The 257,804-nt window shown below is 42.1% G+C and overlaps 8 protein-coding genes across 9 annotated transcripts; 6 read left to right on the top strand and 2 right to left on the bottom strand.

The window, feature by feature from the left end:
• The first annotated feature begins 15,782 nt into the window (after nt 1-15,782).
• Nucleotides 15,783-16,154, top strand: LOC146608565 (helix-loop-helix protein 2-like). The gene has a single exon (XM_085348719.1). It carries the CDS (start codon nt 15,783-15,785, stop codon nt 16,152-16,154), a length of 372 nt encoding a protein of 123 aa, XP_085204845.1.
• Nucleotides 16,155-33,780: 17,626 nt separating this feature from the next.
• On the top strand, nt 33,781-101,102 carry LOC146608564 (vang-like protein 1). 2 transcript variants are annotated; one of them, XM_085347111.1, is made up of 9 exons: nt 33,781-33,888; nt 61,490-61,768; nt 69,895-70,021; nt 84,632-85,063; nt 85,548-85,723; nt 94,722-94,855; nt 98,732-98,879; nt 98,972-99,206; nt 99,540-101,102. In XM_085347111.1, exons 2-9 carry the CDS (start codon nt 61,698-61,700, stop codon nt 99,798-99,800), a joined length of 1,584 nt encoding a protein of 527 aa, XP_085203237.1. In that variant the 5' UTR covers nt 33,781-33,888; nt 61,490-61,697; the 3' UTR covers nt 99,801-101,102. The 2 variants fall into 2 exon arrangements, with proteins under 2 accessions (XP_085203237.1, XP_085203235.1); XM_085347109.1 differs by having other exon boundaries at nt 94,722-94,882.
• A 4,011-nt stretch (nt 101,103-105,113) lies between these two features.
• LOC146608563 (calsequestrin-2-like) lies at nt 105,114-112,000 on the bottom strand. The gene is made up of 11 exons (XM_085347293.1): nt 111,758-112,000; nt 109,309-109,393; nt 109,099-109,199; nt 107,546-107,654; nt 106,784-106,857; nt 106,153-106,283; nt 106,013-106,058; nt 105,822-105,876; nt 105,617-105,717; nt 105,411-105,485; nt 105,114-105,329 (listed from the first exon to the last, which is right to left on the bottom strand). Exons 1-11 carry the CDS (start codon nt 111,998-112,000, stop codon nt 105,114-105,116), a joined length of 1,236 nt encoding a protein of 411 aa, XP_085203419.1.
• Nucleotides 112,001-112,727: 727 nt separating this feature from the next.
• poglut1 (protein O-glucosyltransferase 1) lies at nt 112,728-117,758 on the top strand. The gene is made up of 11 exons (XM_085348248.1): nt 112,728-112,819; nt 113,903-113,993; nt 114,184-114,327; nt 114,444-114,579; nt 114,682-114,803; nt 115,293-115,352; nt 115,499-115,598; nt 115,790-115,848; nt 116,216-116,383; nt 117,385-117,441; nt 117,535-117,758. The coding sequence occupies exons 1-11, from the start codon at nt 112,747-112,749 to the stop codon at nt 117,689-117,691; spliced, it is 1,167 nt and encodes a 388-aa protein (XP_085204374.1). The 5' UTR covers nt 112,728-112,746; the 3' UTR covers nt 117,692-117,758.
• A 1,947-nt stretch (nt 117,759-119,705) lies between these two features.
• timmdc1 (translocase of inner mitochondrial membrane domain containing 1) lies at nt 119,706-124,693 on the top strand. The gene is made up of 8 exons (XM_085348156.1): nt 119,706-119,854; nt 121,163-121,515; nt 121,762-121,927; nt 122,134-122,222; nt 122,470-122,537; nt 122,781-122,859; nt 123,951-124,061; nt 124,145-124,693. Exons 2-8 carry the CDS (start codon nt 121,184-121,186, stop codon nt 124,293-124,295), a joined length of 996 nt encoding a protein of 331 aa, XP_085204282.1. The 5' UTR covers nt 119,706-119,854; nt 121,163-121,183; the 3' UTR covers nt 124,296-124,693.
• Nucleotides 124,694-128,185: 3,492 nt separating this feature from the next.
• Nucleotides 128,186-165,700, top strand: LOC146608560 (ATP-binding cassette sub-family C member 4-like). Its single transcript, XM_085347298.1, has 31 exons — nt 128,186-128,259; nt 133,263-133,373; nt 133,764-133,884; nt 134,138-134,362; nt 134,473-134,562; nt 136,957-137,120; nt 138,834-138,959; nt 139,755-140,004; nt 140,117-140,224; nt 140,339-140,428; nt 150,246-150,437; nt 151,010-151,104; nt 151,337-151,423; nt 152,151-152,247; nt 154,569-154,787; nt 156,551-156,688; nt 156,822-156,859; nt 157,269-157,393; nt 157,556-157,702; nt 159,584-159,663; nt 160,722-160,872; nt 160,974-161,093; nt 161,497-161,607; nt 163,333-163,433; nt 163,539-163,730; nt 163,812-163,967; nt 164,233-164,322; nt 164,406-164,578; nt 164,704-164,809; nt 165,373-165,507; nt 165,598-165,700. The coding sequence occupies exons 1-31, from the start codon at nt 128,186-128,188 to the stop codon at nt 165,613-165,615; spliced, it is 3,930 nt and encodes a 1,309-aa protein (XP_085203424.1). The 3' UTR covers nt 165,616-165,700.
• Nucleotides 165,701-179,125: 13,425 nt separating this feature from the next.
• Nucleotides 179,126-202,106, top strand: LOC146608559 (ATP-binding cassette sub-family C member 4-like). Its single transcript, XM_085348827.1, has 31 exons — nt 179,126-179,300; nt 180,678-180,788; nt 182,296-182,416; nt 182,604-182,828; nt 182,963-183,052; nt 183,229-183,392; nt 183,545-183,670; nt 188,670-188,919; nt 189,527-189,634; nt 189,738-189,827; nt 189,927-190,118; nt 191,111-191,205; nt 191,460-191,546; nt 191,756-191,852; nt 192,494-192,715; nt 192,875-193,012; nt 193,473-193,510; nt 193,660-193,775; nt 193,864-194,010; nt 194,741-194,820; nt 194,915-195,065; nt 195,172-195,291; nt 195,816-195,926; nt 199,972-200,072; nt 200,428-200,619; nt 200,701-200,856; nt 201,122-201,211; nt 201,295-201,467; nt 201,575-201,680; nt 201,800-201,938; nt 202,066-202,106. Exons 1-30 carry the CDS (start codon nt 179,221-179,223, stop codon nt 201,935-201,937), a joined length of 3,915 nt encoding a protein of 1,304 aa, XP_085204953.1. The 5' UTR covers nt 179,126-179,220; the 3' UTR covers nt 201,938; nt 202,066-202,106.
• Nucleotides 202,107-202,852: 746 nt separating this feature from the next.
• On the bottom strand, nt 202,853-249,315 carry abcc4 (ATP binding cassette subfamily C member 4 (PEL blood group)). Its single transcript, XM_085347071.1, has 31 exons — nt 249,085-249,315; nt 247,266-247,376; nt 237,386-237,506; nt 237,024-237,248; nt 236,714-236,803; nt 235,876-236,039; nt 235,439-235,564; nt 234,272-234,521; nt 232,392-232,496; nt 232,143-232,232; nt 231,789-231,980; nt 228,961-229,055; nt 228,449-228,535; nt 227,507-227,603; nt 212,649-212,846; nt 212,236-212,373; nt 212,067-212,104; nt 211,875-211,987; nt 211,645-211,791; nt 210,544-210,623; nt 209,464-209,614; nt 209,192-209,311; nt 208,981-209,091; nt 208,213-208,313; nt 206,851-207,042; nt 206,595-206,750; nt 205,792-205,881; nt 204,189-204,361; nt 203,885-203,990; nt 203,342-203,476; nt 202,853-203,261 (listed from the first exon to the last, which is right to left on the bottom strand). Exons 1-31 carry the CDS (start codon nt 249,156-249,158, stop codon nt 203,172-203,174), a joined length of 3,966 nt encoding a protein of 1,321 aa, XP_085203197.1. The 5' UTR covers nt 249,159-249,315; the 3' UTR covers nt 202,853-203,171.
• Between the last annotated feature and the right edge of the window lie 8,489 nt (nt 249,316-257,804).

Raw genomic sequence — 257,804 nt, 5'->3', positions numbered from 1 at the left:
AGCTCCCCTCCGAATTGGGAGCGATGCCTCTTGGGTATATGGCTCTCTCATCACCGTAGCTCAGCATGAGCCACCACAGTCAATAATAGGAGACAAAACAGAGGAGGCAAGGGCCCAGTTTCAGACTAGATCAGATCCTCTGGACGCATGTCACTCTTCATTAGGGAGGCGGGGTAGCAGGGGACGCCCTTAAGGTGAGGATGGCCACAGAGTGGAGAGGGCTAGGGAGGGGAGGGGCAGAGAGGCAGCTGTGGAACAATGACAGAATCTGTGTCCAAGGCCCCCTCGGGCCAAACACCAGCTCTCCTCCACCCTGAACTGATCCTTCGCCTCTAGACCAAGAGAGAGAGGGAGGGAGGAAAAAGAGACAGAAATAGACCAGTCACACTCAGTGGACTTTCTATCCAGACTTGCTGTAGTGAAGACTGGCTGACATTGATGGAACACATCACATCAATGTGTCTAATGTCATATTCATAGAAATGTGATTGGTTTACCTCAGGCATGGGTGGTTCCCCTTACAGCACAGCAGCTTGGATAATGTCAGGTATTAATCTTTCATAGCCCCCATTAAATTAAGCACTTTGATTCACTTATTATTAATTTATACTGATTGCTGCAATGTTGGTGTACATGCAGGCAAAAGCGGTTACTAAAGGATACCCCTCCCTGGGATTGCCATTTGGGAAGACAGTGATCTTTACCCAAGTAGGAATAAACATTTCACAGTGTAATTATGTGATCTGTTCCAAAGCTAGTGGGATGAATTTGAAGTTTAAGAAAAACATCCGATAACAAGTTTTTTTCTGAATGCAGAGCACATCTTAAGTGGGAAGCTGGAACCTAACGTTCCCCATCTTTGTGCGTTCATTGCTTTGGCACGATTGCCTCCAGGTTTACTTTGTTGTGTTTGTGCAAACACCCACTCATCAGCAGACATGTGCTTCACAGAATGGATTAAATAATGAATATTGTCTCTGAAAAGGGAAGCTAGAGCAAAAGGACCTCAAAAATTGTATCCTTCTTAACAACCAGCAGAGAGGGGTCACTCAAGCTGCAAAATGTTTAGAAATCTATACAACAAAAACCCAACTTCTGACTTGATCAGTAAACAGTTTCCTGATTTGTTTGTGATCTTAACTGATAATTTTATGTCTTACTGAACACAGCACAATATCTATTTTAATGCCCTTGTTCAGAGTATAACTGATGAAAAACCAGGGGTGTGGCTACCTTGTGGTTAAACACATAAGTACACATCCTCAATTTCTAATGGTGTTCGATGGACGTCAAATTATACAGCGCACCACACTTTTTGTGGCTATTCAGGCAGTCGTGCAAAAGGATTTGATTGTGGTTTTGACTTCTTCTTTTACTATATCAGCACTTATGTGGTGGTGAGTCTGAGTGGGGACACCTATCATTTAGGAGAAAACTGCAGCTTCCTGCACCTTAACGGCAGGTATAAATAAAAAGGACTGTGCGATGATGTTCCACAAGCGACAAATCCAGAGGGTGTGCTGATGCCCACAGTCTGATCCACCACTTTTGAAGTCAAAAATCCAAATCAGTTGGTGATGTCACTGTGGCTGCATCTATCTTTTATATACAGTCTTTGCTTCGTCTTCCTGACCAAAAAAGACCTGATGTGCTGTAGCAGAAATGTGCTGGGTTTACTGCAACATTAGAAAAACAACGTCCAATCTGTCTTAAAACTCCACGACTAACAAACACTGTGTTACACTGTCAACATGAGATCTGGCTTCTGTTTGCAATTTCTTAGATTTTTTTTTAAGCAAAAAATAAAAAAAACCTAGTTTCCATCAAACGTGGGGATATTTCATATTCCCTATTATGTGACGCACCAAATGGTGCAGCATCCGAGCACCTGATGTTTGAGCAACACACACATTTTTTTGGCATCGGCGATACATCAAACTAATAACCTCATCTAAAAGAGGACAATGGGCGCTGTGACGCAGGCCGCGGTGCTCTCCTGCCACACGTAGGTGGCACACACTCGCCTTATTAGCCAGGTCAAACATAATCAGTGATAGACACGGCAGGGCTGTTTAATTATGGCTGGCAGCTGGCAGCGGGGGCCTTCCTTCAGGGGCCGGGTTATGCCCATGCATGAACCCCCTCCCCACCACCACCACCACCACACACACACACACACACACACACACACACACACACCACACCCTCCACACCAAATACTCCACCACCACCCACACTGCCTCAAATGAAGAATAAATCTAACCCTGCTTTTGTTTGGAGTGAAGCATGTGGCAGCCCCTTCATTTAAAGCAAGAATAAAAATGTGGACAGAATACGGGATTAATAGAGGAGAATGGGGCATTAAATTAGTGTAATTGTGTAATTGTGAGGTAGCAGCACTATATACGTGTGTGTGTGTGTGTGTGTGTGTTTGTGCGTGCAAACGTAATAAAAATATCCCTCCAACGAGAGCAAATCCATTTCTCAGAACAAACCAACAAAGCACCTGAGCTATTAGAGGGCTCAGATTTTTCCGTTTCATAACACAGAATGCCTGACAGCTTGTTTGCTGCACTTTGGATGACACAACAGATGTATTCACATGGCGGCTTCCTCCCAGCTAGGCATGTTGAAAAGGCACCTAAGCTGCTGTCGCAAACAGCTTGTAAATCTGCACTTAAATGAGAGCAAGTGAGAGCCCGACTCCTGCCTGTCTGTCTGCCTGCTTACCTGCTGCGCCGCTGAAGAGATATAGCCTCGTGAAGTTTGCAACAAAGCAGTCTGGAGGCAGATATACTGTGTGATTACATTGTTGCTTCACCTTAATGTTTTACACACACAAAAATACACACACACACACACACACACACACACACACACACAGTCTGCTCTTGTGCATGCAGCAAAAAAAATGAAACCCCAAAAAACAGCTGTGTGTGTGAGAGACCCAAACAGAGAAGCTGTTTGAGGCTGCAAGCAGTTGTGCACTCTGATCTCCCAAGGCTGTCTGTCCACACACACACACACACACACACACACACACACACACACACACACACACACACACACACACACACACTGTCTCTCATATATGCAGGACTCCCTGATTCAGCCCCCTCTGGTATATTGATCCACTTCATTCTGCCTCAATGAGATGCAGACAGCATCCCAGGCCCAGACCACTCATAATCATCATATAACACGGGGCTGCATTGAAATCTGCCATAGGAAGGCATAAATCGGATAATGCTACAGCTGGGATAATGAACAATATCAGATGACATATTGATGTTGTCATGCACAGCCCGCAATGAAACATAAACGCGTATTGTGCAATATTAGGTTTGAACTAGTACACTCAGGCTGGAGCAGCCAAACAGCTGCAAACACACGTTATTTGTCCTTAACACTGCTCCACACGACACGTACGGGAAGTTATGAAAGCCAAAGGAGCTGCGACCGCTTTAAAGCAGGCCCTTGGACATGTCTCCATTCAGACTCAAGGTTGTTTTAATGCGAGGTTGTGCTTATATATACGTGAATTCAAGTCCACTGTCCTCCTTTATTTTTTTCCCCTTTCAGCCTCTCCCCTATCACGCTGCACCGTAGCCATGGCAACTATTGTGATCGATCCGGTGCCATCTAATACCAAATCTTTCTCCGAACCAAAACTTAAACAATCATGCAGGTCGTCAGCGACGGATCGGGGAGCAGAGGGGATGATGGGAGAGCGAGGTTTGCTTTCCTTGCTTGCTGGTGTGTCAGCTCTGAATTCAGTTCAATAATAAGTACTGTGCAATCCCATTTAAATCACACAAATTAACGGATCGTCTATTTACACTGTGAGTCACAACCTAAAACAGATGTGCATACATTGGCTTGTGAAGTCTCATCTGCAGATTAGCGCTGAGTAGCACACAAATAAAGTGCGAGAAGTTCAATCACCAGAGATTGAGCACAGACTTCTGGGAAGGCCTGAACTCAAAGAAAAGGAAAATATAAATAAATCTGCTCAAATTAATTTTTTTACATGTAATTTTGCATGTCGTTTTGTTACATAATTACAATGCAAAATGTTACATTTAATAGAATCTGTGGACATCAGTTTGACAAACACAAGTGAGAGGTCCACGTCAGCGTCAGTGTCCACTCGTCATTCAGTTCAACTTAAATTAATTTAAAAAGGGTAAATGGTTTTAAAAATCGCCTTGTTTACAGGAGCAAAACATTTTTTTTTACCAGTAGTAAACAACTTTATTTCCACTTAAAATTTCTGCACATTACCACAGAATTTATCACACTGACACGCTTCCGGAGCCACATGTGGAACTGTAGTTTGTAGTTTTGCACTGGGTTTATTTTTCTGCTGCTTTGCACAGCACACAACAGAGTTTTGTCCTTCATCCGTGTGGTGTCACTTCTTTTTCCAAAGGCTACAGAGACACTTCAAATATTCTCTGGCATTTCCTTTAGTTTTTAGAGCTGTTGGGGCTTCCATACAGCACCACAGCAACAAAGAACATAGCATCTAATGCAGACTTTAGCACTTGCCCAGCAGCTGGAAGGAGAGAGAGTGGGGTGGTAGGGGTGGTGGGTGCAGGGGTTTATGTGAGGAGAGATGTGTCATGTTTACTTTGTGTCAACAGCCATAGATCGCTGGTCAGGGTTCAGGGGTTACACTGTGATATTTCGCCATGTCTCCATTCCCCTAAACAGCAGTGGAGCTTGTGTTTATGTCCAGAAGCAACGCTGCCTCTCGCACCAGATCTCTCTGTCTGTCTGCGTCTTTTCATGTCTGGGGAATGAGAGCGAGACAGAAAAAAACCCTTCCAAAACAAAAGTAGAATCAAACAAACACAGAGAGGATGAAGGGAGGGAAAGAGAGAGACTGAATGAAGAGAAAGCTTATTACCAGAAAACAGATGGCCCCCCAATTCATAGTGGCCCCACGGGGGACCTGGAGGGACAACTCTTTGCACCTCCAGGTTACCAGCACTGCAGAGAGGGGTGGAGCACTTAAACACGACTCTGTGTGTGTGCACTTTTGTGTGTTAACTTGTAAACAAAAAGCAAATTTGTGACATCCTTGGCAAGGTGCCACTCTCAGCTCGATTTCCCAGGAGCTTGTGTTTAAAGACTATTTCATTTAGAGCTTTTGTTACATCTGAAAATGGATGAAGAAAGACAAACAACTCTGCGATGCCACAATGCTGCCAGCTACGAAGAGCTGTTGAGAGTTGAAACTCTGTTTCCTCGGCGGACGCTGCGAAAATCAGACTTGCATGTTGAATGGTGGAGTAAGTATTTTTAGGAAAATAAAACACAAACACACATTTGGCATCATCTTTTGTTTCATCAAACCCATCGCTCGACATCGTCGCCGGGCGAGCTAATGTCACAACATCCGTAAAATGAGATCTCACACGCACCCAAACATTCACACCCTTTCAGTGTGCCTATGCAACTGTACGAGTGGACACACACACACGCGTGCACACACACAGATGACAGGCAGTGAGTGGAAATGAAGGATTTGGAGTTCCATCCCGTTACATTATGCAGCAGATGGCGTGCAGGCCAAGCCCGGCCAGGCCTCTCCCAGGAGAGAAAGAGTGAGAGAGAAAGAGGGGAAGAGAGACGATGGGGGAGGTGTAGAAAAGAAGGGTGAGGGACAAAGCTGTTGTCTTTTTTTTCTTTCTTTTTTTTTTTTTAACTTGCGTGAACGCACGTGTTTGTTTTCCTTTTTTTTTTTTTCTGACTCCCTCTCGGCTTCCCCGTGGGACAGAATCCTTCTCCTCTCTTCTCCTCTTCCTCTGCTCTTCCTCACATCACCTCTCCGCTCCATCCTCCCCCCTTCTGCCCAGCTGAGGCTACACCTGAGCCCAGCCACGGAGGCTCCAACCCCAGCTGACCCGCCGCAAGGAAGCAGAGGACAGAGGAGGGAAAAGGTGAGAGCAGAGGGAACGATGAAGTATGGAGTATTTTGGAGATATTTTAACGAAAAAAATAGACCAACGCACCTTTTTTTGTTGTTGTTTCACATGGAAAAATTATAATCATGTGTGTCTCGGTGTAGGAGCTGTATACTCTGACTAATTTGAAAAAAATTCACACATACATAAACTGCCGCTGATTTGATCAAATGCCACAGTCAATGCACACACACACACACACACACACTCTGATAGACACACATGCAAAGTGTACTGTGACGTCCCCCAGATCTTTGCCCCTGGCACTTTTTGTTTTGTGTTTTCCGAATTAATTGAGCCAACGCTCAAGTGCAGGGCCAGATGTCACTGCGACCTGTGGGGATTATTAGAAATCTGTTACCCTCATTGTTTATGTGGACCCCTTCAGACCACAACGCCTTGCGTTCTTCCCTCTGAAGTTTAAGGGAGAAACAAGCCCCAAACCAGATTGCTAATGTACGAAATAACAGTCTCCAGGTTCCAGGAATGGGACCAAGCCTGCATATTGACATGTGGGACATTATGGGACTTTTCTGTCCCAACTCCAATGGCCAAGGCCTGTGCCCAATGGCCACCGGGGGCCCCCTGATGCCCTCCCGGTTTGGCCCAAACAACGCCATACTCCTTGGCAGAGCTCTGGGCCTAATGAACTCATCAGCCAGCTGGAGGCCCTAGATGGAGCGACAGGGTGCGCTCAGGGGAGGATGAGGGGCCAGGGGGAGAGAGAGAGATAGAGAGAGAAAGAAAGGGTCATCGGGCTGGGGTGCAAGGTATGAGGAAAGTGGAGGTGTGTGGTGGCTGAAGATAGCTAACGAACACCATAAATGAGACAGGTGCAGCTTCAGAGGAGGGCTGAGGGCCAAGACAGGAGGGTCAGCGGGCAGGAAGAACAGGTATGGGAGGCTGTGGAGAATGAGCAGAACAAGGTGGGATGGCAAGAGAGAAAGAGGAAGGAGAGGAAAGGATGGATGGCTCTAACATGGGGTTCAGATGGGCAGGTGATAACACAAAAGTTCTGAAGTTTCCAGTCAAGATTAAGAGAAGAATTAAATGCACTAAAGAAGAAGAAGAAAAGAGAAGCCATTCAAAGTAACAGAGCTTTAATGTTCTAATTGAAGCTGCAGATCCACTCAATATATAATTCCTATCGTAAATAACAATTTTCTGAGCAACCTTCAAGAAAATGATATACAGGAAGCAATCATTTTGAGTAAAAGTCGAATGAAATATTTGAAAACAAAGGTTTATTCATTCAAATGATTAATCTTAAAGGTAAACATATTTGCTAAAATCCAATAAAGTCCATTTAATTTGACAAGAACATTAAATTTAATATTTTACATTTTTTCTTGAGTCTATTGCCATTCTAAATTATGTACCAGCCTAGTTTTGCTCTGAAATGAAAGTTGCAGAAAGGAATGAAATATGTTTTAAAAAAAAAAAGTCAGTGCACCTCATGGATTCATGGATAGTGCATAAAAATAATTATGCTAAAAAAAGGATCATAGTCAGGATTTAAAATCTGAACTAAAAAGCTGAAAATTATCCATATATACTCTTGTTTTTCTCATATCTGTTTGGGCAACACAAAGCTAATGATTTAAGTTAAGTTAGACAAATTTCTTAAAAAGTAAGTTGAGACAACAGCTGCTTAAGAACTTGCTGATTATTGCTGTGAGCTCAGATAGAAAATCAGTCTGATTGAATAAACAAAGTCACCGGAAAAACACAAAACTTCAGGCACTGCAGAGCAAACTGAAACAGGGCTTTACGAAGCTACAAAATGTACAGTTGTGACGATCAAAAACAAAAGGGCAGAGGCTGACCAAATGCATTTTCCCACACACAGAAGAAAGTGTACGCTGATGCTGAGAAGAGTGATACAAAGACTGACACCTCTTTTAGGTGCGGATGGTTGACGGAAAAACATGAACCCTTGACCCATACACTGCAGGTCATGTGTTCCCTTAGAGGGAAGGGTCAATGCAAATCAATACCAAGTTGTTCTGAGTGATCACCTTTTTCCTGTGATGACACATTTCTGTCCTCATGGGTATGAAAATGATTTATATTCACAGCCGGACCTTCACAGTCAAACCCAACTCAACACCTGTGGCTTAGTGAGTCAGACATCACTTTCCAACCACCATGTTCAAAATCCTAAATATGGGAATATAGTTTTCCAAGAATGGTTTTCTATCCATGTACTAGAGTTCCAGAGACTTTCAGAGTCAATCCCAAGGAACTGTTCTGGCAGTACATGGTGGAGTAATGACTCATGAGGGCATTTTATGATGCCTTTTTCTATAATTTGCATGTAATATCATGCTAGCAAGAGGCTAGGTTAAAGTACTCTAACACCAATGAACTTCTAAATCCTTCTAAATATGCTTGTTTAACCCATTTTTAAAACACACAAACGTGAAAAATTGTGGACTATTACATTAGTTCAGCTGCCTGGCAAGTTATGAATGTCAACCTAGCTCCGCCTACCAGCTTTGCCATTTGTATATCCAGTCTCTGACTGTAGCGTGGTTGTTATCACACAGCACTGTTGAGGTCATTACTCAACAAAAGTAATGTATTACACATTACTCTTTACTTTTCTTAAAAGTAATGCAACATGTTTCTGAACTTCTCGCCAGAAGTTACATTACATTCCTTTTGCATTCCTTTTGTGTTACTTCATAAATTGTCACATTTAACAATATAAACCTTATCTACAGTTCTGCAGATGGACACAAATCCCTATCCTACTGTGAACACACAACCTCTCTTTGTTAAAGTTGAAAACTAGAACACAGAGACTGCCAAGAGTGATTCTACAATAGAAACATTTACAAGAAAAAAGTTCCAATGTTACAAATATGACTGCTCATCAGGATCTCGGCTGCTTGGACTCAGCTTTAATACCATTCTGGACTCTTGGCTTGCTTTGTGTTAGCATGCTATCTGTGCAGATGTAAAGATTATAAAGAGCTGAAGTTGTATTAACAGTATAATACGGCTGTTTCTGTACAGAGGCTGTATTTGAGTATTGTGCTGTTGTCCTTTCATGCAATAAAAATAAAAGCAATGGTAAATGGACTGGTTCTTATATAGTGCTTTTCTACTCTATTTTGAGCACTCAAAGCGCTTTACACAACTTGTGCATTAAACCATTCACACAATCACTTCATCCACACACATTCATACTCCGATGGATGCATCAGAGAGCAACATGGTAGGTGACCTGCTCTACCACCTGAGCTACAACCACCCCGTAATGTCATTCTCCTTTATAATCTCCACTCTTTAAAATCTGTAGACCACTCCACCGTTTTCCTCCTTCCATACAAATATGGGAACCAGCCAAGTGTAGCATAAATGTGTTGGAAGAAAAAGGTATGTTTGTTTGCTTTTATTTTTGTCTTTCCTCTTCACGCCACAACCCTGAACTGGGTAAGCGCAGGAAAATGGATCCTCTTAGCATGCAGATAACTGAGGAACCTTTTTAATGCAAGTAAATGGTAAATGGACTGGTTCTTATATAGTGCTTTTCTACTCTACTTGAGAACTTCCAGTAGCTTCATCCACCATTCATACAACCATTTCTTTTCTATGCTTAAGTGCTTTCTGTCTAACATTCACACTCTCTTGGATTCAGAGCAACTTGGATTTAGTATCTTGCTCAAGGATATTTGGCATGCAGACTGGAGCAGCCAGGGATCAAACCACCAACCCAGTAGATGACCTGCTCTACCTCCTGAGCTACAGCCACCCAGTAATAATGTGATAAATACGTTTTTTGTCCTGTCTTCCTCTCCTCACCCCCAACTCGTCCTGGCAGATCGTTGCCCCTCCCTGAGCCTGGTTCTACCTGTTAAAAGGAAGTTGCTGCTGATTGTTGGGGTTTCTTTATTTTTACCATACAATATAAAGTGCCTTGAGGTGACTGCTGTTTTGTTTTAGCACTATGTAAATAAAATTGAATCAATGTAATTATTGAATTTGGTGTGTCAGAGCCAACACTGGCACACAGGTATAATAATGACTCTGCTTAAATTAGTCAAAAAAGAAAAAAAGTTTTTTAAAAAGCACAGAAAATGAATTGTCATCTTTATTAAAATGAAACTGAATGTTTTATGTGAGCAGAGCACATCTGGGTCATTTGCTGACTAATCTTTGCCTCTGAAGTCATCACACTTAGATCAGCATCATCACCAAGACATTCTCATCCTGTTCACTGCACAATCAACAAACTCATCATCTGTCCTCCTGCACCTCTCACTATTCGTTCCCAAGTGTGTGTCTCTCCACTCCTGATGAGTGAGTGTGCGCGTAACTGCACATTCATAAGAGAGAAAGCGAGCACCTTTGTGTGTCCATATGCGTCTGGGTGGCGTAGAACGTGCTGGGCGCCCTGCTGGGAGCACAGATGGTGCCGAGGCCTGCCACGGCAGCGCTGACGACGGCCACATTCTCACATGGGACCTCCAGCTTTCTGGATCCCACACCTCCTGTTCAGGCCTGAACTGACAAACGCTTCCCCTCCCCATCCACACACACACACACACACTCACTTTCTTTCGCTCTCTCTCTCACACACACACACACACACACAAACACACACGAGGCCAAAGACCAGGCCGCTGCCTATTTCACTAGCCTGGAAGAAAAGAGAGAACACAACACATGGACGAGTTGGCGGTCACACGCTGCCCAGAGTGTTCCCCAGTGCGTGAGCGTGTGTCTCAGTGATGCAAGTGAAGCAAAGGTGAGAGGGGTCGAGTTAGAGTTCTATCAACTTTTTGGCTTCTGGGGCTAAATGATCAGTCGCAGCAACTTCCTCAATGTGTTCTTTGTATTTCTCAAACTGTCTTTTCTCCCACTTTGTCTTCATTTCGCTCACCTTCGTGGAACCTCCTGGCCTGCGTGCCTGCTCTTCTCCATCTTTTCTTTTTCTCTCTCAGCCTCTTAGTTCTCCTCTCTCCCTTCTGCCTCGTGCAGACGCCCCCTGTGGCTCACCGTCCACCTGAGAGAAGCCTCATACATCTCCTGACAAAGTGACTAATCCTTCCCATTTCACAGCTCCATCCCACTGCTCTCTGGGAATGTTCAAAACTGTGTGTATGTGCGTGCGAGTGTGTCTGATAGGTGACAGGAGGGAGTATGTCACACAGGTTCAAGGTGGGGGTTTTTTTTTTGTTGTAACAAGCAGCTCAGACAGCCACAGGGGTCTACAGAGCTCTGACTGATTAGAGAAATAACTCCATTACAGACATCTCATCAGAGTGATATCACCTCCCAACTTCTTGTTGACAGCTTCGTCACCACCTACGTCCACCTACGCACAAACACACACACAAAAAGGCTTGTTTTTAAGTCTTTTCGGCTTTTAGACTAAGCCCGGAAAACAATTTGATCCTTTCAGGTTTCAAATTTGCATCTTATTTCCTCACAAACTCAGCAGCAGTATTCGGCCTCAGCTGGTTGATATGAACCCCTCAAATAATAATCATAATCATAAATCACCGAACGGCTTCCTTCCCGTGTGTCTGCCGGTCTGAATGATTATGGGAACCACAGCAAGAGAGAGTATCAGCCTACGCCAAACTCGTGTTCACAAGGTGATTGTTTCGAGGGAATATCTCAGTCTGAAAAAAGTTTCATTAGTTCTTTATAATGCTTTTTTAGCCACTTAAGGAAAAATGAGTGTGCGCTTGATTTGTTGAAATTTTAAGTATGAGATGACACTGTTCATTGTTTACATTTTCATCATATTACATTTTTTAAGGGGGTGTGTAATGGTCAAAACCTAATGACTTATTGGATTGTTTTATCTTCATATTGCTACAATGTCTGTGTGCAATGTCTCTAAAACTTTCTTTGCATCATCTCTGCGCCCACTGACCTGCTGGAAATGACACGTGTGAGGTTGTTATTAACATGCAGTGTTGTGTCACAACAAAATTTCATTTTCATAAGCGGAAGCACGACTTGACGTGCACACAAATCAGCTCGGAACCAGCTCAGCTTCTTTACCAGCACCGCCATGACTAAAGCAAACATCATCCATTAACTGTTCTCTGGTGACTCCACCACCCTGCAGCTTGCCTGTCTGTCTCCGGAATCACTACATCAGCTGTGGGATGTAATTGCAGCAGGCACTAACAAAACAGCCTTGGAGGGGTCCTTCATGTCTTTGGCCAAGGGCCTTATGGTCTGAGGAGGGGTCCGGACGATGCAGACCACCAAGCTTATACTATCTCCACTTCTTCCATCTGTGAAGTAATTAGGGTGGTGGTCCGTGCGTGTGTGTGTGTGTGTCTGTGGGCTCCAGCTGTCAGGAGGCCTCTGTCTCCTGGTCTTGACATGTCTCCGATACGCCCCGCTGTGAGTCCCTCTGTGACACACACACACTCCACAGACCCGGCCAGAGCCCAAGGCGAGCTGTCCGTCATCTCACACACAAGCATTCCCTCTCTCTCTCTCTCTCTCTCTCTCTCTGTCATGCACACACACGCTGATTTTTCAGTGATATGGTCCTTCTGGCACTGTGGTAGTACTTCTCTCCCTCATTCACATATTGTGTGTGTGTGTGTGTGTGTGTGTGTGTGTGTGTGTGTGTGTGTGTGTGTGTGTGTGTGTGTGTGTGTGTGTGTGTGTGTGAGACAATAAACACGTCGGTGGCTGCGGGCCACGGGAAGTCATCCGTGCTTCCCCTTATCGTTTTAATCACCTCGTTAGGCGCAGCTAGTCCCCACACTTACTGGCCGCTGCTCCTCCTCTGGAACCATGCCCTCCTGACCCGACGCTGGTGGTGCCACCGGGCACAGGGAGGCATGATGGGAGAAGAGAAGAGATCAAGTTTGCTTGATTTGAAGTTTTCCTAAATCTAAATGTCAATATAATAAGGAAAAGAAAAAGTTATGTTTATGTTTGTGTCAATTCTACTCCAAAAACATTATATATGACATAATCCTGGGATATATATGTGACAAGCGGGACAATATGTTGGCATTTATCCCCACTTATATTCTTCACCAGCCATTCTTCCGCTGGACTCAGCTGTTACATCCATCTTTATTGTGTGTCTGGATATCAGGTTTGTTTCTCCGAGGCCCTTAAACTACACTTCCACTTCTCTTTTTTTACAGGGACAGGAAAGAGCTGCAGAACTTGGATAAAAGTCAGCGATGTGTAGGCTATACTGTAAGTCGCATATCTGAGAAAATAGGAAAAATGTTCTCCCTGATGCTTCTTTGCTATTCTTTAATATCAAAGTCCTTTAATAAGCAAGTGTCATCAATCAGGGCCTTCTTGGTAACACCTCTGGGCACTTATTTGGGCAGTCATTGAGTAGCATAGAGCAAATTAAAGCATATTTTCCCCTGCTGTAGATTAGCAGCCAGGATTCTTTGAGGTGCTGTTTTTCTCTTTTATAGTTTCGCTGTTTATTTACCAAATCAAATGAGGATGTCAACAAATGGATATGAATTGTTTTAAACATAAAAAAGATTCAATGAGTGTTAAACACTGTGAGGAAAAAAAATGAAAGGAAGAAGTTTGACTGACAACAGTTGCTTTGATTCTTGTTCTTGTTTTATAACCTAATCCTAATACATCCTCGGACTGGCATGCAGCTTCTCCACCCTTTTCTCTCTCCACACCAACTAGTTTTGACAATAAAACAAATATTTATTTATTTATTTATTTTAATAATCATTAGTACAACAGACCACTGATAAACGCAGGGTGAAACACACTCAGGTGTGTCAGCCAGGGAAATCTAAGTCTCAACCTGTCAACAGCACCAAATTAAAACCATATAAAAAAAACAGAGGAGCTGCTTTATTATTTCACCTCTTTACAAAAAATGGTTTCTAATTTTCATAAATCCAAGAAAATAACCAAAAATAAGCAACATTTCTAAAGCATTCTAGAAAATATTTCTTTACAGGCTTGTATCGCATTTAAGTTGACCCCCCCCCCCCCCCCCCCTTCATTTGCATTTAAAATACATATATACATTTATTTATAATCATTAATATTCACTACAAATGTGAGCACGTGCAAAAACTCACAACATGGACAAGTATTCCTTTTTTTCCACGCTTTATCATGCACACATCTCTGCTTTCCCTTTGCCCACTGCTCCCACGGGAGTGAGACCGCTTGAGAGGGGGCTGAGGGGAGTGAGGAAAGAGGGAGGAGGTGTGTGTGTGTGTGTGTGTGTGTGTGTGTGTGTGTGTGTGTGTGTGTGTGAGGAGGAGCGAGAGAAGGAGAGAGAGGGGTGAGAGAGGAGGGAGGGAGGGAGGGAGGGAGGGGCGGCGTTAGACAATACCATTCCTCAAATATATTCCATCCCCTCCGTCCATGAAGTGAGCCTTTATTAGTCCAGATCGCTTGGATCTTATCTCGCATATGACACTCGGCGCAAGAAGGAAGAGAGAGGGGGGATTATCCGCGAACCGCCTTCCGATCCGCTGATTCCTGACAAGGGAGAGCCTCGCTTATCTGTCCCTCTTTTTATCCCCATCTTCCAACAGGCTCACGGACGAGTAGCCCTGGCTGCACTTTCACCGCTATCAGCCCATCTCCTCTATTGTCTCTCCATCGCTGGGATCACACAGGGGGGCTGACTGATCCACGCTTATCATCACCATCACCACCACTGTCATCATCATCATCATTATTATTATTTCTTTTTCTCCAACTCGTCCGACCTAATCATCTCAAGACTTTTGATGGGCTGTTTTTTTATCAGCAGAAACATTTCCACGCTTGACGTTTGACCCCGCGTGATCCCATGTTGCAAGTTCGCGGCTGAGAAAAGTCAAAAACTATTTTTAAAAAAAACCGAAAGAAAGAAAGAAAAGAAAATAATTTTTCTCCTTTCTTTGTTTTCTTTGAATGTTCGTCTCATTAACATCTGATGTTGTTGTTGTCTTTTTTTTTGTTGGTTCTTTTGGCCGGTGGAATATGAGTTAATTTGGAGTTGAAGCTCCGCTCAAGAGCGCCTTTTAGTTCCCAACAAGAAAAAAACTGAACAAAACCTCCAACCCTTTGTCAAGGTGAGTCTCAGATTTCTGTGGAAAATTAAGCTTTTAAATAAAAACAAATTAAATACGATTTTTTCCGATTTGTTCATTTTTATTATTATTATTTTTAGATTCGTAGATCTATTTTTCTTTATTAACAAAAATCAAGAAAAAAAGCAACTGCTCCAATAATTTGGTGTCCAGCAGATGTCAACATTATTTTACCATCTCCTGCCTTCATGCTGTCAAGTCGCTCCGGCCTCAGCCAAGCAGATGTGTTCATCACACTGTGACAGATGGCCAATTCTGATTATGTTAATTCGCAAAAAAGTTTTTTTTTTCTTTAATTTAAAAACAAATAGTATTTTTAAAGAGTTTCGTCGTTTAAAAAACAATATTTTGCAAACATGACACTTGGAAATTCAAATTTGTTGGGCTGTTTTTAAGGCCTGAAGCTTTCGTGAATTAACCGCGAATTTTGAACCATTCATTATTTATGGAGTTTAATTTTATTATGCAATAGGCACAGGAGGGACTGGAGCACCCGCTGTGGGCTTTCTCATAGTGGTGCCTGAGTGCAGGAAAACAGCAAAAACGATGATTTCAAAAATCAATCCAGTTTTTTATTTCATCCAAACGCATGTGACACAGTAGCTCTCTGACTGTAAAATGTGGAATTTAAAATGACCATTAAAAAAAAAAAAAGCAGCAATGTTTTAATGTTTCAATGACAGATTTTTCCCGTGCACAGGTTCTTGAGAAGGACTGCCAACACCGCAGAATAAAAATGATGCTGAGCCCGGATCAGGCTGAGGCGGACCTCTCCTGGACTCAGTCCGACCCGGAGACGATGCTCAATGGGTTGAAGTCGGCCGGTTGTGCCTCGGACGAGCCGGCGGAGATGGAGGACAGAGCCAAATGCAAAGCCGACCAGCCCCTGAGCAGGGAGGAGAAGAGGAGAAGACGGAGGGCCACGGCCAAGTACCGCTCAGCCCACGCCACCAGGGAGAGGATCCGGGTGGAGGCGTTCAACGTGGCCTTCGCGGAGCTGAGGAAATTACTCCCCACATTACCTCCGGACAAGAAACTCTCCAAGATCGAGATCCTCAGACTGGCTATATGCTACATCTCCTATCTCAATCATGTGCTGGATGTCTAAAAGTGACCCACTCCACCCCCCACTCCGCCCTCTACGCGCACACATATGTGAGAGAAACTGGTTGAGTTGTTGGGAGACTGGACTCGCTCGACGTGCTGGGAGTTAACTGGTTATGGCAAGGTTAGCGGTCAGGGTGGAATGATGCAGGAGATTTTTTTTAGCTTTCAACACCACAAAGCACTACTTTGAATAAAAGGAAGGTCAATTTTTAAGTAATCAGATAATTTTGCAGTGAATTAAAAAAAAAAACAATCGAAACTTCTGCTGCAGGGGTAGAAACTGTTGTTTTAAGGTGGACTTGCTTAATTGATTGATGTAAAAATGTCGATATCGGCTCCACATATATATCGGTCTAACACCTGTGACACAGTGTTGCCTTCATCTCACCGAAACTTCTATTTCATTTAATGATATGTAATAAAAAATTTCCATCCAATTCAAGGCCCAAAATCTGCCCAGCATCATCTCCATCCAAACTAAAGCATCATTTCCCCGGATGCTGACACTCTGCCATACCTCTAATGGTGAGCTGAGCCCTTTAGTGCGAGTCCAGTGTTGATTGATGTAGTGGCAGCGGTGCAAAAAGTTACGGGAGCCTAAACTCTCAGTCCAGATCGCTCACTGCAAGCAGCAAGCGCCGAGTTGTTTTGAGCCGTTGGATGCAATAATGACAATTATTTTTTCCGATATTCAGCAAAAGGGGAGGGGGGGGGGGTCTGGAAGAGCCCCCGCAGGCATTCATGCTTCCTTTGCAGTGATGCAGTGGAGGACAGAAAAAATAATAATAATTCGCGTGGGCTGCAAAAAATTCAAGAAGATTCTGGTTATTTTAATTTGCTTCACATTTAATCTACATCTAAAAATGATATTAGCCTAATCTCATCTAATATCATGAATAGATTTCTGAATGCTCCCCTCACTGTGTCACTTTGAGGTTGAACAAAATAAACACGGGGTCTTTCCCCCCCCGATCGGAACGAAAGGACGTAAACATAGCTGCTTTAGATCTAGCTTAGATTTTCCATAAAGGAAGAAAAAAAAAACATTTCAATGCGTAAGTGCCACTTATGACATATAAAATTGTGACCTTAATCATGCTTTTTTGTTTCTCCTAAAGTGTATGGAATTATTTATTTAATTGTGTTAATATTTAAGGCTAATTTATTTATGTTAATATCATAAGCTGCCGTCTTTTTTGTATAAATGTATAATGGTTTGTTGCTTCTATATTTTAGGCTGTGAATTTGAACTTGGAAAGTGGTGGTGTTCTTCAAAAATGGCACTTTCTGTTAATCCATTGTATAATTTATTCGTTTGATGTATGTTCGATGCTTTTTTCTGTTGTTGTTGTTGTTGTTGTTTTTTGTTTGTTATTATTTTTCATGTCCGCTGTCTATCGATGGCAACGATAAGCACTTCAAGATGGGGTCTAGTGGCCCCATGAATTTGTTTCCCATTTTTTGAGAGGTTTCTCTGTGAATTAGAATTGGGCTGCTAAAGAAAAAAAACTAAGTAAAAAAAACATTTGCTTCATCGACACTGATTGTCAAATAATTCAAACCACTAAGGGGATACGATTCAGAGCTCAACCTCTTTGTCTTATTTATTTATTTATTTGCTATAACCAAAAAATTATTATTTTGAAAAAAATATTATCTTCAGTGCGCTGATTTGACTATTATTTTATTTTCTGATTAATTGGGTTATTTATTTGTCTCTGCTTTGTATTAGGAAAAGTCAATAAGTAATTTTATAGTGAAAGGGAAAAAAACATATCCTCTATCCAAAGATTTTTTGTCTCTTCAGGGTTGTGTAGGCTACTTGTTGCTTTATGCAGATCTTTTGTAGTAGAGGTATTGTGTGACAGCTGGTTTCTAATGGACAAACTTTTCATATTTTTCGGTGTTATTTTTAATTAAAAAGGTAATACTTGAAAAGAAAAAGCACGTTTTGTATTTTATTTTACTCAAAAAAAAAGTTTTGAGGTTTTGGAATGTAACAGAGAACTAGGACATAGCCACCGTTAGAATATTCAGCTTATCCTAATGAAGAAAAGCCTACTGGCCTGATGACGTCAGGCTCACGTAACGCGCACGCGCGTACACGCACGATCGGAGTGACATAAGTGTACATGCAAATCATTCAGCATGCATGTAGTGCAAGCTCTCAGATGCTTTCTGGGCGTCTGAGAGCACACACACACACACACACACACACACACACACACACACACACACACTAGCCTACTCACATAAAAATGTGCATAATGTACAAACACACACACAAAATGAAAGGTGAAACAAGTGCAAATCCAGTTTAGCATACAGATGAAAACTCAGCCTACTGTACACACATGCACATGGCTGTGTGTGTTTGCACATGTGCATGATAAAATAAGCGCACATTCATAGAAGGAAACTCAGTCAGCTGCACACGCACACACTTGCTCTCTCTCTCTCTCTCTCTCACACACACACACACACACACACACACACACACACACACACACACACACACACACACAGACCCAATGGTCAGCAGCTAAAGGCAGTGGTAGCCTACATGTGTGCTCCTGGCTGAAAGGCTCTCTCCCTCCCCAGAGAGGGGGCAGGTGTTACTCCAGACGAGCCAAGACAACCAAATTACTGGCCGTCTGGCACCTCCCGTGGGAAACCCGGCGAGAGAGGAGGGATGGGAGAGATGGAAATTTATGAGTGAGAGAGCAAGTGCTGAGATGTAATATTGCCAAATGGTATGAGCAAAAAAGAGATCCAAATATTTATATTCATTTGTGATATAAATATAGACGCCTATCCCCATCGATTGTGCTATAAAAGGCTTGTAGCTGAGTCGAGTTACAGAAACAGAGATGTGCAAATGCTTTTATCTAAGCCACATTAGATTATCATGAGAGAACCTTTTTTAAGCATGCACAGCCCCAGAGGGAATTGAACCTTTAACCCTGGATATGCCAGAATTCCAAATCAGCAACAGAATAAATAAAAATCTATCTATCTATCTATCTATCTATCTATCTATCTATCTATCTATCTATCTATCTATCTATCTATCTACCTACGGTGGCAGGTGCAGTCACATTTCTCCTTTAAAGTTTTTTTTTTGTAGACACTGAAGGTAGCAGGACATTTTGTTTCCTTTTCAGCTCAAGGGTCTCCTGGGTCTTGTTTTTCTATTTGGTATTTCTCAGTCAGTCATCTTCCAGACATTCTTGCTTTAACTTCAACTGCAGACTGGGAAAGTTTGCTGGCCGACATTGCTAACTCACTAATCAGACTGACACGTCAGTCATTAAATTCAGCATACAGTATATACCTTCTGAAATATAAAAGAAAAACTCATTCATGTCTCATATTCTGAAAAAGACAAAAGTAGTTGATGATTTCAGCTTAAACTGTGGGTAAGGAGTCCTTGGGGGCTGCGCAGAGCTTTGCATACTCATGTCTAAATCTCACTAGAAGCAAAAGTGGCAAAAATACATGGAACAACACAGGTCACTCTTGTTCATGTTTGTGCATTTTTTGGTCCTTCTGTTTAGGCCCTGCCTCTGAGAATATAAAGTCAGTAAAATTAATAAAACCCTCCACTGCTGCCTTTGCTTTGTACTTCTACACTTCTGGTCACTTTGTTTGGTAGACCTTTCTAGTACTGGATTGGACCCTTGACTTCAGAACTGTCTTAATTCTTTGTGCTAGTAAGATTCCTCAGAGATTTGATCCAAATTCACGTGATAGCATCATGAAGTTGCTGCAGATTTCCCATCCAGCTACATGACACAGACAACAGACATTACTCAGGTAGCTTTTCTGTTTGCGGTCAAATACTATCCACTCTCAGTTTGTCTCAACATTTACATGAAATCTTGAGAGTTTGAAAAAGCCACCAGCATGGACTTTCGGCATTTTGTCTGGCTGTCAGGCCTCTAACTAAAGGTTTAGGTTCAATCTCAGTACTTTCTGGATTCTGTAGTAGAAGGATCTTTCTTCACAACCCACACCTTAAGGCTGACAACACATTCTGGGTATCAATAAACAGAACTCCATAATAAGCTTTCGCCATTATGTAAGTAATGCTATCAAGTTGGTCTAAGAAGAAACACACAGGAATGATACATGGCCTGTTTCTTTTTACAGCGCTATTCTACTTTACTGAAGCGCTCTATACAAAATGACACATTCACCCATTCACACAAATGTACATACAAGCACCTATTCACACGTTTCATAATCTGACAAACACATTGGAGCAACTTGGGGTTCAGTATCTTACCCAAGGATACTTTGGCATGCAGACTGGAGCAGCCAGGAGTTGACCACCAACCTCCCAATCAGTGGATGACCTACTCTACCTGGTCGAACAGGTCATCCATCGGGAGTATGAATGTGTGTGAGTGTTAGATAGAAAGTACTTAACCATAGAAAATAACTGCTTGTATGAATTTACAGTTAATCTGAGATACAACAATCACATTGAGTTCAGGAGGGCTCACAGTGGTATGGCTGTAAGCTGGAACTGAAGGAAGATGTGATGAGACAGTGGGATAAGCAAAAGACTTTTACCTTGGATAGCAGGTTTAAGTCTTTTACAGTTTTTCTCAGTCGCTTTGGTGCGTTTCTCAGAACACCATTAACATTTGCACAGCAGTTAGTGCATTTCCCAAAACAATTAGTGCAAACTGCAAAACCTAGTGGATAGCCTGCAAAAGCACGTCACATGCACAGAATTGATTATCCATACCTCAAAAGCAAGTATCCATGTCAATGAAACTGTCAGTGCCATCAAAATGAAAAGTCTTGACACCATCTTTATGAACAAGATAGTCAAATGGCATTGTCATGTTTCCACTATGACAGTTTATAATTTCAGTGTTTCCCATTGCAAAAACAATTGGTGACACCTGAAAATGCTGACGACAGCACTATGGCCTACCTGTACAGCCATCTGAAATGTGCAGTAAAGTCACTGTAGATGTTATGGGAGTCTTGGGAGTAACTGAGACACTGAATACGTACGTCTCACATTTCCATTGTGTAGAAGTGTTTGTAATCCTACAGAATTGTGCAAAAGAAAAATATGCTACAGTCACTTGTTCACTGTAGAATACATGTAAACATAAAATCACCAATTTGGTAGAGCCTCCTCATGAGTGACAGCTGTAATTCACCTGAGATCAATTGTTCAATTTCGGAGACATTTCCAGGAAAAATGATACAGAAAGGTATAGGATTTGCTTGACAGATGGCCAATATTTGGCATGTGATAACTAGTTCAACAATTTTGTGTGTGATGACTTAAGCAATGGATGTATGACTATTAGTTTTATTGGGAACGACTATTCAGCATCCATAGGTATGATTACTTTTGACTGACATGACATAAGCAAATGGAAATGTCAGAAAGCAGCAGGGAAATGTATGGAAGCAACTGATTCATGTCCAAAATCATTTGCAGTTTGTTCAGAGAGAGGAGAAATTGCTACTATGATGTGCACAAATGACTGAGTGTTGTGGAGGTTGAACTAATAGTTATGAGAATTTCAATTCTGATCTGAGAAACGCACCAAAGCGACTGAGAAAAACTGTAAGTAGCTAAAGGCAACAATGAGTTAATATCTCTAGAAGGAACCGTTTCTTATTTTTCAAGCAACTTTAATTTGATCTAAATCTAATGTTAGGCTAGCATAAACAAAGACGCTGCACCTTTTATGCACTAAGTGTACATACGATCCACTTGGCGGGTTTATTTACCATTGTACCAAGTTTGATAGCAACAGGCACTGCTGCTGTGTGTGTGGGAGTGTGTTAACATATAGCCTAAACTTGTGCTCAGCTCAGCCTCTGACCAAAAACACCAGAAAATCTGATTCTTTACTCCACGTCCCTGTTGACTCGTTCCCGCTCTCTGCTCCCTGTACACCCTGGGATATGTGTGTAAACTTTTTTGCTAAGGCTCTTGCTAAACATTTTTAATGAGTTCATGCCTAAACTTGCTTCCCATTTTACCTGAAGTCACAACAACTGTTAAAACACGTCACTGAGGACAAGAACACCACACCTGTCACATGTTGAAAGGACGCGGTCTGCTACACTCAGCTCTTATTACTGTCGACATTTCATTTTGATTTCCACGAGATTATTTGTTTTACATTATCCAAATCTGACTGGCCCAGTATTTCAGAGTCTATCAACGCTTTCATTTTTAAAAAAAAGGAAAGAAAGAAAGAAAAGAACACCAATATGTTGCATCAACAGATTGTCCTCTTCAGAAACACAAAACAAGCTCTGTGATTCTGGCATGGCGTGGAGACAGACTTCTGCTCAAGCTTATTGAATGGAGGAGTCCATCTGTACATTGCCACGAAGCACTACAAGGCCATTTGTGCTCTTCATCCCAAAAGCTTCCATAGCATCAGTCCTCTTCAATTTATTCTTTACAAACCCCCAGAAGGGGCAGGGGAGAGAAAAGTGACAGGCGAAGCCCAAACTGCTGAGGGCACTGAACAGCCTGGCTGACAGTGTGGCCGGTGCTTGTGTGTGTGTGTGTGTGTGTGTATGTGTGTGTGTGTGTGTGTGTGTGTGTGTGTGTGTGTGTGTGTGTGTGTGTGTGTGTGTGTGTGTGAGAGAGAGAGAGAGAGAGAGAGAGAGAGAGTGAGAGAAAGTGCCACGTTTCACCACATCCCCCCACTCTCTTTGCACCGTGTGGCTTATGTAACGGCGGAGGCCGAGGAGTGACCATATGTCAGGAGGTGTGTGCAGACGGCAGGGGATTATACAGGGGCCATTAGCAGCATTTGGACATCCTTCTCCTCATCATCATTCAGATATAGAGCTACTCAAATCCAGGAGAAGCACACACACACACATTTAATTCTGAGAGCTCACTAGCTCTGTGTAAATTGGACAGGGAGAAAGAGTATGACAACAAACAGCCATATGTTCACAGTACAAGGAACAACATTTGGGGCTTTTTGTGCTGCCTCATTTTTTCTCCCTCGCTTTTATTCTCCACGTCACCGGGTATTATGGAAGTGTTCATGTTCAAGGCGAGAACTCCCCACTGCAACTCCTTCCCCACCCACACCCGCCCCTTCCCCACCTTTCCTTCTTGCTTGCCTCTATCATTGCAGTGTGCTTTTGGGAGAGTGCGTGGAGTGTGCACATCCCTGCCTGTGTGCGTATGTGTGTGTGCAGTATGAAGGGTGCTCGTGCTGCAGAAGTACAAAGCCTGGTCCATGTGTTGAAATGCAGCCCCCGGGATGGACCGTATTATCCCTGCCTACTTCACCAGCAGGGTCCCGGGGCTCGAGCTGGCTCGTGGTCCTTTGTCTCCAAACAGATGGAAATGGGCAAAGGAGAGGAGAAGTGGAGAATCGGAGAGGAGGAGGAGGAGGAGGGAAGGAATAGAATGGATGGAAGAAGGCAAAGGGGAGGGAGAAAGAGTCAGTCTGTTCTCATTAAGTGCTGTATTGAAGAAGACGTCCCCCCACAATGCGTCAGCAACCGTGGATGTTCCCCCTCTCATTCAGGCTCACGCTCGGACCATCTGTACCACAGGGTCTGTCATAAGGTGTGCGTGCATGCATTAGGCCCCGGCATACGGCCCAGTCTGGCGAGTTAAAATGGTGATATTCATTGGGTTTCTATTTGGTTAAGATCGTTTAAATCCAATTGTTGGACCTTTGTTGCGGACGCCTCATTGGATGTGAGTCACTGTGAGTGAGGAGGGGAGTTTATTCAACATCCTGCTGTCCCTTTTTTAAGTCTCAGAGGGCACAGGGACAGAGCCAAGATGTAGATTTCTAATTAGCAAATCCTAAAGACATTAAGGAAGAATGATCTCTACTTTAATCCTGTTATTATATTTTAGTGTGAAATACATTTTTGCTCCTTGTGGCCCTGTTTTGAACTCAAGCCCTCAGGTTGTTGCAGAACTGGGTAGCTAATATTAGTTACTAATTTCTAGTTACTCTGCCACACCACTGTTCGGTGTATAAAAATATGATCCCAGACTCCACAGTGAAAATAAAATTAATCTAAAAAAAGGTTTTGTTCGCTGTTGTACTTCATGGCTCTCCTTCAGGGAACAGAAGTTATAGACACAACTGTTAATTTTGCAGCGCAAAAACACAAAAGATATTAGATTTGGCATTATGAAACACACAGAAATATATTAAATATTCACGTGAGACATAGAACCTGGTCATGTTTTTTCATTTGTGTTTGATTTTTTTTTTTAACTGATGTTCAAGGGCAATTTTGGCATTCAGTGTTGCTCTTCTCCTTGAATTATTTGCAAGGCCGCTCAACGTGCTGGGAGGCAAAAACTGGCAACGAATCTCTATGAATTAGGTACATTTAGAAAGGTAGGGCCTTTTGGACAACATCATTTCAGTTGATATTGCTGTGATGGATATTAAACTTACACTTGTTTAAAAAAAAAAAAAAGAACTTTATTCCTGCAACCTAACTTTTAGGTTTTAGGTTTTTAGTGCCCTGTAGCTGCTCATTTTGTCTGTTGGTAATCCAGCTTTTTGTCTTTTTGGATTTTGTCTTAATTAACTTTATTTGTGTCATTTTATATCAAATTTAATGATTTTGTCTTGTTTGATTCTCACTACATATATAAAATTGTATGTTATTAGTATTAAAGTTTATTAAACCATTACTATATAAAAAATATTAAACCATAGATAATATGAATATATATAACATTGCTCATTTGTTTTTGATGTTAACAATCAGTACTTGATCTTATTTTAGAATCTGATACAGCTGATCATATAATCATTTTAAGCATTGGGCTGAAAGCAACACATTTAAATTGTTATTTGTTTATCTTTATCGTAGAGAATTCTTGACAACCTCTAAAATAACAAAGTGACTTCATTTAAGGGCTCATGTGGACTTTCCAGTAAATCTACCCTTCATCAACTTAAAAATAGTGCTATGTTCATCCTTTTGTCTGTCTGAGTGCCTCAAAGAAACTAATGCATGCGTTTACATCTAGCATGTATTGTAAGTGTATATAGCCTACCTAAAAAGTATTGCTTGTTTGGAAAGCTTATTTTTAAAGAAGTTCATGACCTACCTCCAGTATAGAGCAGTTCCAAAGTGCAGGACAAAAAGATTTTCACCCTTTATGACCTGAACAGCTACAGTCAGTGGACCTGAAAGCAGCTGGAAATGTAAGTCTGTAAGTCTTAAAACTGTACTCTTATGTCTGGCTTTTGATTCAGTTGATCTTTATTGAAATAACTTCATTTTATTTGATTTATATCTGCTCATCTGACCTGTAGTTTTATTCTGTTTAATTATTTGGCCTTAAATCTTTTAATGTTTCAGCATCACACCTTCTTATTTGCTGATTATAACTTATTGATATCTGACTGGTCATTTTATTGTATTTATGTTTTACTTTTTAGTACTTTTTAAATATTTCTAATATTTGAACTTTGTTTTTGAATTCTTTTACAGGCATCTTATATTGTACTTACAAGCTATTCTTAATATAACTGAATCGTTTAATCTTGTTTAATCTTAATCTTTAATCTTTTTTAAAAAATTATTTTAAGGCTGTTTGTTGTTGTTATTATTATGTTAATTACGTCATGTTCTGTCTGATTATCTGTTTCCCAGTCTGTGAAGCAGATCAGAAATACACCAACCTTCATGAGAGATGATACACAAATAAAGTCTGAATTGTGAATGCGCCAAAAATATTTTTATGATATATATATCTGAGAGGAAGCCTTGAACTTAAAGTTAATTTGTCACATACACTGAATGAAACAGGCCCCGAACATGGAATCTCATCTGGCTGACTGCGAAGCGGTGTTTCTCTGGAAACTCTGGCATTCATCTCTTTCTCTCTTTCTCTGCATGCATGCGTGTGGTCTCATAAACGGCATCTCTTCCCACTTCGTCTTCATTTTTACGCGCTTTCATTTTTCTCCCCTATTTACCAAAAAAAGCCCCTCTAAACTCATAAACTCCGTGTCTTTGGGGAGGGATCCATCCATCTTCCCAACACCAAATTGAATTGATCTCGGGGGGTGGGATGGGTGGGGAGGTGGGCGCCTCGTTTTCTCAAAAGGGGCCATCTGCGCGCGCTTCCCGCTTTGAATAAACGTGAAAAGTGACAGCACGCGCTGCTGCCGCTGCTCCTGCTGCCTGCCGTCACACGACGCGCGTGCCAATGAGGGCTCCTCGTGCTTTCACTATCACTCATGTGGGGGCGGAGGGGCCGTGTGTTAACTTGAGTGTCCTGTAATTACATTGAAACGTTGCGCTTTATTAATTCTAAGTTAAAATCACAACTTTTCACTTTTAACCGAGGAGTAAAATAATGGCGAATTACAGACAAAATAACACGTTATCGCAAAAATAATGTGCACGTTTCTTCAATTTTATGGCGTTCGTTACTGCAATAATAGAAATTATTATATATACGTCTGCCAGCTGCTTGATATACACTGGTCAGTCATTTGGGGAGTGTAATTGTGGCAGATTACCACTTGGTGGCGCACTAATCTTAAACTACGATGCCTGGAAACTGCTGCTGCACGTGAACTGGATTATTCAAAAATAAAGCAGCTAAATTGTGAAAAGTTGTGAAAACTGTGAAAACATTTTCACTGCTGATTTTTTAAAATCACACGTGTTTTCTTTTAGCTTTCATATAAAGTGACGGAGAATCTAACATTCACCCATGTCTTCCCTCCCCCCAGGCTTGACACAAGACTGGTGATTATTTGGTTCTCCAAAGGGGGGAGAAAAGAGGGAAGCTCCGGGGTCGTGTCCCAGTCATGACCTCCATTGTGTTCTGGAGGGGATGAGATATATCTAAAAGAGTGCTGCGTGCGTGTGTGTGTGTGTGTGTGTGTGTGTGTGTGTGTGTGTGTGTGTGTGTGTGTGTGTGTGCATTGCATTTCAAAGCAGGACAAAATATTGATTCATATACAGCTGTGCAACTGCTGGAGGCATCTGTTGCCTTGTGGATTGAGCACTGTGTGTTTGGAGACTGAATGAACTGGCTCGAGCCCTCTTTGTCTTATGACACAATAGATGGAGAAGACAACAACAACAGAGAAATGTGAAATCAATTGGTGGGGATATATATTTATCACTGATGTTCTGTAGCCTTTATTTAATTTGTTTATCAAGGTTAGACTGCTATATATAGAAGCTGCAGGGGAAAGTCTAAGTAGAGGTGTTCTACTTTGGGTCTCTCCTCATCAAGCTCCTTACTTTATCTCTTAGGGAGAGTCCAGCCAATCTTCAGAGGAAGCAAATTTCCACTGATTGTTTCAGCAGTCTTGTTCTTATGGTCTCTACAACGAGTTTGTGGCCATAGGTGAGGATGGGAATGTAGATTGACCAGTAAATCAAACGCTTTGCTTTGACACTCAGCTCTCTCTTCACTATAATAGATCAGTACAGACCCATCACTGCAGACGCCACCCAGTCTGTCTTTCAGTCTCCCACTTCACTTTCCCATGAACAAGACCCAAAGACACTTAAACTCTTACACTTATTTCAGCAACTTGTGCTTGACCCGGAGTGAGCAATCCACCCTTTACAGTGAGGACCACTGTATCACACTTTCAGCCCTTTTCCACTACTACCTAGTCAAGTTGGCTCAGCACAGCTGAGTTCGTAGGATTTTCCATTAGGTGGTGGTTCCTTGTATCAGGTATGTTTTTAGCGCCTACTCGGCCAGGGTTCCAAGCGATCCAGGGCAATCTGAAAATATGATGTCAACAGACTGAATGATTGGCTAGTCAGTGGCATCACTTGATGAGTCACAAGAACATCTCTTTCTTGAAAGTCAAAACCAACATTTTTGAAACCCAGCAATGAGGGAAATGACTGCACAAAAACTATACCATGGTCCCTGAGGCTGACAAAAAGACACAGACCAGCAGGTATACCATTGCGTTGACATCCTTATACTACCAGCAATGCGAACCAAGCTCTCACTAAGGCTATACATGAACCGAATGACCCATAGCAATTGGCCACTCACCCTGCATTCCCAAAGAACCCCCACAGGATTCTCCAAGAATGCTTTCTTCAAGTCCAGAATACACAATTTGGCTGGTTGGGCTACCTCCCACACACCTTCACACAAGCTGTACCAGGACAGAAACTGCATTGCTCTTCTTAAATCAGTGGTTTGACTAACAAATCCAATCCTCTCCAGCACCCTGGCATACCCTTCACACAGTGGCCGAGGAGTGTGAATCAGCACACCCTCCAGTCCTCCTTCTTAAAAAGGGGGACCATCACTCCGGTCATCCCAAGGCTCTGTCCCTGACTTCCACAAGATGCTGCAGAGGTGTGTCAACCAAGACAGCCCTACAATATCCAGAGTCTTAGAGGACTCACCTTTCTCTCCTCCTCCCCCTCTCCCCCACACTCTGCTTCCAGGTGTGTCAATAGGGATTGTCAAACTATTCTTTGCACCACCTGGCTATATCCTCAGTTGAGGTCATCAGCATTCTATCCCCATTGCATATAGCATAGCAGGAAGCCAGGTCTCCTTCCTTCCTGAGTCTCCTGATGGTTTGCCAGAATTGCCTCAAGGCTGACCGAAAATCTTGCTCCATGGCCTAACCGAGTAATCAACACCTGAGGTTTTGCTTTAGCTACTGCTAGGACCACATTGCTTTACTCGGCATCTTCGTATTTGTCAGCTGTCTCCAAAATCCCACAAGCCAGCCAAGCTTGATAAGACTCTTTTTTTCAGCTGCCTTCACCTCTGACATCTGGTCGGTAAATTACCACCATAACAAACACCAACCACCTTGGGGCCACAACTCTATATTGCAGCTTCGACAATAGGGCTGTGCAACATGGTCTACACGGACTCAGTGTCTACAGCCTCCTTTGTAATGCTGTTGAAGTTGGATTTGAAGATCTCACAGACTGGGACCTCTGTCAGATGCTGCTAATGCACCGTCATTACCCTAGACTACATCAGGTCCATCCAGCATCCTCCCCCACCACCAGATTCAGCTCACTATCAGGTGATGATCAGTTGACAGCTCTACTCCCTTCTTGTTCAAACATGCAGCCACAGATCTAATGAAACATACACATGTACTATATAGCGGTAGGTCTGATGATACAATTAAAAAATCAATGATCGACCTGCGACCTAGGGCAGCCTGGTGCCAGGTGCACTTATGGACCCCCCTATTCTCACATATGGTGTGTGTTATGGGTAAACAGTGGTTAACACAGATGTCCACATAAAAAGTCCCCCGGAGGGGACAATGGAGCCCAGCTTGGGTACCTTCAAGCACCACATCCATGGATTCCAAGGAGACTGGGTACACTGAGCAGTAAGTGCAAATGATATGAAGGTGCAGAGAAGCAGTCCTCTTGTCCACCACTGAAAACTCCCAACGTGAAGGCACTGAACCACTACAGTCCGTCCTGCGAGTGGCGGGCCCACAGACCGACCCATGTATTGCTTTAATGCAATTTCCAGCCTCGGTCCATCACCCGTGTCCCTCGATTGTTTCTTCATCACAGGGGTTTTTCTGAAACCCATTATCTGGTCTCTCACCATGGATGAGTGGATGTATTGTTTGTCTTAGAAAAACCAGCTAACAGGAAATATCTTAATGCACAATAACTTATTTTTCTTTAATACTTTATATTGGTACTTTTAGTAAGGTTAATCATCTAAATACTTCTTCCACCACTGCTGAACTGTTAATCCACAGAAGTGTGATTATCTCTAAAACTGAACAGCCAAATGCTCAGGCGACACTGACTATAGCATCATAACATTCGTGTCTGCCTTTATCAAAAGAAGAGTAGTTATCTGGAGTGCTTGTTTACATTCTCTTTTCAGAGGCTTACCCAAGGCCTCACTGACTTCATTGTGTTTGTTTCACTAACTGTGTCCAAGCCAGATTGCTATCGCTCCACTGCTTTGATTTTTTGCTCTGAGTGAGTGACTGACATCATTGACGACTGTTTACCTTTTTCAGCATCATGAGCTGTGACAAAAACATTGCCTCTCTGTGTAAGTGGGAGGGGAGAAAAGAGATTGGTGCTTTTGTAAATAAACAAATACATTTAATATATCAATAAATCACAGGAAAAATATCTTTTTAGAACTGTGCTAGATTTTCATATTCTGCCCATTTAGTTCATGCAGTTTTACATTAAAATATCTAATTTTAAATCTTTCTTAATGTTGTGCTATTTTGATATAAATGCCTGCAATTTTCACTTAAAAATCCAGATTAAAGAAGGATATTATATTCAATCTACAAAAGCACAGAAAACCCCCAAAACAAACAAAACAACAACAAATTGAAATTATTGTATTTGCGTTTTCCAATATAGCCCTATGCTTAACATGTCTTACAAAAGTTGAGATATACAGTAAAATATTAAAAATGAATTCAAAAACAAATGTACCCAGTAAAAAACAACAACAAAAAAACAACAAAAAACAAATTGCGCAAATAAGCGATTCATTTGTAATATTGTTGCATATGAAGAAACAGAGATAAGAAGTTCAGCACTATGAAAAACTGCCAGGTCTCTTCCTGTTTAAAGTAAGTTCTTGCTCCCCACTGTCACTAAACACTTGCTCACAGGAAACTGTCACAGTGTAGAGGTTCTCTCTCTATTACTACCACTGTGGATGGATGGATGGACTAACTGTACAAATAGTTAAGTCATTTAAAATTATTTTCCTTACAAATGTTCTAAATTAGTTTCTCATGTTATTTGCACAGTATTTGTGTATTCAATAAGCAGCGCTATTATTTTTAAGATGTTTTGTTTTAAATGAGAGAAATCTCTGCATACAAAGACCAAGGCAAGGACTACTGAAGAGCTAAAATCCTACACTCACAGTTAAAGTACAACTTTTCAACTATTTTTAAAAGCCAAACAGCTAATCAACAAATCACATAGCAGCTCAATGCATTTAGGTGTGTAGACATGTCAAGACAGCCTGCTAAAGGTATAACCGAGCAATGGATTGGAGAAGAAAGGTGATTTAAGTCACTTTGAGTCTGCCATGTTTATAGGCTTCAGATAAGCTAATCTGAGTATTTCAGAATGTACTAATCTCTTGGGATTTCCCACACAATCATCTCTAGGGTTTAAAGAGACTGGTCTGAAAAAAAGAAAGTCTCCCGTGAGTGGATGAGAATACCTTACTGATGCAGGAGATGCGACAATGGCCAGATTACTTCATGCTGATAAAGAAGACAAAAGTAGCTCAAATAAGCACTTCTTACAACCAAGCAAGAAAGTGAAAAAGAGCATCTATGAACACACAAGGTGTCAAACCAAAGCAGATGGGTTACAGCAGCAAAAGACCGTGCTGCTGCCCCTCCTGTCAGCTAATATTTGAAAAGTCTCTTCTAAATGGAACAGTAAACAATTTTTAGAAATGTTGCCTGGTCTGATGAATCTCGATTTTTACTGCAACATCTGGACGGTAGGGTCAAAATCTGAAAGCTGAACATGAAAGCATAGATGCAACCTGCCTAATATCAACGGTCCAGACTGAAGCTGGTGATGTAACCGTTTGGGGCATAGTTTTTTGGCACACTTTGGGCCCCTTATTACTGAGTGTTGTTTAAATGCCAGAGACTTCCTGGGTATTGTTGCTGATCGCTTTATGATCACACTGTACCTATCTTCTGATGGGTGCTACCAGCAGTAAAATGCTCCATGTGACAAAGCTCAGATCATCTTAGACTGCCTTACCAGGGTTTTGTTTATCTCACCAGGTTAAGGAGACGACGCATACGCCACAAGGTTCATGCAGCGACTGGTGACTGAATCTGCTCTGGACCGTTTGTTGCCTTCCACCTGCTCTCTTCTATTTTCCTCTCACATTATAACTGTTTCTATCATAAAAAAGGTGAAAAGATCTGAATACATTTTCTCAGTCTAAACTTTGTACAATTTTCAACTTGACATCCATTTTCTTCTTTTTATCCGATGCAGGATTCCAAGATAGCTGGAGACTCTCCCAGATGTCATAGCACAAGAGGTGGCTGGACAAGATTCCAGTCTGTCACATGTTTAACCCACTGAGATGGACAGCTATTCCCACCTTTGCATCTATGGCTAATATAGAATGAGCAGTTAACCTAACATGCATGTGTTTGCACTGTGGGGAGAAGCTGGAGTACCTGGAGAGAATCCATAGAGATCCCGCAGGGCTGGTGAATTTGAATATAGGACCCACATGCTGTGAGCTGACAGAGCTAACCACTGCACCATTGTGCCACTCAAATCACTTTTCAAAGTACTGCATTCTGTGTCCAACTGTTTGTGGAAAAGTATATGTTTTTTTGAAGAATGAGATATTCTTTAAGGGTCCATTTTGCTATAAGTCTCTCTTTTGTTTTTGTGTCTGGCAACAACCAGGACTGTAAGTCTCTGTGAGAAACGGTTTCTTTTTTAGAATTCATCAGCAGCTCTGGAAGGATGTATTTGAGTATTTCCTTAGATCTTTTATACCACTTTGGCTTACCTACAAGCTTAATCCTGTGATGGCTTAATCCTGTAGAAGTGGGCAGAACTATCTCCAATTATTAACGAACAGCTGAAAAGGTGTGTCTTGTTGTATTAGCTATTTATCATTAAGTATTTTTTAAAGTAAAAGTATCATTATTAGTATTGGCAATACTTGCTCTGTATTTACTTGGTACTGGATGGATATTGAAATTCACAGTATCACACAGCACTATAATCCTGACAAGGAGAAAAACCTCAGTGTTTAGCAACTCTGTGAAACAACTCCAGAGAAAGAGAAAAACAGCAAGAACCACTCATCAAGATCAGCCAGAAATCGGTTCCTTTCTACAGCAGTGGTTGACCAAAGCAAGAAATGGGAAAAGGCAACACAAAGTCTGCAACAAAGACTACGAGTAAATGATAATTTTTAAGTTTTTGGCATAATGTGTTCCCATTACATTTAGTCTTTTCTACACTTTATGCTCAATAAAGTGTTTTACACTTTGTTAAACAATGGTGATTTTAATCCATTGTGCTGTAAAATCCAATATGACTACACATTTTAAAAATGATTCATTATTCACTGTAAAGTGATGCTTAGTTTTTATACTTCCAATTAATCCCAAACAGAATAATAGAAAATGGAAACAAGAATTTCAGGAGGATGATCTGTCATCAGTTATGTAACTAACATGTGTGAAAGTTGTCATTTTCACATATATTCCAAGAACCTTCTGTTTTCATCAGCTTTACTGACCATTTCAACAGCTAACAACACTTTTTTTTTCTACAAACATTAAGTCCCTCTGGACACCGCAGTTTTCAGTGGGTGAAACATTTCATTACTTATCCAGGAATTTACTAAGGCATTTTTTATTGCACAGTTCGTTATCGAATGCTTTATTTCGACTCTTCTGGTCCTTCATATCTTATATATTATTAAACGGCTTATGCAGCAGGTTCACTTTAATTCGGTGTTTCTGTGATCTTTGCAGTGGCAAACTGGGGGCAAAGACACCCCCCTAGCGCCATGTATCCGCACTGCACCCCCTCACGCCGAGAAGCACTGCCCCCTGTGAAATTCCTGACTGCCAGGGTGATTCCTACGGTTACCAAGGGCTGCTTCCTACTGTAGCTTACCGTGTGGCAAACTATTTTATAACCTCTGGATAAATTATCAACCACGGGAATGATATCCCCAGCGATAAAGGGTGAGTTATGATTTAATTACACCTGAGATTGTGTCGGCCATGTGTGTTCTGCAGATGTTAGTGTGCGGGCTCAGCAGTGTGTGAAGCTCAGTCTTATAGCCTATAACGTCCTGTCTTGATTCCAGTCGCCTACAAAAATGTGTGTTAGCGTGCCTACCTGTTTTTCCATACAGACAACAAAGGCAGTTATCCGCTGAATGTGTGTTTTTAGAGAAAGACTTGGGAACACGCCCTTGCTTTTTTCCTACCTGTATGAAAGGAAATATTTTTAACTTAATTTCAATACCCTTAAACTGCGGTCAGACCCACGCACAAATCCACACTCGGAAAGTTACCCGTATTTGTTCATATTTGGCCGCAGTTTGGAGTTTCTAATCGTCTCGGATCGAGTAGATATACATATTTATTACTGTCGCTCTCTCAAACACAAACTCCCAGAGCTACTGAGAGAGAGAGAAAAGTGAACTATGTTTCATACGGATGGCTGGATCCGCATAACCCCGGCTGGTGCACCGCAGCTCAGCTGTTAACTGTAACCTGCGGCGGCAGAGTTGTCGCGGACGGATACATAATGACACCTCAAGCCTCGAAAAGCAACCAGTAAACCGAAAAACACCCAGTTCGCCCGCCTGTGACCACTGCAGCACGCTTTGGGTATTCAGCTCGTCGTAAATATGGGCTACAGAGGTTAGGGAGAGCAAGAGGGGGGCGTCCGAGGCCACGGTAAAACCGGGGAGTTTCCTGCCACTATAGGTCCGCCTGCGTGCCGGGTCACAGGTAGAGGTTGGGCGGGTAACCTTGCTCAGCAGCTCCACCAAACCGAAACATGACTTCTGTTTAGCTAAATGGTATCACTTTCCCTCGTGTAGGCTTAGGCTAGGTAGCTTTTGCTTTCGTGTGTGACTTGCTAAAATACTCCACGAGGGGAAAAAAAGTCTAAATTGAGTTAAGCAGGTGCTTATGTGGCACGTGCAAGTTAGGTGACTTCTAATTAATAACCTGTAATGGTTTCTGTTGAGCTGCTTTCATCATCAGTGGTTGCCTGCTCTGTCTACAGGCCAGTGTGTGATTGACAGAAACTTTAATTTCCAGTGAAACACACCAGGCCATCCTTTGCCATGTTAGTTTAGACAGGGTAGCATCTAATTATCAGCTGCTGTAATAAAAAAAAAGAAAAAAAGAAAGCTCATTACTATGAGCCAAAGACTGCAAACTGTAATAAATGATACAAAACGGAGCAGAACAACAGATTTGTGGCACTTAGACTTGCTGAAGTACTTGTTAAACGACTAACCACTTGGTTAGCCTTAATAAAAAAGTTTTATATATAATTACAGTCAGTCATATAAAGGCTGATGTTTTCACACAGTTTCTGAAATCTGTCTAAATAAAAGCTGCATGAGTGATGCAGTGAGATCCCTGACCGACATTACATTGTGACAACAGCTTCCTCTCCATAAATTATGTAAGACCCTCATCATCATAAGGACTTTATATTCACAGTGCACATGGATTCTTTTTCATTTCCTGCTCTAGAACAGTGTCTCTGGTTTCCTCAAAGCTTATCAATGGTCTGTCTGTCATATGTAAAATGTGTGTTTGACAGTGCGTCTGTGTATACAGCATATTTGGACCTAATTCTTAAGCTTGACATCAGAATTACTTCTGTAAAATAACCATGAACTCTAGGCATTGCATTAGCTGGTTAGAAATCAGTGAGCTCTGCAGAATTCCTTACATTGCTGGGGTGGTTCTGATAAACAAGAGGCTCAGCCACTTTACATGCACTGCTGCAGTATAATGTGATGTGCTGAATAGCTTCTATTTAAATAGTTACACGAGCTGTTCAAGTAGAATCATAGAGGAAACAGGGCTTTCTCTAAGAAAAATAAGATTTGTGTAATCATGTTAATTTATGTCGTTCATGTGAAGGTGGAGTGATTTTTTTTTAAATTCTTTTTACTTTTCTACTGCTTTTAGTACAACAATAATGATTGTGAAATGATTTTTTTTAAAGTATGCTGGCATTTTCACATGTCCAGTGGTTGAAATAATAAAATATTTAAAATGTAGTTAATAATTCATAGTGACATTTTGAGACTTATTGTCACTATTCTGCCTGGAAGAAAACAAACCAAAGAAAATACTGTAGTTATTTATGAGACCTCTAAACGACTCGGTGAGTTTTGGGGAAAGCTTATGGTTTGTGTCAAATTAGTCCCTTTCGCAATGATAACCATGTTTTGAAAAGCTTATCTTGCTTATCTTGCTGACTGAAAGCCCTGAAGGCAAACCTCTCATATGTGTGGTCTTTTTTCCCCCTTGTCTTACAAAGCCATGACATCACAAAGAGGTAACTGATCAGTTTAAACGATTGTCCTGGAGCAACGTCAGATACACAGGTAACCAGATGAAGTGTAAACAGAAACGCCTTTTGTAGTGACTGTTCTCGTTTACAACAGCTTCTTTAAAGTGTGAGACAAAATGGGGTTGAAGAGGATCCTAAATTGGATATATTTAAAGTCTCACATCAGTGAGGCTTGCGTTTCCGAAGATTAGCAGAACATCTGATTTTCATTCTGCATAATGGGAATTATTTTGCTTTGACAGGATAAAACGAAGAAGTTCACTACTCCTTCATAACCTATTGAAACTTTTTTTTTTTGACCGGCATATTAATGTAGGGAAGCACTTTGAAAACAGAATTTTTTTTAAAAGGGCTGCTTCCTGTTAAAAAGGAGGGAGCAGTTGCCAGTAGCTAATTTGTGTAATTCAAGATGTAAATAGTTTTTAAAAATTCTTTTAAAGTAGGATTGGGCACTTCATTCATTCCCACAGCATGTCTTTATCATGTCTTCCTTCTCTCACCCCAACTGGTCACGGCAGATGGCCCCGCCCCTCCCTGAGCCTGGTTCTGCTGGAGGTTTCTTCCTGTTGAAAGGAAGTTTTTTTCTTCCCACTGTCGCCGAAGTGCTTGCTCATAGGGGGTCATATGATTGTTGGACCTTTCTCTGTATGTATGATTGTAGGGTCTACCTTACAATATAAAGCGCCTTGAGGCAACTGATGTTGTGATTTGGTGTTGTATAAATAAAATTGAATTGAATAAAGTCAAAAGTGAATCGAAAGCTAATACCACCAATCTGTAAAATGTTCCATTAATCACGATTTTGTTTGAGGGCATATTGCCCAGCCCTATTGTATAAACCAGGAGCTTCATATCAACTAGATAATCTGACTGTAGCTATTGCGTTCATCAGAAGTCAGTTTATTGACTGACCACCGAGGACCAGCTCATTGCGGTTGCCTAGTAACACCGGCACAAAACTGCAACAGGTAAAGGCCAGCTGTGAATCAAGCATAAGGTGTGGAGTCGGTGTCAGTGAGCCTGCCACTCTGCAGCAGCGCGAAATGTGCACGTTGAAAAAGTGTGAAGTCAGAAATCCTCAGATTCCAAATATGAAATGCTCGTGGAGTCTGTAAGTGTCTGCTGCTGGTTCTCTGGCTCTGTTTTCATCTCAGTGGTTTTCTCTGGGCTTCACTTTCATGACACTTGGGGATGTTGATTGAATTCCACAGAATTAATGGCCCTCATTTGCTCAGTCATAGATGACAACACAGCGAGCTTGTGACCGGGGCCAGACTTCCACTGCGACATGCTTCCCTCGTGTCCCGGCACGCCTCATGACTGCAGCCGTCATTGAGCTGCCTTCTCTCCAAGTGAAGTGAAGTCGGTACTTTGAACTGGGAGCTGCTTGGGTCTTATTACAGCGAAGGGAGATGTTTTATCATGGTGGTAATAGAGGCAGTGCTGCGAGGGCCTTGTGGCTATGGAGCAGGGCGGCGAGGGAGAAGGAATGAGCTGCGTGCTGATGTTGGGGAGCAACTGAGCATGCTAATTTGTATTGTAATGAATGACAAAAACATCTTTGTGTAGAGATTATGTCAAAAGTCAGGTTATCCAGTTATTTTATAACTAAGTGATAATCCCCAGTTTAGCACTAAGGCCATCACATGCTGAAGAACTGATTAAACACGGGGCTCATACATAATTAGCTCTTAATAACGTCTTATAGGGATGCACAAATTGTGACAGTCTGGGCTGATGGAGATGTTCATCCACCTGTTAGAAAGTCTGTCAGCGCGTCATCACATCATTTTTTTGACCTTTATCAAGCACAACATTGATGAGGAGCAACACATAAACCTCTGTTATCAGTAAATACCTCTCTACCCGCATCAAATACTGATACTTGGTCAATACTTCTGTGCATCCTGAGTATATTTCCTCAAACCTGCATCACTCAGAGATGAGATGTTCACTACAGATTTGGCCCTAATCATTTCAACCAATATGCCGGGAACATTCGACCTTTTAAACTTGTGGTTCAGTTGGGTTTTGTTGTTTTAAAGCAAAGTGAGTGTTACTGAGTATAAAATTAGGGTTGAAACAGTGCAGGAATCAAAGATTTGCCATAAAAGGCTGTGGGATTTCAGGATTAATCAGCGCTGGGTGTGAATGATCCACAGAGCTTTGCACTCCTGCTCTGTAAAGGGGAAGAACGGATAAGCAGGCTGCCTGAAAGGAGGTTTTGAATGAAAACACGATAGATAATCTTGGCTGCTTCATTAAATGCCTAATTTGCTGTTCAACACTGGAAAGTGCCATTTCTGCCTCTAACTTGGCTCCTACTCGTATAATGAGCATGCCTTCGTGGTTTAGGAGGAAATCAGCTTGCAGCAAATCACCTTGTTGGTTCAGTGACTTCGGCCCGCATGAAAACAACAGGTTCTGTACAGGCTGCATGTCTCTTCGTCTGTTGCTGTAAAAGTTCATTGTGTGCTATGGGACCAGTAATTTGGTAGGTTGTGAGTGAGCTGTGTGCTTCCTGGAGTTTCCGTAAACAGCTTCACAAATGTCAGTCTCACAAATAATTGTTAATCCCCTCAAGATGCAGCTGTAACTACTAAGTGCTTCCAATTTGATGTATTAAAACATCACATATTTTTCTTTCAGGCTGGTTGCTGTGAAGCTGTCAGTCAGGTCTGCTCAGGACTAGACACCCAGACTGAAAATGACCTTTTCGGGGACCCTTAGTTCTATTCTAAGTGAACTCTAGTTTGTGAAAAGGCACAGGATATGTGATGGCATTTGTATGAGAATTAACACGTAACATGTTTGTATAGTTTACTTACTTCATTGCTATAATCAGTCTACTCCTCTTTTCTTATGATCCTACCAGTTTATGACATATTAAAGCTAAGAGAGTTCCATTTATTTCACCTTATTTCAGATCACTATGAAATTATTAGTACAGCTGATGATCTTCATCTGGAAGATCATCAGTCTTTTTACCACTGATAATTTTATCATATACAAAAAATAAATTACATCTTTAAATATTACATCTTTCAGCAGACTAGCATAATTTAACCGGACATTAACGATGGCATGCCTGCTACAGAGCAAGATGCAGACAGTATTCCAGATGTTTTGAGTCACAGTTTGCATTCTGGATTTTAGATTTGTTGCACCACGAACAAACGTCCATCAGTCCATAAGCATCGTCTTACAATGGCTGGAAGATATTCACTGTGGCTCGTGTTGCACGTCTGCTATTATAACTATTACATATTCATTGTAGTACTTTCCCTGGAAGTTATCTTAGCCTTCCAAACCACAACATTCTCATTAAAATACATACTATGCATTTTTTTTAAAGTGAATCTATTATGCTTCCCCTTATTAGTCAGCATACCTTTACCATGTTATGTTCATAAAACGTGAATCCTAATGCAACAAAAGCTCAGGCTTCAGACTGTTTTGTACATTTTTTGTCTTCTCTTGGATCTGTACGATGTCGGTTAGAGCAGCTATCCCTGATATGATCGCCTCTGGCACGCAGCTCTGGTTGTGAATCAACAGCTTCACCCATGTGCTGTTGAAATCACAGTTTTCAAACCATAGCCAGTCAGAAGAACCCTCGCTTAAAAACTGGGTGGTCTCACTTGTCCTCTTCTTGATTTCTCTTATTCTTTTTTTTCATGTATGTTTCACGTAATCAAACTAATTTTAATATTTGATAAATATAACCAGAGTGAATAAATGATGATTTCATTTATTAAAGGAAAAAAAGCTATCCAAGCCTAGCTGGTCCTGTGTAATTGCTTTGCTTATTAATATTAACCACAGTTTTTGGGAAGCTGAGTTCAATTTCACAAGCCACACCCAGGCCTGTTTACTGCCAGACCTGTTGAATCAAGAAATCACTTAATTAGAACCTGTCTGACAAAGTGAAGTAGACTAAAAGCTCCCAGAAAGCACAATATAAAGAAATGGATGAGAAATTTGGAAAGGGTTATTTGATTGATTTGAAAAAAAAGCTGAACTTTTTGTAATGTTATAAATTTTTCATTATATCTGGTAGGGCTGGGCCATATTATACCGTTCACGGTAATACCGGTATAATGTTAGGCAACGATAGGAAAATGAAATATCGCGATAGAATGGGAGTAAAACGCGCATGCGCAGTGCCTTTGTTTTCATACGCACATGGCCGATTGTTGAGTGAAACAGATGAACCAGAATTGGTTTGTAAAAATGGTGCAACTTCCGTGATGTGGAACTGGTTTGGTGTTTGTCCGTCAGATACACAACAAAGCACATTTTTTTGCAGAACATGCAAGCGGCCGTCGTTATTGTCGTATTTGTCGGACTAAGATGCTCTTAAATCTGGGAGTAATCTGGGTCCTAAACTCCGTATGCTTCAGGTCAAACAACACTGCAGCATCACTTAGAGTTAAAAACTGTCTAAATTCTTTCATCTTTAATAAAACGATCAGCATTGCTGCTTTACCAGGTGTAACTATAAAGTTTAACTTCCAGGCATCCATGAAAACAAAAGTTATTACATTTAACGGAGTTAGAAGTTAGCAGGAAGCTAGCGGAAGTTAGCTCGCTAGTTTCGCTAGTTACCTAAGCATGATATTGCATGTTCTGACTGAGAGATTTCTGAAAAAAATCAAATGTACAGCTCTGCTATCACTTCCAACATAAATGAAGACAGGAAACTAAACAGCAGTGACGTTTGTAGGGTTACTGAAGTTGGGCTAGCTGGTATATAATGATGTGCTACGTGATCGCTAGCGACACAGCTATGTTAGCATAACATAAACAGTGAAGCTGGAGGACGAACACTAACACTTTTCCACTTATAAAAGTTAACGTTAAGGTTCTTCATGGTTAGAGACAAATGCAATCGCATGGCAGGATGCTGTAAACGGACCAAACTTCAGTCAGGAGAACAACTGAGATAATCCATCCACAATACGAGGTTAGTCATTAATATACTGCAACAACATGGGAATAGAGCAGCTGCCAGAGAATTCAACATTAATGAATCAATGGTACAGAAGTGGAGGAAGCAAGAAGAATGAGTTTAATAAAGTTTGATTTATCTGACTGCTTTGTTTCGCTTAATGTGCCTTATAATCCTGTGCACCTTATGGTCCGAAAAATACGTACTGCACACTGCAGTTTAATGTTGCAAAGCACCTCTTTTTAACTTCAGTGGATATTATACATGGTTATGCTCAGGATGTGTCAGCCCATTTCTACTGGAAATGCCTTTTGGTTAAACTTTCAGCAAGGAATTTGCATTTGCACTGTTACATTTTTATAAAGCTTTAATGTACATAAAAACCAGCTTCTTGTTTAAGTGAAAATAAATGGAAGGTTGTCTTTTTGCGCTAGTAATGTTGTGGAGTTGTATTTTGTCTCGCATCAATTATATCGTCGGTTATATTGTTATCGCAAATTTTCAAATATATATCGTGATAAATATTTTTGGCCATATCGCCCTGCTCTAATAGCTTATATTAACTCTTGGCTGATATTAATGTGACACCAGCCTCAAATAACATAACAAGTGATGTGGTGCTTTGGTTATGGTGAACCATGAGAAATATTTTTGATTCTGAATAATTGCATCCATCCAGGCTTCCATACCATATCCTAGCTGTGTCCTGGAATGGTTTTATTAAACAATAAAGACACTAACTTCAAAATTACTTCCCCTCAATTGAAGTATGAGACATGGTCAATATAAAGTCAGTAGAACTCAATCCATCCATATTTTGACAGACACCAAACCAATTAGGTGGTTGGAATAAAACAGAAGCCACATCACGTTAGGTTGATGCACGGAGCGTAGGAGGAGTTGCTGGCAGCAGCACATGCACTAACGTTTGAGGTACTGCAGTCACACACACATGTTAGGAGTGCGAGAGGGTTCAAAGAAAAACTGACAACAGAAAATGTTAATGAACTCGAGCAACAGTGTTACCGAACTTGGTGGGGGACAAACTGTAACACCAAGCATCATCTAAGACAATGCCATAAACAAACACCCAGCACGCCCCTGCGGGCGGTTTTATCCTTCAAGCTCGGGTCCTCTACCAGAGGCCTGGGAGCTTGAGGGTCCTGCGCAGTATCTTAGCTGTTCCCAGGACTGCGCTCTTCTGGACAGAGATCTCCGATGTTGTTCCCGGGATCTGCTGGAGCCACTCGCCTAGCTTGGGAGTCACCGCACCTAGTGCTCAGATTACCACGGGGACCACCGTTACCTTCACCCTCCACATCCTCTCGAGCTCTTCTCTGAGCCCTTGGTATTTCTCCAGCTTCTCGTGTTCCTTCTTCCTGATATTGCTGTCATTCGGAACCGCTACATCGATCACTACGGCCGTCTTCTTCTGTTTGTCTACCACCACTATGTCCGGTTGGTTAGCCACCACCATTTTGTCCGTCTGTATCTGGAAGTCCCACAGGATCTTAGCTCGGTCATTCTCCACCACCCTTGGGGGCATCTCCCATTTTGACCTCGGGACTTCCAGGTTATACTCGGCACAGATGTTCCTGTACACTATGCCGGCCACTTGGTTATGGCGTTCCATGTATGCCTTGCCTGCTAGCATCTTGCACCCTGCTGTTATGTGCTGGATTGTCTCTGGGGCATCTTTACACAGCCTGCACCTGGGGTCTTGCCTGGTGTGATAGACCCCAGCCTCTATGGATCTTGTGCTCAGAGCTTGTTCTTGTGCTGCCATGATTAGTGCCTCTGTGCTGTCTTTCAGTCCAGCTTTGTCCAGCCACTGGTAGGATTTCTGGATATCAGCCACCTCCTCTATCTGCCGGTGGTACATACCGTGCAGGGGCCTGTCCTTCCATGATGGTTCCTCGTCTCCCTCCTCTTTCTTGGGTTTCTGCTGCCTGAGGTATTCACTGAGCACTCGGTCAGTTGGGGCCATCTTCCCAATGTATTCTTGGATGTTCGTTGTCTCATCCTGGACTGTGGTGCTGACACTCACCAGTCTCCGGCCCCCTTCCTTCCGCTTAGCGTACAGCCTCAGGGTGCTGGACTTGGGGTGAAACCCTCCATGCATGGTAAGGAGCTTTCTTGTCTTTATGTCAGTGGCTTCTATCTCCTCCTTTGGCCAGCCTATTACCCCAGCAGGGTACCTGATCACGGGCAGGGCGTACGTGTTGATGGCCCGGATCTTGTTCTTACCATTCAGCTGACTCCTCAGGACTTGCCTGACCCTCTGCAGGTACTTGGTGGTTGCAGCTTTTCTAGCGGCCTCTTCATGGTTCCCATTCGCCTGCGGGATCCCCAAGTACTTGTAACTGTCCTCTATGTCTGCAATGTTGCCTTCTGGTAGTTCAATCCCCTCAGTTCTGACTACCTTCCCTCTCTTTGTTACCATCCGACTACACTTCTCCAGTCCGAACGACATTCCAATGTCATTGCTGTATAGCCTGGTAGTGTGGATCAGTGAATCGATGTCTCGTTCACTCTTGGCATACAGCTTGATGTCATCCATGTACAGGAGGTGGCTGACAACTGCTCCGTTCCGTAGTCGGTATCCGTAGCCAGTCTTGTTAATGATCTCACTTCGTCTTCATTGTCATTTATTAAAATTATAAATATATATTTTAACTCAAAAGTACAGTTTTTAAATTTAACCCTAACCCTTGTGCGTGTTTTTTATTTTGACAGCGAATGCGCACCTGCGGACCACTTATGTGCAGCCCTGGTTATTTAGCTCGTCATATCGCAGCCACAGAAATTATTTTGTCCATGAAGCCATAAAGCTGCACTTTCTTTTTGCCTTATAGTCTGATTTGTCATAACTTCTCCGTTTTGTGGTAAGCTTTTCTTTGGCTGTCACTTCTTCACCCTGACCTGTCTTATTTGGCTCAGCAGAACTAAAATATATATCCTGCTGCTTTTACACACGGACTCACATAAGCTCAGCGATTCTCTGCGCGATCAACCTCTCACATGTTTAAGCTTGCTGCGGGAGATTTCACTTGTCATGTTTGCATAGTAAGCTAACGATTAATAAGACGATGTCAGAGGAATTGGTGCACAAATTATCATCACTCACAGATCAGTGCTGTCGCTCTCTATACACAGTTCGCACGATTGCAAAGTGAAAGCAAAAAAACAAGCGCAAATTCAAACGCGATTTCAATATGTCACATATTGACAGTGGCTCACCGATGCCAATGACATAATTACCCAGCTACATTTCTGAAAGAATGCAAAAGCATTGACATATATTTTTCCTTCCTACAATAGCCCGACGGGCAGGGTAGCCCGTGTGAAAAAAATCGCTAGGCCCAGGACGTCGGGCTAGCGATTTTGCGAGCGCTGTATCTGATTGAGGAATCACTCATCTTTGGAAAAGAGAGTTTATTACAGAGAAATGTCTCTTTCCAAAATAAAAGCTATACTATCCGCTTCTTCTGGGCTATATTCTCAGCAGCATAAGGAGAATCATGTGCTAACAGCTGTCTAAATGACTCGGCTAAAGTTAGTAGCATGCTTGTTGTTTTTGTCTTTGCACTAGGATGATGTCGGCGTAAATGTGCAGTCATATTCGTTGTGTTCCCACTAGTGCTTTCAGGTTAATCTCGTTGAAATGACCTTAACGCCACAACACGGCAAATCTCCGTTAACGAGCTACCGCCGATCGCCCCGTGCATGGGGCTAGACGGCCAACACGTTAACGAGCTAACTGCGCTAACACACTAGTTCCCACCCATGTAATTGAGCATTGCATGGCACATCCAACATACTGTTTTACTTTAGTCCATGACTCGCTTACCTTCAGGGTCATATGTCACATGAAAACCAAAATAATTCCAAACGCCAGATCTGAATGAGAGTGGGGGAGGTCCATGTTGCAAGGAGAGCTTAACTTCTGTCTCGCTAGCTTGCCCTGTGCTCTTCCTTCTGACTATGCTGTCTGTGTTGAGCGCTCAATGGATCTGCGCTCGACAGTGCAGCCTCAGCGGAGTAGTCAAACGCAGATTCACTGAGCGCTCCACACAGACCGCATCGTCAGAAGGAAAGTTGATAAAATAAATTACAAATGTTGTATTGTTCGATACATATGCGTACCGAACCGAAAGCACTGTATCGAACGGTTCAATATCGATACGAATATCGTTACACCCCTAATATATCTCTCTCTCTATATATATATATATATATATATATATATATATATATATATATATATATATAGTATGCATATGTATCGAACAATACTAAATTTTTCATTTATTTTATCAACTTTCCTTCTGACGATGCTGTCTGTGTTGAGCGCTCAGTGGATCTGCGCTCGACAGTGCAGCCTTGGAACTATTTTGGTTTTCATGTTACGTATGACCCTGAAGGTAAGCGCATCATGGACTAAAGTAAAACAGTATGTTGGATGTGTCACGCAATACTCAGTTACATTGGTGGGAACTAGGTGTTAGCGCAGTTAGCTCGTTAACGTGTTGGTCGTCCAGCCCCAGGCACAGGGCGATCTGCGGTAGCTCGTGAACGAAGAATTGCCGTGTTGCGGCGTTAACGTCATTTCAATGAGATTAACGCTGACAGCACTAGTGGGAACACAATGAATATGACTGCACATTTACTCCGACAGCATCCTACTGGAAGCAGACAAAAACAACAAGCACGCATGCTACAAACTTTACCCGAGTCATTTAGACAGCCGTTAGCACATGATTCTCCTTATGGGGACCTGATATGTTTAATATGCTGCTGAGAATATAGCCCAGAAGAAGCGTATAGTATAGCTTTTATTTTGGAAAGAGACATTTCTCTGTAATAAACTCTCTTTTCCAAAGATGAGTGATTTCTCGATCAGATAGATTTATTATTTTATCCCTTTGTTGTTTCAGCAACATTAAATTTAAAAACTGTACTTTTGAGTTAAAATATATATTTATAATTTTAATAAATGACAAATTAAAAAGGCATGAACAATTTTTTTTGTATCGAAAAAATACCGCACCGTGAAACCAAAGTATCCGTGAAACCGAACCGTGAATTTTGTGTATCGTTGCACCCCTAATATATATATATATATATATATATATATATATATATATATATATATAGGGGAATTATGCAAACCATAGCATATATTGATGGATCGATTATCAACTGATATGAGAATTTTTGTGATAAGACTGTTTCCACGTTGACAAGCCCTAGTCTGAAGCTGCAAAAGTTTCTAGATCGAAACCTGCACTGAAACTCTGAGCAGTGGCTTGGAGCGCAAACACAAAGATTTATGGCTGATTTATGGCTCCAGTCGGCTTGAAGGTGATGAGAAACTGAACAAACTGTCTCCCTGTTATTCCACATTCAAAATTCCAGGCAGAGGAGTCACTTAGCCAGGTTTAGTGCACAAACTACACTCCCTATCTAACACTTAATGGGGACCACACACACACACACACACACACACACACACACACACACACACACACACATACATTTCTGGTTCCAAAAATACACTCTAAACATCTAGTGTGACCCATTTCGAAGGAGAATGGTGTCGGCACATCTGTGACTGTGTGAATGCATCCTTGTCTGACTGTCATTGATCCCTAAAAATACTTTGAGGACTGCAAAACTGCATATCTGGATATGCTAATCCTGTAAATCATTTTTAAATGTCTGAATCATCCTCACATGATGACAAATCCTCCCTCAACTGGCTCTCTGCAGTCTTGCCAGCCTGCTGCATTACCCATGCATGCAGTATTCTGTCATGGACTCACATAGAAGAAGTAGGGTTTCCATAAGCCCCAATTTTTGATGTAATTTCTGCCTCCAACAGATCAATACCAGTTCTTTCCAGTATATTTACTGGCCAGACTTAACAGGTAAAAAGAAAAATCCCAGAGCTCTTCTCAACAAGCAGGGATTTGAGTAACAAGTAGTACATCAAAGTATCGATCTTGGGTAAAGTTTTAAAATGACAAGTCAACACAACTTTTGAAAGGAGCAGTTTAACATTTTAAATAAACCCACCCTCTTTCTTGCTGAGTCTAAGACGAGATACTCGTCATGCCTATAGAAGCTAATGCTGGAGTCACCAGCTGAGTAGCTTACTATAAAGACAGTATCAGGTGGAAACAGCTAGCTTGGTGTAGCCCAAACTCAATACAGTTTGACTAAAAGCACTTTTAAAGCTCAAAATGTTACATCCCATTTGCCTAATCTGTACAAAAAACCCAAAGCGATTCAGGACTTGTGTTAGGAAAAACAGCTAAATGCAGTTTCCACATTATGGCTACTATAGAGACCCAAAAACCAAACTAAATAGCCAAAACATCTGTTTTATTACGTGTAGTTGTCAAAATCTATGTTAAATCTATACAACAGTCATCTCAAGGGGGCCTGTATATTATAAGATCAACCTTATAAGAGCGAGAACTCCAATGAGCCAAAAATCCCCTATTTGCAAACACTTAGCAACAGTGTAGTAAAAGAACTCCCTTCTAACAGGAAAAGATCTGCAACAGTGCCTTGAAGGAATGTAGAAATGTAACTACACGTTGGGTTGACGTAGTCTGCAACTATTACAATACAGGAATAAAAATCATAGCATCAATGTAAGGACTCAATAATGTCTGCAGGTTCCTGGAGGGAGATTGCTGAAACTATCGGAATGGATATAACTGAATATACAAAGATGTGGAAAAACTTGAGGGATAAATATGTTTGCCCCTGAGGAAAACTTACCACAACAAGGAGTGGGAACCCAGAAAGAAAATTAGTCCCAGCATTATATTGGTCTTTATCATGGCTAGCACCGCATATAAAACACCAGGACACAACCTCATGGTAATTAACACAATGCACCAGCACACGCATAAATGCCTGCAATGACATCAGCCACTTGCTGGTTACATCATAGGCTCAACAAAGATTCCTCAGAGAAGTCTAAATCAGGCCATATGGTCAACCTCTGGCTTTAACCAGCATGGCAGCAACCAAAATGTTAATGTTGAGACTTCAGAAAGCAATGGATGAAGTCACAGTGGCTATATTTGTCTTTTATATACAGTTTATGATCACAGGAACATTTTCTGTAGGAAAACAGGCATTACCCGAGGCTACTAGTGGCTAACACTCAGAGGTGTAAATACTAGGAATTTTTTTCAAAATTACTCTAACTACTCTTAATTTCTACCTAAAAGTATTAAAAAAAGGTTTTCTCCAAATCAAAAGCAACTATAAAACCAAAAAAACTTTATTCTGGTGGCTCAGCCAACAGCTTGCCAACCTTGGTTAAGTGGTCCAACCTAGTGCTCTCCTGCAGACTACATCTACTGAATGATGTGCGCTAAGTGAGCTGGACATGTCGCAGGTGCATTTCCAATACCTGGTTTAATCCTCTTAACAGTGAGGGCACGCAGCTTCAAGAGGGATTAATTGGGTTAAATGAGAGCGTGGTCCAGGTTCAGTCTGAGTGCAGGCACGGGAAGGATCAGCCGGGTTAAAAGCTGATCGATTATTTCCTGCTTCAGTGCATGCAAAAAAAGCTGAATCCCTTCTCTTAAAGAGGGAGGCAACCCGACAGATTCTTCACAGTAATCCAAGACCCTTGCTGAGCTGCCGGCTTGTCTGTTTGCCCTCGAAAACACCCGCAGCAAGCAGTGGGAAAAGAGTAGGGGCTATATTATATCACTGCAATCAAGCATGAAGGGTATAGACTCTCACAAGGCCCTTTTGTGCGCTTTGTGAAAACATATCGTTCAATTAAGTGACTCAAACCCATCAACTAAACTCTGAAAAATAAATGGTAGAAAGATTATATACACTCCAGTCTAATATAACCTAACAGGTACAACAACCTGAGCACATACATAGAATATAAACACCCAGCAGACATTAGTGGGAATGGAAACAAACAACCTTGCGTAAACAGCCCAAGAACATACTTTCATCTGAGAGCAGAGTTCCTCTGTGGCCACGAGACATCTGCTGTCAGCCACCAGCTACACAGTGCTGCGTAGCTGCCCCTTTCCCATCACATCCAATAAAAGCTGGCAGCATGGCAAGATCTGATTATTACCGGCTTCAGTGAACACATGTATGTAATTTAACTAAAAGGACTTTGGCATTGTAACATAGCTCAAAGATCATTTTCTTTGTTTATCCTTTAGACAGCAGACAAAGAGTGCTCTTTGTAAACTGAAATTTAGATGAAAATCTAGCTATTGTGTTTATTTTCAGCGTCACGTTGTTATTCTTGGACTGAACCTAGGATAGAGTGGTGGAAAACGGTATTTACCCCCATCTTCATTTCTTAGTTTTTAGCATATTTGTCACCTAATTTTAATATGAGACAACAAAAGTTGTCCAAACGTGCAGAGTAACTGAATACGTCGTTCAGGTGCTAAAGCAGCAAAGGAGCCCCAGACCATCACACTTCCACCACCATGTTTGAATGTTGGTCTGATGTTGTTTTTATGAAATGCTGTGTTAGCTTTATGCCAGATATTAGAGCTGGGGCCTGTTCTTCGTACCGCGCTAAGTGAGTTAGCTGGATTAGATTGTTGACGATTTCGCGTGATCCTGGATCGTTCGGTTCCCCGAAGCCCATCCGGGACTTGCTGTCATAGCAACAGAGCCGTAAGCGTAAACCTGCTGGGGAGCAGGTTTACTTTATGTAAACAGGATTAGATCGCGGCCACGCAGGTATGTCCGCTTCATTTATACGAAAGCAACAGCGATATTCTACCACTGTTTCACCATAAATAAATAACATCAATGTAACTAAAGATAATGCAGCACTTGATCCTTTTATTGATGTCACACAGATACATACAGGTCATTCCCTAAAAAAGGGAAATGTACTATTAACATTCTATTACATGTATGTGATTATTACAGATGTAATTCATATTTCAGAGTAGTAATTGTAAATTACTTCGTGTAATCAAGATGAGAGACCACGGCTATAAAAGCGAAGGTGGATTTGGGAAGTCTGTCGCAGTCATATCCTGTCCGTTTACGCGAGCAACCCATTGCGGAAGGTGCAAGATTGATAAGGAGAGTCCTCAGAATTCAGCGTATATTGCGGGACAGACAGGATCCTTTAGCTCAGCGCGACAGTGTGCTCATAGAGAGATATCGATTTTCCCGTGAGGGTATTATTCACTTAACCAACTTGTTGACGAGGGGGTGCAGGACCACCACCTGTCTTTTTTTGCTCTGCCCTTTTCTTGGTTGCTGTTATAAACAAACAAACAGATTATTTCAGGGTCTCTTTCCAAGAGACGAAAAGCAGTATAAGTGATAAATATTACCATTCTGTAGAATATTCTTATATTTCACTTTTACTTGTTCCCATGTTCTAGTGGGTCCTGTTGTGGCTCTAATGTGAAAGGGGATATAATATAACATATTATAATATAATATAATGTAATATAATATTGGATAATATGGTGTGATATGATAAATCTACCCTACCGCCTACTGGTGTTGGCCAGAGGGGCCGATGGCGCGATATGGCAGCCTGGCTTCTGTCAGTCTGCCCCAGGGCAGCTGTGGCTACAACCGTAGCTGCCTCCACCAGTGTGTGAATGTGAGAGTGAATGAATAGTGGCATTGTAAAGCGCTTTGGGTGCCTTGAAAAGCGCTATATAAATCCACTCCATTATTATTGTTATTATTGAATTACTTACGAGTTTGATTTGTCAGCAACTTTCTGCCAGCCCTCTCTCCTTGCTTTTGCAGCCTTTGCAGTGTTCCCTTGCGTTTTAATTAAACTCTGAAACTCCTGAAATCCCTCACTCAAGAGTTCTTGCTCTGCTGCCGAAAAATACCGAGCGCGCTCCTTCGACATTTTCGCCGACCAATCAAAGGGTTGCCGATCAATGTTTCTACTATCGATGCGTAGCCCCTGTTGGGCCACCCAGTGATCTCACATTACTTCATCCAGCTATACTAATCGTCAACAACAGGTGTGTTCGGGGAACCGGAATAGCGAGCTCAGAGTTAGCGCGATGATTTGGTCTTGGATGTTTCATTTGATCTTGGATGTAGTAAGCGACGTACGAAGCACAGGGCCCAGGGCGATATGGCCAAAAATATTTATCACGATATATATTTGAAAATTTGCGATAACGATATAACCGACGATATAATTGATGCGAGACAAAATACAACTCCACAACATTACTAGCGCAAAAAGACAACCTTCCATTTATTTTCACTTAAACAAGAAGCTGGTTTTTATGTACATTAAAGCTTTATAAAAATGTAACAGTGCAAATGCAAATTCCTTGCTGAAAGTTTAACCAAAAGGCATTTCCAGTAGAAATGGGCTGACACATCCTGAGCATAACCATGTATAATATCCACTGAAGTTAAAAAGAGGTGCTTTGCAACATTAAACTGCAGTGTGCAGTACGTATTTTTCGGACCATAAGGTGCACAGGATTATAAGGCACATTAAGCGAAACAAAGCAGTCAGATAAATCAAACTTTATTAAACTCATTCTTCTTGCTTCCTCCACTTCTGTACCATTGATTCATTAATGTTGAATTCTCTGGCAGCTGCTCTATTCCCATGTTGTTGCAGTATATTAATGACTAACCTCGTATTGTGGATGGATTATCTCAGTTGTTCTCCTGACTGAAGTTTGGTCCGTTTACAGCATCCTGCCATGCGATTGCATTTGTCTCTAACCATGAAGAACCTTCACGTTAACTTTTATAAGTGGAAAAGTGTTAGTGTTCGTCCTCCAGCTTCACTGTTTATGTTATGCTAACATAGCTGTGTCGCTAGCGATCACGTAGCACATCATTATATACCAGCTAGCCCAACTTCAGTAACCCTACAAACGTCACTGCTGTTTAGTTTCCTGTCTTCATTTATGTTGGAAGTGATAGCAGAGCTGTACGTTTGATTTTTTTCAGAAATCTCTCAGTCAGAACATGCAATATCATGCTTAGGTAACTAGCGAAACTAGCGAGCTAACTTCCGCTAGCTTCCTGCTAACTTCTAACTCCGTTAAAATGTAATAACTTTTGTTTTCATGGATGCCTGGAAGTTAAACTTTATAGTTACACCTGGTAAAGGAGCAATGCTGATCGTTTTATTAAAGATGAAAGAATTTAGACAGTTTTTAACTCTAAGTGATGCTGCAGTGTTGTTTGACCTGAAGCATACGGAGTTTAGGACCCAGATTACTCCCAGATTTAAGAGCATCTTAGTCCGACAAATACGACAATAACGACGGCCCGCTTGCATGTTCTGCAAAAAAATGTGCTTTGTTGTGTATCTGACGGACAAACACCAAACCAGTTCCACATCACGGAAGTTGCACCATTTTTACAAACCAATTCTGGTTCATCTGTTTCACTCAACAATCGGCCATGTGCGTATGAAAACAAAGGCACTGCGCATGCGCGTTTTACTCCCATTCTATCGCGATATTTCATTTTCCTATCGTTGCCTAACATTATACCGGTATTACCGTGAACGGTATAATATGGCCCAGCCCTATAAGCTATATATTTGTTCTCCACTCCACAGAGTTTATAGCTGTTTAATGTCAGGTGTAGGCAGACAGGCTCAGTGTGCAGAGTCAGGCAGAAATTAGATTTAGTCTGAGCTACCTGTGTATTTCATCTCCCTCGGAGTAGTGTGTGTGTGTGTGTGTGTGTGTCCTGCTGCTTTATTATGTGAATGTATTTACAAGCACGCCTCAAGCTGTGACTCACATCTTACTACAGAACTGTGACTTCCATCAAATATGAATTCTGCAAACATTAATCTCCTGCTAAAACCAGACAAAGACCCTGTATATCTCTCAAGCTATCGTCCAATATCCCCTATAAATGTAGGCCTTAAAATAATCTGCAAAGCTCTCTCAAAGAGACTGGAGAAAATAACCCCCCTCTTAATTCATCCTGCCCAAACTGGTTTCATAAAAGGTAGGCACTCATCAACAAATACACGTAGATCACTTAATTTGATAGACTACTCATACAGTAAAAACCTAGAAACTACAATATTCTCTTTAGACGCAGAAAAAGCATTTGACAGAGTTAACTGGAAATTTCTATTTGCAACTTTACACAAATTTGGTTTTGGATCCTCTTTCATTAACTGGTTAAAAATATTATACAATTCCCCAACAGCTTGTGTCAAAACAAATGACCAAACATCCTCCAGCTTCTGTCTCCTGAGGGGCACCAGGCAGGGATGCCCACTCTCCCCTTCACGGTTTGCAATTTTTATTGAACCACTAGCAGCAGCAATTAGACAGAATTCAGTAATTACGGGCATAAAATGCAAGAACGTGAAACATAAAATCAGCCTTTATGCGGATGATGTGTTACTTTTCTCCAAAACTCACAAACCAATATCTCTGGGGTGATTGAATTGATAAACTCTTTTGCAAGAATATCAGATTACTCAATTAACTGGTCAAAATCTACAGTCCTTCCGATTAATTGCTCCTTCCATAATTTTTCTTCTACACCACTGCAATTGGAAAAATATTTGGGTATTAATGTTTCTCCCAAGCTTGCAGATCTAACTAAATTAAACCATATCCCACTTTTAAAGAAGGTAGAAGCCGATCTGGCTAGGTGGAAATGTCTACCCATATCAATTTTTATAGCGGTTGCCGCTATAAAAATGATGGTCTTACCAAAAATAAATTATTTATTCTCAAAGATCCCAACTAAACCGCCACAAGATTGGTTCAGATCTCTAGCTTCATACATGTCCAAATTCCTTTGGAAAGATAAACCCCCACGTATAAGCTTAAAAACACTACAAAATAGGGCTGCTCAATTAATCGAATTTTAATCACGATTACGATCTGGGCTTTCAACGATCATTAAAAATGACTGAGCCGATTATTAGCCCCTCCCTCATGCTTTACTCTCGCGCTGCTCCGTGTGGCAAATCGAGCGCACCTCTCTGCATTTTGAACACGCGTCACAACAATTAAGAGGACCCGAGGGATGCTTGGAAAGCTAAGCAGAAGTTATTTGGAGAGGAGAGTGACTGCTGTTGGTTGAAAAGAGGTAAAAAAAAAAAAAACTTCAGTAGTGTGGAAACATTATGGATTCGCGGAGTCAGACGTGGATCAAGTAGACACAGTGTGTAAACTTTGCTACGGTGTCGTAGCTGCACCACAGAGCAACACTGCAAAGTTCACTAAACATAGCTGTTTACATTTTTAATTTATTTCTTATATTGCAAACATTTGCACTGTTATCAGTATTTGCACACTGTTTTATATTATTTTTTAAAGTCATTATTCAATACATTGTTATTGTTAACCCTTTAAAGCCGGTCAGAGCAGCACGCTCCGTTTTGTGTAACTATTTTTAAATCCCTGTAGAACCTGAACCATGTAAGCTAGCGCAATAATTTTTTTGCATATGAAACTTAAATCTTATGCCATCAGCTTGTCCTAAGTCACGGTTTCCTTCCACATATAGCTTTGCAAAAATTGCATAAAAAGCGTTTGCAGGAACAAAAACATAATACTCCAGAAACACGCTTTGCCGATCCGATCAGCTGTTCATAACACTTCCCACAATGAAACAGACGTCACCGCTAACTATCGCATGTCCGCCATTTCCTGCCCGAAACCGGAAGTGACGTCATTTTCGCAGAAAATGTAGTTTTTTACTTGTAGGCCTTAAAAGCCTGTACTGGTGTTTTTATAAGTCATGTTTGACTTTTCTGAATAGTTGCTGGGATGCTTAGAACTCGAATTGCACTGCTGGAAATAGTTTATTTTGATGCACATGCTGCTTTCTTTGCAAATTTGCATCATAGGATTGTTTTTCGTTTTTCCTGCAGTATATAAAAATTGCTGTATATCCAAAATAAAACTATGAAGACACTCAAACTAAATTTCCTGTTGTTGTAAACTATTTTTTGCAACTTTTTTTGTATTTAAAGTTTTGAGGGATAAACCTCTTAAATTTCTCCAAATAGAAATATATGTAAAAAAAACAAAAACGATTTTCAATTCTTTTGTAGTTTATTGCACTTTTTTGCAATTAATGTAGTTACTATGGACTTAATACATACATATTATGAAAATATGGGCTATAACAGTTGTATTGATGTATAGCAACTTGAAATGCTCCCACAAATGGCACTACAACATGTAAAAACATAATATAAGCTCTGGCAGACTTGGTTCTATGGTAGGTCTTAAAGGGTTAAATAAATATCGTCAAATAATCGAGATCTCAATTTCAGTGAAAATAATCGTGATTATCATTTTTGCCATAATCGAGCAGCCCTACTACAAAATACCAAGGATAAAGGAGGATTAGAACTACCTAACTTTCAGCACTACTTCTTAGCCAACAGGCTTCAGTTTATCTCAGGATGGCTAAAACATACCTTCTTAGATGAACCTTGGCTAGATGTAGAACAAGCACTTTGCAATAATCTAGCGATTTCAGATCTACCATTTATCAGCTCAAACATCCAACGACATGAATGCTTCAAAAGCGTCAACATCAGCTCTTCTCTGACAGCATGGTGGGAGTTTCTAAAATTGATGGAGCCTTCATTAATCCCATGCAAACGTACACCTATCTGGAAAACCCTGACATATTACAAAACAATAATATGATAAACTTTTCAGATTGGAGTAGTAAAGGAATCAAATATTTAGAACATATATCAGAAGGAACAGAATTTATTTCATTTGACAGACTAGTTACACAATATGGGTTCAACAAGAAAAGATTTTTAGAATATCAACAAATTAAATCCATAGTAAAAAATAAATTTAAACCAGGTCAAGTTTAACTACAAACACCACCAAGTGTGGTTCAATTTCTTAATCTTAAAACCCCCAAATTACTTTCCAAAATATACAGAATGCTTTCTAAAACAGATGAATCAATATCACTTCCTATTGCAAAATGGGAAGCGGATTTATCAGTTAACTTAGACCAAAACTTCTGGTCTCAGATTTGCTTAAAAACCTTTCATCTAATTAGAAATCCCAGTCTTCAATTAATTCGATACAAAATACTACATAGAGTGCACTGTACAGGTCATCGGATGTTCAAGATGGGCTTTACGTCTACCAACAACTGCTCACACTGCCAAACCAACTCACCGGACAATTATATCCACGCTCTTTGGTTCTGTCCACCAGTTCAGACGTTTTGGCGCGAGATATGTGAGGACTTATCAAAGTGTCTGAAATGTAACATTCCAACTTCCCCTTTAGTGTGTTTGTTGGGCAGCTTAGATAATGTCACTACAGAAAAGAATATAGCCCATATGGTTTTCACTGCCCTATGCATAGCCAAGAAAACAGTCCTCATGAACTGGAAAAATAAAACTAATCTTAATTCTAACCAATATAGAAATCTATTATCTATTAGATTACATTAGTCTTGATACAGCCTCTGCCACCACATCAGATCAATTGCTCTGGGCTCCTTTGATCAGCTCCATCACCTAGTGGGGGTGGGGGGTCATAGTTTAGTCCCACCTTCGCTGTTGTGATTGGTTGGGGGTAGAGATAGGCTTAGGGCGTCGGGGGGTTCCCCAGGAACATCTTCCTTGGAGGGCTCAACCCGGGGTAGCGGTCATGGCCTATTAAGGGCTCTGTTGGCTCTTAGGTGACGGTTTCCTCGTGGCTGCGTGCAGCGGGGCTAGGGGAGGGTCTGTGCTGACGGACGTGGGTTACTGACCTGGTAGCCTGGCTGCCCTTCGGTGGGCCCGGACGGGCGTGAGGTTCTGGGGGCGCTCCGTCTCTGGGCTGGGGCTCTGGCTGGGCCTCGGGGGCTTGGGTCCTGGTTGGTGTGTTGTGGGTGGGTGTATGGGGGCCCAGTCCTGGCGCAGGGTGCTGCCGGTGCATCGAGCCACCTGGGGGGCTCTTCAACTGGTGGGGGAGGTTATTACATCTTGCAGGAGCTCTCCTCTCTTCAGGAACTCACTCTGCAGGAGGGGGAGATATAGGAGAAGTGGAGGAAGATCTCAGCCTGGGCGTCTATTGTCTTGTATAGTCTGGAAGATGAGTGGATGACGGGGTGGGTGCAGTTTTCTCTGAGGTGGGGTTGGGTAGGCTGTCCCGGGCTCTGTGGGGCCGGGCGGCGCTGCTGTACTGGGCCCCAGTCCAGATGGGCCTGGGCCCCCTTTCCCTGGCAGGTTGCAGAGTATGGGGGTGCCTACTGGGGTCAGCAGGTGAGCTGGCCCCAGGGAGGGGTCACCTGCCCCTCCCTTCCTTCCCTCCCCATCTCCAGCTGCCTCCCTCTTCCTGCTCCACCACAATCACCCACACATGCAGGGCCTTGGGGTAAAGATGTATCACCAGAGTGCAGGGGAGGCATCCCCCCCTTCTGTCCCCTTCTGGCTTCTTGTGCCTCAATTTTATCTCACAACTTAGACATTCACATTACTCACGCTCTCATAACACATACATATAGGATCTTGGGGGTGGGCACGCTACACGCAATCCAAAAGACCATCAGGGTGTACAACCTCACCCCTGGCGTCGTTGCCCACCTCTCAAACCCTCCTGGGTTTTAAAGGCACCTTAGAACACACATGCATCAACACCATATATGAGTGGGCGGAGGGAGGTTTGGAGTCTTCACACACCCCCGTTCTCTGCGGCCTGTTGGAGCGGGGGTCTGGAATGTGGGGCCTCCCTGCTGCTGTGGAATCGGAGCGGTCTGCTTCTCCCCACCCCAGGGAAAAGGGTAGCACCACCTGGGTCTGGGTGCAGTTTACCCCTCCAGGGGCAAGGGTACCTAGACCCGGGGCTTGGAGTACGCTTGGGGAGTGTGATTGTGTGTACAGTGTCTCTCTATGTCTGTCTCCATGTTGGGTGAGTGTTGAGTAATTGCATATGAGAGATGAGGGTGGGAATGGATGTTTGTATCTGTGTGTGCCTGTTTGTCTGTGTCCATATGTCAGGTCGGGTATCAGATGCCACCTCTCTGGGGACATCCCAGGTCCTCCAAGGTATGGAGGCCTATCTCCCCCACCACTTCCCCTACCAGTGGCAGACGCTCTCAGACATCGGTGCGTTGGTGGTTCTTTGTGTCCGGGGATGGGCGTCTAGGTACACACCGGCTCACCCCTTGGTGGCTGCTTATCGGGGCCTGGAGCCTGGGGCTTGCTCGGGCCACTTCGGGGGTGGGGTGCCCTTGGCCTCTCGGCCTGGGGCTCGGTCACTCTGGCACAGCTGGCTGCCGACAGAGCTCACGGGCACGTCACTGCAAGCCCCTCTAGCTTCTGCTCGGCGGCTGCTGAGTGACCCCTCATCTGGGGCTCTCCTCAGCTCTTTCCGGGATAGTGGCGCGGCTGCCCCTCTGTTGGTCTTCCTTGGTCTCTTGTGTTCTGAGGGCCTCTGGATGTCTGGAGTTTTGATCTCCTCCATACTTGCTTCATGCCCTGGTGGACGGGGCTGTAGCTCCCCAAACCCTCTAGCAGATCATTACATGAAGAAACCTTTTAAAAACAAGCGCGTTCATGCTCACAGTTGTACACACGGGTGCTCACACACACAAACTACACCCTTTTTGGCTCCTACCTCAAAGCACACTGTGCGCTGTCGATCTTATGTGCTGCACAATAATGTTTAATATTTAGTATTTACAGTTATATTCCCATATATCATCGTGATGTTGTTTATTCTATTGCTCTCGTTTTCTTCTGCTTGTTTTCTTTTTTCATTCTCAACAGGTGAAATTACAAAAGTATTTACTGTTATCTATTGTTAGCTAGTTTATTGTGATGGTGTTGTTTTTATTATGTTGCTCGTTGTTGTTTGTTTTCCCTTCTGGTTTTTTATCTCCGTACAGGTGATCCAGGTGTTTTGTTTTTCTTTCTTTTTTCTTCCCCCCTTTTTCACCATCTCTTCTCCCCTCTATTTTTCTTTCTCTCCCTCTCTTTCTTTCATTCTTTCTCACTGTCCTATCCCCCAGTCATGTCTGTCCCGTCTTTAAAAAACGAAAATAAAATAAATACATAATTACAATAAAGGTCAATCAAATGGACCAATAAGGCAAGGCCATGATGATCCACTTGATAAAGTAAATCCACTTGGCATCTTTCTTGGCCTTCAGACAACAATTCTGATGGCTAAAGATCCAAAGGGACAGGCAAAAAAAAAAAAAAAGAACTGTGCTTTTAATCTGACTCTGAGCCAAATGTATCTCACTCTCCACACCTGTGAATACAAACTCTAACCATTCCAATAAAAGGCGTCTTATATTCCCCGTAATGAATCCTTCAAACCTTCTACCTGCTCCGGTATATGATTTTAATCTATTGTTTTTTGTTGTCATTTTGCTTTTTTAAAGTGCTGGAGCATTTTTAGAGCTATGTGATCTTCTTGAGGAAGATTACCCAGTGAAATTCTGAGAATTATAATTGATGCAATCACTGTTTTGTTGAGGGCTTTGGATAAAGGCATCAATATACCTGAACAATGTTTGTATATACATCCACCCATCCATCCATCCATCCATCCATCTTCTACCACTAATCCAGGTTACAGTGTCAGCAGAGACCTTACTGCCCTCTCCCTGACCACCTCATCCAGCTCGGGACACTTGGGCCAAGCAATATCACCTCTCCAGCAGGTCCTGGATCTGACTTGGGGCCTTTTCCCTGTAGGACATGATTGGAATACCTCACAAAGAAGGCATCCAGGAGGCTTGCTAGTCATATATCCAAACTTTCTCAGCTGGCTCCTTTTAATGTAGGGGAGTAGCAGCTTTACTCTGAGACCCTTGTGGCTAGCAGAACTTCTCGTCCTTTCTCTAAGGGAGAGCCTTAGAGATAGCCCAGGCACCCGTTGGAGGAAACTCATGTCTGCTGCATGTATCCATGGTCTCATTCTTTTGGTCACTAAACAAAGCTCATGATGGATGTACTTCGACTGCTTTGCTTTCACATTCACGATTACCATTACAGACCAATACAGTGTCTGCATCCTGCATCACTGCAGAAGCAGAACCAGCCCATCTGTTAATCTCTACTGGACCCTTTTCCAGATGAGACACTTTTCAGTTTCAGTTTCACAGTTTCAAAAAAAAAATTCCATTGCTATTGTTTGACCATTTTCTTTTTTTTATATTATATCAGGATAATCCCCATTACCACAACACAACCCATTACCACCCTACAACCTTTCCCATGCATTCCTACTAGTTAAAGCCACACTTGTTGACTTCTTCATTAGGTATGCCTGTGCAATCTAGTTCAAGCAGGATAAATTATAATTGTACTTTATATTTATTATTAAATCCACACTGAGGGCACTTGGTTGAGCTGGTGAGGCATATACTATAAGGCTGCAAGGGCCTGAGTTCACTTCCTAATAGTCTAATCCTGGGTTGACACAATTGTAACAGGAGCTGAATTTGTGTTTGTAGCATCCAGCTATTGAAGCAGAGGAAATACCAGGACAAAGGGGGTCTTGCATATGAATCCAGGATCCATATATGAGACTCCAAATCTCAGAGTTCTCAGTGACCTCGACCTCAAGGTGGTCAGGTTTTCTTGTAAATGAGGTAACTCATTAAGCAAGTCCTGTAGGAGTTAACTTAAAAGGCTAAGGGGTAGCACTGGAGGCCACCAGTATTTTTGACAGTTTTTCTCAAGCCAGGATTTTACAGATATCTACAGACATGTAGGTGAAACTGCTGTTTGTGTGAATTTCCTGTGCTATCACAGCTCTTTGAGACTCACTTCCAAACTGGCAACACCTCATTCTCATTTTGACGTCTCCTTCGAAAATAAGCCTTATCTCTATGGCACTCTTTCTGTATTCATCACGGAGCTTGTCAGTGCCGGGCATAAATTGTTTACTGTGTGTCACAGACTTAAGGCTGCTTCAGAACAACAGTCGCCAGTCTAATGGGAATAGGAGCAAATTGCTGTTTCGGGATAGCGGCGTTTCTTTTATCTGGAATGCTCAGTTGAAGTGTAACCTCTTGGGAACTGCCTTTTATGGGAAGTGTTGTCACTGTGCAGGTTTGGAGCTAGGAGGCAGTGATTGTCATGCAGCTGCAGATAAACGTCGGCACGCTGAGCATTTATGCACTAGAGGAAAATAGATGTGGCGAAAAAGCTTGTGACTTGAATGCTTGATTTGGGTTTTCGTCTCTATCGCCAACAGATGTGGACAGGTTTTCCAGAGACTTAACATTTTGAATTTAAATTTTCCTGTCTCCCCCTGTCCCCTCCTTCCACTCTGCAGGTTAATGTTTCCTTACCGGGCGCCCCCAGGGTCGCTTTCAAGCCTGACTGCTGACAGCTGACACCTCTGTCATCCTCCTGAGCGATCTAATCGATCACCTCTAGCTCGACAAGACAGCACACCAGGTTCTGCTTCGTTCTGCTGGCGGTTGAGTAGAGCAGGCTCTGTGTTGCCCTGAGCCCAGCTATCTCAGCAGGACTGCATCACCATGGATACAGAGTCCACCTACTCGGGATATTCCTACTACTCGGGGCGCTCCCGGGGATCCCACAGACATGGGTAAGTCCTGCCAGTTGGTTATTACGGTTTTTCCTGACTCTGGTTTACGTGAAGTGTTGGTGTGGGCTGCAGGATTTCCCTCAGTAAAACATGCCTGAGCTGGTGCCTATTATGTGAAGTTGAAGTGATAGTGGATGTGATACGATTACTACTGGTTGGTTAGTAGATATAGATGTAGTAGATGTTAACAGCAAAATCAGTTTTTAGGAGATGGATAGAAGAAGCAAGGATTTTTACAGATGTCTTGGAGAGGACGGTATTACTACTTTGTCCCTGTTGGAGCCTCTGGGGGCTCAGTAAATCAGTGGATCTGTTGTACTTTCCTTTTGTGATTTTCTTTCTGACTCTGAGCATTTGTTTTCCTGTCCTGTTCTGTGTCTTTGTCCACCTCCGTAGTGTCACCTTTTGTGTATCTGTGTCTGTCCCTCTGGCCAAACATGTGTGGAGCCCACAGCTCCTGGAGGCGCATTAGTCTGTCAGCAGCCAAATGACTGTGGTTGACACGCCTCAGGAAGGCAGCAGGAGACAGGTGCTGAAGAGGCCTGACTGACTGGCTCAGCGGATACATTGAGACTCAGAGAGGAGATGAGAGTAGAGAACTGGAGAACAGGATCCTGTTCCATAACAGCCCCTCCCAGGTCAATGACAGTCCCCTCCAGCTTGTTTGCCATATATCTTTTGGAGTACTTGTGCCTGCCTTTCCCACTCTAGCTGCCACCTGTTGCTGTTTAAGGGATTTGTCATGCTGTCTGCAACTTTCTGCCTCTGTCCTCTTCACACTGCACCCCCCTCAGCCCTGCCCTCCTTATCTCTTTCCTTTCATTCTCCTCATCATTAAACATTTTGCTCCCATGTGGCCAATCGTGATATGAAGGCAGCAGCTGCCCCCGCTCTCTGTGATCACCCTTCTTCCCTTTTCTCCTCCCATTTTTTAAATGTAGTCAATGCTGCTCTTTGAGGATGAGAAAGCGCAGGGATATCACTCGCTCCCTGGTCGTCTGCATTCCCCAGGGCACCAATGTGTCCTTGTAGCTCAAAGTTAAACTGAGCAAAAGTGCTCTCACTTAGCATGGAATCAAAGACAGTGGGGAGAGGTCAGTGCTTAGGAAAGTGGTGGAGACCTGTGTTCTCCTATTTCTTTTGCTGCACTCTTTCAAGTGAGTGACAGCAAATTGGAAAGAGACATATGGGCATCCCTGCCAGGCGCCATTCCGCTCCCTGCTCCTCCGGTCCTACCGTGACTGTGCCAAAGCCACCGGCTGGCCTCTAATTTAATGTAGAAAAAACTAAATTGTTGCCTTTGAAACCCCTTGCTGTTCTCGCGGGAAGGTAATCTTTTTACACCAAGGGGTGCCATGCGTGAAGCTGCTTCGGATCGCTGTCGTCTAATTACCCTGATGCCAGGAACAGATGCAAGCATGTGGGAGTGGGCTCACTACTTGTGTGCATACAACCATAGAAATAACAGATAAGAACAATATCCTTATATATGGGTACATGTGTGTAATTTGCTAGGACATGATAGAAGAATGGGATTTGCTTAGAGTCTGAGTAACAGAAGTTGCAGGATTTTTGGAGTTTTTTCCCCCCTCATTGGTAAATGGTAAATGGCCTGTATTTGTATAGCTAGTCCCGCCTAGGGACCCCAAAGCGCTTTACACACCCAGTCATCCACCCATTCATACACTGGTGGAAGCAAGCTACAGTTGTAGCCACAGCTGCCCTGGGACAGACTGACAGAAGCAAGGCTGCCATATCGCGCCATCTGCCCTTCTGGCCAACACCAGTAGGCGGCAGGTGAAGTGTCTTGCCCAAGGACACAACGACCGAGACTGTCTGAGCCGGGGCTCGAACCGGCAACCTTCCGATTACAAGGCGAACTCCCAACTCTTGAGCCATGATCGCCCTCATTGCTGGCTTTTTACCCCTTCCTGTTGCAAGACATCTTCTATTGGTGTTGTCAACAATACATTCCCCTGTCCCTCCAATAATTGCAGCAGCAGATCTGTCTGCAGATCTGCTGTTGCCATGTTTTTGGCACAAAAACATGCTGAAGACACCAATTTCTTACTTGCTTTTAGTTAATTAGTGTATTTCTGTATTTAGAGCATGACATTAGCAGTGAAACAACCAAATTATGCACATGCACAGGTTTAGCTATCCAAAGCTTTGCTTTGCTTCTCTCTCCCCAACCGGTTGCAGCAGATGGCCCCGCCTCTCCCTGAGCCTGGTTCTGCCCGCGATTTCTTCCTGTTAAAAGGGAGTTTTTCCTTCCCACTGTTGCCAAAGTGCTTGTTTGTTGGGGTTTGCTCTGTATTATTGTTGGGACTTTACCTTGCAATGTAACTTGTGATTTGGGGCTATATAAATAAAACTAAACTGAGATGAATTGAACGTGTTTGTAGATTGCAGTACTTGAATCACCATTTTTCCAACAGGTGCAATCCATAATAATTGCTACTCAAAATAGGCTGCTTCTAAGTAAATCCTAACAATTTGTGTTTTTACCTGCAAATATAATAATTGCAGCTGCCCTAAAGAGCTTCTCCTCTCATACTTTCAGAGCGTGGAGTTTTGATGCAGAGCTAATTTAACTTTCTTCAGTTTTGCTCTCAGAACTTCTCCAGAGCTAGGCTCCTTCACTTATTCAATTTTAAGCATTTAAATGACTATAGACTTGCAAATCACATATTAGCAGCTGTTCATGTGTAAAATTGGTTCTTTTGATTGGTTCTTTTGCTGTAACTCCAATTACAGAGCAGCACCCAGTATTCACACAGGACAGAGTCACTTCAACTAATATTAAGTCATAGTTTTAATACCATTCAAAGGTTCCTGCATGATATTATTCTTAAAGCAGAGCGGTTTACTTTTTGTTTCAACTGGAAAGTTAAGATTGGATCAGAGAAACACAAAGACTTATCTCACTTAGTGCCCATTCAGCTCAGGTTTAGACAGCACAGCAGAGGCTTCTTGTGACTCATTACTTTGTCGATTAAACAGGAGGCCAACAATCTTCAGAATCATCTAATGGTAAGCTTATGGTTAAGTAATATAGCTACCAAGAAGCTTAATGAATTCAGGCGTGTCTAGGCAACAATATGTTGATCTGAGCACCATGTACTGTCTTTTTTTATAGCTGAGAACTAAAAAAAAAAAGAGATTTCAGCAGACAGACTTTTGCTCTGTTTTTACACTGTGTTAAAACTCACAGATAATAAATAGGTGTAGATTCAGATGCTGAATACCTTATATTTCCCCCCCTCTCATAAGGAATTAACAAGGGATTGCTAAAGAATCAGACCTGCAATCAGGATTGAGAAAGGCATCAATGTTCATCCTTTCTCACTGTTTTGTTTGGGTTGTTTGACCCCCAATAAACTGACCTCAAAGTCTGGGCTTTATTTCCCAACTAAGACATGTTCAAAGGGAATTTGAGACTATGGATATGCCCGTAAACGTTTTTCCGAGGCTTTCTTGACCTTTTAAGCTGCTGTGAAAACATCAGATCAAGTATTTATATGGTATCAGTTCACAACAACTGCCTCAAGGTGATTCATGTAAGATAAAGACTGTACAGTATTAGAGAGAGAGAGAACTCTTACAATTAGATGATTCCTATAAACAAGCGCTCGGTGATTGTGGAATGGAAAAACTTCCTGAAAGATTTCAGGAAGGAGGTAGGGGCAGCTACAAACCATGACCAGTTGCGGTCACAATTAGCTGGAAAACCTTGTTTCCCATGGGGATTTTGGTCATCATTAGTTCTTTGGAAATGAAGTTTCTGGGACTTGTGTGTCAGTTTGAATGAAAATCCAAGTTCACGTAAGACAGAGTGGTGATTGTTTGCTCACACCACTGCTAGCTCAGTGTGTGATGTGCTGGTTTGGACTTGTGTCACCATTGTCGCTGTTGGTGGTGGCTGATCTGGACACTAGTGCTTTGGCTCAGATTGCTGTGTTGACACAAAGCTCTGTGCCGCACAGGTGTGTGGGTTACTCTGCCAGCCAAAGAGAGGACAAATTGGTCCACAGACAGTTTGGCATGCCACCCTAGTTGGCTGTACTTTTTCACTAGCCTCTGTGTGAGGTGGAGAACACACTCGTCCTCAGGTGTTGGAGGGAAATACTGCTTCCAGAGACAAACTGGCAGGACTCTGCCTCATCCATTGTCAGTTTTCCAAAAAGCCACACCCATTTCAGGGATACACGCTGCAAGTCAAATCCCATTAATCAAATCATAGCAGCACAATTTTGGAATATCAGTGAGCCAGCTGCATGCTAATGAGGCAGGAAGAGGATGTGGTAAGAGAGACAAAGGGGGAGGAGGTATCCATACAGTGCAGTAATCCCAGGATGTTGCTGAAGGGGGAATGAGAAAATGTGCTGGAAGAGGGGAGAGGCTGGTACACAGATTGGTAGGCCAGTCTGCGAAACCACTTGCTGGGCTGTCCGCAGGCTTGCTCGCCTCTGTGTTACTTTGCAAATTGCATATTTTATTGCATTCTTAATTGCTTTTTGTTCCGTTTCTGGGGTTTAACTGACATTATCTTTTATCTTATTATTTATGCATCGTCTGTCTTTTCCAAGCAGTTGAGGGTCAGGGTTGTTTTTGCTTTTTTTTTTTTAAACTGAAGATGATCCCCCCCCCAATTTCTAGAATCTGAATAAACAGATCTGACCAATCAGATCACTGCATTTGGCGACAAATTTAGTTTCAGTTTGTCACAACTCGAAAGTTCAATTTTTCTGGTTGCTAGAAAACATATGTAATCCCAACCGGCTGGCGAGTGGTTTCTGGAGGTTGCTGGCTGTCATTAGGTGAAAATCAGTTGCACCAAAAAGCTCCTTGCTTTAGAAACCACAGTTTCCTGTAATTTGCATGGAAGACACCAACTTATTTGCAAACTATCACCATTTATTCTCCAAACTGCAGTGAAGCTCAAAGGAAACTGTAAAGAGACAGATGTAAACTGAAAACTGAGAATTCCAAGTCAGTCTGATTTACCATAGAGTAACACACATTTGAAATAAAGCATTCATGAATTAATAATTGCTTATGTCATAAATTTATTTATTTATTAGTCAAATCAATTACAAATGAATGTTTAATGTATTTTACTTATTAGATATTAAAAAAACAATTAATTATTTGACAATTTAATATATAATAAGAGCAATTTTAAATACATGAATATATGTGTGTATAAATGTGTTGTGGGATTTTACAAACTGCATTCATAAAGATGGCTGTCATGTAAAAAATAAAACTGCGCATGTAGTCTCACATATAGTCTAGCTTCAGACAACAATAATACAGGGAATGATGGACTGATCGGTATCATTGTAATCACTCTTTTTCAGTTATTTTAAATCGTAGGTATCAGAAGGTTATGTGGTAACAGGTGGACTCCTGAGACTGTTTACAGACAGTGTTTCCATAATTAATTATTATTAAAGGCTGTAGGTTATAGCTATTGTTTTAACTGTGCTAGCTGATTCAGGCTTCATTTAAAAGGAGCAGATTAGCTTACTAAAAATGGCAGCCCACTAGTACTGATGGGATGTAATCTTTTTCCAAGCTAACATGAGTCTTAAAGAGTATGGCTACATGCAGCGATGCTAGTCTTAGCCACATCTGCGTGTTACCTTCAGCAGATGGTCAGGTGATTCCACAAAGTGCACACTTCAAGATCGGGGCTCTCTTCAGTTAATGTCAAGGCAGAGCTATTGACACAAGCAGCAACCTAGAAAAACCCGGTCAGCCATCTTCATCATCATCTCTCTAACCAAACAGAGAGCTCCTTACATCACATTGCATTATTAATTTGCATTACTTTTTCTCCAAGGCCAAGAAGTCACAGAAAGGCTAATTGGAGACATGGAGACATAGGAAAAGGACATGGAGTTGATAAGGAGGAGTGGAATCTTGATTTTAAATATCAAGAAAATATATTGTTAATTTGATTTTTTCTTGTTCTGTTTACTTATTTCTTTTTTTGAAAATGTGTTTATCAAATCTGAATTAAAAATGTGTTTTCAATAAGACTAAATGGTTGGGGAATTTTCCCCATTAACAGAAGTTGCCAGATGGTTGGTGACTGGCAGACATGTGTGACTGGGGACATATTTGGGGGGGGGGGGGGGTCTGTTTTAGGAGTGGATGTGAAGGTTTTCTGAATAAGTAAAATAAAGTGATTATTATAATTATGTAAATGATTCTTTTCTTTTTCAGTAGAAGAAATGTTTGATTACTTCTCTAGGTGGTAAGCCCGTTTACGTGACTAGTTAGCATAGTTTTTTTGTTTTATTTTGCTCTTAATGTGACTTTCTGCTCCTTTCCACTCTTCTTTTGTAGCTGCTACCTTCTCCTTACTTGTCTCCCAGACCTCCTTATTATTCTGACTGTGATCTTGAAATAGGATCTCTGCTTTGTGAGCCCGGCTGCTCCTCCCTGCTTCCTCCTCTACAGCTTTTCTCTCCAATTAATAAGTATAATCAGCGCTGACGTTTGACTGATGAGCGCTCCCTCTGGAATAACCATCACCACAGCAATGACACTAGTTGTAATAATATTTAAAGTAATAATGATTGTGGTAATATATTTAAAGGCCTACATTCACCTCCTAATCTCCTGGATTTATTAGATAAGAACATGTCAGTCACTTTGTGAACTGGATTGCTGCAGGCTATTGAAAATGAGCTTTCTCTCACTCGGTGCAGGTTTGAAATGTTCGTCGCTCTCGTGATTTTCTGCAGGAAAGCGAGTCCATATTTAAAAAGGAAGGGCAAGAATAGAGGCGGAAGGCAGACTGGGCTACACCCTTTAATGAAAACACTTGGATCTAATGCAGCTCTTGCTGGACCATAACAGCTCCACTGCTGTCAGTCATACGGCTTCCTCCATTACCAAAGGCAGGATATCCTGTACTTTATGAATATGAATGGTTATTGTGTGACAGTAGTGTTCAAGGGTCACTTGAGTTTTTCTTGCATAGGTCACTGTAAGGTTGATGGTGATGGTTAATGTGTAACAGCAAAGATTGAAGCTGATCGCATCAATATTTCATATTAATATCAGAACAAATAAATATGTAGAATCCAAAGTGTGCAGTTCCTGTTGATTCTGCAGGCCAATTGAGGATCTTTTAGGTCATTGTTTTGGTTTTATAGTATATACACTTGCTAAATTAATGCTAATGTTTCTCCGCATTTGATGTAAATAAACAGAGGTCAGAAGGATCAGTTCATGTGGGTGTCAAAAGGACTGCTTGTGTTCTTGTGTGTCTTAATAGAAAGCAGGACACAAAAGCCTTCTCCATTGTGGAAATTAGATTTGTTACACTTCTGTTCCAGTGCTGCTCCTGCATAAGAAGTGATTACGAGGAAACAACAAGCTTAGAGACTGCAGGAAACTCATTAACATTTAGCATGACAAAGAATACAGCATCAAGAACAATCCTTCTGTCTTTAAAAGAAGGGGAAGACAAGAAAAATCATGTAATTTCTTCTTTATTTGCCTGCATATTCAGTCAGTAATCTTGCTGAATCTTCATACCTAGGTTAGATCCGACAGCCTTGCCTCGGCTCTGGTCTTGTCAGTCTCATTCATTGTCCAGCAAAGGTTCTCAAGCATATGACTGCTCACATAAAAGCTGAACAAAGCAGTTTATTTGTACTGTATTTACTGTATTTTAATCTGGAAGTGTTACTAAAATTAGAGCATAACGTGTGTTTGCCTAGGAGAAAGGAGACGGATAAGGGATTAAAGGGGCTGCAGAGTGGGCTCGGCGCCATGTGGTGGTGGTGGTGATGCTGGGTGGAGGATGGAGAGACCTGCCGCTCTCGCTCTATACCAGATTACTGTAGCGCTTACATTGCAGCTGACATGGTTGGAAGACCTCATGGACAGTGATTCAGATATTTAGGCTTTATGCTCACTCTGCACGCACTTGAATTCTAGAAAACCAGAATGTCTTCAAATTCCTTGTTGTGTAATTCAATTCTGTTTAATTTCTATAGCACCAAATCACAACAACAGCCGCCTCAAGGCGATTCATATTGGAATGCAAAGACCATACAATGCGCTCACTGATCGTGATTTTTGCTTTTTACTTTCTCTTTCAGAGAGCGAAGCCGGGACCGGCACAAGTCGCGCAGCAAAGACAGCCGCTCGGAGAAGTCTGTAACGATTAACACGCCGCCTGCAGAGCCGCTGCTAGGCGACACAGCTGTACGGGGGGAGCAAGTCCAGGTACGACCTGCTGCAAACACAAGGCACTGCACAGTCACTACCGTGCTTCTTCACAAACCTCTCACACTTTTGATTCACAGCTTAGTTTCCACACGTTCAGCACATTTACCATAGATGACCTCTCAACAGTGTTGCTATAAGTTTGACGGAGGGCTCTGCTGCTGTGATTTATATGTAGAATTTGGAGCACAGGAGACTTATCACTCGCACTCAGAATGAGCTGGAATGATAATTGTGTTTATCAGCCTGGGCTGGGACAGGCCATCTGGTATTTCAGGGCAAAAGCCAGGAGGGCCAGTCCATTTATGTCAAGATCTGGGCCGTCACTTTCCGGAAGCCTGTTTCTGAAAATATCTGCAACAGGGTATGGACGCAGCAGGCTTCCTCTCTCGATGGCGAAGCTCTGATAAATCCACTTCATTAAAGGCAAACGGCAGGCGCTGGCTCAGTTCATGAAATCCACCAGCACTGGGTTGGTAGACGCTTTCAGTGGCCCCCTCTGAAATGGTCTAGGCCAAGCCCATGCAGCAGCTAAGCTGGAAGCTAAGCTTTTGACTGTTAAAATTCAAAAGTGTTGCCTCAGAAATCATGCTGACTGGGAGTTCCATGATTGCGAGCTCAAAATATGGATTATGTGATGGATTATTTGATACAAGATAAGTATAAGGTAGGCAACATCATAGGTTACACCAGCTTAAATGTTTGCTAAACATCTGGTACTATACACTGAACCATCTGGCCTTTGGTTTGTTTGTGTCTAACAGAAAGTCTACTGACTCATGTTTAATTTCACGCACCAGGCAGACATTTGACTATGTTGCTTGGATTCAGATAAAAGGTCGGTAGATCAGATAGCTCTGTGTAAACTGGGCCGGTTGGCTGCAAGCTGTCATGTCGAGACATGAAATTCCAGGTAGCACTTGAGCAGTACACGACTTCTTAGTCACAGTGGAAGACACTGAGTAACAGCCGGTTTGTTTTCTTGTTTTGTGTGGTTTTTGTGATCCAGAACATAATTCATTGAGTAGAAATAGTTGTAGTTAAGTACTTCATTGCACAGAAATATTGTTTTTGGAATGGCTGATAGACAAAAATATTATTACATCATCTGCGATGTAATAAAGTCATTATTGCTTTAATAATTGCATAATAATTACAAAAACCTTTAAAATCGTGCAGTGGGGCACATTTAAACTCAGGTTCATTACTTTTATCAGCGTTCTTCTGAACGTGCTGTGTTATAAATGGTGGAAACGAGTTTGTTTGGATGTATTTACAGAGTTTCGGTTGTATTAGTAGTAGTGATACATCCCTCTACTAAACAGCATACATCACTTCTCAGTTTAATCCCTGTCCTTGCTTTTAGTTTTTATTCACTGCATGGCAACATAATGCAGTATGAATAACTTGTTAAGTCATTTACTCACAGCTGCTTCATAACGTGCATAAACACTGCTGTAATCATGTTGTCAGAGGGAGCCTCTCCTGATTTCTTCTGATTGCTACAAACAGCTTCGCTTCTGTTCTGCGGTTGCTTGTTAGCATCTTAAAAGCAAATTATTCAACAAAGCTTTTAAAGAAGGAAATACTTCTACTCCTGTTTTGTGTTTTGCCCCAGCCATAGTAAACATGATGCAAATATCACATTCCAGAGTTGCAAAGTGCAAGTAAGAGCAGATGGTTATTTTCCCATAGGCAGTGATGGTGACTCATTGTTTTGCTTTTTCGTGGCTTGGTCGGACATGAAATTATGTCAGTTGCACAGGATAGAGAGACACAGGTCTAACGTGTTAGTAAGTGAATAATGTTGATGTGCTTTTTACAAACCAAATAAGCTGTAGACTTGTTAACAAAGGTCAAATCAGATTGAATTTTAATTGACTATGATTTCTTTTCATCGCAGTTTAAGCCCTTTTAAAATTTGAAGGTTTAAATGTAGCATCTGTGCATCTTGATGAAAAAACTGGTGACCCCTTGTGCTACAGTCACACTAGGAAAAAGTAGTTGGAGACTGTGGTACTACTGGGCGATTGTGGCTCAAGAGTTAGGCGTTCGCTTTGTAATCGGAAGGTTGCCGGTTCGAGCCTCGGCTTGGACAGTCTCGGTCGTTGTGTCCTTGGGCAAGACACTTCACCCGTTGCCTACTGGTGGTGGTCAGAGGGCCCGGTGGCGCCAGTGTCCGGCAGCCTCGCCTCTGTCAGTGCGCCCCAGGGTGGCTGTGGCTACAATGTAGCTTGCCATCAGCAGTGTGTGAATGGGTGGATGACTGGATATGTAAAGCGCTTTGGGGTCCTTAGGGACTAGTAAAGCGCTATATAAATACAGGCCATTTACTGCAATTACTGCAATAGCGTACAATGAACTTGAGGAACAACTTGAGGAAATTTGCCACCTTTAAAACAGCTTTGGTGTCTCAAGATGAAGTAACACTTAGTCCGCAATCAGTCTGCAGCGAGTTTGTCACATTGTTTGTGATGAAATGCAAATTACCTGAAATAAACTGATGAAAATCTCACATCATCTACTGGCAGAAATTCACACTAAACAGAAATTTGCATTGACTGCTTACGTTCAGAATCCATTAACTGTCTGCTTTTCAGGTTGTTTTTTTTAAATTATGGACCGTGAGATTATAAGAGTTTGCAATGAGGAATGTCATCATTGGAAAACTAAAACATAATGGACCTTGTCTGTGCGGCCACACACAGCGATAAATTTTCCATATTTTTAGTTTTTTCAGAAACAAATTTGTTGGAGGTCATGTAAGAATGTTTTTAAAAAAGACAGTAACATTGGTAAGGCACTGATTTAAAATTGATTCTGTCATTTACCGAAACAGAAAAACCACTAATACTAATAAGCGAGAAATGCTTTCATCTGAGGCAATGGAGCCTTGTGACCTGCCTCCTCAAGGCTCCATGCAGTCTGCATTTCCACTAGTCCAAACGCATTGCGAGCAGACTGTGTGCTGTGTGCTACTCGAGAGAAAAGAGAGTAACTGCTCAGCTTAGTAGATGATGGCAGCTTATAATGTCTGATGTCGCACGGAGTCAGAGGACAGAGCCCTTTACTTCATCCACACTCGCCTCTCTGTGCATACGGTGTTCTTTATCAGTGGGTTCAGTCCTAAACATCTTCAAAACTACTTTGGGGGATCAAGATGGTGATAAAATGGCAATACGAAGGAGTCAGTATTGAATTCTTCTGTTTTACTTTTAAAGGTCAAACTGTCAAATACATTATTTAGGATTTAGCCTTTGTTTACGTGAGAGCGTTTAGTGTTTTAGCCAAACCGTGTGAAACAAGTGGAGTTCATCACATGTGCCGCTTCACCAGATGACTGGAAATGATGTCAAATGCAAACATGCACTTTTCCTGTGGCGAGACTCGTTTGCAGGAGTCTGCATGCGCGGCTGTTTGTTTTTTTCATCTGCATACTGTGTCTTATTTTAACAGACAACAGGATTTGCCACACAGCACAGCCGTTCTTAGTATTTAGCTCTTCATGTCTTATTCATGCCGTGGCCTGCAGTAGCGCTGCTGACAGGGCGGGGAGTGTTTGGCTTTAGTTTGAGTAATCAGGGCAACCAATTCTACTGAGAGCAAGGCTCAGTACAAATCCCTGTGCGCGTGCTCGTTGCGCAGGTCTGCTGTCTCACATATGCCCCCCGCTCCTCGTCTGCATGCGTCAGTGTGATCTCAGAGTCTCACAGTGCAGCACTGCGCTCATTACTCCACTGCTGAGACTTAATCAGAGTCTTGGCTGACAGAACAGTACAGGGATGTCTTCACGATCCAGCGGTAAAGTTTCCGATGGCTGTGTCTGTGATGTCTCACCACAGGAAGTATAAAAGAAGGGAGGTTTACATGGAAGTGCTTTGGAAAGCATAACTGGAGTTTTAAGCAGGCGGAGGGATGATGTGTTTTTGTTGATGTTACTCACTCAGTTTATATACACTTGTTTTATTTGAGCTTAGTGTGAGAGTCTTTGCTGTTTTTTACTGTTCTTTCTCCTGTCTTTGCTCTCAGTTTCCTTGGGTGTACACAGAGTGGAGGAGGTGTGACACAGGTGTCACTGTTAGTGCATAAAAGCTTTCCAATGAGAGAGCGGGTCATAAGAGGAAGTCACACACTGGTGCAAACAAACAAGCACGAGTTGTTGTGGTGGAAAGCATGGATCGCCGCCAAACTGCTGACCCTTTATTGTATTTTGCGTATATTCAACACATGTTTACTGTGATTACACGGACATTATGCACGAGTAGGTAATGGGTAATAAAGTACTGATTTGTAAATAACCTGAGCTTATTATAATATTATGATGCAGTTTATTTATCACTAACTTGCCAGCACATTCTCTTTATAAGATATAACGGGTATTGGGGACAACTTGAAAGAGGGAAGGTCAGAGGTCACATGTGACGTAATATTTGGATACAAACCATAATATAATATTTAGAATGTCCATACACCAGGATCACTTTCTAAATGTTGCCAATACAAACAAAGGCAGTAGAATTTAAGCATAATTTTAAAGATTTGACCTTGAAGAGGAGGTCAGAGGTCCAAAGTAGTGTGATAGAGTTTCCATATATCATTTCTTATATGTTGTCAGTGGAAACAATGGCAATAGGAAACATAGTTTTAAATAACTCTATAGAGCATTATTATCACTTTGCACTTCAGATCAATCCATTGCCTTTCGGGTCAGATCGTGGCTCAAGAGTTGGGAGTTCGCCTTGTAATCGCAAGGTTGCCGGTTCGAGCCCCGGCTCGGACAGTCTCGGTCGTTGTGTCCTTGGGCAAGACACTTCACCTGCCGCCTACTGGTGTTGGCCAGAAGGCGCGATATGGCAGCCTCGCTTCTGTCAGTCTGCCCCAGGGCAGCTGTGGCTACAACTGTAGCTTGCCTCCACCAGTGTGTGAATGTGTATGTGAATGGGTGGATGACTGGGTGTGTAAAGCGCATTGGGGTCTCTAGGGGGGGCTAGTAAAAGTGCTATACAAATACAGGCCATTTACCATTTATACGGTACTTTCTGTAAGCTGACAATACACGCCACACTTGTAGTTTTTTTTTAAGTTATAAAGCTTTTTGTCAGCTTTCAATAAAGAAATGGTTAAGTTGACCCTGAAGACCCTAACCCAGAAGGAATGACACACTAAACAGTACAAAAGCCCTGATTGGCAGAGGTAACCAGTGTAGTTTTTTCTGAAATTTTCAGGTGGCGAAGAGTGGTATCATACAGTGTCGATGGGAAGTGCGCTGTGAAATGACACTGGACGCGATCATGTTTTGCTTGTGTGAGAAATTGTGTCAGTTTATGCTGCTGTTATTGTTGCACGTGACTGGATATTGGAGTGTGTAGTATGCAGTAAGTGGTGGATTGGAGTAGCTGAGGTCAGTGTGGCATGGCAGCTGTGCAGCTTAGGAGTGTGCTGCGGAGCTGCATTGTATGAAGTGTCAAACAGAAGAAATGTGATATGTTTAAACCGTAAAGCATTCTTTGAGAATTAGCACCTTCCTTTCAAAGCTGATGGAGAGAGCACATGGAGCCAGGTATCATTTTACATGTTTATGTGCAGGTCAGGGGAAAGAACCTCACATCTTTGCACACCCTTCATAGCTTACACACATTTAGCCCAGTAATCACCTTATAATGCTTTCCTCTAGGGTTCCTTATGCGTCTCTCTCGATGTAGCCAGTTCTTTGACGTTGCACGCTTCCCTTCTTCATCACCTTCTGTCAGAATCCACAACTTGCTCCTCCACCTCCCGCTCTTTCACCTTTCGCTCACCCTCCCTGCAGCCTGGTTTATTCGGTCCAATTAAAAGCAGCTGCTTTATGATCTCAGCTGTCCCCCAGCTCGAGCTTCAGCACGGTCAGAGTGACACAAAGAACAGCGCAGGTAGCTTCACTGCCACAGACTCTAAACCATGTCAGGTTCCTGGAACAGGCGGAGTGCTTGGGCTGGTGTTTTGGATTCCTACTCTGTGGTGAGTGCCACCTGGCTCCGTGTCCTGTGAGAGAGAATCCCACAGAGCTTCATGGTTATCCCAGAGCTTTGTGTGTGTGCGTCTGTGCTTGTTGTGAGCTGCATGGGTGGGGAAAGAGAAAGGGAAAGACGTGCTCTTCTGCTGTAGATTTGGAAGATGATTTTTGAGGTGTTTTGGTGGTTTTTATGCCTTTAGTGAGTGGACAGGATTCTTCTTCTTCTGTTAAGATGCTTAGGTCCATGGTTCTTTTGCCTTAGCCCATTTGGGGAAGTTTAATAGCACAGAGAGGTGAACTTTGAATAAACATGCAAACTTGTTCTTGCCTGATTTGCTATTGCTTTAGATTAGCTTTTGTATTCTTTAGTTTAAGGATTATCTTTTTTAAGCTGTAGTATGATGACACATTGTGTGTCACTGTCAAAAAGTCATTGCACTATGAATGTTTTTAAAGCTGAGTCACATGGCTCAGCAGTATGCTCCTAACAGGCTGTTTCTAGTCAGTCAGAAGTGGTCTCTGGGCTCCATTTGGGATGCTAATGTTCACTAGTAGAAAACAGGCCTAAAACAAAATATACTAGTGTGACTGATCTGTTGCAGTACACTGCATAAATGGGCACTTCTCTAAACTTGGGTGTCTTAACATGGAGGTTTATGGGGAATTACTCACTTTTAGAGCGAGCCTCAAGTGGCCTTTTGAGGAACTGCAGTTTGTGACATTTTTGTGCAAGAGAGCCAAAGTACAGCACAAGCGTCATTCTGAGAGACACACACGTCATTCTTTAGTCATTAGCTTTATCTTTAAATGTCATATATACTGTATATATACTCTATTTAATAGCTCAGAGGCAGCTAAATGTAACTGTATTCAGAGTTACTGAAGCAGGAGACAGCGTTGTCTGTATTTTCAGCTGTGTATTAATACACATGTGTTGCCCCGGTGAATATTCGCATTTGCACAACAGAGAAGAGGAATAAGATGAGTCTGATTTTTTTGGACATACAAAACACTTGTTATTAAGAGTTGTTCATCTTTTTATTTGTGCGTTCAAAAATATTTCGAATCTAACCCGACCTTTATTTTTAAGACATGCCATCAGTCGGTTGGATAAACTCGTTTTGTTTTACTTTGCACACATGCACTCTCTCACACATTGACACACATGCCAGTGGCAGCTCGGTGACACCACAGTGCTCACTGGGTCAGAAGCAATAGACGGAGAGTGGTGCTGAGGCAAGAGATGAACAGAGAATGAGGAGGATGAGAGAGGACGCCTTGAGGGGAAGAGGGAGGAAGGAGTGGGAGAAACATATCTTTGGGTGGATGGCATTGGCATCTAATTGTTGCTATTTGTTTGCCATCATCAGTAGGCTCAGATATTTGTTTATTGTGCTCGTCTACTCCTCTTTCTGCTCCTCTCTTCCCTTCTTTCTCAAGCCATCAATCCCTTTTATCCCCCCTCCATCCCTGCTGCTGTCAAGACAGCCCAAGCAAATGGCTCCTCTCTCCCCCACTTCCCAGCTTCTCTTCCTCTCTCCTGCTCCTCGCGGTCCCTCACTCTCTGTCTTCCTCAATAAAGCCCCTTACATTATGTGGCAAGTGAGCACACAGTCCCATACAATACCTCCTGAGGCACCATGGGAGAGATTTCTATATAAAGACGGATAAAGCGAAGGGCTGGGCTGCAGATCGGGCGAGAGTCAGGGAGGTCACATACACACAATAGCAGTCTGAGATGGATGAGGGGAAGAAAGAGCAGTAACTGAGTAACGGGACAAGGTTAGGTTCGGTAGGCGAGGATTTCAAGATGCAGACACCAGCAGTGTTGGAGGCGGGGGACGTATTGCAGGTGCTGGAGGTTTGTGAGGCTCCGGAGGAAATTAAAGAAGTTATTGTCACCACATTAGAAGAAGGTTCTAATACTAACTCGACTCCAGTGACCAGCTGTGGAGCAGGAACTAAACCAAGCCAGGTAAGGCTGACAGGTCTCTGCGACTCAGCAGAGACGACGCTCTGTTGTTTTTAGCAAGCTGTGTTTGCTTTTCATGCTCAGTGTGGCTTTATTTCCTAATGCAATCATTTGCATGAGTCCGGACACACGTCCAGTCAGGTGGAACGTGTACTTCACGGTATAGCAGGCATGTATTTGGTGTGTTGGTCTGCTGTAACATTGAACACAGCTGCACCACAGTATTCTTGTAAATGCAGCTGATGTGGAAAGAACACTAAAACATTTGTACAGTCTAATGGCCATTGAGCGGTGGCACGCTTGGCATTTATTTTGACTTAATATAATCTTTGCTTTCACTGCGCAGTTCTATGTGCCATCAAGTAGGAAATGAATTTTTTTGGTCAATAGCAAAACCAAAGCAGAAAGAGTGCAGCTCTGCTGGGTTTCCTCCTCAGGCAGCAGAAATGGTGGATGCTGGAACAACCACAGCAACTGTTTGAAGTCTACCTGACAGAAAATATAGCTCTGCTAGTGGAGGAGGCAAAGAAGAAGAAGAGGGATCAAAGTGAGAAAAAACCAAAGTAAAAACAAGCTGACTCGATGAATCTGAGACTTGAGACTGTTCAAGAGGCTCATTCATTTGGCACTTTTTCCAACTAGAGAAATACGTGGCAAAGCCTGACTAGTTATTTTTCCTATTATAGGAAATTCCTATCTCAGTTTTTCACTGGTAGCATAAGGAAAGCTTAGTTACCTCTTCATGTCAGGTATGACAAACACATGTAGGCATTTCAGAGCAGTTCTAGCATTCATTTGGACTCGTGTTTCTGATATCTGTTTCTGGTCTTCACCAACTTTTTATCTGTGGCTTTTTATCTGACAAATCCTTCATTGTGTTTATCAGCTAACGGCTAGCTTTATCTGGTTGTTTGGTGCTATGTGGAGTAGGATGGAGGGGTAAATGTACAGCGGGTATTTAGATCTTTTTTGTTGAAAACAGTTGCCATTGTTAACCTTGGTCATGCAGACGAGCAGGTGAAAGTAGTTATTAAAAGCCTTATTTATGGCTGGCATGTACTTGAATCTTGATCTGAAGCTAAATGACTGACACTGTGGCTTTTGAGGTGGGGATAGGACTCTATGAATCATGTTTCTGCATCCACTCTACAACTACCCCCTCATGATTACCTGACATCGTGTATAACCCTGTTAATCATACAGCAGTTTGGCTCTTTTTCATGTGCCACTCAGCTGTCAGTCTCCTGTTGTCTAACACTCCCTCCTCTATCCCGCGAATTAGTCAAAGAAACTTTTTTAAGTGCTTTGCTTCCTTGTCCAGACAAGTTGTTGGCAGCCGCACACGCTGTCCGCACTTTAAACAAAGGAGGTTTTAAATTGCTGTGAAGAGCTCTTTGGAGCAGCTTGATGCTATATTTTACACACACACATGCAGACACACACACCTTGCCTCCCAGGAGTCAGTAGAGTGCACTTGTTCCTGCCCTGAGTGAGGGGCTTTGTTTGCTGCCCACTTAGAGCTGAACAGAAAACAGGCTTTTAGTGAACATTTGATTTACTGTGAGAAACAATAGCTGTTATTTATACTCTGGTGGACCTAGAAGGCAGAAAATACTCAAGTGAAAGCTTTGTAAAAGTGTCCTGGCTGACACGGCATGCACTATATATATAAATATATATATACACCTGTGTCAAACACACATGGAGCTTTCTGAGTCTGTTTTGCTCTGTTATCACTCTAATAATTTCTTAACTACTCCACTACTTGCAGCAGAAAAAGGGAAGGCAGCTCAGGGTTTAGGTTATTAGTGAGCTGGCAGGCTGAGTTGAAAGCTTATGGCAGTTATTTCACTTGTAAAGAATTTCTGCAGGTGCAAAATGTGTTGGTTTCTCCCACTTATACAGCAGAAATGGGTTGATGTCTCACCCAGGGCCACTACTTTGGCAAAAACAGCTGGAACTGTCACACAGTTTCACATCAAAAGCACCCCAGAGGCCTTTTGAGCAAAGCAGTTCAGTAATGCAATACGATGCATCCAAACACGGGCTCGTGTGCAGCTCAGATCAGCCTCTCTGGATGCGTTTAAAGCTCAGCAGATACGGTATCGTGTTGCAACACTTAGTTTGCTGCCTCACCAATAAATTTCTCTTTTCAAAGAAATGCTTTCAATGTAAAAACTACACCTGCTGCACCTGCCGTGCTTTCCATAGTGTCTCTACTCAGCTGATTGTTATGTCTCACTACATTGTTTGCTGGGTGAAAGATTTGTGCTTTGTTGGAGGTTGCTGAAGTACCTCTGTTTTTGATACAGAGTTATCATTAGATCTCATTCTGGGGGTTTGTCTCATTGTCGTGACAGAGAGAATGTAAACGTGTAACGTCTCTGTCACAATTTTGTTAGTGATTTTTTTGATTTTTTTCAGTACCAAATTCAAAGGTTCTTGGCTGACGAAGGGCAGATTGCTGACTTTGGGTTAGGAATGAGTTGCTGCCTGAAGTTGATGAGTTAAAGTATCAGGGTTAAGCCGGGGGAAGAGTGAAGTGGGAGATTAATTGCAGTGCACTGTTCTGATTAGTTGTGGTAATTAGAGCTGAGCATGAAGAACAAGACGTCTACTTTCTGATCTTAACCTATCACCGTGAGCTGTGTTCTGTGACAAAAAAACCCAAGACACACTGAAAAGAATCAGTTTCTGTGCCGGCCTATAAAAACTTCAGTTTCCTGCTGGAATAGTTGGAGGTGGTGGCTGGGAAGAGTGTGGTCTGGACACTTCAGCTTAACTCCTAGATCCTGATGAGTGGCACAGTAGACGTTGGATGGATGGAGCAAGGGCAGTGGTCACACATAAACAAAAAAAAAATAAAAATTAAAAAGTCTATTGGTGGAAAACAACTAGTTTTGATTGGCTGGAAATAAAAAAATCTTCTCTTTTTCTAGAGTATTTTAAAATCTCTCAATCAGGGTTCAAAATTCTACCATGTGCTTCTTATCATTAAGTTAAAGGTTGTTTCATTTTGGCTGCACAGTTGAGAAACTGTTACTGGCAGTTCAGGAATGTGTGGTTATATTTGTAAAGTTGCAGCCTGGAGTTATTCCCGTGCGGACACGTCATTTCAGATGTTTTCGTCATTGTTTGTCACCCAGTCTGCATCCAACAAATCACTGCAGATGTAGGACAAGAGCAGACCTGACAAGTGTTCAGCTGCCGTGTGTGTATGTAGTCACGAATGGAAGATGTGTTGGTCTCTCCGTCTGGCCCTTGAACTGGCCTGGCTTTGCCTGCCCCTCTGGATCAGTCCCTTTCCTCGTTTAATTGGCTTTCCTATTGTTGAACATTCTTGTCATGCTCCTGCCCTTTTCTTCCTGCGTCTTTGTTCCCTTTCTCTTCTCACTTTTCCTCTCTGTTTCACCTATTTTCATATGATGAATGGGTCTGGGCCTCCTGCGAGGCTGCCGGTACTGAACCAGATCAGCCTGTGGTGATTGGTTAATCCCATGATGAAATGTGGGTCACTGATGTCTATTTTTAGTCACGCTGGCAGAGGGAAAGCCCAGGTATGGTAATAGGCATCCAGCAAAAATCCAGCTCCAAATTTTAGGAGCAGTGAGCCGACTGAGGGGAATGTCGGCAGGTTTGCTTTATTTTAAGTTTTGCTGATTTAACAGTTCAATGATTTTTGTCTATGAGACCAAGAAGAAAAGTGGAAACACGTCAGTGGACATCTGTTTTTCCTTTTCTGTTTTGGGGGTATGTGATGATAGAGTTCTTGATGGAGTAATTTATGCGGTGTGAGATTCAGGTGCTCGAGGCAAGGGCAACGAGCGATGAGTGTACAACAGCCATGAGGCTTGAGAAGCTGTGATTCATGTTTCCCCCTGGGTGTTGTCGAAGTACACTGTGGTTAGAGAGGCAGTCTTCCTTACAGCTAATGCCTATCGATTCACTTCCTCACAAACACGCACACGGCATGCTTGGCTTGACTTAGAGAGCGAGCAGACAAGAATCAGATGCTCTGTACTCGGCTCAGCATGGGTCAGCGGGTCAGTGGTTGTAGGTTTTCTCATTCAGACACTGGAACATTTCAAAATTAAAGCTGCCCTCACTTATCTTCTGTGCTGCTGTACATCTGTCTTAATCTGAGCAGCAGCAGTTTAACATTGGCTGTAATAGTAGACTAAGCAGGGGAAGTTCATATAGCACATTTTTCCATACTTTAGGGGAAAAACTGATGACGTGTGATGTAAAGCCCCTGTCCAGGTACACCGGTTGTCAGTCTCTGCTGATATCTGCCAGTGCAAAGACAAAATAATGACTTTAGCTAACTTTAGATCTCAGCTGCGGATAATTGCTTCATGTGAATTAAAGACCTGTTGCATAAGTCTCCACGGAGAAGCTGAGGGCTCTCCAGTCTGTCTCTTTCATTATTAATGAAGTGGCTGCAACTGTTCCACAAACAATCTGCACTCCTGTTGAGTGGACTAAAGCCTGTTTTATTAACGGTTGTGCATTTGCTTTGTGCTTTGCTATAGTCTGTTAATCTCCTTTAACTCTTAGGTTTAATCAGCTAAATCGATGTACAGAGTTCATCTGTGTCTGCTATAGTAAACAGTCGTTCCAGTAGTAGTATTCTGCAGTTTCTGGGGAATAACTGAAATTCAGTGGAGAAAAAGGACTTTTTCCACTTTGTTAGATATAAAAATACATCCACTGTCAGGCTACACATGTTCGTAAGTCTTACATTTAGTTGCTTATCATATTCAGTTCAATTTATTTATACTGCGCCAAATCACAACAACAGTCGCCTCAAGATACTTTATATTGTAAGGTAGACCCTACAATAATACATACAGAGAAAAACCCAACAATCGTGTAACCCCCTATGAGTGAGCACTTTGGTGACAGTGGGAAGGAAAAACTCCCTTTTAACAGGAAGAAACCTCCAGCAGAACCAGGCTCAGGGAGGGGCGGGGCCATCTGCTGCAACCGGTTGGGGTGAGAGAAGGAAGACAGGATAAAAGACATGCTGTGGAAGAGAGACGGAGATTAATAACAAGTATGATTCAGTGCAGAGAGGTCTATTAACACATAGTGAGTGAGAAAGGTGACTGAAGAAGAAATACTCAATGCATCATGGGAATGCATCATATGAGTCCGTTTTTATGACTGTAGCAGGTCAAACGTCAGACCATCTTGAGACTGCTTTCAGTGTTGAACCTCTTCAGAGAGAGACCAGTAAAAACAGGTGCCTGGGTGGTCCCCTGTGAGTGTTGGCGCTACTAAAAATATACCTCATGCATCATTTTTAAAGCTTTGTTGATGCTGTGGGGTTGTTTTTCAGGAGTTGGGCTTGCCCCTTTAGTTCCAATGAAAGGACCTCTTAATGCATCAGCATACCAAGACATTTTGGACAATTTCATGCTTTCATGCTCCCAACTCTGTTCCAACATGCACAAAACAAGGTCCATTAAGATGTGGATTAGGAATGGGATGTCGCTCATGTTACTATGCGTGTGAAGGCAAATGTGCAAATACCTTTTGCTAGAATAAAAATCAGGCTTGTTTGGTGATATTAAGGTAGTTCTAGACCAGCCTGATCCTATGATAAGGCTGCCCTTGTTGTTTAAAGCGCTATATAAGAACCAGTCCATTTTCCCATTCATCTGAAAGGTCCTGATAAAACCTTTTTACCTTTTTCTCTCATCATCTTGGCTTGTATGTGGGTGCAGACGTGGTCTTGTAGTGGAATTCTCTTATTAAAACTTGAGTATGCAGATTAACTGCAAAGTTTTCACCCTGAGGCCAGTGGGATACTTTCTGTTCCCGTGCAGCATCATCATCCTTTCAACCTCCTCAGTGGAATTGTTCATAATGTGTCTCTCCCATCTCTACAAGTCTCAGGCACATGTTATGGATATGAACCCGAAATATGCATTATAATCCACATTAGGTGCAGCATTTCTGGCCGATTGGTGGGTAAATCTGTTACTGAATTTACTTATAGCTGATGGCAGTTCATCATCTACCCTTTTTTTGCTTTTAGAGGCGGAACTCAGCGGCTCGCATGGTCATGTTAGAGGCCTGTTATGACTACAGCGTAAAGAGTTCTTATCTTTGTTATTCTAGCAGCTCTGCTCTGACACCGCTAACCATCATTATCTGCGGATGCAGTCCAGCCCAGACGTCAGCGTGTAGCCCAGTTGGCAGCTTGTGCTGTTAGCTTTTTCCACTTCCCATTTTTAGTCCCTTCTTTCTCACGTGCTTGGAAAGAGTCTCTCTTTCCTTTCAGCTGATGCTTCAGTCAAAGGTGAAAAACCACTTTAGAATGCAGTAACAGGTGATATCCATCTACAAGTGTATGTTAAGCTAAAGAGAAGTGGCTCAAACAGAGGGGAAAACCATCCATCTGTCAATCCATCCTTTTTTTCCTTGACTAAATGATGTGAATAGGGATGGCTTCAGAAGGCAAGTACCATCCAATGTTTACTAGAAATGGAATGCATCTTATTGACCGCTCACTGCAAGACACCCTTTAACCATTTTCCAACATCCACGGCCAGCTTACAATCAGTCTTTGGACTGTGGGAAGAATCTGGAGGGCAAGGTTGTGTTTTTTTAATGACCTTTGACCTTTGTATTTTCACAGGATGACAACTGGGGTGAGACCACCACAGCCATCACGGGCACCTCGGAGCACAGCCTCTCTCAGGAGGACATCGTTCGCATCACAAAGGATCTGGAGGACAGTGTGGGGCTCGACTGCCGCCGTTACTTCACCCGGACCCTGGCAATAATCTTAGGCCTGCTGGTGTTTCTCACGCCACTGGCCTTTCTGGTGCTACCCCATATCCTCTGGCCAGACAAGCTGCAGAGCTGTGGGACGGCCTGCGAGGGCCTCTTCATCTCTGTGGCCTTCAAACTGCTCATACTGCTGCTGGCTGTCTGGGCGCTCTTCTTCAGGCCAGCGCGGGCAGGACTCCCAAGGGTCTATGTATTCCGGGCACTACTTGCTGTACTGGTTCTGCTCTTTGTGATCTCCTATTGGCTCTTCTATGGAGTCAGGATACTCGACTCACAGGTGAGCTAAGAGAGGAGAAAACTGTACGTATGAATGAAAATTCATTGAGTACTACACACACATACGCACAGAAACAAAGGTTTCAGTAGCATGAGTACTGCAGTCACATTCATTTTTAATGCCATCAGAAGCTCAACAAAGCCACAAACAGCTAAAACACAGATATTTGATTTCCCAGTGCTGTGTGTTTACTCTGTGAGCCATAATTTAAAATCCTTGTAAGTCCCTGATTGAGAATCCCTGTAGGAATACACACTTTCAAAGGACGGTGTTTCAGCCGTCCTTTGAAACGCTGCTAAATATTTATATGCTCTACATCTAGTCTCACATGTGTTTATGCCTGGAAGACTATTTTAGGCATAATCTGTGCTTGGAACTGTGTTGGGACATATTTACTATGCAGTTATTTTATTAGATTTGTGTTTACTTTACATATAAAGTAAATCGGTCACAAACGATTCCCAAAAATCCTAACTGTTGATAGGACGAGAACTACCAGGGTATCGTGCAGTACGCCGTGTCGCTTGTGGACGCTCTCCTCTTCATCCACTACCTGGCCATCGTCCTGCTGGAACTGCGGCAGCTTCAGCCGTGCTACTCCGTGTGCGTCACACGCTCCACAGATGGCGAGACAAGGCACTACAACCTGGGACAGCTCAGGTAAGGAGCACAGAGTGACTCAATTAAATGTAGACATTCTCTTCTTTTAGCATCGTCTTTGAATAAATTTGTGTTTTTCATGACGTTAGTTCGAGGGTAAAGCATTAACAGTGTGAGCAAGAGGGAGTGTTTGAGGTAGGTTTTTGAGGGAGTTCTTTCCAATAAAATGCACACATTGACATATTTGGCAGCCAGGCTTGCCTCTAGTGGCCATCAGGGGAACTGCAGTTTTGCAGTTCCATTTGCCTTTTGGTTTCATTTTTCTGGCCTACTTGTTCTCAGAGGGTTAAAATGAGATGTGACACTCTTTGCTATCGTAGCTTCCATGTCAATCGGACTGGAAAGAAAAGCATATTTACATCCAAATGTGGCTCAGCGAGCTTTCAAATGCTTTGCTGTTGCTGATGAGAACTAAAAAGTCAACAACTTTATAAGACTTAGTGACACTGTGTTAGCAACCAGGAGAGAGAGGAAGAGATCAAGGGGAGATGAATTTAGGGAAAACAAAAGACGTCCGTGTGGGCGAGATGAAGGCAGAGGAAAGGACAGAAACTGGGGCACCTCAAGTTAGAGAGGTGGGAAAATAAGAGGCTAATAGCTGCTTACTAGCACAGAGATGGGAGTAAGAAATTCATGTAGGAAAGTCAAGAAAGAGAAGAAGATGAATATTAAGGAGTCATTAACACATAGATAGTAGAAATGATTATTATAAGGTAGAGCTGAAGAAAATGTAGAATGTATGAAAAAGGCACAAAGACAAAGTGCCTGATGTGGAGAGAAAACCATGCCAGAAGGAAAGAAAGGAGAGGGTGGGGAAGACTTCAGAGAGGAAACTCCTCAGAAAAGAGCTGCAGACACAGGGCGGAGTACATAGGAAAGCCCGGGAGACTGGAACAAGGAAAAATCTAAAGGAGGGACCAAAAAGGAGAATAGAGAACAAGGAACTAATAGTTAATGGAAAGGTTGTGCTGACGAATTGTAAAATGTTGTAAAGAAAGAAAGAAGGTGTGTGTGTGTGTGTGTGTGTGTGTGTGTGTGTGTGTGTGTGTGTGTGTGTGTGTGTGTGTGTGTGTGTGTGTGTGTGTGTGTGTGTGTGTGTAGGAAGGAACCGTCAAGACCAACCTTTTTATGACTTTATCGTCTCTGAGTAAAAACAGGAAGAGACCATTTTCAGCCAGACCCAGCAGCTCCCCCGTTGCTCTCTGCTATCAATACACAGCCCTTAGTCTGACATACCTTTTGCTTTTGGGTATCTAATAAAACCTGACGGATTTATGGATGGAGCTTTTTTTATGACCGGATAGGTGAAACACTATCTGTATACTGTATCTGCACTTATATTTTAAGGTTTATGTCTTCCTGCATTTTTGCCCATGGACTTCTATTTGCATATCCAGCCTCAAAATATTTAAAGATGTTTTTATTCATCAGCCAAAATGCACACTGAGACAGAAATAACTGCAGCAAGTCCATACATGAACGTGCAGTCAGTCTTGCATTAGCATTTTCAATTATGTTTATCTGGCTAACTCGCCGATTGCCACTAAATAACATCTGATCATATTCATGCAGGCGTCCAGTGCACCCGTTATAATTGTTACTCTGCTGTTTTATTTTACCTATTTACGCCTCTTGTCAACTCCACCACCAAAACTACTTCATGTCTTTTATTTTGGAATTACTGGTTTTGCTCAGATTTAATATTATTATATAGGGCTGTTCGATATAACGATATATACAGTGGGGCAAAAAAGTATTTAGTCAGCCACCGATTGTGCAAGTTCCCCCACTTAAAATGATGACAGAGGTCAGTAATTTGCACCAGAGGTACACTTCAACTGTGAGAGACAGAATGTGAAAAAAAAATCCATGAATTCACATGGTAGGATTTGTAAAGAATTTATTCATAAATTAGGGTGGGAAATAAGTATTTGGTCACCTCAAAGAAGGAAAATCTCTGGCTCTCACAGACCTGTAACGTCTTCTGTAAGAAGCTTTTCTGTCCCCCACTCGTTACCTGTATGAATGGCACCTGTTTGAACTCATCATCTGTATAAAAGACACCTGTCCACAGCCTCAAACAGTCAGACTCCAAACTCCGCCATGGCCAAGACCAAAGAGCTTTCGAAGGACACCAGGAAAAGTATTGTAGACCTGCACCAGACTGGGAAGAGTGAATCTACAATAGGCAAGCAGCTTGGTGTGAAAAAATCAACTGTGGGAGCAATCATCAGAAAATGGAAGACATACAAGACCACTGATAATCTCCCTCGATCTGGGGCTCCACGCAAGATCTCATCCCGTGGGGTCAAAATGATCATGAGAACGGTGAGCAAAGATCCCAGAACCACACGGGGGGACCTGGTGAATGACCTGCAGAGAGCTGGGACCAAAGTAACAAAGGTCACCATCAGTAACACACTACAACGGCAGGGAATCAAATCCCGCAGTGCCAGACGTGTTCCGCTGCTGAAGCCAGTGCATGTCCAGGCCCGTCTGAAGTTTGCCAGAGAGCACATGGATGATACAGCAGAGGATTGGGAGAATGTCATGTGGTCAGATGAAACCAAAGTAGAACTTTTTGGTATAAACTCAACTCGTCGTGTTTGGAGGAAGAAGAATACTGAGTTGCATCCCAAGAGCACCATACCTACTGTGAAGCATGGGGGTGGAAACATCATGCTATGGGGCTGTTTTTCTGCCAAGGGGACAGGACGACTGATCCGTGTTAAGGACAGAATGAATGGGGCCATGTATCGTGAGATTTTGAGCCAAAACCTCCTTCCATCAGTGAGAACTTTGAAGATGAAACGAGGCTGGGTCTTCCAACATGACAATGATCCAAAACACACCGCCCGGGCAACAAAGGAGTGGCTCCGTAAGAAGCATTTGAAAGTCCTGGAGTGGCCTAGCCAGTCTCCAGACCTCAACCCCATAGAAAATCTGTGGCGGGAGTTGAAAGTCCGTGTTGCTCGGCAACAGCCCCAAAACATCACTGCTCTCGAGAAGATCTGCATGGAGGAATGGGCCAAAATACCAGCTACTGTGTGTGCAAACCTGGTAAAGACCTATAGTAAACGTTTGACCTCTGTTATTGCCAACAAAGGTTATGTTACAAAGTATTGAGTTGTATTTTTGTTATTGACCAAATACTTATTTTCCACCCTAATTTACGAATAAATTCTTTACAAATCCTACCATGTGGATTCATGGATTTTTTTTTCACATTCTGTCTCTCACAGTTGAAGTGTACCTCTGGTGCAAATTACTGACCTCTGTCATCATTTTAGGTGGGGGAACTTGCACAATCGGTGGCTGACTAAATACTTTTTTGCCCCACTGTATCGGATGACGATATAAAAATGTCTATCGTTTGTTTCATGATGTCGCAAAATAAACTGTTTACGGCAATATTTTTTCATCGTTTTGATGGTCACTGTAGTGGCTATATAAATTTCTTAATGTTCTCTCTTTCTCTTATATTTTATATAACCACACGACTGATGGACAAGCGCCTGTTTTTATGCGTTGTGGTTGGCAACAACGACGGTAACAGCATCGCGTGTCCGCTTGTTTATGTTCCACATAAACCTTTCACAATAAAGCTCAAGATCCTGTTGAGACTTTTCAAAATAAACTGAATCACGTGAAAGAGCAGATTATTTACGGATGAGAATTAAAAAAGAGCCACTAGGTGCTAAAAAAATAAACCTTAGACTCAAACATTAGAACAGGCTTTTCACCGCAGCACGCTGTGTAATAAATGCTCACAAAGAAAACGGCGGCCGTTACAACTTATGTCTAAAAATGTATAGTTTCATACATCGGTTAAAACACTCGACTCCAGCTACATGACGCGCAGCTGGAAACACTTCCCGCAAGTCGAGCTGCCAGAGATTCACAGAATTTACAGAACGTGTTACATTTTTGTGATTTATATCGTTATCGGGACGATACAATTCTTATATCGGGATATGAGATTTTGGTCATATCGCACAGCCCTATTGCTCTAAGTGTTTAAGGGGTTATTTGTCCCAGGCGTTCATTGGCACCATTTTGGAGCATTGGTGCCATTGTTGACTAACAAATTGAAGAACTTTGCACTGAAACACTCCATCCACACATCTTCTACCATTTATCCAGATGTGGGTCGTAGGCACAGCAGTCTAAGTAGAAATGCCTATGACCCCTTTCCCCAACCACCTCTTCCAGCCCTTCTGGGGGGACACCAAGGCATTTCCAGGCCAGCCGAAAGACACAATCTCCAGCATGCCCTGAGTCTGCCCTGAGGCCTCCATCCAGTTGGACATATTCAAATCGCCTCACTCAGGAGGCATCCTAATCAGATGCCCACACTACCTTAACTGGCTCATGTTGATGTGGAGGAGTAGCAGCTCTACTCTGAGCTGCACCCAAGTGACCTATCTCCTCACCCTATTTCTAAGGGAGCGCCGCTGCCACCACCTTTCAGAGGAAGCTCATTTCTGTCACTCATATCCACGATCTCATTCACTACCCACAGCTCGTGGACATACAATAGATGAGGCTACACTAAAACTGAAAACTTTGGTACAGCATCCACATCACTGTCTGTCAAACATGGAGTAGCAAAGGGTGGCTACTTTCAGGAATCTACAATATAAGACATATTTAGAGTTATTTATTAATTTTGCTACATAATTCCATATATCTTGCTTCATATATTTGATGTCTTCAGTATGTATCTACATTGTAGAAAGTAGTAAAAATAAAGAAAAACCATTAAATGAGAAGCTGTGTCCAAACTTTTGACTGGTAGTGTATGTTCCTCCACACTACGTTTCTAACGTTAACCGTGTACCGTGTACATTAACCTCATGTTTTACCTGAATTGAGAAAGGATGTATAATGTAAATAGAATTGGTCCTAGCACAAAACCATTTTTTTGTTTGGAAAAGCAGGATGGAAATTTTTTAACTGTTTTTTGAACATTTCTGGCTCTTTTCAGACTTTTTAAAAAAAGTAATCAGTAAGCTAAAATGTGGGGAAAAAAGAAATAAAATTGCTAAGCATCAGCAGGAACAGGTCAGACAAGTTAAAGCGTTTATTGGTCTGAGCGGTGTGTTCGCCGGTTGCCTTGGGGGTGTCGTCCTTTTGTAAGCCTTGCCATTCATCCCTGCACGGCCGGCAGCAGGCCCAGCCTCACTCTGTTGTCCGTCTGTGACTGTAAACACACAGCTAATTAGTGCTCCCTACAGACTGCAGCGCGGCATCTGGTCAGCCTGACGCGCACAGCCATACACAAACGGAGGCACGCCTGTGTGTGTGTGCATGGATAATTGCACCATATACATGCAAATGACAGATTTGTGCACACATTGCCTCAAACACGAGCAGCGTATCATACAGAGAATCCCAGACACACTAGTGGGTGTTATGTTTTCCCAGCCAACCTCTCGTGTATGTTCTCTATTAACAGGCGGTGGCTGGTGCTGCTCACATTCCTGCTTTTCTGGCATCCATCCTCAGCCTTATCATAATGAGGACCCTATCCTGGGCCCTCAGGCCCCGGTGGCTTGTTTCTGTCTGCCTTTGATGCCAATCTGAGGGCCAGAGGAGGTTTTTCTTTTTTTTTTGCTTCGTTGTTTGACCGGATGAGTCGAATACAGAGTGCATTCATTACCAAGTTGTTAAGAGAGGAGTGGTTTAAACACATTCACAGTTGGGGGGACTTCCCTCTTACCGAGCATTCCTGTGCATCAGAACAGTGATCAATCACCTCGCTCTCAGAGGATCTGGTTTATGATTGAACTGCAAAGTTTTAAGAGAAGGTTCTTTATTTCCTTCTCTGAGTTTGCATTCTCCTTGCTCTGTGGGCCCAGTTGAGCTCCTCGGTTTGAATTGCTTTGTGTCATGTTTGCTCTGCTTAATAATTGAATGAACTTGGGAAGAAGCAGGGACTGACTCACTATTTACGTAAGTTACAGCTAAACAATGGTGCTGCCTAGTGTGAGTGCTTAATGCAGCACAGGGCTGTCTGGGTGTTATCACACTTTCTGCTGCCTCTTTGGCGAAAATGAGCGCCGACTCCACTCGTGCTAAAATAATCAATACCCTGTGATTTATTTGTTTTTCTGCAGCTGGAGATCCCATTAGAGATTATCTCCTAAAATCTTCAGAGTTTCTCTAAATGCGTATGTACACTTTCTTTTTGAAATATCAGTAAACAGTGTGTGAGCCTAACACCTGATTGTATAACTAGATAAAGAATTTTGTGTTAATTTGCTGTGTTTCTGGTCTTGAGGGCTTTTAGGCAACTCTCTGCTTCTTAGGGTCAGAAACATTCAAACAGAAATCAAGAACAAAGTGCTGTCTCACTTCCAAGTTATTGAAGTGGATGCAACAGGGTGCTAATCTCTGAGAATGATCACAGAGTCAATATTGATGCCATTATTTCTCGGTGATCTGGCAAATAAGTCCACCCATCTCATTCCCTAACTACCCTGCTGCGATCCGACAGTGCCGATCACTGCAACGCCGTGCCGCCGGGCAAAGAAATCATCAGACTGAAACTGCATGAATCCTATGCTAAATTTAGAGAATTAAGCTTGTTTGATTAGGAAATTGGCAAGACCACGCTTGTTTATTTTAAAGATCCTCCTGTTCAAGCATGTTGTACAACCTTTAGCTGTCATCTTAGCTCACTTAAACTTGTTTTGTTTTTCAAAGTCTCAATGAGATTAGTGGCAATGAAGGCAGCCCAAATAAAAAAGTCCAGCAAAAACACTGTCTCGAGATCTGTATCTTCACCGTGTTAGAGGACATAGTGCGAATGTGGTGTTTAGAGTCTTCTTCACTTTTCTCCAGTGTGTAACAAATCCTATGGATCGACATGAGGAGACATCCTCTGTCATTGAGAAGTATTTCTTAGAACTCTGCTTGCCTCTGGTGATGTTAGTGTGAGCTCACATACATGTGACTGTCATCAGATGGCAGAGCGGTAACAACGAATGACTTTTTAATGCTGCCTGGGTGATTTCCAGCTCTCTGTAATACGTCACATGACGCATTATTTAATGTAAGGTTTGCTTTAGAAGCAGGAATGTTAAAGGTCAGAAAAAGGATATAAGAGCTTTCATCAGTGAGTCTGTATTCATTTTGCCTCCTTTGGGATAATAGGAAGCGCATGCTGCAGACTAGCACGTGTTGTTGTTTGGGTTTATTAAGTTAGAAGAATGACACAGGACGGCTCACACAATGAATGAAAAGAGTCCAGTGTTGAGCTGTAAAGTCTTGTTATGTGCTAGTTAACAGCAGCATCTGCTGTCCTCCTTTCAGCCAAATGCAGGGTGTGAAACTGAGCCCATGATGTTGCTACAGAGTTGGTACAGTTGTTGAGACTAACTGTGAGTTAAAAGATATCATACGTAACATTTAGACTAATTAACATCTATGACAGAGTTATACTCATGATCATTCACACTCTTGTTGATACCTACACCAAAATCACTCGTTAACCTAGTGAGCATGTCTTTGGACCGAAAAGCCCCACAGGTACAGAGAGACATGCTAACTGTAAAACTATTGATGTGAAGCTATAATGTTTTGATATAAAACTGCAAACCTTTTCCAATCAGCGATCACATTTTTGAACCGTGACACGAGAGTCGGTATTTATAGTCAGCTGATATTAGCATGACTGCTGTAAAGTATTGGTAAACGCAAGTAAGGCTGTAGTGTCGCTGCTTGAGTAAGTGTGTCGTTTTGGCGTGATTTACCTTTTTATTTGAAAGAGGAACCACAGAGGAACTATATTATTATCAAGCCAGTGATTTATGACCTTTATCGTGTGAAAGTACTTTACCTGTGTGCAGGACCTGGCATGCTTAGTGATCCATGGTATAAAGTATCAGGGTCTGGGTTATACACTTCGAGCTCACTTTGAGTCTCTGGCTTCTCTTTCATGCTCGTGACTCCTTCTGTCATCTTTGCGCCTCTTGTAACCTCAAACCTCACTTCCTTTTCTTGGTTGGCTCTTAAACACCTGTAAGGCAACCTTCACCCTGCAGCTCGTAGTGGCCCCCCGTCTGATGTTTGTGAACATGCAGTTATCACCTGCTGCTGCTCACCATGTACATGAACAATTATATAAAGGTATAAATGTGAATAGCACTCCACGTCTCTTCTAGCTCTAGCTCTCCTTTTTTCCACCTCATGATTTGTCTTTTCCTCCAGGCTATAAATCACCCTGCCTTTTCAAATCTTACGTTTGCCAGGACGAGCAGTGAAAATAAATTGCATTAATGAGACATCGAGGAGAAGCAGAAATCCGATTTTCTGTCGCAGTCTTCAGCTCTGACTAATGCATTAATGTAGTTCCAGAGGATTGCGGGTCATCCGGTGATGAAGATCTGTAAATGTTTTTGTCACTGGTTCTGTTCTCTGTGTTTATATCTTCACTTAAATCTCGTCAAGCACAGCAGATCCACCTCTACACTGTGCATTATCTTCTAGACGTGCTGATATTCTGTTCTCCAAGGTGGTTTTTTTGTGTGTCTTTAAGAATCATTTCCACTTAGTCATTAAGTATTACTGTCAGATCTTTTCATTTCAGTTGCTGCACTGTTCCACCTTTGTTCCATATCACTTCCGTCCCCTCGCTCTGTCTCTCTCTCCCTGTTTTATGTTGATGGTACTGTTAGTCTGAAGAAATGCTAGAAGGGTTTTTCTTCACTCGCAGAAAGTTTTCAAAGAAAGCCAGAAATGTCTGTTGGCTAGTGCTTCCTCCTGCTTTTTGCCTTCTGCCTTTTCGCTGTGCGTTTGTATTCAGCAGGAAGGCTTGTAGAATTACTACGGCTATTTTCTAGTCTTTGGTGTTAAACATCCCGTGGCTAATGTTCCTCACGTCCTGCTCTCAGACCTGAAGCTCTCATGCTGGCCCAAAGCTACCTGAATTCCAAACTCAAACATTTCCTGTGGCTTAAACTTCCCTTTGATTTTCCCATTTCTTCCTCTGCAGTATTCAGCGGGCAGCTCTGGCCATCATAGAGCACTACTACTGTGACTTTCCGGTTCATAACCCAGCGCTGCTTTCCGCCTCCAAGTCCCGCTCTGCCAAGCATCTGGCTGGCCTCAAGGTGTACAATGTGGATGGTGAGTTCCCAGCAGCCCCTGCTGAGGGTGAGTGGGATGCTTCATGTCTTCAGTGATTTTGGTTGTTCTTTGTGCTCTGGGGTGGTGGAGTCTCAGAGGTCTGCTTTTCCTTCCTTATACTGATCTGTTTGGGCAAACTGTGTGTTTTACTTATTACAACTATCTGTTCAACAAACTGATTATTGTTCAGTCTTTAAAATGCTCACAGACACTGAATATTTCCCTGTTTTCAGACTGACCCACAGCTCAGATCTTTTATCCTGTCTTCCTTCTCTCACCCCAACTAGTCGCAACAGATGGCCCCGCCCCTCCCTGAGCCTGGTTCTGCTGGAGATTTCTTCCTGTTAAAAGGGAGTTTTTCCTTCCCACTGTCGCCAAAGTGCTTGCTCATAGGGGGTCATATGATTGTTGGGTTTTTCTCTGTATGTATTATTGTAGGGTCTACCTTACAATATAAAGCGCCTTGAGGCAACTGATGTTGTGATTTGGTGCTGTATAAATAAAACTGACTATAAAAATTGAATTGAATTGAAATCTATAGATTTAAATAGGATTTTGACATTTAAGAATCAGTGACATTCGGTAAATGAGTGATTAGACACCAAAACTGTTTCTCAATTCTTGTTAGTTTAAATGATGTGGATTAGTTATCTCATATTCAGATTTGTAGTTTGACCACTGACCCTTTTTAAACAACATGTATTTGATATTTGAATTGCCATAATGCCTTTAAACTCCAAGGATTCATATTCGCGCGTTGCCTATTTTTGGGTCCAACATTTAAACGTAACATTTTTAGCTAAAAAAGACCCAAAAAAAGTCTCCAAATCTTCTCATTTGAAAACTTTAACAGCAAGTTTGTCTAATGTTTTGCTTAAAAAGAATCCGCCTCAACTGTGATCCAGTCTTCAGGGTCATGTTGATTGTCTGGTCACAATTTCCCACACTATATAATGAGATATGACTTGTTTTGTTTAATGACAGAGCAGCAAGAGTCAGACTGAGAAAACCAGCAAATGTCCAACGATTGGCAACATTGTTCCAGTTAATTAGGCTTATTCGCTTAAATGGTTCTGGTCTGTTTATGACAATTAAACTAAATATGGCTGTCTCTAATTATATTTAATATAATATCTGCCAATATTTTGCCCTCATTTCAATGTAATGTGACCACTTAACTGGCAGAATAAATACATCTTTAACACCATTACACAGAGGCCACATTGTTTTTGAGTTAACTGTTAGAAACTGCGTTTTTGTGTAGCAGTCGTTCGCTCCAAATGACATTTCAAGTCTCTGCAGGTCGAATCTCCTTAGCTGTGCTGGAATGTGCTAAAACATATAACTGCCTGGAAGGAAGAAAATTGATCTGCAGTCTTGGCATAATTAGAAAATTGACCAGTGTAGTATAAAGCACAGGTGATTTGTAGCTGATGTGTTACAACATGCAAAAAAAGTGTGGCTATCTATATCGCCCCGGGCGCACCTTCTGGAGCAGGTGGAGTGTTTTAAACTTGCTCTTCTCTCTGTGTTTTTCCTCACACTGACGCTAACCCGTTAAGACATCTTTAAAGCTAACCTGAAAGCCTACCTGTTGGACAGTAAGTAAATGCAACACTGCCACCAATAAAAGTACCCTCACAGCCTGCTGGTGCTCGCTTTAAACAAAGATATTCCTTCAATGTACTTGAAATGAAAAGCCCCCACCTCCCCCACCCCACTTCCACCCACTCCTATTCTCTCTTTGCATGCCACAGGTTGATGAAAAAGTTCAGCGTTGTCCTTACAACAGCTGGCAGAATGCAACACAAACCCTCGATTAAATTATTGCAGTCCCTTAAGTGTACTCAAGCTTCACTTAAGTGCACTAACTCGACTCCCACCTCTCGGTTTGGTGTTTTATTTTCCTGCCATTTATTTCCCTCCTTTCTTCCTCCTCCTCTCAAATGTTCGTGGGAGGCGTTGACGGAGATGGCTGATAAATCAATAGCTATTACAACACCAGTATTCTCATTTCTCTCTCGAGCCTCATCCTCCTTCATTTTCCTCCCGCAGCAGCTGCTCGGGGACCCCTCCGTCGCTCTCATCGCTCTCTTGTCTTGAGCTTTTACTTCCTACTTCTTGCTTTCTGCGGCCACACTGCTACTGTAATAAATAATTCTGACTCAGGGACAGACGATAATCATTTCTTAATGAAAAACCGGTGAAGCTCTGAGCACAAAACAGCCGTAATACTCGATTAGACTGCGTCCAAATGGCTTCGGGTGAGCTTTGTGATTCCTGGAACAACATTTTAACTGTGTTGTTTAGTCAGCTCAAGTTTCTGTGACTGAACTACCAAATCAAAGAAGCGGAGTGAAATACAGTCACCGCTGTTACAGGTATTTCCTGTTGCAGTCATGAGTAATGGTGCCACTCTTTCAGGCAGCATTAAAAGTCTGATCTGCGTTTTGGATCGTCGTCCCACTTTCTTGTCTGATTGTATGACACATTCCTGAATCTGGAATATTCTCATTTCTGTACATGCAATGCTTCCTAATATCCATCGCCCCAGCGCTGGATATTATCTCCCCATTTCTTAACAGTTGGCGACAGTTCTGCTTCATCTACATACAGCCTAACATTGCTCAGACTTTAAAGAAAAGCTCTTTTTAAGCACGGCTGTTAACAAGATTAGTATCATTTTCACTTGAAAAGTCCACACAGCATTTCATGTGTCCACAGGTACCTAAGCAGTTACACACAATGACACTGTGTGAATAGTACAGGTGGGACTCACCACACATGAGATTCATGATTTTCAACATTTTGTGATACGTACATCTGTTAATAATATTTCACTGATGTAGCTTTAAACTGTGAACTGGTTGTAAACAGGATGTACGATCATGTGGTGTGGCCTTATGACTTCACAGTGTCGGAGAATTCCCAAGTTTATTTGTAAATTTGTGGCTTTAATCTCACAAATCCTTCTCCTAAACTATGAACCCCACTGCTCGGCTCGGTTTGTATTTGTTTTTGTTTTTTTCCAGTATCAGTGCCCCTGAGAAACCATCGTACTCCAGATTATTATTGTTCACACCAATGAATTTTCACATTTGAGAGATACAGTCTTGAACTATTGAAGACCCTCTAGACTACTTTTACTTCCACTCGACTTCTAACCGACACGTGTTTCTGTTGTAAGTGTGTCTCGTAGAGTTATTTGAAATCTTCCGTACAGAAAGCGCCACATGGCAAATTCCAAGTGCACCTTCCTTCCCCTGACATTTAGTGTAACGTTTCCCGCCCGTAAACCTCATGTCAGTGCAGTGATGCCAGGAGCAGAGTTGGGAGGGGGGGTCCATGAATTATTCTGTTCATGCTCGATCCCTGCCCCGCATTAATAATTCGCCAGCGCTGCCATCTTTTAACCTGCATTAACATCAGGCGGGGTTCATCAGCCGCCTCCAATTTCTAATTCTAAAAATGTAAACTTTTGAAGTTGCCCGAGACCCTCATTTAATTGCACTCCCCGTACCTCCTGAAGGCAGAGTAATGGAAGTGTTTGCATATCAATGGCCCGTACATGGGGGAAGGAATGTGTTTTGGATTTTCCACTGATGACATCGCTCGGAACAATAAAAAATTCAGACTTTGTGCGGCTCTTCTTGTCAGCTTCTGGGGTTTTAAGTGTTGCAGGTGATAAAAGGAAATGGACTGAGGTTTATGTGCATTAATAATCTCCCCCCTTCACTCTAACAGCAGCTTGTTCTCTCACATTGCACTCTGTGTCATCACCAAAGATTTCTTTCTTCCTTCACCGGCCGCTACCACCTGTGAACACTCTCATACATGCGTTTAACCCTTCCCGTCAATCTGATTTTGCCGCGGCAGGTCCCGGAAACAACGCAGCAGCGGGAATCGCCCATTCTCAGTCCAGAGCGATGATCGCAGCTGCCGCCCGCCGCAGAGACACCAGCCACAACGAGCTGTACTACGAAGAGGCCGAGCACGAGAGGCGCGTCCGCAAACGCAGAGCACGGTGAGTCGGTCAGATCAAAACGCGTTTCAAGCAGTAAAACACAAAAGCCTGCTGTTATTGAAACTGCTGTTGTTTGCTGTTTCCCCTCCCAGGCTGGTGGTGGCAGTAGAGGAAGCGTTTACACACATTAAGCGCATGCAGGAGGAAGAGCAGAAAAAAGCACCTGGGGATGTTATGGACCCTCGAGAAGCAGCACAAGCCATCTTCCCATCCATGGCTCGGGCTCTGCAGAAGTACCTGAGGACCACCAAGCAACAGCACTGCCACAGCATGGAGAGCATCCAGCAACACCTGGCCTTCTGCATCACCAACAACATGACGCCCAAGGTCAGTCCTGTGACCTCTACACATGGCATTCGGCCTTTCTTTGGGGGTCATTTCAGTGAATTATATTTATATAGTGTCAAATAAGGTAACGAACCTACAAGGAAAACAGAGAGAAAAACCCCAACAATCATATGACACACTACGACCAAGCAAAAGTGGGAAGGAAAAGCTCAATTTTAACAGGAAGAAACCTCCAGCAAAACCAAGCTCAGGGAGGGGCCATCTGATAAAGACAGGACATAACATGCTGTGGAAGAAGGCCAGAGATTAATAATAACTAATATTTAAATGCATTTTTATAATATAATGGTTTCATACTTCCTTCTTTTCCAGGCGTTCCTTGAGAGCTACCTGACTCCAGGTCCAACCGTTCAGTACAGCCGGGACTTCTGGCGAGCCCGTCAGTGGACGCTGATCAGCGAGGCGTCAGTCACCAGCGGCCTGAAAGACGGCACCATCTTCCTGCTCAAATGTGTGGACTTTAGCCTGGTGGTGACATCCAAGAAGATCCCCTACATCCAGATGTCCGAGGAGTACATCGATCCCAAATCACACAAGTTTGTCCTGCGGCTACAGTCGGAAACATCTGTGTAGGACGCCAGATGTTTTATTTTTATTTCACACCCTGTTGCTCTCCAATATTTTCATTTTGGGTTTTGCAGTTTTCAATTTTTACTTTTTTAAAAATATATTATATATGAATCTAGCTATCGCACACGTTTGAATATATTGATCTTTTATTGTTGATAAAATCGAAAAAAGAAGAGTTGCAGCAGGATTTTTGCTCACTGGATTCTGGACGCGGTTGAGTGCACATGCTCTGTGTGTGTGTGTGTGTGTGTGTGTGTGTGTGTGTGTGTGTGTGTGTGTGTGTGTGTGTGTGCGTGCGCGTGTGTGTGTGATGTAATTTTGTGTCAAAACAATCACCCCTTCAAACAAGATGGGAACAAGTAGCATTTAAAGGTTGACATCTCCACAGAGAGCAGTTTTTGTGTTGGATTTCCATGAGACGGACAGAGTAACAGGAGGAAAGTGTGTTGTTTTGTTGTTTTGTGTACACTTGGAAGTATTTGAATATTTTTGGACACCAAAAAAAATAAATGGACTTATATATACAAGAATGAAACAACTTCAGTTTCAGCATTAAATGCACATTCACATGACGGTGGGAATGATCTCAGTCTGCACATAAAGGAAGAGGCACGCCTCCTCAACACTTTTTCCTGACAGCTGAGACGTCACACTCCACCGTGTCCATCCTGTGGCGTGCGGCCCACGCCCTTGAGCGCTAATTTTAGCAGCCAAAGTTGGGACTCTTTGAGTTGTTTTCAGTTCCTCTCCAGGTGCAACGGAGCACAAATCTGAAACCTTTCCACTCCAGTCAGGAGCGACGCAAGCGTGCCGTGTTTGAACACCAGGGTGAACTTGGCATGAACCGGATAATAGGAGACGCACTGAGATGGACACGTGCCCAAAAACATTTGCCCTGCCTCAGCGGTTCGGTAACCTTCTCAGGGCTTTCATGTCGCCCACATCTGCCTGACGTGATGGAAGGGGAAGGCAGCGGGAAAGAGAGACCCAGCCATCATGTTGGAATTAAAAAGTACTACTGATTTCTCCAGACTTTGGGTTACAAAGCAGATGTATTCATTGTGTGTACATTCTCCTTTAGACCTCAGTTTTCAAATAATGGTTGAAGTTACAGGTAACACCTCTCCCACCTGGCGTGAGGTGGGCGTTAAGTTACCATTGTGTCCATTTTCACAGCACTGACCCTCCTTTTTCTAAACTACTGTCTGCAAACACTCCACGTTTCCTTTGTTTTGTTTGGGTTTTGACATATGTATGCACACGTGGTGCAAGTATGCACCTTTTACCTTTAACTTACCCCTGCTGCAATGCTTTTAATTTGAAAATTCAAGAGAAAATGTTAAATTTTCTTCCTCTGTAGTGAAGTGAAAACAGACATTAATGCTTAATTTGCAAGATGAGCAACTAAACAACTGGCTTAAACAAACAGCAACATGTAAAGTCTGATTCCATCTTTCAGGGCTCACAGGGTTTCATTATGTATGATGATAAATCACCAGAGTCTTTATCAGCAGTGAGAGCTGCGGCAGCAGGGCGGAACCTCCTTCCCAACTGGACTGTCTGGTTTTCCTTTACTGCCTCGTCTCACCCCTGTTGTCTGACAATTCCCTCGAGGTCAGTCCTTTCATGGAAGGCTCAGAAGGGATTCTCTCGCCTGCTGAATGGGTTTACACCGGCAGGCCAGAAAAATACAGTTAAATGAAGTTAAAATGACACGTGTCTGTTCCTCTGTTACTGTCGAAACTGATAAAACTGATCTGGTAAAATCACCAAAGAGAGGGGGAGAAAAAGAAGAGTCGCACTGAGCACGCTCAAGAAGACATGCAAACAGTATAGCTTTGCCTGAGAGCAAGGTTGTCCCCTACTGCCCCCTGGTGATGCAACACAGCATTGTCACTGCATCTTTTCAGACAAAAAGAAAAAAAACTACTGGTAATTTTATACTATAATTATTTCACTGTAAACAAAATGTTAAAACACCTGCAAAAAAGTCAGATACGTGCTGTTTTCTGTGTGACACGTCCACAGCAAATCTTTTTTCTTTTCTTTTTTTAAATTTTAAACACGTGTCATTGGTCAGATTTTGTACCAACTAACTAAACTTTGTATGATCCTGATGTGATGGTGCCTCCTGTTTTTAAACTGTATCTATTTATGTAAGCGTGTGTGTGTTTGTGTGTGTGCCATTCCAGTTCACACAACCAGCCCCAACCCGACCCCCTCCTCCACCATCTGTCACACTGCTGCCAAGTTACAGTCCTCTGTCATGGATTGGTTTCTGATGGGCGGTTTTCTGATAATGAACGTGACGTTGCAATGTAAGATGTGTTTCGATCTCACAGCGTTAGCGTTTGTAGAAAAAAATAAATCATTTTTATGAACATTTGTAAAGCTGCTGAGTACTGGGCTGCTCTTTTTACTTCCAGGATTACCTTAAGTGTTTGTGACGTGTCGAGGTAACCCAGGATTACGCCATCACAGTTCACACTCACTCTAACTTTTTTTTTTGTTAGATTTTTCCAGCAAACACATCACAGCCTGCTGTCCAACTCTACACCATGGCGATCCATTTTTAAATGTTCCCAGTTGTAGTCTTTTTTCCTTTCTTATCTCCATTTCTCACAAACTAACAAGTCTTCTGTTCACATCATCGCTATCTCCATATGCACTCGTTCGATGCCCTGGCTGTATGCTCGCTAACACTCTATTCTGTCGTTGCAAATTAAGCGGCCGGTCGTGCTTAGTGACACGCCTGAGCAAAATATCATCTTTTTTGGCCATATTTTGGTGGCTTTTTGTTGTTATGGAGCTCAGCGGTAATGGGCTTGCCGTCAGCCTGTCAGAGCGGCGCAGCCGGCCCTTGTGGGTAAATGAATGTCAATGTCGCTGTCCAGTGCTGAAAACGAACAACCTCATCCCTCCGTGAGCCCCGGGTGCAAGGCCGCCTGTCGGAACTCATCTGTCCTTGGCTTAATCCCCCTCCCGTACCCACCTGCTCCATTGCAGAACCTGGGTGAGAAGGAAGAGACATTGGTAGAGAGGAAAATGAGGAGCATTTGCATCTAAATGGAATGTTTTCTTCCCTTCATTTCTCTCGCTCTCACTTTTGTGTAATGGCTTGGTTATGTGTAGATGGAGACATGAGAGTAAATCCCCTCTTACTTCTTGTAGCTTTGATTTTGAACAGAAATCTGCACCTTAATTCATCTTACTCCTGTCTTTTCTTTGTTCTTTGCTGTTTTTATTGAACCTTAGTCAGTGTGATTTTGTAATTCCTCCTCTCCTGGGAGAAAGGAGAGAAATCCATCTTGTCCTTCATTTGGTCAGTCTTCATGTAAAACCCCATCACATCTGATATTCACAGCGACTTTGTCACCATAAAGCACTCGCACAGCATCCAACACTTACACCAGTACCATGACTAGCTGTTTCTCATCACGAGAGAGTATGACATGTCTAGTTGCCCCAGGGTCATGTTTTAAATGCGCACACACTTGAATGTTTCTCATCACCTGGCATAGATTAACTGCAAATCCCCCATCATGATACAAACATCCTGTTGACACACTACATCACATCCTCCTCCAGGGGAATAACGAGTCTTGCACGGCCTTGTATTATTAATTCATGCCTAGACTTACAGTTTCATCAGGACTCTGTCCAATCCTCATGCAGCTCGTCGGACCCCAGAGTGCCGCGTTTGAGCCTGTCTCACCCTGATTCTTTCACCTCCGACCTCCCCCAGCTTCCAGCGTCCAGGTCCCTACTCACATTAGGAGGCATAACAATACTTAATTATTTACCAGTGTTTGAATAATTCAAGGTGAAACACCCATTTACTGGCTGAGAAAATGTGCCAATCTGATCTGTCCTGGGAATAAGTAAGGACTTCCTTAATGAGGGTGAGAAGGGAATGAAGATACTCACAGGGTTCACTTTTTTTTTTTTTTTTGATGCACAGTGTATATCACTATATGTCATGTGTGTGTGTGTATATGTATGTATGTATGTATGTATGTATGTATGTATGTATGTATGTGTATATATATATATATATATATATATATATGCATATGCCTTCAGAGAGTAAGTGAAGTCAGCTGAATGGGAAGAACAAGATCCAGGCAATTAACACTTATGCCCTGCTGGGATAATAACTAGCCCAAAGGAGGAAATAGAAGCCACTGACATTAGGACAGGACACGCATGAAGGGTTTCATCCCAAGTCCAACATTCTAAGACTGTAGGCTAAGCAGAAGGAAGAAGTGTCAGAACCACACAAAGATCCATGAGTACATCAGGAAGATGGTCACAGCTGGTCATGGGCTTAGTGAATACATCAGGCAACAGAAAGCCAAAAAAGAAGAGAAGCAAGGAGAAGAAGCGTCATGGAAGGATGGGCCCTTGCAGGACATAAACCACCAGCAGAGAGAAGAAATGGCTGATATCAAAAAGTGTACCAATGTCTGGACAAAGTGGGACTGAAAAACAGCACAGAGGCAATAATCATGTCAGCACAGAAACAAGTTCTAAGCACAAGATCGATAGAGGCTGGGGTTTACTACACCAAGACCCAGGTGCACATTGTGTGAAGATCCAGTTCAGACAGGATACAGAAGGGTGGAAGATGCTAACAGGCAACCAAGTGGTTAGCATAGTATACAGAAACATCTGTAAAAATGGGAGACGCCCCCTAGGGTGGTTAAGAATGACTGCGTCCTGTGAGACTTCCAGATACAGACAAACTAATGATGGCTAACCAGCTGGACCAAACCAGGACCCTCAAGCTCCCAGGCCTCTGGTAGAGGACACAAGTTTGAAGGATATGCATGTGTTTGCATGTTTGAGGCAAATCTTATATTTATAAAATAATATTAACACATTGAGTCACAAGAAACAGTTTGAGCTTTAATGGTTGACATTTATTTTCACAGACATGCATACACTCAGAAGTTGCCATTGCTATCTTGGTCACGTAAACCTTAAAGTTGCTAAAAATAATTTTTTGTTGTTGTTGTATTTTAAAAATGCGGGTCAAATCACTACGTGTCATGAGTCAGAAACACACAAAAATGTACTGAATAATTCCTGTCAGCTTCATGGGATGTCTTAGCATCTCTTAATTTGTTACTTTGGTTTTACAACCATAGTCAAAAACATCTAACATCTACACCATCTATGTTTTAGAATTTGTTTAATTTAGCATTTTTAAAGTCATTAGGAAAAAAGAGAGACATCTGAATTCGTCTACAATCTCATATTCTGATGTTCCAAGCTAGTTCAGGTCTGATCTGCACGGATATAAAGCTTTGAGGGTCAGTTGTAGTTATCGTCATTATCTCCTTCATCAAGGTCATGAATTTCATCGCTGTCTTCCGTGATGTAGCTGTCAGGGTTTTCGGGCTCATCAGCGGACTCATCGTCGTCCTCCGTGTTCACCCTCCCTGACAGGACATCCTCTATCCAGTCCTCCAGCTCCTCTGCAGTGGGCAGGTCCTCATCATTGGACATGTCCAGCCAGACACTATCTGCCTGGAAAACAGAGAACCACAACATTTAATGTCTTTAAAGTCTTTATTTTGGTGTTTTCTTAGAGTTTGATATTTTACTTACATCTGTCACATTGACCACACCAATCTGAGGTCTAAACAGGTCCAACTTAAAGGTTTTTTCCCAATAAGTGGTCAACTGTCAGGACAAGATAAACCAAGCTAACTTCAGACATTTTCTGCATTTAAACAATGGTAGAATTTTCCTGTGTAGAAATTGTTTATAAGGGATCATTTTAAAAACTATTTGGTTAAACAGGAAGACTGAACCAGAGGGAAGTCATCAGGGTCGATCCAGACAATACTCAGCTCTGGGTTGTTGGTATTGTCTCTGGCCACATCTTTCAGGATTTCTAGGAACTCATAGCCATCTAAGGAAGAGACAACAAAGTTATCTGAACTCAACTCCAGTTTCTAATCAAGAAAAATAAGTGTAATGTTAAACAATAAAAAGCTCTGAATTACAGCTGCACACCTGGATCTTCTTCCTCAGCAAAGGCAACAATATGTATTCCATCCATATCATCTTCCTACAGATGGGAAGAATTTAAAGATTTAGAGTAATTAGTAGCTTGAATTCAACGTTGGCTTCAATACATTTAAAGAAAGTGCTTGTATACTATGTAATTTCTGCTTTCATCTGCTCTAATAAGACCAAACAATCACCCATGTCTCAAACATATTCTCAGCCCGGAGCTTCCTCAAAGTAGCTCTGTAAGAAGCACATTTGTATTAAATCTCACACAAAGAAATGCTTGAAATTTTAAGTTTTTTTAATAAAACTTGAAAAAAAAAAAAACATTAACCTTCTGTGCTGGGTTACATATTCAACAATGTCTATCTCGGATAGAGGTCTTCCAGGCACGATGGCCGGCTCCTCCATGAATGGCTCATAGAAATTAACTTCATTCATCTTTAGGGAAAGATGTTTGGCTACCTTAAAAAAAAAGTTAAATGCCAAGATGTCACTTCAATGTTTTAGGGGTGGTTTTCATGTTTTTTTTTAATGTTTGAAGTGAAGCTCATTAATCAAGAGTTTCAACTAAATTAGCTATCTCCAGTCTTTTTCGGAAACGTATATTTGAGGAGCGATGTGAAGATAAAGATTGGAAACAGCTAGCCTAAGAGATCAGATTTAACAAAAAACAAACACTAACATTAATTTACATACTTTAAACAACAGGTGACATGCTATGTAGCGCGCTAAATAGTGAATTTCAGAGCTGCTAGCAGCTAGACTTTGATGCATTTGAATATAGCCATGCTAGCTTTTTGCAAAAGTAAGCTAACAAGCTACTTGTTATTTACACACAGAAATTAAGTTGCATTTAATTAAGTCAATATTCTAATTTATTATGGTTAGTGTGTTTTAAGTAATTATGGTGCATGTTACTGTAAAACAAAGTACAGTGTAGTATATTTTCTGTTAAGACTTACAGATTTATCAAATGTAGCAAAAAACTTGATGTAAGGCTGAAACCGCTCTGAGGCTTCCTGGAAAGCCTTGAAATCTAAAAAACAAAAACAAAAATGAGAGCTGGAAATAAATTTGAGAGAGATTGACAAGAACAAAAGCTGAAGTTCAGCAGTGACATTCTATAGTGATGGTGTGATGAGAAAGGCAAGAAGTGAAAGGCTTCTTCATTCAATTTCTCATCAGATTCTGGTATCTTCATCCCAGTAACCAACTTTCCCTTAATACAGTTTTATAAACTTGTAACACGATCCTAGTTCTCTTCCCAACAAGGTCACCGCCAGGGACCGACCTATATCTGGACAGAAATAGGCTTCATAATGAAAATTTGTGCCACCGTCGTATTGGCCAGATAGTATCTTCCCTGCCTCACTTTTTCTCCTTTTTTTGTGAGAAGAACTATAATTGCAGTTTGACCTATTAGACGAGGAGCCAGAAGCTATTTAAAGGCTGTCATGAGACTGAGTGAGACTAGCAAAGTCTAGAATCAGGTTTTCATTTAGCAGCCAGTAAGGCTATACGAAATATATCTCCATCAACCTCTATAGTCCATTAACATGTCTGAAGCACAATAAAACAACTTTATGGTACACTGAAAGAGAGAGTGAATGAATAGTAGAATTGTAAAGCGCTTCCAGGGTCTCGAAAAGTGCTATATAAATACAATCCATTATTATTATTGTTGTTATTATTATATTGACATATGAGTTTGATGCTAAACTAACATGAATCTTCTCCTTTGAAATAACCAATGAGGCGGATGTCTTCCTCCATCCTCTCAAAGGCTCGCACCTCCATGGCATTATTGATCATCTCTACTGGGTCCTCCAACACCTAAGGAGCAGTATAACACAGAAGGAAAACATGTTAGTCATTACTTAGGTAACTTAATCAGTTTGGTATAGTTGGATCAGTTCCAGTCTCATGCACTTTTGTTTAATGTGGACTCATAATTACATGCCGCTTTGATTAGCTTAGCATTAGCACTGAAGATAGCAAACAGCTAGCTTGGCTCATGCCATGGTAATATAATCCACCTAACAGAGTTGAAATACAGGGTACTGTTACCTAAAAGTAACTGTTGCGCTAAACCTACCTTGGAAGGTATATACATGTCAGTCAATAATCAATGCAAAGCAATAATGCTGAACTTGTGCATGATGCAGTCCTAAAAACTTTAAAGTGTGTAGTTTAGATAAAAATGAAGTAAATGTATCAGGAAGCAGGGGCCCAATTAAGGCCCTGTTCACTGTTCTTTTAAAATACATATCTTGTGCAATATGCCGTGTAAACCGAAATGCTCAAATTAATTAAAAATAGTTTTCATATTTTTAAATTGGAGTTCTTGTTTTTTAACAAATTGCACTATTTTGAGGTAGTAATCACCTCTTAAAGGTAACATTTCTCTGTCGTCAGTTGCATTGTTTAAATGTGAATGTGTGCATGTGCTGATAGTCAATAGGACTGAATTAATGTAGAGAATATTGCACATGCAGTAATAAAGAGAGTAAAAAAAAAACCTGCAGGAAGAGCAGTAAAAGCAAAAACCAAAGGAAATCTATTAGTCAGCTCTAGCTCGCACTTGTCTTTTAATAATACAGCTTACTGAGTGGATGCTATGATATTAGAAGAAAAAGCTCTAGGATTCCAGAGCTTATAGATTTGACTAAGATGCTATTATTTGGCAAAATTATTAGTGCGTCGACCTAATTGTGCGTAATAGATATTTGATCCATATTAGATAGATAGAAGCTGTGATGCCATGAGTGAAGGGGCTTGTTAAGCTATTGCTTAGCCTGAGTAGATGGCACAGGCTTCTTAGTGAGTTCTGCAAACTTTAATCTGTCTCCACTAAACTTTTGCACAACAAAAGTAAGGCAGAACCTTCTTATGTTTACAAAAAGAACTCCAACAATGTTGAGTAAAAGGGAGTTTTATATTAACTCATTACTTTTAATATTATGGTAATTTATCTTAGCCTGTGGGAAATGTGAATGAAAAATCAGTTAGATCATCAAAAGTATATGAGATTTAACTCTAATCAAAAGGGACCTGTAGCAGTTGTGTCGCTGCCTTAACTTTTCTGATAACTTAGTTTACAGTGCATTTTTTTATATGAGGTACAGATGACGGTTACTAAAATGTGTGTGTTGTTGAAGAGCTTATTGATGTTGCAGTTGTGATATGTTAGGGATTCAACTAATTAACGAGGCTAAGACTGATTGTTTTTGTGGGTAATGTAACTGCCGTCTGAAAAGCATCAGATTTTACTACTCACATCCAACAGGAACTCCACCAGAGTGTCTGCTGAGAGCTCCCCGTCAAACTCAATCACACGGTCGTCCTTGAACACGTACAAGCTGCCCACCTCCTCCAGTCCTATTTAGACAACAGATCCAACACTTTCAAAACAATACATTACTAGTAAAATGGTATAAGAAACCCATAGGAGTGGATAAGCCAAGAGCAACACAGATGCAGTACATACCCAGTTTCTTGGCCACTTTGACATCCTTCTGGGAGTCCACCATTCCAAAACCGATGTCTTTGTTCTCCAGGACTTGAGCTGTAAGCTGTGTTCAAGAACAACAACTCATTCAGTATTGTGACTCTATTAAAATACTCTATAAAACACACTTTAAAAAAAACCTAGATCAGGAACATCACCTAATCAGGATGATTTTCTGAATGGCATCTAGGATGAAACGTTAAAAATGAGATTTAATGTTCACTCTTTGTGTCGGGCCTTGTTGCAACAAGTTGGCAGTCATGCAGGATGGACCATTGTTTTGAAGCTGATTGTCTCATCCTCATCTTCAAACTCACCTGCCACATTCTGACTTGAGAGTGCTGCTATAGCTCACTTGGTTGAGCAGCTCGTCAAACCCCAGCCTACTCGTCTGTCCCAGACGGTTTCCTGTATGTCATCCCCCTCACTTTCTCTCCAGCTTCCTGTCTACTTTCTGCACTGTCCTATCCAGTAATGGCAAAATACCTCATGTTCTGAAATCTCTTCATCGTGTTCTAAATGTTGTCTCTTTTCTAAAATCACAGAGGTCACCATCGTGATTGGTAAGGAGTTATGCATATACAAACAAACACATGTGACACCCTCAGCCATACTAACAGCAGCAGATTGAGATTTAAACCTTGTTATTTAGGTTAGGAAAAGATTATGGTTTAGGTCAATATTAAGTACAAATCTGGGTCAAGTTTCATAGTGACCTTCAGGATATTGTTGTCCAAGTAGCCAGAAAGTACTTCCTCTTGGTGGGAGGCTTTTGGTCAGTTTAGGGGCTTCGACACTGAAATAGGTGCAATAAAACACCAGTGTTGGCAACTGGGAGCAAGACGCAAGAGCATAGCTGGTAAATTAAATAATAGTTGGTGACTTTTTATTTGACTTTTAAATAAAACTGTACAGTGTGGACATGTGTGGACTAAAACCACCTGGTAAGTAAACCTTGAGATAAGAAACACTGGTGTGAACACCCTCATTGCTTTGATTTAGCTCTGACTTCTATGCTGTGTACTTGAGCCGACATCCACAGCTGCAGCCGTCTTCGTCAATACATCTTTTCATTACCAAGATGTCTGTGTACTGAGAGCCCCCTGTGGAGTTTTCTTGTTAGGAGGAAGCTGTGAGTCAGGACTGCTTGCCTTTCAGCTTGCAGTTGTTGAGGAAGGATAACAGATTTAGAAAACCACTGAGGAGGGGGTTTACTTTGTGTATTTCTGCTTTCCAAGAGTGCACGAAACATGACAGAAATGTGAAACTGAAAATGTTGCCAAAGGTGAATACTAACAAATAAAAAATGCCTCCAAGATGAGAAGGAAAGGAGTGTGAGAGCAAATCTTCTGATTTCTAGTTCAAAGGAAGGTAGTAAAGAGAATTGGGAACAAGCTATAATTAACAAAATGACCTAGAAACAATCCCTGGATATATGTAAACCACAGCGGAGAGCACAAAATGGGATTAAAAGGACTGCTTGCCAGTTAAGAGTGTGCACAGGTAAAACATAGATCCAGTCTAAGGAGAGAGTCTATACTTCAAGAAGACAGAGGAAACATGGGGCAGTCGCTGTCTGATTTCTCCTAGAACGGAAAGTATCAGTGATTACTTTGCATGGCAGAATGTAATCTGCAGGGATTTGAGCTATAGCTCAGCATCCGGTATGCCACAACAGATCCATCTCTCATTTCCTCATGTCTTCTTTGATCAGTGGTGATACATTTCCCATAGCTTCCAGGTATTTGCAAACCTGAAAAACTCAGGAGCAATGAATTTTGCAAAGAGTTTTCAAAACCAGTTCATTGTTTATGAAGCTTCATGATAGTAACATCCAGCAGATCGCTAGTGACCCCCTTAGAGTCAGGAATAGGGTTAACAGGGATTAACATTCACCTTGGGATATATTTTTTTGCCTATCCAATGTGGTCTAAAGCTACAGAGCTAATGTGTGAGGCTCTATATTGGTCTTTGGCCTAAATACGAATACCATCATCCTCATAGGCAATATGTTTAGTATGTTAGAATGCTAAGTACTGCTAAGGCTTCTGGAAATGTGATTTTTTACCACAAAGCAACTGTTGATCAACTGGTCAATAAACACAAAACGAATCAGCAATCTTAATAACTGCTTCTCCCAAATCTAATTTTTCAAGCAGAGAAGGCACTTTATGTTATAATTCATCATCAGAAAGAATTCTTTATGGAGCATTAACGCCTGAACCACATGAGTTAGCCTTTCTGTTTAATGCTTATCAAAATGTGAAAAAAAAAAAACTCTATAAAAAAGTAGATTACATCATTATACTTCCACATTTCTCACTTTCCTTTCACAGTTAACTCCATTTTATAACACACAATGAATATCATCACCGAGCCACTTGCCCTGCAGTCTGTGACACATACCCAACCTCAACCAGTTTCTCACCTCCAGCACCAGCTCTGTCATCTGGAACCTCTTCTGAAGACCCTTGTTGGCCGGCAGAGGTTCGTGGTAGAACAGGCACAGCAGGTCATATCTCTTCAGAGCCTTTTTGTAGTTGCGCTCATTGATGTCCATCACCCTGTCTTTCCCGTCAAAATTGGGGAACTCTAGACCTTCCTCGGCACTGCAAAGGAAAACCAGGTTAAGGCAGAGGCCAGATAGAAGAGAGAGCCACATGTGTTGCATTTTTGTTCAGGTGTGGATGTGTTTGCAAAAAAATAAAAAATAAAAATCCAAGATCCTCTCAAGACCAAACTTGAAGAAATTGGCTATGAATGAGATCTGCAATTCATCCACAGATTTGATCTCTATTATATCTCCAGCAAATCTGAAATACTCTGTCTAATATTTCACTGGACCCCCTGCTTCTTTTTATTGCCCTCTTTTGATAGCTCTCCCTCTCCACCTGTCTTCTGTCTCTTCCTCTCTCTGTCACTTACTGCCCAAATCTCAGGAGGGTCTCTTTCCTCCTCCTTTTCTCTCTGTGATGGAGAAACTCATTATATTGAGCACATTTGACGGATAATAATTCATGAGGATGCTGTTCATGCCCTTGAAATAAACTCGTGATTTTATCAACCACTAAATCAGTAACGTCATTACCTATGTGGCAGTGTTTGTACGTTTGAAAATCATGCCTTATGTTGTAAATAACTTTCTAATATCTATCTATCTATCTATCTATCTATCTATCTATCTATCTATCTATCTATCTATCTATCTATCTATCTATCTATCTATCTATCTATCTATCTATTAAACTGAAGATTTGAGACCAACAATCCCTCAGTGTTTTAAGCTTTACGGTAACGAACAAATGAATTTCACTGCGAGCATTACCGTAATGACTGTAACCCAGCCAGAAGTAGCGGACCGCAGATAACAACGGCGCAGATTCTCCTCGTCAGACAAAGCTGGAGGATAGAGGGGAAATGGAGTGGTTTTGGTTGTGGAGGATTTTAATAGTAGTGCAAGTTTTTCACGCGTGTTTGGCCGGTGCTTCAGGTAATCTATTTTTAAACACCTACGCCTTTTGAATTTGTTATAAAAAAAGAACTAGTGAGCTTTTATTTGTCCGTCGCTCTTTAAGATGACTTCTGGTGCTATAGGCAACCATCAATTCACCGGTGTTAGCTAACTAGCCCAGCAGCTAACTTTTAGGTTGGTATGAATGATGGGTAAGAGTTTGCTCTTTCTCTCACACTCACATTCAGTACGATAATTTATAGTCGAGCCATTACATGACAGAGTGTTTTCGTGCAGGAGTTACTTGAAGTGCTGTTAACCTGTATGGTCTGCTTGCTCTAAAAAACCTAACCTACACAAATACATTGATTCTATGTAAATTAGAGACTTGCAAACTGCGAAACAGCCGCGCGTGTAGGTTTTCCCTTGTTCTTTAGACTCCATCGACGTGTGTTGACTCTTAACGGATTGCGCAAATGCTCTGGCTTAAGCAAAGGGAAGCTCAAAAGTAAGCTCTCAGCCCCTTATAAAGCCCTTGTAAAGCCCTTATAAAGCCTAAGATTGTAATATGCTACAAACTTTAACAGCACAATCGAGGTGTCCACTCATATTTCAAAGTTTCTTCAAATTTAATATCACACACATCTGTGTTGTAGATTTTTTTAAAATTAATAATGAACATCTGAACTGTTATTAGTAAAAGGGACTGAAAACAAAAAGGGCATACAGGCAGCTGCGAATCTGGTTAGATACAATACATTAAAAATAACACGTCTGTTCTTCCCTAAATATTTCCTTTGTTGGCAGACTGGCAAACAACACTTCCTGCTTCCTGGTGTGTACTGGATCATTGTCCTGCTGCATAGGTGTGCTTCAGCCAGACATTGTCACTCAGGATCTTTTGGTAGAGAGCAGAATTTATGGTTCCATCAATTACAGCAATGAGCCATTTCTGCCCACTCGCTTTCTTCCCGTTGAATCAAGAACACTGACTTTAACAGAGTCAAGTGAGGCCTGCAGTTCTTTTTAGATGCTGGGCTCTTTTGTGACCTACTGAATGATTTTGACTCTATTAAATGTGATACAAAATAGCAAAATCTCCATTTATATGTGATGTTTCAGGCAACCAGTGGAAGAAAGTTAAAGAAAGGATATCGGATACTGTTAAAGGGTACACTCCATGTGAACCTGTCAACTGTAGCTGCCACCTAAGGTTGGTGCACTTTATCTTTCTTGCATATGAACTGAATCCAGGCAAAAGATCATTCTGTTAGAAACCTCTTTATTATGAAATAAGTGTCAGATCTACGTATAGTATCTGACATACTGATCACATGCATGTTTACTGCTTCATTCCCATTGTGTAAGTTAAAGCATAATATGAACTTTGCCGTCTGTCTCAGTGTCCTACAGCATGACTTGCAGACCTTTAAAGGGGGGATTTCACAGGATGTCATGGCTGCTACGGTTCAGAGAGGAGTGGGAACCCACTACCAGATCATTGGACACAAGCTGTACAGGGAGCAAAACTGCATGTTCCCTGCTAGGTAAAGCAGGACCTGGTGTGATTTTTAGAAATTGATCAGATACAAGTCATTGTTACTTGTCTGAACATCAGGTAGTTGTATCGATGACATGATGTGGGCCACTTCCCTGTTTTCAGGTGCAGTGGGGTGGAGCACTTCATACTGGAGGTGATTGACAAGCTGCCTGACTTAGAGATGGTTGTAAATGTGAGAGACTACCCTCAAGTCCCCCACTGGGTGCAGCCAACCCTGCCAGTCTTCTCTTTCAGTAAGGTCAGAATGTGGGCAGTGTTTTTGAGGTACACATGGATGTGTTATTACTATTATTAAGTGCAGTAAGTGTTCTTGAAATGTGGATGTTTGTTTTTTAAGTAGACCTCAGACTACAACGACATCATGTACCCAGCATGGACATTTTGGGAAGGCGGACCTGCTGTGTGGCCCATTTACCCCACCGGACTGGGAAGATGGGATCTGATGAGGGATGACCTTAAAAAGTAAGGTTTGCACTTTAGTGAGGGGAGGAGCTGACTAGTGAACATACAGTTTGGACCATTGTCCAATTATGTGCACTGAAGAAATTAGAAATGTAATTTAGAAATTGCGGTCACTTTTATACACAGTCCTGCATTTTTTGAAGCTCAAAGTGAATTGGACAAACTACCATAATCTTAAATATAATAATATTCCAGCATTTGGAGGAATCCTGCTGCTTCTGTCAGCAGTCCCATCAATGAACACTGGTGTTCCACTGGTAGCCATACTGATGACATCACAATGTTCCCACCGTGTTTGACAATGATGTGGTATGGCTCGGATCATGAGCTGTTCCTGTTGTTCTCCATACTTTGAATTCATTTAGGTGGTCCCTTTTCATATCCTTATTAAAAGAATATCTTCACTCTTTTCTATATTAAATAAAAAATGTTGATTTTAACGTACAACATTTCTAATAGTACTACTGCTAATAATGTGTTGTGTTTTAGCTCTGCAGCACAGTGGCCATGGAAGAAGAAAGAGTCTAAAGGATTTTTCAGAGGTTCCAGGTCAGTGTTGTGAAGATGTTCACTTTGTGTAACTCTCTATGGAAATTCTTTTTATTCTTTTTCTTTTCATATACATTTACATCATATGTGTAGCTAGCTGTAGGACCCTAAATCATGTCTTCTGGACTGTGCTCTTTCTTTGGTAGAACCAGCCCTGAGCGCGACCCTCTCATCCTTCTGTCCAGAGAAGCTCCAGAGCTGGTAGATGCAGAATATACAAAGAACCAAGCCTGGAAGTCTGAGAAGGTCAATCACACTGACACCACACCACACTGAGCTCACAGACTTTTGCAATAATCTGAAATCAGTAAGATTCTTTTTAAATTGATCCTGCTTATATACGATCATTTCATTGTTATAGGACATATTAGTCACTTTTACAGTGGAATCCATCAGACTGACTTTAAATGACTTTTTTTGTATTTGCTGCGTTTTAGGATACTCTTGGGAGACCCCCTGCCAAGGAAATTCCCCTGGTAGATCACTGCAAATACAAGTGAGCTCATTCTCTTGACTTTGCCTGTATTTCATTCATATTTAAAGAGGAACCATTATACTCTTTCCCAGCTCTGTGTGATCTACAAATCAGAATGATCCTCCTGAAATCCTGGGCCTTAGAGGATAAAATGAAAGGCAGACCTGTCTGAAACAAGGCTTTTTAGCTCCAATTCTTTAAACCACCTTCCTTCTGATTGGCTGCTTATTGCAAACAGAAGGATTGAGCTGCAGGTGCTGTGGCGACACCCTCGTGGCATGAGAACAGCCAAAAGTAGCATTTATAAAGACATGTCTTATAGCTGAGTGTACAGCAGCTTTGTTGTGCCATGCAGTCTAACGGATGACTTCTTTCCAATCTCCTGCAGGTATTTGTTCAACTTCCGTGGTGTGGCAGCAAGTTTTCGCTTCAAACATCTCTTCCTGTGCGGCTCCTTGGTGTTTCACGTGGGAGACGAATGGCAGGAATTCTTTTACCCTCAGCTCAAGCCCTGGGTCCACTACATCCCAGTCAGGCAGGATCTGTCGGATCTCAGGTAGGTCAGCTTGTGTCCTCAGTAGAGATGGACTGATCCGATATTACTATCGGTATCGGTCTGATACTGACCTAAATTACTGGATCGGATATCGGAGAGAAATAAAAAATGTAATCCGATCCATTAAATATCACGAAAGCACCTCACAAAACTTGCAACACGGCGTAACTCAGCTCATAACCTTAGCACGTCGAGCAGTATGCGTCACGTGATAGAGCGGCTGTGGCTGTGGTATAGCTTTAGTGTTTTTTTGTTTTTTTTTAAACTTCAGTATGAACTTATACAAAATGCAGCAAGATATTAAAAAAACAGTTTTATTGATTAAAAATACACTATATCGGATTCATATCGGCAGATATCCAAATTTATGATATCGGTATCGGACATAAAAAAGTGGTATCGTGACATCTCTAGTCCTCAGACGTGTGGATGAAGTCTGTGTGTGCATCGTTAGTTTTGTTGTTTAAATGTATTTGTTAAGACGTCCCTTTGGTTTAGAAAAGAAGATGGCAGCTTGTGTTCGTGGATGGAGGAAAAAAAGAGTCTTTATACAGTGTGTGTGTAGCCTTCTGTCTGTTGTCCAATTTAAAAATGTGAGGCCTTTTATATTCCTTTTATAGAACAAAGGAACGTATTTACAACCAGCTTTGACAATTTAAACCTGATGACACACAATAATAATTTGTTATATAGGTAAATGTGCAAATTTACACATTTTAATTGCATCCGTGAACATATAGCGATACGCTGACTGTATATTTCAAGCCAAAGCGTTTGGATAAATGCCAACAAGCTGGTGAAACAACTAATAGCTTGTAGCAAACCAGAGAGCTTGACAAGAAGGCTGGATGGGGATTTTAAAGTGAGCTCTCAAACTCTATTTGTTATTTTATTTCATGTTTTATTTTGAAATATCTCTATTCTATGCACGCCCAGGAGTACTATTTGCCAAGTAAGGAAGAATTTGCAAATATAAATGTGTCTGCACTCTGTGTCCTCAGGGAGCTGCTCCAGTTTGTTAAAGAGAACGATGCCATCGCGCAGGAAATGGCTACAAGGTGAGAGATCAGAACTTCATGATTGAGCAGGAGTAGCTGCGATAACCTTCTCCCAGCATCACGTGACTTTTCTGCTTCCCAACCTCTCTACAGGGGGAAGGAATTCATCCTCAACCACCTGCAAATGGAAGATGTTTCCTGCTACTGGGAAAGACTTCTGACCATGTTCAGCCAGCTTCTCACCTACAAACCCCAAAGAAAGAACAGCTACAACCAGATAGTCCACCGAGCCAGCAAAACAGAGCTGTAAGACAGACTGTGTGGGACCAGACTGTGAAGATTCTGACTGTAACTGAACCAGGGCGTACGGTTTCTTTTCAAGCAGCACTGTGTCATGTTGTTAGTATTCTGGTTTTATTTACTGATCTGAAGTCTGACGCTTTAACGCTGTCTTCATATATTTGTGTTTATTACAGTGTTTGAGACCAGTGTGGACCACACAATGACCCACATGTCCACCAGTTAGTGGGCTTAGATTACACAGCTGTACAAGCAGCTGACTGTAGATGCTGCCAGTAATTAATCTGTGCCCACAAGATTCTATTAGTATCTTTTGAAAGAGGGGGAAAGTGTGCACACTGTTTCTCTGTGGTGTATATTCCTCCATCAGATCACGTGACTGACACGTCTCTCTAAAAGAGCCAGCATTTGCAAGAGTACACTAAGGATCCCTCAATCAATGCATTCTTGTGAAAGAATCTTTCACAAGAATGCAATGCAAGAATCTTCAGGTGCCACTAGGGGGCTTATGTGCCAAAGTCCTTACTGATCACTCTGGTTTGATGAGTTCAGTACTTCCAGATGTGACGACTGTTTTTGCGCCTGTTATCCATCTAACCAGCACAAGTGCGTAACTATAACGCATGTTTTAAGCCACTAAAGAGGCAATCCATTATTTTATACATCAGTTTATTTTTATTTGTCAAAAAGTTATAGCTGTGATTGTTATTTTGATTATATTATAGTGACATTATCAAGGTTAGTGGAAATCATAATGTAAAGGGTATATGTAAAGGAAAATCCAAGGGATTGTTGGTGGATATCAGTTTGGGAGTAACTTTTATAACTAGATTACATGTGAATATTTAGACTCTGTAGGCGAGAGGCAAGAATTTTGGTACTAGAAGCTTTCTGGTTTGTGTTTTGTTGTCCAGTTGTAGATCTGGGTTTTGAGCAAGCTTTGGTTGCATGCAGGTAACTTGTCCATGTAGAGAGCAAAAGAGCAATTACTCCTACTGATGGGCTCCTAGATTGGTCTGACAGTTGTTTTTATTGAAACTAAAACTTTAATTCTCCAGGAAAGGATCATAATGGAAATATAATGCATTCCTGTCTTTAAGTCATTGAAAGCTGTAATGGAAATGGACGACAGGTGTTCAGATATTTACAAAAGATGTGTAATTATCAAGTGGTAGTTAAGGATACCAGGTTTACCATGTTGGAACAATTTAATGAACAACAAATAGTTTGATATTAAATGAATCTATGTTTAGTACAGTTTAGTACAGAAAATAATGTGTAGTCCACCTACCAGACATTAAAGTAGTGGCTAAAACTGGTAAGATGAACGTCTGAGGATCATGTGGTAGTAGAGTTTCTTCTTTACCACCAGTGAAGTTGATTGCAAAGCTTTGCTAAAGATAAGTTTTGTTACACTGCCCTCTACTGGGCAACTGGAAAAACTCTAGACTTTTACTAAGTTTCATGATAATGCAAATCATTAGCTATATCAGTCTACATTTCACCGCCATCGATTTTAGAACATAGATAGAAGGACACTTTCTTTTACACAAAGTGCCAGCAGTGAGCAATAATATTCAGAGTAACCACTTTGTTTACCATTTCTGATAAAGCTGCCTTGAAATCAAGACATTATAGATGATGTAACTGATACATGATCATGTTGAATATGTTGTAGTATTCGGTTATTTGAGGGGAAAAAAGAAGCTGAGATGATGTGTCTGGTCATAGTGTTTGTTTTTATCTCAATAAACTGGTTAAAACTTTTTAACACTGTCTTTGTCACGCTTTTGTCTTTGTTTTTGTCTCTTGCTGTACATGTATGTATGTGTATATATAATATTCACGTGTGCCCGCTGTATTTAGTTAAGGTTTTACCCCTTAACTAAATAACTATATAATAATAACCCATCATAAACTTAAACCACCCGGTTGTGTCAGCAACGGTAACAGCAACTGTGTTAGTCCTCCAGCGATAGGCGGCGCTATTTTCAAGTCTTTCAGCTGTAAGTCTTGGCCGGGGTGAAAGGTTTGGACGCCGGTGGACTATGTGGGAACTATAGTAAAGCGCTCTTCTGAAGGGCATTATGAAAAACAAATATCTGTATTTTCGTACATTAATCGGAACGGCACGTCTTTGTAAAAACAAGCGGTTCATTTCAGAGGGATTCAAGTAAGTTGTTTTGCACCTGCTGTGATGTGTCAGAGGCTAACAGCATGCTAACCATACGAGGGGTTGTTGCACACCAGTGTTTGAACAAACGAGGAGCATAAAACCGACCGCAATGAAAACCGGTGTCGCGTTTTGGGAGCTGTTACGTAAAACTGTGCTGTTTGTCATAAATAACGTGCTGCTGCTGTGTTAGCCTGAGCAACAGCACATGCACAGTTTGACCTGACAGGAGCACTGTATGAAGAGACAGCGTTATGTGGCATCACTTATCCACCAGCACACTGGCTTTAAAAAAAAAATATTAATTGTTATTAATAAAATCTCGCCAGAAATAATCCAAATAGTCCTCAGTATAAGGTTCTGCATAAACAAACACCCATTTCAGATGAACACAGCCTAAATGCTATTAAAAATATTCTGCCTTGTTGGGTTAAAACAACACAATCAAATCAATCACCAAAGCCATTTTTCTCCCTACTGAGGGGATACAACAGCTAGAACTGTGTTGGACCCACTTTGCCTTTAAAACTACCTCAATTCTTTGTGACATTGACTCACAAAGGTGCTGGAAACAACTTTGGTCCATATTGACACAACAGAGGAATCTACCTTTCTAATCCCAGTAGATCAGCAGTTTCTAAAACACTCACACCACCCTTTCCTCCCCATTATGATGCTGAGTTCGAACTTCAGCAGGTCAGGATCCACATGCCTGAATGCACTGAGTTGCTGCCATCAGAGTTTGTGTCATTGAGTGGCCACTCCATAGTCTTACAGCAGGAGTGAAAATACAGGGTTAGGTTCATTCAAATTGTTTAGATAAACAAAATTGTAAAATAGTATTGTTTCCTCTCAAATACAGCTTGATTGTTTCGCGCCTTGGTGCAAACAGACTCAGACTCATAATCTTATTTCTTCTACTGTGGATGGTTCAATAAATGTGAATATTTCCTTATATATTTACTGTTTGTGCTCTGGTTAAAAAAAATCTCAGGCAGAATAAGGTCACTGTGACCTTTTATTTTTACCTTTGACCCCGGAGCAGTTGACACATCCTGATTAGCAGATCTGAGGTTTTGTGCTCTGAGAGATCAATAGTGTGTTTTACAGTTGGGGGAGGAAAAAAGTCCTATTTTCCCAGTTTCTGTTGATAGGACTGTAGAATTCAACAGCTGCTTAGTCAAACAGCCTGTGCAGCACTGCCAGGCCTCCATTCGCCTCGAGGCTCTTGGTTTTGAGGATGGAGCTTGAGCTGAGGCGGCGAGTGTGGCGTCTCAGCCCGTGACCATGTGTTTCTCCCTGTTGCAGCACATCAGCAGCTGAAGCGTGATGCATCCAGAGCCACGCAGGACAAGCGTTGCCCTGCAGAGACGACTGGCAGATTCAGCCCCTCAGGGCACGCTGAGCACCGGCCAACTGCAGGGCTTCATCCAGCGTGCCAGGCCTCCTTTCTTCTGCTTTCTGCTCCCCAGGGTTCACGCAGCTGATGTGGCTGCTGCCCAGCCTGCACAGATGCCCTCTTCCTCCTCCTCATCATCCTCTTCCTTCACCAGTACTGCTCCTGTAGCTATCCCTTCGTCCAGCAGCCTCCCGAAAAACATCGGGAAGCCAGAATTCCCGAGCACGGGATGGGAGCGCATCAAAGATCTCTTTGACAGAGAGTTGGTTTTATTGTTACATTGTTTCACTTGTTTGTGTCTTGGTGTTTTTGAAAAGGTCTTTGTGTATATGTAGACACTGTGGTGTCGAATTCATCGTGAATCATGTAGTTGATGAGTTAAGATTATTTAACTAAACTTGCAGCATCCTTTAGTTTTCAATGGCTTTTTGCTCTAATGGCTTCTAATGTAACAAGTTCACTCATTACTGGCTTTAAACTTACAAGGAAAATTCTCGTCCCTGTTTAGTGTGACTCAGAAATACCCAGAGGAGATCACCAATGTTGTAAACAGCAGTGCTCTCGGTGCACTTGCAGGCTTTGTCTATGGGGGCTTGCCAGCAGCTCGCCACGCCAGGGAGAGATATATCCAAGTCAGCCAGGCAGAATTATACACTAATCGTGTGGACGCAGTGGTAAGTGAAATCTGTGCCTTTAAAACCATATCTGCTGTGGTTTTGGGTGCAAATGTTCCATGAATGATGTCTGTGTTCAGCTTTAATATTGTGATGTCATAGTTTCTTATTTAATTGAATTATTATTTATGGGGTCTGAAGTGGAGCATTGAGAATAATGCTGCAAATAAAAGTAAAAGTCTGTCTGTGCCTGTTCTGTCTGTCAGCGCTCAGCACACAATGCAGCTATCCGGGGGTTTATAAGATATGGATGGAGATGGAGCTGGAGAGTGGCTGTGATAGTTACCTTGTTCAGGTAAACAAAAACAAAAAACAGGTGGAGCATGTGAGGAAAGTGTGTGTAGTGTTACTTTTACAAGGGATCAAATCAGCTTGTGGATCTGGAGTATTAATAACAGGAGAATGCACAGAATGCTGAATGTCACATAAACAATGTGCAGATGTTTATTGGATGCGAGTGCTTTAACATTGCTAGCATACCTCGGTCAGTTTGTTTTGGCCTCACTGACTCAACATCGTGTGTGTTTCCTCTCCCTGTGTAGTTCTGTGAGCACGGGACTCTCCGTGTACCAAGACAAAGACGCAGTCAGCCAGTATGTTGCAGCTGGAGGTGAGTCACGTGATCTGATCAGGGCGCCTGCAGGTTGTAGTTCCAACTGTGATTGTTTTCAGTTATTTCTATAATAAATGCCCACTAAAATAGGACCGTATGTGATGATATTAAAATGTGACACGTCTGTTCAGTTACACCCAGAATCTATGTTTAATTATTGCTTGACAATAAAAGTGTTCTTTCAACATGTCCAGTACAAATTCCTGCACATTGAAATGATGAAACTCTGTATGTGAGCAGCTGTGACTGTAGGCCTTTTCAGACTGAACCTGGGCCTGAGAGGGCTGGTAGCGGGCTCGGTGATCGGAGCAGTGCTGGGGTAAGGCTGGCTTCTGCTTCTACAAGAATTCTTTGACTTCCAGTCCCAACAGTGCATGTTAAACTTTTTTTCCATCTGATGTAATAGAACATGCTCAGTCCTCAGTACTGAGCTGACTTCTATTATCAGATGCTGTGTATTTACTTTTTGACATGCATGCATGCCTTCTCGTGTATGTGTGTGTGTATTTACATTCATGCCTGTGTGCTCGAAGTCAGTGAGCACTCTGGCAGCCAGCTGCGCCCCTCCCAGCAACCCTCTGTCACCCAGCTGAACCTCCCCCCTCCTCCTCCCCACTCCCTTCCAAATCTGCTCGTGGTGCCAGAGGGACTCGTGTACCACAGAGGACAGTGTTTTGGGTACTGAACCAAGGAGACGGGCCAAGGCAGCAGCTGCCCTTCTCCTTTTATACCATCGGTGTTATTCCAGCCTCTTGTGTCCTTCTACCGTGGTCTGATGTAGACTTGGAGGTGCTTCATCCTCTGTCTCATCTTCACAGCCTGGCCCACTTTAGCCTCGCTCGTCCTTTCAGCTGAGCGCACACAGCTAAATGCAGATTGTATAACTGCAAATTGAGTGTGTTGCCTTTGATGGTGTAACAGAGGAGGGTCTAGTTTGGATCATCCCTGTGGTCAACTCCATAATGGCTTAGCCATACTTCCAGTTGGCCCTCCACTAGCACTGCTCCCTCCTCCTCTTCCTCTCACTGTCTGCTTCAGTGGCCAGCCACCTGGAGCATTTGATGTGGGCAAATGGCTCCAGCCACGGCTACGCCAGGTGTAGCTGGGGCAGAAGGGGCGGCATGAAAGCAGGCAGCTAATTGCAAAGCACATCACGCTCCAGATCTTTAACCATTATGGTTTCCTTATTCATGTCGTAGAGGTGTGAGTGGAAAGTGCGGAGGGTTTGGAGAAGCTGGGCCGCAGCAGCTGTAGAAACTGTTTAAGGAAGTTATTACAGGGTCGATGCTTCCATTGAACTGGCATCTGATATGTTTTATGTTATACAACATAGACTATCTGATGAACTGATCTGTGTAAAAGTGTAAAGGTGTGCATCACAGTTAGTTATACACACTGACTTCTACACAGGATTCCGGTTGGTGCTCTGGTCATTGCCTTGCAGTCCCTGACTGGAGAGACGATCCGAGAGAGGCGCAGGAGAGAGCGCAGGGAACTGTATGAGCACAAGCTTGCAGAATGGTAAGATCTATCACAAATAAATACAAAGTGTCATTTTATCCTGATGCTTCTTGGTTAATCAGAGCTGGTGTTTCCAATAAAAGGACAGCCCGTTTGCAGTTGACGGATGAGCTGATTTCCAACTTGAATGTGAGCTCTCAGGTGGAGGAAACCAATAAGGACATGCAGAGGATCCAGGAACTGCTCAGTCTACCACAGAATGAGGATGTAGTCAAAGACTCAAGTGGACAGTGAGCATGGCTGCCTTCACTGTCTGCTATCTGTTGGAATCTGGAAAATACAAACGTTCTCTTACTGAATGGAAACCGATTCAGATGAATTCATGATGCTGTTGTACAAGAAAAGTAGGTCCAACGAAGAGCTCACCTAAATGTGACATGGGATACAGGAAAAGGATTTTAAGACTTTCAAATATTCAGTATCTGATTTGTGCCACTTAGTCCACATTGGTGTTGTAAAGGTTAAGGTGGACTTGATGTGATGCTTCTGTGTACTTTTAATACTGAAGTTGACTGACACAGTATGTCCCGTGGTTGAAATCACAAAGTCAGCATTGTTGGTCGTACAACTTATTAAAACCACATGAAAGAAAGAAAGAAACAGACTCCTCTCCAAACCAATAAATATCAATTCATGCTACAAAACACTTCATTCTCTCTGTGTGTAATCTGTAGTTTGCTTTTGACCATGCCTTATGGGCTTTTCAGCAACTAGGTCAACCAAAGCCTCGGCCCCTGGTGTAAAAAAGATGTGACACAGCAACAGCTGGGGCTCAGGATGCAGCAGTGACTGCTGACGTGCACATGGACAGCCAATAGAAGCAGTCTGTGATGTGGAGAGCTCAGAGAGCTTCAGGTAAACGCTTCAAACGAGAAACTAGTTAATAGATTTCTCTTCTTTTTTTTTTAACCATTTAGGTTGGAGTAACAATGCAAGTCTGACTTTTCCAGACTTAATTTACTGCTGGAATGAAAGTGTTAGCATCATATTTGTTCAAATTAAAAACCTTATTGGATTCAAATATAAAATTATCCCAAATAACCACAATGAAGCTGCAGCTCCTTTACATTTATACGTTTATACTGCATCTGAGGGATGGATCGACAAGTGAATACATGCTGTATTCACCCACTTCCTCCCATGGATCCTCCCATCAGCTTCTTAATTCTTCTGAGAGAGTAACATGACTTCTGAAAATGAAAATATGAATGATTGCTGAGTAATTTGTTGATAGAATGACAGCAAGTGAAGTATGTTTCATAAATGGGCTCTGAGCGCCCTCTGCTGATGGCTTTGCATGAGTGAGTACAGAATACAACAGAGATGTGTCTTCAGTAACTGCGGTATTTCAAAGTTAAAAAACTGCTCCACAGCTGAAACAATGCAACAAACGCATGCATACTGCAACGCAGGGGACTTTCTTCTGGCCTGTGAAATGCTCGGACACCAAAGCGTTGTCAGTATTTGTTAATGGGTTGTGTCCACCGTGTGTCCACATGGAAAAGAACTGAGCTGAACTATCTAAGATGTGCAGGAATGACACTAAAGACTGTTTCTTAGTTAGCACAAGGGCCAAAAGTGGATTTGCAAATTTCTGTGAGAGTTGGTGACACGATCACTCATGTTGTGTGCGATGGGAATCCAAAAAACAAAATAAATAAAACATGAAAAGACACTTGATGAATATTTGGAGAATATTAGATGTGGGGGTAGGAGTTTATCTTATGAGGCTGCATGAAGGAGGTGTCTTTGGTAGGTGGCACCATGAATGCCTCAACGTATACCAGAAGCTAACGAGATGACCGAGTCGCCAGAATCCTCCAGAAAAGAGATGATGACAAAGCAAAACATGTTGGCAAAACTCACGAGTGTTTCTAATACAGGCAAAAGAAAAACTATCACCTGGAGAGGTGTGTTGCCTGACTTGAAACAAGTGAAACACCTTTGGGGCATCTTTTAGAGACAAAAGTAAAGAAGGCAAAGCATCCCTTTGGAAACCAAGAAGGACCAGGCCATTAAAAACAACAGCAGACAAAGGAAGCTTTTAAAAAATACAAATGTATATTTCGTCTTCTGTACCTCTGCAGCTGTTAGATATGATATGAATCAGTTTATAGAACATTATCTGACACTGCAGTGTAAACCTGATGATCTTTGCATAGAGAGAAAGTGTTTTGAATGCCTACAAGCCCAAAACAAGCTTTTTAAATGTGCACAGTGATTTGTGTGTAACCTTTGAGGGCTCACAGTTGCATGTATCTTGACCACACGTAGAACCATTTATCAAATCCGTGCATCCAAACCTGAAGAAATACTGCTCGTTTCTGCACAACGCCTTAAGTTCGGCTTCACAAATCGGATCATTTTCTCTGTGAAGAAGCTTCCTGTGCACACGCATGTCTAAACCGACGTGTAACCGCCCCCTCGCTCTCTTACAAACCATAAATGCGCACGAATGGCCTGGCACGCACAAATCACGTCGCATGCCGACGTGGGGTTTTGGCACAACTTTGACCCAGCCAGCCTCACACAAAACCACAAAACTAAGCTGCATTCAAGTCACAGTAAAAAAAGGAACATCTGGCTTCCGCTGTTTCGTCTCCAGGGTTTATCTAACCGGGCAGAGCAGAAACGAACTGAGCATTGACTGACTTTTCCCAGCAGATGAACATCCAGCATGTAGCGGCAGCTTATTTAAAGAATAAAATAATATCTGTGTTTTCTAGTGGAGAGATGAACCCATCTGTTTATTAGAAAAAAATACAATAGAAATCCAGATGTCTCCGTTTTCCACTGGGCCTTGAACGTAGCTTAGATTTTTGGATTTGTGAGAAGCAGCCGCCTGACAGTCGTCTCAGAACCTCTCCCGGGCATGTGACGCAATCTGTAGGTATCAACGATTCTTGTGCATACGTTTAAGGTTTTGTAAGCGACCAGCAGGGACGTTACGTGCGCTCACAGGAACCTTTGTCAAAGAGAAAATGATGAACTTAAAAAGTTGTGCGCAAATGATCGCAATGTGTTCAGGTGCATGTCTGTGTGTGGACTGGAGCGCTCATTTGTTAACCCTCAAAAGTTACACACAAATCACGGTGTACACTTAGTTCAGGTTTGTGGATCATATCACATACATTTGTAACACTTTTGGCAAAGTTGTCTCCGTGTCTTTGAGCTAAAATTGGATATTGTTATAAGGTATTTAATTCTTGGCTCTGATTTAAAGAGAAACTAAATCCTGACTCTCATTTTTACTAAATGAGATCTGACAGTGCTGTGTCATCACAACAGAGGTTATGGCTTCAGTTTAGCTGTCTAAGTGAGAGATGGGTCTTTACTTGGTTAGAGCAGCTGTCTCTGTGCATTGCTGGTGTCTCATCAAGATGCAAAACTTAAGTAACATAGTGCTTTGGTATAGGGACAGAATCTCTGTAGTCTGCTAAACTCAGCAGCCCTGATGTGACGTCCTATTGTATAATGCCACTATGCATCCCGGTGAGACTCTCTGCACTATTTGCATGGACATTTTGGCATAAAATGGACAGATGGAGTGAAAACAGTGAAGTTTGATGTCATTTGGACGAAGTTGTCTTTTGAACTTTGAAGACGGCCCAGACTCCAGGTGCTCGCGCTGTCCTCACACACCAGCTACTGCACGTGGGGATCAGGAAACACACGTGAAAACCGGGGCACTCGATATTGCACTTTCATAACTGTATCTGACTATAGGCGTTGCTTAAATGGTGCGTTAAAGTGCAACTCGTTCAGATTTGTTTTGTAACGTGAAATTGTCACTGAAAATGCCAACTTAAACACTTGTCCGTGACATTAAATGACAGTTATTTTATTTCAAACATGTACGCGGTTATTTCCATAGATTTTTTTTTTCCATTGGAGGTTCAGAAAGCTCACTAGGCTCATTTCTACTTTATAGTTAAACACTCCGCCTCTTGTTGTGCATTTACACCTGGGAACAGGTGGAGACAGTTTAGTGAAACACAGAACAGCTTCAGCAGTCTTGGCTTTACATGATGCAAGCCAACTATACATTTAGTGATTGAAGTCGTCCCTGAGTGAACACGGTGTACAGATGGGTACAGACAGCAGCCTCAGAGCACCCATCTAATATGGAGACTACAAAGGCAGACAGCAGGCGCAATCCTTTGGCCACTGCCAGCTTTTTTTCAAGGGTCTTTTTGTGGTAAGTGCATTAATGAAGATATTGGATTCCTCAGCATGTTGTTAGTATATCAGTCAAAAGAAAGAAGAAAGTTTCTGCAAATTATTCCGCACTGAGTGACAGCACTTAAAGCGTTCCGTCTGAAATGGGAATAAAGTATATCATAGAGATGAATCGGAATCTAGGAGCGAAGAGGGAATTTTTATTTTTATTTTTGTGTACTCAGTAACGACTAGAAGACTCGGGTAACAAGTAACTGAGAAATCAAATAGGTTAGAACTTAAAGGGCTTGCGGATCTTTTGATCTTTTTAAAGTGGGCTTTTAAAAAAGGCCCGTTATATCTACAGGGAGAGTGTAAGTCAATCGTTCTATAAATGTCAAATGTAAACTGTCCATATTCCATAGGTGACTGAATATAGGCTTCCCCTTCGCATAGGGGCTTGTACATATTGTACATAACAAATATGTGTCAGTTACTTAAAGAACATCACGTGATATATGTGATGTGGGCTTCATAGATAATTGGCAAACCTTCTGGAGGAAACCTGGTCTTGTTAGGAGAGACGGCATCCATCCCACTTTGGATGGAGCAGCTCTCATTTCTAGAAATATGGACAAATTTATTAAACCCCCCAAAATATGACTATCCAGAGTTGGGACCAGGAAGCAGAGTTGCAGTCTTACACGCTTCTCTGCAGCTTCTCTCCTCCTGCTACCCCCCCAAAAACCCATCTCCATAGAGACTGTGTCAGCTTCCAAAAAGACAAAAAACAAACTAAAAACCAGCAACAAACAACTTAAACATAAACAATCACAAAGAAAGAACAATACAGTATCCACATCTGAACCAAAGAGTAAAACAGTGAAATGTGGATTATTAAATATTAGGTCTCTCTCCTCCAAGTCTCTGTTAGTACATGACTTAATAATTGATCAACAAATTGATTTACTCTGCCTTACAGAAACCTGGTTGCAGCAGGATGATTATGTTAGTTTAAATGAATCAACACCCCCGAGTCATTCTAACTACCAGAAATCTCGAAGCACAGGCCGAGGGGGCGGTGTGGCAGCAATTTTTCACACCAGCCTATTAATTAATGAAAGACCAAGACAGACTTTTAATTCATTTGAAAGCCTGATGCTTAGCCTCGTCCACCCCAGCTGTAAAACTCAGAAACCAGTCTTACTTGTTATCATCTATCGTCCACCTGGGCCTTACACAGAGTTTCTGTCTGATTTCTCAGACTTTATATCTAATTTAGTTCTGAGCTCAGATAAAATAATTATTGTGGGTGATTTTAACATCCATGTAGATGCTAAAAATGACAGCCTCAACATGGCATTTAATCTGTTATTAGACTCAATTGGTTTCTCTCAAAATGTAAAAGAACCCACCCACCACTTTAATCACACTCTAGATCTTGTTTTAACATATGGCATCGAACCTGAACATTTAACAGTGTTTCCTGAAAACCCTCTCCTGTCTGATCATTTCCTGATAACATTTACTTTTACAATAATTGATTACACAGCGGTGAAGAGTAGACTTTATCAAAGTAGATGTCTTTCTGAAAGCACTGTAACTAAGTTTAAGAATATAATCCACCCACTGTTATCATCTCCAATGCCCTGTACCAACACAGAGCAAAGCAGCTATCTGAACGCTACCCCAACAGAGGTCGATTATCTTGTTAATAATTTCACCTCCTCACTACGTACGACTCTGGATACTGTAGCTCCTGTGAAAACTAAGGCCTCAAATCAGAAGTACCTGACTCCGTGGTATAATTCTGAAACACGTACCCTAAAGCAGATGACTCGTAATCTGGAGAGGAAATGGCGTGTCACAAATCTAGAGGATCATCATTTAGCCTGGAGAAATAGTTTGCTGCTTTATAAGAAAGCCCTCCGCAAAGCCAGAACATCTTACTATTCATCACTGATTGAAGAAAATAAGAACAACCCTAGGTTTCTCTTCAGCACTGTAGCCAGGCTGACAAAAAGTCAGAGCTCTTTTGAGCCAACCATCCCTTTAACGTTAACTAGTAATGACTTCATGAACTTGTTCACAAATAAAATTTTTATCATTAGAGAAAAAATTACCAATAATCATCCCACAGATGTAATATTATCTACAGTTACTCTTAGTACCATTGATATTAAGTTAGACTCTTTTTCTCCAATTGATCTTTCTGAGTTAACTTCAATAATTACTTCCTCCAAACCATCAACGTGTCTTTTAGACCCCATTCCTACAAAACTGCTCAAAGAAGTCCTGCCATTAATTAATTCTTCGATCTTAAATATGATCAACCTATCTCTAATAATCGGCTATGTACCACAGGCCTTCAAGCTGGCTGTAGTTAAACCTTTACTCAAAAAGCCATCTCTAGACCCAGCAGTCTTAGCTAATTATAGGCCAATCTCCAACCTTCCTTTCATATCAAAAATCCTTGAAAGAGTAGTTGTCAAACAGCTAACAGATCATCTGCAGAGGAATGGTTTATTTGAAGAGTTTCAGTCAGGTTTCAGAGCTCAGCACAGCACAGAAACAGCTTTAGTGAAGGTTACAAATGATCTTCTTATGGCCTCTGACAGTGGACTCATCTCTGTGCTTGTCCTGCTAGACCTCAGTGCAGCGTTCGATACTGTTGATCATAATATCCTATTAGAGCGATTAGAACATGCTGTAGGTATTACAAGTACTGCGCTGCAGTGGTTTGTATCATATCTATCTAATAGACTCCAATTCGTGCATGTAAATGGAGAGTCCTCTTCACACACTGAGGTTAATTATGGAGTTCCACAGGGTTCAGTGCTAGGACCAATTCTGTTTACATTATACATGCTTCCCTTAGGCAGTATCATTAGAAGACATAGCATACATTTTCACTGCTATGCAGATGACACCCAGCTCTATCTGTCCATGAAGCCAGATAACACACACCAATTAGTTAAACTGCAGGAATGTCTTAAAGACATAAAGACCTGGATGGCCGCTAACTTTCTGCTTCTTAATTCAGATAAAACTGAGGTTATTGTACTCGGCCCTGAAAATCTTAGAAATATGGTATCTAATCAGATTCTTACTCTGGATGGCATTACCTTGGCCTCCAGTAACGCGGTGAGGAACCTTGGAGTCATTTTTGACCAGGACATGTCCTTCAACGCACATATTAAACAAATATGTAAGACTGCTTTCTTCCATTTGCGCAACATCTCTAAAATTAGAAATATCCTGTCTCAGAGTGACGCTGAAAAACTAGTTCATGCATTTATTACTTCCAGGCTGGACTACTGTAATTCATTATTATCAGGATGTCCAAAAAACTCACTGAAAAGCCTTCAGCTAATCCAAAATGCTGCAGCAAGAGTCCTGACAGGGACTAGAAAGAGAGAGCATATTTCTCCTGTTTTGGCTTCCCTTCATTGGCTTCCTGTTAAATCCAGAATTGAATTCAAAATCCTGCTCCTCACATACAAGGTCTTAAATAATCAGGCCCCATCTTATCTTAATGACCTTGTAGTACCATATCACCCTATTAGAGCGCTCCGCTCTCGCTCTGCAGGCCTACTTGTTGTTCCTAGAGTATTTAAAAGTAGAATGGGAGGGAGAGCCTTCAGTTTTCAGGCCCCTCTTCTGTGGAACCAGCTTCCAGTTTGGATTCGGGAGACAGACACTATCTCTACTTTTAAGATTAGGCTTAAAACTTTCCTTTTTTCTAAAGCATATAGTTAGGGCTGGACCAGGTGACCCTGAATCCTCCCTTTGTTATGCTGCAATAGATGTAGGCTGCCGGGGGATTCCCATGATGCATTGAGTTTTTCCTTTCCAGTCACCTTTCTCACTCACTATGTATTAATAGACCTCTCTGCATTGAATCATATCTGTTATTAACCTCTGTCTCTCTTCCACAGCATGTCTTTATCCTGTCTTCCTTCTCTCACCCCAACCGGTCGCAGCAGATGGCCGCCCCTCCCTGAGCCTGGTTCTGCCGGAGGTTTCTTCCTGTTAAAAGGGAGTTTTTCCTTCCCACTGTCGCCAAAGTGCTTGCTCATAGGGGGTCATATGATTGTTGGGTTTTTCTCTGTATCTATGAAGCGCCTTGAGGCGACTTTTGTTGTGATTTGGCGCTATATAAATAAAATTGAATTGAATTGAATTGAATATATCCCCTACGGGCATTCCGATGTACGTCTTGGCCCAGTCCCAATGTGCAAACTGATGCTCTCACAAAGTCTGAGGCTCTCAAGTATTTTTGAAAAGCTTTCATGCAAATAGAAGTTAAAACACGTTCTTTATTGCACATCTAGTTTAATCAGCCGTTTCTTTTTATTGGAGAAAACTGATGAGACTATTGCAATGAGCTCACTAAGTGACTTCAGTGAACTCTGTAAGGCTTTACAGAGAAACAAACCAGGGCCCTCTCTCGTTTCACAGACGACATTTAACATGTTTAGCAGTCACAGCAAGTATTCCTATTTGCTCGGAAGATGAAGGCGAGGCCAGAGCAGCTGTTTGCTATCTGCAACTTCACCACTAGCTGCCCTAAGTCGTACACACTGCTTTTTTAAAGGTTTATATATAGACTATATAGAAGTGGGTGTAGTCATTCGTTTCTCTGGACTGCAGTGTGAAGTCAGCGTATGCAGATTGATTCATTCCCACAGCCAGCCTCAAAGAGCTGTCTTTTTCTTTCAGCACCAGTTGCTTTCCTGTGCTTATTAGTTATTCATACACTGATCATCATCACTTGCTTGTTAATTCAAGAAGCTGGATACCTGTGAATTTACATTGTAATTTTAAATGTTCTTCCGGGACTGTGGCCGATATTTGATGTGTGAACAGCATTAGCTTTAAGAGATCCTCCAAGTCCATCACTAGAAACACTGTTTCTCCAAATAACTCATTAAGCACAAATAGTTCAGACATTCACAGTCAGCTTAGATATGTCTTTTCTAAACCACAGTGATTTGTATTTTTCTCTGCCAGATGGAAATGGTTTGTTTTTTTCTGTTTCAGTTGGTTAAACCCCCTGTTACAGCTTGGCCAAAAACACAGGCTCGAGAAAGGTGACATGTACAGTGTCCTTCCGGAGGATCGGTCTGAAACCCTGGGAGAGGAGCTGCAGAGGTACTTCAGCAAAAGGCTAATGTGACAAAACCAGAAGTGGTGCTGGTTAAGAAACATGTCTGTTTGTTTCAAGTTAATGTTTTATTTTTTTATAGTGTGGATTGCCATTCTGTCAACCTGCCACTGCTTGTAATATCAAGTGCTTTCGAGGGTCTGATAATTGTGTTACTGACCTGCTGCTAATTAACCTAATTAGCCTCAAAGTCCTCCAGTTGTTTCTTTTTAGTGCCACTTACCTTTGCAGCCTTCTCTTGCCCTGTCCCAACTTTGTGAGATATGTTGCTGCCATCAAATTTCAATGCAAATAATTTTCATAAAATAGTAAAGCACCTCTGTTGGAAATGTGTTTATAAATCCTGGGCTCAACTAATAAATTCATTTGATTTGCAGATGTTGGAACGAGGAAGTAAAAAAGGCTTCAAAGGAACTATGGAAGCCGCAGCTCTCCAGGGTTCTTATAAAGTGCTATGGAAAGTCCTATGCATTAGCCGGCCTATTTGAATTTTTTCTGGTATGTTGTGAATATTTACAATTGGCACCAGTGTTAAAACAATCATTCATGCACAGGTCGTATTTGAGATTTTGTGCGGTTTTCTGGCCATATTATTTCAGATGAGCTAAAATAAAAAGGAATACTGTAGTTTTACTGTATTATTGTATTACTAGCAGATATTTGAACCAATTTACCACATCCAGTACTAGTAATGGATAGAGTGAAGCTTGTTTGCATATTCCATTATGTATTTATTGTCTTTGTCGTAAAGGAGGCAATCAAAGTGATCCAGCCACTTCTTCTGGGAAAAATAATCCTTTTCTTTGAGAATTATCACCCAGATGATCAGAGGAGTCTTTGCATGGCGTATGTTTACGCTGCTGCGATGTCCATCTCCACGTTTGGACTGACTATCCTCCAACATCTCTACTACTATCATGTCCAAAGAACAGGCATGAGGATTAGAGTGGCTATGTGTCACATGATCTACAGGAAGGTCAGTGAAGATTCAGAAAATTTGCACAAGAGATGCAAATTTTTGAGCTCACAACTCTCAGAATAATTTTGTAAATTTTTCAAGCTGTTAAGTAAAAATGTTCTCATCAGGCTCTTGGTCTCAGCACTGAATCCATCGGACGAACAACCACCGGTCAAATAGTGAACCTACTTTCAAATGATGTTAATCATTTTGATGAGGTAAGGCAACAGATGACCTAAATTTGTAAGGGTCAAGAACCAACTCGAAACTACATTTGGAGAATTGTAACCGAGACAACAGAAGGACAGAGGGTTAACCTGGATGTACCCTTTGAAACCTTTTTTCATTAGGTATTTGAGTAGATGGGTATTTGTGGTAAATACAGGGTTTTTTTTAGATATTATTTAAAAGTTACTACACTAACTTGCCACAGGAGAATGATAAAGATGAAAAATCTGAACTCTTGACCCTCTGCTTGATGTTATACACTCAACAAAAATATAAACGCAACACCTTTGTTACTGCTCCCATTCCCCATGGGATGGACGTAGAGACCTAAAATTCATTCCAGATACACAATATAACCATCCCTCCCAAACAGTGGTCACAAATCAGTCCAAATGTGTGGTAGTGGGCACATCTGCCATATTGAGATAATCCATCCCACCTCACAGGTGTGCCACATCAGGATGCTGATCTGACATTATGAGTAGTGCACAGGTGTACCTCAGACTGCCCACAACAAAAGGCCACCCTGGAATGTGCAGTTTTTTGCGCTATTGGGGGTCTGGGGACCCAGAACCGGTCAGTATCTGGTGTGACCACCATTTGCCTCATGCAGTGCAACACATCGTCGCATGGAGTCTATCAGATTGTCAATTGTGGCCTGTGAAATGTTGGGCCACTCCACTTCAATGGCTGTGCGAGGTTGTTGGATATTCGTGGGAACTGGTACACGCTGTCGTATACGCCGGTCAAGCACATCCCGAACATGCTCAATGGGTGACATGTCCGGTGAGTATGCTGGCCATGCAAGAACTGGGACATTCTCAGCTGCCATCTGCCCTGAACAATGTGAACCATGATTCATCCGTGAAGCGCACACCTCTCCAACGTGCCAGACGCCATCGAATGTGAGCATTTGCCCACACAAGTCTGTTACGGCGACGAGCTGGAGTCAGGTCAAGACCCCGATGAGGACGACGGGCATGCAGTCAAGCGTCCCTGAGACGGTTTCTGACAGTTTGTGCAGAAATTGTTTGGTTGTGCAAACCAATTGTTCCAGCAGCTGTCTGGGTGGCTGGTCTCAGACGATCTTGGAGGTGAACCTGCTGGATGTGGAGGTCCTGGGCTGGTGTGGTTACACGAGGTCTGCGGTTGTGAGGCCGGTTGGATGTTCTGCCATATTCTCTGAAACGCCTGTGGAGACGGCTTATGGTTGAGAAATGAACATTCAATGCACGGGCGACAGATCTGGTTGACATTCCTGCTGTCAGCATGCCAATTGCACGCTCCCTCATTGCTTGTGGCATCTGTGGCATTTTGCTGTGAGACAAAACTGCACATTCCAGGGTGGCCTTTTGTTGTGGGCAGTCTGAGGTACACCTGTGCACTACTCATGATGTCAGATCAGCATCCTGATGTGGCACACCTGTGAGGTGGGATGGATTATCTCAATATAGCAGATGTGCCCACTACCACACATTTGGACTGATTTGTGACCACTGTTTGGGAGGGATGGTTATATTGTGTATCTGGAATGAATTTTAGGTCTCTACGTCCATCCCATGGGGAATGGGAGCAGTAACAAAGGTGTTGCGTTTATATTTTTGTTGAGTGTATATAGGGCAGGGAAGAGGTCTGGAAGTGTCAATATAAAGCAAATCAATACAAAGTTGTCCAGAGAGATCACATTTATTGTATGACGAAACATTTCTGTCCACTTCCAGGATTACAGCACACCATCTATAGAGCATAAGGTCTGGCGAGTCCCTGTTCAGACGGTGTCATCACAAGATGACTGATTTTGAGCTAATACAAGACCTCACAATAACTTCTAATCAATGAGATTGACTGAGAGCAAACCTTCAACTGATAGCTAGCTATGTCATAAGGATGTATATAGGCAATTTTTGTATGGGTAGGACAATTAAGTTTACTTTTGTCTAATTCACAGGAAGTTGTTTTCAAAAATATTAGGCAGGCATCTGAATAAAACATCTGTACTTCCACAAATGAAACATGCTCATCCACCCTGGTTAACTGCAGTCAGGCATTAAAAGCAAGTCTCTGCGGCTATTTTGTTAATGCCACAAAGGAATCATTTTTGGGATAGCTTAAAGCCTGACACGACTGATTAACATGTGAGGGTGATTGCAGTCACACGAGAATCACAAGCATCTTAAAGCTGTTCTATCGGCATGTAGTTACCCAACACTTTATTGAGTATTCCTAAAATTTGTTGACCATTAGCACATTTCTCCAAATCTTGGGCATCTATGTTTGCTTACGTTACAGGCTCCTTATGGTGACTGACAGTTTTATCCAAGTTGTGACCGCCACTTCCAAATGTCACACACTTTTCAAAATGTCATTTATAATGACCTCTACAGATTACACTCAGACTGCACTACTTGTGGGCGGGACCTCTGCAAGCAATGGTGATCATCGTTTTCCTTTGGTATGAGATCGGCCCCTCGTGCCTGGCAGGTGTGGCAACAATTGCAGTTATGATGCCGATACAGACCTGGTTTGGAAAACTCTTCGGCATCTTCAGGTAAAGGATAACTGGAGAAGTACATGGATCTTTCAATCTATAGACCTCTCAACGTCCAGCAAGAAACAAGACCCGACTGCAGGACTCATAGGCAAATTGGGCAAATGTAAAACACACCTTTTTATTAAAGTAGAAGCCCGATGTTCACAAGCTCCAAAATATCCACACACAAAAAAGACTAATCCAGGAAATTCCAAAACCCGAACTGAGACATACAAAGGTGGTTAAACAGGCAGACTGCCAGACTTCTTCTTGGATTTTAGACACAAAGGTGCATTGCTGCCCTCCTCTGGTACTTCGTAAACCAAGGAGGTCAAACTCATTTTACCTTGAGGGCCACATACAACTTACTTTGATCTTAAGCAGGCTGGACGAGTGGCGCTGTGATTTTTCTTTTCTAAAGAAATGTTGCTGTAGTAAATGAAAGACATGTTCGCACAAATTCAATTGTAAGAAATGTTTGAAATTACACAAAATGTTCTGGTAGCTCATTGCCCAGACTCTCCTGTAATTATAAAGCAGGAAGTGTTTGTTAATACACAGAAAACCGTCTGTTTCTCTTGTTTTCTTACTGTGGGCACATTATTTTACCGAACTTCTGCAGAGTTCTTCCCAACTCGGTTTCAATTATAGAAAGATTGGCACAGTCAAAAAAAGTCCTCCACTGACATCTCAACTCTCAACAAATTTCCCAAAATACTCTCTGTGTAACTTTTTTTTTTTTTTTTGGCTTTTAGCCTTTTGTGCTGTATCCATTTTGAGTTTTTAACCTCAGCATGCTAAGTGCACAGCTGATCATCACACCACTGTGACAAAAACTACTTTTTTTTGAGTTGTTGCATTTCATGAAGAATGTAGATTTATATGATCTCTCTAAAGAGTATGAGCTCTATTACCTGATCGAAGTGTGTTTAAGGTTCTGTATAATCAGTCTGTATCAGTAATGACCTTCATCGTAGCCTTAAGGATTGTCCTATGTTAATTTTTTTCTTTGGGTCAGATGAGTAAGTGATGGATGGAGGGAATTTTACTGCAGTCATAGAAATCCTAAACCTTGTTGCTTTGGCATTAGACACATTTGATGCATACAAACCCACACATAAACTCCTCTGTAGGACTCCCATTTTTAACTTTAGTGTATTTTATGTCCACCTAGATAACTAGGGAATGTTAAAGCTGATACTGAAGCCATGCAAATATTTTGCAAGACCGGAGCTAATGTAGAAATCAGACAGGAAACACCAGGGAAACAAGACACAGCTGAAACTAATCAGATGATTACAAAAGAAAGTAAAACTAAATACAAGACCCAAGAAACAAATGACAACCAAAATAAAACAGGGAATGAATAACCGAAACACTCAATATGACAAACTAAAAACAAGGAGAGGAAATAAGGGAACAAGAGCCAACAAGAATGAATCAAAGAAAATCAAACGATGAAGAACAACCCAACCAACAGAAATAGAAACTTGAACTAAAAAGATTCGAACTAAGAACTAAATGTTCCCTATGAATCTAAAAACATTTTAAAACAAGTTCCAAACTCTGAAACCCGAGTCCAAACCCAGGACCATGACAGGGCCTGTTTAACAATGTTCAATGACTGTGTCTATTTTCTCATGCACTAATATGTTATTTATAATGTATCATTAGGAAAACTAGCGGCCTCAATGACATGTTGTGGAGTTTTTTGTTGTTGTTTTTTGGCAGGAGCAAAACAGCAGTCCTTACTGACAGCAGAATCCGTATCATGAATGAAGTGGTGTCTGGCATAAGGATAATCAAGATGTATGTCTGGGAGAAACGGTTCTCAGCCCTGGTGACTGAAGTTAGAAAGTAAGGATGAGAATCACAGACAAACTGGTAATGTTTTGACACGAATCATTTTCTGAACCAGCAGAATACTACTGCATATATTATCCTTTTTTGGTACCCCTCTCCATCATCAACTGATTTAGCCCTCAGCTCTGACAGGCTCACGGGGTATTGTCGTCAAAACACAGGGAGGACGACAATACCAAGTTTGTGAATGAACTCCAGAATGAGGCGACATAGGATTTTCAAATTCAGACCAATGATGCACCTACTAGAAATCTCAGATAAGTTCAAATCCCGCTGACCTTAACCCCAAGGTCAGAGGTTAACTTTTCTGAAAATCACTTAGGATTTCCACGTTTTTCACATAGGTGCAAATGCTACAACTCTTACATAAATCCTCCTTTTGCAACATGTTTACATTTTATGTTTGCTTGTCTTTTCTTCAATTTGTGAAAAAGTTTATATTACTACTTTTTTTTCTGGGGTGTTCTTAATTGGTACTGTTGTCCTCCTGCTGAAACTCATATCAAGAGTGATCCCTAAACTCAGTGGGAGGTTTGGATCCTGCTGTATTGGATAACCAAGAGTACTTAGACAGAACTTATGCAGGCACAGGGAGAACATGGGAATTCACAAAAAGCTACACTCTGACTTTTCTTTCCTTTTTCCTTCATAACTTAAAAATTAAATATATAATTACTGTCATAGACATATCAAAGTGAAACCGATGTTGCTCAACATCCTGCCAAATTTAAACTTAAAACTTTGCTTCAACTATATAATCCATCTACATATGTTCTCTTATGTTTGTAGGAAAGAAATCAGTCGGATATTAAAGAGCTCCTACCTACGAGGACTCAACATGGCTTCCTTCTTTGCCAGCAGCAAGCTCATAATCTTTGTTACCTTCACGGTCTACACTCTTTTGGGGAACACCATGACTGCCAGCCAGGTGTTTGTCACCATGTCCCTGTATGGTACAATTAAGGTCACCCTGACCCTGTTCTTTCCTCTGGCCATTGAGAAGTTGTCAGAGACTGTAGTGAGCATTCGCAGGATTAAGGTAATTAATTTCTGTCATAAACTGTAGGAAAAGTTGGCAATCCAGTAGTCATGTCCAAGATAGTCAAACAATTTCCAAAGCTGGTGTAAAACCATGTTTATCATTTTCCCAGAATTTTCTCCTACTGGAAGAGATTGAGAGAAAAAACATTATGTTGCCTTTGGCGGAAAAGGGGGGAAACTCTATTGAGATCGAGAAACTGACCTGCTACTGGGATAAGGTAAATAGTGTAATATATTTCGTAGCGGTGTAACATATTGTTGTAGAACAATGACTGTTCCTGCAAACTTTATAGTTTGATGTAGTACTTACTGCCATTTTTGTCTTTGTTTAGAGTTTGGATGCACCATCTCTTCAGAATGTTTCCATCACAGCAAAGTCACATCAACTTCTGACTGTAATCGGACCAGTGGGGGCCGGAAAGGTCAGTAAACTTGTGTAATCTATTTTAGCATCCACCCTAAGATTATAGGAGTCTTTAACCTAACGGTTTATTACCGGATTCTTATACGCTGCTCAAAAAATAACCACTTTAATAACATATCAGATCTCAATGGGGAAAAAAATCATCATTACTGATGTGCACTGAGTAATATGTTAGGTGGTGCAACCTGGCAACATTGGATGAACTGAAACATAATGTCCCACAGGTGTTCTATTGATTTAGGTCAGGTGAGTGTGGGGGCCAGTCAGTGGTATTAGTTCCTTCATCCTTCAAGAACTGCCTGCATACTCTCACCACATGAGGTTGGACATTGCTGTGCACCAGGAAGAATCCAGGACCCACAAGCATATGGTCTGATAAAGTTCAAGGACTTTATTACAATATCTATTGAAAGTCAGGGTGCCGTTGCCTAGCCTGTAGAGGTTTGTGCATCCCTCTATCAATATGCCAGTGACTCACCACCAACCCAGTCATGCTGAATGATGTTACACAACATACGTTTTTCCACGACTTCTCCAGACCCTTTCAGTTCTGTCACATGTGCATGGGTTAAGCTTGCTTTCATCTTTGAAAAGCACAGGGCGCAAGTGGAGGACCTACCAATTCTGGTATTCTATGGCAAAGGTTAGTTGGGTTCCATGGTGCTGGGTGGTGAGCACAGGGCTTACCAGAGGGCACTGGGCTCTCTGGCGCCATTATTGTCATTTTTATAGGGTTTTGGCAGTGATCATCCAGTTTCCTTTTGTAAAACGGAGCAGATCCCAGTCCTGATGATGGGTTAAGGGCCTTCAACAGCCTTGTCCAGGTCTCCTAGAACATTTTCTTGTCTCCTGGAATTTCATTTACCGTTTTACCATGTGGGAGATGGACTACCTGTGCAATCTCTGTAGGGTCCAGGTATCGACTAACAACCCCCTCTGCTATTTGACTGATCACATCAATATCCCAAAAGTTTAACTGACTAGTTGACAGACTAGTTACACAATATGGGATCAACAAGAAACGAATTTTGGAATATCAACAAATTAAATCCATAGTAAAAAAGAAATTTAATCCCAGTGAAGCTGAATTACAAACACCACCAACTGTGGTACAATTTTTTAGTCTAAAACCCCCCAAATCATTGTCTAAAATATACAGAACACTTTCTAAAATAGATGAATCAATATCCCTTCCTATTGCAAAATGGGAACCAGATTTATCAATCAACTTAGACTCAAACCTTTGGTCTCAGATATCCTTAAAAACCTTTCAATGGATCAGAAATCCCAGTTTGCAATTAATACAATACAAAATATTACACAGAGTGCACTATACTGGTCATAGGATGTTCAAGATGGGCTATACGCCTTCCAACAACTGCTCACACTGCACAGCAAATACAACGGACAATTACATCCACGCTCTTTGGTTCTGTCCACCAGTTCAGAAATTTTGGCGTGAGATATGTGTAGACTTATCAAAGTGTCTGAAATGTAACATTCCAGCCTCCCCTTTAATATGCTTGCTGGGCAACTTGGATGAGGTCACTGCAGAAATAAACACAGCCCACGTTGTTTTTATGGCCCTATGCATTGCCAAGAAAATGGTCCTCATTAACTGGAAAAATAAAAATAATCTTAATTCTAACCAATATAAAAACCATCTAATAGATCACATTAGTCTTGATACAACCTCTGCCATCACATTTGATCAATCCCTTTGGGCTCCTTTGATCGGCTTCATCACCTAGTGGGGGTGGGGGGTCATGGTTTGGTCCTGCCTTCGCTATTGTAGTTGATATGGGGGTAGGGACGGCCTTAGGGTGTCTGGGGAGTCCCTAGGGATGTTTCCCTGGAGGGCCTAACCTGGGGGATGTGACCATGACCTGGTTAGGAGCTCTGGGGCTCTTGGATGGTGTTTTCCTTGTGGCTGCGTACAGCGGAGATGGGAGAGGGTCTGTGCTGGCGGACGTTGGTTACTGGCCTGGTAGCCTGGCTGCCCCTGGGAGGGTCCGGGACGGGCGTGGAGGCTTGGGGGTCTGGGGGTGCTCCGCCCCCCGGTCTGGGGTGCTGGCCGGGCCTTGGGGGCTTGGGTCCTGGCTGTTGTGTCGCCGGAGCAGTGGGCGGGTGGGTGCAGGGGGGCTCGGCCCCAGTGCAGGGGACCTCTGGTGCATCGGCCCAACTAGGGGGCTCTTTAACTGGTGGGGAGGTTGTTATATCTTTGCAGGTGGTCTCCTCACTACAGGAGCTCACTCTGCAGGTGGGGGGGGAGAGATTTAGGAGAGGTGGAGAATGAACTCAACCTGGGTATCTATTGTCTTGTGTAGTTTGGGAGATGATTGGATGATGGGGTGGGTGCAGTTCCCTTTCAGTCGATTCACTCGGTACAACACATAAGTATGGGGATATCACGCCCTCGCGTGTCCTGGCTGAAGAAACCTTTATTCACGCCTTTACGGCAGATGACGTGTGATGACACGCGCAAGGCCCCGCCCGCACATATAGCCGCTGCCATCACCGTCATCCCTCAGTTCTTACGCTCTTCACCTCGCTGAGAACACCTCTGCTGAGTTGGGCTAGCTAGCTACTGCTAGTTAGCTCCGTTGTCTGCCAACTTGAACCTAGCTTAACTGCCCCTGTTGGTGTTAGCCTCCACCGCCCAGCTGGTGCGTAGGCTGCCCGCGGAGCGCTATTTTCAAGTTTTTCTTGTGCAGCGTTTCGCTTTGCGTTTTGGGAATGGACTCCAAACCGAAGCGAGCAAAGCAGAAATCTTCTGTTCGCCCCTGTCCTCAGGGATGTGGTTTCTCTTTGCACGACAGCGACCAGCACGATGCCTGCCCTGTCTGCCTGGGGATCGTCCACGCTAGGAGAGCGTTGACGGAGCCCGAAGCTTGTGCGTTTTGTCGCCAGCTCCGACGCTCGACCCTGGAAAGACGGGTGACGTTTGTGGAAAGAGTGCTGGGACGCTCGGCTGTCGCACGGCATGACCCTCTTCTTTCCGAGTCTGGAGCCCCGGCTTCGTCCGAGTCCGAAGACGAAAATTTTCAGGTCGATGTCCCCGCGATTAGCTGGGCTGACCACATGGAATACGTTGACGGGTTAGCCGATGACGAACCGGAACCATGCAGGAGCGCTGACGGGCTTCAGCCTGGGTTGAAGCCCGCCAGCGCTCCCCAGGAAGACGATGACGTGCTGGACATCGGCCTGGACATCCATGGTTTGTCGGAGGATGAGCAGGAGAGCTCATTGTCGACCCAATATGCCGCCGCTGCTGCGCCGGTCGGCCACGATGACACCTCTCTTTTCTCCCTGTTTCGCCGTGCCGCTGAGAAGCTGCAGGTGGACTGGCCCTCTCCTCCACCAGCTCGGAAGCCGTCGCGGTTTGCGGGTTTTTTCCTTCCACCGGAGCCCGCAACGGCCAAAAACTGCCTCCCCATGTTCCCAGACTTTCTCTGCGAGCTAACAGCGTCATGGGACAAACCTCTGTCTACCCGCGTCACTGTGCCCGGCTGAGGCTTCTTCCGCCCAGGAGGAAGAAGCCTCAGCCCTCCTAGCTGTGATTGCGAGTGGGGAAGGGATCCGGCAGCAGGGAGACGCTGCTCTTACCCCTCTGTTGCCGCACAAGAGGTGCCGCTTAAGTTCTGTTCAGGTTGTCAGCCCCAGAAGGCGCTGCACTTCCCTATCGCGGTCTCCCAAGCACATAACCCCTGCACACGGTTCAGATGTGTTGAATGTTCAAGCGACCACATCGAGTGTTCCCGCTGTTTTTCATTGTTATGCCCCGGAAAAGGTGCACCCAACAAAATGTATAAATGTACATGTTCCCATGTTGCAATCAATAAAGAGTGTTGTTTACTCTCAAACAATCTCAAATGCTCAACCTGCAGGCGAAATGAGCCAGGTCAGGCAGGGGATGCAGTCCCCTGCAGACACACTGGGGGGCGACGGCGCCCCGCCGTCAGTGCTGCAGGCCAGCCGGCTGGCTGCTCACTTCCCTCAGTGGCGCGCTTGCGCCCCCTCTCCGTGGGTGCTGCAAACCGTTGCCATGGGTTACCGGTTGCAGTTCCGGGTCAAGCCGCCTCGTTTCCAAAGAGTCGTGAACACGATTGTCAACCCCGAGGCAGCCTTGGTACTCAGAGAGGAAATACAGGCGCTATTACAGAAGAGAGCAATACGGGTGGTCCCCGCTTCGGAGACGGACAAAGGTTGGTACAGCCGTTATTTTGTCATTCCGAAGAAAGGGGGAGGGCTTCGTCCCATCCTCGACCTGCGAGTCTTGAACACGTACCTGCGAACGTACAGGTTCAAGATGCTAACACTCAGACAGCTCCTGAGTGCAGTCGGCCCGGGAGATTGGTTTGCGACAATCGATCTAACAGATGCTTATTTTCATGTCGCTATACACCCGAAACACAGGCAGTTTCTGAGGTTTGCATTCGAGGGCGTAGCCTACGAATACCTAGTGCTGCCGTTCGGGCTGTCGCTCGCTCCCCGCATCTTTACGAAATGTGCCGAGGCAGCGCTAGCGCCCCTCAGGAAGAGGGGCATCCGCATCTTGGCCTACCTGGACGACTGGGCTCTCGTGGCTTGCTCCAGAGAACAGGCGGAGACGCAGCTGTCGCGGGTTCTGTCACACATTCAGACACTGGGGTTCTCTGTGAACTTTCAGAAGAGCTCGCTAATCCCAGGTCAATAGATCGCTTTTCTCGGTCTGGAAATATGCTCTCTTTCCAGCCGCGCACGGTTGTCAGAGCACAGAGTGGCCGCGTTTCATCGCTGCCTCGCTCAATTTCAGCTGGGACGCAGACTGCGTTTCCAGACGATATTGCGCTTGTTGGGCATGATGGCATCTATGATCGCCGTAGTGCCGCTTGGGCTGTTGAAAATGAGAGCGTTTCAACGCTGGACTCTCTCTCACCGTTTGTGTGCTTCGCGTCACCTCCGGAGGAGGCTGCCGGTAACTGCGTCTTGCATGCTAGCTCTCCGTCCTTGGAGGGAGCCCGGGCTACTGCACCAGGGCTCTCGGATTGGGAGGGTGTTGTTTCGCAAGGTGGTGTCCACAGATGCTTCCCTAAGTGGGTGGGGAGCGCTGTGCGAGGGTGCGCCAGTGAGAGGGATCTGGTCCGCGGCTCAGCGCCAGCTGCACATCAACCACTTAGAGCTGTTAGCAGTGTTCTTAGCTCTAAAGCGTTTCCGTCCAGTCCTGCAGGGCCAGCATGTCTTAGTCAGGACGGACAATTCAACAGTGGTGTCTTATATAAACAGGCAGGGAGGAACACGCTCTCTTCCCCTGTTGCAGCTGTCTCGCTCTCTGCTGTTATGGTGCAGTGTTCATTTTCTGACTCTAAGAGCCACCCATGTCCCGGGCCACCTGAACCTGGGGCCGGACCTTCTCTCCAGGGGGGGTCCTCTGGTGAGAGAATGGAGGTTACACCCTTCAATAGTGGCTCAGATTTGGGATCTATTTGGCGAGGCGCAAATAGATCTTTTTGCTTCCAGGGTGAATGCTCACTGCCCCCTGTACTTCTCCATAATCGACCACGATGCACCCTTGGGCTTGGACGCGCTAGCGCACCAATGGCCAGACGTGCTCCTGTATGCATTTCCCCCAGTGGAAATGATATCTCCAATTCTGGAGAGGGTGCGTCGGCATTCCCTCTCTCTGATCCTGGTGGCCCCTTGGTGGCCCGCGAAGTCGTGGTATGCAGAAATAATCAGCCTGCTTGCAGCAAGTCCTTGGCAGCTTCCTCTCCGCAGGGATCTCCTCTCTCAGGCGGGGGGGGAAGTGTTTCATCCGCGCCCGGATCTGTGGCACCTTCATGCTTACCTGCTGAGAGGTTAAACTTGGTTGCTAAGGGTCTGCCACCTAGTGTGGTAGCGACGATTCAGAGCGCCAGGGCCTCGTCTACTAGAGGCTTGTACGCTTACAAATGGCGAGCCTTCGAGCGATGGTGCCAGGACCGCCACACTCTCCCATTTCAGTGCTCTATTGTGGATGTTTTGACATTCCTGCAGGAGCTGTTGGATAAAGGCCTTTCGTTTTCGACGATCAAGGTTTATTTAGCGGCTATTTCTGCTTGTCATATCGGTTTTGACGGGGTGACACCAGGTGCGCATCCCCTCGCCGTGCGTTTTCTGAAAGGGGTTCGCCGGCTGAGGCCCGTGCTTAAGTCCAGTGTCCCGGCTTGGGACTTGTCTTTGGTGCTGGAGGCCCTTTGTGGCCCTCCGTTTGAACCCGTTGAGTCGGTAGATATGAAACTTCTTTCGTATAAGACCGCATTACTTCTCGCTTTGGCCTCGGCGAAGCGAGTGGGGGACCTTCATGCGCTGTCTGTGCATCCTGCCTGCACACAGTTTTCTCCTGATGGCCGCAAGGTCGTATTGCGTCCGAATGCCGCCTATCTTCCCAAGGTCATGCCTGCATCTTATAGTTCAATGGAGTTTGAGTTGCTGAGCTTTTGCTCCCCTCCTTTTGAATCTGAGGAGCAGAGGAGGGTGCATTCTCTTTGTCCGGTGCGTGCGCTACGCACCTACATTGAGCGCACTCGGGATGTGCGTTTGTGTGACCAGTTGTTTGTCTGCTTCGCTAATCCGAATAGAGGTAGAGCTCTGTCCAGACAGAGGCTGTCCCACTGGATTGTAGAAGCTATCTCGCTGGCATACAGCACCGGAGGTTTTGCGTTGCCCCACGGGGTGGGAGCTCATTCCACCAGGGGGATGGCGACCTCATGGGCTCTTTTTAGAGGGGTGCCTGTGGCTGATATTTGTGCAGCGGCTAATTGGGCGTCGCCGCACACTTTTGTGCGGTTTTATCGGTTGGACGTTACAGCCCCTTCGGTGGCTCATGCTGTCCTTTCTGCTGGGTCTACCACTCACTAAGGATGTGGTGGTCCCGTTCCGGTTCGGTGGCTGCTCTGCGGGGCGTGTATATAGGTCCCATACTTATGTGTTGTACCGAGTGAATCGACTGAAAGGGAACGATTAGTTATGTCTATAACTTCTGTTCCCTGAAGGAGAGGAACGAGGTACAACACAGGGTGGCCCCACTGAGCAGTTGGCTCGGTGAAGAGCGGCTATCGAACTGAGGGATGACGGTGATGGCAGCGGCTATATGTGCGGGCGGGGCCTTGCGCGTGTCATCACACGTCATCTGCCGTAAAGGCGTGAATAAAGGTTTCTTCAGCCAGGACACGCGAGGGCGTGATATCCCCATACTTATGTGTTGTACCTCGTTCCTCTCCTTCAGGGAACAGAAGTTATAGACATAACTAATCGTTTTCTCTGGGGTGGAGTCAGGAGGGCTGCCCCAGACTCTGTGGGGCTGGGCGGTGCTGCTGCTGCGGGCCCCGGTCCGGATGGGCCTGGGCCCCCTTGCCCTGGTGGGTTCCAGAGTGTGGGGGTGCCTACTGGGGTCAGCGGGGGAGCTGGCCCCAGGGAGGGGCCACTTGCCCCTCCCTTTCTTCCCTCCCCATCCTCAGCTGCCTCCCTATTCCCGCTCTACCACACCCACCCACACACGCAGGGCTTGGGGTGCAGGTATGTCACCAGGGTGCAGGGGAGGCACTCCCTCTCTGTCCCCTTCTGGCCGCCTGTGCCTCAATTTTATTCTGCAACCTAGACATCCACATTACTCACACTCTCACATAACACATACATATAGGGCCTTGGGGGTGGGCACGTTTTACAGCATCCAGAGGATGGTTGGTGTATTCCAACCCACCTCGGGCGCTGATGCCCTACCCTCAATTTTAAATGTATTTAGACACTAAGGGTTTTCGGGAGGAGCCGTGCTGCTCTCTGAGAGGAAGCTAGTACCATGCTCTCCTGAGTTTTAAATGCACTTTAGAACAGCACACAGCAACACTACATATGAGCGGGCGTAGGGAGGTTTGAGGTCTTCACTCACCCCGGTTCTGTTGGCCGTCAGGGCTGGGGGGCTGGGAGGAGGTGCTGGCCGTCAGACTGGGGTCTGGGATGCGGGGCCTCCCTGCTACTGCAGATAAGGAGGTGGTCCGCTTGCCTCCACCCCAGAGAGAAGGGTTACATCTCCTGGGTCTAGGTGTGGCTTGCCCCTCTGAGGGCGGGGGTACCTGGACCTGGGATATGGAGTATGTTTGGGGAGTGCGACTGTCTGTGCAGTGTCTATTTGTGTCTGTCTGCACGTTAGGTAAGTGCCGAGTATTTGGTTGTGCATATGGGGTGGGAATGCACGTTTGTGTCCGCGTGCGCCTGTTCGTCTGTGTCTATATGTCAGGTTGGGTCTTAGACTCAACCTCTCTGGGTAGATCTCAGGCCCTCTAAAGTACGGAGGCCTATCTCCCCTCACCACACTCCCTGCCGGTGGCTGATGCCCTCAGACCTTGGTGTGTTGGTGGTCCTTGTCGTCTGGGGCTGGGCACTCATGTATGTACCGGCTCACTCCTGGTGGCCGATTGGTGGGACCTGGCGCCTGTGGCCCGGCTGGGCCCCTTCCGGGGGGTGGGATGCCCTCAGGCCTCTGGCCTCTGGGCCTGAAGCTCGGTCCTCTCTGGCACAGCTGGCTGCCGGCAGAGCCCGCGGGCACGCCACTGCAACCCCCTCTGGCCTCTGCTCCGTAGCTGCTGGATGACCTCTCGTTTGGGGCTCTACTCAGCTCTTCCCAGGAGGGTGGCACGGTTCCCCCCCTTTTGGTGGTTCTCCTCGGGTCCTTGTACTCTGGGGCCTCTGGATATCTGGGGCCTGGATCTCCTCCATACCTGCTTCATACCCTGGTGGACGGGGCTATGGCTCCCCACACTCCCTAGCAGATCGTTACATGGAGAAACCTTTGGAATACAAGCATGCTGATCCACACAGGTATGCACACAGGTGTACACACGGGTATTCACAGACACGGACTACACCTTTCTTGGCTGCTGCCTCAAAGCACATTGTGTGCTGTCTATCTTGCGTGCTGCACAATATCATTTAATATTTAGTATCTACTGTTATCTACAGCTAGCTAGTTTATTGTGATGGTGCTGTTTTTATTATGTTGCTCTTTTTTTGTTTGCTTTCTCTTCTGTTTTTTTTTTCTTCATACAGGTGATCCAGGTGTTTTGTTTGTTTTTCTTTCTTTCTTCCCCCCTTCTCACCGTCTCTTCTCCCCTTTGGTTTTCTTTCTCTCCCTCTCTTTCTTTCATTCTTTCTCCCTGTCCTATCCCCCAGTCATGTCTGTCCCGTTTATAGCAACCGAAAATAAAATAAATTCATATGGACCAATATGGCAAGGCCATGATGATCCACTTGGTAAAATAAATCCGCTTGGCATCTTTCTTGGCCTTAAAACAACAATTCTGATGGCTAAAGATCCAAACGGGACACGAAAAAAAAAAAAGTTTAACTGACTCGACTTTATTTAAAAAACATCCTTTAATTCTTTCTTTTAACAGTGTGCTTGATTTCATTTGTAAAATAGTGGAGGTTTTTTCCTTTTTTTTCTGTTTTGTTTTTTTCTGTTACTGCATAGAGTCCTATGAAATATGTGGCCCATGATTCAGTACCTTGTACATTCACATTTAGCAAAAGTAGCTAAAGATCAGCTAAATCTGATCTGTATGACTTTATCAGTCATTATTCAGTTTATTCAGGTTTAGAGGCATATGTTTATACACAGCTCTTTTATGGTTCTGCCAAGGTGTTTGAGTTGTGTTGAGGTCCAGAATTTGTCTGGGCCATTGCACCATAGCAACTTGGAAACAAAGTGCTAAACCATTGCAGTATTTGTCACTGACAAAAAAAAAAAAAAAAAAAGCAATTTACCCAGCTTACATGCATGACATCCATGTTTTCCTCAGTCATCCCTGCTAAGTGCAATCCTGGGAGAGCTTCCTCGTGATACAGGCACACTGAAGGTCAAAGGTCAGCTAACCTACGCATCCCAGCAACCGTGGGTGTTCCCTGGAACCATTCGCAGCAACATCCTTTTTGGGAGAGAACTTAACCCAAAGAAATATGAGCAGGTCCTTAGAGCCTGTGCTCTGAAGAAGGTGAGCTAATGTGTTCTATCAAAACGGAATATTGTGTTCATGACAATGTAGAAATACTACTTGAAAAACTATGACTGAAAAGCTTCTAAAGCCTGAACTACTACTGTGGATTTCATGGACCCGGACTTTACAGAGAAGCAGATGCATGTCCACAACTCAGGCTTCTTCTAGTCATGATTCTGGGTTTTGTACCCAGCGTTTTTCAGCTTTGGAATCTCAGTCTTCAGTTTGATATTTTCTGTATGACCTTGTTGTAACCTATGTTGTAATTTTCTGTTGAATATTATGTTTGCTTGGGTTGTGTTTTCATTCTGATTTTATGTTTTGTATTCATAGTTTCTTTGTTAGTTATTCTCAGGTTTTTCCTTTCCTCTTATGTTTTTAATGCCTAGTCTGCGTTTCGATCATTAATACTTGTCCTGGAATCTCTATCTGTGCTTATAGTACAGGATAGCCTATTTTGCTAATATTCTGAAGAACAAAACCAAACTGCCAATATTTATCAAATGACTAAAATGTTCCCCTATTTTTGGCATTCACATTTATTTTTGTTACACGTACATTTTGTGCAGGACCTGGAGATGTTCCCAGATGGAGACCTAACACTGATTGGAGACAGAGGAGCCACACTCAGTGGTGGACAGAAAGCTCGTGTAAACCTGGCGAGGTACGACAACAGTCACAGCAGTTATGTCATTGTTATGCACAGGAGAGAAATCCATTTTTAGTATAATCCTCAACAGATTTGAATTCCTTCTCTGAGTTATTAGGCAGCCTAAAATAGAGGCAGCAATAACCTATATGTTCGGGCAATTTTTTTAAACCTCCAGGTATGCACACTACTGTTGCTATAGTTGTTCTACTTCACATGCCATAATCAAAGCCCTTTTTTTTTACAGGGCTGTGTATGAGGATGCAGACATCTACCTCCTGGATGACCCTTTAAGTGCTGTGGATGCAGAAGTTGGAAAACATCTTTTCGACAAGTAATGACTGCTCACAATTATCTGTGTCCCAAAGAGATACCCATATGTATTCATACACATGAAGTATAGTATATTCTACATGCTACATATCTCTGTTTTATAGAAACGAAGGGAATTATTAATTGTAAGGTTAGATTTGAGTTTTCAATTCAACACCGGTCATTTCATGGCACTTTATACTGTAAAGTAAAGACCCAACAATACTATCACTGATAAACTTAGAAGTGGGATTATTATGCTCACATCGAGCCATGATTTTTATTTTAGTTGCACTGCATGATTGGCAGTTCCAAATAAGCATTATTTAACTGTTACCAGTCCTTTTAAAGCCTCTCAGTTGACACAGAGATAAGGAGAAAAAGCCATAAAGATTTCTTTAAGTACATACTGCTGAGGTAATGCACACAGATCCTTTTCTGCTCTATCACAGCCACAGACTTTTTGCTTTTTTCCCCCTGTAGAAATATATTTTCTGCCACACATCCTGTTTGACCTTTTAAATGTTCTCTTACTCAAATTTTACACAAGTCAGCTATAAATGTGTCATAGTTCCAATATTGTAATCACTTTAAACAAACGCAAACAATGAATCTGGATCTTGAGGACTGAGCTCGCATTACACAGCTGCGTTGTGTCGTGCAGTATGGACCTATATGAGATTTTTAAAAGGAGAAAAGTTCCACTTCTTATTTATGAAATGTGTACACCTGTCTGTGCTTATGATCAGGTGTATCTGTGGCTTGCTGAAGAACAAGTGTCGTATCCTGGTCACACATCAGCTGCAACATCTGAGGGAAGTTGACCAGATCCTGGTCCTGAAGGAGGTTTGTACTCCTGCAAAAGAAAATTGCTTGAAGGAAGCCTGCCTCCTGCTTCTTAACCATGCCATTGCAATAAATAAAGCATTCCCACAGCAGAATCCTGCCTAGTCGGTCAGACTTGGCCTGACATGGTGACAATAACCTGATCAGCTGCGACATTAAAACCACAAAAAAGGTTCTCACCCATTCAGTAATGAACCTGGGCTGTTTATGTCACAGTATGGCTGCCGACGGACAGCCGACTGTGAGGAGTGAGGACGTGGAAGTGCAGACATGCAAAGAGACAAAACTTGAGCATAACAAAAATGAGCTGTTTATTAAGGCTGGCAAAATGGTACAAAACAAAAGGCAAAGACGAAAGTAAACAATAACCTAAACTGGGTGAACTAAGATTAAAACATGACCTCACAAACCTTGAACATTTAGACCTGGCATGGATTCCTAGAAAAACCTGGAAACATGACATGAACATAGCAGACGACCACCCACTGGAGGTGATCAGGGGAAGTGGAAACACATAGGGACACAGCTGACACAAATTAACATGTCACAGGGGAAGAGCAAAACTAAACACGAAGAACATGGGACACCAGACCTCTTCAAAATAAAATGGGAAACATAACGAGACACAGACGTGACAACACAAGCTTGACAACATAAGAAACGCAGATATGAAACACATGAGGGGTGAGGGAGACTTAAAAACAGGGGTGAAGACGCAAGGGGAATCTAATAAACAGTGAACTGTAACGGCAACCTATGCACAATAGAATTGAACTTAGAGAACCTAATAAACTTAAACATAAACATACTCAAAACATTGGGCCAGAAGACCCAGAATCATGACAGTTTAGTGGTTTCATGCACCTGGACATTATCGGTCCTGTGGGTTGCCTGCTGGGGCTTTGGCTTTTTAAAAGAATGTTTGGGGCTGGTTTAGCTGTAAACTGGGGAGCTCTTGTCCATTAGATGTATTTGCACTTGTTGAGAACCTGTTGTTTAGATGGTGATATGTGTATATAGGACCACGAATGTCAGGATCCAAGGTTTCTCAGAAGAGCTGTCTTACACTGTAAGGACATAACTGCTACTCATCTGTCTGTGGTTTTATTAATGCTGTCGCTTGTGTCAGTGTTAGTCATAATCCTATATATGTATATATGTATAAATGGTGACATTTCAACCATTTCTAAAATCGAAACAAATACGAAGCATTTTGACCACAGGTAAAAGTATTTTACAAATCTGTGCATCCACACCTAAATGCATTGTGATCACTTATGCACAACTTTTTAAGTTCAATTTAAGAAATCTGATCATCTTCTCTTTCAAAAATCTTTCTGTGCATACACATAACATCACTTTAATTTTCACTCACAACACCATGGTTGTACAGGACTGTGGACCATCCTCTGAAGTGGGTATATGCTAATCCATTTAATGTGAAATAAAACTTTGATGTTAATCTTACTATTCTCTGAAAACAGCAACATTATTGTTAGCTTAATTGCTAATCCTGGACATTTCTGCTCTCAGCTGACATCAAGTCAGACAAACCTTGGCAATGGAACAGTGGACAGTGGAAGAACAGATGTCCCAGTTTTCTGCTGGGACTTGAACACAGCTTAGATTTGTGGATCTGTGTGAAACTACCTGGGTCTCAAAACCCTATGTGGACATGCGATGTGACCTGTATGTAATGAATGATTCGTGCATGTGCACTTAAGGTTTTGTAAGTGAGGCAAAGGGTTATGTGTATTTTTAGATATTTGTGTGCACAGGAAGATTTTTTGAAAGAACATAATCAAATTTCTGAACTTGAAGTTGTGCGTAAACAAGCAGCATTTATTTAGGTTTGGATGTACAGATTTATAAAATGGTTTTCCGTGTGGTTAAGATGTTTTGTATTTGTGTTTGGAGCACACATTTGGAGTTCCAAAGTTTCATTGACCATACAGACCCACCCTTAAGATTGACCTCAGTACTCATTCTTCTCGGGTTTTATGAGTTTGATTTCTTTGTTTGGAGAAGTTTCAGTAAACACTTTCCTACATTGAAGCCTTTGACGCCTTTGACTTCTACCTGTTCCCGTGTTTCAAAGGGAGATGAGGATTGTATGCACTGGGTTTTAGGGGGTTATAGAGTCCCAGATTCCAGATTCACTTGGTTAAGTGCAAAGGTTTGTCTTGGGGTACCCCTGTAGGGTAGAGCCTACAGGGGTTACAAACAGTGAACAACCCCCTTTCCCCCCATTGGACTATCCATATACCAAAAGAACAGCAGCCTAGATGTCCAGTAACTGATTTCCTTTGTTGCATCTTTAGGGTCAAATCATGGTCCAGGGAAGCTACAGTGAGCTGCAGTCCTCTGACCTCGATATGGTGTCCCTGCTGAGACGTGATGAGGAGCAGGAGCAATTGTCTCCATTTGCTGACCCAGAAAAACTGTCTTTACAAAGTCGGTGGACAAATGATTCTCACAGTTCACACTGTTTCCTCAACTGCCCCCTTCCACCAGAAAGCACCTACACTGAGCATCTTCCTGTATGTATATTTACTAAAGAGATTGAACATTGCTATTTTTACAAAATAGTGTTGTTTTACCTTCAGTTTTTTAAAAATGTAATTAATTTTCATAGACCCCCATGCATTGTCCTTTCTCTTTTTCTTTAAAGTTTCTATATGGTACCATGGTATATAAACAAGTCCATTTATTACTTCTTCTAATATGTGACATTTGTAGATATTATCTGATAGCCATTTGGCTAGAAAAGATATGCTAACTTCAGGTAGCTATTGGAGAAGTTCACTTACTCTAAGTCAGGGGTGCCAAATCCCAGTCCTCGAGAGTTACTGTCCTGCAGCTTTTAGATGCATCCCTACTCTAACACAGCTGAATCAAACGGTTTGATTACCTCTTCAGCATGCCATCAAGTTTGGCAAAGGCCTGATAACAAGCCATTCATTTGATTCATTTGATTTGAACAAGGATGCATCTAAAAGCTACAGGACGGTAGCGCTCGAGGACTGGGATTGGGCACCCCTGCTCTAAGTAATTAGTTAATGTGTTAATAAATGGTAAATGGCCTGTATTTGCATAGTGCTTTACTTAGTCCCTAAGGACCCAAAAAGTGCTTTACACGACATTCAGTCATTCACCATTCACACACACATTCATACACAGATTCACACACTGCTGATGGCAAGCTACATTGTAGCCACAGCTGCCATGGAGCGCACTGACAGAGGCGAGGCTGCCGGACACTGGTGCCACCGGGCCCTCTGACCACCACCAGTAGGCAACGGGTGAAGTGAAGGGGTGAAGTAATAAAATCATGAAAATGTATGAAAATTAAAACAACACAGAAAATTTAACCCCAAATCAACTATCTCAAATCCTCAACCTCTTAAAAAGTAAAAAAAGATGAGTGAAGAAGAAACACTTAGCGCATCATGGCACCCTAGACCTATTGCAGTGTAACTAAAAGAGGCTTGAGGGTCACCTGATCCAGCTCTTACTAATGCTTTATAAAAAGTCTAATCTTAAAAGTAGTGATGGTGTCTGTCTCCTGAATCCATACTAGAAGCTGGCTGTACAGAGAGGGGCCTGAAAGCTGAAGGCTCTGCCTTCCAAATATTGTAGCAACAACAAGTAAGCCTGCAGTCCGAGAGTGAAGTGCTTTATTGAGCTGATATGGTGCTGTGTGGTGTTCATTCATGGTACATGATATGGTAATGGATGGTACATATACACTGCACTTATACACTTAACACTGAATTACTGCATCCATGTAATGTGGTGTGTAGGTAATCAGCATGCAGGCACTGTAAAGTTGTTACTGAAGCTAAGATTGCTTTGATGGCAGCTTTCAGCTCATCTTTATGTGTCCATTTCCGCTCCATGTGAGGTCTCCCAATTTCTTAAATCAGCTATTCTTGACAATCCTTTCAACAGCTTTGAAAGAATTCTCACCTTTTCCTACTCTACGGTTCCTTTCAGTCAAATTTCACGTTACATGTAATAAATATATAAGAAAAAACTATACTGTCAAAAGTATTTGCTCATTTGACCATTCATCCAGAAACACATTTATCAGGTCAGACAAGAAGGACTAGCTCACGGTCCTTGCTCTAATTCATCCTAAAGGTGTTCTGTTGAGTTGAGGTCAGGTTTTCATGATATATATATTTCTCACTAATATTATTTTAGATGCACTATCATGAAGTGTCAGCTTTGTTCTGAGATTACAAACAGTAAAACTATGTTCAAGTATAAAGATGTGCCTGGATCATTTCTTGTTTTGCAGGTTGAAGCTATTCAAACTATTGCAGAGGAGACACGAGCTGAAGGAAATGTCAGCAGTCACATTTATTTTACATACTTCACGGCAGGCTGTAGCCTTCTGGTTTTAATGGTTATAGTATTTCTCAGTATTCTAGCTGAGGTAAGTCACAGACCTCTTATGGTACCATTAGCAAGTGAATGGAGATTTTTAATGCAATGTTTTTATTCATTGTGAACATAAGAAACAAAACCAAGTTGAACCTTTTTTTTTATTGTTTGTTTCTTTTCAATAGGTGGCATATATCCTTCAGGACTGGTGGTTGGTATACTGGTGAGAACTCAACACACTTTTAGTACTGTGTAACACTGTGCAAGTCTTGAGATACACCTCATTTCTTTATAATTTGCTTCTAAGGAGCTAAAACGTTTTTAGATATATTGTAATGTAAAGGCCCTACAAAGAGATTTGATAAAACAGCAAGCGCTTTGGGGACAGTGGGAAGGCAAAAAAATAATAAATCTATTTTTTCCTTCTGTTCTGCATTTCTATGTATGTTTTCAATAACTCACTACACGTGTGTCCCATTTTGCAAGCAAAGTATAAAGAAATTAGTGGTAGATCAGGACTTTAGTCCAGTTCTGTAGAGCCAGTAGCTTACTTTTCTATTCATTTAATTACAGAACATTTTATTAGACTGTTTAAGTGATGTTCTTTGTTTAATTGTCTTCTCACCTGACAGGGCAAGAGATGATTTTACAAACGGCACAAACAGCAGAGTCACTGCTGTTAGCCTTAAAAGTGGAATGAATGTTACTAGTTCATACCAAGAGTTTAATCTCTCTTTTTACCTCAGCATTTATTCAGGTAAGCCTTTCAGTCCTGTAGTTCTTACTGAAATCTTCACATACTATTGTTGACTACCATGTGTTTAGTGTCCATTATGTTATATTACTTGGTAGAATATCCTGCTGTAAATCAAATACCAAACTATTTTTTTTAATATAGTCCTGCTGTGTTTACTTTTAGGTTTGACAGCAGCAGCTGTGGTCTTTGGTTTTGCCAGGAGTTTGGTGATATTTCATGGGCTGGTGAGATCAGCTCAGACTCTTCACAACAGCATGTTTAGTGCTGTGCTCCACACTCCTGTTAGCTTCTTTGATGTCAACCCCATAGGTGAGGCCTACACAGGATTTATTTTTATTTTTAAGAGGAAACAGTCACATATTTATCTGCCTAGTGTTTGTTAATAATGGATTGCATTTATATAGCGCTTTTCTAGAGCCTCCGAGCGCTTACAATTCTACTATTCATTCACTCTCACATTCACACACTGGTGGAGGCAAGCTACAGTTGTAGCCACAGCTGCCCTGGGGCAGACTGACAGAAGCGAGGCTGCCATATCGCGCCATCAGCCCCTCTGGCCATCACCAGGTGAAGTGTCTTACCCAAGGACACAACGACCAAGACAAACAGAGCTTCGGATCGAACCGGCAACCTTCCGGTTACAAGATGAGCTTCCCAACCCCCTGAACCATGGTCCATTGTTTAAAGGTGTAAAATGTAAGACTCTTGTAGGAGCCAGGAGTTTTAATCCGCCTGGAGCATCACATCATGGTGGAACTTGGGAACGGATAATTCGTATGATCAGAAGAATTCTGAGATCCGTTCTTCAGCAACAACAGTTGGACGACGATGGATTAAATACGGTTCTATGTGAAATTGAAGCAATTTTAAATGACAGACCCATCACAAAGCTTTCTGATGATCCAAAAGACCTAGAGCCACTTACACCAAATCACATCCTCCTGATGAAAGGAAAACCATCTTTACCACCCGGACTATTTGACCCTCAGGATATGTATCTGAAGAGAAGATGGAAACAGGCTCAGTACATCTCAGATCTTTTTTGGAAACGATGGATACGCGAATACCTGCCTTTGTTACAGGAGAGACAAAAATGGAACCAAAAGAAGAAGAATCTAAAACCTGGAGATATAGTCATTATAATGGATTCTTCTGCACCGCGTGGTTCCTGGCCACTTGGAAGAGTTCTGGAAGCCATTCGTGACAAAAAAGGACTTGTGCGATCTGCACGTTTAAAAACAAAGACTAATATTCTGGAAAGACCTGTAACTAAACTTTGCTTGTTACATGAGACTGTAATCTAAAAGTGTGTTACTTATGTTTATTTATGTGAATGTATAGGTCTAAAGTAGACTGTATTAGTGGCTCCTTATTTTCTTTGTGATTAGAATTGCCATGTCTGATAGCCATTTCAATTAGGGGCCGGGGTGTAGGAGCCATTCTTGGGTTAATACCTTATGTGGTCACTAGAGGTCACCTTTTTCTGTTTTGATTATGTAATGTAAAGGTATTTAAGGTAGACGCACGTAATCGGCGTCAGGTGTGTCATTGAGAAGGCAAACAGTTTGTGATCGTTGCGCTGTTATGCTAAGGCGATACAGAATAAAGACCAAAAAGGACAAGATACATACTGCTGGATTTATTGGACTGTGAACTTAATTCATGCATACCAGTGACATCGCGTCACCCCCGTTAACGACCACCTCAGTGGCTTCAAGCGTAGGCTTAGCCTCTACAACTCTAATTCAAAAATAAATCAAAACTGTCACCAATTGGGGCAGTGTTTCACTGGAAAATTCGTAGGTATCAATCCCCAATGTTTAAAAGACAAACCGCAGAATTAAATCTTGCTAACTATCCAATAACACCGGAGACACTGAAAGCTTTTAAGGCTGGTATTAACATGTTAGCCTGCTTACTTTAGTTGAGATCTCTGTATAGATTGCATAAACATCTAGGACATAACTTTAAAGCTGTTATTTTCTCACATTCTGCTCACAGATTTGGTTTAATTTCATTTTTAATTTCATTTTTAAACCATTTTCAATAAGCAATCACACACATTAGCCAGAAACTCCTAAAGTCTGAACTGCAGGCCTCACATCCACTTATAACACAGAATATTTTCAAGTTGACATTCTGCCCTTTAACAACATAGTCCTGTTAATTAAAACTGTGTCTGCATTGTAGGAAGAATACTCAACAGGTTTTCCAAAGATGTCAGCCAAATGGACTCCGTGCTACCTATCACCTTTGTGGACTTCTATCAAGTAAAGACTACCATAAATTATATACATATGTAGACAAAAATACTGTGCCACCTACACCATGTTACATTTACAGGAGCTGCTTGTCCACAGAAACCCATGCTATGAACCTTCAAGCATACATGCTCAATCATCCATGTAAGGAAATCCCAAAAAATTGATTCTGTTCATCTTGACATAGCATTTTGTGGGAGAAACGTTTCATCACTCATCCAAGTGACTTCTTCAGTCTGGACTGACTGCAGGTTTCCCCAAGTTTATGAGGATTACACATCCTGGATAGGGAGGAACGCTGGTTTGAGCGTGGAGTCAAGGAGGCCATTTACGTGAAAAGGGAAAGACCATCTCTGAATCGAGGAGGGGGCCTAAGGGTACATCTTTCACCAACTTACAATGCTGTGATTGCAGCCATACCCCAACTCTCTGTGAATTTTACCCATGCCCTTGATCAATGGGCTTTGATCAGTAATTGTTGATCAATGGTCATGGCAATTTGCATATTAACAATCAAGGAACTGACCCCACAGCCCATTGTTCATTCATTGGGCTGGTTTCAGTCATTGTACAAATGTGCTGTTTATAAGGTTGGGGAGGTATCTCTGGCTCTCTTCCACAGCATGTCTTTTATCCTGTTTTCCTTCTCCCACCCCAACCGGTCACGGGAGATGGCCCCGCCCCTCCCTGAGCCTGGTTCTGCCGGAGGTTTCTCCCACTGAAAACACTACGTCCAGATGAACATAATCACGTTTTTGGGACTTCCAGCATAGAGTTTTTGTATGCTTTTTGAGCACTGGTAGTTTTTTAAACGCGCTATGTGCCTCAGCAGAGTGACCCCACTCTGTAACTCTGCAACTTCATGCTGTGGTTGCTAAATGGCTCCACTTAAAGCTGAATGTGGAATATCTAGGAGGGAAGAAATTTCATGAACTGACAGTTGCCACTATTACTTAAATGATTAGAAGGTGTAGCACTCATTACCTTGGTCCATGTTTTCTTTATTTTGACTTAACAAGATCTTTCAGTGTTTTCATTATTTTTCATTATATGATGTTTTTTTTAAGTTATTTTTACAGAATGTTGGCGTTATCGCGGTGGCAGCCTCAGTTATTCCTCTCATCCTCATCCCTGTTGTGCCTCTCCTGTTAATCTTTCTGTATTTGAGGAGCTTGTACCTTCGTACCTCACGTGATATCAAACGCCTTGAGTCAACAAGTATGTTGATTTATTATTTATATAATTTGTTTTGGGGGAAAAAATAATCTGAAAGGGCCAGCAAAAGTAGTTCTTGTCTTTTCATTTTGCCCTTTCTACAGCTCGGAGTCCAGTTCTCTCACACCTGTCCTCTTCCCTTAATGGTCTTTCTACAATCAGAGCTTCCAGATCAGAAGAGAAGTTAAAGAAAGACTTTGATGCCCATCAGGACCTTCACTCAGGTTTACTCTTTGAGAATAAACATTTACACTTTCCAGGCTGACTGGAATTTGTAAAGTGACTGATTAATTTTCAGTGTTAAGTCCAAAAATTCTGTGAGACAACTTTACTATGGTGCATTTTTGAAAGACATGCAGCAAAATGGTGAAGACTTGAACCCAGGCCACTGCAGTCAGGGTTTCAATGTATGATGTATCTGCTTAACGAAGCAAAAAGAAGACAAATAAGAAATTGAACGACAAACCAAGTCTATTACTTGCCCTGTAGTAATCCAGATACAAAAAATAAGTCTGCCTTTGCAGTTTTGTACCCCTGAGCTGTAAAATGCTGATGATGGAGTATTGTTGACTCAAGTTCAAATTTGAGTAATTCAGTCTCAGGTTTTTTTCTGCTCTTTTGTTTCAGAGGCCTGGTTTTTGTTCCTGATGACCTCCCGCTGGTTTGCACTACGCCTCGACAGCATTTGCTCCATATTTATTACCCTCACAGCATTTGGCTTGATATTACTCAGAGATGGTAAAGAATTAACAACGTCCATCCATCCATCCATCTTCATCCGCTTTGTCCGGGGCCGGGTCGCGGGGGCAGCAGCCTAAGCAAAGAGGCCCAGACCTCCCTCTCCCCAGCCACCTCCTCCAGCTTATCCGGGGGAATACCAAGGCGTTCCCAGGCCAGCCGAGAGATATAATCTCTCCAGCGTGTCCTGGGTCTGCCCCGGGGCCTCCTCCCGGTGGGACATGCCTGGAACACCTCACCCAGGAGGCGCCCAGGGGGCATCCTTGTCAGATGCCCGAACCACCTCAGCTGGCTCCTTTCGATGTGGAGCAGCAGCTGCTCTACTCTGAGGGAGAGGCCAGCCACCCTTCGGAGGAAGCTCATTTCTGCTGCTTGTATCCGCGATCTCGTTCTTTCGGTCACTACCCACAGCTCGTGGCCATAGGTGAGGGTAGGGACGTAGATCGACCGGTAAATTGAGAGCTTCGCTTTTACACTCAGCTCCCTCTTCACCACGACGGACCGGTGCAGCGTCCGCATTACTGCAGCTGCAGCCCCAATCCGTCTGTCGATCTCCGGCTCCCTTCTCCCATCACTCGCGAACAAGACCCCGAGATACTTGAACTCCTCCACTTGGGGCAGGAACTCATCCCCGACCCGGAGTGGACACTCCACCCTTTTCCGGCTGAGAACCATGGCCTCAGATTTGGAGGTGCTGATCCTCATTCCCGCTACTTCATACTCAGCTGTGAACCGTTCCAGTGCGAGCTGGAGGCCCCCACCCGATGAAGCCAACAGAACCACATCATCTGCAAAAATCATCTGCAACAGTCCATTCATTTAACTCTCCTTCAATAATCTCAAATACTGATTAATTCTGTTCCTATCTTGATTCAGAGCAATTGTGTGGCATCGCATGATTTTTACCAAGGTCTCAGTCCTGTCTTATTTACGGTGTTACGTTACTGGCTTTGCTTTTTTTTTTTTTTTAATTAATTAGTTAATTAAAGCTCCTGATTAGGGTCGGGCTAGGCTTAACAGTGGGTTCACACAAAACCTTGGTTGATTGTGACCCACACCTGTTTTCACACCTTGGCTCGTGTGATTAGGTAGAGGATCAATAGGGGGTCCATGTCCCTCTTGGGGGAACACTCAGATAGGGCTTAAAATCTGGGACTCTCCACCAATTACTCTTAGAACTGAAGAAGCTTCTTGGATGAGAGGTGAAACATCTTCAAGGAAATTTAAAGAAGTCCAGACGCTTTTCTTTCCAAGCTCCTTAGACTCCTGATGATTGGAGACCTTGCAAATGATGCATGTAATTTGAGATCTGTTATCTGCATGCAGTTTTAGTTTCTCTTTTGTGGTTTAAATAAAACAGAGAAAAATGATCCACTGGGTAAAAGGGTTTTTCTTTACTCGTCTTGCTATAAAGCTCAAGTAACATTCAGGATCACTCCCAATATTATGAAGGTAGAACCATCTCAGTGAATATATGTCTTTTGCTTTCATGTCTCTTACTAGTGTCACTTTCTTTGCACAATGATCTTGTACTTTTGCAGTTACAAAACGATTTGACTAAAAATTATGTAAAGATGGCAATGTGTTACTGACTGCAATACCAGAGTCCAAGCTAAAGCTACAAAAGCTAAACTGGCAGCACACTGGCCAATTCAACACTTTGTTAAATAGGTTTAGAAGAACAAACTCACGTGGTCTGTTTTTTTTCCTTCTTAAATTTATTAGGGCTGGTGGCTGGAGAGGTAGGCCTGGTTCTTACCTATGCTGTGACACTGATGGGAAACTTCCAGTGGACAGTGAGACAAAGTGCCGAGGTGGAGAACATGGTAAAAACAGAGTGACATTTAAATTTAAGGCTTTTTTCTTCTGTTATCAGATATTCACATGACATGCTGTTATGACCTGCTGAAGGTAGCTCGTGATTTTTTCAGATGACATCAGTGGAGAGGGTGGTGGAGTACACTGAGCTAAAGAGTGAAGCACCCTTAGAAACTCAGAAGCGTCCTCCCCCTGATTGGCCGAGCCAAGGAATGATAACCTTTGATCGAGTGAACTTCTTTTATAGCAAGGATGGACCACCGGTCCTCAAAGACATCAACGCCACGTTTCAACCCAAAGAGAAGGTGACACATCGGTTTGTGGAGAACAGCTGGTTGGGGTCTGAGTGATGATCAGCTGTTGATGTTTTGTGTCCTGTGGGTCAGGTTGGTATTGTGGGTAGAACAGGAGCGGGGAAAAGCTCTCTGGTCTCGGCTCTGTTTCGCCTGGCAGAGCCCCAGGGAAAGATCTACATCGACGGTATTGTGACCTCTGAGATTGGCCTACATGACCTGCGCCAGAAGATGTCCATCATTCCTCAGGTACAACATCAGATGACACTTCAACTGCCTGAAGAAATACGTAGTTACAATCTCACTGTTACAATAATGCTATCCATTTCTGTTATTCTTCTATTAATTGAAACTGCTATATCATTTATTTTCAGTAAATTAAACTCAAAACACAGATTTTCAAAGTCATACGATACTGCGTGTCGTTTCCAAATCCATATCCGGTACATAGAATTAATGACGTAGCAGAGTCTACTGATTTTTCTCCCTGACTTCTCTCCCCTCTGCTCCCCAGGACCCAGTTCTCTTTACTGACAGTGTGAGGAAGAACTTGGACCCTTTCAACCAGCACACTGATGAAGACCTGTGGAAAGCTCTGGAAGAGGCTAGTATTTAATTAGCACACCCAGATTTGTCGTTACTGCCCACAGACCAGCTACAGGTTTCTCCTCTCCATGTTCACTGCAGGTACAGATGAAGTCTGTGGTGGAGGAGCTGCCTGGGAAGCTGGAGACTGTCCTGGCTGAGTCAGGCTCCAACTTCAGCATGGGCCAGAGGCAGCTGCTGTGCCTGGCCAGAGCAGTCCTGAGGAAGAACCGCATCCTCATCATCGATGAAGCCACAGCTAACGTGGACCCGAGGTCCTCCAAACACATTGCCAGCACATATAAAGCATACACAGAAATGTCATTACACATCCACTAGTTTTCTCAGCACACCTCTCCCATATGTTTCTACTGTGTTTTGGTTGTTGCTGTGATTACAGGACAGACGAGCTGATCCAGAAAACCATACGAGACAAGTTCAAAGAATGCACAGTGATCACTATCGCGCATCGCCTCAACACCATTATAGACAGTGACCGCATACTTGTGAGTCATCTCTTCTGTCTCAGTGCAGTTTAATTTAATTTCAATCAACCATGTTTTATAATCATATTATCTCTCAGGAACACCTTGAGGATCTTTAAATTTTAACTTTAGCTGTCCATTTTCAGTCTGACAGTGTGTTAATCAGTTTTCATAGGGGTGGGAAATGCATTTTGTCAATCAGTACCCATGCCTAATGATCGTGAAAGCGATCATGCACTGGCCAGGTTCCTGTTTGGCTCATCCTTAGCAGGTTGTCAGTTTTAAAAAGGACTGCAGAGGACTGTTACATGTCTGGATAACAGACGAATCAGTCACAGTGAATGGATTTAAAGTTCTGGGCCCATGAAATAACTGATATTGGTAAAGATTACAATCAGGATCGTCCCAATTTATAGATATATTTTCCAAAGTAGTTTTTGAGATGTAGCACCATTTTCAAACTAATTTGAGTTCATTATTATTGCTGTGTAGCGTGTCAGTCTTTATATATTTTTCACATGCTAGCTTTTAAAGGACTGTAAGTTTACCGTTATTGGTGAAGAGGACATTTGTCTATTTTTAAGGTTCTGGAGAGTGGGACCATCCAGGAATTCGACCACCCCTTTACCCTGCTGCAAAACAAAGAAGGTGCTCTCTACAGGATGGTGCAACAGATGGGCCAGGCTGAGTCAGCATCTCTACTGGAGTCAGCTAGACAGGTGAGCTGAAAAAAGTGGATAGGGTGGAGAGAGAACTTTGGACTCTGTTTTTAAGTTAATTCGAATTAAAATAACGTTTTTCCCCTCCAGGCAGCACAGAGGTCCTGAAAGTCTGTGGCCAGTGAAGCGTGACTGTTGTGCCTAAGAACTGGAAGCCTTCTACCACTTTGCTAACTTGTACACTTGGATCCTAGAACAGTAGAACCACCGTGGGTTTAAATTGGACGCCCTTGGTATTTTTAAATAAATGTCTAACTACTAAAAGAAATCACTGCCGTCTCTGATCCATGGCTTACACCTAAATGAAAAAACACAACAATGATCATTACAAATGATAAGGATCATTTATACCACGAACCTTCCAGGGGTTATATTTACCCCTTTTTTTGAAATGCTGAGCTCTACAATTGTGCTACACTTGGTTGCCTTGCAGTGCTTATTGGTTACATATTTTAATAACCACTCTCCTATCCGATGACCCATAGCTAAGAGGATTAGCTGACAACACAAACAGATAGGAAGCTAGAGTTATATAGAAAGATTAATATTTATTGCAGAATTTAAAGGGGTTGGGATATTGAGGGAACAGGGAGCAGGTCAGAAAGGTTGACTGGGCAGGTTGCTGCCTATGCAAACCAGATAAAGCTGAATCTTAAATGTCCAGGAGTCCAGGGCTGAAAACTGGGGCTGGAGCAGACTGTGTGGTGGATCATCCAGAGCTTATGTCTTTTTAGTAGTCTTGACTATAGGATGGGATGATGGTGGGGCTCTACTCCAACTGACTCTTTATTGTGCTTAGTTGACAGTGTTGTCTTCTGCTACTCTATAGTTCAAGGTTCACTATCTTGGTGTCAGGTTTCCATTTAGCAGCAGTAATAATGTAGTAGCCACAATGGCCCTGCTGTGGTGAAAGAGTTTAGGTATACTTACAACAGTCTATGTAAATTCTGGAAGTAAATGCCTAAATTTATATCTAGCTACTGGCTCTAACACGAATTCTCTCCTTTGAAGTAACCAGTGAATTTTCCTCCATTAATGCTGTTCATAATTCTAACAGCAAACCTCTTGTGACTCTTCATTAACTAAGGAGCTGAAGCTAGATGGTAGTTTGTGTAGCATAAAGACTGGAGATGGGTAAATGGACTGGTTCTCATATAGTGCTTTTTTACTTGATTACTCAAAGTACTTTAAACACCATTCACACACACATTCATACAAGCACTTTTTCAAGGATTGAACCGCCTGTCTAGTGATGACATGCTCTAACTCCTGAGCCACCTGCCTGAGTAGGTGTTGTTTCATAATAAACCAAATCCATGAACAAATGATGTGTGAAAATGATCAGTGGTTGCCAATTTGTTTGCCAGGAACATTGATGATTTTTGCAATTTCAGTGTTTCTTTTTCAGCTTTGGAGTCTTCAGTTAGTATAGAGAAGGTACAAAGCAGTTTTAAACCACACAAGTTCAGTTTAACTGGACTCCGTTGTTCTGTTAGATGTATTCCTAATAGAGAGAGCTTCCGTTCTATAGTGTGCTGAGCTTTCCTAAAGTAACTAGCTACATTATCATTGGAATAAAATACATTCCTGTTAACAATTATACATGAAATGAACCCAAATAAGTCATACATGAAAACTCCTATCCATTATTCAGTGAGAAAAACAGATGTAACATATCCATACACAGTGTTTGGTTACCTTGGCACTAGGGATGGGTACCGGTGTCCGGTGCCATGATGGCACCGGTTCTGACATAAACGGTAGTAACCAGACCGAAAAGCAGCGCACATTTCGGTGCTTTATTTCGGTGCTTTTTTTTCCTGAGCTGTGATACACTTCTAGCCAATCATTTTACGTTTCCGAGGATAGTAGGCGGGGCCAGGTACGTACGTTCAGTTAGAGCAGAGCTACAGATTAAAAATGTCCAAGGCGAAGCGGTCAAAAGTCTGGCTGTACTTCACAGCAAAATATGCAAACTCAGCAGCCTGCAACAAGTGCTTTAAGCTGATACTGTGATACTGTCAAAGGAGGTAACACCAAGAATCCAATGAAACAGCTGGCGACGCATAGCGTTTTTTTTAAAAGCCGAGAAATGCGCCGTATTTGATAGCTTGCTGCGAGACCTCACACCGTGCACGTCGGGTGGGTTGCCAGTTATCGGACCCGGAGCAACATCCCCCAAAAACCCGAAGAATAGAGTCCTGGCCCCTAGCCCTGCCAGTGTAGCAGAAATGATGAGGATGATGATGCAGCAGCAGCCGTTCTTCTCTGCATGAGTAGCTTCATGTTGTTCGTGTGTCATTTACGTTGAGTAGGCTAACCACGTTATTACATTAATGCATGTAAGGTGAACTAGCAAACATCATCATAGCTACATGCGGCTGTCTTCTTGTTTGATGGCAGATACTCGCTTCACCCTGGCCAAAAAGGCTAAAATGACCAAAGAAAAAGTGGGAAACAGTTAAACATGAGAGGTTTTTGGACAAAGTTTGTGTTTTTTCCATTGTTTAAGCACTGCTTCCAGCCAAGAGTGATGCCATATATGCCCCATAGCTGCAGAAAAGGCACACATTGTTATCTTTTTACAAAAAACCCCAGCTGAACATGAGAGGTTTTTGGACAAAGTTTGTGTTCTCCATTCTTTAAGCACCGGTTCGAGCACCGTTTAAGCACCGGCACCGTTTCAAAAGTACCGATTTGGCACCGGTATCGGATAAAACCTAAACGATACCCATCCCTACTTGGCACATACCTGCAGTTTCCCAAACCTGATGGTTATTTTTTTCTTTAAAAAATGTTTTTGAACCCTGACTTTGTTTTGGACATTATCTTATCTTTAAGCCTAGATTTGATGTGATTAGATTTATTGCTGTTCATTGGTTGGATGCCCATGCATCCATAGCTATAATGAACGTTGTGCAATTTGGTTATGAACAATGTGATGGTGTAAGAAACAGTTTGCTTGAGTTCTGCAAATACTTGTAATCGTGGCTGTTCATTATTGTTTTTCTAGCAAAGCTTCTGGTGCACAAGTCACTGACTGTGCTGGGGTGAAAAATTCTCTGCATTTCTGTGTATCAACTACAGAACATTTAATTCTTGTTATGTACGCCTGCTAGCTATTTCTGTGGCCAAATATGTGTCTGGTTGCATCTCTGACCACAGCCAGCAGAGATGTCATAATGTAGTATTGATTTAGCTACAACTGTATACATCACTGTTATAAAAGTCTCCTCTGCTAAACCTTTATTGATTTTTTTTTTTTTTTTTTTTGGGGGGGGGGGGGGGGATATTATTCTTTTGCTTTGCTTGCCTTGTTTTACACTCTTTGTAAATTACTTTAACAGTGTGAGACTTGTGTCTCATTGATTCCTTACCTTAAATATTAAAAGACTGCTGTCTGGAAATGTGTGGCTCCAAATACTCCTGTATAGTGTTTTGAAAATTGAAATTTATGGGGTGGTTTTATATTGCTTCTATCAGTTTGTTTTTGGGTATGTTTTTCTTAACCAGTGCTTTTGTAAACTGTGAACCTAATGTTAGGTTTGAATGACAAAAGTTTGCTGAAGTCATTGTGTCAACCATTTTTTTCACAAAATTCAACTGACCCATTTTATTTATTTTTTTTGTTACTGTTAAAAAAATGTGAGGTGTAGAACATAGACTGTCTTTGGCTTTTGAATTAAAGTCAACACTTTTCTGGGCATAACAAAATATCTATTAAAATAATCTGAAAATCATTAATTAAAGGTCACATGCACAGAATGACAAATGGTTTTCAGTAGACATTTGGTAGACAGTACTAAAGGGTCATAAGATTAAAAATCTTGGAACCACAGCTGTTGGAAGATAACATTGACCTCGGTATTCTGTAAATTCCTGACCACTGCTGTAAATCACTATGACTCTTAACTGTAAAGGGCTTGAACTGAGAGCAACACAAACGAACTCGTTTTGCACTGCAGTTTGCATTTAGCTTGGCACTGCTACACTGTCTACTTGAGCTGGCATGCAGAGCTGCTGCTGTCTTTGTAAATACATATTTTCATTAGCGAGATGCTGTCAACTCGTTAGTCACTATAAGATAAGCGGAGCGGTAGAAGTTAATTAGCAGTCTTTAGGGTATTTGGGCTTCCTAAGAAAGTACATCCTTGGTTGTTCTTTTTCTACCTGGTGGGAAATGTTTGTGGACCAGGTAAGGTTGGCCAAGATGTGGACCCTGAGGAACTTAAAGCTTTCTACTCTTTCTACCTCCTTTCCATCAATGTAGAGGGTGGAGTACTCAGATCACTTTGTTCTCCTGAAGTCGATTACCATCTCCTTGGTCTTGGTTGTGTTCAGATGTAGGTTGTTGTTGTCACACAATCTCTTCAGATCCTGAACCTCCTCTCTGTAGGCCCAGTATGCACAGTCAGACCCATCCATTTTTTGTGTTTTGCAGCTAAGATAGTGACAGCAGAAACACTTGAGCCTGGAAATGTCGAAATCAATGTACATTAAATCAACACCTTATAAAACAGATGATGACATTATGAGAAACTGCCCAGCAAATGTTTTGATGGTGAATAACCATCAGGTGTCTGCGTTTTGTTGATATATAGTCACAGTGAAAAATTGTTCTAAAATAAAAGTTGAAACAATGTTGCAGATGTTACACTGTTAAAGGTACTTCTCCAAAATTTCTTAGATGTCCTTGTTAGACTTGATAGCAAGAGCAAATTTGTGTTCAAGGATTCTTTTAAATTATTACTCAATTATAATAAAAAACTAAAAACAAAAGAACACGCTGTACCTCAAACTCACAAGCGCAGGCTTCTGAATCCATTTTTATCCTGAGCTAATTGAATTATTGCTTAACCAGTCCCATGCCTGGTTTACTATGTTGATGCTGAGAACGGGGAACAGATATTTGTAAAAGGCTGACGTGTTAGATTCACTATTCACTATCTGTTTTTCTCACATTATAAAAGCGTCTGGAACATCCGTATGGAAACAACATCCCCGTAGATCAGATCAGTTTTTGACCAGGAAGGTGATGGCGGGATTTGAACCCTTCAGCTTAAAACTTTCCTTTTTGCTAAAGCATATAGTTAGGGCTGATCAGGTGACCCTGAACCCACCCTTAGTTATGCTGCAATAGGCCTAGGCTGCTGGAGGCTTCCCATGATCCACTGAGTGTATCTTCTTCATCACATCGGTATACCACTTTGCCTTTAATTATTAGTTATTAATCTCTTGCTCTCCTTCACAGTGTGCCTTCTGTTATGTCTCTACTATTGTAGGATCGTTGCCTTAGAATATAAAGTGGCTTGAGGTGACTGTTATACATAAAACTGAACTGAATTCATCAGGATCTGTGCAGCAATGTGACTGAAAATGTCTTTGGATCTTTACTCTACCACTTTCCCTTGTTTGAAGGCTGAGGTATGGTTTAATGCTGACAAAGAGACAAACCGCTGTGCATGCAACAATTCCAGAGAGCAACAACCAGTCATTGAGTTTTGCCAGGAAACTTTCTGTAGTTGTGTTTGAGTAAAGCAAGATGTGTGTTTCCGCTGTCGCCATCTGGGTTACATAAACATGTCTGTATTTTCATTTCCTTTTCATCCTGAAGATATTTTAACCCAAATTAAATATCCAGCCTTTCATGGATATTGAGTCTTCTTTTTCTGGTGTCCAGTCCTGACAGATATTGGAACGCTTGCTCCTGAGAACGTGGACGCAGCAGCCTGAAGCCTGTTTTTCATTCTTTCAATACTTGTGTAGAATAAATACTGTAATGTTACCTCAGTGGAGATAATGCTGATATTCCTGTAGATTCATGCACTGTGGGACTGAATTCCTTACAAACGGATCACCTGGCGTTCCTTTTCTTTGTTTCTACAGCTTATGTGTGCTGTTTATCTGCTGCTATAGTTTTGTAACAGTTTTGAGCCATACAACTTTAGGCTTTACAAATCTAATATTAAAATAATTTAATATAATTTAAGGGAAATGCATCTTTCTTAAACCATAGGTTCCAGTGACAAAAACATTAGCGTCCGCTGTTCACTCACTGCGTGGGAACAAAACTTCTTTTTACAGCGAAAAAAACCCCTAAACACAAGCACCGAGTACGCTGCCACGGAATGGGAAATTCACAGAGAAACTTGCGGATTCTTCCACTGACCGCTGCGGCACACCTGCACCTGCATCAGTAATTAGTTACTGATTACTTTTTTCACTTAACTTGACCAACACTGCATGTGGAACATTTATTCTCCCTAACATTGATCAGGAGGAAGCTGGCATCATCTTTCCAGATTACTGGGTTTTCCACTCATTAGTGTCTCACAGGTGAGCTGCAGCTTAGCCAGTCTGACTGCCTTGCACGTCAGTCCCAATTTCCTTGTTGCTTGTCATTTTTATAAAGGTATGAAAATACACTCAACCCTCATTCATAAGTCAGCATATCTGAGATGTTGGAACACATCCAGGACAAATTTTAGTACACTGAACTGTGATTGGTGAAAGCCTGTGGATTGACTGAATGCCACTGGAGGTCTTTTAAAAAATGATTGTTTTCCCTTTTTTGTGAGCTCATGTAGTCACACAGAAATACGCACACAGGTATCGAGATACACACAAATCTTTTTGCTACAATAACAGCCCCGTACCTTCTGAGCAGCTCCTGCATCCGCAGGAAGACACTGATGTTTGCAGAGAGGTAGCTGTTTGAGATGAAGGTGACATTTGCCCTGGAGGTAGTCAGTAATGACTACTTTTTGAAACTATGCTGATTATGCTTGTATACTTATAGTTAAGGAGGGTGAATGCTAGACTCTTACTTGTAATAGAGTATTATCTTGGTGCATTAAAAATAATTTTACTTTTTAAGAAAGGAATTACGAACACAGAAAATCAGAAAAATCACAAAATTAGAAAAAGTCAGATTTTGATCCACCATGCAACACCAACAGTAAAGCATCTGAATGGCAGCAGTTTCACTATCATTAAGCATTAAATGAATATGAAGTCGTTTATTTGTGCTTGTGTAAAATATTCAAGTAGCAGGTTGCTCTTTATTTAAACTTTACCGTCCTGTGTCCTATGTAACTGTAGGTACTTGAGTGAGTGAGTAATTTCAAACTGAATTTCTGCTATTACTGCAGCTCACACACAGAGACTTCAACACCCTGGCCTTCACTTTGGGGTAGAAAAGTAATTTTCAAAGAAAAATTAGATGTAGGAGAGAAATAGATCTGTTGCCTTTTTTGAATTAAACTGTGAGAAATAAATGTAAATATAAATGAATAAAATCCAGATTATCCTATAATTATAAAACTGAAAGCTTTTTGGTAATTGAAGGATATTTTATTTATCAATTTAATTTTTGGTTTTACTATGGACCCACAATATTTTTTTTTTGGTTTTTTTTGTTTTGTTTTGTTTGTTTGTTTGTTTGTTTGTTTGTTTTTTGTTTGTTTTTTGTTTGTTTTTTGTTTGTTTTGGGTGGTGTAAAATAAATTCAGAGTATTGGAAAAACAGGAACTTTTCTGTCCTTCAGTTGTTTATCTATCACTAAAATACTTTGGTGCAGGATGAATGGCCAGGGGAGAGATCCTTGTTAGTAGAAAAAGATGCAAAACGTATTAATATACAGTTAAAAGTCCATCATTTATGTCCTCCTTTACATTGTCCAAAGCAGTTCAGCAGTCCGGATTGGAGTCGTTGTCGGCCGATTTTGGATCCCGGACCTTACTTTGACAGCTCTGATTCGTTCATGTTGACAACGTAATCCCGCTCTGACTCGGCTTACTTCAAGTTTGACCTTAACGTCTTCCCGTAGTCACGTATACTTTGCACTCTGGGATGCAGAATTTAACTAGCCGTAAATTGAGCAGAAATTCTACACGCAGTCGAGGGGCCGAGCAAGATGGCGGCGTGATGAGGAGTGTCTTTTCGAGCTCTCAGCACTAGAAAGATATAAAGCATTTTTACAACGCTTATTTGACGTCTTTGTAACTTTCAAGACTTTTTTGAAGATCAACACACTAAACCTGCTAAACCTGAAACCAAATTCTGCAACAACAACATGTCGAAATCTGCTCAGAAAAGGCTGAGTAACTCGGGCAAACCACATGCAACTAGCATGCTAGCTAGCGACCATAGCTACATAAGAGAAATGGAGTGTCAGCAGATGGTTGAAGAAGAATTTCCACCCCTACCAGTTACGCCTTCCAAGCCTCCAGTGGCAAAAAAACCAACACTGTCTACCAGTCAATCTGATGACGATTCTCTGAAAGCTGATGCGGTCAACACTTTGATTAATTTGATCAACACCAGAAGTGACGCAATTGAAGAAATGGTAGGAACAGTTCGTACGGATTTAAAGGACATAAGTGATAAGATTATGGTCATTGAGAAAAGGGTTGAGAAAAACGAAACGCTTACACAGAAATGTGACGAACGCATCTCTGAAGTTGAACGCTACAACCGCCGTTGGAATCTGAGACTGTATGGGGTACCGGAGTTGGAGAAGGAAGATGTGCGCGCAAAGGCGATTGGGATATGCCAAACGGTTCTACCTGCGGAGAAGGAAGAGTTTTCAGAGGTCTTAGACATCGCTCATCGAGTGGGGAAACCAAAACAAAATGACCCGAGACCCAGAGGGATCATCATCCGGTTCATCTCAAGAAGAATTCGTGATGCGGTGTGGAAAGCTGCCAAGAATAATACTTTCCTTCAAAATAATCATCTGAGGTTTACTGAAGACCTGACGAGAGAGGACAAAGAAAACAGACTGAAGCTGTGGCCCATTATAAAGAAAGCACGTGAAGAAGGGAAGTCTGCTTACTTTATTGGAGGTCGAGGCTTTGTAAATGGTGCTGAAGTTCACACATAAACTCTTCAATATTCCCTGACCCTTAGTTCTTCTCAGGTTTGTTTACAAGGTGTTCTTTATATTGATGTGCCTGATATTTGTAGATATTAATAGTTGGCTGTCTAAATTGCTCTTTGGTGTTAGCAAAAAGCCAAATTACTGTTAAATAGGTAAAACCTTTTTTGTTATGCTTTTATTAGGCGTCTAAAGTTTTTTTTATATATATTTACTCTATACTGTGAACATTCTCATATTCTAGTGCTGATCTCAGTGTTAGGTTAAAAAGTTTATCTTCGATTTACTTTTTAATACATATCTTTTCTTTGTCAACTTGTGTTCTTTGTTTTTTGTTTCTATTAATGCTAGGGGTCTTCGTAACAACTTAAAACGTAAAGCCACTTTTCTTTATGCAAAGCAACTTAAATCTGACTTTGTGTTTTTGCAAGAATCTCACTCTACTATCGACGATGTTAGTTTTTGGCGATCTCAATGGGGAAATTCTATTTGGTTATCTCATGGAACTGAACGATCAGCTGGGGTATCAATCCTAAAAAACAGATATAATGGGGATGTTTTACATACAGAATGTGATTCTGCAGGTCATTACATATGTCAAGTCATAAGATATAATGATTTAGTCTTAATTGTTACTAACATATATGGGTTTAACACGAAGCTAGAAAATGATCATTTATTTTTGACGATTGAAAAAAAAATATCTAGCTGGTTAAATAAATTTCCAAATGCAAAATTATTACTAGGTGGAGACTTTAACTGTATTATGGATGCTGAATTAGATAAATTTCCTCCAGGACATTTGAAAAGAATTAATACCACATTGAAGGCTGTTATGGTACGCCTGAAACTTACAGACATTTGGAGATTCAAATTTCCTCAGTCCAAAATGTTTACTTGGTGCAACAATTCTAACTCGAGACATTCAAGGATAGACTTTTGGTTAGTCTCAGAGAGCTTTGACAGCAATAGCATAGATGTAGGTGCTTGGCCTTCTCCAGCAACAGATCATAAAGCCATATATATTAAAATAAATCTAACTTCTCTACCTAATTCTTCTGTTGTTAAATTTACATACTGGAAACTCAACAGCTCATTATTACAAAAAGACGATGTGAAAAAGGATCTTAAAGAACTGATCTCAAACTTTTGGTCTATAGCTCAAGAAGATTTAAAATATGGTAATAACTGGGAATTATTAAAATTTGAAATTGGCAAATATTTGAGAAAGATTGGCAGCCTTAATGCAAAATCCAAAAGATTGGAGGAAGAAAATATAATTTCTCAAATCACACAGTTATCTAATAAACGAATTGACACTTTAACTGAAGAGGATAAAATGAACCTTGCTAAATTACAAGATAAATTAGATCGTTTATACACAGACAAAGCAAAAGGCGCTTTTATCAGATCAAGATCTAAATGGCTTGAAGAAGGTGAGCGTAACTCCCATTACTACTTCAGTTTAGAAAAGAAACACTCAAGTATAAATAATATTAGCAAATTAATGATAAATGGAGTTATAACAGAGGATTACAGATTAATCTCTAAATATTGTAGTCATTTCTATAAGGAACTTTATAGTTCTACATTTTCTCAGGAAGATGCAAATCATCTCTTAGATTCGCTGAATGTTAAATCTATCAGCCAAGAAGAATCTATATTATGTGATCAACCCATCTCATTAGAAGAAGTCAAAGTTGCAATTGGGCTATTGAAAAATAATAAATCTCCAGGTACGGATGGTCTTACTGCTGAATTATATAAAACTTTCTCTGAAGAGTTGTCTCCCTTTCTTCTTGAGGTATTTGCAGAAAGCATAGGAAACCAACAGCTTCCCACTACGATGAATCAAGGTTTGACTACATTGATCCCGAAGCCTAATAAGGACCTATTAATGATTGATAATTGGAGACCGATTAGCTTGCTAAATAATGATTATAAAGTATTTGCTCTAATTATAGCTAACAGACTTAAGATGGTTCTTGACTCTGTTATTGATGAAACACAATCTGGCTTTATGCCCAAAAGACACATAACTAACAATATCAGATTGGTTTTAGATGTTCTGGATTATTCTGACCTCATAGATTGCAATGGTTTCATATTATTTTTAGACTTCTACAAGGCCTTCGATACGGTGGAGCATGAATTTATATTTCAAGCTCTGGATAAGTATGGTTTTGGCTCTTACTTCTCTACAGCGATTAAAACATTATACCATAACAGTAACAGCAGTATTAAATTAACAAACGGTACTTCACCCAGATTTAACATACAAAGAGGGATAAGACAAGGCTGTCCCATTTCTCCATACCTGTTTTTGTTAATTGCCCAACTATTGTCTAACCATATGAAATCAAGCAATGTAAAAGGTATATCGCTAATTGGCAAAGATTTACTCATAACACAGTTAGCGGATGACACTACATTATTCCTAAAAGATGAACATCAAATCTCTATTGCTATTGACTCAATCTCCATATTTTCCAAAGCTTCTGGATTATACTTGAATATTCCTAAATGTGAACTTATGGCGATAAAAGACTGCTCGAAAACAGCTTTGTGTAACATTCCACTTAAACAAGAAGTTCGTTATTTAGGTGTCATAATAACCAAGAACCAGGAAAGTAGAATAACTCAAAATTTTTATCCTATTCTAGAGAAACTCAAACACAGATTTAATCAGTGGCTCTTAAGAGATTTGTCGTTAAAAGGCAGAGTATTAATAACTAAAGCAGAAGGCATCTCTCGTCTTACATACGCTGCATTGGCATTGCACCTTGATAAAAAGCTTATAAAAGAGGTTGATAAGTTAATTTTCAACTTTATCTGGAAAAATAGGACACACTACATTAAAAAAACAGTTCTTATGAACTCCTATGTCAACGGAGGACTTAATGTGTTAGATTTTAACACTTTAAATAACACATTCAAAATAAATTGGTTGAAGAATCTAATTACTAATCCTACTTCCATTTGGAATGCTATACCTGTGTTCATGTTTTCTAAGTTAGGTGGCACTGAATTTTTCCTTACTTGTAATTTTGATATTGATAAAATCCCTTTAAAGATCTCTGCTTTTCATCGTCAAGCTTTTTTAGCTTGGACCCTTATTTACAAGCATAACTTTAGTCCACACAGTTATTATATCTGGAATAATAAGGATGTTTTATTTAAAAGAAAATCTCTCTTCTTAGATAGTTGGTTTAGGAATGACATTGTTTTAGTCAACCAATTATTTGACTCAAATGGTATGCTTTTCTCCTATGAAGAATTTTGTTTACACTTCAATTTTGCTATAAATCGTCATGATTATACCAAAGTATTTGGCTCAATACCATCAGGGGTTTGTATGCTGTTTAAGAATCAACCTAATATCACTTCATTCCACAGGCCGTTGACATCTCCCATACAAACTTTTGTTGGCAAGATTTGCTTTTCTAAGCAATCTAAAAACAACAATAAATCGATTAGAGCTTTATTTCAGAGTACCATAACCACGCTACCATATGTTATTTTTTTCTGGAACCGGCTGTCAGATGGTATTATGTGGAACGAAGTTTGGAAACTCCCTAATCAGTTTTTAATTACCAACAAAATTAAAGATATTTCTTATAAATTAATACACAGAATTTATCCTTCTAAAGATTATCTTCAAAGCAAATTCAAATTAGACATTGATACAAGCTGTAGCTTTTGTAAAACTTCCAAGGAATCTACTACACATCTTTTTTGGTTTTGTAACCTTGTACAAGATTTTTGGCAGAGCTTATGTGTTTTTATTTCAGAAAATATATTTAAAGGATTTGTACTGTTTTGGAAATATGTTTTGTTTGGTCTGCACAAAAATCAAAAACAATTCAATTTTGATAACAGATATATGATTAACTTGTTACTTTTAATGGCTAAATTTCATATTCACAAGTCCAAATATTTAGGAAGACATCCCTCTTTCTATGTATTCTCCTTTGAACTTGTACAGTATCTTAACTCTATTAAGAACTCCACTAACCCAAAAGCTATAAAAACTGTTGGTGTTTGTGAAAAAATCAAGATCTTTCAATCACTTTATTCTTTGGCTTGATTAGTTACTTTCCCCCTAGCATGTTTCTATTGTTGTTTTTGAATGCTGTTCTTGTATTTGTTTATCTATGCATACAATTCTTCTGTAAGTACATCACCATTATTGTAATACTGCTTAATTCCATTTTGTATTGTACTGATGTTTAAATAAAGATTTTGAGAAAAAAAAAAAAAAAAATTCTACACGCAGTCCAGAGCACAGCGCTCCCGCCCCTGACACCCAACCGGCCAATAAGCGGAGTGGACGTTCTCACTTGTTTTGTAGTGACGCACGGTTCGCGGACTTCGTTCGGAAGTTTCTGTGTGTGAAAGCAAAACATCCATGCGTCCGTCTGTTTTCTTCCGGGTCTCGGTTGTGCTGGATCCTGTACCAGTGGTCAGAAGTCGAGAGGCTGTGTAAACCCTGAGGTGTTAGGAAAGCAGACATATTTTAATAATGCTGCACAGGTAGAGCTAGACTGAAAAGATCACATGACTCCCTTACTTTTCAAGTTCCAAACACGACATCCTCTAGTCCTGTAGTAATAATAATATTAATAATAATAATAATAAAGTTTCACTTTCCTTTTCAATTTGCACTGATGGTCGTGTAGGTGGAGTTACGTGAAGCGATCTTAAATAACTTAAACGGCTAAATTCCAGCCTGAACAGTTATTGGTTGAGCTTTACATAACTTCCACTTACTACACGGACCGAATGAAGTGGAGCGTACAGCGTGCAGAGATGCGCCCGGCTGAGCTATCCCCAGTATGACCATGGAGGTGACAAGCACGGGCGGCAGGCACAACCCGCTGGCAACTGCCAGCTTTTTTTCAAGAGTTTTTTTGTGGTAAGTGTGATTTCACGGCGTGATCTAACTCTGACCGAGCGGTGAGGTAATCAGTTAAGAACAACAAACTGCTGATTTCATGCATACATGTTTGTATATCGTTTTAATTGTGGTTTTTCTGAGTTAACTAGAACTATGAACCCGTTTACAAGGGGATTTAATCTGTGCCAGGATGCATTTTTAATTGAAAAAAATAGTTTCTCATAACTTGATCACGCATTGAAAAATCAATAGGATTAGCCCATCCCAGCAATGCTGTGCCCCACGGACCACATGAGGCAAGCAAGAAATACTTCAGAATTTATTCAAAAGCCGGTGTTTACATGCTTCAGACCATAATAGTGGAAACTGAGACTGATTACTTTAATTCAAAGTGGGTAGAATCACTTCCATACACTGAAAAAACAAAACAAAACAAAAAACTCCTGGGTTATTTTATTAGGTCATAAAAAATACTAAATCCACAGAAAGTATGTGCAGCTTTTCGCTGTGTGTATTATTTCTGTGCATTTATTTGTGGAATAGATTTTGAACAGCAGAGTTGAGTCAGGTAGCTCTGGACTTGTTTGAGTTTTTCAACCATAACTCATGAATGGGAAAAGCAATTGTAGGCTTTAATGTAGCCCTCATGGTTTAAACTGGCTTAATACATAGTATGAGTACCACACAAACAAATACTACATAGATATGTGGTTGGTCTTTTGATGTCTATATTGAAAGCATTGAGTAACTGAGTAATAACTCACCTTCAGAATGTTCAAAGTGCACTTCTTTCTAGATACCAAGGGAGGCTTCACTACACATGACCAGAGAATTATTAAACTGGGAGAAGCAGAAAACTTTGCTATGTTGTTTCTGATACGTCTGCTTTTCCCCTCTGCTAACCTGACATACACTGAATGTCATACACTGAGACACCAGGCTATGCAAACAGGTGCTTATTAACAGGTGCTTTTACTGCCAGAAAAACACAGAGTTAAATTAAGATGAACTGTCCCATTATACTGTTTTTTTATTCTCTTAAAGTTAAAGTTGGGTGTTTTTTTATTGTTAGTATTTTTTTGAAAAACGTGGTGGATATGGGATGGTGTGTGTGTGAGTGTGTGTGTCCAGGGAAGGCGGACTTTGACGGGCATGCTAATGTGTGTGATTTAAGCCAAGTTGATCTGTAAAGCTAATTTTTTAAAACCCAGACATCAGTAAAATATCATAAGTACAAAAAGCCGAGCAAACTTTTTTTGCTTTTTATCGTGGGGTATCGTGTGTAGAATTCTGAGGTGGAAAATGAATCGAATCCTTCTTTTGGAATAAGGCCGAAATATGGAAAAATGAGGGACAGGTGAAGCGCCATGAATACTTTCTGTCTTTCTATTTCAGCTGGTTAACCCCTTTGCTGCAGCTTGGCCAAAAGCGAAGACTTGAGGAAAATGATATGTATAGCATCCTTAAAGAGGATCAGTCTGAAGCCCTGGGAGAGGAGCTACAGAGGTACTACACTGCTGTGTTGCATTATTGGATCACTAACAAAAGTCAAATCTGAGAGACTGAGAAGATGATGGCTCAGACATAGGTCCTTACAATTTTCTATGACCAGTTTGAGAAGAGATTTATTTTTGAGTCAATGAGTAATGTGGTTATGCATACTACCCAAATAACCCATTTCACAACATGTGATTTAGTCAAATATTGCCTTGAATAACATTAAAAAATTCTTCTACCCAGGAAAGTTATGGGTTAAGACCCTATGGTTTTGTTGTCACTTCCTTTACATGTAGCTGGATGGTTGGCCTAGCACCAGAGGTTTTTGAGCTCTTGATCACTTTTAGTACTATTTATGAACTGGTCTTTTAAGCAGTCCAGAAGAAGAAGCGTTGTTATCTATTTATGATGCAAAAAAAGTCATTTCTGGCCAGTCTACCACAGTAGAATAATACCCCAAAATATTTTTCTGGAGTCTGCCATCTATTGATGATATTTCTGTTTGTATTCACCTCTTCAGGGGTTCATTTCCCCTGGTGAATTGTACAAATATGATCTGTAGACAAGCAGGTAGCTGTTGGTGCTTTGCCAGGAGAGACTGCATGCTTGTTCAGTAGCTGTGTGTTTCTTTGAATTGCCAGGGAGTGCTGCCGTAGTGTGAGTCACACCTGATGTGTTATTCTGACAGGTCAATCTACTTATTCCTGTTTGATGTATTAACTCCTTTCACAACAGGCCAAACCCAACCTTAGGCCTCCCTGAAACATGCCGATGCTCCCAACAGGCATCCTGTCACTAAAAATAACACTAAAAGTTCAACAGAAAGAGCTGTAATAAAGCTCATTACTTTTAAATAATTCAGTTCCATTTTATCACAACAACAGCCAACTTAAAGCACCTTGTATTGTAAGGTAAGACCCCATAATACTACAGAGAAAACCTTAACAAGTCAGTGACCCCCTTTGAGCAAGCAGTTGGTGATGGTAGGAAGTCCACACTTAAATTTTGCTTTTATTTTTAACTTAGTTTTAATAGTTTTTAATAGTAATTGTTATAAAATTGTTAAAGAAGTAGCTTCTTTTTTGCCACACGTGTAAATGTTCCCAGCTCTCTCAGTCAGAAATGCTAACCAGCTCTCTGTGCCATTCATTTGATGAAGATGTAAGTGGCAGTGTCACTGGTGGATCATTGAATTGCTGTTTGCCATTCCATTAACCTGATACTTCTTGTAACAAATGAGTATGTTGCCACTGTGCGGCCGTATGGTTCTCATTTGGAAGGTTTATTTGCTAATGATTTTTTTAAAATGTTGGTGTGACTATATCCTAAATAGTTACATTGCCATTTGTTGTTCTAGATTGGTCTAAAGATCAATGTTGTGTCTAGATTGACATAAAATGTTGTTTGCTTAACTTCAACTTATAGTGTGTACTTCTGTTTGTACCAGAGAAGTTGTACCTTTCACAGTTACCTCATAGGTTAGCCTAATCTAATAATCTCCATGTTTATCTTGCAGATTTTGGGACCGTGAAGTTAGACATGCTACAAAGGAACTCCTGAAGCCAAAACTCACCAGAGTCCTTATAAAGTGCTATGGAAGGTCCTATGCAATGGCTGGGATATTTGTTTTTTTCCTGGTATGTCGACTGGTCATGTGGAGGTGTCAGATGAGTTATTTGTAATGAAATAATAAGCATGCTAATGTACTCAGAGACCTTTCTTGTAACAAAAATTGGCTCAAATATCTAGCAGCCATTTGAACCCATTTCCTAAAGTCTGGGAAAGGATGAATGTAAGCTTGCATTCATTGTCTTTGTCATAAAGGAGACAATCAAAGTGATCCAGCCACTTCTTCTGGGGAAGATAATCCTTTTCTTTGAGAATGGTGACCCCGATGATCAGAGAAGTCTTGGCATGGCGTATGTTTACGCTGCTGCGATGTCCATCTCCACGCTTGGACTGACTATCCTCCAACATCTCTACTACTATCATGTCCTAAGAACAGGCATGAGGATTAGAGTGGCTATGTGTCACATGATCTACAGGAAGGTCAGTGAAAAATCTGTACAAATGAAGAGTTGTCAGCTTATCTCTGTCAGAAATATGTTCCGATGGATCCATCTATACTTGTCGGTGTTGTGAAAATTGTTTTTTGAGCAGTTAAGTAAAATTCCTCTCATCAGGCTCTCAGACTCAGTGCTAAATCCATGGGACAAACAACCACTGGGCAAATAGTGAACCTCCTTTCAAATGATGTTAATCGTTTCGATGAGGTAAGAGAATCATGTACTCAAACACATGATGAGATTATTTAATTGTATTTGATGACATTTTTAAACCAAGTTGTGCCCTTAACATCAAGATCTTCACACAGATTTGTAAAAAATTGTAAGGTTTGGACAAGTTGTCCAGCATGTTTTCTGCACGTCAACAATCATGCTCTCTATAGATTACACTTAATCTGCACTACCTGTGGGTGGGACCTCTCCAAGCAGTGGTGATCATTGTTTTCCTTTGGTATGAGATCGGTGCCTCGTGCCTGGCAGGTGTAGCAGCCATCGCACTCATGATGCCGATACAAACCTGGTTTGGAAAACTCTTTGGCATCTTCAGGTATGGACGAAGAATACAGAAGCTGGACATTATTGTTTCTGACGATAACGTTCTTTTATTATGCGCATTGTCTGCCTGTTTTTATACAATTTTGATTAGATGGTTTTTTTAGCCTCTAATGGACACAGTGTAAATGGTGCTTATATTTGCAGGAGCAAAACAGCAGTCCTTACTGACAACAGAATCCGTATCATGAACGAAGTGGTGTCTGGTATCAGGATAATCAAGATGTATGCCTGGGAGAAACCGTTCTCAGCTCTGGTGACTGAAGTCAGAAGGTAAGAACTACAGGTTTTATGAAGAATCAGCTAATTTTTTAGAGGAATTTCTTCTTCTTATAATGTGCTCCCATAATAATTATGAGTATAAACAGTGAATCAAAAACTGTCAAAATAAATATTTTAATAAACTGACTCGTCATCCTGCAGTTTTATGATTTGGAACGACCAATATGATTAATGCTTCGACACATGTGGAAATGAAATGAACTGAAAATATCAGACATGTCTTTAGCTGTCTTTTAAAATAGTGAACAGGACCGATAAACTTCAGGGGCATAAAGAAAGATCATACCACAGATCAGGCTTGCTCCATCAGCCCAGGAACTTTTCTCATTTGCCAAACGAATGAGAAATGTAGGGTTCACATAATGTGTGGTTTGTCTGGAGGCGGAGATCCATGTTGAACCACTGTGCTCTTCTGGAACAGCGGAGAACTGGTCCTATACATGTAAAAATCAAAGGAACACTTTTTGATGAGATTATAGCATCAAGTCAGTTAAACTTATGGGAATAATACAAACTGCTAAGTACCATTTTGAGCTGCTGCAGTGATATTTCAACAAAATATATATTTTTCAGCTCTATAGGTTGATAATTTTCATTTCGATGAAACAATCTGACATCCTTTCATTCCTTACACAATACACAGTCCATAGTGTAGTCAGCATTGATATCCAGCATGATTTTTCCTATATTTTTTTAGTTAGAGTATACAGTTGAAAACATCCTTTGGTGTGCCTAATGTTTTATGTGTGCTTATGAGTCTCCTCATCAACAAGAACAAAGAGCTTGAGCATATAAAGTTAGGCATGTCTGGGAAAATGTAAAGAGATTTCATTAATAGCATGATCTGTATTGGATTTTCTTATCTCTGCAGAGCTCATCAATTTCTTTAAATCACTGCAATCACAGTTTTTTCTGGTAACCTCTTAGGGCCCATGGGAGTTCATATGGATTAGCTACAAGAAGAATTAATCAGAATTAACAACAAGGAGAATTCCTTATTGCTTTGATGTACTGCTCTTAAAGAACAGCTTAGATTTGTATTAATTCATTAATCCTCAACTTTCTCAGCATTGATGTCTGGTTAATGATAATCCTTTATGTTTGCTCTGCACTTTATATGTTAACTGTCACTTATTGTTCCCATCAACACCTTCTGAGATTCTTTGAAAGAAACCCACTCAAAATCAGTCCTTGTGACATCAAGCAGTAATCCATTGTAGCCTTCAAAACTTTCCATCCATCTTCAGCTTAAATGTACTTAGAATAACCACAGAGGAAATTTGTCACTACTAGTGACCAGCATTGAATGGGAGGCTCTGCCTTCTTCATTCTGATTTTAAATACTTACCACGTGTAAGTCAGAAGTCTCTATTGGGGTGATATGGTATAAAGAGGTTTGCTTTACAGAAGCCAGTATTTTAATATTGGCCATGTACAGACAGAGAGTGAGGAAGTCGGTGAAGCTTGAACTTTTGGTGTGGATTATACAACAGCTCAACATTATTTTTCTGTGTGAAAACTTGGGTTGCATTGTAGTCATGATTAATTCAGGGTTACAGTTTCAGGAAGAAAAATGTTTTACAGTCAACCTTCAAGTCTCAATGAGTCTTTGATAATAAAGACTTCTTAAGATATCCACAGTTACAAAACTACTAAATATGTAGTAAATATGAAGTAATGTGTACATTTGGATTCTAACACAGGGTTGATTTATGGTGAAATGGTTTGTCTATTTTTATATTTTAAATGGATTTTAAGTTGTTTTTTTTTTAATGATTTGTAGAGAAGAGACAAAACCCTTCATCTTGATCAAAACACAAAACAAAGAACGTTACGTTCTTTCCGTCAAGCGCAAGGCCTCAGGCTTCGGGGCCTCTGCAGATGCTGAATCATTACATTCTTGTGAGAGGCCCCGCACTGAATGTCCTTAGAGGCCGTACCAAAGCTTTCGACAAACAATTTTTTTTAAAGCTGTTTTGCTAATGTTCTAAAGTAAGGTCAAATCTATAATTAACTGTCATTTTCTGCTGAGTCAAGCTAAATGTATTCCCAGTATTAGCATTCCATCATTACCAAACGATATGTTGACGCTATGCTGGACTGAGCCTTTGGTCAAGCAAACTAACACATGATCTTGGTGTTGCATGAGATACATGCAACACCAAGATATATTGCCAAAAGTTCTTGCTCGTTTGCCTTCACACGCATATGAAATTGAGTGACATCCCATTGTTAATCCATAAGGTTTATTATGATTTAGGAGTATATTTATGGGAATTTTTAACCATTTTTCCAGAAGTGAGGTCAGACACTGATATTGGATGAGAAAGTCTGGCTCACAGCCTCCGCTCTAATTATTCCCAAAGATGTTCTGTCAGGTTTAAGTCAGGACTCTGTGCAAGCCAGTCAAGTTATTTCACATTAGACTCATTGATGCATGTTTATTTGGATGTTGTTTTCTGAACTGTTGCACAATGATGTTGGAACAGGAAGAGGCCGTCCTCAAACTGTTCCCACAAGGTTGGGAGCATGAAATTGTCCAAAATGTCTTGTTATGCATCAAGAGTTAGTTTCACTGGAACTAAGATGAGCCCAACTCCTGAAAAACAACTCCAGATCTCACCGCTCCACCAAATTTTACACTTGGCACAATGTAGTCAGGCAAGTACTGACAGACTCGATACACGTACACTACCGGTCAAAGGTTTTAGAACACCCCAATTTTTCCATTTTATAATTGAAAGTTATGCAGTTTAATGTTGCATTGCACTCTGAAGTGAAAGCATAGTACAAATAAGCAATTCAAGTAAAACAATTATCATGGAATCAATTTATAGACCAAAATGTATTCTATAATTCCACCTTTGGCAGCTGAACACACCCGTGGCATTCTTTCTACAACAGAGATCAAATATTCTTCAGAAAGTTCTTCCCATATCGGTTGCAGAGGTTCCCATAAATGTGTGGCACTTTTAGGTTGCTCTGCTTTCACTCTTCTGTCCAGTTCATCCCAAACCAGCTCGATGGGGTTTAAGTCTGGAGACTGGAGACCACTCCATGTTTTCCAGCTTACCATCTTGTTCTTTGTTCCTGAGGTAGTTCTGGCATAGCTCGGACTTTTGTTTTGGGTCATTATGTTGCAATAGGATGAAACCCTGACCAGCTAGAGGGTATTGCATGGCGCTGCAGAATGCTGTGTTAGCCATTTTGGTTCAGGGTGCCTCTCACTCTGTACAAGTCACCGAGCTGGAATCCAGCAAAACAGCCCCAGACCATCACACTTCCTCCTCCATGTTTGACAGTTGATGCCACACACTGTAGAGCCATCCTTTCGCGTACGAAGATCCTGCGTGATGAACCGGTGATTTCAAATTTTGATTCATTGCTCTATAATACCTTCTTCCAGTCTTCAGTAGTGCAGTGGCGATGTTTCATGACCCAGGCAAGCCTCTTTGTCTTATTCTGACGTCTTAGCGATGGCTTTCTTCCTGCAGCTTGTCCTGTCAAACCTGCAGCTCGAAGTCTTCTCTTCACAGTTGAAACTGAGACTTACTATGACCATTATTAAGCTGTGTTTAAAGCTGTTGCCCTGTTAGCCACCGATCACGGAAGCTGTTAACTCTCAGAAACCTTTTTCTCACCACAAACTACTTTTTGCAGTACAGTGCTGTTCAGCTGATGCTCACGAGGGCATGGTACCACAGTGTGTTCCAACACTGCTTTCATGCAGGCAGAGGGGGTTGTAAGTAATCCAGAAAAGCTGGAACACCTGTAAGAATTAGTAGCACCAGCTTTCAAGACCTGATCAACCTCCATTGCTGCACAACAGCTTTAAATTGTTAACCCATTTTGTGTTCCCTGAAAAATACCTTTTTGTATAATTTGAAATGTACATTATTTTTCATTTTTTTCGAGAGTAAAAAAGGGTTATATAAGAATCAGTCCATTTACCATCCAGTGACCCTGTTCGGTGATTTTACGTTGCCTACTGTACCACTTCCTGACAAAAAAACAGAAAACTCAGAACCACTGTACTGCCAGATAAAAAAAAGTTTAATGCAATTTGTAGAAGCACAGCGAGGATAAACTTGACCTACGTGTATCGACTAGAGAAACTTCACGAGGGTCTAACATTCAAACTGGGAAGCTTAAATACAAACTTAAAAAGACAATAACAACCACCTGTGTGAGAGGAAATAAAAAAAACAAAACAAGAAGCATCACTGTAAATATATCAAGAATCACATATTATACGTGATAAACCTTGTTAACTCAATCTTTGTAGGCTAATAAATATAAGACCACAAAATACAAAAAATGCACAGAAAATATGTGATAAAGACATGAAAACTGTGGGAAGGAAAAACACAGGAAGGAAGCTCTGGGAGAACCAGGTTCAGGGAGGGGCAGCCATCTGGTGCAATTGGTTGGGGGTTAGGGGAGGAAGACAGGATAAAGACATGGTGTGGAAGAGAACCAGAGATTAATAATAACTAATGATTAACTCTAGAGTGGTGTATAAACAGAGGGTGAAAAGAGGTTAGTGAAGAAGAAACACAAGCATAAATTAGGTAGGTTTCAGGGCCAGGGTCACCTGATCCAGCCATAACTATGAACTTTATCAAAAAGCAAAACTTTAATGCTAATCTTGAAATCCAAACTGGGGGCTGGTTCAACAGAAAAGGGCCCTGAAAGCTGAAGTCGCTCTATCTACTACAATAACCAAGGAACCACAAGTAAGCCTGCAGTCTGAGAGCAAAGTGCTCTATTGGGGTGATATTTAAGATAAGATGAGGCCTGATAGTTCAAGGTCTTGTATGTTAGTATGTCTTTGCACTCTTCATGGTCTGATGAAGAAAATAATTATTTAGACGTAAGTATTTCAGTTGTAGTCATTTGAGCATTCTTTTTTTTGACAGTGGTGTGACACTCTAAATAAAGTCTTCTGATTTTACATATTAAGCCTCCCTATGTTCTTCTTTACTCCTAGGAAAGAAATTCATCAGATATTAAAAAGCTCCTACCTGCGAGGACTCAACATGGCTTCATTCTTTGCCAGCAGCAAGATGACAGTGTTTGTCACCTTCACTGTCTACGCCCTCCTGGGCAACACCATCACTGCCAGCAGTGTGTTTGTCACTGCATCCCTGTATGGTACAATTAAGCTCACAGTGACCCTGTTCTTTCCTCTGGCCATTGAGAAATTGTCAGAGACTGTTGTGAGCATTCGCAGGATTAAGGTAATTCTGTTCTTTCATAAATTGGAATACAAGTAACAAAACCGTAGCTGATATCTGTCATTAGTACCATAATGACCGATTTACTACTTTTCTATTGTCTAAAAAGTTCAGAGAACTTTACATAACAAAAATCGTGTTGACTTAATGTTACGGTCTTCCCTGAGCCTGGTTCTGATGGAGGTTTCTTCCTGTTAAAATGGATTTTTTCCTTCCCACTCTCACCATGTGCTTGCTCATCTGAGTAATCTGATTGTTGGGACTTTCTCTGCATTGTTGTATTGTCTCTTTAGGTTACAATATAAAGCATGTTGAGGCAACTGTTGTTGTGATGCTTGTTTGGTGCTGTTGAACTAAAATAGAATTGAAATTCATGATGTTTTCCATCATGGAGAATCCATCTGTCAAATAGATCCTAAAGTGATGTCCAGATTGATTGCAGATATTGTAACTGTCCTGCAAAAAAATGGATAAAAGATTGGTGGTGACATCAGAACTCTTTTTAATCTTAAATGTAGTTGTTTCTAAATTTGTGGATAGGTAAAGCAAGAGAACTGTGCTAATTTAGTTTATGTTTCAAAGCACGTGTGTCCATTAAATATCTTTCAAGAATTTTCTCATCCTGGAAGAGCTTGAAAGAAAAAATCTCGCACTGCCTTTGGAGGGAAAAATGGAGAACGCTATTGAAATTGAGGCACTGACCTGCTACTGGGATAAGGTAAATGTTAAAGTTTAAAACTCATATTGATAATGAGTCATCTTGCATAATTTTAAATTCAAAATTTGTGCATTAATTAATACATTCTTCTTCTTTTTTTTAGAGTTTGGATGCACCATCTCTGCACAATGTTTCCATCACAGCAGAGTCACACCAGCTTTTCACTGTGATCGGACCAGTGGGGGCCGGAAAGGTCCGCAACTGACTTACCATTTAGCCTTTAGGTCAGAACATTGAGTATCAAAATTGTGTTTTCAGGGTCACATGTTCATAACATCTGTGTTTTCTTCAGTCATCTCTGCTCAGTGCCATCCTGGGAGAGCTGCCTTATGACACAGGCACATTAAAGGTCATAGGTCAAATAAGCTATGCAGCCCAGCAACCCTGGGTGTTCCCTGGAACCATCCGCAGCAACATCCTGTTCGGGAAACAACTGAATCCTAAAAAGTATGAGAGGGTCCTCAGAGCCTGTGCTCTGAAGAAGGTGAGATATAATGCTGCAAGTTAACCAGTTCATGTTAGGCCAGCAGCTCAAGGCGAACCGCTCTTTACCCTCTGGTGTAAAATCTTACAAGGTGGGTTCCTACCTATAGAAAATGCTGATTAGCTCCAACAATATGATCAGATGACCTTGATAAAAGCCAGCAGCCTTCAAAAGTCAATTATAATCATATTGATTAATTGCATTGTTTGCTATAGTTTAGGAGCAAATTCTGAAATTTGACTTTGGGACGTCACATCTTTTCTTGAAAGTAAAGCAGTATTAGTTGTGCTTTTCTTTTATGTCTCATTTGAAGTACAGCTGTGGTCAGAAGTTTGCATGCACTCATCCCAGGCATGAATGTCATGGTTATTTAACTGTTCTTTTTCTATAGTGGAATGATTGTACAGCACACATCTTCAATAACTTTAAAACAAGTTTAAGCTTTTATTTGGGATTTTTTCTAATCTATGGATCAAAAATATACAAACAACCTCAAATATATACTCACCAATTTATTGGTGTTCATTTAGCTGTATTTAGTTCAATATCACTTTGCAAGTTGCTCTTCAAACAGACACTTTTGGAGGCCATCAATGATCTTCTGGTGGATTCTGTCTAGATATTTTGACCACTCTTCTTGGCAGTTTGTTTAAATTGGTTAGTTTCCTGGTATGGAGCTGGCCATCCTGGGAGAGCTGCCTTTGAAAGCCTCACCTTTGTTCCTCTAAATATATTGTGGTCTAACAGCTCAGTCTTTCTCTTGTCTGACCATAAAACATTTTATCAGAAGCTATTTGTTTGTCCATGTGGGGGAACAGCAAATTTCACTCAAGCTTGAAGGTGTTGACTTTGGAGCAGGGCCTTTTTTCTGTACAATCGTTTAATTCTGGAAAAAGAACAATTCAAATAAATCATTAAAAACTCAAAATTATCATGACATTTATGCCCTTGATGATTGTAGGCAAGTTACGCCTCCATTGTTTCAAATTCAGGACCTGCAGCTGTTCCCAGATGGAGATCTGACACTGATTGGGGACAGAGGGGCCACACTCAGTGGGGGACAGAAAGCTCGTGTCAACCTGGCAAGGTACATGGACATCATGTAGTAAGAACGCTACCTAGAAGAAAACTTACACGTATTGTATCACCGTGACGCATTCAAATGTTAGTCTGAGTTTCTAAGGAACCTAAACTAGAGGCAACAAGTAGCTAGATGTTGGGGTGCATGTATTTTTACCCTGCATGCACACACTTGTGCTGTTACATTTGCTATAGTTTATGTGAAAGTTCAGTCTTTTTCCTGACAAATAAGATTCCCCCACTGTGTGTCCTTGTTTTCAGGGCTGTATATCAGGATGCAGACATCTACCTCCTGGATGACCCTTTAAGTGCTGTGGATGCAGAAGTTGGAAAACATCTTTTTGAGCAGTGAGTAATAAAGAGTTCGGTGCTAATTATCTGTATACCCTGATTAATAATGGTGTCGAGAATTGTGCTCATGCTCGACAGTACACACTGCATGATTGAAGTTCATGTGAACTGTTTTAATTCCATTCAGTTCAGTTTTATTTATATGGAACTATTTCAAAGCAACAGTCACAAACGTGCAGAAACCCCCTCTTATTTATCAAAATCAGGTGTATCTGTGGCCTGCTGAAGAACAAGTGTCGTATCCTCATCACACACCAGCTCCAGCATCTGAGGACGGCTGACCAGATCCTGGTCCTCAAGGAGGTTTGTCCCCCTTTATGCTGGTTTAAGTAGGCAGGGGATAAACATGTTTGCATTCACCAGTTATAGTTTGTTACTCTGAGGTGTGTAATCTCTGAGAGTGAGCTCCAGCACACGTTGATCTCCAGTCGTCAGGTGAGATTTCCGTTTCCAAATTGTTATTAATTTTTTAACTTACAACACAAAGTCTCTGGACCAGATGTGTTAATACAAAACTACTCAGTTACAGAAGTTAAGGAAACATATTCATTCAGATGAAAAATCTAATTCAGTTTGTCAAAAAACGCTTCAGCTGGAGGAAAGAGATCCAGCATTATGTAGAGTGATGTTGGGAGGTTTAGGTTTAGGTTAGCTTAGGTGACGAGCTGAAAAGTGTCAGGGATAAACAGGCAACGCGGCTTTGTGTACAGTTCCAATTAAATCTCCTTGATCCCCTTTTTAATGTGTTCCCCTTTACTCACAGGTTCTGCATTTTGTAGAAGGAGCTTCACAACTGATTTTTAATGGTGGTTTTCCAATTTTCCAAATTCATAGAAATGATTTTCTCCGAAGGAAGGCGTTCCTTCAGATGAGCCTTTTTGACTTTTTTGTTATTAAGTACTGAAAAACACATTGTTGCTCATTTTCATTATTTGTTTCTCCAGGGTCATGTCATGGTCCAGGGAACCTACAGTGAGCTGCAGACCTCTGGCCTGGATATTGTGTCCCTGCTGAGAAGTGATGTGGAGGCACATTCAGTTGGGTCATGTTCGGTTGACCCAGACAAATTGTCTTTACGCAGCCAGTGGACGATTTGCTCACATGGGTCACACTGTTCTTCCAGCAGCCTCCTGCTACCAGACAGCAGCTGCACTGATCAGCTTCATGTAGGTATATTTCCAAAAGATTAGATTAAGAGTCCCCACATAAATGGCAGCATTTTGTAGTCACCTAATTACAAGGATGGACAGAGGTAGAAATGAATAGTTTGGGTTAAAATAGACCTGCAAGTCTATTATCACTAAACTTATTTTATTGTTTTGCAGGTTGAAGTTGCTCAAACTATTACAGAAGAAACTCGAGCTGAAGGAAATGTTAGCGGCCATGTTTACCTTAAGTACTTCACAGCAGGCTGTAACACTTTGGTGTTAATGGTCATAATACTGCTCAGCATAATAGCTGAGGTAAGCCCCGACCCTTCAACACCCTTCCTGCACTCTTTCTGTCTCCAGGTGTTACCTGTCTGTATTAACTGTTATCAGTATTAAATCCCTCACTGTACAATCATGTGGAAATGTCACAGTGACTCTAACCCAGGGGTGGGCAATCTCAGTCCACGAGGGTCGGTGTCCCTGCAGGTTTTAGATCTCACCTTGGGTAATCACCTGAATCACATGATTATTTCGTTACCAGGCCTCTGGAGAACTTCAGGACATGTTGAGAAGCTAATTTAGCCATTTAAATCAGCTGTGTTGGTTTGAGGACACATCTCAAACCTGCAGGGACACCGGCCCTCGTGGACTGAGATTGCCTACCCCTGCTCTAACCTGACTTAACCTTCCCACCCTCCCACACATTTCATGGAACTTGGTTTCCTCATGCTGTGTTTCAAAAATTGATCTAAAGAGAGGTCCGTTTCAACAGGTTGCATATATCCTGCAGGACTGGTGGCTGGTATATTGGTAAGAACTTTACCAATGTGGATATTTTTAATGGCAAATACAGTATGCAATAGCTTAACTTTATACTGTTCATTTGACAGTTTTTTAAATGAAATTAGATCAGTTATCATTTCGTGTGTACCTGATTGAATTGTCTTGTCATCTGACAGGGCAGGGGAGGAGTTTTCTAACAGCACAGCCACTGCTGTTAGCGTGGACAGTGGAATGGATGTTACTAGCTCATTTCGAAAGTTTGATCTCACTTTTTACCTCGGTATTTATTCAGGTAAGCCTATAGTTATAGTAATACCTATAGTTCTTGTTAGAGTCTTCAGGTCTAATATCTAATATAGTCCTGCTGTGTTTACTTTTAGGTTTGACAGCAGCAGCTGTGGTCTTTGGTTTTGCTAGGAGTTTGGTGATATTTCACGGGCTGGTGAGATCAGCTCAGACTCTGCACAACAGCATGTTTAGTGCTGTTCTCCACACCCCGGTTACCTTCTTTGATGTCAACCCCATAGGTGAGGCCTACACAGAATTTATTTTAAATTTAAGAAAAAGCGTTGAATTACATCAGGGTATATCCTGCCTTATGCCTTTGACCGATTGGGAGTTTTGCCTATAGTTTTACAAATAACCCAGTCTATTTCTACCAGGAAGAGAACTGGAGTCAAAACACATCCCTGACATATTCCAGTGTTGTCTGAGTTCTCCAAGATGACATTGGCCTTAAACCTCTAAAAAAAGGTCTATTAAGTTCAGTTCAATCCAGTTTTATTCATACTTGGCACTCCAAGTTAGAACAGCCACATAAAGGTGCTTTGGGAGGGAAAAACTCTCTTTTAACAGGAAGAGATTCCTGGTAAAACCAGGCTCAGGGAGGAATGGGGATTTTCCTCCCCACTTTCACCGAGGTGCTTGTCATAAGGCAACGTTTCAATGAATGGTGAAAGCATTGGTTTGTATGGTGTAAAGCTTCATGTTCAGAACATAGACAGCATAAAGATGGACGTAGTGATATCACCCACTGATTTTGGATTGTCCAGGTAGCTTCAATGTTAGCGTCTTGCTAGCATTAGCCCACTAGAGCATACAGTACACACTAAGAAAAAGGACAAAAATTACACTTGCCTACATCCTTAACATGATAATGGTGCTGGGTGCAGGGCTGACATATCTTTGCTTTTACTGATTGAATGATTTATAGTCTTCTCTTTATATAATGTTTCTGTTCCTTTTCCCTTGTTTCAGGTCGAATACTCAACAGATTTTCCAAAGATGTCAGCCAAATGGACTTCATGCTACCTATCACTTTTGTGGACTTCTATCAAGTGAAGACTACTATATGTGCTATATACACACAAGACTCACTTAAAAGGATCCTTCAGTAATTTGAGTATTTCTGATTATGCGATGTTGTTTTAGTTGTTTTTACAGAATGCTGGCGTTATCGCGGTGGCAGCCTCAGTCATCCCTCTCATCCTCATCCCTGTTGTTCCTCTCCTAATAATCTTTCTGTACTTGAGAAGCTTTTACCTCCGTACCTCACGTGATGTCAAACGTCTCGAGTCAACAAGTGCGCTTATTTTTATTCCGATCCTATCATAAACTCATCATTTTAAACTGTAGGTTCAATGACGCTGGCTGTTTAACAGTTTCTCACAGCTAATCTTTTCCTACAGCGCGGAGTCCAGTCTTCTCCCACCTGTCCTTGTCTCTTCAGGGTCTTTCCACCATCAGAGCCCTCAAGGCTGAGGAGAGGTTAAAGAAGGCATTTGATGCCCATCAGGACCTGCATTCAGGTTTACTCTTTATGGATGGTTAAAACTGAGATTTTTTAGCTGATTTTAAAGGAATTTCAAGCGATAAAGAAAACTACTCATACTTCCAAGTAGAACTGGAATTCTGGATAATTTGCTCTCAGTCTGTCAATGAATACCTTCTGGGAGCATATTTGTAAAGGCATTTTCCCTCTTAAGAAAGGTTATCACAGGTCAATTCGAAGTTGATCATTTGCTCAACTATCTCTCCTAAGAGGCCTTGGGAAGATAAGCTATGCGTCTCCAGCTGAAAAAAAGTTAAAAATGTTGTAAATCAGTAATGATAGTGGAATAATGATAGCGAAGACGCCTGGAAGACTTTAATTCTGTTTTATTTATATGACAACAGTCACCTCAAGGCGCTTTATATTGTACAAATCGCTTTATAATAAATTACATGTGTGAGATATTTGGGTCTCATGAAATGTCTTGTAAAGTGAACCTGCTCAAAAGATTAACCTGGTCATCTTCTTTATAATGAAATGCATTTTTTCGTCTCGTTGCAGAGGCGTGGTTTTTGTTCCTGATGACCTCCCGCTGGTTTGCACTACGCCTTGACAGCATTTGCTCCATATTCATCACTCTCACAGCATTTGGCTGCGTCTTACTCAGACATGGTGAGGAACTAAAGCACCATGCAGACAAACTGTCTCACAACAGGTGCCTTATATTGTACGGTAAAGAGTCTGTAACGATACAAAGAAAACCCCAACCATCAGAGGACCCTCTTAGAGCAAGCACTTGGCGACAGTGGGAAGGAAAAAATCCTTGATTTATTTTATTACAGCGATTATGTATGCTGTAGGTATTAAAGGTACTGTACAATGTTTTGAATATCAATCTATCAGACTCTAATTTGTACATGTAAATGGAGAGTCCTCTTCACACACTAAGGTTAGTTATGGAGTTCCACAGGGTTCAGTGCTAGGACCAATTCTGTTTATATTATACATGCTTCCCTTAGGCAGTATCATCAGAAGACATAGCATACATTTTCACTTCTATGCAGATGACACCCAGCTTTATATATCTATTAAGCCAGATAACACACACCAATTTGTTAAAATACAGGAATGTCTTAAAGACAAAGACTTGGATAACGTCTACTTTTCTGCTTCTAAATTCAGATAAAACTGAGGTTATTGTACTCACCTATAAAAATCTAACCCTCCAGTAACACTGAGGAATTTTGGAGTCATTTTTGACCAGGATATATCATTCAGTGCATATATGGTAAACAAACGTGTTGGACTTCCATTTGCGGAATCTGGTTCAAATTAAAAACATTCCGTTTAAGTGATGCTGAAAAACTTACTTCTAGGCTGGACTACAATTCCTTATTATCAGGATCTCCTAAAAACGTCCTAAAAAGCCTTGAGATGGTCCGCAATGCTGCAGCAAAGATACTGACAGGGACCAGACCAAGAGAGCACATTTCACCGACACTGGTTTTTCCTCATTGCATCCCTGTTAAATCCGGAATCGAATTTAACATACAAGGTCTGGAATAATCAGGCCCCATCTCATCTTAAAGACCTAATAGTACCCTATCAACCCATTAGAGCACTTCGCTCTCAGACTGCAAGCTTGTTTGTGGTTCCTAGAGTATTTAAAAGTAGAATGGGGGGCCGAGCCTTCAGTATTCAGGCCCCTCTTTTGTGGAGTTTGTATTCAGGACAGGGCTCTAGACTAACTTTTTGCCATGGGCGTACTCCTAACTTTAAAAAGTTAGGCATACCGGCACAAAAGTTGGGCGCACACAAATTTTATAATAATTTATATAATATAATATAATGTGTTTTTCTGGATACACTGTGCTTTTTCAGCATTCAAAGATTGATGACACCGTGTCAGAGCACTGGCTATGAATTTCAGAAGGATCAGGCCTTAACTTAACAGGAAAAGTTAGCAATAGTTCTTTTCCTATTACAGCTACATCCACGTCTGTCGTGCCTAGGCTGCTCACTAGGGCTGGGTATCATCACTGATTTCTATAATCCATTCGATTCCGGTTTTCAAAGTCCCGATTCGATTCAACTTTTAGCCTCAGACAGTCAGAAATATTATAATTCTGATCATTTATCAGTACTGACTTCATCAGAATTGTGAACATCACAGCAGAGGCCTTTGTGTGAAAGTAACTGAGAATAAAACACAGATTTTCCTGGTCTGGCTTTTTATAGCAGATAACCTTAAAAATATTCTACAATGTTCTGCATATAAAGTTTAAATTTCTTCAGTATTGAACAACAGAAAAAATAGGCTTTCTTGTCCGAGGTCATTTAAGTGAAAAAAAGAAAGGAAAAAGACAGCAGCCACAGCGCTGTAAACAATGATAGACTGGTGGGCAATAAGTGAATGAATAATACAGAAAACAGAGATTGGAGACGGGAAACTGTTCTTGAAGTACAGAGAGAGATAGAGAGAGAGAGAGCTAGCTGTGCATGAAGTGTGATTTTTTTTTTTTTTTAATAGTCGTGGAAGCAAAACAGCAAAATTCATGACGACATTGATCAAATGTGAAGCGCAGTTTGCTGCTTCTTTTGCTGCTTGCTCGGTGAATTTTGGTTGGAGAGAGACAAAACCTGCAGCTCAGAATCAGCGCAAAAAGACGTAAACACAGTGCGGACCGGACGCATCAGAACCGCTAAGCTCCGACAGAGTGTCCGTCTACGGGCCGTCGGGTGAGAAAGCCGAGAAAGACAAAGTTGATTCTGATGCGTCGGTCCTCTGTGTTTACGTCTTTGTGTGGAATCCGTGTACCTGCTCTCATTTGCTGTTTGGTTGTTGTTGAAATGGTTTTGTGAGCTTTAATCTGAGAATCTGGCGTTTCTGGCAAAACACAGTTATATTTAAAAGTCGATTCAGGATTTAATGAATTGATATCGCTTTATTCAAGCTACTCACCCCCCCACTTCCACCTGCACTTTCAACTGGACCACGGCCAATCAGAGAGGTCCCGCCCCTTACTATCTCTGATTGGTTTAGTCCACGATAGGGGCAAAATGTGTGTCTGTTGTTGACCACAGGGAAGGTTGCAGATTTTTTTTTTTTTTTTTTTTTTTTTTTGCTACCCGAACAGTTGGTCGCACAGGTGCAACCAATTTTTTTTTTTTTTTTTTTTTTTAGTGGCACCACTGAAAATTTTGGTCGCATTTGCGACCAAATTGGTCGCACTCTAGAGCCCTGATTCAGGAGACAGACAAACTCTACTTTTAAGACTTTTTTTTTTTTTATAAAGCATATATTTAGGGATGGATGAGTTGACCCTGAATTTTCCCTTAGTCATGTTGCAATAGCTCTAGGCTGCTGGGGGCTTCCCATGATGAGTCTTTTTCTTCACTCTTTATGTGCGTATACACCACTCAGCATTTATTCATTAGTTATTGTTCATCTCTGGCTCTGTTCCAGGGTGTGTCTTTGTCCCGTCTTATTCCCTGCACCCACAGTCAGTCATGGCAGATGGCTGCCTCTTCCTGACCTGGTTTTGCCAGAGGTTTCTTCCTATAAAAACTGAGTTTTTCCTTCTCACTGTCGCCAAAGGATTTGCTCGTGGGGGGTCACATGATTGTTGGGGTTTTCCTCTGTATTATTGTAGGGTCTTTACCTTACAATATAAAGTGCTTTGAGGCAATTGTTGCTGTGATTTGGTGCTATATAAATCAAATTGATGTGAATTGAATTGAATCTGTGCAACAGGTCAAGAATATATAATGTAGATTAATAAGATTTGCCATAAATGGACGTTTATTAAAACCTTTACTTAAACTATTAGAAATAAAGGAAAGAAAAACCAAACAGTTCCACAACTTTTAAACCAACCAGCCCCTTGAAGGAAACGGTTTCCAGGGCCTAATCCGTGGATCGACTTCCTTCGAGGCGTGGACGTCTATCAGCAGAGAATGTCCCTTAGTCTGTAACACAGTCAAATATATTCTCAAGTAATATTCAAGCATGCCATTCAGCGTGTTAGTACGAGCTCGGGAGCAGCTTGGGAGAACAAGAAAACAGAGACTGCTTCAGGTTGTCTTCCCAAATTGACTCAACTTTATTCACAAGTACAACAGTTTATATAGAGGGTAAAATTCATGAGACAGCAGATTATCAGTTTAAACCAGTACAGACCAAGATAAGGGAGCGTCTTCCTGCCCATGGGTGAAGAAGCATCCTTTGTGTAGTTTATCAGTTCAGCTACAATTGTGATTATCTCAGCGACATATTTTCAAGGCACAAAACGAAGAGTTCTTTCATTAGTGAAATCTGAAACAAACCATTTGGCCTTCAACAGGCATCTAAAAGATTAAGAAACTAATGTAGCTGAGGGAGTGATCTCTGTGGTATTTCAACCTTGTACCAGCCTGTGATTCTCACACATCAATTCTTGGGTCAAAGAGAAAAATAACTAAAACAAAGGGGCCTTATTGAATGACAGAGTTTTCCTGCATAATGTCACTATAAAACAATATCCAGTAAATGCTAACCGTAGTGCTAAAATACCTAACACCCCTTAGTGGGCTTGGGGTATTTAGCAAACTAAACACAATTAAATGTTTAATTTAACTGCATTTAGTTTGCTAAATACCCTAACCACACACAGTGAGTTAATGCAGAAGAAAGTCCTGAACTAGCCTCTGATTTCTGATCATGTTTTGGATCCATTAGGCCTGGAGGCTGGAGAGGTGGGCCTTGTGCTGACCTATGCTGTAACACTGATAGGAAACTTCCAGTGGACAGTGAGACAAAGTGCAGAGGTGGAGAACATGGTAAGAACTGAGTGATGACATTTTGTATTTCCAGTTTTTTTTGAATGAATGATGTTGATGAAAATGATGTTGGTGGGTGAAGATAAATGTACTTAATGGACAGTTACATGGAGCAAAGTTTCCATTTCCCTTAATCCTCTCAAATTTTGATCATACCTCATTTGTACAAAAACTTTGGACACTTGACTTCTGCACTTACAGTAAAGTATGCTGTACAAATTATAAAGCCCTTTGTAGGAAAGTTGGAATTTTCGGTTTTGGGGTTTAAAAAATATAAAAACATCCTGATGCCTATGAATGAACGTTAACATAGGCTACAAAAAGCATAATTGAAAAAGACCTCTTGGCTTTTCAGATGACATCAGTGGAGAGGGTGGTGGAGTACACTGAGCTAAAGAGTGAAGCACCCTTAGAAACTCAGAAGCGTCCTCCCCCTGATTGGCCGAGCCAAGGAATGATAACCTTTGATCGAGTGAACTTCTTTTATAGCAAGGATGGACCACCGGTCCTCAAAGACATCAACGCCACGTTTCAACCCAAAGAGAAGGTGACACATCGGTTTGTGGAGAACAGCTGGTTGGGGTCTGAGTGATGATCAGCTGTTGATGTTTTGTGTCCTGTGGGTCAGGTTGGTATTGTGGGTAGAACAGGAGCGGGGAAAAGCTCTCTGGTCTCGGCTCTGTTTCGCCTGGCAGAGCCCCAGGGAAAGATCTACATCGACGGTATTGTGACCTCTGAGATTGGCCTACATGACCTGCGTCAGAAGATGTCCATCATTCCTCAGGTACAACATCAGATGACACTTCAACTGCCTGAAGAAATACGTAGTTACAATCTCACTGTTACAATAATGCTATCCATTTCTGTTATTCTTCTATTAATTGAAACTGCTATATCATTTATTTTCAGTAAATTAAACTCAAAACACAGATTTTCAAAGTCATACGATACTGCGTGTCGTTTCCAAATCCATATCCGGTACATAGAATTAATGACGTAGCAGAGTCTACTGATTTTTCTCCCTGACTTCTCTCCCCTCTGCTCCCCAGGACCCAGTTCTCTTTACTGACAGTGTGAGGAAGAACTTGGACCCTTTCAACCAGCACACTGATGAAGACCTGTGGAAAGCTCTGGAAGAGGCTAGTATTTAATTAGCACACCCAGATTTGTCGTTACTGCCCACAGACCAGCTACAGGTTTCTCCTCTCCATGTTCACTGCAGGTACAGATGAAGTCTGTGGTGGAGGAGCTGCCTGGGAAGCTGGAGACTGTCCTGGCTGAGTCAGGCTCCAACTTCAGCATGGGCCAGAGGCAGCTGCTGTGCCTGGCCAGAGCAGTCCTGAGGAAGAATCGCATTCTCATCATCGACGAAGCCACGGCCAACGTTGACCCAAGGTCCTCCAGATACATTACTAGTACAGAGAGCTCCTAGACATCCAGGAGCTTTCTCAACACACTTTTCCCACATGATTCTCAAAGTGTTTTTCTTGTTGTTACTGCAGGACAGATGAGCTGATCCAGAAAACCATTCGGGAAAAGTTCAGAGACTGCACTGTGCTCACCATCGCTCATCGCCTCAACACCATCATAGACAGCGACCGTATACTGGTGACTCAGCTATTCCGACTGTAGCTTTTTAATAAATTCATACTGTTAGAGTACACAGATATGCAAAAAATGTTCCTGTGTTAACTGTTACACCACCGTATGTTTTCTCTTGGCCTAAGGTGCTGGACAGTGGCACCATCCAGGAGCTGGACTGTCCTTTCACTCTACTGCAAAACAAGGAGGGTGCTCTCTACAAGATGGTGCAAGAGATGGGCCAGGCTGAGGCAGCGGCTCTGCTGGAGTCAGCAGGAAGGTGAGGTGAAAAAGAGTCCCCTTAAACATGGCTGAAAAATCTGCATCCACACAGTTTCCATGCTTTCCAGCTTATGACAGCAGCCTGAGCAAAATAATTTAGACTTTTCTGTGGCTGCTACAACCAGGTGAGGTCTACTTCCAACAAGTCTCTCTCACACCCAAACAGAGAAGTTAAACTGTGACGTGGAGTGAAACACTGGAATCAGCTGAACTCTTGCAGCAACCTCTGAGCACCGCGAGCTCCTCCTGCCTCCAACTGTGTGCAACGACTGGGGCGTTTGATGTTTTTTATGCTTTGATCTTATTTGATCTGTGTCTGTTTTTAAGTTATGTTGAAATCATAAATTATGGTTACATTGTCACATGTGAACAAGCTACTCTGTAAGATCTGTAAGCTTCAGAATTTGACCTTGAATTCCCCACCGTTATACTTTTTGTACACGAATTTTCATAAAGTTCATGTAATTTGTAACAGTCCTTGTCTTCTTGACTTGACCAAAGATTTGATTTCAGTATTATATCTTAGTAGCAATATTTGCCAAAAAGCAAAAACTACACAATACACCAAGACAAATGTTACCATGTGAGATGTGTGGGCCTTTTATGTAATATTTGACAAAACAAGCGTACAAAGTTGAAATAACTTAAACATTCAGCAGACAGCTCACACTGCTATTTCACTTTCCTCCCTAGAAATGCTTCAGTCAGCATTTAAACAACACAAGGAACAAAATATTTAACACTGAAATCTTGTGACGCTTTTTTTCCAAGTCTTTAAAACATGTAGTTAAAGAGATAAATGTGAAAAAAATACAGAGAGATCTCTGCAGAGTAAGAATTTGGTCGTTACTAATCCTGAACAATAATATCACTTTGATCTACAAGTGATTTACTTCCATCAGTAAATTAAAGCACTTGGGATTTTAAGGATTATGTAGCCATTTAAAAGCTATTTGTGCAAGGCACCAGAATGCTGAGCAGCAATTTAACACGTGAGAGATAAATAGGTAGTGCTCTACATCAACAGTTCTCATAGCCCTGATTTCTGGGCAGTCAGTCTGAGGAAACAGCTGCACTGTGTGGCCACATCAGGCCCAGCAAATCAATGCTGTGCAGGTCACGTCCACCCAGTCTTACGCCACCAGCAGCGGATCAGCGCTTTCACCAGAGACTGGAGGGGCTTTACAGCCCAGGGATCTTCTGGAGGAGCAGCAGCAATTCAGTGCCTCCCTGAGCTTACAGAGCGGTCTCAAAGATAACCAAGTTCCCGTCTGCTGTTACTGCGTGTCCGTTTGACAGGCTGGGGCGGCTCCTGCTGTCGTAAGCCTGGAACGCATAGTTTACAAATGTCAGTTTACAAAAAGAGATTGACTCAAGTTCTTCACACTTAACGAAAACAAACTGACCTTTTTAGCTGCCTCTAGAAGAGCTGCTGCCTCCTGTTTGCCCGTCTGCTGCACCATTTTATAAAAAATGTTAGTGGGATCCTGCAGCAGGGTGTACGGCTCATCATACGCATGGATCTTCCCCGCATCTAGAACCTGGAAACAAATAGTTCTGATTATTGCACAAAAGTAAGAGCAAAGTATGAGTTTCAAAGTAAAACTAATAGCCTCTTGACTTGAATCTGGCATTTTTCAGGCTATGAAAGAAAAGCTGCTAAACCCAGAAAGCCCGACACTCCATCCACATACAGGGAAAGCAGAAGCTGCTCCAAAGGTGACAGTCACACTTGTGTTACAGTTTGTATGTTTGGACACCAATCTTGTCAAATACAGAATGCATTAAGCATTAATGCATTTCTAAGGCCTGGCATTGACAGATTATTTGGATCCAGCTCTCAGCAAAAAGCCATTCTACTTTTTACCTTTGCATTAGTTGTTTAACTACTACCTAATTAGAGGTTTTACCTAATTAAGTGGCATCAGTGTCAACGATTCAGGACTCACCAGTATACGGTCGCTGTCTACGATGGTGTTGAGGCGATGAGCGATGGTGAGCACAGTGCATTCCCTGAATTTATCTCGTATGGTTTTCTGGATCAGCTCATCGGTCCTGCAGCCGCAGAAATAAACGCTTCTGTTAGTGTGACCTTTAGATAAAATTTACTATCAGCAAACAACCACCGATGTGTCAAAGTAAGTGTTATCAGCTGAGTAGTTTCTGTATCCCATCATGCTGCAGTACACAAGATATTCTTCTGTCTAACAAGATGTTGTTCATACACAGTAGGCAAACGTCATCTTGCAGTACCTCGGGTCCACATTGGCTGTGGCCTCATCAATGATGAGGATGCGGTTCTTCCTCAGGACAGCTCGTGCCAGACACACCAGTTGCCTCTGGCCCACACTGAAGTTGGAGCCCGACTCAGCCAGGGCAGTCTCCAACTTTCCAGGGAGCTCTTCCACCACAGACTTTAGCTGCACCTGCAGGAATAAAAAAAAATAAAGCAGCTTTAACTACACTGTGTGTGTCCTCTATAAATAATTCCTGCTCTGTCGTCTTTTTACAGTTAGTTCCACAGGGTTCTGTACTGGGACCAATCATACATGCTTCCCTTAGACATTATTAGAAGCACTGCTATGATATGATACGCAGATGACACCCAGCTTTATTTATCAATCAAGACAAATGATTCAAAAACAAATAGTGTGTCTAACCTGACACTGACTCAACCTCCAATAACACAAGGACTCATGTTTGATCAGGGTATGTTCCTTAGCATCTACATTAAGGACTGCCTTTCTTTTCTTTCTATTAATTTGTGCAGTACCTGTAAAATTAGAAGCAACCTGTCTCAAAGTAAAGCTGGAAAGCTAGTTGGTGTATTTATTTATTCTAGGCTGCATTGCTGTAAAAGCCTAAAAGCCTTCAGTTGATCCAGAATGCTGCAATCAGTATAAAAGAGAGACTCCATTCTTCACATATTAGCTTCTCTGCATTAAATTTGAAGTTCTTCTTCTTACATATAAAAATCATGAATAAGACCTGTTAGTATCTAAATATCCTAACAAAGATTAATATAAACTATAACATAATATAATTACTGCATAGTCATCTGTTTTGACAACAATGTTACCCACAGAGATGTCCCGTGATGCTAAGAGCACAGCTTTAGCACATTTGTGCCATTCACTGCCTTCCCATCATAGGCCATAAGGGCTACTCTGGGTAACATCACCCTCAGAGGTATTTGTGCAATAAGAGCTGCTGGGTTCCTCTGCAGGTGGAGAACTGTGATAGACAGTGCGGTGTTATTGTTACACTGTGACAGCAGCAGATGTAGAGATGTGACCCAAAGCTGACAATCCCTCATTATAAGCGGTTGTAAATGCACCACAGGAATTAAAGAGTGCAAGGATGCAGAGAGTTGGAACTGCACAGTTTTTCTCAGCTGAAAGAGGGAGAGACAATGTGTGAAGGATGCTGATGATCCTCTGCTCTGAAAGTGACACAATTAGGAATAGGATCTATATAGAGCCCCAGACAGTCCATACATGGTGCAGGTTCCTGGCAGCTCTTTTCAAGGCTGATTTTGAGGTCAAAATCCTTGAGGTCATTCACCACCACACTGGGATCTCTGATTGTCCGCTCCTGGCTCCAGGACATAATTACATAATTGCCTATGTAAGAGAATATCCTCATGCAATAGAGACAGCAGCTCCTCCACCCTCAGTCATCCTGAATGGGACAGTTTGATGCTAGTACGCTACGCTCTGATGAGCCAACCTGACATATTTCACAATATTTCTGTTGTATGGTAAGATAATAAAATAGTTTGGCAAGTATTCTGCTTCATCATACAAGAATTAAAACTCACACACTACTGATTCTGCCGATTGTGAGAGTTACTGACCTCTTCCAGAGCACTCCACAGTTCTTCATCTGTGTGTTGGTTAAATGGATCCAGGTTCTTTCTCATGGAACCCGTAAACAGTACCGGGTCCTAAAGGGGTGGGGGAGAGTTGGAGAACCCAGAGGACACCAAAATGATTAGATTTTGTGGACTATTTGTAAACAGAACAGCACAGTGACTTATTTCGACATATCTGAGTGAATGTCCTGCTGTGGCAGGTAAAAGTTTAAAAAACCTAAATGGCACACATGGCAAACTGTAACCAGCTGCCCTCCTTTGGTTTTGAATGCATCCTACAGTTTGCAAAAGTTCTGACTGATCACAGCAAAGAGCTTTGTGGGAATTGAAATGCTGAGAGCGTTGAGGAGAAAATGTTTGCTGGACAGCTGATTTTAACTCATTACTGGTAAGCTGGTGAAAACAAACAAACAAACAACAAAAAAACCAAAAGATGCAGTGTTAAAACTACACTCGTATAATTGTTTGAGCAAATAATTCAATTTTATTTATAAGCACCAAATCAAAGCAGTTGCAACAAAGTGCTTGTGCACTTTGTTGCAACACTTGTGCTTTTCTCACAGAGCAAACAGAAGTGACTCTAGAGTGTCAGAGCAGACTGGGGCTGCTGATCCTTTCTTAGCTTTAAGGATGTGCCCAACTAGTAATAATTAATGTCACTTATTAGCCAAATATTTCTCATGTCAAAGTAACAAAGTCATAGTAGACGAGCTACGAAACAAGGCAACAAGAGTAGCCAGATGCTAGTGTTGTGTTCTGCTAAGAGGTCAGCTATGATGTTGTACCTGAGGAATGATGGACATCTTCTGCCGCAGGTCATGGAGGCCGATCTCAGAGGTCACAATACCGTCGATGTAGATCTTCCCCTGGGGCTCTGCCAGGCGGAACAGAGCCGAGACCAGAGAGCTTTTCCCGGCTCCTGTTCTACCCACAATACCAACCTGACCCACAGGACACAGAACATAAGCTTTGGTTTGACAGCGTATCACACAAATGGCTTCAGGTTCTTAGAAACAAAACAAATAAACCTTGATGTCTGACCTTCTCTTGGGGTCTAAACATGGCTTTCAGGTTGTGCAGCACCTGAGGTCCGTCAGCACTGTAGGAGAAGTTGACCTGGTCAAAAGTCACCAGGCCTTTACTTGGCCAATCAGGAGGAGGACGTTTCTGGGTTTCCCAGGGTGCTTCACTCTCCAGTTTAGTGTACTCTACTACTCTTTCCACTGATGTCATCTGAGGACAGAAACGCAGGAATGCACATTAAATCAGGATCAGTCTGTGTGGTGTAGTCAAGAACACAACATGTAATAAAACTATTTGCATACAAGTTCAATTTAAGAAATAAACAATCAGGTAAATCTGAAAGAATGGATTAATATCTAGAATTACACCAAAAATTTAAGAAGATACTGCCCACCACATCCTCCACATCCAATCAGCAAGTCTGCAACTCACAACTCAGTGTTCAGGATGCTTCAGTCTGCCACTGTTTCTGCAGGATTATTTTCCTAAGCTACTTTTTCTCCATGAGCTGCTTTTCTCAATGAAGGAGAACTGCCACGTGAATCAGACGGATGTTATAGAATCATTTAGTGTGTCTACTTGGTATCAAGGAGAATGCAGGTATTATTTATTATGGACAGATGCCAGAGAAACACCAGTACAACTAGTGGTCTATTCATGCTATTCATGTGAAAGAGCAGAATCCCAAAGCTTAACCCTTTGGACTCTTGCAAAATAATAATGTCCATTCGTCCTCTTCTGCTTATCAAATTCAGGGTCACGGGGGGACTGGAGCCTATCCCAGCTACCACAGGTCGGGAGGCAGGGTACACCCCGGACAGGTCGCCAGGTCGACAGATAACCATTCGCACTCACATTCACACCTACGGGCATTTTAAATTCACAACTAACTTCATGTCTGTGGACTTTCGGAGGAAACTGGAGTACCCGGAGAGAAACCACACAAACATGGGGAGAACATACAAACTCCTCACAGAAAGACCCTGGCCTGATGGTGGAGTTAAACTCAGGACCTTCTTCTTGCTGGGAGACAACAGTTCTAACCACTGCATCACCCAAATAAATAATTTACTTCAGACTCCTAAAAATTTTTGATCATTTAAGTCTGCTGACAACACAAGTTTAAGATGCGTAGCACACCAGGCAGAAATCATACAACATCAGGAAAGTGGTCTCAGATTCACCTCCATGTCAACAAGCCCAACAACCATAAATATAAAACAAAATGGCAAAGAAGACTTTTGATGTTCAAATGACAGAATAAATACAATCTTTGGACTATTTCTGGAAATTAGTGAGATTTATATGGGAATAGCAAAAGCTCAGTATGGAAAGAAATGATACAAGCTCTGGAAATAAAAGAGACAGTGAGTATCTTACCATGTTCTCCACCTCTGCACTCTGTCTGACACCCCACTGGAACATGCCCATTAGTGTGACAGAGTAGCTCAGAGCCAAACCAACAGCACCCGCATCAAGCTCTGACAGGAGCAGGAAAACAACCATTTTACTAACACTTTTAAAAGTTAAACGGCAGCAATCACTCAGCATCTGCTGGACTGCATATACACTGTATTGCCAAAAGTATTCACTTAACTGCCTTCGCAAGCATATGAACTTGAGTGACATCCCATCCATTTAATTTAGAGGGTTTAAAATTATGCAGCTTCAACTCTTCCACAAGGTTTAGCAGTGCGTTTTTGGGATTTTTGATCATTCTTCCAGAAGTGCATTTGTGAGGTCAGACACTTATGTTGGATGAGAAGGCCTAGCTCGTCATCTCCACTCGAATTCATCCCAAACTCACTCACACATGTCTTCATGGACTTCATGGACGTTGCTTTGTGTACTGTACACAGTCATGCTAGAACAGGGGGCCATCGCCTTGATGGCCCCTTCCTGAATGAAATTGTCCAAAATGTCTTGGTATGCTGCACTAAGAGTTTCTTTCCCTGGAAACAGTCAGATAAGTACCGTTCTCAGACTGGACCATCGGCTTGCCAGATGGAGAAGCTTGATCGTTCATCAATTTGGATGGGTAAGCCTATACTTTTGGCAATATAGTGGATAACCGGCACACAGCTGCCCCCTGCTGGTAAGCGATCGCAAACAGCAAGACTAAATCAACAGTAAAATTAGTTCTCTCACTGTCTCTGAGCAGCAGACAGCCAAAAGTAGTGATGGTAACAAAGATGGAGCAGATGCCATCAAGGCGGACAGCAAACCAGCGAGAGGTGGTCAGGAACAGGAACCAGGCCTCTGCACAGGGAAACAATCCATCACAGACAGTTCAAAAACATACAATTTTTAAGTTCTCTGATCATAATATGAGCTTCTATGTGCCAAGCATGAAGAGCACCTGAGTGCAGGTCCTGATGGGCATCAAAGACTTTCTGGAAGCGCTTCTCTTCCCCAAATGCTCGGATTGTCCAAAGGCCCTGAAGAGATGAGGACAAGTGGGAGAAGACTGGACTCCGAGCTGAGGACACAGATGAGTCAGAAGTTACCAATAGGTTAAAGAGCTTCAAGTTTTAAAGATATTACATATGCAGGTTTTAAAATGAAAAAGAAACAACAGTAGCAGCACGTGTATCTCCTTCTTCACACACTGTTGTACTGTAGGACACTCACTGGTGGACTCCAGCCGTTTAACATTTCTGGAGGTCCGCAGAAAGTAGCGACGCAAATAAAGAAAGATGAGAAGGAGGGGGACAACGGGGATAAGGATCCAGGGAATCACTGACGCTGCAACAGCAATGACCCCAAGTATCTGGAGGAAGATCTGCTCACAACAGAAAAACACATCAACATTAAAGTGGTTTGTTCTTGTGCCTTTTTCTTTTTGAGTGTCTTTAGAAAAGAAAAATGAATGTTTTACAGAATGAGAAAGTATTTTCATTAACTTGTGCATTGTACTTCAGCCTTTCACTTTAGTAACAGCACTGTCAGTTTTACTCATTTTATTCTTCAAAGAGATCTTTGACCCTCTGTTACAAATAAGAGCGTTATCTCAGATGGGCATCAGTAGGTAAATGTTACCAACCTCAGCAAAGGGCAGTGCCACAGCGCTTACACTTTCGCTTTACTCACCAGTGGCAGCACTGAGTACTGAGTGACTGAGGCAAGCTCAAGGAACATGTGACAACAAAGAAATTCGTAATATTTTGTCCAGCAGCGTGTAATCAGTGTAATGATTAGCTTCAAAGTTAAGAGCTAAGGGCTAATGAGTTATAAAGCCTGGACCTGAGTGAAGTATTTCAGGTACTGCATTGATTTCATAGTGATGGGACAGCTGCTGTGAGTCTGCAGCAAAGTTTAAATTGCCTAGTTATGGCATTTTCTTCATAGAATTTAGCTTTCACTTTGGAAAACTACCCAGCAACAGATGAGCACATGGTAAGATCGCTTTTCTTCTTAGGTTGTTGAACTGTTGATTTGATTCTATTAAGACTTGTTACCGTTTTTTTTTATTGGACTTTAAATGACTTTTATTGGCTTGAAAGTTTTATTATCATTACAGTAGTGAGTGCTGCTGTTACTTCAGGGAAATACTTCCCTACCTTTGCTCTGGACCTGCTGTGTTTATCGAAAAGAGCGTGGAGGCTACAGCTCCACCATAAACTGTCACTTGTTATGATCTTCATTGCAGCTTTGTCAGTGGTTTAGAAAAGAAAAATGCTGCTGTGTCTTTGCTGAGAAATCTACCCTCACCTGAACGAAATCTGCAAACGTCACTGGCATGTTGGAGTCCAGCAGCCCAATGTCCTTTGAAAATCTGTTCAATACTCTTCCTGAGGTCAGACAAGAGATAATTATCACCACACTTTGAAACCAGCTAGAGTAAGATTAATGTTTAGTTTAACTTTCCTTGCCTGTATATAGGGGGTCATATGATTGTTGGGTTTTTCTCTGTATCTATGAAGCGCCTTGAGGCGACTTTTGTTGTGATTTGGCGCTATATAAATAAAATTGAATTGGATTGTATACTGTGCCCCCACAAAGATGGCAAATGGAGTAAAAGTAACCACAAAATTCATCCATCCATCTTTACCCCCTTTATCTGGGTTATTTGGGTCACACCAAGGTATGACTGAGTTCCTGACCCTATGTGTAAGGAAGAGGAACCTCACCAAACCTCATCTAACCCTGGGGCCTGGCCAGCTTTTTTGTTTGTTTGTTTTTTTACTTCAGTGGCCTCAGCCACAGTGATGGATGGGTTAGCTCCAGACTCTGCTTCCACTACAAAAAGTGTATCAGCAGGATTGAGGACATCATTTAAGCAGATCAAGCATCCTACCCAGGGACTTGAAGAGGGTTGGGTATTGTGCTGACGTGTCAAATGTGATTTTACACATAAGCATAAAATGACAGTCAGGACCTGTTTCTTGACTCAAATGCACAGGGAAACAACCAGACTCATCCATCCCAAAGCACAGTTGCCAAATTGGGGATACCTGTATACCCAACCTGCCTGTCACCTCTCACTGAGGGCAACCCAGGACTGGTACAATGTCCAGCCCTCTCTAGACACCAGAGCAAAAGCTATGAGTTCATGTGACCGTGACTACACCTAGTTCATATTTCTCAACCTTAAGCATTAGCTCAGGCTCCTTCCCCAACAGAAAGGTGCCATTCCAAGTTCCTAAAGCCAGATTTCTCAGCCTGCCCCTGACCATCTCCCCTCCGGTGAGTGGTTGGCCCACACGAGCACTACAGAATTCCATTTAGAAGTTTTTGAACTACAAAATTCTACAATTTACCGACTCTGGCTTTAGAACGTACAACACTAAAAATTTGCAAAGTTTTGCTTACCAATCGGATTGATGTCAAAGAAGCGCACGGGTGTTTGGAGTATAGCGCTAAACATGCGGTTGTGCAGAGACTGTGAACACCTCACTAGCACATTGAACAGCACCAAATTCCTGCCAAAGCCAAAGATTATGGTGACTGCAGTCAAACCTGGAAAAATAACACACCATAAAACACCAGTGGAGTAAAATCAGAAGAAATGCAGCGCAGTGTAAATAAGAGAACGCCTTTACCTCCATAAATTCCCAGGTAAAAATCCGTGTCCAGCTCTTTGGTGACATTTAGTCCATTTGTTGTGATGTTAGTCATGTTACTGCTGGCCATTAGTTTTTCTTGCTCATCAGCCCTAAACAGTCAGACATGAGTATAAACAGACATGTAAAAGCTGCAGTCTATGAGGAAAACGGCAGATTGAAGATACTTACCAGTAAGCTAGCCACCAGTCTTGCATGATGTATGCTACCTAGAAGATATAAAAGCCAAAAAAATAATTTTTACTGCTTTATATTACACATGTGAAATGCATTCAACACTTATTCTCACTGAGCTAACATGTGGAAGGCGAATTACAAGTGCAGGTGAGTCTTTGTGTACCTGAGCCATGATGTTAAGCAGCACGACAGCCAGCAGAACCACAATGTTGGCCCCAGCTGCCAGATACTTGGCATAGATGCGTATTCCAATGGTTCCCTGAGCTCGAGTCTCCTCTGCAAATGTCTGAACTTTCTCCGCCTGCGAGGAAGTCATCAGCATGCAGACAAGTATCATGATCACTGGCCGTCAAGTTCCCTGTGTTTAACTTGTCAAAATGAAAACGGACTAAAGCAAACTAAGCTCAAGTTGTGTCAGTTCAGCACGCTCTGTATGTTAAAGACCATTGGGGAAGGGGAAAAGAAAGAAAAGCAAACATGATATTAAACTAGGGATGGGCAGAAACGACCCATTTCCTATAAACAACCCTGATTTTTTAAAAACTAGGCTGTTTTTACTGATAATTATCCTCTAACCGGTAACTGGTCTTCATCTTTGATGGACTGGACAGAGGAAGTCTGGGACAGCACTGAATTTTGAGACAGAGTTCGAGTTCTGGTGGGGGTGTCATGATGAGGCTGCTGTTGCTCCTCTTCCTCCTTCTTGAGAAGGGAGGTGAAGTCCAATCCAGACTGCTGAAGCTCCGTGTAAGTTCCCTTTGCCACCATGTGACCCTGACAAACACACACACATATCACCAAGTGTTAGGAAATTGTACAGCTGTGTTTTACAGACCTATGGCAGCACCACCTCCTCATGTGAAACACACACTTTGTAGTGTTTGGAAATGTACTGCGGTTTACATCTTCAAAGTCCTGCGAGTCACCCAGATAGTCTGTTGACAGTCAGCTTGCTTTGGCAGCACTCAGTCTTGTTTGTGCTTTTCTACAAATGGTAGTAGTGTGGCTGAATTTCAGAAAACATCTCCTGAAGAGACAAAGATAAATCCCTGCAGCCCCTTCAGTCTATGATCTAATACAGGGGTGTCAAACGTACGGCCCGCGGGCCGGATCAGGCCCGCAAACGGGTTTAATCCAGCCCGCGAGATGATTTTGTAAAGTATAAAAATGAGCAGCAATTTTTCAATAAAGAAACTGTTGCTCCAATTGTGTCCATTGGATGGCGCAATAGCAATTGTGAGCTACTTTGTTTTGCCCGCGAAATTTAAACCTGATCTGTTTTGGCACCCTCATTGCCCCAATATGTCTCTGTCAAAAAAGAGAAAAGTGGATGCAGAGTGTTCCAAGATAAATGGTCATCCTCCTCACGGAAGTGAATGGGAAAGCTGTATGTTTGGTGTGTTCCCAGCATGTTGCAGTGCTGAAAAGAATATAACCTCCGTCGCCACTATGTGAGTCTTCATGCCGACAAATATGACAACTTTCAAGGACAGCGGAGAAGAGAGAAGGTGAATGAACTGTTGGCGGGTCTGAAGAAACAGCAGTCTGTGTTTACTCACAGCCGAGACATCAGTGATGCTGCAGTGAAAGCTAGCTACCTCATTGCTAACGAAATTCCACTAGCTTCAAAACCATTTAGTGACGGTGAATTTGTAAAAACATGTATGATGAACGCATCGGAGATTGTGTGCCCTGAAAAGCGCCAGGCCTTTGCAAATATCAGCCTGACAACAAACACAGTTGCTGACAGGATTTCTGATCTTTCAGCGGATTTGGACAGCCAGTTGAAGCAAAAAGTAAAGTCATTTATTGTGTTTTCAGTTGCAATTGATGAAGGCACGGACATTACAGATGTTGCACAACTGGCAATTTTCATCCGCGGAGTTGATGACACATTGACCGTCACCGAGGAGTTCGTGGAGTTGGTACCGATGACAGATACAACGACCACAGCTAGGGTTGCCAACTCGCTGAAAAATAAATAAGGGACACCTCGTGGCCAGGGCCGGGCAACCCAGTTGTCTTCACCCTTCCCAGTGTGGTAGCTATTTTTTTTGTGTGTGAAATTATTTTTTAACCATTTGACTTGAATTTGATTTAAGCAGATGCATATTCTTTGTGATATGACCATATGGGAAACAAATGATCATTTAGCCATTTATTTTTAGCTCAAAATGACAACATTAACACATAAAACAGGTCTCTTTCTTAAACAGAAGCCTGTCATGCTTAACTTTTGAGAATATAAGTAAATCTTTCTTTAAAAGAACTCTGTCCTGCTTAACTTAAAATTATATAAATTAATAGAAAGCAATAGAACAAAAAATATTCCTGTAACTGTGCACATATAGTGCATATAGTACAATTGGCTTCAGTTGAGGTATTATTTCAGCTTTTCTAATGCTAATCAGCTGCTCCTGTTTGTAAACCCACTTGTTCCCATGATTACGCATCTTAACTCATCATCATTATTCATCTATGTATTACTTTTATGTATTAGTCATCTATTTGTTGTAATCATCTATCCTTGCAGTTGTTTATTACACAAAATAAATTATATTATCACACTTCTGGCCACATAGCGCTGATATTCACTGCACATGCCCATAATAACCTTAACCAGAGGGTTTAAAAAAACAAACCAATGTTTACATACCATATCTGCTTCTGCCGTGGCCTGGTGGACAAAAAAATGGTTAAGGGTTCCCTGAGCTTTCACACCCCTCATGTTCTTCTTGTGCCCACCACTAGAAGCATGCCTATGGAAAAAGTGCGCCGGCACACAGTGCAGTGCGCTTTAAAGGTGTTATCGTGCACTTTTCCAGCCAGGTGTTTTCCTTTTCCCATTCCTCTCTGTACTTTTGCAGCCTTTTTTTCTTTCTCTGAGCGAACAAACATTGCTGCTCCAATGCTGGGCTTACACTGTGCGATTTTTGGCCCATTTTGAGCCGATTTTTGAGTCGTGCGACCGATTTGGTGATCGGCCCGATTTTGGCCTTCATCGTGCATCGTGTAGTATACGTGGGGTAACGAGAAGCGATTAACACCTCACGACCAGCTCCCGATCATCAATCGGTCGTGAGGGTGTCAACACAGCCGCTCACGCGCTAACACGTAAACGTCGGTGAAAAAGATGGAGCAGCATGGCTGTGCGGCGTGTGATCTGGACCCAAGCGATGGAGGCACAACTTGTAGAACTTTGGAAAGCTCATCCGAGCCTTTTCGATGTGGCATCACAAAATTATCACGACCACAACAACCGTGAAAATAGTTTGATTTACACTGCTGCTTAATCACAGCTGCCTGATCAATGTTTTTCAATTTAGCAAAGTTGATGGTGGTGGGGTGTCTGTGTGAGTGAAAGACAGAGAGGGAGAGCGAGCGACAGAATTTCTGTTATAACCTTCATTTTATGGAGGCACAGTGTGAGCACTCAGGTCTCATCAGAGCATCGGGCGGTATAGTGTGAGACTCTGCATCGTGACCTACCAACTTCTAACCCCTGTGAGTCAATCGTGCAGTTTGAGCAGGAGCTGAATAACGTGAATGAAAAAAAAAAATCGCACAGTGTCTGCCCAGCTTTAGGTGTACTGTCGTCCGAGACTTGCACCGCAGTGTCAGCGTTTGTTTCCCTGTTGGCCATGCTTGTTGTTGTGGTCATCTGTTGTCTTCCGGTATTTTCTCCGCAAGCGACCTTTCCTCGACCAATGAGATGAGCGGTAATCTGAATTGTCATACTCGAATTGTCATAAGTGTGCTGTCAGCTCATTGGTCACAAAGCAGGAGAGGGGCTGGGAATTATGTTTTCAAACAAAGCGTTAATTCCATTAACATTTATAGACTACTTTTGATTCTCACTGTATTACGGGACAAAGTGCGTCCCTTATTAGCTCAATACGGGACGTGTACTTTTGTTTCTAAATACGGGACGATTCCGTTTTTTAAGGGACGGTTGGCAACCCTAACCGCAGCTGATATTTTCACCGCACTCGTCGGTGCGCTGGACAGGGTCGGAGTGGACTGCAGAGGTGGGACCAAGTCATTGTTTTGCAAGTCTCAAGTAAGTCTCAAGTCTTTATCCTCAAGTCAAGTCTCAAGTAATGTCAGGCAAGTCAGAGTCGAGTCTCAAGTCACTGGTGTAAAAGTCCGAGTCAAGTCACAAGTCTGAAACTTTGAATTTCAAGTCCTTTCGAGTCTTTAAAAAAAAAAAAACGAAAAAATAATGTTGCAGTTATGCTAAATGTAAATATTAGACCATGTAATTTTAAAATCTGTTTTTCTCAACACATGACAAAATAGTGAACTTAGAAAATATACACAAATTGTGAAATTGCACCTCTTTAAAATGCAGCTCAATTAAACCTAGCTCCAAGAATAATTTTCACCGACAGTTCTGAGATAAGCTGCATGTTATTCTTGGATGCGGTTGTAGGACCGGCTTTAAAATCGCATGACAAAAATATCATACACATTAAAAAAAAAACTGTATCACCAACGTAGCCTGGACAACATTTGCTAGTTAGATGAAGTCAGCTATCTCATCTTAGCATATTTATATGCATATTTATAATCATACGGTTCTTGGAGTGAGTGCATACACTCATGAAGTTTAGTAACTTCAGGTCACTGCAACAAGCCCAGGTACAGTTTACCGACGGATGGGTGCAGGACCTTGAAATGCACCGTGTAGAACGAAAGACCATCGTACGTATCATAAGTTTACCAGTCTCACAAATTGTCGTCATAAATACACATTCCTTAACCGTTTATTAATATAACCTTTGAGCTCAACGGTAATTAATTAGTAGTGGAAATAATTTCTGGTAGCATCACAGAAATGTAGCAGTGACAACAATATTGTATGCTGTAATCGTACTGGGCAATTAGTGATACAAAAAACCTGTTTTATCCTGTGAATAAAAGTATATGTTTTTGTCAGTGTACCATAATAACAGAAGCGAAACGCAATATTGTGTCAGGACAATTCACTATTTATGCACAATAAATAAAGGAGCATAGCGCGACAATTTCTGTTCAGCGCCAGACTTGCTTGTAACCTATATCACCAATTATGTAATGAAAATGACGTATTAACTACTAAAAAACACTGACCTTCGTGTAAATGCTTGGAGCAGACTAACCTGTGAGCTGGAGTGTTCTGGGACGTTATATTTGATCTTTGAATGGCTGCAATCCAGGCCATCCGTCGCGTCTTTGTTACTTTGGAAACATGGCTTGAACAATTTCTCTTCAACGACGTAATCCGATAACAACCGATCTCTTTACCCGTCGGCTTCCCGTGGCTGTCATGCGACCGGCTATTGCAGTTAATAATACAACGGCTTCTTGACATTTTTGTGTTTCTTTTTATCGCTGTATAACTGATTTTAATTGAAAGCCTGCGTGCGCTAGTACCGCTTGAATCAGAATCAGAATCAGAATACTTTATTGATCCCTGGGGGAAATTATTTTTTGTTACAGTGCTCCATTTTAAACCAACATTAAGACAAGACAGACAATACGCTAACTAAGAATAGTACAATATATACATATATATACATACATACATACATAAGTCACTTATAAATAAATATTTGGAAAAGAAACATGTGTAGTTGTAGCAGCAAACAGTGTGTTAAGTGGATGCATTGTACAGGGAGATGGCCATAGGCAGGAATGATTTCCTGTGTCGTTCAGTGGTGCTTTTCGGTAATCTCAGTCTCTCACTGAACGAGCTCCTGTGACTGACCAACATGTCATGGAGTGGGTGGGAGGTGTTATCCAACATTGTCTTTATCTTGGACAGCATCCGCCTCTCCGACACCACCTTGCCACGAGTTCCCAGAATCCTTTGCGGTTCTACCCGTGAATGACGTCACATTTTCAATCTCTATATAATATGCATGTTAAATTTTATATTTGGGGTAAAATATCAAGTCTTTTCAAGTAAACCGGTTCAAGTCCAATTCAAGTCCCAAGTCATTGGTGTAAAAGTCCAAGTCAAGTCACAAGTCTTAGAACATTTTTTCAAGTCAAGTCTAAAGTCATAAAATTAATGACTCGAGTCTGACTCGAGTCCAAGTCTTGTGACTCGAGTCCACACCTCTGGTGGACTGGTCCCGCGCTGTCAGCCTGGCTACAGATGGTGCGCCCTCAATGATCGGGAAGAAAGCAGGCATTGTAAAAAAGTTCAGAGATAAAGTGCAATCTGCAAATGGAGGACGTGATTTTTGGACTTTTCACTGTATTTTGCACCAGGAGGCTTTGTGTTACAAGTCACTGAAAATGGATAACGTCATGAAGGTGGTCATCCAAACTGTTAATTTCATCCGATCCAGAAGCCTCAATCACCGTCAGTTTGACAGTCTTCTCAGAGAGAAAGACCACATCTATGGCCTGCCATACCACACTGAGGTAAGATGGTTGAGCCGAGGTGCTGTGCTGAGGCGTTTCTTTGATTTACGAGAAGAAATTGAACAGTTTATGGAAGAAAAGGGCAAACCAGTGTTAGAATTTCATTCCGCAGAATGGATGCAGGACCTTGCATTTATGGTGGATGTTACAGAGCACCTGAATAACTTGAACAAACAGCTGCAAGGACGCAACAAAGTTGTCACACAGTATTATGACAGCATACGTTCTTTCAAGTTGAAGCTGTTATTGTGGGAGACGCAGCTCGCTGGTGGTGATGCAGCTCACTTCCCCTGTCTGAAAAATGTGTGCACGATGTTGTAGTATCAGGTAAATGTTAAGTGGTAGGAACGTTTCTGCTGGGTTGTTGTTGTGGGGGGGGGGGGGGGGGGGGGGGGATGAAAAATAATAAAGGACACTCATTGGAGTAATGGCGCGTCTCGTGTGTCTGTGAGTTATGCCTCCAGTCAAATAACATCCATAACCTCAAATAACGGAACATGGTGTCAGAAGACAACTGGAAACGTTAGTTGGGCATAAGTGAAAGGTTTCGGCGTCGGTGCCAGGTTAAAGGTCGGCCATAGAGGAGCTGCGCGAAAAGAGACGTGGCGTCATGAGTCAGTTTCAAGTCACCCCGCCGGAGAAGTTCACTTTTAGGTCCGACGACTGGACCAAATGGATAAAGCTTTTTTTTTTTTTTTGCATCGCGTCTGGATTGGAGACGCAAGCGGACGAAAATCAAGTGAACGCCCTTATCTACACTATGGGCGAGGAGGCGGAGGACATATTGGTATCCCTGCACCTGACTCCCGAAGAGGCGAGCGATTATGAGACCGTTAAAAGGAGGTTGGATGCTCACTTCGTAGCCTGAAGAAACATCATATTTGAGCGAGCGAAGTTTAACCAGCGCCAACAAGAGACGCGTGAGTCAGTTGACAACTTCCATACTGCACTGCATTGTCTGGCAGAACATTGTGGATAGGGCTGCTCAATTAATCGAATTTTAATCACGATTACGATCTGGGCTTTCAACGATCATTAAAAATGACTGAGCCGATTATTAGCCCCTCCCTCATTTATCCGCGACACCTTAAAGGCCGGTCCGTGAAAATATTGTCGGGCATAAACCGGTCCGTGGCGCAAAAAAGGTTGGAGACCGCTGATTAAGAGGACCCGAGGGAAGCTCGGAAAGCTAAGCAGAAGTTATTTGGAGAGTGACTGCCGTTGGTTGAAAAGAGAGTTTAAAAAAAAACTTCAGTGGTGTTGCACACTATTTTATATTATTTTTTTAAAGTCATTGTTAACCCTTTAAAGCCGGTCAGAGCAGCACGCTCCGTTTTGCGTAACTATTGTTAAATCCCTGTAGAACCTGAACCACGTAAGCTAGCGCAATAATTTGTTTTGCATATGAAACCGGAGGAGTTGTACTTACATCTGATGCCATCAGCTTGTCCTCGGTCACGGTTTCCTTCCACATATAGCTTTGCAAAAATTGCATAAAAAGCGCTTGCAGGAACAAAAACATAATATTCCAGAAACACGTTTTGCCGATCCATCAGCTGTTCGTAACACTTCCCACAGTGAAATGATGCACCTGCTGTTTTCTTTGCAAATTTGCATCATAGGATTGTTTTTTGTTTTTCCTGCAGTATATAAAAATTGCTGTATCTCCAAAATAAAACTATGAAGACACTCAAAATAAATTTCCTGTTGTTGTAAACTATTTTTTGCAACTTTATTGTATTTAAAGTTTTGAGGGATAAACCTCTTAAATTTCTCCAAGTAGAAATATATGTAAACAAAACAAAAGCGATTTTCAATTTTTTTTTGTAGTTTATTGCACTTTTTTGCAATTTATGTAATTACTATGGACTTAATGCATACATATTATTAAAATATGGGCTATAACAGTTGTATTGATGTATAGCAACTTGAAATGCTCCCACAAATGGCACTACAGCATGTAAAAAAATAATATAAGCTCTGGTGGACTTGGTTCTATAGTAGGTCTTAAAGGGTTAAATAAATATCGTCAAATAACCGTGATCTCAATTTCAGTGAAAATAATCGTGATTATCATTTTTGCCATAATCGAGCAGCCCTAATTGTGGATACGGGACTTTGCATGACAAAATGGTGCGAGACAGATTTGTCGTGGGTCTGAAAGACAAACGATTGTCAGAACAGCTACAAATGGATCCAGAACTAACGCTAGAGAAAGCGCTTAACAGAGCCCGACAAAGTGAGCTTGTAAAGAAGCAACAAGAGATGCTAAGCACTAACTTTAAAATGGATATTACCAACTCACAACTGAACCGCGTCCATGCTAAACGGCAAGAAGGGGCACGTCCCAAGCAGCTGACACCGCTACATAAACAAACCGCCAAAACACAGAAAGAAAAAAAGACACAATGCAGAAGATGTGGAGACATAAAAGGTCACAATCTTCAACAATGCCCTGCGATGGAAGCCGCATGTAATTACTGTAAGAAAAAAAGGACATTTTGCCTGGATGTGCAGAAACAAAAAACTGTGTGAAGTCAATGCTGCAACAGTTTCAGAGAACAGCGATACAGATGATGAGGTCGCTTTCTTGGGTTCCCTCTCTGCGGACACCAAAGAGAGTCCATGGGTAACAGAGATACATGTGGACAAATACAACACACTCTTTAAAATCGACACCAGAGCGGATGTCACAGCAGCCCCAGAGACTTTCTACACACAGCATCAGTTGGGGAGATTGGATAAGCCCAAAAGGGTTCTGCAGGGCCCAGGAGGAACACGTCTGAAGGTAAAAGGCATGTTCACAGCCACTCTCAGCAAGAACAACCACAAAACCAAAGAAGACATTTATGTCGTACAGGGTTTATGCACACCGCTGCTGAGCGGGCATGCTGCAGTGGCACTACAGCTGGTTGCTAGAGTGAATCATATTAGCTTAGACTCTATTGACGCTGTCAAAGAAGAATTCCCCAAGCTTTTCAGCGGCTTAGGCAAAATGGAGGGGGAGTACAATATTGCTCTGAAACCAGAGGCACAGCCGTTTTCCCTCTCGACCCCTAGGCGAATCTCCCTTCCACTCTTACCAAAGGTTAAAGAAGAGCTGAACAGGATGGAGCAGCAGGGTGTCATTTCCAAGGTGGAGGAGCCCACTGATTGGTGCGCGCCTATGGTGGTGGTTCCTAAGCGCACAGGCAAAGTGAGAATATGCAGCGATCTCACTGAACTAAACAAATATGTCATGAGAGAGAAGCATCCACTCCCTTCAGTAGAACACACACTAGGACAGCTTGCAGGAGCAAAAGTGTTTTCAAAGCTGGATGCCAATGCATGATTTTGGCAGATTCCCTTATCCAGGGACTCTTCTTTGCTCACGACCTTTATTACACCTTTTGGTCGGTATTGTTACATTCGTCTGTGCTTTGGAATCTCATCAGCCCCAGAACACTTCCAGAAACGGATGGCACGCATTCTTGAGGGCTTAGAAGGAGTCCTCTGCCAGATGGATGATGTGCTCATCTGGGGGACGTCACAAGGAGAGCATGATGAGAGACTTCGAAAAGCACTGGTTCGACTGCAGGAGGCTGGAGTAACATTGAACGACAAGTGTGAGTTCTACAAGAACAGGATAAAGTTCCTGGGGCAGGTCATTGAGGCATCGGGGGTTAGCGCAGATCCTGACAAGGTGCATGCCGTGAGTTCCATGGATGAGCCCAGCAACATAAGTGAGGTGAGACGCTTCCTGGGCATGGTGAATCACCTAGGAAAGTTTCTTCCTCACCTGGCGGAAAAAACGTGCCCCCTAAGAGATCTGCTGAAGAAGTCCAACCTGTGGTCATGGGGGCCACAGCAGCAGCAGGCTTTCGACGGCATCAAAAAAGAACTGACAACACCCCCAGGGTTTGCTCTGTATGATCCAAATGCTGAAACGTGCGTATCAGCTGATTCATCTTCGTATGGCTTGGGAGCAGTGCTTCTCCAGCGGCACGCCGATCTAGGGTGGAAACCAGTAGCATACGCTTCAAAAGCTCTCAGCGCGACTGAGCAGCGATATGCTCAAATTGAGAAGGAGGCCCTCGCTTCAACATGGGCCTGTGAGAGGTTTGCAGAGTTCCTAATTGGGAAGACATTCCACATTGAAACAGACCAATTCAATTCAATTTTCAATTCAATTTTATTTATATAGCGCCAAATCACAACAAAAGTTGCCTCAAGGCGCTTCATAGATACAGAGAAAAACCCAACAATCATATGACCCCCTATGAGCAAGCACTTTGGCGACAGTGGGAAGGAAAAACTCCCTTTTAACAGGAAGAAACCTCCGGCAGAACCAGGCTCAGGGAGGGGCGGCCATCTGCTGCGACCGGTTGGGGTGAGAGAAGGAAGACAGGATAAAGACATGCTGTGGAAGAGAGACAGAGGTTAATAACAGATATGATTCAATGCAGAGAGGTCTATTAATACATAGTGAGTGAGAAAGGTGACTGGAAAGGAAAAACTCAATGCATCATGGGAATCCCCCGGCAGCCTACATCTATTGCAGCATAACTAAGGGAGGATTCAGGGTCACCTGGTCCAGCCCTAACTATATGCTTTAGCAAAAAGGAAAGTTTTAAGCCTAATCTTAAAAGTAGAGATAGTGTCTGTCTCCCGAATCCAAACTGGAAGCTGGTTCCACAGAAGAGGGGCCTGAAAACTGAAGGCTCTGCCTCCCATTCTACTTTTAAATACTCTAGGAACAACAAGTAGGCCTGCAGAGCGAGAGCGAAGTGCTCTAATAGGGTGATATGGTACTACAAGGTCATTAAGATAAGATGGGGCCTGATTATTTAAGACCTTGTATGTGAGGAGCAGGATTTTGAATTCAATTCTGGATTTAACAGGAAGCCAATGAAGGGAAGCCAAAACAGGAGAAATATGCTCTCTCTTTCTAGTCCCTGTCAGGACTCTTGCTGCAGCATTTTGGATTAGTTGAAGGCTTTTCAGCGAGTTTTTTGGACATCCTGATAATAATGAATTACAGTAGTCCAGCCTGGAAGTAATAAATGCATGAACTAGTTTTTCAGTGTCACTCTGAGACAGGATATTTCTAATTTTAGAGATGTTGCGCAAATGGAAGAAAGCAGTCTTACATGCCACAAACCTCTGGTCTCGTTGCTTGGCTCCAAGGGCCTGGACGAGCTTCCACCTCGTATACAACGTCTACACATGCGATTGATGAGGTTCTCTTATACCATATCTCATGTTCCTGGTAGAGACATTGCAACAGCAGATGTACTGTCCAAAGCTCCTGTATGTGACACAACTGAGGGTTTGCCGGAGGAAGAAATCAACTTGTATGTGGAGTCCGTCATAGCAAGCCTGCCAGCCACAGAGCCACGACTCAGAGAAATCCAGACACATCAGGACAGCATTCTAAGCCAGCTGAAGAAGTTCTGTGTGGAAGGATGGCCAGATAAGTACTCCATTGAAAGGGTTTTCCAGCCTTATCTGCCGTTTTCAGGTGACCTCACAGTCCACAATGGTTTGCTTCTTTATCAGAGCAGAATAGTGATTCCCACATCACTCAGAGCAGACATTCTGTCTAAACTACATGAGGGACACCTAGGAATAACGAAATGCAGAGAGAGAGCTAAACAATCTGTTTGGTGGCCAGGCCTGAGCAGTGAGCTGATAAAAGTGATTGGGACCTGTGACACTTGCTGCCGTGAGCGGACTAACCACAAAGAAACCATGCTACCTACCGAGTTCCCACAAAGACCGTGGGCCATGGTTGGAACTGATCCGTTCCAGATTGAGAATAAACAGTACCTGGTCATTGTGGATTACTTTTCCAGATTCTTCGAAGTTGCCAAACTGACATCTACAACATCAGAGGCAGTGATCGAGCACTGTAAATCAATCTTTGCACGTCATGGCATACCAGAGCGGGTTCGCTCTGATAATGGACCTCAGTTTTCGCCTGATTCCTTCAAAGGATTTGCACAAGAATGGGGTTTTAGCCATGAGACATCCAGTCCCCACTTCCCTCAGAGCAATGGGGAGGCCGAGAGGGCAGTCAGGACCATCAAAAGTCTTCTTAAAAAGTCTGGCGATCCCTATCTCGCCCTTATGGCATACCGGGCCACTCCATTGGCAAATGGCTACAGCCCAACGAAGCTTCTCATGGGTAGAAGGATAAGGACAACTATTCCTGTCATCCCATCACAGCTAAATCCAAGAGGTACGGACACAGACAAGCTCAAAGCTATAGAACAATCGTACAGACAAAAACAAAGACAAAACTACAACCGCAGACACAGAGCACATGATATGCTACAGCTCAATCCTGGAGACAAAGTGTGGTTCTCAGACATGGATACTAGAGGGACAGTCGTGTCCATGGCAGGCTCACCGAGGTCCTACATCATCGAGACAGCAAAGGGCACGTTGAGAAGAAACCGTTATCATCTTACATGGACACCTGGGGCACCGGAGATTTCTGGCGATCCACCAGAGGCTTCACCTGAGAACTCTGTTCCAGCTGCACAGATTGTGTCGGTTCCAGACACTATCTCACAGGAGGCCAGCCAGCAGACTCCTGAAGCTGGGAGCCAAATCCAACCCAGGTCTAGGAGGCCTCCAGCATACCTAAAAGACTATGTTTGCTCATAGGGCTTGGAACTGAGTGAGCAATGGGGCAGAATAATCCCCACACTCAGGCTGAGGGCTGGGTAGTCTACCCCATCCCTCATAGAGACAATGAGAAATAAAGCAAATGGTTGCACTGTTTAAACATGTTGTTTGTAGCTGCACCGAATAGTTCAGAAATGTGCACTTATGCTTAGTGTTCAGAGTTGTATACTTTGAGAGTTTATTTTTGGACATTCTGAGTAGTCTGGTTTGAAACCAAGCGAGTTCAGTAAACAAGCTGTTACCAGATAAAGCACAAGGACATAGTAATAGTATACTTTAAAGCGTGCGGGTCTAATCTGTTTTCTTGGTTATATTCCAGCATCACATCCTATTTAGTAGGGGGGGATGTAGTATCAGGTAAATGTTAAGTGGTAGGAACGTTTCTGCTGGGTTGTTGTTGTGGGGGGGGATGAAAAATAATAAAGGACACTCATTGGAGTAATGGCGCGTCTCGTGTGTCTGTGAGTTATGCCTCCAGTCAAATAACATCCTTAACCTCAAATAACGGAACAGATGTGGCAGATATGAAGCGGTTTAAAGATAAAATAACGGGACTGTTACTAGAGTTTGAGCAACGATTTCAGATTTTTGGTGAACTGGAGAACGACTTCAAAGTTTTTTTCCTCGCCGTTCACCGTGAATCCCTTTGATCTGCCCGTCAGGATCCAACTTGAAATAATAGACTTGCAGTGTGACTCGGATTTGAAGGGCAAATTTGCCGCAGTTGGCTTGAACACATTCTATCAGAATCTCTTGCCAGGTTACCCCAACTTGACAGCCCTCGCTGCAAAACTGTTGTGCATGTTCGGAACCACGTATCTTTGTGAGCAAGTTTTCTCTGTAATGAGCGTAAATAAAACAAAACTGCGCTCAAGGCTCACGCACAGGCACTTGAATCACATCCTAAAGTTAGCTGCCACTCAGGATGTGAAGCCTGATATTGATGAGTTGGTGAAAGCAAAAAGATGCCAGGTATCAGAAGTCAAATAAACTATGTAACCCCACTGAAAGTGCTGCATGAGACACCCTGATGTATTTCTGTGATCTGTGATTTACTTCTGTGAATCACTGTGTTCTTTGTCCTCAGAATTTTCAAATAACTTGAGGTGTTTTGTAATTAATAGCTATATTGTGCTTTTGGACACACTGTCCTCAGGCTCCAGCTTTATGTTTATATATTTTTATGTTGATGTGAGACTGTTTCTAATTGATTATATTTGATTTATATATTTAACCTATTCTGTGGTTCTTGTACTTGTTTGGGGAACAGGATTTCATTATTTTTATCTACGTTGCTGCCTGCGAAGTGACACCCTGATATAGTTCTGTGATCTGTGAATCAGTTCTGTGAATCACTGAGGCACTGTGTGTTTGTGTGTTCTTTGTCCTCAGAATTTTCAAATAACTTGAGATGTTTTATGATTAATAGCTATGTTGTGCCTGTACTATTTTGAACATACGGTCCACAGGCTCTAGCTTTATTTTTATGTTGATCGTATTAAAACAAAGAAAACAATCTGAAGTTGTTGTTTTTAAGTTATATATACACACAATGATTTTACCAGTACGGCCCACTTGAGAATAGACTTTTCTCCATGTGGCCCCTGAACTAAAATGAGTTTGACACCCCTGATCTAATATCTTGTGTGCAAAGCTGATAACTGACCTGAAGGTGGTGCCAGAGAACACTCAGAAACAAAAGTTCAGAGCAATCTTCTATAAGACTATTCAAGGCTGATCCACAGTGTTTGCAGTATAGTGATTATTTCAGATGAATCCTTTTATTAATCTGAAATAATCTTTTATCCAGAATTGAATTCAAAATACTGCTCCTCACATACAAGGCCCCATCTTATCTTAATGACCTTGTAGTATCACCCCATTAGAGCACTTCACTGTCACACTGCAGGCCTACTTGTTGTTCCTAGAGTATTTAAAAGTAGAATGGGAGGCAGAGCCTTCAGTTTTCAGGCCCCTCTTCTGTGGAACCAGCTTCCAGTTTGGATTCGGGAGACAGACACTATCTCTACTTTTAAGATTAGGCTTAAAACTTTCCTTTTTGCTAAAACATATAGTTAGGGCTGGACCAGGTGACGCTGAATCCTCCCTTAGTTATGCTGCAATAGACATAGGTTGCTTAAGGATTCCCATGATGCATTAAGTATTTCTCTTTAGTCACCTTTCTCACTCACTATGTGTTAATAGACCTCTTTGCACCGAATCACACTTGTTACTAATCTCTGGCTCTATTCCACAGCATGTCTTTTGCGCTGAAATGTAATAGCTGAAGGTAAACACAGTGCTCAGATACAAGTTTGGTACACAGGGATGATTTCATCTGCACTAACCTCTTTCAGGACAACAATCTGGTCAGCTGCCTTCAGGTACTGAAGCTGATGGGTGACCAGGATGCGAAGCTTGTTCTTCAGCAAGCCACAGATGCATCTGATACAAGAAAAACATTTCCTCTCATTCCAGTTTGTTTCAGTTTCACATAAAAACGTCAAACACTGTCAAAGGATTTTCTCCTTCCTTAGTACAGTTAAAAAGTTTGTATGTTATCTAAGAGGAAGAGTGTAACAGGAAGTTTGGGGTCAAGTTCAATTGTCTGCCTGACACTGGTAGTCCCGCACCCCTTCCTGGCTTAGCCCAACACATGCAAAGCTTTTGTCAGTTTTCACTTCTGATGTATTTTTGTTTCAAAGCACTGTGTCCAGTGCTAAAGCTATAAAAACAACATTAAACAATGGTGCACTGCTAAACATCCATCGCTCAGGTTAAAACTTCTGCCAAAAGCCAAAAACACAAGTGCATGTGTTACATCATGCACAAGAATAGAAACTTTCTCCTGCTGGGGAGGAGACACTGAACGATTTCCAGCTTTGATGTATTCTTCCAGTAAGGGGCTTAACCCCACCCCTGACCTGTGATGTGACTGCTAACAGAAGGATGAATAGCAAGGACAGAAACCTGTTTTGCAGAATTTTGATCAAACAATATAGCCATTCCAAGCCACTTCTTAAAGCAAGGGTTGCCTGAAGTTTTTTTGTTCTTTGCCAAATAATCATGTGTAGACACAAAAGAACACTCAAAGAAAACTTAGAAAACGTCCAGAAAGCCTGCAGAACTACTCTTTAGTCTGGCTCCATGGAAGCTAAATATCCAGTCTTGTCCAGTCTTGTGCAAGACTTTTGCACATTATTGTAAATGTGTGCATCAAAAACAACCACACATTCTTTGCAGACAGATTGAGTCATAAATGCTGAAATGATTTTAACTGAGTCACTCACTGTTCAAAGAGGTGCCGCCCCACCTCTGCATCCACAGCACTGAGTGGGTCATCCAGAATATAGATGTCTGCATCCTGATACACAGCCCTGAAATCAAAAGCATGAATCCCTTTTTTACAGTAGCTGCAGCATCAGGCTTCATAGCAACAATGAGATGTCTTTTTACCGTCATCTAAAAGTGAGAAGGTCTTCTGTTGTTTTTTGATTATCATTACTTTTGGCTCACGGAGTGCTTTAATTCAAGTCGACTAAAAGAACGCGATCCATTCGTGCATGCATTTACTGTGTCAATACCATCTTAGGTGTTGCCAGGAAACAGTCTGCTGCACCTTCCTTTAAAACCTGTCCATTCCTGTTCCTTTAAAGTTTTTCTGCCTAAAGGGAAATCTATGCTGACATTTCATGTGTATCATTTACTGCTACTAGCAAAACAAAAACTAATGTGCAACCTAACAGCAGTCATGAATATCTGGGTGAACACAATAAAGCAGTCTGGTTCTCTGTCAAACTACCTGGCCAGGTTGACACGCGCTTTCTGTCCTCCGCTGAGTGTAGCTCCTCTGTCCCCAATCAGTGTCTGGTCTCCATCTGGGAGTAGCTCCAGATCCTGGATGTATGGGCAGCAGAGTTTTATTACTGCACTATACAGTACCATGGGAAGAAGAGCATGTATTATTGCAGGGGTGTCCAACTCCAGGCCTCGAGGGCCGGTGTCCTGCAGGTTTTAGATGTTTACTTGATCCAACACAGCTAATTTCAATGACTAAATTACCTCCTCAACATGTCTTGAAGTTATCCAGAGGCCTGGTAATGAACTAGTTGTTCGATTCAGGTGTGTAGACCCAGGGTGATATCTAAAACCTGCAGGACACCGGCCCTTGAGGCCTGGAGTTTCATAATAAGACAGCCCTGTCTTATTATGGCTTTGTTGTTGCTGCAGAGTACAACAATTACCAGCACAAAGGCACAACTGCAATTTGAAAAACAAAAAAACCCTTAATATTATTATTAATATTCCTTTTGATATTCAATAATATGCTGACTCCATGATAAAAATGCCACCCAACCTTTGTGCAAAGATGAATGACACAGCGACACTAGCCCCGTTTGTTTTATACAAATGTACAAGTGTGTGTATAAATGAGAAGAAAACAAAGCAAACAGTTTAAACAGTAACCCCGCTAATGTAAAATACCTAACCTTTCACAATGACTAAGTCAGAACATTGAGTGACTGAGCATCTTGATGACAAAGCTATTCATGAGACTATCAAATCATTTCTAGCCCTTTACAAGTCACAGATTAGATAAGATGCTCTTGTCAGAGCAGAATTTGTTTTTGTTTTACTTTGTTTATTGCGCACAGTACCATGACTCACAAGTAACTCATCTACTGAGCACAGCATGTGAAACCTCTGCTGCAGGCAGATTAACAAGGGCTCACTGCAGTGCAGCCGTTATATCAGTCATTTGCAAAAGTGCAGACATGCAAATCTTGTTGTAAAACTACATAAAAGTAAGCAATAAGTGATCATAAAAACAAAGATGAGAAATGCTGAGACGAATACAACAGGACGAAAGTTGGACTCTCAATCCTCTCTGCACTCAGACCTCTGCAGTCGAGTCACTCGGTACCATTCACTTACAATTAGCATATAGTAAGAAAAAGTAGTGCTGCCATCTATGGCTCATTATTTTCAGTAGCTTTATGAACAGAACCAAGTCAGCTTGTTTCTAGACTGTCTACAGTCTACACACTCACTCATCCAAAAATCTATGTTGCCATCTTTCTCAGCAGATTGGTGACCTTGGGTTTGGTGATACACTGACACCATATTTTATCTGGATAATGAGAAGATCCTGGATGGAAGGAAAATACTCTAGGATTACTAGGAACAAGAAGTCCCAGCTCACTTAACAGTAGGCAAATTTTCTGACTGACTGCAGAGAGACGACAACATTCTGCCATCAGAGTGCTATTGCCAAACTGACTCCAATCAAGCCCAGTTTAACTGTGAGGATATAGCCTGCACATGAAAAAGATGACCCCACTCAGTATTCACTCAAAACTTTGAACTATGTGTTAGCATGTGCGTCACTCTGTCCGTAAACACTACCAAAAATATTACCTCTGCCAAGGAAGTTGTTATAACACAGCAGATCGAGTGAATTTATGTGATCAACCTGCAGCTAAATCTTGCTTTTCAACCCCAGTAAACCCTGAAACCATATTGTTATACAGCCAAAAGCAGCCTGTTAAGACTCACATAAAGGTGACAGCAGCTGGTTTCTTTTAAGGAACATTAAGAAAAACGCTGCTGCTGACACAGGAAGTCATCTGTCTAATAAAGCTTAGAAAACTTTTCCTGTCTCATTATTCTGCAGTATCACAGAGTCAAACAAACACAGGTCCCATCTCATTTATTGAGACCTTCGTGATCAACAGACTGGGTGAAGTTTCACTAATCCTGAAACACAAATCCTCCCTTTCCAACAAACATGACACCAAAGTATTTTCATACCCCTGACCAGTGTTGGTCAAGTTACTTGAAAAAAGTAATCAGTAACTAATTACTGATTACTTCCCCAAAAAGGTAATCCCGTTACTTTACCGATTACTTATTTTCAAAAGTAATTAATTACTTAGGTACTTAGTTAATTTTTAAAAACACGATTTTCAACCTGAAAAAAACCTGAAAAAACCTGATAAAGCGATAGATCTTTCAGCCCAATTCTACTTTTTCTGCATAATCCATCATACAAAATGTAATCAAATGGAAAAGTATCTTTTTTAAACTTGTTTTATTAGTTTTAATCTTTTAACTTTATGCATCAAGCAAAAATTTAATTATATGCAACATTCTCTGACTGGAAGAAATTTGTTTAATATTTAAACAACGGTAATCTAATTACCGGTTTTGCAATAGTAATCCGTTACATTACTCGTTACTTGAAAAAGGTAATCTGATTACAGTAACATGTTACTGCCCATCTCTGCTCCTGACAATGAAGAGGGAACGTACTAGCAGCACCACACAGGAACAGAGTCGGTGCAAGAGTAAGGGCGTGACACACGCTGGCACAGGTGATGCATACCAACGCTGCTTTTGACAAAGTAAAGTCATCAAATGTGTTTTCACATTGAATTAGTATTAGACTCCTCAAACAGAGGAAAGTGTAGTTGCTTCGGGACCTGATTTCACTGAAAAAAAACAAAACAACAAAACAAGATCTAGTGCAACTTTGGAGTTATTCATCACCCTTTTCTCTGTTTCTAAAGGCTCAATCATGCACATAACAATGATTGAGTACTTTGTGAACTGCAAATGCAAATCTCTCACCCTCTTTAGAGCACAGGCTCTGATGACTCTCTCGTACTTCTGGGGGTTCAGCTCTTTTCCAAAAAGGATGTTGCTGCGAATTGTTCCAGGGAAGACCCATGGCTGCTGGGCTGCGTAGGTCAACTGTCCTTTGACTCTCAGCACCCCTTTTTCAGCTGGAAGTTCGCCCAGGATGGAGCTCAGCAGGGATGACTGATAGTGATGGTAGAAGGTAAAGCACAGATGCGGTAAATGGACTGGTTTTTATATAGTGTTTTTCTACTTTGAGTACTCAAAGTGCTTTATATAACAGCACGTATGGCATGAGTAAGACAAAGAAAATAGATTACACAGCAACACGAGTAGATGTCTTACCTTTCCAGCTCCCACCGGTCCAATTACAGCCAACAGCTGATTCGAGCTGAGTGTGAGTGAGATGCTCTGGAGAGATACAGCATCCAAACTCTGCAAAGAGAATAAAAATCTTACATCAGAAAAAACATTTTAAAAGTCTGCTGTTTAGAGTTACTATGAACAAAACAAAGTGTAGCCAAAGGGCAAGTGTGCACTCAGTTAAATTGAGGTCTTCTGATTGGTTAGAGCAGCAAGTGACATGTATCCAACCTTGTCCCAGTAGCAAGTCAGATCCTGAATCTCCACAGCAGCATCCTTCTCATCCTGCGGCAGAGCAACTGTGTTTTTCCTGATCTCATCCAGTGTCAAGAACTCCTTTACCACAGAAAGAGAGAAGTGCAATAGTGATGAGATCTAACACAGCCATGACAGTCAAATCGCTCCCATGATCATTTCCCAATGCAGTGTTACACAACAGCACCAAGGTGCCACATGTTTAAAGAGTAGCCTTTTACTACAGTGATCTGGTAAATTATTTGTAATATTATACAACTGACAGTGATGCCAATGAAAATTCCATTTAAATCTGAACTCGAGTTTAGGGGCAGAAAATTTCAAATGAGGAAGAACTTTGTTTTACACAGATGAACCATTGAGATGATGCTGTGTGAGAACAGCAGTCCCGGACTGAACATTAAAGGAGTGATGTAATGAGCAAATACTAAAGCCTTTATCTGCTTTTATGAGTCTGTTCATTGAAAGCAGAACCAGACTTTCAGAAGCACTGCTACATTCTGCTGGCTTTAACTGTTCAAAAGCTGCATGGCGAGAGACAATGACTTTAAACACACAAGCACGTTCAGTGAGAGACTGAGATTACCAAAAAGCACCACTGAATGACACAGGAAATCATTCCTGCCTGTGGCCATCTCCCTGTACACCTCATCCACTTAACACACTGTTTACTGCAACAGCTACACCCTTCTTGCACATGCTCTTTTTCAGCTATTTATTAATAAGTGACTTTTATGTATATATATGCCTGTATATATTGTGCTATTCTTAGTTAGTGTATTGTCTGTCTTTGTTAATGTTTGTTTATAATGGAGCACTGTAACAAAAAATAATTTCCCCTAGGGATCAATAAAGTATTCTGATTCTAAACCTGCACTGAAACTGTACTGGGCACGTCTCCAACAAGTCAACAGACCTTACTGTTACAAGTAGGGCTGGGCGATATGACCCAAAATTCATATCTCGATATTTTTTAGCTGGATGGCGATATATATATCTCGATATTTTTTTTAAAGTTTTAAGTTTTAAGTTAAGAACAAAAAGAGAGTTCTAGTCACACTGTGTCCCAGATGTCACACAGGCACTTTTATTTACATACAGCGTAGATGTACATGAAGAAATTACTCAAAAATAAATTATCAGCATTTATTAAATAATCATGGTCCATAAATAAAAGAAAACAATGTTGTTTTTGTGCATAACAAAAAGCTCACAATTGTGCAGTCAAAATGTAAACTAATAGACGCTGAGCATAATAACAAAGACAGATTTCACAGCTGCACCACGTCTCTGAACAGGTGCCATTTGTGGTCCTTATACACACACGGTACGTATCACTCCGCGAGGCTCCTCCTCGGTAGCCGTAATCCTCCGACAATCCATCAAGCGGTGCAGCTCCGTAGCTTAGCAAAGTCATATGAAAACATTTGACAGATTAGCTCGTTAGCGCGGTTAGCTCGCTAACACGTTGACACCGTCCAGCCCCACACACGGGGCGATCCGCGGTAACTCGCTAACGGAGATTTTCCGCTTTCATCTTGTCATTGCCTGCAGGTGAAGCTATGGGGGAGGGGGAGTTGTGTTCAGTGAAGGAGAGGCGAGGCCGAGTAACGTTGCGTAGAGACAAAAGTGGACGAAAGAGAGGCAAACCTGCGGCTCCACAAGTATAATTATAACATAACATGACTATATCGATATAAACGATATTGTCACATCTTATATCTCGTATGAAAATATATCGATATTTTTTAAAAAACTCGATATATCGCCCAGCCCTAGTTACAAGGTCTGCTGACTCGACTGATTTTTAGTGAAGTCTTTCAGTGAAGTCGGAAAATAGCACCAATGCAGTGTACCTGAATCCTGCGGACGCTGACACGGCTCTCAAACAGCTTTTCAATAGCACTAGGGAAGAAGAGCGTCACCGTAAGTCGCACCGCACTGTAGAGAGACACCGTCACGAATACACGGCTGGCTGAGATGGTATTTCCCAGGAGGACATAGATGGCGAATGTGACAAAGAGAATGAGCTTGCTGGCGCAGAAAAATGAAGCCATGTTGAGACCTCGCAGGTAGGAGCTCTTCATGATCTTGGAGATCTCCTTTCTAGACACAGAACACCAACAATGAAATGTGACCAATGTTACTTATTCCTTAGCCCTTCACAAAAAAAAAACATACATTACTTTCTAACATTCAAATGTTAGCGATAAAACAGAAAAATGCATCTATATGCAGTGTTGTCATAGATAATAAACACCCAGACTCCAAACTGTTGTCCAGCCTAGAAGTAATGAACTAGTTTTTCAGCGTCACTCTAAGACAGGATGCGTCTAATTTTAGAGATGTTTGATTGATTGATTGATAATTTGTTTCAACATGTGAACAATATACAGGTACATTTAGAAAAGAAAATAAGAGATTTGTGCAACATTTTTTAAATGTTGCACAAATGAAAGAAAGTAGTCCTACATATTTGTTTAATATGCGAGTTGAAGGACATATCCTGGTCAAAAGTGACTCCAAGGTTCCTCACAGTGTTACTGGAGGCCAAGGTAATGCCATCCAGAGTAAAAGAATGATGTTCACGCTCCTTCTCTTACTGAGGAATGCAGATTAGCAATAAAGCAGCAATAATCAGCACCAGTACCAGCTATCAGTATTGTATCCAAACTGGAAAAAGCTGGACTGGTTTCTCCCCTGTTACCGTACACTACAACATTCTCTCAGAAAACTGCCTCTTTTTCCTTTATTTACATTCTTACTCCCGCCCCAGACACATGTGTCTAATTAAGCCAGTGGTTTGGTAAGATAAGCATTTTCTTCTTGGTTCATTTTCAAAGTCAGAGCTTTGAGTAACACCCTTCATCAACTATCACAGTTGATGAAGGTCAGGATGTGCTCCAAAACCAGATCTGCACATTTTAAAATTAATTGCATAATGTTCTGGAAAAAAGAGCAAAGTTAAGTTTGCATTTCTTGAGACTCAGAATTAATAATAATAATCATCATCATTTTTTTACCTTCTGACCTCAGAGACCAGAGCAGCGAAGGGCTTCTCCCAAGCGTACATCTTAATGATCCTCATTCCAGACACCACTTCATTCATTGTGCGGATTCTGCTGTCCGTCAGAGTAGCAGTCTTACTTCTGTAAACAAAATAGAAAACTCACGATTGAACAAACCTATCCAAACATCTAACATGCAACATCAATGTTCATCAGTTCCATCAGAATTATTCCTTAAAATGTTTTTCGTCACCAAGTCTGTAAAAGACCTTTTTCTTTTGGGGGGAATTTAGCCAAAAATACTGAAATAAAATCAGACCAATCATAGGAGTTTTAGACTAAAACAATAGTTCCTTGCTACAGTTCCACAAAGATACACATTTCTGTTATGCTAAATCAGAGTTCAGCTCAGTTTCAGGGATCTAAGACTGAATGAGCATTTGTGGGTTTACCTGAATTTGGAGAAAAGTCTTCCGAACATGCTTTGGACAGGCATCAGAATCAAGAGGACCCCTATGCCTCCCAAGCATGAAGGACCGATCTCGTTCCACAGCAGCCCAACGACTGCAGCTGCCTGGAGCGGTCCCACCCACAGGAAGTGCAGAAAGATCGTCACCTATTCAGAGCAAAATATCTGGAATAAGTTGCAATATTACTTTAACAGCAATACATCTTTTAAGGAAGCATGGGAATTCCGCCATTTAGGAATGGCTACTTTCAAAAGACTTTATGAAGATCAGTGAAAGCATGACATGGTGTAATTAACATCCAGCTACCAAGGAACAAAATACCCCCAAGAAGCTGGCATTTTCACAGCAGTCTCTGCCCACACTGATTAAAAGGAAACTCAACATTCCAATGAGGGAAACTGGATTTGGTACCAAGAGTGTAATTAAGCCTGAACCTCACGCTAGGAGAGATTTGCCAGAGTTTGTCTGAGTGAGTAGAATCAGAACAGTCTGATGTGACACACATAAAAAAGATGAATTAGTGGGTGTGTATGTTTGAGTCTTTATGCATGCATTTAACCCTGAGTGGATTAAAGAAAATCCAAAATAAATTCAATACAACTGCATCTTTAAAATTAGTAGTTGCATAGCAGTAAAGTTGCATTCTGCTTACATGTCTCTGTAGTTAAATGAAGCTTAAGTGCTAGAAGGTGCCACTGGAAATGAGGTTTAGCTATAGTTAAAATATTGTTGCATCCAAGGGTTAAAGCAAATATTATTACTTAGCAACTAGTCTCAAGTCTTTGCTTTTTATTTGCTAAAAAATGTAAATTTCACATACTTCATCAAACTTGTTGACATCATTGGAGAGCAGGTTGACGATCTGGCCTGTGGTGGTCTTCCCCATGGCTGAACTGCTCAGATGCAGAGCCTTAAACAAAGATTATCCGTGAAGCAACATTCCTCCACCTCAAACACACATCTATCCACAGAGTTCTTAAAGTATTACATGACAGAACTTGGCAAGGTGATACAAGCACAAGAATGCAGGTACGGCCTTTAGCAGTCCTCGCATGCAATCTAAATAGAGTTCAGTAACAACTAGAAAAGAAAGGGTTTTTCCTTTATCAAGGTCATGGACTCCTGCTCACCTTCTTATAAATCATGTGACACATGGCCACTCTGATTTTCATGCCTATCCTCTGCACATAGTAAAAGTAGAGGTGATGCATCAATGCCAGGCCAATGGTGCAGAGAGACAATCCAGCTGCATAGCCCAAGGTCTCATGAAAAGCTCTTGTGTTATTTGGGTCATAACTCTCAAAGTATTCAATAATCTTCCCCAATAAGATTGGCTGGACGACTTTAATGATCTCCTGAAATGAAGAACAGATGAAGAACAGTGACTGTCAATACACAGTAAACACAGCATTGATTAATGATTCTGATCAACATCTCCACTGCTTTAAGTTTAGTTCTTTTCATTTTTAATTGTAATGAACACACCACTGACCTCAATTAGTGTAAAGATCCCCAGGACTGCATATGCTTTCCAGTAACACTTAACAATGACACCGGTGAGTCGAGGCTTCCGCAGCTCTTTGGTAGCCCTCTGGACCTCATGATCCCAGATTCTGTCATGGAAACATCATATTCATGTTGTTTTCCACTTTTGTCTTATAAATCCTGGAGCAATTAAAGATGACATAATGAGGTCTCCCTGTCACTTGACTGTACTGCTGTGGTAAGATACAAAACAGGTTAATAATTAAGCCATTTCTACGAGTTTGCTGTGGATGTTTTATAGGCTTTACCTTACATCGCCTCCTGTTAAAATTCAAACATCAGTCTCAGACATTAGTTTTTCTTTAACCTACAAACTTTCATATTGTTTTGGTGTGACTAGCACAAATAATATTTACGTGAAAACAGTTTTACTCTGGCAGTTTTTATCCAGTCAAAACGAGGTTTGGACACAGCTACTACGTGTTGGTTGCCAGCAGAGCCAGAAGTGTGAATGACCAGTATCATGTCATCATAAAATCCAATCAAGAGGTTAATTCACCTTAAACACTGAACAGGTGCAAAAAGGGTAAAACAAGGAAAATGGACCTGAACAATATCTAATGTTTACACCAAAGCCAAAGGTCCAACAATTGTTTGGATCATTTAAATTCCAAAGTCTTTACAAGAACAAACCTATAGGTGTTTAACGTTCCTCTTAAGGCTTTTTATGGTTGCTTTGCAGCATTCCTTACTACAGCTTATGGGAATATGCGGTTCCAACTTATCAACAATGACACCCTTAAACAAGACACAATTTCAGCTTTTATAGGCTCCATTTATTAAAACACTTGATTAAAGAAGTCTTTAAGCACTTAATACATCAGCGAGCCATGCCGTTGCAGTCATAAAGGTGGATGTTAGAGTGCACCACAAGGCTTTTGATTGTTAGTTGGAAAGTTCAGTCTTTTGTCCACTCGCCAAGTCTGTTGTGATCCAACAGCACTTATATCGAGCCGGATGAAACCAGACTGTTCATCCATAGATCAGCAAAAATAAAGAAAACTGTTGAAATTATACAAATTATATCTACATCCCTGAATAAAAACTCACAGCTCTCTTTCCCTTTCTCAGGGAAGTTTATAGTCTTTATTTTGTCTCTGCACATTTCAAGACTGCAGACAGAAAGCAGCAAATCTTGACTCTGGACTAACAGTCTTTGATGTCCTAAACACAGGATTTCCTACTCAGATATTGATTGTTTCAAGTCCCACTTGAAATTAGACAGCAGATAGCAAACTGCAATAATATTACTGAACAACCTGCTCAGAGGACAGTACAAGAAATACAGATCCTACATTACAAGAAATTTCACTTGAAAGACACCATCACAGCCTTTCTACAATCAGTTCACTTGGAATTTATAGTTGGTGAAGCTCAGTTTTACTGACTGATAATCACAAGGCACAGCTTTTCTAGCTTCATAAGATAAATAAGAAAGGTCTAATTTATAGTATTACTCATCTACTGTACTTTTAGTCCTTCACTGTTAAACATCACAAGGGCTCCTGATCATGTAGGAAATATTTCACTTGACAGGGTTGAATTCTGAATCACCATTATTTACGATTTCCCAGAGGTCACAAAATAAAAACCACAAAGATGAAGCAGAAAATACACAAAACTGCTTTACATGGAAATTTCTTTCTGGATTGTTGGCTTTCAGCATATACAGAAGTAACCTAAACACGTTAAATCTTGTTTTGTTAAAACATGGCAGCAACACAATGTGAAAGTCACAACTAAATAGTATATAGATGGCTTAAAATGATAGTGCTCGTGAAAATGCCACGAGGGGGGGAAAAAAAAAAAAAAGAGTTTGGTTTTACATCCATCCATCAAATTCGGCACTATGGCTAAAAGTCAGAGTGAACAGGTTGACAGTCTGTTGCAGGGCTTAGAGACACGACTGTTCACGCTCACATTCACAAACACAGTAACCAGTAACAACTGTGAGTGTTAGGATGCCTGGGTCGTTGACCCAGGGTTTTTGAGTTTATTATATTGTTTATAATTTCTAGTCTTTGGGTTTTTGTTAGAGTCATGTCTTATGGTTTGTCTCTGTGTAATCCTTAGTTGCTGTCTCCCCTGTCCACTATATCCCCGTGTCCAGTCAGTGTCTGTGTCTGCCCTGGTCCCACGTCTCTGTTCCCTCTGTTGCAGTGCCTGCATGTGAGTCTGTGTCTTTGTTCAGTCTGTGTTATGTGTTTCCTGTTTTACTTTGAAGGTCTCCGTCTTATCTCAGTGTGTTCAGTTTACGCTTCCTTGTCTTGTCAGTTCTGATTTGCCCCAGCCGTGTTTCCCTCCTGTTGTCCATTCCCTGATTGCTCCCTCTATGTATTTAAGCCCTGTGTTTCAGTTTGTCATTGTTGTGATCTACCTTTATCTTGCTGTGTGTTTTGTCTGCGTAGGTGTATTTTGTATTCTTAGTGTTTGTTACCCTTTTGAGTTCAGCATTAAAGCTGTTTTGAGTTACTTTCTGTCTCCAGAGTCTGCACTTTGGGTCCTTCTCCTGCCTGCACACAGCCGTCACATAACAGTGAGAGGAAGCCACAGGGGAGAGCCTGCAAACTATACAGAAAGGGTGCAACTGGCCTGTGGATTCAAACACAGGACACTCTTGCTGTGAGACAACAGTGCTAACCATTGTGCCGTGTAAACTTGGACTAACATGTGGTGGAAAAATAAACTGAACACTGAGACTGTCAAACTGTCTTGAGATTTACTGAACAAACTTTTGCAAAAGGAACCCCACAGCATGAACAGAATCAACACCAGCATTGATGCTGAATAAACAAAATCTCACCTCCTTTATACTCTGTGCAGCTCCAGAGCCGCGTTTTCCCCACTATCATGTACACACCTACTTGATAATAAAGAGTGTGTCTAGCAGTTTTGTGCCTGCTTCATCTTTGTGGACAATCAGCACTACAGTACTACATAAGGGTTAAATAATTTTTCTATTAGACATTAATTCTAAGTATCACAAAGCAAATACAAGAAACAACTATTTCAACTTTGATTCCAACAAGGCTGATGTTTCAGACACTGATTAAGGCTGGTCCAACCTCACCCATAGCAAACACCAATCCAACATCTAAATCTTTGACACACAATTTATTGTGTGGCCCCGTTGTTTCTCCCCTCTCTGAATAACACAGCCAACACAACATCATTTTCCTGTTCGTCTGTTTTTGTTTTGTTTTTGTTTTGTTTTTTCTCTTTATGCTTGATTACAGGCTGCTTTGTCGGCCCGGAAAGCCGAGGCTGACCTGGACTCCTGCTCTCCCCTCTACCATCTTTGCTCACTCCTCTACCATCTTTGATGTGACCCTGACCAAATGCTACAGCAGCTGGATCCACAACAACAACCTGAAAATGTCAACACTGCTGCAGGAAAACGATCTCATGCAGCAGAGACGGAGAGCGTCAAATCCAAGGCCCGTTTCACTACACGGGGGAGATTTCCAGACAGCTTCAGCTGACAGAGCTGTGACGAGACGCCCATTAAGCCCGGTTGAGAAGTGAAGTTTAGTTTCCAGATTTTTGTCTTGCTGTGTCTCATTATGCCAGCAGGTGGCAGTACGTTAGTCGAGTCGTCTGTGTTGCTGCTCCGTCCACGCGCAGAATCATGTCAGGAAAAGTCGGGAGAAAGCGCCAGAGTCCAATTTGGGATTACTTTGAATATGACTGTGTTTTGGATAAAGCAAGTATCTTGTAGTGGAAAGAGACAAATTATTATTTCTAAAGGGAAAAAATCCCACAAACCTTAAAGTGCACTTGAAAAGCTCACACAAGAAGGCTAACCTAGCTTACCTTGAGAAGGTAAGGGAGCACACTCCCCCTCCTCAAAGAGCTCCCCCCACTCAAACCTCATCCCCAGAGAACAGAAGCTAATCCCATGCAAGGCAGCGTGATGCATCCCGAGACAACAGGACTGGGATATCTACATAACTGTGTGAGTCAATTGCCTTCAAAAAGTTTATCAATTCACTTGAACCAAAATTACGAACACGTGGTGCTGCAAGAGTTAATAGTCTCAATACCCGAGGATAAGCAGAAGAGCATGACTGATATGATGAAACTGGGATTTTGTTACACTTAATTATTGCAGACACAACTAAAACTATAACTGAAACTAATCAAAACTAAACTGAAACTAAGGATTTTCAAAAAGATAAAAACTAGACTAAACTAGCAAACAATTGGTAAAAACTAATTAAAACTGATATAAAGTTGAAAATCTGAAGTCAAAACTAAATAAAAATACAAACTAATGAAAATTGCAAAACTATTAAAACCCTGGTGCAGAGATTGGCTAATCTGACCAGGAAATGTTATAAAATGGATTGTCGGAACAGTCAGCGTTAAAGTCACCTTTGACAGTCCAGACTAAGATGGCATTGGACATCTTCAGGGCGGAAAAGGGTTGGTGTGACCAACGTGTGGTTTGGCTTGTTGTATGTATATTTCAAGATGATACAGCTCTGGATGAACCAGTTACCAGGGCATGGAAGGAGGACAGACTCATTAAATGAGGAGAAGGATTTTTCTGGGATTGGAGATCCTCTGGGTGAGTGGTTGACTAAAAGCATGCATAAAATAAAAGCTATCTTTTGTTATTGATTGGTAATAGATTGATAATTGATAATAGTGACGGCAGCATGGTGGCACGGTGGTTAGCACTGTTGCCGCTCAGCAAGAAGGTCCTGAGTTCAATTCCCCCATCAGGGGGCATGCAGCTTGTGGGGATAGGTTAATTGGATAATCCAAATTGCCATTAGGTGTAAATGTGCGAGTGAATGTGAGTGCGAATGGTTGTCTATGTCTATGTGTTCGCCCTGCGACAGATTGGCGACCTGTCCCCGCCTCTCGCCCTATGACAGCTGGGATAGGCTCCAGCGCCCCCCGCGACCCTGAAAAGGATAAGCGGAAGGGAATGGATGGATGGATGGATGGAAAATAGTGACATTAAAGGAAGAATATGCAGCGCCACCCTGTCAGATGCCAGTGACGGTGGGGCTCAGTGATGAATCAGGTGAGCCGGATTCATGGCTGATTCAAGACAAAGATTCCCCTGCTGTGGTCAGTGAGGGAAAAACAGGGGGAAATAAAATTGAAAGAGGCATTTATAAACATTTATGTGTGAAGTGGGATAAAAAGGGGGTGTTTTACTGTTATTTCAGCATCAGCATTATTATTGCATCAGAATCATATAACAAGCATTGCATTAATCATTTCTTGAAGCTATTGACATTACATTAACATTTGTATTACAGTGATTGTTATAACCTCAGGTTAATCTTCTATTTACAGGTGTCAGCATAATCATATGATCTTTCATTGCAGGTGTAACCATGATCATCTTTATACATACAGTGGGGCAAAAAAGTATTTAGTCAGCCACCGATTGTGCAAGTTCCCCCACTTAAAATGATGACAGAGGTCAGTAATTTGCACCAGAGGTACACTTCAACTGTGAGAGACAGAATGTGAAAAAAAAAATAATCCATGAATCCACATGGTAGGATTTGTAAAGAATTTATTCGTAAATTAGGGTGGAAAATAAGTATTTGGTCAATAACAAAAATACAACTCAATACTTTGTAACATAACCTTTGTTGGCAATAACAGAGGTCAAACGTTTACTATAGGTCTTTACCAGGTTTGCACACACAGTAGCTGGTATTTTGGCCCATTCCTCCATGCAGATCTTCTCGAGAGCAGTGATGTTTTGGGGCTGTTGCCGAGCAACACGGACTTTCAACTCCCGCCACAGATTTTCTATGGGGTTGAGGTCTGGAGACTGGCTAGGCCACTCCAGGACTTTCAAATGCTTCTTACGGAGCCACTCTTTTGTTGCCCGGGCGGTGTGTTTTGGATCATTGTCATGTTGGAAGACCCAGCCTCGTTTCATCTTCAAAGTTCTCACTGATGGAAGGAGGTTTTGGCTCAAAATCTCACGATACATGGCCCCATTCATTCTGTCCTTAACAGGGATCAGTCATCCTGTCCCCTTGGCAGAAAAACAGCCCCATAGCATGATGTTTCCACCCCCATGCTTCACAGTAGGTGTGGTGTTCTTGGGATGCAACTCCGTATTCTTCTTCCTCCAAACACGACGAGTTGAGTTTATACCAAAAAGTTCTACTTTGGTTTCATCTGACCACATGACATTCTCCCAATCCTCTGCTGTATCATCCATGTGCTCTCTGGCAAACTTCAGACGGGCCTGGACATGCACTGGCTTCAGCAGCGGAACACGTCTGGCACTGCGGGATTTGATTCCCTGCCGTTGTAGTGTGTTACTGATGGTGACCTTTGTTACTTTGGTCCCAGCTCTCTGCAGGTCATTCACCAGGTCCTCCCGTGTGGTTCTGGGATCTTTGCTCACCGTTCTCATGATCATTTTGACCCCACGGGATGAGATCTTGCATGGAGCCCCAGATCGAGGGAGATTATCAGTGGTCTTGTATGTCTTCCATTTTCTGATGATTGCTCCCACAGTTGATTTTTTCACACCAAGCTGCTTGCCTATTGTAGATTCACTCTTCCCAGTCTGGTGCAGGTCTACAATACTTTTCCTGGTGTCCTTCGAGAGCTCTTTGGTCTTGGCCATGGCGGAGTTTGGAGTCTGACTGTTTGAGGCTGTGGACAGGTGTCTTTTATACAGATGATGAGTTCAAACAGGTGCCATTCATACAGGTAACGAGTGGGGGACAGAAAAGCTTCTTACAGAAGACGTTACAGGTCTGTGAGAGCCAGAGATTTTCCTTGTTTGAGGTGACCAAATACTTATTTTCCACCCTAATTTACGAATAAATTCTTTACAAATCCTACCATGTGGATTCATGGATTTTTTTTTCACATTCTGTCTCTCACAGTTGAAGTGTACCTCTGGTGCAAATTACTGACCTCTGTCATCATTTTAAGTGGGGGAACTTGCACAATCGGTGGCTGACTAAATACTTTTTTGCCCCACTATATTGCAGTTTGTTGCTCATTATAGAGTTGTGCTCAAGTTAATAAGGGTTAAAAGCTACAGTCAACGCGATGTTTGGCTGATCTATGGACTGGAGTGACTTCGAGCATAGAAGGCCGCATGCGCTTACATAACACTGATATCATGTTTTTCTTTGTGATCTTTTATTCAGTTATATCGTTTGTTAAGTTTTAAGTAGTGGCAGTTGATTAAACAACATTCCTTTAATATTACATACCTGATTCAGAGCATTACACACAGATCAACTTAACAATCTGCAAAACCTTGTAGCTGCAATGTTGTGTCTCCATAAGGGACAGTTGGCTCCAGGAGATAAGTGGGAGTCAGTGCCTGTCCTCGAGGAGGAGAGAATGTTCCTTTGCTGTGTCAAAAGTAGTCAACAAGTTCATATTGAAGTGAAATTCATATTATTACAGGTTTTGTTTCTTGGCAATTCTGTGGACGCAGGCTCTGGGCGGAGCCAGGAGTCGAACAGATCTATCATGTCAATTAAATTGATTTCATTCCCTGGCACAGGATGACGAGACTGGAGCGACAACACTGGATAGGAGAAAGTCTGATACTTTCTAAGATATGAGGTCACTAACCTTTTCTTTTAATTTTCTAGCTCCGTTGATTTGACACATGGGAATGTGTCAAAAAGGGGGGGGGGGGGGAGTTGAGTTTTAACATCAAACAAGGGTTATATGAACATTTTTATGACCTGATTTGTGTTTTAATAACTTAGGTATGGTAAAGCTTAAGCTAATAGTGACCCGAAAGGTTTCCGGACTTTTTTAGAGAATCAGTGAGAAGCATAAATCATTATTTCCATGTTTGAGCGTTAATCATTAAAATGAACTGAATAGCGTTTAGAAGATAAAATGCCTGTGTTCATGAGAAGCTGAGTACCACACTGGAGAGGAAACCGTGGGACGGTAGGCGGAAGGAAACACATGAATTTTGTGAAAACGGGGGGCGAATGTTAGAATTAAAATGGCTAATTTGTTTTTGATGTCTTTTGTTAAAATGAGTGGTTTTAATAATTTTCAGACACACCTTGCAAATGTGCTTATAATGAGTTGGCACTCTGTCTTTTGGTTCGGCGTATGTCTCTGGGACATTCTGAATATTCTAAACCAATTCTGAATCACCAGAAGATCAGTAGATAACAACATTAGATTATTAGAGCTAGGGAGAGAGGTGTTTTGGTTTTCTGTCTCTTACAGAGAAAGGAACAGACACCAGACGAGGTCACGGAGATACGAGGATCCTTCGCAGCAGAGACAGACACAGTGACTGCCAAGGCACCAACTGGGTTCAAGTGTCATGGCGTTTGGGCTCGGATTAGTCACCACCTTAGTCACCTATTCTAAAGAGCTCAACAGGGGGAGTGTGGGATTATAATATTATTTTATGCCATGTTAGACCCCTAATTAAAGATTGTGAATTATTATGTAGTTTTAGTTTGCATTATTCTCCTGAATTAGAAGAAGGTGATAACTATTGCATTTTTTAAACTGATTTGCATTACATTAGACTGCTGATTTATTGTGAATGAATGATATTGTTTTATGATGCATTATACTGCTGAGTTATAAGAAATACTGTTCGCAGAAAGTCATCGCCTTATTTGTCTGATTAGAAGAGAACAGAACATACTGGAGAGGTTTTCTGCCCCATCTCAGCAGGAGCAGATAAACAGGGAGCCAAGGTCGTAGCTTAGGCGCTGTGTGAGAGAAAGAATGTGAATGTTTAGGCTTTTATGATTAGGTGGGGGCCACTAGAGGCTATAAGAGTTTGATCAATGCTCCACCATTTTGAGATCTGATGCTGTCTGCGTACGGTGTCCATCTCCCACGCGTGTGATCATTAAAATCATCGTTTGACTCAACCCGGCTGGACCAGTGTTGTTATTTTGGTTTTTCCTCTTGTATCCATCCCCAATATTTGAATCCGTAACAAATCATAGTTAAACACATTTAGTGTAGTGTAATTTCCTCCAAACTTCTGTCATGTGGTGACTTAAACACAGAGCAACATAGAACTGAATGGATCATCTCACCGTAAAGTGTGATCCAAAACAGCTGCCCTATATTTCCTCATGCCACCACTATTTAAAAAAAAAATGTTATAAAAATTGTCATTTAATGTTATATCTTACAAGATTCTCTATTGGAGACAGTACAGGTGACAAACATGTATAAAGTCCATTTCTACTCTTGCTGATCACTCGACGATTTTCCTACTGCAACCCTCATTCCTTCAAACAGCGCTTTTATTCTATGCGTAGAGCACTTTGTCTAACTTTCATATGTAAACTCAACACTCTGATGTGAGGGGACAACTTGGGGTTCAAATCTTGTCCAGGGTGCAGAGGGGATTGAACCATCAACCTTCAAAATAGCAGCTAACCTACTTTACCCCCTGAGCCACAGCTTCTCAAACAGTACAGAGAGAAAATATTATTTATATAGTTAAAAAAAAAAACAACAACAACAAAAAAACCAGCCCAAAAAGTGATTTGTCAGTTATAAGTATTTCCCATAACAAATACCTTGAAGGAGAGGGTAGTGAGTGGTATCACTTAACATTTAGAAATGGGTAAATGACCCAACTCCTAGGTATACTGGTGTGGCTGTATCTCAGGTGGTAGAGTAGGTCACCTACTAATTGGAAAGGCTGGTGCTTCAATCCCTTATACCGGACCTTGGTGTAGCCCCTCAGTTCATCCATGTTAGAAAGAAGCCTTCAAACTCAACACCAACACAGTCAGACGCATGTGAATGAGCTAACAAAGCCACCAGATGTGATAGTGTCTTAGTACATAGATGTAAAGCTTCTCTACCTCTGCAGGTCCTGTCCCAGTTTCTCCGACCGGTCCTCTGCAAGCACTTGGTACATATCATCTTCCTCCAGCCTACGTTTGTACCCCGCCCGGAACAAAGGATTCAGCCACCTGAGGGAAAAATAAATCCAAGAGTCAGAGGGAAGTGGAAGCAGATGTCGAAAGAAAGAGGAGAGACCGTAGTTTATGGTTTAATTTAGCTGATCATCAACTCTACATGGTGTTAGAGCCGTGCAAAAAAAAACATGTAATATGCTTGCAGCAATGAAAAAAAAAAACCTTAAAATGACGTGAGAAATGTGTGGTAAAGCAGGACTTCATAACATGATGGGCTGGAGGCACAGATGGATTAATAGATATACAGATTCAAACAAATAAAAAAAACCAACAGCACTTACATAAAAGCAAGGATCCAAAATGCAGGTCTTTGTTGCTTGTTTACCTCACTTCGTGTCCATTTCATTTCTTTGTGTGTTTTGTAGTCACATTTTAATGGATTTCCTTTTCTCTCTTGACTCCTGTGTAGTTTATTTTGCACGCAGAAATGTCTCTTTGCACACACAGTGTTTTTCACTGAAGCCGTGCCAGGCCCAAACTGGAACTAATTGCACGCATTTTTGCAGATGCCAAAAAGCAGACACTCACATGACGCCGCAGAACTATCGGGCCCAAAATTGGGACCACTGTTTACCAATGGCTATAGGAGGTGTTTACTAATGATTTACACAGTCAGTCTGTAGATTGTGTTGGACTTTTTTTTCCTTTTTTAAAAAGATTACCACAACTCTGACAAGCTTAGACTCTTTTAAGGGATGCTCAAGCGTCCCTAAATGTCTTCATAGCACCCATTAAAAACAAATAAAAGAAATTGTCTAAAGCACAGTGGACTGACTTTATATGGTTAAGAGACTTAGCTTAAAAAAGCTGTGGATGCTTCTCCTCTAATCTGCTTTTCTACAAACTGTTCTTTAACTTTGGAAAATAGTGGTCAGCAGGACTGAGCCTTTGCCTCAGTCACTACCACTGTGACAGTACTATATTTAAATGTCTAAATAGATTGAGTTTGAAGGCAACATTTTAATATTTATCAGATTGAATTTAGGTTTCCAAAGGTGAAAAGGACTGAATGGTTGCACCATTTTACATAAATATTAAAGCCAATTTATTATATGCATGGCATTATCCTTGGAAACTGAGCCCCCCTAAAGGTTTTAACTTAGACTCGCCCCTGGTGTAACTCAAGGGAGATTCTTTGGAAGAGAAGTAACAGCGCGTTGCCACTGGGCTAGTGCAAGGTAAACACGTCCAATTACCTGTAAAAATTAAAGAGCACAGGTGTATTAACAACGGCTACGTTCTACTCAGGAGGTCCTGCTTCTGTTCGCGAGGTTATAAGTTGCTGGGAATTGAGAAATCAAACTCCGTGAGCTTGACGTGAGTGGTAAAGGAAACCGTCGTGTACAAAACAGCAAAAAACAGCTTGATCGTCCACACAAACAAACATCCTATTGCCAGTAAACAATTGCCATTTGAAGCGGCGGTATTCAAAATAACTCAACGATAAAGCTTTGAATAAATATATACAGGATATGCTTCTGACATTAAAGACTTGCCTAAAGTTTAAATTCTGTAACGAAAACCAGTCAACCGCGTTTTAGCCAAGCACCCGACTTCTGGTTTTCAGCAACTTTCGGTTTAAGCTGTTTTATGGCTCCACTTACTTTAAAAACAACATTTAGGAAACATATACAATTCTCCACATCCTTTATACGTGTTTTCAAGTTTCAACGTTAGCCCGCAGGACGTTTTATTAACTTACCAGAAAAATATCTTGGACAAAAAGTTCGCGGTGACAGCCGGGTTCGTCTTGGCATCTTCACTGACTTTTTCCATCGTAGCCCACGCTCACACCGCAGGTTCCCTTCAGCTCTTTCCCCTTTTAAAAAACTGCTCCTCGTGGCTATGTGCCGTGGCTTTGGAGCAGACATATGTTACGCGGAGGTCAGCAACCTCAAGGTGCGTTACATATCCTGTAAAACACATGGGCCTTCTCCTTAGAAGCGGTCATAAAAAAAGAAAAAATAGAATAGAAATGTCTTTAATCGCTCCGCCCCGTCACACCCAATTGGTTAAAACAGTCGTGCACGCGCACTGACTGTGTGGCTGCGGTGCATTCACGTAACATGTTTAGAATGTCACAGAGTCCAGTTTACCTATGATTTTTCTTCTTCTTTTTGGTCATTGATGAGGAAAAAGTAGTATTAAAGATACTGCAGATAGTTCTCTTTCTAATATGGAAGAGTCCTTAACACCTTCAGTTTTCAGATGCAGAAGCAATGTGTCTGTGAAGGTTCTCAGTCATCCAGGTCATCGTAGTCAAATGAGCGTCTGGACTTCTTTAATAAAAGAATAAAGCAGTAATAAAGCAATATTTGTACCGCATTACGTTTTAAGGTACAATTGGCATCAAAATTAAGGAAAAAATTGACTTTACTGGTGAATATCAAATTTTCTTTATGCTGTAAAAGAGCTCAAACGTGTCCATATAAACTTCCTGTGTGTCAGATGCTTTGAGCTTATCCTCATTAGTCAGCAAAATACGTTCCTCATAGGGCTTGCCTTGTAGCTGTGAGGTCTCACTTGACTGTATTTAAGTTATGATAACAATGTATCATAAACGAAATTGTGTCTGTCCTGTGGGACCCAACCTGAGAGTTTTCTACTCAAAAGTTTCCATGGCAAAGGAGGTGGCATTTGTTTGCTTACTTGCTGTGACTTTATGATCCCAGAGGCAAACACACTGATGTGAGGTAGACAAAGAGAATATCCTATAAATAAAGAGCAGGTTGTTGATGAGAGAGGCTGTCTGACATTCAAGAGGTGTTTCCTGCTTTGACATAAAAGACCAGAGATAGAAAAAGAGAGCAGGGACTAAAACACCTACCTCCTCTCCTTCTCTCACTAATTTCCCCTTATTCACTGAAATTCAGTCAAATATAACCAGGGTAAATGAATGTCCTGACAGTCTCAGTCTAATGATAACAAAGCTGCATGTTCATAGCTCCTAACCTCACATGTTACTTTATACTACGGTTGATGTTTAGCTAGCGCTGACTGGGAGAAAGGCCAAAAGAAGAGAAGCCAGCAGGAGATTATTACAAGCAGCTGAGCTCAACCCAATAACATTCATCTAAACTACTTTCGCTTGCTATCCTAAGTTGTGTGGCAGGTCTGCTTAATTTCTCACATGTTGTAGTTTCAGGTTATTTTCATTTCTTCAGTGCTCAACAAGGCAAAGGTGCATTATTTTCACAATTCTTCAGCATGCTTTATTGACTTGGGTCAGGGTGACCAGACAACTGCCGCTTACAACATATACATTACACTATAAACCAAGGGGATGGTTCTGTGGGAAAAACCCAATAAATCAGCAGTTTCCCTCCTGTCGTCCTGGGACCTTTTTGTACCACTTTCTGGTTTTAAATGCATGCCATTTCCACTGTGTTCAGTGGAATATAACCAAACTTGCCAAAGGATTTTTTTTTAATTTTAATTTTAAAATTTCAGTGTGAATTTCTTAAATCAGCCTAAAATGGCTGAGCAACAGAAATCCTCACACCCTTTACCCTAGGGACCATTTTCGGCCCCATTGACTTCCATTATAAACGCTATTTTTCATCCCAAAATTATTATTATATGTGTTGAGGAGTACTTGTGGTGAGGGCTAGTTCTTTTAGGTTCAGCAGCTAACAAGATGGTGTATCGGTCAGGATACAGGAAGGAGGACAACAGGCTTCCACTTTGCTGGATTGTCACCGCCAGCTGTTTTATTGCCACCTAGATGCTCAGTGTTGCCAGCAGTCTGTAGTAACAAACAAGTTGCCATGAGTATATAAATATATACAGCAACAGCTTCACTAAGATACATATAAAGGATTAAATGAAATAAACCAACACATCCATCTGAATATACACATAACAGGACATATATAATTTGAACTACGCCAATCTTACATCTCTTGCTCTAAACACAGAAAGGACACAATTAAACACAGTGAGAATGTCATACATAGCCGAAACATCCACTCTAACTGTAAACAAAGGACTTTGGCGCCATCGTGTGGCCGAATAAAATTACTACATAATGGCGGCGGCCGGCGGCACATGCTTCGAGTCACGAGATGAAAAAATGCGGTGCTACAATGCGGTAGAATGCAACTAAAGCCGCGGCCAACATCAGAATCGGAAAATAAACATATTTAAGGAAACTTACTTCCAATCATGAACTTAACACTCGGAGCATCACGTGAAGGATGGCAACCAGGAACACAGCTTACGAGGTAACAGAACTAACACAGAAAAATCTCCTCTTCTCGAGTAGCATCGCGATACCCCCAACTTCTGCCTACGTCATTTCCTACGACTCCACCCCACACAATATTGCAGAACATAGACATAAAATCCCAGAGCCTTTTATACAGCCGCCCCCAAATGTGGTTACACATTTGCTCCCCGAAAAAAGGCTCCCTAATCAGTTGAGGGAGGCGACTTGCTATTCTGCTTAGTATCGCTGTCTTCCGATGGCACGGAAGGTAAAACTACCAACCGAGCAATTGGTCTGGTGTAAACACGTCCATTAACGTTCACATCAGCAGATCGGACAAGTCCATCATCACTACGATGAACCTTAATCACATGGCCTATTGGCCACAAGGCTCGAGGCAGCTGTGGATCTGCAACCATAATAACTGCCTTTTCCAGAAGTTCAGGAGGAGTTGACTGCCACTTCTGCCTTGCCTGTAAGCCAGGCAAGTATTCCCTGATGAATCTTGCCCAGAACTGATCAGCAAGAATCTGTGAGTGCCTCCAACGTCGCCGACTGAGGTTCTCTGTCTCAGAGTAGACCACCTGGGGTAGTGATCCATCAGGCCGCCCCATGAGGAGACTATTGGGTGTCACAGGATCCACATCGGCTACGTCGGTGGAAACGTAGCCTAAGGGCTTTGCGTTAAGGATCAATTCAACCTCAAGCAGAACTGTACGGAGTACCTCCTCGTGAAGAGGTTGGGAACCCACACAGGTGCGCAGAGCTGTCTTCACTGAACGGATTTCCCTCTCCCATACACCTCCGAAATGTGGGGCTGCCGGGGGGTTGAACTGGAATCTGATCTTCTGACGGGCGAGCCTCCCTTGCAATGTCTCTGACATGTTGGCAAAGGCTTCTCTGAGTTCTCGTTCTCCCCCTTTGAAATTGGTCCCACAGTCAGACCATAACTCTGCCGGTGTCCCTCTTCTGGCTATGAATCGCCTCAGGGCCATGAGGAACGCATCCGCGTCTAAGCTACTTAGGAGATCAAGATGTACCGCCCTCGTCGTCATACACTTGAAAATGATTCCCCAGCGTTTCTCATGACGTCTTCCTACCTTCACAAACATAGGCCCGAAACAGTCAACACCGGTTGAGTAAAAGGCTGGTTTGTACAGTCTAAGCCGAGCAGCTGGAAGGTCAGCCATCTTGGGAACAGAGGGTTGTGCCCTCCAACGCTGACACTCAGGACAGGTTCGCTGGTGCTTGCGAATTGCCTCTCTTCCACGCAGTATCCAGTAAGACCTCCGCAGCTCCGCGAAGACCCGTTCGGGGCCTGGATGATGCAGATCAACATCATATTTCTTGATAAGCAGGCGTGTGAAAGGGTGTGAAGGATCCAAGACAATCGGATGCAATATAGGTCCGTCCAGACCTTCTAGGCGTCGCAACCGACCCCCTACTCTGATGAGGCCGGCTGAGGTATCCAGTTCAGGTGCCAGGGTAAGCAAGCGGCTTCTGGATGAGACAGGTTTCCTTTCTGAAAGCAATCTGCACTCCTCAGGAAATGACTCCTGTTGAGCCTGCCGGAGGATGGCCTGTTCAGCATTCTGATAGTCCTCAGCCCTAGATGGCGCAGTCGAGAGTCCCTGACCACAAAGCTCTTTAACAGTAACATCCAAGAGCTCCTGCCAAGTCTTGCACGCCATTCCATCCTGACAGGTAGGTGTGGAGGTGATAGAGGTTCCACAGAAGACTGTTTTCCGGAGCTCAAGTTCGTCATTACGGGGCTCGGAGCTCGGGTTCTCTGGCCATGTGTCAGGACTGTTGAGCAGAAAGGGGGGTCCATTCGACCACCGATTAGGCACTTTGAGCTCGGCCAGAGCCTTCCCTCTCGTCAGGTCATCCGCTGGATTACTCTCTGAGTCTATGTAGCGCCAGGTACAGTGTTCCGTCAACTCCTGTATCTCAGCTACCCTGGCTCCTACAAAAACCTTGTAGCGGCAGGACTGTGAGCTCAACCAGGTAAGAACAGTGGTCGAATCAGACCACAGGACTGTTCTTTCAATCGCTGAGGTGAGTTCCTTATTCAGGGTACTGGCCAGCTGCGCTGCCAGCAAAGCTCCGCAGAGCTCGAGGCGGGGAATAGAGAGAGCTCGTTTGGGGGCTACCCGGGAGCGAGCTAGGATGAAGGTGAGGTGAACTTGCCCATCCTGTTCTACAGTCCTCATATAGGACACCGCTCCATAAGCTTTCTCAGAAGCATCCCCAAAAATGTGCACCTCACGAATGGCCCCCTTTAAGTTAGCACTGGCAGGAACATAGGCGCGTGGGAAGGTAAGGTGAGGTAAAAACTGAAGCTCCACCTCCCAGTCAGACCAAGCTTGCAGGAGGGTGGAGGGAAGATTCGAGTCGTCCCAACCATGCTTCTTATCCCATAACTGCCTGAGAAGGAGCTTGGCCCGAGTGGTGAAGGGTAACAGATAGCCCAAAGGGTCGTACTGTGAGGCTAGGACTCTATAGATGTTTCTGAGGGTTGGCACCTCATAGGACACGGGCCTGTGCTTATAACCCAAGGAGTCGGTATTCCAGTCCCAGCTGAGCCCGAGCGTGGTCTCTAGCGGGTTGGATTTGTCCTCGGCTAGCCACAGATCCAGACTCTGTGATCTAGCTTCTGGAGGCAAATGGCTCAGGACACTTGGATCATTACAAGCCCACTGACGTAGCTCGAAGCCAGCTGATTTCAGCAACTCTCTTAGCCGATCCACCAGATCTCTCGCTTCTTCCGGTGACCCAACACTCTGTAGGCAGTTGTCTACGTAGAAACACCTCTCGATGGAGAATCTCAGGCTGTCGTCAGGCTGTGTGTGCTCCATCACGTGATGTTGCAGGGCGAAGGTGGCGCAGCAGGGGCTTGAAGTTGTCCCAAATGGCAGGACCTGCCACTCGAAGATTTTAGGGGGTTCATCCACCTTTAAGTCCCGCCAAAGGAACTTCAACAGGGGCCGGTCTTCAGGGAGGAGCAGTACCTGATGGAACATCCCCTTGATGTCTCCACTCACAGCTATGGGGTGTTCACGAAACCTGACCAGCACCCCCAGCAGGGAAGCTCCAAGAGTAGGGCCAGGCAACAGGAACTGGTTCAGGGACTGTCCAAGGTATTTATGGGAACAGTTAAACACCAGGCGATTCTTCCTGTTATGACTGACAAGATGATGCGGTATGTACCAGTTCTCCTTGGGCGAAGTCTCATGCGTAACTTCCTTCACGGCTCCTGATTGGATCAGCTTCTGCATTTCTGCCCTGTAGGCATCAGCCCGACTGGGATCCTTTAACAGGCGCCTTTCTGTGCTTCGAAGCATGGGCATGACTGATTCCTTTGGTGCATTCAGTGGCGGCATCTGTGGGTGACGGAGTAGAGGTGTAGCATACCTGAAGACTCCATCGACCATCCTGCGAGTTGTTCTTGCCTCGAGCAGGGCCACAGCCTGCTGATCCTGTTTCGACCGAGTGACCTCTTTCTCGGATCGGTAAGGCACCACGTCCACCTGCCAGAGCCGCTCCACATGTTTGAGCAACTCGTCTGATTGGGCGGATGTATACAGGGATAGGACAGGCTGGGTCTGCCGCCCCATGAAAAGACTTGGCCCTTGAAGGGTCCAGCCAAGCCGGGTGTGGACTGCTGCTGGGCCTCCAGGTGGGCCGAGGCGGACTGGTTCTATGGGGGTGATCAGGTGTGGCTGGTCTGAACCAATGAGAAGCAGAGGCTTGGCTTCCTTCAGGGCAGGGACCGGGATCCCATGCAGGTATTTGTACTTCCTTCTCAGCTGGTCGATAGGATAAGTATGGTGAGCTAAGTTGAGATGATCAGCTGTAAACGCTCCATCAATCTTGTAGTAGGATCCAGGGTTGGTAGCAGCAGAGATGCGGAAGGATACGGTATGTCCATGAAGCATCTGAATATCTTGCCGGACGGTTCGTAATGGCAGGTCCTCCGGGCTGCCTGCCAGACCAAGAGTCTTTGCAGCAGCAGGGAGCAGCATGGTCCTCTCTGAACCGTCATCAAGTATAGCATAGGTGTCTAGAGTCCGCTCTCCATGGCTCAAAAGCACAGGTACAATCTTCAGCATGACACGATTGCTGGCCCCATGGCGATCAAGGTAGAGTGAGCCCGAAGCCGAACTGGTTAGGCAGCTTTCCTCCTTTGCAGCCATGCCAGCGTTGTTTCCTTCTGTCCTGGCATTTACCTCGTGAAGAGCCAGCAGATGTTTACCCTGGCAGCGGCTGCAGGGTTTCTTTAGTGTGCACTGAGCAGCTAAATGAGTTCGGGCACAGCGCCAGCATCGTTTGTTGACCTGTATCCAGTCCTTTATTTCCTCTTTGGAGAGCTTGGCTACATCATCACATTGGCTGAAATAGTGTTCTGTGCTCTCACAGTAGGCACAGTAGGCTTGTTCTTAACCTTCCCTCTAGCTCGACTCTCCTTCACTGGTGAAAAAGTGTGTTCTGATGGCCCCTTTAGGTTATGTAGGACTGTCACGGTTTGTCGGCCTGTACGGGCCTCAGCCTTTACACTGGTCCTTTCTCTACTGCTTCTTACACCTGCTTGGCCGTCAAATCCTTGACACCAGGACTCCTGACGAAGCCATGCAGATAGGTCGTACAGAGTGTAGGTGCTCCCGGGCTGTTTAAACTGGTGTCGACGAAAATCAGCTCTCTGTTCGGCAGGAAGCTTACTTATTAGTCGGGCAACGTGGGACCCACAGTTCAACTCCGCTTCTCCTTCCAGTCCTAATGTTTGTAACAGCCCAACTAGTGACTGCACCCGAAGGGAGAACCTTTGGAAGGCTACTGTGTCACCTCGCCTTATTTCAGGACCATCCAGGACACTTGCTATCTTTCTCAAGGCGAGCTGATGAGGTTGTCCAAATTTGTCGTGGAGGGCTGCCATGGTGTCAGTATAAGGCTTGGGTGAGTTCAGGTAAGCATCGGCAATAAGTCGAGCTTCATCTAGTTTGAGGTGGTCCACAAGTATCTGATACTTGAAGAGCTCAGTAGCATTAGGAGGGAGTAGGTTCTCTAAAGCCATGCGGAGCCTAGCAAACTCAGAGGGATCAGAATGAATGAACCTTGGAATGGTTGGTTTGGGCCCCCTGTACACTAGCTCAGCCGAAAGAGGAGCAGATGGGTTGCTGCCGTGCCCACTGGTTACTCCAGTGACAAGAGAGGGGGAACTGGCTGGAACAGGCTTGGTTGGGAGCAAACCTGTCTTACTTGGTGCCCAGCAGGGGGGTGGCACAGAGTGTTGTGGAGGGGCATGAAACGTGTTTCCATCCTTAACCACAGGGTCCTGATATAGGGTGCAGCGATGACTAGGCAGCGAAGGCTCACCAGCGAAATATGGTGTGCGGGGTAGAGGGTGGTACTGTACACCATCATCGGAGTATTGTTCGTCAACCTTCATTTGGGAGAATCCTGTGTGCAACTCTTCCATCGGTTCAGGCCATGGCGGTGGGTCAGGCCACACCTCCTCATCCTCCTCCTGTGGCATTGTCTCAGGGGTGGTGTATACCTCTCCTGAACCGCGCTTGGGGGGATGATTGGTGCTAGGCTGTGAGGCAGTCAGGTGAGCCATATCCTTCCTCAGCAGGTGAGCCACTTCAATCAGCTCTCTGAGGTCACTCTTTGCTTCCTTCAGTTCTTTGAGGCCCTCCTGTAAAACTTGCTGTGATTGGAGTAGCTGCTCTCTTTCGGCCTGCAAGGCTCTGAATTCTGTATGAAATGTGTGTATTGAAGACCCTAGCAAATTAGAAGGTGCAAATTCAGGTGAGAGGCTCCTATTAAGGTCCACATCTTGTTCACTTCTTCCCAGTGGAGGGGGTGTATTGTAATAGGCCCCATCCCTGTCGCTGTAGAGGGGTGGCGTATGACTATACTGAGGCTGAACTCTGTCGCTTCTTGTGTGAGGCTGTGGGGTATCCCACTGCAGCATTTCCCTAAAGAGGTGGCCTGTATAGTTAACATCAAAGTCCTCAAACCGGCTTGGTCGACGTGTATGGCGTTTAGGCCTTGCATCAGGACATGTCGCTCCATCTGGCTCCATTTTGATAGCTGCTATCCGGCTCGAAGGACCAATGTTGAGGAGTACTTGTGGTGAGGGCTAGTTCTTTTAGGTTCAGCAGCTAACAAGATGGTGTATCGGTCAGGATACAGGAAGGAGGACAACAGGCTTC

Source organism: Diplotaxodon limnothrissa, linkage group LG23 (genome assembly GCF_057381915.1).
Source record: "Diplotaxodon limnothrissa isolate DT_005_m linkage group LG23, D_limnothrissa_male_GT1.1, whole genome shotgun sequence".
NCBI classification, from domain to species: Eukaryota; Metazoa; Chordata; class Actinopteri; order Cichliformes; family Cichlidae; genus Diplotaxodon; species Diplotaxodon limnothrissa.
This window is presented reverse-complemented; position numbering and strand designations above follow the sequence as displayed.

Coding starts and splice junctions, on each gene's coding strand:
- LOC146608565 (XM_085348719.1), top strand. CDS start 15,783: ATGATGCTGAGCCCGGATCAGGCTGAGGCGGACCTCTCCTGGACTCAG.
- LOC146608564 (XM_085347109.1), top strand. CDS start 61,698: ATGGATACAGAGTCCACCTACTCGGGATATTCCTACTACTCGGGGCGC. Junction 85,064..85,547: donor TCAGGATACTCGACTCACAG/GTGAGCTAAGAG, acceptor AACTGTTGATAG/GACGAGAACTACCAGGGTAT. Junction 94,883..98,731: donor CCCAGCAGCCCCTGCTGAGG/GTGAGTGGGATG, acceptor TTGCCGCGGCAG/GTCCCGGAAACAACGCAGCA.
- LOC146608563 (XM_085347293.1), bottom strand. CDS start 112,000: ATGCAACACATGTGGCTCTCTCTTCTATCTGGCCTCTGCCTTAACCTG. Junction 106,059..106,152: donor TATGTAACCCAGCACAGAAG/GTTAATGTTTTT, acceptor TGCTTCTTACAG/AGCTACTTTGAGGAAGCTCC. Junction 105,718..105,821: donor TGCTGAGGAAGAAGATCCAG/GTGTGCAGCTGT, acceptor TCTCTTCCTTAG/ATGGCTATGAGTTCCTAGAA.
- poglut1 (XM_085348248.1), top strand. CDS start 112,747: ATGGAGTGGTTTTGGTTGTGGAGGATTTTAATAGTAGTGCAAGTTTTT. Junction 113,994..114,183: donor AACTGTAGCTGCCACCTAAG/GTTGGTGCACTT, acceptor CGTCTGTCTCAG/TGTCCTACAGCATGACTTGC. Junction 115,599..115,789: donor AAGCCTGGAAGTCTGAGAAG/GTCAATCACACT, acceptor GCTGCGTTTTAG/GATACTCTTGGGAGACCCCC.
- timmdc1 (XM_085348156.1), top strand. CDS start 121,184: ATGCATCCAGAGCCACGCAGGACAAGCGTTGCCCTGCAGAGACGACTG. Junction 121,928..122,133: donor CTAATCGTGTGGACGCAGTG/GTAAGTGAAATC, acceptor TCTGTCTGTCAG/CGCTCAGCACACAATGCAGC. Junction 122,223..122,469: donor GTGATAGTTACCTTGTTCAG/GTAAACAAAAAC, acceptor CTCCCTGTGTAG/TTCTGTGAGCACGGGACTCT.
- LOC146608560 (XM_085347298.1), top strand. CDS start 128,186: ATGGAGACTACAAAGGCAGACAGCAGGCGCAATCCTTTGGCCACTGCC. Junction 140,005..140,116: donor TGAGCATTCGCAGGATTAAG/GTAATTAATTTC, acceptor TCATTTTCCCAG/AATTTTCTCCTACTGGAAGA. Junction 163,731..163,811: donor CGTTTCAACCCAAAGAGAAG/GTGACACATCGG, acceptor CCTGTGGGTCAG/GTTGGTATTGTGGGTAGAAC.
- LOC146608559 (XM_085348827.1), top strand. CDS start 179,221: ATGACCATGGAGGTGACAAGCACGGGCGGCAGGCACAACCCGCTGGCA. Junction 179,301..180,677: donor TTTTCAAGAGTTTTTTTGTG/GTAAGTGTGATT, acceptor TTTCTATTTCAG/CTGGTTAACCCCTTTGCTGC. Junction 200,073..200,427: donor GTGCAGAGGTGGAGAACATG/GTAAGAACTGAG, acceptor TTGGCTTTTCAG/ATGACATCAGTGGAGAGGGT.
- abcc4 (XM_085347071.1), bottom strand. CDS start 249,158: ATGGAAAAAGTCAGTGAAGATGCCAAGACGAACCCGGCTGTCACCGCG. Junction 203,991..204,188: donor ACAGCCAATGTGGACCCGAG/GTACTGCAAGAT, acceptor CTGCGGCTGCAG/GACCGATGAGCTGATCCAGA. Junction 203,477..203,884: donor TAGACAGCGACCGTATACTG/GTGAGTCCTGAA, acceptor ATTTGTTTCCAG/GTTCTAGATGCGGGGAAGAT.